The 282,907-nt window shown below is 35.4% G+C and overlaps 7 protein-coding genes, 1 non-coding gene and 2 pseudogenes across 10 annotated transcripts; 7 read left to right on the forward strand and 3 right to left on the reverse strand.

Moving 5' to 3' along the window:
• The first annotated feature begins 8,849 nt into the window (after positions 1–8,849).
• On the forward strand, positions 8,850–11,861 carry LOC116145899 (protein FAR1-RELATED SEQUENCE 5-like). 3 transcript variants are annotated; one of them, XM_031431330.1, is made up of 2 exons: positions 8,850–9,059; positions 9,305–11,861. In XM_031431330.1, the coding sequence occupies exon 2, from the start codon at positions 9,319–9,321 to the stop codon at positions 11,584–11,586; it is 2,268 nt and encodes a 755-aa protein (XP_031287190.1). In that variant the 5' UTR covers positions 8,850–9,059; positions 9,305–9,318; the 3' UTR covers positions 11,587–11,861. The 3 variants fall into 3 exon arrangements, with proteins under 3 accessions (XP_031287190.1, XP_031287192.1, XP_031287191.1); XM_031431332.1 differs by having other exon boundaries at positions 9,330–11,861; XM_031431331.1 differs by having other exon boundaries at positions 8,851–9,059; positions 9,356–11,861.
• Positions 11,862–14,347: 2,486 nt separating this feature from the next.
• Positions 14,348–15,896, forward strand: LOC116145896 (blue copper protein). Its single transcript, XM_031431329.1, has 2 exons — positions 14,348–14,609; positions 15,330–15,896. The coding sequence occupies exons 1-2, from the start codon at positions 14,420–14,422 to the stop codon at positions 15,815–15,817; spliced, it is 678 nt and encodes a 225-aa protein (XP_031287189.1). The 5' UTR covers positions 14,348–14,419; the 3' UTR covers positions 15,818–15,896.
• A 1,618-nt stretch (positions 15,897–17,514) lies between these two features.
• LOC116145873 (proteasome adapter and scaffold protein ECM29) lies at positions 17,515–40,819 on the forward strand. The gene is made up of 35 exons (XM_031431310.1): positions 17,515–17,705; positions 17,840–18,007; positions 18,076–18,165; positions 19,936–20,072; positions 20,156–20,246; positions 20,332–20,414; positions 20,533–20,639; positions 21,347–21,499; positions 22,618–22,682; positions 23,467–23,554; positions 23,641–23,719; positions 23,806–23,914; positions 24,638–24,697; positions 24,852–24,970; positions 26,804–27,185; positions 27,274–27,458; positions 27,556–27,628; positions 28,268–28,418; positions 29,246–29,415; positions 29,565–29,915; positions 32,383–32,550; positions 32,665–32,958; positions 33,200–33,376; positions 33,570–33,833; positions 34,497–34,595; positions 34,683–34,867; positions 35,572–35,907; positions 36,476–36,629; positions 36,777–36,887; positions 37,130–37,297; positions 38,088–38,214; positions 39,219–39,374; positions 39,451–39,563; positions 39,643–39,702; positions 40,427–40,819. Exons 1-35 carry the CDS (start codon positions 17,544–17,546, stop codon positions 40,628–40,630), a joined length of 5,439 nt encoding a protein of 1,812 aa, XP_031287170.1. The 5' UTR covers positions 17,515–17,543; the 3' UTR covers positions 40,631–40,819.
• A 4,722-nt stretch (positions 40,820–45,541) lies between these two features.
• On the reverse strand, positions 45,542–165,591 carry LOC116145876 (annotated as a pseudogene).
• On the forward strand, positions 135,428–135,534 carry LOC116145902. Its single transcript, XR_004130443.1, has one exon. It is a non-coding gene; the product is annotated as a small nucleolar RNA R71 (small nucleolar RNA).
• A 5,126-nt stretch (positions 165,592–170,717) lies between the features above and the next one.
• LOC116145877 lies at positions 170,718–203,229 on the reverse strand (annotated as a pseudogene).
• Positions 203,230–218,298: 15,069 nt separating this feature from the next.
• LOC116145878 lies at positions 218,299–233,961 on the forward strand. The gene is made up of 7 exons (XM_031431312.1): positions 218,299–218,589; positions 219,255–219,354; positions 219,528–219,611; positions 232,941–233,056; positions 233,266–233,367; positions 233,701–233,757; positions 233,841–233,961. Exons 2-7 carry the CDS (start codon positions 219,283–219,285, stop codon positions 233,959–233,961), a joined length of 552 nt encoding a protein of 183 aa, XP_031287172.1. The 5' UTR covers positions 218,299–218,589; positions 219,255–219,282.
• A 5,802-nt stretch (positions 233,962–239,763) lies between these two features.
• LOC116145879 (UPF0481 protein At3g47200-like) lies at positions 239,764–240,600 on the forward strand. The gene has a single exon (XM_031431314.1). The coding sequence runs from the start codon at positions 239,764–239,766 to the stop codon at positions 240,598–240,600; it is 837 nt and encodes a 278-aa protein (XP_031287174.1).
• Positions 240,601–261,490: 20,890 nt separating this feature from the next.
• On the reverse strand, positions 261,491–262,357 carry LOC116145880. Its single transcript, XM_031431315.1, has 2 exons — positions 262,173–262,357; positions 261,491–262,046 (listed from the first exon to the last, which is right to left on the reverse strand). The coding sequence occupies exons 1-2, from the start codon at positions 262,355–262,357 to the stop codon at positions 261,491–261,493; spliced, it is 741 nt and encodes a 246-aa protein (XP_031287175.1).
• Positions 262,358–266,451: 4,094 nt separating this feature from the next.
• LOC116145881 lies at positions 266,452–269,191 on the forward strand. Its single transcript, XM_031431316.1, has 5 exons — positions 266,452–266,575; positions 266,897–267,391; positions 268,613–268,768; positions 268,886–269,023; positions 269,136–269,191. The coding sequence occupies exons 1-5, from the start codon at positions 266,452–266,454 to the stop codon at positions 269,189–269,191; spliced, it is 969 nt and encodes a 322-aa protein (XP_031287176.1).
• The last annotated feature ends 13,716 nt before the right edge of the window (positions 269,192–282,907 follow it).

Here is a 282,907-nt window from a genome sequence, read left to right on the forward strand (position 1 = left end):
CATTGAAGTTCATTTTATATTGAATTGATAATTAAAAAATCAATAACTAAAATATCCACAAATCTAACTCAAAGTCTATATCATTATGATTGTTCTCAAATATGTTATCATTTGACATTTGCATCAAAAGTTTAAAACTTTGTCAAGAAAAGCAAGAAAAATTTGCATGATTACTCACTGGGTATTATTTATAAGTCTATGAATCAATTAGAGAAAGAAAAACCTTGTTGAAAAATGTGAACTTTTAAGCAAGAGACTAACAGAGCCAAAGGAAAAATTTGATTTTGATTATTGAGAAGAGAAAATGAATTATTATTATTATTATTATTATTATTATTTTAGAAATTAAAAAATAATAATAAAGAATGTTGAGAAGAGAACTCACATAGAAAGCAACAACAACTCCAACAATATAATCTGCAGGCAACTTAATTGAGGTATTGAAGAAGCCACGAAGATAAATGTCCTGTGACACAAATTCATTTGCTGCAATTAGAATTTACCAGTTTACCACCACATATAGCAAAAAAAGAATTTAATCATAACATCCTAAAGAAAGACGATAATTGTAAACCCCACAAATCAAATAACAAAATCAATCCAAAAACCAACAAAAAGTGATGAAACAAATACAATTAAAACTAAATATCAATATTTGTTTTCTTTTGTCATCACTAAAATTGAATTTATTTTATGTGTGTGGTGATAAAATGAATGGTTTGTCAGTAGGTCTATAGTTATCCAAATTCATCATATAATATATCAAATTAAAGTCCTATCTTTCTAGTTTCCAAATATTCAAACCGTCCATCAATTGGATTTTTATTGAGCAATTATGACTAACTTACTATTGACTGTTCAGTAGAAATCGAGAAACGTGAGACACCAAAATGTGTGATATGATAAAGTGAATGGTTTGGAAGTAGGGTTACAGTTATCGAAATTAAGCATATAATATATCAAATTAAAGCCCTGTTTGTCTAGTTTCTAAAGGTTCAAATAGCTCATCAATTGGGTTTTTATTGAGCAAGTTATAATCAATTTACTACTGATTATTCAGTGAAAACCAAAATATGTGTGATGATAAAATGAATGGTTCAGCAGTGGGGCTACAATTATCTAAATTAAGCGTATATATATCAAATTAAAGCCTGTCTGTCTGGTTTCTAAAGATTCAAACCACTCATCAATTAAATTTTTATTGAGAAAGTTATGGTCAATTTATTATTGATTGTTCAGTAAAAACTAAAACGTGTGTAATGATAAAAGGAATGGTTCAACAGTGGGGCTACAGTTATCTAAATTAAGCGTATAATATATCAAATTAAGCTCTATCTGTCTAGTTTCTAAAAATTCAAACCTCTCATCAATTGGATTTTTGTTGAGCAAGTTATGGTCAATTTACTACTGATTATTTAGTAAAAATCTAAATGTATGTGATGATAAAATGAATGGTTTACTAAAGCTACATAGTTCGGCATCAAACATCAGTTGATATTTGTTAAATAAATGAAATTAGTTATATTTAGCAACAACCTCTTTTTATGATATATGTCTATAAGTAATTGATCTACCATACGCAACGGAAAACAAAAAATTCAATCAGTAAATCAATTACCTTTATTTGCCAAGATCCGAATATAGATTATACCGTTTGCATGTTTATAAACAAAATCTGTATAAAGGTAAATCCATTCAAGGATTAGAATACTTACGTACGTTTGTAGGCTCCTTCAAATATCTCTGACTTTGGACACGAATACTATTCACCGATTACTGTTCATGGTTATTGTTCACTATCTACTGTTCACGTTATGCTTCGCTAATCGATCCAAAGTAGGATCGCACTCACGGAAGTCCACACGAAGATATTCCGCAGAACCCTTGATTATTTTGCTAGAACACTCAAGGGCTTTAAGAATCAAGAAAGAAGAACAAAAAAAAAATTTCTTCTTCTTCTTCTTCGAGAGAGATAGGGTGGCTAAGGTTTTAATTGAATGAATAATTCTATTATGTTTTAATTTTAAGTTGCACTTATATAGTGCAACAATTAAAACCCTATTCTACTTAGGAATAGTCATGGGCTCCAACCCTAGTTCACCCTTGCAACCAAACACACCCTTTATGGTATTTTAATTAATTAATTATTATTATAATTAAAATCAATTAATATCTAATAATATATTAATATTTAATTAATAATAATAATAATTCATTTAAATATATACAGAGATTAGAGGTGGAAAAGTAACCCACCCGGCCCGACCCGACCCGGGCCGTGGCGGGTTACTTCTTTTGGCGGGTTGGTCCTAACCCGCCCGCCAACAAAGGCAGGCCGGGTTAGTCCCGCCATTTTTGGGGTAATGGCTGGCCCAACCCGGCCCACCAACCCTAACCCGCCGGGTTAGGCTACGGGTCGAGCCGGGTTAACCCTATTTTTTTATTATTATCTTTTTGTTTTATTTAGTTAACTTTTCAAATAAATAATTAACGATTTATAAATGAATAAATGTAATTGCTTTTAGTTAACTTTTCAAATATCAATAATTCTATTAAATTAATTAATTTTTTATTAACATTTCAAATATTAATTCAATTTTAATACAATAAAATTGTAATATAAGAAAAATTAGATTTATTCATTCAATTGATGAAACTTTAGCATAAGAATGAATTATATTTTATACAAGACATGGAAATTTAAGAATAAGACTTCAGTATTTAATTTTTTTATATTTTACGTACCATAAAAAATAATAATAACAATGTGTCAAATATTACGAAGTTTTATACATTTTAATATTTGTGATTTAGAAGTATAGTTTAATATTATTGTGTAAAATTATTGTAAGAGTTCAATTATAATAGTTTAATTAAAAGAATTAAAAAAATGGGGGAACTTGAAAAAAATAATTAATTAATTTTTTTTTAATTTTTTTTGGGCCAACCCGGCGGGTTGGCTATTGTAAACAAATAGCAACCCGCCGGGTTGGCGGGTTGCCATATAGCAACCCGACCCACTCGGGGGTTACATGCGGGTTGAACCCTCTCTAATGCGGGCTGGGTTAGGGTTGACCCGCCTAACCCGACCTATTGGTTCCACCTCTAACAGAGATATATTTAAATATAATCTTACTAATTTAATTTTAATATTAAAATTAACCCGCCGGGTTGGCGGGTTGCCATATAGCAACCCGGCCCCCTCGGGGGTTGCATGCGGGTTGAACCCTCTCTAATGCGGGCCGGGTTAGGGTTGACCCGCCTAACCCGACCCATTTGTTCCACCTCTAACAGAGATATATTTAAATATAATCTTACTAATTTAATTTTAATATTAAAATTAAATATAGGCAACAACCTCAATAAATTTAATTGCACTGTGAGATTACCAAAATACCCTCTTGTCATAAATGACAAAAATACCCTTCTCACAAATTGATTCTTAAATTATCTTCTAAGTGTGTGACTCATAGGCTCCTCATCATATCGACAGTGTGTAGTATCGCGATTAACACCCATTAATCGTCTCACAACACACAGATCAAGATTGGTCCCTAGTAAGACATCATGGCTACCCGATAGATTCGGATTCAACGAAACCACAACTTGTCAACGATATGGTTACCGTGCAATCAAATCTTTTCATCAACTATTATCTCATCGAGACTGAGGTACATAAATAGTGTCAATCTTAGATATCATCGACATGTTTGTATTCAATTACTGGATCAATGACAGGAATATTAAATTGGATTGAGCATCAACTCAATCCCACTGTGGCCACAGATTTAGTGTCATTACCATTTACTGAATTACCTAGTGAGATAACTTCTCCCGTAACCAAGAGTGATGAATTCTTTGTCGATCCACCATAGTCTCGATACACTTCTCATTTCTCAATGTAGTCAATCACTACCGTATTAATAGCTTCGAATAAAACTACGTTGGGCTAGTGTCAAACTACACCAATTTGTGCACAAGACGCTCCGGTGATCTGAAGTCTAAGGATCACATGCACCACCATCCGTTAGAGGATTTATTCCATAGACACAGGGGTTACCATCCATATGGAATCCTCTGGTGGGTCTATCTAGTGAATTCGCCCCTAGCAAGCACCCATGTGTTGCACTAGATTATCGGCAAACAACCTTGACAAGTGAGATCAGTCACTGCCTTTCGACAGGGTCGTTCAATACTATGATAGCCTTATCGTATTATCTGTGTCCTTGGTCAAAATAATACTGGGGCTATAGACATTTCTAAAATGGCCATCATATATGATCATAGGGTTCTCACTATCAAGATTTAAAATACTTGATACCCTTGTCACGGTTCTACCATTCTAGGGGCATATATTATAACATACACGATATAGAAGAATATGTCTTTTATTGATAAATAAACATTTATTACAGAATCAATTTTATAATAACTGATTTACTCTAGGGCACATACTCTAACAATATGTATGTAATATAAAAACATATCAACAAAAAAAGATTAAACAATTACAATTAAAACAATATATCAATATTTGTTTTCTTTTAAGGATAACAATAATGGTTCGATATATTATAAATGGTTTACAAAAGCTACATGGTTTGGCAACAACCATCAAATGATATTTTTGATACAAATAAAATTGGTTATATTCAGCAACAATCGGTTTTTATGATATATGTATGTAACATAAAAAAAATATCAACAAAAAGAGATAGAACAAATACAATTAAACCTACATATCAATATTTGTTTTCCTCTATCATCACTAAAATTGAATTTGTTTTATATGTATGATGATAAATGAATGGTTCGACAATAGATCTATAGTTATCCAAATTCATCGTATAATATATAAAATTAAATCTCTATCTTTCTAGTTTCCAAAGATTCAAACCACTCATCAATTGGATTTTTATTGAGTAAGTTATGATCAATTTACTGCTAATTGTTCAGTGGAAAATGAGAAACAGGGGAAACCAAAATATGTATGATGATAAAAGGAATGGTTCAGAGGTGGGGCTACATTTATCCAAATTAAGTGTATAATATATAAAATTAAAGCCCTATCTGTCTAGTTTCTAAATATTTAAACCTCACATCAATTGGAGTTTTATTGAACAAATTATTTTCAATTTACTACTGACTGTTCAGTGAAAACTGAAAGTATGTGATAATAAAAGGAATGGTTCAGAAATGGAGCTATAGTTATCCAAATTAAGCATATAATATATAAAATTAAAGTCATATCTGTCTAGTTTTTAAAGATTTAAAATGCTCATCAATTGAATTTTTATTGAGCAAGTTATGGTTAATTTACTACTGACTGTTCAATAAAAATCGAGAAACAAGGGAAACTAAAATGTGTATGATGATAAAAGGGATTGTTTGGAAGTGGGGCTACAGTTATCCAAATTAAGTGTATAATATATTAATTTAAACCCCTGTTCGTCTAGTTTCTAAAGATTTAAACCTCTCCTCAATTGGATTTTTTTTGAGTTAGTTATGGTCAATTTACTACTGATTGTTCAGTGGAAGCTGAAATGTATGTGATGATAAAAGGAATGGTTCGGCAATGTGGCTACAGTTATCCAAATTAAGCGTTCAATATATCAAATTAAAGCACGGTCTATCTAGTTTCTAAAGATTCAATCCTCTGATCAATTAGATTTTTATTGAACAAGTTATAGTCAATTTCCTATTGATTGTTTAATAGAAACTGAAATGTGTGTGATGATAAAATGAATGGTTTACTTAACCCAAATTTAAGGGATTATCATATTAGAACTAATAAGAAATATTTCAAATAACACCTATTAATTGGAAAACGGAATCAGCCAAAATTAATTCATTTAACATATATACTCGTAAATCAGCAGGACATAACTATCAATCATTCATAAAACAAATTAAAATACACGAATGTTTTTACAGAAAACATATTCAACACAAATGAATTATTTCTACTAATATAGATATGACACATACTTACAGTTCAACTGACAATAACATCATCATCGATTTGATCTTAGTAAAGTACATGAACAATTTCTTGAAAACAAACATAACAAAATTTAATCGATTTTCGTGTTAAGATTGTTAATGAGCAATTATTCATTTGTATAACAACTGTTATCAGGGATGTAGCCATGATTCTGAGTCAATGGGTTCAAAACATCAAAGTTGATAAATTTACAATAAAATATATACTGAAGTAATAAGCATAAAAAATGTACTTTTAAAAGTTATATATACCAAATTATCAATTCTACAATTGTCCTCGACGATTTTTCATATTTTGAAAACGTTGCATAATTGTTTCATTGACAATTACATCAAATATCTCTCTCTCAATATATGTAATAAGACAATCATTTAACAATTGATCTCCCATTCGATTCCGTAGTCGATTTTTCATAATCTTCATTGCAGAAAATGCTCTTTCAACACTTGCAGTTGCAACATGTAATATCAATGCTAATTTCATGTCTAAAAAGATAACAACACAAACAAAAACACCCTCCTTTTCTACACTATACTTCAACCAATTTGCATATTTTCTAAATCAAATGGGATTAAAATGACGCATTAAATTCTCAATTGCTCACTTTTTAAAATTATGATTGCGTGGTTGGCCAGGTCATTTTTGCAAGTATGCCTTTCTCACTTTGTCTCTATCATTAGGATGATATTCTAAAATTTTAATTCTCAATACAGGATCTACATGAAGACTACTTAAGTTAAGCTTAACATATGTTTGTCTTGAACTAGATTCCATAGACTTGTTGTGAACACTATTGTGGCGTCTTATATTTTGTTCAATTGATGGTTCTTCATTAGAAAATTTAATTTTGATAAAAAAATTGTCCATAACTAAAAAGAATAAAAGAATTTTTATTATCAAAAATATAATTTATTTGTAATTACAATTAAAAAAACAACACAAATTTATCAAAATTCAACTCTTAACTTAGGTTTTTCAAACAATTTCTACTAACTCAATAAAATTAAACTCATAAACCCATAAAAACTTATCAAATCTAACTCTAAATACCAAGCAACTAACCAATATATCGAAATTAAACCAAATCTCCAAATCTCTACAACTTAGGGTTTCATCAATTCTTTAAGTCATATTCAAAATTAACTCAATAACTAACCACAATTTATCAAATCCAACTTAAAACAACAATTAATTAACTCATACCTCAACATAAACAAGATTAAATCAGAACCCACATCAAAATCTAAGAATTATTTGAAACTCATTTATTAAACTCAACAAAAATTCATAACTCATGATCTTTCATTAATTAAGAAAGCTAAAAGAAAAGAATTAAATTTAAGTAAAAAAATAAAAATAAAATTAGTATCATTCTACCTTGTAATCCAAATGAGTAGCCCTTCTTGAGTATCCAACCAAATAAAAAATATAATATGAAAGCAAAAGAGAGGAAATAAAGAAAAGAAAAAAGTTTAAAAAATATTAATTAATAATTTATTTTGTGGGGTCAACATGAAGTTAAATGGAGTTAAAATTGTAAAATCTATAAACTATTAATATTTTTTTTGAAATTGTTGAAAAGTTCAACGGGTTCAATTGAACCCACAAGCCACTATGTGGCTACATGCCTGACTGTTACTTGAAAACGAAATCAACAAAAATTAATTAATCTTTATATTAAAATTGTTAAGGAATACACTTATAGTTCAGTATAACTAACACAATTAATAATTTAAATTGATTGACTGAACAAAAACAATTATTTAATCAAATAATGATCGTTAAAATAGTTAGGAGATATACTTATAGTTTCTTATTAACATAGTTTGAAGATATACTTACAGAGTTACAGTTAAGAAAAATGACTCAAAATAACAACTTATTTGACATTGTCAATCGAACATCCTACCTTTATTCTATGCCAATTCATGAATCTTTAACTCGTAAACAACAACAGAAACATAAATAAATAAAAAATCATCGATTAACAAAATTATGAATAACAAACGTACTATTGACACAAACTAACATGACCTATAAACAATTAACAAAATACTAGACATATTATTGACACCAACTAACATATTGCGATAATACACAACTGAACATACACCCCTTTTATAACCCCTTATTTAGATCTTTCGAATGCCAATGGAATTAAATACGAATTGAATACGACGAAAAGTTTGTAATGTCAATACAATGCACCTATATAATTATTAATAGCAATCCTAGATAGATGTCATTAAACCACAATTATTAATAACAATCCAATGCACTTGTATACTTATTTTTAGTGCACATCTAACGTGTCAAAATAGTTACAACTTTATAATACAAATGCAATGCACTTATATTATTATTAATTATTAATACAAATCTAATAATTTTTATTAATTATTAATTATAGATAAAACAATAAATATAAATCCAATGTATCAAGATGAAGTAATTTTATAAATCCAATGTATCAAGATGAAGTAATTTGAGTGGGCTCGTTAAATCACAAATCCTATTTGTCAACCTAATGTGTCAAGATGGAACAAGTTTACAATTTCAATTTCAAAATGAGTGCTAAAATATGCTAGGTGTCAGGTATTCAACTATATATATATATATATATATATATATATAATCGAATTTAGTTATTAAAAACTTGGCAAATTTATAATTTAATTAATTGTAAAATTTAATTAATTATAAAATTCTTTTTTTACAGGAAAATTAATCAAAAAATAGGAAATACCCTGACAAGTGACAACCCTACTCTAGCACCCATAAACAAGGATAGCTGAGATAGGAGGCTAACCAATTGGACACTTGAATAAAAGCATTCCCGCTGCGGAGGAGTTTACCAGAGAAGTGATAAACGGTGTCGCTTTAGCTAGGGCAAAAAACAAAAAATAAACAATAAAAAAATAAGAAAAAACTCTCAAGCGCGTTGCAAGTGATCAATTGACAAGCTTGCTCCTTGTTCGTAGCTTAGGTTACGCATTGTGCTCTTGTTGGGATTTTGTCTTCTACGCCTTTGAAGCCCTGAATATTTGCGCTTCAGGTACTTTCTTCTTTGAAATCATATTTACACCTTAATTTTGCTTTTCACCCGAATGAATTTGGCGCATTTGCTTGTTAGGGTTTGAAATTTGTGCTGGCATCAGTTTGAACTGACAGCAATTGAATTTTTAATTTGTTTTTAGTCGTGAAGCATCCGCCCACTCTTTTTTTGTAGATTCAGTGACACTCTTTGCATGATTCAATTTTGTTTGGTAATTTCATTAGTTTCTTTTTTTATTTTGATAGCTACTTGAGAATTTATGGTCCCCAGTTCTTGTGTGGTACTAAACTTTGTAGGCAATGAGATGAGTTCTGCAGAAGAAACTGGTATGGGAGTGCAATTGGATGCTGACCTCAATAATCCGGGGACATCAGCTTGTGCTACTGCTATTCAGACTTCGTATTGCTCTGGGGTTGAGTGTTCGGGCCAAGAATCGGACAAAACCTTATGCAGTGGACATGATTTTGAAATGTCGGATGTTGGCCTTTCTTTTGATATTCTTAGCCCAGCTGAGGGTTCCTCAGTTGTGCAGTGCAATGACCCCATTAGATTGAGAGGCTTGACCACACTTGACATGGTTGGCAAGGAGTTTGATTCTCTTAAAAAAGCTGAGTTATTCTACTGCACATACTCAAAAGTTGTCGGGTTTAGTGTAAGGAAAGATGATTTGCGCCGTAACAAGTATGGTGCAACTATCTTGAGAAGGTGGGTTTGTTCAAAGCAAGGCCAACGTCCTAAGAAGTGGCTGGAAAAACGTGACCGTATACGGGAACCTAGAGCATTGACACGAGTAGGGTGTCGTGCATCTTTTCGTGTTAATTACCATCGTGAAACATCCAAATGGGTTGTTAAGGAATTTGTTACAGAACATACTCATGAATTGCCATCTGCATGTGAGATTCAGGGTCTTCGGTCTAATTGTGGCATCCAAGATACAAATGTGGCTAAAGCCAAACCAATACGTAGTGTGAGTGCCAAATCAGGTCAAGTAGTGGATTATATGATAGACCAATCAGGGAGTTGTACGAATATTGGGTTAGTTAGGGAAGATTTACAAAATAAAATTGATGTTGCCTGTCAGTCTGACATAACAGATGCTGACTCGGAAACTGTTATTGCCTACTTATTTGGCAAAGCTGACATGGATCCAGGTTTTTTTTGTAAATACACAGTGGACGAGAATAAAAGGTTGGGGAACTTGTTTTGGACAGACTCTATAAGTCGGTTTGATTACAGTTGTTTTGGGGATGTTTTAGCATTTGATTCCACCTACAAGATTAATGCATACCAAAAGCCACTTGTTATATTGGTTGGGACAAATCACCACCACAGAACAACTGTGTTTGGTTTCGGGTTGCTAAAGGATGAAACGTTGGACACATACACTTGGCTACTAGAGACCTTCCTGTCTGCAATGAACAACAAGAAACCATTGTCAATAATAACTGATTGTGATAAGGTTATCCGCCAGGCAATCAAGAAAATTCTACCTGAGTCTACCCATCGGTTTTGTAGCTGGCATGTTGAGAGGAATGCTCAGGAAAACGTGCAGGATGAGCAGTTTATAGAGTCATTTAAGGATTGTATGTTGAACCATATGACACCTGAAGAATTTGAACAACAGTGGATGACATTGGTTGAAAAGTTTGGTTTGCAGGATAATGACTGGGTCAACAAGATGTACAAAAAGCGTGACCTATGGGCAGAATCCTTCTTACGAGGGCAGTTCTTTGCTGGGATGCATTGCAGCCAACTTTGTCAGAGTATGAACTCATACCTGAACTGTTTTTTGCAGTCTCGGTTGAAGATGTTTGAATTTGTCCGTCAAATTGATAAGGCAGTATCATGGATACGCTACAATGAAGCAAAGGATGACTTTGAGTCGAGCTCTATTCCGGTCTTGAGTACCCACCTTGAACGTTTGGAAAAACATGCTGTGCAGATTTATACCCGAAATGTCTTCTACATGGTCCGCAGCGAGATCCAAGATGAGACTTTGTTGATTGTATCTGGTTGTGCCAATGAGGTAGATAGACGTGTGTATACACTGACTAAATTCAGAAATGCTCACATGAGATGGATAGTGGTTTACTGGAGAAAAGATCATCGTATACAATGCTCCTGCAAGGGATTTGAGACAGTTGGACTACCATGTAGCCATTCTTTTTCTGTCATGAAAGCCGAGCACCTACTCAGTATACCTGACAACCTAATTCTAAGGAGGTGGACCAAAGATGCCAAGGACAGCAAAGACTTAGCTGTCAACTCCTGTCAAAGCCCAAATGATTTTATAGAAATGTTGCGGTTTGCCGCATTGACTGCTGACTGCCGTAAATTATGTTTTTATGCATCCAAGACTACTGAAGGGTATAGAAAGGCAAAAATGGAGATATATCAACTAACACGGCGCATGGAGGAGTCTAGTAAAATCAAGGGTGGCAGCATCTCATCGGTGGGATTTTCAGAGAGGAGGTCCAGTATTGTTAGTGATCCTGCAAGAAAACCAAGGACTGAAATTCACAATTGATGCTTGCTTCTGGCGTTAATCGGATTTTTTCTTTTTTATTTTTTAGGTTTGATCTCTTCTTTTGGCGAATCTTTGAGATCAATCCTATGTGTTTATAAATTTATAAATCTATGTTTTACTTCTACTTAAGAGCCAGTATAAATTGACACTGTACAAATATGAAATCATAATCCAGCTTTTGGTTAATGAACCTGTTATCTTTCGCTGATTGCATTACATATTTACCTTACTGTTGGGAATTGTTATTGAAATCCCAACTGAACCTATAGCAAGAAATGAAGCTCAGAATCGAGAAAGGGAGGAGGCGATCTGAGAATTGAGAGAAGGAAAGAAAGATATTAATTCCAGTTTGTTGCTTAAACTGTGGACAGGTAACTTTTGTCTCAGAGTATATTGATTTAATAATATTCTAATCTTTTGATTTCAAATTGTTTTAGGTTTTAAATATGTTTTTAGGTCACTGGAAACAAGTGGGATACACACCTTCACATTCTCCAGGCAAACTAGATTGGAGGGTGAGAAATTAATTTGATTTCTTCTTTAACGCTTCCATGCTAATTAATTTTGCAATTTCGTTCCACTATTAAAACTGTTTCTCATGGTAGATTTTTATAGTGATGAAACATCAGGGAGTTAAAGTGTGTTGTTAATAAATCTTGTACATCGTTAATTGTTACTTTTGTAAAGAAAATTTGGTGAATAATTACTCTTTCTTGTTTCTTCCGGCATGCCTTATTTCTATTAACTTGGAATGTTTTCAGGATACTTGGTTTCTGCTTGGAATGCCTTGGATCCAAAGTTGAACATATAATTATGTGATGGGCATCTTTGTTAGCATTGTTCAAGTGGTTTATTCGTCTTGTTAGGAATAACAAATTTTGTGCCGCATTGCAATGAATGTACACTGCTTCTTTTTGTAATTAGCATTACTGTTTACAGTTTCTTCACCCAATTGTCAATGAACCATAGAACAAGCACACGAATATTTGATAATAATCGTGTCTAAAATGTGCAGAGATTATATGTATAATAGGAGTTCCCTAGCTACTGCTATGTTAGATATGGATGAATGTTCATCTTTGAACTCAAGTAATGTTGTCTGATGCATATATAACAGTAAAGTCATCTGAAGCATGTATCTCGTAGCTTAATAACTTGTAACTTTATGCATAGAGCCACTTGATGTAATGGGTTTGGTACATTTTACTGTAGGTGAACGCTCATGAGTCGTGGACCTCCCTTGAAGGATTGAGTGATGTTGATTCATGATTGGGTTAGGAAGTTGGATCGGATGATATAGGACCAAATTAAGATATGGTTGGTAAATATTTAATCTGCAATTGATATGAGAAATTAGTGGGAAATTGTTGTTGAGCCATCTGTCCCAATCCAATCATTCTGTTATCACACCGACACCGCATTTTTCTTCTAGTTATGCCCAGAAATTATCAACTTGAAAATACTATACAGGATTCTATTTTTCATTTTCAATCAAGTTAAAACTAATCACAGCATAATTGCAAGCAAAACAAGTATTAAAAAGGGCTACAAACACTAACGTATTATTCAAAGACTTAAAAAACAGAAACAATTTCAATCCATTCCAGAGCTGGATAAGAAATGGGCAGAGCAGAACATGACCCAAGTCCATATGTCTAGTATTAGCATTGTTGCAAGAAAACAAAGTGCCACGTGGTAAGGTAAACCCATATTTCCAGCTCTTCTGGAATGGACAACACTCTGTATTTATTTACATCTTCAATGATGCCAATTGCCATTCCATATATAAAATGTGCTAAAAAAAGTTAAAACTGTAAACACCTTAATAATACCAAAATAAACATATCCCATAACTAGACAAAATCATAATTTATTTGATATTTTTATTTTTAATTTCGACTTTCTCCATGCAATTATCACTTTTCTTCCATAATTGACTTTATTCATCATTTTTCTTTTTCTCAATAAACTCATTTTTCTTCATTTTACCAATTTAGTTGAATTTGATTGATCTATCCTCTGCTTTTGCTTGTTGCACATGGTTTGTCTTGTTTTATGCATTACTCTTTTGCTCTTCTTTCCCATTTCTTTTTTTAATTTTGTAAGAAGTGATGAAAAAACTAATAATTAAATATTGTATTCTTTTATATAGGTGTACATAATGTCACAATTGAGAGGACAAGAGAGGTAATTTGAAAAAAAATTAAAGTATACTCGAGAGATATCTTTGAGAAGGCAAAAGAGACAATTGAAAAATCTGAGTATGCTCAAGAGATATCTTTAAATGAATTCAATTGTGTCCTTTTTTTTTTAATTGTGAATACATCACCTATTTATACAAAAGTTTAGGTATATAATAAGGAAGCAAAATAATGTAATTATACTCAATCAGGAAATTGATTAATTAATTGATTTTGGGTGATTTGCTATAATAATGATATTTATATTTTATCACATAGTAATGGTTTTTAATTTTCATTTGACTTTCCATTTGCACAGGAGTATTAAGTTTAAGTAATGCAACTTGTTAGTTGAAGAGTTATAATATAACTGAATTTAATTTATGCTAAATAAGTTTACATCTTATAATGAGAGAATCTTATTAAAATAGGGAAATAAGAGGTGAACCAAATAATTTGTCAAAATCTTAGAAGCACAAGTATAGTAATATTACTTGGTGTGAGACCGACAAAAACTGAGAACCCATTTTAGTAATTCCAAGGAAATGGAGGGCTACATAATACGTACTATACAACACAGCACATGTCCTTTTATTATCACCAGAGTTTAACTGTTCTTCTCTGTCATTCCACATACCCCAAGAAAAAAGATAATGGAACACCACAGAAGCCTACCATTAATCTTCCTCTTCATCTCTCTTCTCTCCCTTTTAGGATCGGCTCAGGCTTACAAGAACTACACCGTTGGTGACTCGTTGGGCTGGTACGACAACACTGAAAAGTCTAATGTCAATTATCAGAAATGGGCTGATGCCAAGAACTTCAGTCTCGGAGATTTCCTCAGTAAGTTTGACTGCTTTTATATGAGTTTCTTTTTTCGGTCAAGCTGTTAATTTGTGTTGAACGAAATTAAGTAATAGTCAGATCTTTTGGGATATATTGATTGTTTCTGAAAGTAATTCAAATACTGACCCAGATCTTTTAGCTCTCTTTTGATCTTCTGAATTTTTAAGAAGCCAGATTACTTCCATGTTGAATGTGTGTGTGCTGCGTTCAATAGCTCAAATTCTGGTCAATCTATTGGGATTAGTTTGTAATTAAATTAGTGTAGTTGATTGTGTGGAAGTAGTGAGGATAAGAATATCTTTTTAGAAATGAGATATGATGTTTCGTTCCAGCAAATCATGTGATTACCATGAAATTGAGTGCTCAATTAAACTAAAGTTTACGTACTGCTACTCCAAGGCTAATATTTTACCAGTGTATGTAAAACCTAACCTAGCTTTAATTCCATTATACCTATTGAAAGAAATTAAAAAGATACTTGGTGCATTGGTTTGTCTTCCCATGTGCCATAAAAGGATGATTGCTGCATTCTTTACAACGCGGTTAAGTAGTGGGCACTACCCAACTGTTTAGAAATTTTTATTTATTAATAATTGATCATTAATCTATTATTCCACCATGTGAAATTTCATCCCTTCACCATTTCATTTTCACGTTACATCACATGCACTAATTATCATTTACTCACAATTCTGCTGTTTTCTTTTGTTAATGCAGTTTTCAACACTGATACAAACCATTCGGTTGTGCAAACATACAATTTCACCACATACAAGCTTTGTGACTATGACGATGCCCTAGACAGTGACACCAAAATATGGTCGGCCGCCGACCCTTCGAACACGGCAACAGTTGCCGTGACAGTACCGGTACCTCTACTGAAAGAAGGAACCACTTATTTCTTCTCCAGCGATTATGATGGAGATCAATGCAACAACGGGCAACATTTTAAGATATATGTAAGTCATGGAAAAGGGTTGCCGGATAGTTTGAAAAGTCCGTCGGAACAAGCCCCAGCTCCCAATAGTCCTGATTATAATAACGATGAGTCAGCTCCTGATATAGTTGTACCTTCCAATTTCAATAATCCTCAAGGTGGTGATCATAAAAATGATGATGATAATGTTAAGAAGGCATCTGGGTCTGCTTCTTTATATGTTAATAGTATTATGGTTTTGTTTGCATACTTTTGTGAGTTACTATGATAGGTTTGTTTTTTTATTTTTATTTTTATTTTTTTAAATTTAATTATTATTATTATTTGGTCTGTATTGTATGATTATTATTAGATATTCAATGTTCTATTATATTGTATACTATATATTTTCATTGTTTATTAAATCTTGAGGAATTTATTTGGCTTGGCACGTACGCAAAGAGCAAAAGAAAAAGAGAATATGTAATCAGAAGTTTCACAGATTACAAAGGGAGTAGTCAATGATTTATTAAAGATTGATTAGTGACATTAATTTAACGGACGCAAGTAATACTATATTTTCAAATTCTCTCTAACAAATAATATGAAAAGAGCATTAAGTATTATAAATATTTGAAAGATAATAGATTTCTGCATTAAAAAAATTTAATTTGATAAATATAATAATTTCTACTTTTAGGCTTAATAAGTCATTTCTAAATAGATAAATAAACAGTAAAGCTTCTCTATAATGATACTCTATATAGAAATAAATTCTACATAGTAATAAAAAATTCTAGTCTGAATTTGAGATAGTTATAAATAAGAATAAAATCTACATTGTAATAAGTTATAACTTTTCTAATTCTTGCCTTAAGAAAAGTTGTCTCTACATAGTAATAATTATCTGTATATTACAAAAAAATATATGTCAAGTAAAATTAAAGGTTTAAAATGAAATAAAATATTTATTTAAAATTGTTTGGGACAATGATTTATGCTTTAGAGTTGTTATCACATCTTTTACCTTACGAGTACGTAATAGCTCGTTAGCATAGATACCTTCTTGTTGAAGCCAAAATATTTTTTAGTTTCTCAAGCATGTTTAAAGCTTCATGACACAAGATTTTTTGTATTTCCGTACCATTATCCTTAGGATTATTTCTTTTTTCTTCTTATCTAATTGCAACAATGATTTCTCATTTGGTTAAAGCATACACAATTTGTTGCTCGTTTGGATAATCGAAGAAGACATTAATATTCATTCGATTAGTGTAGTGAAGTTGTCGAATCTGAACACTCAATTCTATAGTGACTCTTTTATTCTCCTAATCCACTTCATTTGTAACTTACAATTCATTGACATTAGTGATCCTAATTTTGCAACGCTTAAAACCATTGACAATTGTCTGTGGCTTCACATTAATTGACCATGCATCAGCTGCATTTGCAATTCTATCAATGACACTTATTTTTGCTGGTTTTAAGAAACATTCTTTTATCCGTTTCAAAAGTAAGCAATTGAAGTGCTGAATTGAAATCTTAATATTACTAAAATATGAATTGAAATCCTAATACTGTACTACTAAAACATGAATTATAAAATAAGAAATCAAAACTATAATTTTTATAACTATACCTCCATTAAGTTATAACCTCCTTATAGTAATAAAATTAGTTCGTTTCACCATTATGACTATAGAGAGATTTTACTGTATATACAATACAAAAATAATATATCATTTCTTAAACAAAATGGAACATTTACCATGCCAAGCCCACAATCCAAATAAGTCCAACGATATCAAGTTTTATACTTTTAATGGGCCTAGAAAAATCGGCCTGCTACATTTCATGTGAAAATATATTTTCTTAAATTACAAAGGGACCCATCAAACATAATTATTTTGCCGCATTCCCCACAAGACACAAGTATATAATAGTGAGAGGGGAGACGGTGTTGCTTCTTGAATTTTGATTTTGCAGTTAGGTCTAGTTATCTTGTGGGAAAAGACATGGCGGAATCATCTTCAACTTCAACTGAAGAATTGCTGGACCGAATGTTGACGAGATTGGCTCTCTGCGACGATTCCAATCTCGAAGCTTTGATCTCCAAGCTCCTCCCTCTCACTATCTCTTCTCTCTCCTCTTCTCCCTCTAATTCCCTCCGCAATAAGGCAATTCATTTTACTTTATTTTATTAACCATCCATTTAGGAATACCATACCTAACTTCTGTTGTTAAATGCTTACTATCCTGTGCTATTACAATCATTACAATATTTCAGTACTTATGCTTTTTGAAATGACAGGCTCTTGAGATATTGAGTCATGTGAACAAGAGAGTAAAGCATCAGCCTGAGATTCGTTTGCCGTTGGCTGAGTTATGGAAAATGTATACAGAACCTAATGCTGCTCCAATGGTTAAGAACTTCTGTATTGTGTATATTGAGATGGCATTCGAGCGTGCTCATTTAAAGGTTCGCTTCTTCGTCTCTCTGGCGTTTTAGGGAACTGGGTTGGAAATTAAAGCTTGCTTGTGTTGCAGGAAAAGGAAGATATGGCACCTGAGCTTGTGAGAAGCATTTCAAAGCTTCCTCAACAACACCAAGATATTATCCTCAGAATTGCTGTTAGGGTATGTCTTGCTTTATCTACTACACCATTTAATTCTGTGTCCATAGTTATCAATCATGGATGGTTTTTTGAACTTTGTTACTATTAGTACTGAGCCTGACTGTGGTAGAATATGAATTTGAATATTAATGTGTTAAACGGAAGGAGGTTTCTACCTTTTTGTAACTACGAGGATTGTTTTAGGTCTTTGAGGGAATTTATTCAGGTGCCATTGTGAATTGTATTGTGGGTCTCGACATAGATTGTGTAAGATCCTGGTTGATTTGAATTTTGAATTACAGTAAGGATAGAAGTTGGTATTAAGCTACTGTTTGGAGGAAATCTGGTCTTCGGTTTGGAAACCTGGAAGACCATTTGGTGAGATGGTGCTTGTTTTATTATCTGTTTTTCCATTTGGCTAATGGGAGAAAATATTGTTTTACTATGATGTTTGGTTTACAGTTCTCAGATATGTATTTGATGATAATTGGAATTACAAGATTTCTATTGACTCCTTGCATTAGATGGTCATTTGGGGTGTTGCATAGGAATTTAAGGTTTTTAGCAAAATAAGTTGGTAGTTGAAAATACCTATATTCATCGTTAGTCATGCTTTATGTGGTCAAAGATGCTAGTCATGGGGCTCAATTTGTTTTGCTTGGGGTCTAAGTAATCCTTTTTTAGTAACAAAGTCCTCTATGGCGGCAGCTTTGGGTTAGATTCTAATGATAGAGAATATACTGAACAGGGTGATATTTATAGTTAGCTTGTGTATGCATAAAAGATGTGGCTAAACAGTGAACTGTTTACTTTCCAATTATTGTTCGATCAAGTGTTGTCTTCTGTTTTGAGGTCATATCAAGCCCAAATGGAGATGCCTTAATTTGAGGTAGAGGCAGAGAATGGAGAAGAGAGAAAGAAAGTGGTTATGAATTGCATATCTTATTTATTTGTCTCAATGGTAACAAGTAGCTTATCTTGACATTATTTATCTATTATTTTTTTTTTCCAGACCCAAAGAAATTGGCAGATCAAGTTAATAATATAAAGAGTAATCTTTCTTTAGGTAGGGAGCCAGAGGCAGCAAAATCTAAGGCTATAGAATCTAGTATCATCTCATATCAAACAAAAAGCAACCACAATTTCAGAAAATTAATCCAAGAGTCCTTCCCAGTCTAGATGGATGGAGAAGAACACAGTATTTTTAGAGTAAACACCTAAGGGTTGCTAGTAATCAAACTTCGCCCCACAAAAAAGACTAATGACTACTTAATCTCCTTCGGAAATTCTTCTTTTTTGTTTTTGCCAAATCACCAAAGTAGTCAAAACTGCACATTTTCACAACATTTATGCTTCCTTGCCATTACACAAAAGATTTTCTACTTTATCTCCTTAATAAATCCTTCTATTTGTTTTTTCTTTTTGCAAATTAAAGAATTAAAGTATAATTTGCAAATCTGTGGTGAGCAAAGTCTCCTAATTCTTTTATCCTCTCTTCATTAATTGAAACATTCTCCGCCAGTGCGGAAACCTTTGAAAGTACTGAAATCCTCTCTGTGAAGTTCTTCAAGAGTTGAATTGCAAGTAAATCAATAGTATAGCCTTAGTATCCTTGAATTGCCTACATACAAAAACATTTATTACTTCTAATTACAAAAACTTAGAACTACATGGATATTAGCTGCAGTTGTTTTCCCATGGACCTGTCAAATGATACTTATGAGTTCTTTTGGACTCTTTTTATAAGGGATTTTATAGCCATTTGTGCTTATTAACTATTACTTCGTTACAGGTGATAGGTGAATGCCATGCAAGTGGAATTGATGATGAAGTTGCTGCAAAGTATAGATTAATAAGTGGTTTGCAGGACAGGGAACAGTTTATTGAAATTTGCCTCCATTCGGTTTTGTATCAAATGCCTTCTCAAGGGTCTGGAACTAAGTTTATTGCTAGAGTCTTATAATCTTTGAATCTATTTGACATTTCCGAACTTAGAGATATATTCTTTGCAGAGGGGGAAGCCCGCCAGGGCTATCAGTTGCTCAAGCCAATCGTGTTATTGGAAAGCACCCATTGAAGAAGGATGTGATTTTAACAATAAAGGTGAAACTTAAACATTATAATCTTACATAGAAATAAAAAAAAAAAAAAAAATTATGATCTTTATATTTTTTTCTCCTTTAAGTAGTTAGGGATCCTGAATGTCATTGAAGCTATGGAGATGGAGCCTGAACTCGTTTATCCTTTGTATTTGTCAGCTTCTGTAGATTGGTATGTGTATTACCTTTTAATGTAGTATTCGAAGAAAATTAATTTTGTTTCTCAGTTCTTTATTCTTGTGCTTGAGATTGGAAACTATTTTTTTCGTTTGATGATTTCTTGAATCAAGCCAAGAGCCTGTTGTTAGAAGAGGAGAAGAACTTTTGAAGAAGAAGGCTTTTGCTGCAAATTTAGATGATCAGAAATTGATAAACAAACTGTTTTTACTTTTTAATGGTATGAATGCAGAATTATATTGCTAATTTCTATTAAGAAACTGAATACTGTTAGATTTCAAATGTCAAGCGTAGAACTGTTGATTTGTTATATTTTTCTTATTATCCATCATATGTGTTCTGCCTATCTTATCAAAGTTGCTGTGAGAACTGATTGCAATAGAAATACTGCAACCACTTTCTTCATCTCCTCTACCTCTAGATGTCTTTCCAACCAGTTAGCTTTGACTATAGAAATAGGAATCCAGTGTGGACCTTGAATTCAGTGCCTTGAAAATCCTTCTTCTAAATACAAATTTAGACACCTGTTCAGTTTACCTCTAAATGTCTTACAGTTAACTTTATTAATGATGTCTAATATCTGCTTTTCAGTTTTTCTATTATTATTTTTGTTCTTGCAGGTGGCTTCATTTATTAGTTTGACCATTATCCAATATTTCTTGATAGAAAATGTAGTTATGATATTTTTATACTAGATTGGGCATGGAGTATGTTGTCTTTCAGATGCTACAAAATTGAATGATGAGCTCTAGATCATACTCACAGAAAAAGAAATAGGAACATTCTCTGTTGTGTGGTCATCTAAATTACCATCTTTCCGTTTCTTTGAATTCCTCTATATAAATATGAAATTTGATAAAGGAAATATTATTCTTTAACTGCAATGTTGAATATTAACTGGGGTGAGCTGGACTATGTTTTATGCAGGTACTGTGGGAGCTGAAAATATAGCTCCTGAATTTAAAGTCAGTCCAGGAAATGCTGCTCTGAAGGCCAAACTGATGTCTATCTTTTGCCGGTCTATTACAGCAGCAAACAGTTTCCCTGCAACTTTGCAATGCATATTTGGCTGTATGTATGGTATGCAGAATCACTTTTTCTTTTTAGTACATGTTATTTAACTGCAAAATTGGGAATGATACCTTCCAAAGCTTGGCACTGTTTTAAGTGTAAGGAAATGGTTTGCTGGTAGGCTGTTTCTAGTGGAGAGTGAATTAGGTTCCAAATATGATGCAGACGAGGAAGAGGGAAAAAAGAAAAAAAAAACTGAAGATTTAACTTTTAAAACATTTAAAAGCTCTAAATTGTTTCTTTGGAATCCAACTCATGCATGAAATGCCCACATCAAGCTATGTGGTTCTTCTCTCCCCATTAATACGATAATGGACAGGGTGGTAAACTGCAAGCAATCAATACTCCTTTCCTGCGTGTTAATACTGCAAAATCTTCATCTACAGTTTATCTCTCTTTTTTTTTTTTTTGATTTTTTTTTATTTGCCACAAACCAATATATTCTTTCTACCCATTACCTTTATAAAGGAGCAACGGTGAAATTGTTATGGTTGTCCGATTTAAAAGTATTTCTCTTTACTTCAGTTTACTTCTTAACCTTTGAGTTGTTCTTTGTTAAAGTCGAGCTTAAGAATATATTTGTTCTATGTTAAGTTTGAACTTAAGAAAATTATTTATGTGCCATTAGTCCCTGTTAAACAAAGTAGGACAATTTTTATGGTTATTATTGCTAGAGAACAGCAGCTTTTGTTCATTAGCAAATATTATGTGTACTAAACAGATAGACTGCTTCTTATTGTCAGAGATCATGGAACTTTTGCTGTTAAGTAGATTATTGTGTCTGGTTTATTCAATTGAAAATGTTTGTATCCCAGATAATAATGGTGAGAAAATCATTAGCAGGTTGTTTGATGTGGTTCAGAAAATGAAAAAAATGAAAATGTTGATGAGGACTACATATTTTCGTTTTGTTTAACTTGTAGTTAGTTTTGGTGATGAAATAACCCTGAGTGCTTTTCTCTGTCCCTCCACTATATTATCTCAAGAATGGTGTTTATATGAAGTTTATTATATTTATGTATTCTGCTTAATTTTCTTAAGACCTGTTGCAAAATCAGACCGAGTTTGTGATATGGATTTCCTCTTCTAATTTCTTATCTTGCCTGTGAAATTATGCAATTTGATAGGAAGTGGTACCACCTTAAGGCTGAAGCAGCTGGGAATGGAATTCACTGTTTGGGTTTTCAAACATGTAAGGACCTGAGGGTTATGTTTTGCATTATGTTTATATCTGTTGAGGCTTTTACTGAAGGGGTGATGGTTTCTAATTTAAATACTAAATCTACAAGGACTATGCAAAAATCTACTGGAACATGAATTTCTGGTATGCTTTAATAGGATTGCTCAACTCCCAATCAGTCTTTACTTGAAGGATACATTAGGTATAGTTGAGAAATTAAAATTTACAGTCTACCTGAGATATTTGAAACACAAATTGTGGACTCATATGTAGAGTGCTGCAATTCCCAATGGAGAATGGGTAATAATGCCCTTAGAGAGATTCTTGTGGTGCTTTTTTCTGTCTGAATCAGTTTCTTTTTTCATGCTATCCATCTATGTGTCTGCACATGTTTATCTAGAATGGAGGGGAGAATAGAAGAGGAATAAGATAAACGAGAAAAATGAATGGAAAAGAGCAGAAATTTTAGAGAGAAAAATAGAAGATAGGGAGAGAAGAAAATCACAGAGGAGGAAGTAAATTTATTTACCACACACACTCATCCCACCTCCAAATGTGAACACAAACAAAATTGAATCCTCCATTTCCTGAGGTTTGTGGGTGGATTGATTCTTGAACCTCTGCAAAAGATTTAAGCAAGTACGTTTTCATCATGGTCACAGGATAAAGAATAAGAAGAGTGCAGTATTTTTTTGATCAGTTTGTTTCAAATGCATAACTTAAGGCCATATTGATGAGGCCAAGTCCTAATACAAAACAAATCAAATATAACAGATGTCATTGGTTATCTATACAGGCAAACCTTGATCAAATAAAGCTAATGGGGCCTGTTATACTAAATGGGATTCTGAAATTTCTTGATGGTTATTCATATTCAGAATCAGGTGTGCGATGAATTACAATTTTTTGTTTCTTTGAGATCCTTCTTTTTACATCTCCACTTGGTTGAGATTGACTGAATATATAACAGATGCAATTGCTAGGGAGACCAAAAGTTTTTCTTTTCAGGCAATTGGATTGCTTGCACAGCGCCTACCTCAGCTTTTCAGGTGTTTTACTTATCTCTTTGCTTTGTACAAGTTTCATCTACTTCTCTCTAGTTGAATGACCTTAAGGCTATTTTATCTCATCTCAGAGACAAGATTGAAATGGCTGTTCGCCTTTTTGATGCATTGAAAGTGGAGTCCCTGTATCTTCGTCTCGTTATCCAAGAGGCTACCAGTGCACTTGCTATTGCGTACAAGGTAATACTACCTCACTCATTATCCAAGAGCCTCTGTGAATCTCTATGCCCTTATCCCAATGAGGTAGATTTCAAACCTAGTCATTTTCTCCATCATTAAAGATGGAGGAATCACATAAAAGAAGAAGGGGGAGAAACAGTAGAAGTAATGGGAGAAATAACATAAGAAATTTTGGTGAAAACTATCACTGTAATGTCAATTCATCATCCAAGTCCTGGAAACTATACAAATAGGGCACTATTTTTGGAGGCCAAATCCTACTGTAACAAAACCCTAATCAGTAAGATAAAAAAAAGGTAAAAAATTACCTTGTCAAAACAAACCCTAAGATAATTAGATAAATGTCCTACAAACCCTGCATCTACATCACAAAGCTTTGTCAATAAACATATATTGAGATGCTTTCTTTCTCAATCTTCCTATGCTCGCCTAGCCATAGTTATAAGTTGTGGTAGTTTATTGAATCCCTTTTTCATTTATTTGGAATCTTTTTTTAATAGTTAGTGCATGACATCTTGGTGAAATCAGAGCCACTGAGTTAGGACATGTGGCATCTGTGTTTCATATTTCAATAACGTTTACACTTTGCAGTGCTTTTGATTTACATTATATTTCGGATGTCATTTGGTCTTTTATTAATGCAATATAGTTTTTTACTTTTATTATTTTGACTGGCTGTCCTAATATGGTTGTCACTGATACTGGCTATTCTTTGAGCATCAGGGAGCACCACCCACTGTATTGACAAATTTGGAGAAACTTCTGCTGAACAATTTTCAAGTGGTATGACACTTGTACTGTGACCTCTGTTTAGACATTGCTTAATTTATCCATGTTGTGCTGCTTAAAAGTGGAAATAGGGTTGGTTCTTTGACTTGATTTTTTGTTTCATACAACTTGGGATCACAATGTTAAATTAATATATTCTGCTGACCAGGAACAAAGTGAAGTACGTTTCTGTGCAGTAAGATGGGCGACATCTTTATTTGATTTGCAACATTGCCCTAGTCGCTTTGTCTGTATGCTTGGGGCAGCAGATTCTAAGCTGGACATAAGGTAATAGTGAATGTTAGATAAACATATGCTTCCTTGGCAGAAAGCTAAAATCTTGTATGTAGTTAATCACTTAAGGTACTTATAGCAGTAAGAAAGCAGTGGTGCTCTTGTGGAAAGATGAGAGATGGCCTTTTGCTTTGTAAGCCTCATGAAATGAATTGAATGGTAAATGACAACTGAAACTTATGAGTCTACGAAGTATACAAATAGAACTGATCTACCTTTTCTACTAGAAATGGCATTTTAAGTGATTTTAGGAGTGAAACAAATATAATGCTTTTTAACGAAAATCTTCTCCCGGCTCTGCTAAAAAGATGTGTTAAGATCCAATTCAGTGTTTGAGAAAGTGGTTTCCTTGATTAGCAAGTCTGAACATTGATTTAATTTCCTTAAAGGATATCATGCGGTGCTTTTCCTGTTGAAGTAGGTCCTGGCAAGGTCTTAGGTCCTATTTCGATAAAATCCATACTGAACATAATATGGTAAATTGGTTTATTATAGTATTCTTGCTTAATTGGCTCTTCACCCACAAGAGAAGAAATAATAGGAAAGTAGAATAAAGGGCCTCACTAAATTTAATTGTGAGTTGTGCTCAGCATATTTTTTTGCATAAATGGTTGTTTGGAAATTTCTTCCTAGCATTAAAAGTGGAGTTCACACCACAAACTCTGGTAGCCCTTTCATTTATGCTAATAATAAATAGACTTAAAAGAATTTTTTGTGAAATTATCTCAACTGGATCATAGATTTATATTAGCCTAACTTGTCAAATAACTTTGGGAATTGTCCTTTTCATTGCGTTTGAGTAGAAACTTCAGCGAACTGATCTTCTAACTTCACATATATAGTAGCATTTGTTTTCTCATATCTAAATCTCCAATAAAATGATTGTTTATCGCAATGTCCTTAGTTCTTTCTTGAAACATTGGATTTGGATAGACACAGTATTCTTTTCTGCCTGATTATAACAAAACATTTTTGATGGTTCATCACTTGAACTTCCATTTCTTCCAAGATACACTTTCTATAAAGCATTTTAAATACAGTAGGTGCTATGTTTTCATACTCAGTTTCAGTACCTGGTCTAGAATTGACATTTTGTTTCTTATCCTTTCTAGTCATTATATTTCCTTAGTAAAACCATAAATAAACCTTCTATTGATGCAACTTTGAGCCCATCTATATAGAAAAACCAACTCTATCAAACAGAGGAGAAACTTTGAATATTATTCCTTTTCAGGTGCACTCTTAAAGCATCTCAGTCTATGACATATAACATGTCTATGTTCTGGATGTGGTCTCAGCATAAATTGACCAGCAATTCTATCAAGAAATGAGATGTATAGTCAAGTTACCCACTAAACATCTGTATTTCCTTCATCTCTATAAACATCTCGCTATCATCACTGTTAATCTTTAAATTGAGCTTCATTGGTTAATCAATTGGTTTAGTTCCCACAGTCTAGTTATAGTTTTAGATTGCCTCAGTGCTAATCTTCTTCCATTCTTTTTATCATGTTGTAAGTGCTAATCATTAAACCTTTTAGTTACACGTGCTTCCAGTAGAATTTATATGTCAAAATAATTAAAAACCATATGATATTAAAAAAAGCCATATATTGAACATTTTGAACTTGTAAATGTTGCAATCTGGTTATCTGGAAATGAAAAGCTCTGTACTTTCTTTGTCTTTCTATTTACTGTATCTTTTTTTTAGCCTCCTTATTTAGAGACAACTGAACAAGTTTCTCTTCATTAATGTTTCCAAAAGCCTTTTATTTTTTTCCACGATCAATATTATAACTAATGGTTTCTCCTGGTTTGCCCCTCTAGAGAAATGGCACTTGAAGGTCTATTTCCTGGAAAAGATGAAGAACGAACAATTAATCAGAATCTTGATCTTAAATACCCAAAACTTAGAAGCATGTTAGACTATATTCTTGAGCAGCAGCCTGAGTTGGTACTTTCAACTGAAATGAGGGAACATAAGCTTCTTTTTCCATCAAAAATGTACGTGGCCATGATCCAATTTTTATTGAAGTGCTTTGAGTGGGAGTTGGAGGAAGACAAAGCTTTAAAAAGTTCATCTGAATTTCTTTCCTCAGTGGAAAAAATGTGTTTATTGCTAGAGCATGCCATGGCAGTTGAAGGGTCTGTTGAGTTGCATGCCACTGCATCCAAGGCATTGATTACTATTGGATCTCATCTTCAAGAGGTTGGTTTACAGATTTCTCATGCTTGATTGCTTTCTTATTTGGTTCTTTTGTGCTGCATATTTCTGCTCTGACAGACTATTACTGTAGATTATAGCATCACACTATGCCCTAAGAGTTTCATGGCTAAAGCAATTACTGAGTCACCTGGACTTAGATACTCGTCAGTCTGTGGCTCGATTACTTGGCATAGCTTCATCTGCTCTTCCCTCCTCCGAATCTGTTGCTCTTATAGGCGAGTTAGTTTCCGCAATTAGTGGAACAGACAAGTTGAGGTTTGTAAATTCTCTTCAAGAGTAATTTGACATAGACAATAGGTAGTTTCAAATTAGATAGTTACTTATTCTAGGCTTAATTTAACATATCATTCAGGTTCGAGGCAAAGCATGGAGCAGTATGTGCCATTGGATATGTTGCTGCAGATTCAATGTCAAGAACACCTCCTGTAAGTTGTATAATTTGATAATTAAGTTAATACATGGTGTTCCTATCTTCTATGTATGTTTGTTGGTCAGCTTGTAAGTACTCAATTTCTTGACTACACAAATACATACTGCAAGACCTATATTTTCTTGGGATCAATTTTAAGTTGCATTATTCTATCACCATGACATAATGGTTTTCTACTTTCCTTTGCTGGTTTAAACTACTTTAACTCGGCAGAGTTGTTTTTAGGTTATCAATTTCTTATAATTGTAGTCCTTGATGTGCTTAAAGATTGATCCTCCATATCTTATTTACTGTGACCATGCTCTACAGATGCACTAAAACCTTGGAAATTTGATGAAAAAAACCATAAAAAAAGGTTAAGAGATAATGTTCTAATAAAAGAAGTACAAATGTACCTAAACTAATGTACATATCTACGTTTCCTATTTCCAAAAAAAAAAAAAAAAAAAAATTGTACCTAAAGTAATACTTTAACAATTATAAATAGTGTATGCTACTTGTGGTAATTTGCATTGCTATCACTTAGACTTTTTAGTTTTTATACATGAGTTATTGGATAATTTTCGCAAAAATCTGTATAGTTCTTTAACCTTTATTCTCTGGATTAGAACTAATCTGCTACCTTTTTTTACAGATGCCAGAGACATTGTTTCAAAATACACTTAAATGTCTGATTGATGTGGTGAACTCCGAGATTGCAACATTAGCCTCTGTTGCTATGCAAGCATTAGGTCATATTGGGCTGCGTGTATCATTACCCCCTCTTGTTAATGATTCTGGTTCAGGTGAAATTGTTATATATGTGCTAGTGTCATGAATTGGTACTGTTCTTTGTAGGAATATTAGCCTTAACCAGCATGGGCGGCCTTTTTGAAAACTAGCAAGAATAAAATACCTTTACCAACCTAGCCAAAAAATGACATGGAAGAACCAAAATACTTCTCCTCACACTTTCTTCATCATCCTCTTCTTCTTTCTTCCTCCTCTTTTTCTCTCTCCATTTCTCTTCTTCTTTATTTGTCTTGTTCTTTGACAGTTTGACTTGCATATCTCCAGAGAAAAATGGGATGATTATTTGAGATGTTGGAGATGCGCGCATTTGCCAAGTGCCTTCATCTTCTTCTTAGTCTTCTCTCTTCACTTCTCTTCTTCTTTCTTTGTCTTGTCTTTTAGCACTTTGACTTGCATTCTTTTAGAGGAAAATTAGTATGATGATTTTAGATGTTATAGATAGACGCATTTGTCAAGCGCCTTTTTCTTCTTCTTTCTTCATTTATCTTCTTTGTCTTGTCTTGATCTTTAACACTTTTAACTTGCAGTTTTCTTAGTAAAAATGGGATTATGATTTTAGATGCTGCAGCTATGTGCTTTGTCAAGCATTTTTAAGTGCCATTGGGCAACTAGTTTGTGATAGTTCTTGACAAAAGCATGACTATAGAAGTTGAAGTAGATGTAAATTGGCACATTTTTATGTCTGGGGGATTGTTTGGAATTTTGATTTGCTTATTTTTAAAAGGCCCCTTAAAATAAGGTTATTTAAGCTAATTTCCCTTTGTTTTAATATTTGTGCACCCAGAACGAATGAGTCACATTAACACAATTGAAACTGCAGTTGACATTCTAGAAATTTTACGTGAAAAGTTAAGCAAGCTACTCTCTGGTGGTGATACTAAAGCAATTCAAAAAATTGTCATTTCGCTTGGACATATCTGCATGAAGGAAACATCAACTTCACACCTGAATATTGCTCTCAATTTGATCTTGAGTCTTTGTCGATCAAAGGTGGGAATGAATAGTTGTTATTTGGTTATGGTACAATGTGCTAGTTGGTTTTTTCAGTTGCTTGTCCAATGAAGCAAATCATTAGCAAGGTGCTTCCTTTGGTTTAGATGTCAAATATGTCTAATGTCTGCTGTTCTGGAGTTGAACAGGTTGAGGATATCCTGTTTGCTGCTGGCGAGGCATTATCATTTATATGGGGTGGTGTTCCTGTGACAGCTGATATCATTCTCAAAACAAACTATACTTCACTTTCCATGACTTCAAACTTCCTTATGGGAGACATTAGCTCATCATGGTCAAAATATGGCTCTAATGGGAAAAATGAAGCAGAGGAAGATTACCATGCTAGTGTCAGAGATTCAATTACTAGAAAGCTTTTTGATGATCTTTTATACAGTAGCAGAAAAGAAGAGCGCTGTGCCGGATCTGTTTGGCTACTATCACTAACAATGTACTGTGGCCATCATCCAACCATCCAACAATTGCTTCCAGAAATTCAGGTTTGCATTTATTTCTCAAGGATAAATATCTATATCTTTTTTATTTTATTTTTTTATTTTTATGCTTTTCTAACATCTTCGTGAATTGACCTATATGTATGTTGCAATTCAATTTTAAAGGAAAACAAGGTCATTACATTATTCTATTGCAACTTTCTATGAGAAACTTGTACTTCACCTTGATTTTTAATCTACTTTGCTTGTGGGTAATTATTAATTTATGAGGTTTTTAAGTTTTTAGCATTAGCAAACTGTGGTTCCCCATTGAACAATGAGTTCTATGAGCCTATTAGATAAGATTTGTGATCTGCAGCTCTTGAGAATGCTACCTGAAATAGTACATTCCTGCATTTGAGAATTCCTAGTTTGTGTTCTATCACAGTTGTTCACGACTGTAAAGTGGGAAGGCAGAAGAGTCTTTTTTTTTTTTCTCTTTTTTTCAATAGGAAATGGTAAAATTTTTATTTATATAAAAAAGGGATTACACACAGTAGGATGAACCAGTGGTCTACCACATTTGCAAGAAGTTAATGGAGCAAAATTTTCTACTGTGTATTCTTTATATGTGATTCAGCTTCACATTTTAGTGCAATCCAGCTTCTATCTTATATAAAAAAGTAAAGAACAATCGGGAAATTCTTTAGCAGCAGATAATGATAAAGGGACCAGCATAGTAACTCTGTCCCATGAAAAATTTAAATCGTTAAGGATTCATTTGATCCTTCTGTTTGAAATCACCGCACGGATTTCCAGCACTGGACTTCTCAGATTACCTTATAGCATTTTTCCCTGCACAAAAGGACAAAAGTTCTCAAGGAATAGGCATGCTTAAGATTCAAACAACCCGTCAGCTTTTTAATGTTCAAGACAGCCTACCTCAATCTCTTTTAAATATAGTTTAAAAGTTTATTATAAAAACAAAAGAAAAAAAAAAAAAAAAAGAGATCTGGCACAAGGTACACTAAGGGACAGTGAAGAAAAATATGTTTACTACTCTCACCATCTTGTTTTGTGCATGACATTCAATGCGGACGCAAGGAAGTCTCCCATCTCTTTTGGAAATTAAAATGTGTTGATTCTACCTAAAGCTACTTGCCCATGATTGAATTTTAACTTGGGACTGTGGCTTCCAAATCATTTCATCAGAAGAAATGGAGTGTAGGATGAATCCTTTGTCAACCGGTTCACATAACCTTTTGTTGAAAAACTGCCTGAAAGCTAGATGTTCCAAACCCTGCTGTCTATCCTTGAATTATTTAGGGAGACCATTTCCAGTTTAACCGGAGGACCTTAAGTTGCCTCTTTATTGTTTAATTTTTGAAGAAATCAATAATCCATGCCCTTGAAACCAAGGAAACATCCATTCTGCTCCTGCTAGAAATATATAGCCAATAAAGGCAAGGATACAATGCATGCAAGGGGTCTCTCCCTGCCTAATCTTTCCAAAATTTTAACTTACTACCAAGAACATCCCCAGCTTCAAGCTTGATGAAGATTACCCTTGAGATATACCAAATTCTTCTAATTCTTTTATATTCAGGGAACTTAGACCAGATTCCTTCTCTTCTAGAATAGTATGATTAAAGTCAACTAACACTTGTCCCTAGAGGTGCGTTGCATAAAAATGTGAAGTCATTAGAATATTTTCTTTTTAATAGAATTATAAATCCCTTCTGTGGCACCCTTTGATTTCTTAACCTCTCTTATTAGTTCAGATGCTTGATTTTTCCTGATCACAACAGGTCAATAGCAAGGCTCTCCACAATATGCTATATTGTGCTTTATGATTTCCTAATTAATTGTGTTTTTGGGGTGGGTTAAAAATGGTATAACAGTCGAATTAAGTCTTTCTTTTGAAAATGGTTGAGATAGGTGCTAGTTTCAAGTCTTTCATTTGCTGAAATTGATATATCTGTTGTAAGAATCCAGTGATAAAGCTTAAAACGAAAGTTTAAGGATCGTAACTAAGGCTATTTACTTTTTGTTTTCTTAAGTAGGTGTAGGTTAATGTCCCTATTTTCTGTTTCCTATGGACTTGACCACAATATATAAGGCCTTATTTTTTAATAAAAAATATTTGATGGATTATTAAATATTGAATAATTGCTTTTTCTCTTCCAAATTCCTATGCTTTCTTCTGCATTTTCATTCTTTAATGTATCTCCCTTTTCCCCCACATTCTGTCTATTTTCTTCTCCCTGGTTTCCTGTCCTACTTGTCTTACATCCTATACTCTCTATCAAGGTTCACATTTTCTGTGTAAAACCATTTAGTTCTTTCTGTATTGTACTAATGCCATTTTTGTCGATGAAGATTTGATAAGTGTTATATATCTTGTGAACAGTCAAATCTTTTTCTTTCGGATTTTTTAAGTCAACAGATCTCTTTATTGGTACCTCCTATTCTTAGCTAATACTTAAGTTGTGGACTCAGGGTATTAAGGTAACAAATTTTCAAATTAATGCAGGAGGCTTTTTCACACTTACTTGGTGAACAGAATGAACTTACACAGGAGCTGGCATCCCAAGGCATGAGTATTGTCTATGAACTTGGTGATGCATCAATGAAGAAAAACTTGGTAGATGCTTTTGTAACTACTTTGACTGGTTCAGGGAAGAGGAAAAGAGCTATCAAGGTAAAAAATGAGTTTTAATCACTCTTAACTAAATAAATAGACTGGGTCCAAATTAGTTTTGACGTTTTTATTATAGTTTCCTTTCTCATTTTTTTAAGTGAATATTTATGGTAGCTGGTTGAAGACTCTGAGGTGTTCCAAGAGGGGGCTGTTGGTGAAAGTCCCAGTGGAGGGAAACTTAGCACTTACAAGGAGCTTTGCAGTCTGGCAAATGAGATGGGGCAACCAGACCTAATCTATAAGTTTATGGACCTGGCTAATTATCAGGCATCTCTAAATTCCAAGAGGGGTGCAGCTTTTGGGTTTTCTAAAATAGCCAAGCAAGCAGGGGATGCTCTCCAGCCACACTTGCATTCATTGATTCCAAGGCTTGTCCGATATCAATATGATCCTGATAAAAATGTTCAGGTAAGCATCCATGAGTGCTTGGTATCAAGAGAAAACATTTGGCTCTTCAACTATTTGCTGGATAAAGTTTCTCTCATCTAGCTTCTAATATGCATATTTTGACAAGCAAAAATTGTTTCCCTAAATATTTTTTTATCTTTTCCGGATCTATGAAAAATTATGATATTATACTTTACTTTTTTGCTCTGCCTATTAGTTTAGTTTATCCTATAGTGATTGCTCTGTTCTTTGATGTTCTTAGGATGCAATGGCACACATATGGAAGTCACTAGTGGATGATCCTAAGAGAACTATAGATGAGCATCTGGACCTTATTTTTGATGATTTGTTAGTACAAAGTGGATCTAGGCTTTGGCGTTCCCGTGAGGCTTCATGTCTAGCCTTGGCTGATATTATCCAGGGGCGAAAATTTGATCAGGTTAAACATGTTACATCTTATTGTTCTTTTATCCTCAGCGATTTCAACAGTTTAAGCTTTGTTAAATGGGGTGTAAATAATCTCATTCCCCTGCCTTGTTGGCAAGATGCATACATAAGTATTTTTGCTTAAATTTCCATTATGATCCATATTTGTTATGTTAGGATTCATTTACTGTATTCTTGTCATATAGGTCGGGAAGCATTTGAGAAAAATATGGACAGCTGCTTTTCGTGCCATGGATGACATAAAGGAGACTGTGCGAATTTCTGGCGATAAGTTATGCCGTTCTGTAACTTCATTAACAATACGGCTATGTGATGTTACACTTACTGGAATATCAGATGCAAGCCAAGCAATGGAAATTGTTCTACCTTTTCTGCTTGCAGAAGGAATATTAAGTAAAGTTGACAGCATTTGTAAGGCTTCAATTGGAGTTGTTATGAAGCTCGTGAAGGTTAGCTATATTGTTGGCTTCTAGGGTGTTAAAGTTTTAGCTTCTTTTTGGTGTTCAATTTAATCTATAGAGTTGCTTTCATAAAAGAGTATTGATCTTATTGAAAGTTGATAATTGTATGATTTCTAGGTGTCTTCTGATGTATGGCATGCTGATCCTAAATATTCGCCTTCTATGTAAACAAATATGTTTTTGATGGTGGTTGCATCAGGCTTTTATAGATTAAAATTTTCCTGCTTATATGTCTTTCAGTCCTAAGTGGATAAGTGGGATGATATGTTCAATAAAAAGGAAAAGCATCACTCTTTGTGCTACTAGTTACGTATAGTGGCCAGTTGGATGTGATGACAATTTGGATTACTATCTAATAGCAATTAACAATAAAAGAGAATTGTCTTGCCATTTGGCTTGAGCAATATATATATATATATATATATATATATTGCAGATTAAGCTTTCATGTTGGCTTTTGAACATTATGGCTGATGAGACATGTTGATTGGTTTGTTCTTTGAGTGTCATGCAATTTACTTTAGGATGTTAGTGATCATTTACTCCTCTTCGTGGAAAATGTTAACCTATTGTTACTTACCTATAGTTTTAAAAGGATATACTGTTATTCAGTTTACTGTATTAATTTGGGATTTTGTTTTTCCTTTACAGGGTGCAGGGATTGCAGTTCGTCCACACTTATCTGATTTAGTTTGCTGTATGCTGGAAAGCTTGTCAAGCCTTGAAGACCAAGGGCTCAATTATGTTGAGGTTTGATATAATTTTTGTCATTTAAACATTATAAAAACATTTTAGACTTGAATCATTTGTCTGGTGTATTTACTTTTCCTCTTGTAGTTGCATGCAGCAAATGCTGGAATACAAACTGAGAAGCTTGAAAATTTGAGAATTTCAATTGCAAAAGGCTCTCCAATGTGGGATACTCTTGACCTCTGCATAAATGTTGTAGATACTGAATCACTTGATTTGTTGGTTCCTCGTCTTGCTCGTTTGGTTCGTTCTGGTGTAGGTCTTAACACAAGGTAGGCAAATAAATAAATTTCATTGTAATTCACAATTTGGGTTAATGATATTGATGTGTAACTTCTTATCCAAAAATATTTAGATTTGTACTGTAACTTTCTTATCTATACTGACACTGAAGAGATTAGGAATATGGTTCAAAAGGAACACACGGGCACCCATTATTGATGTTGTTTTATGCATTGCTAAGTAGGCTCACTAGTTTGAATTTCAATTCAGTGCATTTACTGTTGGGCACTGGGCTGTACCTTAAAGTTGAATAATTCCTCAACAAACCTCATGATGGACTGTTGTTGGACATGCTGTTTACCTTATTAGCTGTTAGGATATGGACCAATAAAATGTTTAAATCTAACTTGCTCCCAGTATGCATGACTTTTGTCTGTTGTACATATCTCATAGATCTATATACACATACATGGATCCAGAGACAAACAAACTTATAATTTTGGGCCTGTTGGTTTGTGATTTCTAAAATATTTTCAAAAATTAAGATACAGTCTAAATTTGTATTGTATCTCAGTATTTTAATAATTTAAAATCACATTTGATAAAATATCCAAAAGTTGTTTCCTGCATTGTTTCCATGGATCATGCCAAAAAAGAATATATCTGTGGATTGTAGTGTCCTTCTCATGTAAACTAGTGCAAATGTAGCAAACATTATTGTGCCATCAATGAATTTTAATTTTTACTGTTCCAGGGTTGGTATTGCCAGCTTTATTAGTTTATTGGTTCAGAAGGTTGGTACAGATATTAAGCCATTTACAAGCAAGCTAGTGAGGCTGCTGTTTCCAGTTGTAAAAGAGGAAAAAAGTACTGCTGCAAAACGTGCTTTTGCAAGTGCTTGTGCGGCAGTTCTGAAATATGCAACTCCCTCTCAGGCCCAAACATTGATTGAGGAAACTGCTGCTTTGCATATCGATGATAGGAATGCTCAAATTTCTTGTGCAATTCTACTAAAAGCCTATTCATCCATGGCCTCAGATGTTTTGAGTGGATATCATGCAGTCATTATTCCAGTTATATTTATTTCTAGGTCTGAATCAGATCCTTCTCTTACTCTTAGGTTAATTTAATACATCATCTATTCTGTGACCAGTTTATTACTTATGCTTTTGTCATGATGTTGAGACTCTAATTTTGACTTGATATATGGTGTATAGTTTTTAGGCAACTTTTTCAGAAATGAATATTACAAATGCCAAACATTCAAACACATGAAAAGAGCCAGATAACAATATATTCCGAATTAACAGAAATCATTTAGCTCAAAGCTTTTCATGACCTGAGAGTTCTCTCTAAATTCTTAAAGAATTGTGAAATTTCAAGCACAAGGGTTTATTAGGTAATAACTATGTCATGTACTCTGCTTTAATTTTATTTTTCCCGAATCTAATCTATTATCAAGCATTCCAATTTCGCAAAATGGTTACTAGATTAGATCCCATCTTAGAAATTATCAACACCTTAAATAATTGTTAGTCAGAAAAATTCAGCTACTGTACTGAAACCCTTTTACTTATCTGTTCCATTTTGTTTCTTTTAATATTTTTGTTTTATATAGCTTGTCAATTAAGATGAAATGTATGTTAATCCTTATACAGATTTGAGGATGACAAGTATGTTTCTGGGCTTTTTGAGGAGCTGTGGGAAGAAAATACAAGTGGTGACCGAGTCACCTTGCAATTATATTTGGGAGAAATTGTATCTCTTATCTGCGAGTGCATTGCATCATCATCATGGGCAAGTAAAAGAAAGGTGAGGCCTTTAATTTCTTTTTCCTTGGGCATTCATTCTATTTTCCTGTGGATCAAAGTTTTTTTTTTTTTGTTTCTTTTGAGTCATTTTATTTTTATTTTTTTTATGCCTATTCGTTTTTGTAAGATGTTTGTTCACTTGTTTCAGTCAGCCAAGGGAGTTTGCAAGCTTGGTGAAGTTTTGGGTGAATCTCTGTCTTCTCATCAACATATTCTCCTTGAATCTGTTATGAAGGAAGTTCCAGGTCGTTTGTGGGAGGTAGGAAGATCTCTTCTTCGGCTTTAGAATAGAATGTTGGACTTAAACTTTTTTAAAGATATTCACCTTATGCTCTTGCCAAATATGTGATCATATTAACTTTCAAAGTATTGTTTAGCACTTTATGATAGTAATTCATTATGAAAATGTGTTGGGTTCTGTATCATTTTTTAATGTGATAGACATTCTTGTAGTTTGTGTTACAGTGTTAGTTGCCTTAGAAATGGTTTCAAATGTCACAGGGAAAGGAATCACTTCTATATGCAATAGGTGCTATTTCTATATCATGCCACAAAGCAATCTCCATTGAAGATTCTGCCACTCCATTGGCCATTTTGAATATGGTATCCTCTGCATGCGCAAAGAAAGTGAAGAAATATCGTGAAGCAGCTTTCTCCTGTCTGGATCAGGTAAATATTCCTCGTTGCTAAGTGTTTACCAAAATGCTATCTTTATTTCAAAATACGTTAAGCTGTGGCTCCCTTAACATGTTAAAGTAGGAATGTTCATTTAAACATTTTGCAGCTCTAACGTCTACTTCTTGTGCTAAAAACATTATTAAAGTATGAACTAGCTAATGGGGATCATATACCTTTGTTATTACAGATTGACCACTGTCATGCAATGTATTATCATAACTCCAAGCTTTGCTTTATCTAGGCTGTCAGAATATGATCTCATATTGAGTGCTTATTTTTTATGAGAAACTATCAATTGAGATGAAAAAATGCAGTCGTAGACTAGATGTCGCAAAAGAATTTAATAGACCAAGTAGAAACAAATCTATAATATTAATCACACCTAATCTGAATCAAAACCTAAAAATATGCAAAATCAATTCAAACCCCATTTCCAATTTAGATTAATAAAGAAAAAAAAAGTCTTGAATTTGCTGTCAATCAAAGCCCAGAGGGAAATGAAAAGGCAGACTCTACCCCGCAACTTGTTATGGCTTTCTTCTATTTTTCATCAAAAAACCTGTTACTCAATTCTAGCCAAATCACCCAAAGAAATGCTGAACAAAGCATCTCATAAGAGATTTGTTTTTCTTTCCTCTCTCGAAGGCACCAACATTCTCCTTAATTGCACTAGAAACATACTGAATGTTCATCTTATACCTGTATTAGTTCTTTTCCTAACATCCAGTTTAACATTTAACTGTTCTTGTTTCTTATTGGAAATTACTTCTTCATGCGTCAGGTTATAAAAGCCTTTGGTGATCCAGAGTTCTTCAATATCATTTTTCCATTGTTATTGGAGATGTGCAATTCAGCAGTTATTGATAGATCTGGGCAGGCATCTTTAGCTGGGGATGGTACTAAACAAGGTCCTTACGTAACCCTAGTTTTCAATTCAGATGTCAGAATTTTTGTTTTTGCTAGGAGTTATGAGATTAAAACAGGCTGAGATAGAGATATAGAGATATTGAGATAATGTTTTATTACGTAATTATGAATATGTTGTTAAATTTGGCTGTGAAAATATGCTACCTTGGATTGGTTCATTAATGTAAGCCAAATGTTACAGACATCTAACAGATGTTTAAGTTTAACCAGGCATCCTCCCTTAAACCGTTTATTAATGGATTTATTTTATGAGCTGCCTGGACCATGCTGATTGGTCTTCTTTCCTTGTTATTGTTTGTTAGAGTTTAGATGTTTTACTTTTGGGTATTAACCTTAAGCTTTTGCTTCGAGTGTTAGCCTAACGTGCTATTAAAATTAAGTTGATCAAGGGGTCTTATGTTAAGGTGCCATATAATAACTAAATTATTAACTTATTTGTGTTTTCATTTCTGATCGTATTTGATCTATGTGCGAGGCTTTCACATAAGCAGCCATGTTAGGATACTTATTAGCTTCAGTTTTTAGGTTAAACACTAACTTAAAACTATTCAAGTATTAGTATAGCTGATGCCATCACTCAATGGTTTTGTATTTGATGTGGTTCTTGTGGAGCATGGTTATATTTCCAACGCATGGTACTCAATACAGGTGCTGTTATTTCTTTCATTTCTTTTTCTTTGCGATAATACTAGCAGGTTTCTAATGGCCCCGTTAAAAATGAATTCAATGATAAAGTAATGAAAAAATCAAGCATACATACATTTAACTACTGGTGAAAAATGACACTACTCTTTTGCCTCTCTGCTTCTCACGCCTCTATTCATTGGATTACTATGAATCAGACATTTCTGCTTTACAAGTTGTATTAATAATCTGAGTATGCTTCTATGCACAGAATCAGATGATGGAAATGTCTGATTACTATGAATCAGACATTTCTGCTTTACAAGTTGTATTAGTAATCTGAGTATGCTTCTATGCACAGAATCAGATGATGGAAATGCCTCTGTCCCCCTTGACAAAGTTCTGGACTGCGTGACATCATGCATTCATGTGGCACATGTAAATCATATGCTTGAACATAAAAAGAACTTGGTGCAGGTGCTCTTGATTTCCTTGTCATCTGGATTTCAGTGGACAGGTATTTTATTTGTACCTTTTTCTTCCTTTGGGTATTTGCGATGTTAGGACCTTTGTCAATTCCATTGTTATGGCAGTCAAAATGTCCGCATTTTCATCAATTAAAGAACTTAGCTCAAGACTTCAAAAAAGTTTGAACAACTCCGAGGGAACCTCTTCACATGCCGGCATAAGTTCTCTAGTGCAGGAGGTAATAAGAGCCCATATCATTCATTTAATAGAACATTGAAGTAGATGCCTTGTCTCTGACTAATATTCTTTCTGTTCAGTTGTTGCACTCTGTGTCACCCAAAGTAATAGAGTGTATAAGCACTGTAAAGATTGCCCAGGTATGTTATTACTTTTCTTGGTGACAAAAACCAAAGTCTTGGCTTTTTTTAGGAATTAATATGATTGGGATATTATTTATTTTAATCACGATTATTACTTGGTTGAATGAGATGTTACAAATTTAAGTTAGATATGGCTCTCCTAAATTTGGTATTGATATTTGAGAAGGATTTCAATATATATTAGGAGTATATTTGTAGTCTCCTATTTTGTTTAGGAATTCCCCATTATAGATGAGGCCTTAAGTTATATTTTTGAAGGAATAAAGTATGGAATAATACGATGAACTAATTGTCTTCTCCAAATTTATTCCTTCTTTTTGTAACTTTTTCTCCTTTGAAGCTGAATTCTCTCTCTAATTTCTGTCGTACATCACTTTATTTAGTTTATTGTCCAGTTACAATCACTTTTCTGGAAAATGATCATTTGGGCACAAGTAAAAAACTTGTCTGATGCTTATAACTCTGTAGAACTTACATGGCTTTCAAATAAGAAACAGGGGCACAAGTTACCAATGTAGTCAATGCAGTTTTCAGAAGAAAACTTTTGACAGAGAGCCAAAGCTTCGTCCAATGATTCTGTTAGAACTAGCTTTCAGTTTGTGACTGTGATGTTCTTTGACTTGATTTTATCTTATGATCAGTCCACCTAACACTAACTCGTACAATTTGTTTAATCTATCCTTTTATTAGTTTACGTGATTAATTTCTGTGCCCAATTCAGGTTCACATAACTGCTTCAGAGTGCCTCCTGGAAATCTTTAAGCTGTGCAAACAAATTTCACCAGCCTGTTCCACAGATGTTGCGTTCAAGGGTGAGCTTCTTCATCAGTATGAGGTGGAAAAAACTGTGGAGGCAAAATCATTGCTAAAACAATGTATTGATATCCTTGAAAACCAGGAACTAGAAAAAGTGGAAGCTACCTGAAGTCATATGCCAGAACGAAGTGTATCAATGTAATTTTCTTAGAATAGCAGCTTATAAAGATCGATGAAGAAGTTTTATAGAATGAAAATCAAAAGCAACTTGAATGGTTTGAAGAAGCTTTATAGAATGAAAAACAAAAGCAACTTGAATGTACGTTTATATTTATGGAAAAGGGAAGGCATTGTTTGATTTGAGTGTGGAAAGTTTAAAATAAATAAAAGTTATTACTTGTGTCTTAAGAATCTTGGTAGAGGTAACCTTCTTATTTAAGTTGCGATAAGAGGGGCGAAACAAGGGGATTTGTTACATTACATGGTTGTAACGTGAAACTTGTAATGGATGGTATTGTAGTTGATGCTCTCTAAGATGCATGTTTCGGAAGTGCATTAGTTGTAAAAAGTAATAAACTGATAAATAGAGTATGGTTTCATGAGGATGGAGTTACTAAGCACTGTTTTAAAACTCGGATTGGATTGGGACTTGGCGGTCTCTTCGGTTCAGGTTCTCTGAATTTTTTTGCTATATTTCAAAATTATTGGGACTACTGGTAATTTTTAGAGGTGTTTTTGTAACATTTCAAAACTTTAGGGACTAACAAGTTTTTGGGCATTTTTTAAATAAATTAAAATTTTAGGATCTAATTAAATTTTTTGTAATATACTAAAACTTAAGGGAATAATTTATAATTTTTTTAAAAGTAATTTTTTTTGTTGATGTCATCTGTTCAATCGTTTGGTCCAATCCGTTGGATCGGTCGACTCGTGATTTGGTCACCTTGTCGAGTCTTACAACATCTCATGTTTTAAAACAATGTTATTAAGTATTGAATTCCCTAGTTTTTTTTTTTTAATGCTAATTGAAGAATCAAACAATCAACTAACGGAATATTAAAAATCTAAAGAAAAGATTAACTAATGAATTAGAAGAACGTAAAGTAAAACCCAATATTGCAATCAACAAACAATAATAAAAATCCTAGGGTATTTGATTTCACCTAGTTATGCTAGTTCAATTTATAGATTCTATTACCTAAGCTCTAATTTTTGATTGAAAATTGAATTCCCTAAATTGTTTGATACTCTTTCTCAAGATATATCAAAACCACCTATTCCTATTAACCTTTTGCACCAAAAAATTAAACTTTAATAGTTCAAAGTCTATTAAGCTTAATTGAATTCATCCTAGATTTTATAGATTGCGTTTGTCTATCTCTAGATTTCATGAACCACTTCTCAGCTTCATCATGAACAACATATCATTTGAATGGTTATCAAGCATCCAAAGACAATAAGTATATAAATATACACACAAATCATGAAATTAGAACTAAAAGCAACTCAAACATATAAGTTGAACTATTGTATCAAGGGTTACATCAAAACCTTAATTCAATAGTTTAGTTCATGCTTAAAATTGAAATAAAACAAGAGGAACAAGAATAATCTAGGTTCATTATTGAAAATAAACACAAAAGATGAAGAATCTTCTCTAGATCTTTTTCAATCTTCACTTCTCTTCTTATTCCTTGTTGATTTCTTCCAAAAACGAACCAAAGACCTTCCACCCTACTCTCTTCATTTTTGCTTTAATTTATACCCCTCTCACTTAAAGACGAAGCCCTAATAAGCTAAAACGTGCCGTTTTATTTTTTTCGCATTAGACGAAGTTCTGCTCCAGCAAAACTTTTTCTTTGTTGCAATGAAGATTAAATGGCCAAAATGAGCACTATAGCGTATGAATCTAAAAAAGTAGTAAACATAAGAATTGTAACCCTTTCCATTATATTTCCAATAGTTCAAGAATAATCTCAATCTGAGGTCTAAAGCTCAAGGTATAGCCAAAATATTGAGCACGTTCTAAAAGACGTTTTCTTTAGTTTGCAACGTGCTGTTGACAACTTAAAGCCAAGTTTTCACTCTCTTTTAGTCAGAATTAAGAAAAACCCAAAACATGAAAGTTGCAGTTTTGCTTCTTAGATTTCCGTAGCTTCTGAATTCAGATCATTCCGAGTTGAAAAACTCAAGGTACATCATTTATGCTCAAAACCGTCATTTTATGCTGAAAATCGTTCAGACCTATAAAGCACAATTAATAGAGTTAAGTATTAATTATGACCCAAAATGTAGAAAGGTATCATAAATTCTATTAAAATTCAATGCAAAATCTCTATAAAAAATACGATTATCAGTGGCCATAGTGTAATTTCTTGAAAAGTACAACTCAAATAAACATTTTTTTTTTTTTTTTTTTGGCAATTCAATAGCAATCATTAATCTAGAAAAAATATTTAGTAAATATATGAGGAATATATAGAACCCTCAGAACTAGTCAACCTTTTGATGTTAGAATATGAAATAATAGAACAGACTAATTTTTATTAATTCATCTCACTATGCTATGTTACATCTATCTAGTTAAAGGAAAAGCAAACCCACCAATAAGGCTTCGTTTGTTTCAGTTTTGGGAATACTACTTTTAGTATTTCCAAAAAAGTTAAACAGTAAAATACCCAAAAGCTCAGATTTTTGGGAATATTACTCCAAATATTATTTAATTTTTTTTAAACCCCTTAAATTTGATAATTTAATTAAATACCCCTAAATATTTTTTTTAAAATTACAAAAACACCCCAATAATCTACATTTACCAGATTCCGGCCACCACCACCGGAAAATGGCCGGAATCTGGTAGGATGGCGCACTACCGGCTGAATCTGGCCGGTAGTACGCCGATCTAGCCTTTTCTGGCCAGATCCACGGTGGATCTGGCCGGAAAAGGCCAGATCTAAGGCCAAAGATCTGGCTGTTGACGGCCAGATCTTTGGCCGTAATAGTCGGTCACGACGGCCAACAAACGGTCATCGTTGACCATCAACGACGACCGTTTGTTGGCCGTCGTTGACAGCAAATACGGCCAGATCTGGCGGTTAATGGCCAGATCTGGTCGTAGATCTGGCCTTTGCCGGCCAGATCCACTGTGGATCTGGCCGGAAAAGGCCATATCGGCGCATGACCGGTAAGATCCAACCGGTTATGCGCCCATAAGGTGACTTCGGCCACCTCCGGTGGTGGTGGCCGACTGGGGGTGTTTGAGGGTGGATTAGGGGTATTTTTGTTAACTTTTAATATTTTATTATAGGGGGTATTTTGTAAAAAAATAAATATATAGGGTATTTTATTAATTTATAAATCCTACATCGTAATACCCGTCCAATTCAACTTTTTTTTAACTTTTTTTAAAAAACTTTTCCTAAAACCCCCAAATTTTGAACCAAATGGAGCCCTAATGTTTTAATAACCAATCCGGTGTAAAATCTGATAAAAGGGTCGGGTCTTGGGTTGACCGGTTGTACAGGTCAGATTGATAACGTCATCACGAAAAAAATAATCCAGATTTAAAAAAAAAATCATTGACAAAGGAACAAACATCAATCCCTAGATTAAAGTTCATAACTAATTGCAAAATATCCAATCTCTTCTTGTCCTTTCTCTATCTCTATAATAGCGAGTACCAACAAAGCAAGTAACCAAAGTCTCCTACTCCCATCCAATCTCCTCCACCCACAACGCCTCCTTTTTCTCCTTCATTACAATTACACTAATAGAAAAGTAGTGTCAGTATTAACATTTCTTTGATTGGCTTCAACCACTTTCTTCTATGGCAACTTACCCTCCCAGCTTCTTCAGCTCTCGTTCTTTTTGTCTTCTTTTGATCCTTTACCACCGACCCATCACTCGATTTCATCTTCTTCTCATCTTTCTTCACTGTCTTTTATAACCCACTTTTTATTATTTTTTCTTTCTTTCTTTTTTTCTATAGCTTCTTTGTTGAAAGAGTTCGTGTTTGTTTTAAGAGATTTTGACGATGGCATGGTATATATATACCATGTGGTGGGGGGATCTGACGGCGGGGATGCTAGAGCTGGTGGAGTTTTATGAGACAGAGACGGTGGAGGCGGTTAAAGATGTAAGGAAGATAATGAAAGATGAAATGAATTTGTTGCTGAAGTGAAGATGAAATGAAGATGCAATGAAGCTGCTGCTGAAGTGAAGATGAAATGAAGAAATCGACAGTGGAAGAGAGAAAATATGGGTTAGGGCTCGATACAAATGGAAAAATGGTGAAAAAGAGATGTAGAATTCGATTTATGGATTAAAACTGGGGGTAAGAGTTAACCTAGTTTTGACCCTAAACCGGTTGGATCGGCGGTTGGCTACAGTAACCTCGATCCAATCGCATGTCATACTGGATGAATTCATATCTCTGCTTTTCTAGCCAGCCCGGTTCGGCTCAATGGCCAGTTCTTGGTCAAACCAATTGAACTAGCTAGGCCAGCCGGGTTTTAAAACATTGCAAATAACCTTAAATGGGATTAAGTTTAACTTTAAAATTAAATTCTAGATACTCCTAGATTCTTTCTAAGTTCAAACTCCTTATTACTGATTTCCTATACTCCACCTCAAGCTGGGGAAAAAATATCTAGTATTCCTATCTTGGAAGTTAGACTACCAAAGAGTGGTCTAGAAAACTCTTTTGTAAGAATATCTGCTACTTGATGAATTGTAGGAATATAGACAACACACAAAAGCTTTCCTTCTATCTTCTCTTTAATGAAATGACAATCTACTTTCACATGCTTGGTTCGGTCATGATGCACTAGGTTATGTGCAATGCTGATAACAACCTTCTTATCACAATAGAGCCTTATAAGATCCTCCTGCCTAACATCCAACTCTGTCAACAACCGTTTAGCCATAGTAACTCTCATATACCTTGTGCCATAGCCCTAAACTCAGCTTCTACACTACTTCTTGCCACCACTGCTTGTTTTTTGCTTCTCCAATTGACCAGATTGCCCTAAACAAAAGTACAATACCCCGAAGTCGACCTGTTATCACTTATTGAGCCTGCTCAATCCGCACATGTAAATGCTTCCACATGTCTTTCACAACTCTTCTTCAGAAATAGTCCTTTCCCACGAGTCATCTTAAGATACCTTAATATCCATTTTACTACCTCCAAATGTCTCTCCTTTGGGTTATGCATATGCTTACTTGCAACAATCATCAAGAATGCTATATCAGATCTAGTATGAGGCAAATAAATCAATCGCCCAACAACCCTTTGATATATATCCTTATCCATTGGAGTATCACTATTATTCTGATCAATTCTAGAATTAAGCTCAAAACGCATTTCAATAGGTTTGCATCCTAACATACTCGTATCTTTTAGCAAATCTAAAACATACTTCCTTTGAGACACATAAAATCCCTTCTTGCTCCTAGCTACCTCCCTACCAAAGAAATACCTTAACTGCCCCAGATCTTTGACCTAAAAAACCCGAACAAGAGCCATTTTAACCCTCTCTATTTATTTAAGATTATCCCTTGTAAGAATAATGTCATCAACATACACTATTAAAGTTGTAATCTTACCATTAACCTTTTTGAAGAATAGGGTATGATCTTATTGTCCTTGAGTAAACACATCATTCTTAATAGCCTTAGTAAATCTATCAATTCAGGCCCCAGGAGACTACTTTAAGCCATACAATGATTTCCTTAGCCCACACACCTTACTCTCCTCTTGTTTGCTTTCAAAATTTGATGGTAAATCCATGTAAACCTCTTTTGCCAGATCCCATTGTGCGCTACTGTTGCTCTTTGTCACGGCGATGTCGTGAGCCACCAGCCACGACAGCAAGCACCACCACACACTAGTGGTGCTGAGGGTTTCAACATTTTTCTCTGATTTCACCAAAAATCAGATCCAACACAACAAATTTCAATATTCTCCCAAACACAACAATCTAAGTTTCATTTCAATTAATCCAAATCAAATCAATCAAAACAAAACCCTAAACGTTCAATCTTCAAATCAAATACTTCTAGCATAAAATCAAACATCGAAAACTCATATAAGAGGCTCTAATACCACTATTAATGTTTTAATCAAAGATAAACGCAGTGGAAAATAAAAATTTACCGATTAAACACTAGCCTCAAAATCCATGTATGAGTATAACAATGTTCATATGCTACAAATCAATCAAGACCCATGAATGATTTAGAATCTTACTCACGTTTGGAGGCTCCACCTCTTTTTCAGGATCCTAGTGAAAAATGCTCACGATCCAAGTGTAGGATCGAACCAACGATATCTACACAAAGGCAAGATTCGACATAAAAGATTTACTAGATAATTTGTGTAGTCTAAAGAAGATGAGTAAGATTAAGGTTGAGAGAAAAAGTTCTCTCAATGAACCTATGCTCTCCATGGCCCAGAGAAGAAGAATGAGAGATTATTTGATTTTTAGGGAAAAGTTCCCTTTTATAGGGTTGCCCTAAAAATCCCTTAAAGGGTTATTTACCATAATGCCCTTCCATTAATTAAATCATTAGTGTCCATGATTCCGGAACAAAATCATATACTGGGTATTGAGTAATTATTATAGTTATCCTTTAGTAACATTCATTCAATATTTAAAACATATATACACTGATATATACATTTAAATATTGATGGTCTATTTATTTACAATATATATACACAATATACATATTTAAATAAATAACCAATCTTGCATATTAAATCCAATACGGGATTGGATCCATGCAACAACCTTTCCAACAAATTTAACTGCTTCGTAAGATTTACCAAAATACCCCTTCTTCAACAAATGACCAAAATGCCCCTCAAATATTATCTTCTTTAGATGGCCTTTTATTGAGTGACCTGAAGGGTCCTCATCATGTCGATAGTGTGTAATATTGCGATCGACACCCAATCAATAATCTCATTACACATAGACCAAGATTGACCCTTAGTAAGGCATCATGGCCATTGACAGATTCATATTTAGCGAATTTGCTACCTATCAATAGTATGGTTACCATGCAATCAAATATTTTCATCATCTATTATCTCATCAAGGTTTGAAGCATAGAAGTAATTTCGGCTTCAAATATAAACCACCTTGACATGTTCAGATTTGTTTATCGGACCAATCGACCAATCGAGCTTCAACTCGATTCCATTGTGGCCACAGATTCCAAGGCCGTTGTCCTTCCGTGAAATCTCACTGAGATAATAGCTCCTGTACACAACAGTGATGAACCCTTTGTCGATCAACCATAGTCGTGATATACTTCTTGATGTAGCCAATCGCTCCCATACTAATAACCCTTTTAGGATTATGTTTGGTTAGTGTCAAACTACACCAATAGGTACACATGGTGCACCGATGATCTTAAGTCTAAGGACCACATGAACCATCATCTGTTAGAGGATTTATTCCATGGACATTGGTGTTACCATCTATATGGACTCCTTTGCTGGGTCAATCCAGTGAACTTGTGATTAATAAGCACCCATGTGTCGCACCAAGTTGTCACCAAACGACCTTAACATGTGAGATCAGTCATTACCTTTCGGTAGAGTCGTTCAACGTTATGATAGCCTTACTGCATTATCTGTGCCCTAGGTCAGGATAATGCTTCGGCTATGGACGTTTCTAGAATGACCACCATAAATGATCATAAGGATCTCACAATCAAAACTTATCACTATTTGATTCCCTTGTTATGGTTCAACCATTCTAAAGGCATATATTAATACATACATATGAAATATGATTTACATAATATAATCAATGCCTTTCATATATTGAATATTCATGATCCATAGAGTCAACATACAACAATATGATTAGTTCAAGGGCAATTACACTAACAAAGTCATGGTACAATATCCCACATATGGTTAAGAGCTAGAGCATTAAGTTCTTTCTCCATTGCTTGTTGCCATTGGGAATGTTGTACTGCCTCAGAATAGGATGTCAGCTCTTGTGCTTCAGAGATTTGATTGATGCATATTCTATGTGAAGGGGAAAGATGATCATACACTACATAATTAGAAACATGGTAGATGGTAGAGTTAGAAATTGTAGGACAAATATAATCTGTACTCTAGATAGGTGGTTTGATTGTGTGGGATGAACGACACACAGGTGCTTGTTCTAGTTTCGAAGGTGAAGATATTGGTGAAAGACCTTTAATTGGATGATTCTTTTCTGAAATTGCTAAGACAATACTGTCATTTTCCTCTGAAGCAGTTTTTATTTATTTATTTATTTTTTTGTAGATGGTATTTCTTAGGCTTTATATGTAATCAGAATCACTGTTAGATAAGGAGACATGACAACTTCAAGTGCTTTAGAAATCTACTAAGAAGTAGGTTTTTAATTTATTTTTATATGAATGGAAAGGCTTCTTCATAAAATACCACATCTTGAATAGTGAAAAAAATATCCTGATTTGGATCATACAACTGGTATCCCTTTCGTATCATTATATACCCCATAAAGATACATTAGCTCGAGCATCAAGCTTGTCCTTTGATGGTACAACAACATCATAGCATAAACATCCAAATACTTTGAGATGGATGATATCAGGTTTCTTGTCGAATAAAAGTTCATAAGGTGTTTTTCCTTGTAGAACTGTAGTTGGCATCTGGTTGATTAGATAGGTTGTCGTGACCACACATTCACCTAAGAAAAAATTTGGAATGTTGGCTTGGTGTTTTAGCGCCCAAGCTAGCTCTAGTAAGTGTTGGTGTTTTCTCTCAACTACACCGTGTTGCTGAGGTGTGTATGTGCAGGAACTTTCATGAAGAATTCCATGGGAAATGAATATTATTGTGTTTTGGTTATTAAAGAATTTAAGGGCATTATTAGTACGGATACATTGCACTTTTGTTTGGAATTGGGTTTGAACCATGGTTAGGAATTGCACACTATGTGTATGAGTTTGAGCTTTGGTGTTTATAAGAAAAACTCATGTTCCTCTAGAGTTGTTATCGATAATAGTCAGAAAGTAATGTGATCCATCATGATTAGGGGTATGATGAAGACCCCAAATGTCCATGTGAACTAGGGAAAATGGTTTTGTGGTTATAGACGTACTAACAAGAAAACTTGGACTTGTTTGTTTGGCAAGTGGACAAATTGGATAATTGTTGTAAGGAATAGTGCTACTATGACCCAATTGCTCATGAGAAATAAAAGAGTTTTTTTATTGCTATCATTTGTATTACATAGATAAATATTTTTATTGGTAATACACTTATTTAACTCTTTTATTGTGGTTAACTCTTTAGGGATGGATGACCAGTAGTATAACCCTTGACGAATCCTACCCAAACCCTTCAGTTTGCTAGTCAAACGATCCTGAAAGGTACACATAGTAGGTAAGAATTGGACGGAACAATGGTTGTCGGTACAAATCTTGGATATGAAGATGAGGTTAAAAGTAAAAGTCATGACACATAGGACGTTTTTCAATACTAACTGTTTTGTGAGTTTAACATTCCCTATATGTGTTGCTAAAGCAAAATTCTCGTTTGGTGTTTTGACTGGTGTGGTTGGTAAAATTGGTTCAATTTTTTAAATAATTTTTGGGTGCAAATAATATGGTCAATAGCTCATGAATCAACAATCCTTGTATCAACAGAAAAAAGAGTATTCAGATAGAAAGATGTACACTGCATAGGTTCTTAAGGCGCTATCAGTTTTAAGGATCTAATTTAGGATTTGAAGGAGTTGACTGTATTGGTCTTGATTGAGTGTAGACATTAGAAGTTGATTTCTTGAAGTCGTTATGACTTGGTTGGCCATCTATGTTTCACTCTTTCTTTTGGTGGAACTTGGCTGTCGATGTAATTTCTAGCATGTGTCTTGAATGTATTTTTTCGTTTACAATAATCATATTACACCTTACCCTTTTTTTTTATTTTCTCCCTCAGGGTTGAAATTGCGATTGTTTGAACTTTTAGAATATTCTGTGAAAACAACACATTCTACGGACTATTCAAGATGCTATACTTTGAGGGCCATTTGGATATTTTACCAAAGCAACTAGATTAAAACCGTTGGATTGCAATGATGATATGGACTGTTCATTTGTTCACATATACAACGACTCTTTTGTTGCAACCCTAATGCCATTTCTTCTCCTCCTTTTTTGAAAAAAAAATTTTATTTGCCGTGAAACTCACCACCTGTTGATTCTCATCCTGCATCGCCAACTGATAAAGAGGACGAAGATTTGGAGTTGTTGAAGCGGCAAGCACTTGGGTCTGGAAAGGAAGAAAGCCCTCATTCAACTCCATTAAACATTTTGTGACTCGCCTTTGATCTTAAATTTCTTGGTATTGTTTCAGTGTTTTCAAATGGTCCATGTACAGATGTTTCGATGACATCCAGCTCAGTCCATATGCTGAAAGTTTGCTAAAATAGGAAGCAACAGTTGAGTTGCCTTGTCAGAGATCAGCAAGGCTTTGGTGTAATGAAAAAAATTTCGCAGATCTAACGTCTCGTGCATCTCCTTTATAAATTCCCATGGTTCTCTGGCATCTTTGGCTGCTGGTAAACCAGTGGCCACCTCGTGAGTCATACAATTTGTGTCCACGATCGAACAAAAGTGTTCAAACGTTCCCATAATTTTTGAAGATTTGGTTCAGATGGCATGGGAACAGTGCCATCAATACAACCGAGTTAACCTTGGTGATGAGAGCTCATTGAAAATTGCAAGCCCAAGAGGTATAAGTCTCCAGTCCAACGACAGGTTGTTTTACAAGGACCAAATCTGGAACGTCTAATGGTGAGGCATACAGGGGATCATCGGGTTCAAGGCGGCTCGGATTGTTGAATGGAACAGCCTGAATGGGAATTGAGGACGGGTTTTGACCCGACTGATTTTGGTTTTGGCTCATAAAGAAGATGGGTGGTGTTTGAGGGTTTTGGTTTTGGTTGGGGTTTGAGTCAGAACCTTGGTTTATTTTAGAAGTCTAAAATGAATAGGTTAGAGATTTTGAGCTGGTTGGATCCATTTGTGTTTGAATCTTGGTCATTTTGGCTGGGAGAGTTTTGGTTTTGATCTTCGGTATCCTGAGCAGTCTTTTGTTCTTTTGCAAGAAATGGATACAATAACCAGAGAGGATAAACCGAATAATTTCAGAAAAACAAGCAGAAGATCAGAGTGGGCTCTGATACTTTGTCAGAAAAAAGAGACTGATCTAGAGATGGCAAGAATACCAGAGAAAGCTCAAAATAAAGCTAAAGAAATAATTTTTATATTTCTTTTCTGTGTATCATTCTTGTACAATTGCTACATTCTTATACAAAAAGAAAATGTAACAAAAAGGAAAGAAATGGTTTTTAGCAATACAATTTGCATAATATTACAAGTAATAATTAAGGTACAGAAATGGAAGTCAATCCTTGATTTGCGCCATCCTTCCAATAATGTTAAGATAATTATGGAAAATAGGAAGATTAATTTGTGTTTTAGCCCTTTTGGAAGGGACCAACTAAAAAACCACTATTAATTCCCAATATTTTCAATTTCAACACAAAATTTCATACACGACTAATGCTTCAATTATTACATCTCAACCAAAAGAAATAAGAATCGCCTAAAAATTGAAGCAAGTTCATTACTATGTAAAGCTTTGATACTATGTTAATTAATCACAAAATTTAAAGCATAAATCGACTTTCACGATTATACAATACGGTAATGAACCCTACCGAATTTATAATGTTCCAGGGTTTGGCTTGAGCAGTTGAATAATACATCTATCTTAACTCAGGGCATTGGGTTAGAAAAGGTTTGCAGGCCACATTCGGTATAAAGAAAACCATTTGGTCATCTACATGTGAGTTTTTAGTTTAAGAATTTAAGTAACTCTACATTTCTATATTTGCTTTTTACAATTTGGAACAGAATGTATGAAAACTAATTAAATAAAAATCACATGGTTCAAAGAGCCAATGTTATAAAACAAGCTACTAGGGGTGGTGTATACATCAGTGGTACTGCACTACCGTCTATTATATTAATTAGTTGTATAAATGACATAAATACATTTGTTTGTGATATAACTAATTTGGTGCGTCCGTTGGATTATGAAAATTTTTACTAGATGTTATACCTTTATGATATTCTAAATTTTTCTGAAACAAACATAACGTTGATTGAACAAGCATTTGTTGTGAGAAATTTTATATATTCATACCTGGGAGAAAGATAGCATCTTGATGCAATATCTGCAAATTAAGATCGAAATTAGCGAATTACAAATAAAAAGTGCTAAAAGATTTAAACATTTAATTTATTATATTATTTTGTAAGAAAGTATTACATTTTGCAATATGATTTAATGAATTCATTCCTATTTGTTGAAAAAATTATTCATGACACTTACACTGCGCCTCCTCCAGCAAGACCAACAGCTTTGCAAAGTGACATTGTAGTTGTAGCAATTCCATTAGCAGCTCCTCTTTGATCCTGGTCCTATTTTTTTTTTTTTTACCATATTTGATCAAATCAATTTGAGACATAGATATACATGGAAATTGTCTACGGATCGTGAACTTTTTTCATTAATGGTGGTAATAAACACTAAACGATAATTTTACAGTTTTCAATGTAAAAAATAAGTTTGTATTTTAGAAAGTAGGACTCTATATCCACACTTGAAATTGATTATAGATATAATTTGGAAATGATAGAAAATTACCATTGCTCTATTTTGTAGAAGGAACAATCCTGAAATAATGGACACATTGTTATCAAAAAAAAAATAAAAAAAAATGAAGAATTAATTTCGAAAATATGGCACCTGAAGGAAAATTATTAATTAAATTAATGTTAGCTTAGAGTATCTTTTCGTCCTTACGGATAAAATATTCTTCGTCACAGAAGCACAATTTAGCAAGAAGGCAAGGGTGAATCCTTGTATGGATAAAACTTGTGGATAGGAAATCTAGTCAACTTAAACATGCAGGCAAATATTTTCAGATTTTTGTTCTCATAAATAAACGTTTTAAATTAACGGATAAACTAAAAGAAATTCTCAATGGTGTTTAAAATTTGAATAATATTACATATACAAATNAAAAAAAAAAAAAAAAAAAAAAAAAAAAGTACCTCCTCTCAACTTATTTTTTTTTGCTTATAAACTCAACTTATAAGCTCAAAAAAATTATAAATAAATATATGAGCTTAATTTTAGAACTTGTAAGTTAGTTTGACCAACTTATAAGCGTAGAAAAACACCCCCTTAGAAAGAAGGCAAGGGTGAATCCTTGTATGGATAAAACTTGTGGATAGGAAATCTAGTCAACTTAAACATGCGGGCAAATATTTTCAGATTTTTGTTCTCATAAATAAACATTTTAAATTAACAGATAAACTAAAAGAAATGCTAAATGGTGTTTAAGATTTGAATAGTATTACATATACAAATTAAAGTAGTTTTATAAAGAAATTTATACAAAGTGGTGTTACATAAAATGAATGAAAGAGTGAATATATATAATTAGAATTTATTAACTGAGGATGGATGATTTTACCCCTGCAATGTGTGCAGCTGTTATTGGTCCAAAAATCCTCACTACAAAATACAAATGGATATAGACAAAGTTGATAGATTATGAGGCTGAACCTTGTAAGCTCAATAATTAGGAAAAAAAATTCATATTTGTTAAAGATGATTAAATATAAAAGAGGCATTGCATGTAAGAAATTTGTTGTTCTTTGACGACATCTGTTCCAACATAGACAACTTTCGTCGGAAAACCACTTGCTCTGACACTGGCATGCGTCACTGAAATATTGTTATCTTCCGACGATTATATATTAATATGAGTATAAAATTTATACTTGTGACTGCAAGAACTTCACCAACATCTTCAGTTGAACAATTCAGACCCTCATACTTCCTAGGGCTAACAGCCTACAATGAAAAAATCTACGGAAGCAAGACCAGTTTCATCTAATCAATTAATTTGATTATTAGCAGAAGTAAAAATATTATTCACCATCTAAAATCAGATAGAAAGGTACCTCAGTGTAAGCCATATCATGAAGTGAAAGACATAGTAAATGAAAATGGAAGACATCAAAGGCCGATTCTTCATGAGGCTTTTCCTAGAGCTAGATGCATTGATTCTCTCTTTGTTTATCAAATTCTGAACTAGACTCATAGGATGCAGATTCCAAAGCATCATATGAGAGGTCACGAGATATATTACTCTCTTAATTGTGCATGTGCAACGTCTCCTACATTAACCAAATATATTTCAGGACAACATTTCGAAAAAATCATCCCTACAACGAATGTTGATACAACCATCCAATCATGGAGTGATATGTCACTGCGAGTGATATATACTTGCTCTCTTATTGGGTGATTGTACCAACATCCATTATAGGAGAGATAGATCAAGATTCTCTCCTGATCTGAATTTTTATTTGATTTTTTAAAAGCTTGTGATTGGTAATGATTGAATATAAATATATTAAACAAACATATTTAAACCATAAATAAACGAAAAATGCACAGGTGTTTTGAGATCTGTAAAACTCCGGAAAGCTCAGGAGAATATCTTAATTAGGGAAGATCGATTTGGTTAATAATGGCATCAATGATTCATTATAATTGTTGGTTTTAAGAGCCGGTGAACTCTAAGGAAAGATGAGGAGATAATGAAAAGAGTTGAACTTGTATTTTCATTACACTGCTACTAGCATTATATACAACAAAGACATACTGTTTTACCACCTGCAACAACCATTCAGACTTTTAAAAATTAAAAAACAAAGTTGGCAACTAATACAACCTTAATCTAAGCTGAATTTCACCTAAACATGTCACTAAAAACAACTACTACAGCAGCTTCAATTTCGGCAAACATGGAGGAATGCAGCAGCTGCTTGGCGCCAAAACATATTCAAAACCAAACTAACTCTTAACTGAATTTCCAGAAAATTATCAATGTTTCAACACTCCTCCTTGATAATTTTGCTGGAAACACCAAGTCTGATCTTGAAGCCTTCAAACTTGGTTTTGGATAATCCCTTAGTTAGGATGTCAACCACTTGATCATCACCATTGCAGTGGACCAGTTTTACTTCCCTTTCTTGCTCAGCTTCTCTCACTGCATGAAATTTGATCTTTATATGTTTAGTTCTACCATGATGGATTGGATTCTTAGCCATAGCCACAGCCGATTGATTGTCACACATTATCATAGTAGGATGCCTCTACTTCAGCTTCAAATCTTCCAGGATTTTTCTCAACCAGACAGCTTGGCTCACAACAGTTGCAGTCGCAATGTATTCTGCTTCTACTGTGGATTGTGCAATCGTTTCTTGTTTCTTTGATAGCCAACAGATTGCACCATGATTCAGGAAGAAAGCATACCCTGAAGTGCTCTTCATGTATTCCACAAAACCACCCCAGTCACTATTAGAGAATCCTTTTAGGCCAAAGTTTTCTGACCTCCTAAACCATACTCCAAAGTTGGTGCTCCCTTTCACATACCTAAGTACTCTTTTTGCAGCTTTAAAATGTGTTTCCTTGGGCTGATTCATGAACCTGGACATTAAACTAGTTGCAAACATGATATCAGGCCTAGTTGCTGTTAGGTACAGCAAGCAACCAACCAAGCTTTGGTACTGTCCCTCATCAACACTCTCTGTATTATCATCCTTTGTTAGCTTCAGATAGGGGTGAGCACGGGTAGCAGGTAGAACCGGAACCGGGGGTAAGAACCGGAACCGGAACCGGAACCAGAACCTACCCAGAACCTGTACTATGGGGGTAGGTTTCGGTTCCGGTTCTTGCATGTGGAGGAACCGAAACCGGAACCGGAACCTGTAAAAAGGGTACCCTGTTTGGAACCTGTAGGGGGTACCCGGTTTGGAACCTGTTTGGAACCTATTTTGGAACCTATTTGGAACCTGCTTTGGAACCTACTTTGGAACCTGTTTTGGAACTTGTTTTGGAACCTATTTGGAACCTGCTTTGGAACCTGTTTTGGAACCTGTTTGGAACCTGTTTTGGAACCTGTTTTTGGAACCTGTTTAGAACCTATTTTGGAACCTGGACTATAATGAAATATTTGTGAAATGTAAATAATGGGGGAGTTTCTATTATTTTACATATAAAAAAATTTTAAAATAGAAAAAATAAATTTTAGAATAACCTAATTAAATAATATACGAATACAATTATACTTATTACATAAAAATACACCATATTAAAAGCTTTAATATATATAATACATTAATATTAAGTTTGATCAAATAGTGATAATTGGAATTATGATCCAATTAAAAGTGTTTTACATTTTTAATGTTATTAAAGAATTATTTTTGAATAAAATAGTATATTTGATTGAGTAATAATATATTTAGTTATTACTTCAATTATCAAGTTCAAGTATACTATAATAAATGTAATTAATTAATTATAATGATAATTGATAAATAATAATTACTAGTTAAATATATTCTAATCAATTATAACATATAATATAGTTAAATGATTACTTAATTAATTATAATTTTATAACATTACTTAATTGATTTATAGTATAATTAATTATAGCATTAATTAATTGATTACTACTTATTATGACTTATAAGTTATAAACAAATTAAATAGTTAATTAATTGACTATAATTAGAAATTTAATCAACTATAGCATTACGTTATAGATTTATAGTATAATTCTAATCAATTATAATATTCCATTAAACATTAGTACAAACTTAATTAATGATTAAAAATTATTAATTATAATATTACATTAAAAATTTATAGTGATTACTTAATAATTAATTCACTATAACATTACATTATAGTATGATATATAATTAATTATAACATTAGATATTAAATAATTACTTAATTGATTATGTCATATATTAAATATTAGCAATACTAATTTACTACATAAACATTAGCATGATACTTAATTAAATGATAAGAAATTTAATTAATTATAACATACCTTATAAACATTTCATTATAAACATTAATTAATCATTACATTATAGTTAAATAATTACTAAATTAAATTATAATATTATTATATTACATTATATATTATGATCACTTACTTAATTATAGCATTATATAGTTAAATGATTACTAATTACATAATTAGTTATGAATTTATAACATTACATTAGAAACATTAGTAATTTACTAATTTGTTATATTGTTACATACTTAATTAAACGATTAAAAATTTAATTAATTATAACTACCTTATATATTTATAATATGATTATTTAATCAATATAACATTCCATTATAAACATATATATTAATCAAATGATTTGAAATTTAATTAATTATGATATTAAATATAGATTTATAGTATGATTACTTAATCATTATAACATTACATTATACTATTATAGTATCTATAATAATATACATTACATAATTAATGTACTTAATTGATTATGAGTTATGATATTATGTTTTAAACATTAGAATTACTATTTACTACATAAACATTAGCACAATACTTAATTAAATGATAAAAAATTAATTAATTATAACATTACCTTATAAACATTTCATTATAAACATTAATTAAAAATTAAATTTAGTAAATAATTACTCAATTATTAAATAATATTATACATTTTATATATGATCACTTACTTAATTATAGCATTACTAGTTAAAGATTACATAATTACTTAATTAGTTATGAATTTATAACATTACATTATAACATTAGTAATTTACTATATTATTACATACTTAATAAACAATTAAAAATTTAATTAATTATAACATTACCTTAACTATTTTATATAATTACTTAATCAATTAAACATTCCATTATAAACATTAGTATATTAATCAAATGATTTGAAATTTAATTATATATATAAATTATAGATTTATAGTATGATACTTAATTCATTATAACATTACATTATACTATTATAGTGATCATATAATATAATAACTTACATAATTAAATGATTACTTAATTGATTATGAGTTATGCTATAGTTTTAAACATTAGTAATTACTATTTAACATAACATTAACACATATTTAATTAAATGATAAAAAATTTAATTAATTATAACATTACCTTATAAACATCAATGAAGCATTACATATAGTTAAATATTAATCTACACTGAATTATAATATTATATATTACATATATATTATGATCACTTACTTAATTATGTATTACATAGTTAAATGATTACATAATTACATATTAGTTATGAATTTATAACATTACATTATAAACATTGTAATTTACTAATTTACTATATTATTACATTACTTAATAAACGATTAAAATTTAATTAATTATAACATACCTTATATTTTATAATATGATTACTTAATCAATTATATATTCCTTATAAACATTAGTATATAATCAAATGATTTGAAATTAATTATTATAATATTAAATTATAGATTTATAGTATGATTACTTAATTCATTATAACCTTACATTATACTATTATAGTATGATCATATAATTAATATAACATTACATAATTAAATGATTACTTAATTGATTATGAGTTATGATATTAGTTTTAAACATTAGTAATTACTAATTTCTAAATAAACATTGCACGAACTTATTAAATGATAAGAATTTAATTAATTATAACATTACTTATAAACATTTCATAAAACTTAATAAGCATATATTAAGTTAAATAATTACTCAATTAAATTATAATATTATTATATTACATTATTTATGATACTACTTAATATAGCATATATAGTTAAATGATTACATAATACTTAATTAGTTATGAATTATAACATTACATATAAACATTGTAATTCACTATACTATTACATATTTAATTAAAAGATTAAAAATTTAATAATTATAACATACTTTATATATTTGTAATATGATTACTTAATCAATTAAAATTCTATTATAAAAATAGTATATTAATTAAATGATTGAAATTTAATTAATTATAATATTAAATTATAGATTATAGTATGATTACTAATTCATTATAACATTACATTACTATTATAATGATATATAATTAATATAACATACATAATTAAATGATTACTTAATTGATTATGACATTATATTAAAACATTATAATTTACTAATTTACACAATACTTAATCAAATTATTATAATTTAGTAATTATAACATTATATTATAAATTTATGGTATGATTATTTAATTAATTATAACATTCTATTATAAACAATATTACAATACTTAATTAAATGATTAACAATTCAAGTGTTGCTTAGAGATTATAGGTTATGAATTAAATTGGACACAAATGAATGAATAATGAAAATTTGTTAGGGGTGTATTTGTAAACTTATAAGGTGTTTTTGTTATTTTTAAACTAATAGGGGGGATATTGATTTTTTACAGGGTACCCTGGAAAGGAACCGGAACCTATATTTTAGGTTCCGGTTCCTTGAATTGAAGAACCTACACTGTGCGGTTCCGGTTCCTTTTTTTGGGAATCTGCACTGTGCGGTTCCGGTTCCGGTTCCCCCAGAAAATGCAGGGTACCCGGAACCGCTCACCCCTAGCTTCAGATTTGGAACCAAAGCAACATCCATTGATTTGCAGTTTTCCATATGGAATTTCCTCAAAACCTCAATTGCATACTTCTCTTGATTAACAAAAATTCCTGCTGAGTTTTGATGAACCTGCATCCTAAGAAAGTAAGCCATTTCACCTAAATCTGTCATCTCAAACTCATCAAGCATGGATCTTTTGAATTCCTCCAGCTGAGTTGGTTTGCTCCCTGTCACAAGTAGATCATCAACATACAAAGGGATGATCATAACATCCTCATCAATCTCCCTAACATACAATGTGTGCTCATTTGGACTTCTTACAAAATCCAAACTCAGCAAATGATCATTTATTCTGCTGTACCAGGCCCTTGGTGCCTGTTTCAGGCCATACAAGGCCTTCCTTAGGAGATAGACTTTGTCTTCCTTTCCCTTGACTTTGTACCCTTCCGACTGTTCAACATATATCTCCTCATTCAGCCATCCATTTAGGAATGTAGATTTGATGTCCAACTGAAATATTTTCTACGCAAATTGGGCTACGACTGCAGGTAATAACTTGATTGTGTCATGCCTTGCAACTGGTGCAAAGGTGTCCAGAAAATCAACTCCATACTACAAAGCAAAACCTTTAACAACTAGCCTTGCTTTGTGCTTAAGGAATGAACCATCTGAATTGAGCTTCTTCTTGAAAATCCATTTAACTTGGATCACTTTCCTGTTCTGAGGTCTGTCTACTAGGTTCCATGTTTGATTCTTCTCAATCATTGCAAGCTGCTTTTTCATGGCAGCTTTCCAAACTTCTGATTTTGCAGCCTCAAAGTAACATGTTGGCTCAAGTGAGGCTATGTTACAACTCTCATAAACCTCAGCTAAAGGTCTGGTACCTCTAACCGAAATTTCTTCTTCTGCATCACTCTCAACATCATCATAAATCTGATCATCTGCAGCTTCTGTCCAGCTTGGTTTTGTCTCCACCTCAGCTCTATTTTCTTCCCAATTCCATACTCCATCCTCAACAATTTTGACATCCCTAGAAATCTGAATTTTTCTAGCTTCTGGAACATACACTCTATAGGCTTTAGATTGACTCCTATAGCCTATAAAAATGCCAATTAAGGCATTTTCATCCAGCTTGGACCTTTTTGCTGCTGTAACCAGAATGTAGCATATACTTCCGAATATTTTGAGCCTATCCACTGCTGGTTTAACTCCATACCATGGTTCATAGGGTGTTTTGCTGTCTAAGGCTTTTGTGGGAAGCCTATTGAGCAGAAACACTGCTATATTGATAGCTTCTGCCCAAAATTTCTTTGGTAACCTCTTCTCAGCTACCATACATCTAGCCATCTCTACAACTGATCTATTCTTCCTCTCACTAACTCCATTTTTCTGTGGAGTGTAGGGGTTGTTGTATTGATGCTTAATTCCAACATCCTTGCACATTTGTTCAAACTCTTGAGAAATGTATTCTATACCATTATCACTTCTCAAGATTTTTATACTTTTTCCAGCTTGATTTTCCACCAGCAGCTTAAACTGCTTGAATACACCAACAACTTCTCCTTTTTACTTCAGAAAATACACCCAACACATCCTAGAATGGTCATCAATAAACAACACAAAGTACCTACTTCCACTCAATGACAAAGTTTCCATAGGACCACATACATCTGTATGAATGAGCTGCAATTTTTCAGTTGCTCTCCAGGCTTGGTTTGCAGGGAAGGATTGCCTACTCAACTTGCCAAGTTGACAGGCTTGACATATGGTATTACTCTCCTCTAATTCTGGCAGATTTTGGACCAGTTTGTTGGTTTGAATTTCCTTTAGTCCTTGGTAATGAATAGGGCCAAGTCTCTTATACCATTTCACAAACTCATCCACTCTTACACTGTAGGCTCTATGTTCAGTTTTTTTCAGCTTGATGGGAAAGCTTTTTCCCACCATTTTGACTCTCATTAACTCACACCCATTACTATCTAGAATTTGGCAGATATGATTTTCAAAATGCAAGACATAATGGTTTTCTAGCATTTGTCCTACATTTAAAAGGCTTTGAGTGATTTCGGGTGAATGAGTACATTTGAGATGAGTTTTGTACCTGTGGAGGTCTGAATTGCAACATCTCATTTCCCCTTTGCTTCAACATAGTCACCATTTGCAATTTTAATCCTGGACCGATGTGCTGAGTTTAATCTAAAAAAATTATGTAGATGTGGTGTCATATGATTTGTACACCCACTTTCAACCAGCTAGCCATCATAGCATGTTGGTGGTGCACTGCAGGAGGCCATAAACAACTGTTCTGCCCCTTGTTTAGGTTGTTGGTCATCTGTCACTTGTTCTTGTTGTTGGGGTTGCTCTCCTTTGTTCTTGCATACCCTCTCTATATGACCAAATTGTTTACAAGCCCTGCACTGTATTCCTGGCCTAAACCAACATCTCTTTTCAGAATGCCCTTTCCTTTTATAGTAATAGCAAGGTGGATATTCCTTCATCCCACCTGGTTTTCCCCATTGGCCATTGCTCATTTCTTTCCCCTTCTTCTCACCGACATACCTCATATTGTTCCCTTGAGCTGGTTTGGTTTTGTGAGTTGCCATCATTGCACCCTCACTTACATCTTCTTGCCTCAAGAGCCTTCTTTGCTCTTGTGCTTGCAGTGCATGAACCAGCTATGTGAGTGTAACCTGCCCCATGTCTCTTGAGTCCTCTAGAGATGAGATTTTGGACTCAAATCTTTCAGGTAGGCTAACTAGAACTTTCTCCACCACTCTCCGGTCTGTCAACTTCACTTCCAACAGCTTTATTTTGTTGACAACACTCATCAATCTGTCAACATAGTCCTTAACCTTCTCTGATTCTTGCATCCTCTGCATCTCAAACTCTCTCCTTAAATTTAGCACATGCATGTTCCTTGTTGTGGTGTTGCCCATGTACTCTTCTCTCAGCTTATCCCATGCCACTTTTGGAGTCTCATATGCCATGATCTTTGTTAATACAAGGTCTGTTACAGCAGCATGAATGTGGGAAAGGGCTTTTGATGCTTTTGCTGTTTCTTCCTCATGCAGTCTCATCTGATTCAGGGTAGGATTTGGTCCTAATGGAGCTGGCTGCCTATTTTCTTCCACATACTGCCACAACCCCTGACCCCGGAGGAAGGCTTTCATCTTTACAGCCCATATATAGTAATGTTCCCCATTAAATAGTGGGGGTGACATCAAGGCTAATTGAGTAGCCATTGTTTCAATTTTTGTGTCTAACGCAAGAAAATAAGAGGGTAGATGCAGACTGTTTTTGGGCTGAGATGGGAGGTGTTCTTGAGTTGAGGTTGAAGATTGAATGCAAGAGAGATTTCACGTTGTTTTTGTGTGTGGCTCTGATACCATTTGTTGGTTTTAAGAGCTGGTGAACTCTAAAGAAAGATGAGGAGAGAATGAAAAGAGTTGAACTTGTATTTTTATTACACTGCAACTAGCATTATATAAAACAAAGGCATATTGTTTTACCACCTGCAACAACCATTCAAACTTTTAAAAATTAAAAAACAAAGTTGGCAACTAATACAACCTTAATCTAAGCTGAATTTCACCTAAACATGTCACTAAAAACAACTACTACAACAACTTCAATTTCGATAGACATGGAGGAATGCAACAGCTGCTTGGCGCCAAAACATATTCAAAACCAAACTAACTCAACTTAATTTCCAGCAAATTATCAATGTTTCAACAATAATAAGTCATAAAAAATAACAATAATAGAATCACGTACTGGAAGCCAGCAAGGAGAAATGGTTACCCCCAAAGCAAAGAGTGATATACAAAGGCAGGGCAAGAAATATGGAAATCTGCATTAATTTTATATTCAAAATCAACATATTTTAAACATCTTAACAGAAAAGATTTGAATTAAAAAAAAAAAAAATAACTTTCACTTACTTCCTGAACAAGGATTCTTTGGAAAATATATTTGGATTATTTCTCTGCTGGTTGAATTGCAAAATTATCCAGAAAAAAAAAACTTCACAACTAGAAAGAAAAATGAAAAATGGAGATAGATGATCAAAGAAAAAAAAAATGCTTAGAGTAGTAATCTTGGCTCTATTTTCATTAGATACATATAAATTTAAAATTGGATCCATGTTACAAGGTGAGAAAAATTGTTAGACTTAAATATTCAAATCAGATCCTTACATAATAATAACTTTGTTGGCCAAATGGTTCACTTAAACTAGGAAAAAGAAATTAATGTGTCATGAATATTTTATAGATGTTACAAATTACCCCTGAAAATGGAATATTTTTCAATAATAGCTGGAAAAAAAAAAAACTATTTTCTACAAGATGTATTTGTTTGCATAAGAAGCTAAAAGTATAGATATTTACATGAGATAGAAAACCACTGATAGCTGGACCAATGATCAATCCTATGTAGACTTGACAAAACGGGTCCAGACCCGCGGGTCGGCTCGTACCCGGGTAAAAAATATAGGGTACAGGTCCAATATATTAAACCCATTTTTTAGACCCGTACCCGGCCCGACCCGTATAGCTGAGGGGTTATATAGGTGAACCCGTGGGCACCCGTTTTTGCAAATCCCTAACCCTAACTCAGTAACTCTATCCCGCCTCTCAATCTTCAACATAACAATTCTCTCTCGCCTCTCAATCTCTCATCAGTCAACTCCCTCTTCGATTAATCATCAGTCATCAGTACCTCACCTGATTCATTCATTCTGTAAACTCTCAATCTCTCATCTAGTCCGTCATCCCCATTCCCAGTACCACCAATGTCGGTCGCCCTCACTCATCCTCGTCGGTTGGCCATCTCCTCTCTCTCACGTCGTCGGGACTCGGGCATCGGCTCGTCATCTCCTAAACTCCGGTTCTTGGAGCTCCTATTACCTTAGTAAGCTCATTTTCTCTTGAAAATATCAAGAAAATATCTACGCATTAGTTGTATTATTTGATTATGTTTTGTGTTTGTGAAAATTTGGCCGTGTTTGTTTTGGTGTTATGGATGGATTGAGAGTCGCAGATTCTGTTGAGACAATGATACTGTTTTTGAGTTTCAGCTCATAGATCTGTGATGGAGAATGTGTTTCTACACATTTCCTGTATTTTGCCTTGGTTTTTCTGTTTTTTCTTTCAAATTTTGTGTGTTTGTTTTTGTTTTTTTGACACATTTTGTGTTTTCTTTTTATATGTTATAAGAAGAAGAAAAAAAAAAAAACATACAGTTATTTAAATTCTTTATGTGTTCGATACTTTGTGAATTTGGAATGAATCCAATAACATACTTTCAGAACAAGCACTGAGCTAAATCATATTTAATTTCTGTAGGGTACCTTGAATAGACCAACATATGTATATATGATGAACTGAATAAGAATTCTTGTAATGTTTGCTTATGTTTGCATTTGTTGGTACCTGAATTTGGATGGTTAATATCTGAATACCAACTAATATCACATTGTATTTTATTCCCTTGCATTCTTCAATAAGTGTTTGTTGGTTTTCTCTTTGATCAATTATCTATAAGAATGAGAATAGTAGAAAGGTTGCCACATTATATAAATACTATGATAAAATGTATAAGAGATGAATGTTGTGGTTGAATAATAAGCTTACGGCGAGGGATGGCTGTAATAGATGGGTATAAGGTTCCCTGGTGTATCTTCTAAGCAGAGGAAGTGATCCCTTGTTATTAACGGAGGTTTATTTTGCTTGAATTTGTTAAGAGTTAATGAAATTGCGGTTTACTTATGGCTTTGTTTTGGCCTTGATGCTTTTGTATTGTTTTGCTGTATTTTTATACAACACCAACAAAATATTTAAACAATAAAGAATGGCGTACGTGAAATGGATAGAGAGGATTTTGTGTTAGAATGATAATGCAATGGTCAGTGTAAAAGGGAGCATAATCCCATGAAGATATGATTCAGAATAATCAATTTGAAAAGCAATGGAAGTAAACAGTATCATAACCATAAGACAAAAGGTCCAAAAATGAGTTAGATTAGAAGCCAGTTCAATATCTGAATCCAATATCTTTTAGAAATTAATGCTGTCCACTCTGTGTGCCATTGACATTGAACTCTTTGTCATTATCAATTAAAATATAGTTAATCCATTATCAATTAATATATAGTTAATCATCAATTAAAAAGCTCTTTGGCATTTCCCCGAAATCATGTTCCATTATCAAAGTTCAATAAATAGAAACATATATATAGACACGCATGTAGTAGTTACTAACTTGAATAGATTTTTGCATAGAGAAACATATATTCTCTCTTTCTTTTCCCAATCATTTTTGCATAGATTTAGATTAATATAAATACTTGATAATTGAATCGGTTGTTGAAACAAGTGTTAACTATTGATAATGCATGCTGATATAAATGTTAGTTTAGATTAATTTTATTCTGGTTATGGTGTCCTTAATGTTTGTTTCTTTATTTTATTGTATTATCCTTTGAGTGTGTGTGAGAGACCTAATATATATATATATATATATATATATTTTTTGTAGTCTTAAGCATTGACATGGTGGGACTGTGGAATCAAGAGACTCTATCACCCCCACTGTGGGATGAACATTTGCTACCCTAAGAATGTTTTTTGTTGAATATTGGATTATGTATTTGTTTATTTTAGTTGGTATTTATAGTTTATTGACTTATTTTGTTTGTTTATGTGTAATTGTGTATTAGTGATTATGTATTTGTTTATTTTGATTGGTATTTGTAGTTTTGTATTATATGTTATTGTTTGTTTATGTGTTATTTGTTTATTTTGGTTCCTATTTGTTTATATTCTAAATTGAATTGAATTTAGAGTAGTTGATTTAGGGGGTGTAAATGTAAAAAATTAAAATTGTAGGAATTTTAGGGGTATAACTGTCATAATTGAAAAATATTAGGGGTGAAAGGTAAAAGCTAAAACTTGGAGAGAGCAAAAATGGGTACCCGCGGGTCCACCTGTACCCGTATAGGGTAGGTTACGGGTCCAATACTTTGGACTCGTATTAGACCCATACCCGTTTGGCCCGTACCCGTGAAGACCTGACCGGTACCCGGCCCACCCACCCGTTTTGTCAGGTCTAATCCTATGCCCCATGCTGTACTAACCCGAGATTAAAATATACACTAGCTCTAAATTTTGATGCAACAGATTTTGTTAACTCAAATTATTCGTAGACAAATAATTAAGCTCACTGTTGACAGTCCTAGAGCTTGTTATTCTTTTAGGAAAACTTCAGTCTCATATGCTTGGAAATGAAAGAAGTTATGCAAGACAAGAGAGAGACTTAATGCACCCTGAGCTTTTGGTCCAATATTCAAGATCTTGAACTTTCAAATACCAGGAAATATTCCCTTCAAATTAACAACTGCTAATCACATCCCAACTCCGAAACAACATTTTTATGTAGAGACGAATAAATTATCCATTCTTCTCTTATGTGGGTTAATACTCGTTAAAATCAGGGAGGTAAATTCTAGTAGTTTAAACTACTAAATCTAGAATAGTATGGCCAAACCTCAAGCTGGTAAATGCAATTATCTCTAAGTTATAAATATTGGAATTTCAAAGAACTCAAATAAACAAGCTTTCAATACCTTGATTGGTCCAAGTAAACCATTCAAGCTCCCAAGAAGAAACCTTGTGATAATGGCCATCCAAAAATTTATACTCAACCCAAAGAGAGTGTTCAAAATAACCCTATAACCAAATTTTAAGCGACATAATTAAAAATTGTTTGAAAGTTAAGTATCAAAATCAAGTTATATACTTACCTGGAAAAAAAAAAAAAAAAAAAGTTACATATATAGGAAATTAGCAAGTACTAACACTACAAGAGTCCCAAAAATCACTACAGGTTTTCGGCCATATCGGTCAACGATTTTTCCCAAGAAGACAGAAGTCAAAGCTCTACCAAGCATAAATGAAGATCCTTCAACGTATTAAGAGGAAATAAAATGCGGTGATTATAAGAATAATTTTTTTTAATATATTTATATATGCCATTATTAAAGAGGAAGAAATAGAAAATAACTCACCTACATAGCCAACATAGTAGCCTATATCTTCCTCTCTCTTTGAAATATGAAAATCCCTAACCTAATATTCAATAATAAATAAAAGAGAAAACCTGTAAAAACCCTTGCATTAACAAGAAGTTTTGAAAAGGTTTTGCACTTCCATAGATTGGAGAAGATACTACTAAGGAAGTTGACCACAAGATTTGTGCAATTAATCAAGTTTGATAGACTCAAGGATGTTTAGCCATCCCTCTGTATTCAGCCTCAGCACTGGATCTAGCTACTACCTCTTGCTTCTTACTCTGCCAAGTAACTAGATTTCCACCCACAAATGTGAAATAACTGGATGTAGAACGTCTATCATCAACTGATCCAGCCAAATCAGCATCAGTATACCCTTTAATATCCAAGCTATTTCCTTTTGTAAACATAATACCCTTTCTAGGAGATGACTTTAAGTATTGCAAAATGTGAATAACAGCATTCATATGGTCTTCCTTTGGGGAATGCATGAATTGACTGACAACACTTAATGCATAAGCCAAATCTCGTCGAGTATGTCCAAGATACATTAGTCTGCTTACTAATCTCTGATAACGTTCTTTGTTAGCAGGGATTTGATTCGAATCCATACTTAGTTTCAAATTTTCCTCCATGGGAGTACTAACTGGACTACAAGCAGACATTTTTGTTTCATCTAATCAATCTAAGGCATATTTCCGTTGAGACAAGAAAATGCCTTTCTTCGACCTTGGCACTTCAATTCCTAGGAAGTACTTCAATGGACCCATATCTTTCATTTCAAATTCTTGAGTGAGATGACTTTGTAATGCAACCTTCTCTTCTGGATCATTTTTGGTCACTATCATTTCATCAACATACACAATAAGAGCAGTGATTTTCTCTTTATTATATTTCAAGAAGAGAGTATGATCTGAGTTACTTTGTTGATATCCAAAAACCTTCATAGTGCTAGTAAATCTTCCAAACCAGGCTCTAGGAGATTGCTTTAAACCATACAAAGACTTTCTCAATTTGCAAACCTGTTGACTTCCTTTAATCTGCATTTCACATCCGGGTGGCAATTCCATATATACTTCTTCTTGAAGTTCTCCATGCAAAAAAGCATTCTTTACATCAAACTGATGTAATGGCCAATCAAGATTTACCACCAGAGATAACAGGACACGAACAATATTGAATTTGGCAACAGGTGCAAACGTTTCCATATAATCAACTCCATAAGTTTGAGTATACCCTTTAGCGACAAGTCTGGCTTTGAATCATTTGATAGTTCCATCAGCTTTGTATTTAATATTGAAGACCCATCTACACCCTACTAGTGTCTTCCCTTTGGGTAAATCAACAACTTCCCATGTTGAATTCTTTTGGAGAGATTTCATTTCTTCATTCATCGCTTCTTTCCACCTAGGATCTTTCAAGGCTTCCTGCACACCATTAGGAATAGATACTACAGATAATGGATTCACAAAAGATTCACATTCCTTTGACAACCTATGGTAGGACACAACATTACTCATGGGATATTTAGGTTTGGAGGTAAGAGTAGGTTCATAATTTACTTTAGGTATACCTCTTATGACTCAATTTGGTAACACTTTTATATGGGTTTCAGAGTTTACCTGAGGTTCGTAGATGGACTCAGCTTGGGGAGACAATTGATTAAATGGTACAGATTGAGGAGAGGAAGTTGTTACTTCTGGTGATGAAGGGACTAGCGGTACTACTTCCATTTCATTCTCATTGTCTACAATATGACCTGCCTCATCATTTAAAGTATGACCAACCGCCTCATTTTGACTTTCCCAGTTGCCATTACTTGTAAAATCGTCCAGAGTCGACAGTTCATATCTACTCTTCCCTTGACATGGAGACTCAGGGACAAAATAATACATTTCATTTTCATAAAAGGTAACATCAAGTGTAACATACATCTTGCGAGAAGGAGGGTGATAACACCGATAGCCTTTTTGATACAAGCCATAGCCTACAAATTCACATCGAATAGCTCGAGGTGCCAGTTTATTTCTCCAAGATTTGTGAAGATGTACAAAGGCTACACATCCGAATACTCTAGGTGACAGATTTGGCACGGCAGGAGCACTTATAGTCTCATGAAGCACACAGAGAAGAGTCTTAAATTGTAATGAACTTGACGGTACATAGTTAATTAGATAGGCTGCAACTGTGACAGCTTCACCCTAGTAACTGGTAGGCATGTGAGCCCCAAATAAAGATGCACGTACAACTTCAAGAAGATGACGATTCTTGTGTTCTGCAACCCCATTTTGTTGGGGGAGTAGGGGCAAGTCGTTTGATGAGCAATACCATGTAAATTAAGATATTGTTTTAAGTCTTGATTAACAAACTCTCTACCGTTATCAGTGCGAAGAACCTGTATATGAGATTGACATTGAGTTGCTATCATCTTGTGAAATTTCTGAAACAAAGAACTAACTTCATTGTTTGATTTCATCAAACAAACCCAAGTCATATGTGGGTGATCATCAATAAATGAAACAAACCAGCGTGCACCATTTAGAGAAGAAATCTTTGCAGGACCCCATACATCCAAATGAACAACCATAAAAGGTACTGGACTTTTATTCATACTAATTGGAAAAGTAACACGATGACTTTTAGCCAATTCACAAATATCACACTTAAAACTAGAATCAGTCAACTGAGAAAACATCTTTGGAAATAATTTTTTTAAATATCCAAAAGAAGCATGGCCTAACCACTTATGCCATAACCAAATTTCAGAGTTTTGAACATTGCCAGATCTTTCAACTGAGAATGCTTGGGATGATTGATTCAAATTTGCCGGAGTCAACTCAAGATAATAGAGCTTCTCTTTTCTAGTACCATAACCAATTGTCCTCCGAGTCCGGATGTCTTTAAAAACACAAAAGTTAGGCCAAAATATCACAATACAATGCAAAGTACATGTTATTTGAGCAATAGACAATAAGTTATAGTTAAGAGAGTGAACAACCAAAATTGAATTCAAGTTTAAATTTTCGGTAAGAGTAATTGAGCTTTCTCCAATCACATGAGAAGGAGTACCATTGGCTGTGGAGACTTTAGATTGTTTGGATGATTTCATAGACTGAACATGATTAGTGTCAAAAGTCATGTGATCCGTAGCTCCATAATCAATTATCCAAGTACTATTACTATTAAGTGTGGAGACATTAAGAGCCTTACAAATATTACCTGAAGTAGTGATTAATGATGAAGATTCTTCAAGGTTGCTAGAAGGTTCGACCACAGCAGCATAAGCATGAGGCTTTGTTTTTGAATTCCGTTTGGGTGCTTTAGTAAGATCCCACAAATCTGGATACCCAATCAGTTCATAACACCTTGACTTGGTATGTCCAGTTCCACCACAATGAGAACACATGCGTTTTGATTTTGAAGTTCCTATTTCATAGCTGCGATTTTGCGATTCAGATGATTGGTTTTGATCAACAATTTGTTTTGAAGGTCTAGAGTTTTGTTGATTTGTATGCCCTTGTTGAGGTTTGTTCCAACGAGCTATCATAGCAGATGATTCATGATGATCAATTTCTCCATTTAATGTTGTTTTGCGGATAGCATCACAACGTACATACGCATATGTTTCTTCAAAATCCAGTGTTGGATCCTTTATGAGAATCTCTCCTCTGAGTTGTTCAAATTCTGCATCGAGTCCATTAAGAAAGATATGCACTCTCAAGCGTTTAACTGATTTATTATATGCAATAACATCATCTGGATCTTTCATTACAACCTTATCATGATAATCTAGCTCTTGAAAAATCTCTACAAGATCACCATAATAAGTTGATAGAGGACGACCAACCTGTTTAATGGAGAAAGCTCGTTGGTTTAATGCAAAGATTTGTGCTTCGTCTAACCCATCATAGAAAGCCTTGGCTAGGGCATTCCAGATTTCTCATGCGGTGCGTAACCTGAGATACCGCTTCATAATTTCAGGTGACATGGATGTCAATAACCAGCCCTTAACCTTTTGATTTTCTTCATACCACTTTGCATAGGAAGCATCAGTCTCCGTTGGTTGAGTTTTTTTTCCCATAATATACTCAAGCTTTTCACACCCTGCAATATGTATCTCCATGATTTGGGACCATACATCATAGTTCGTTTCATTAAGAATGATACCAGACTTGAAGCCAGCGTTTTCGGATTGCACATGTATGACTAGTGTAGGTGATTCAGGTTTGTTGTCAGTCATGGTACAAAGAATAGATGAAGATTCAAGTTGTAATGATACATATGGATGGTACGAACCTGCTCTAATACCATGTAAAGAATACTGGTACAGTAGAGAGCAAGAGTTGAATGAAAGGGAATTAAAACTTATGTATTATTCTCTTCCAACAATGGGATTAAATAGTTACAAGATACAGGCTTGTTCCTAAAGTTTAGGAACTGGAATGACTAATTATAGGAAGGAAATATGATAGTTATCCTAAGAAATATACAAAAGACAAAATAAAATATACAAGGGGAGAAAACATAGGAGACTGATAGCAATGATTTCGTAACAATCAGCAATATTGAGAAATTAGTAACATCGCCAGAATAGAGAAAGGTAATTTTTGTAAATTAAAACAAAAAAAAAAAAAAAAAAGTGAAAAGGCAAAGTTCAATCCACAATGTCTTGAGAAAAGTAAACCAATATATTAAGTAAACAATGTACCTGTAACCAAATACAAGACATATAAACAGGGAGGAAGAGTTCCAAACATCTAAATCATAGCTCATTAAACACAAAATTCAACAGGATTTTCAGGATCTACATTATCGAACACCTCAAATGTGAAAGGTCTTACTTCAATATTGTTTGCTGGTGCCCATCTGGGATTGCAAACAGAACAACAAGCTTTGAAGGTCTAGTGAATGGGACATCACATCTGTAGTAGCCCTTTCTCTCCAATTGCAAAATCTCTCCACGTTTTAGATTCTGCATGTTACAATCTCCAATTGCTAGAGTCTCAATCTTTGTCCATGGGTTAAGCACATCAAGGAAGTCTTCCCCTTCTTCGAGTTGCATCCATAATGGTAACAAGCATGAATCAATATGTCAATTCATTTTAGTGCACTAGCTAAAACAAGTATATATATGGATTATATGATGAATAATACAAATAATTATATTAACTAATAACTTCACATTAATATAAAAATACTGCAGGATTATAGAGTTTATAACAACAAAAATAACGCAATGAAAAGTTCTAATTATCAGTTTATTAAGTGTACCTTATTCTTTGTGATTAAAGGGTCAAATCCCATCAATGTGAGATTAAATAATTCATTTGTTTCAGGTTTCCAATGTTAGCGTCAACTTTGTGGTTTCGACGGTTCCTTCAAGATGCAAAATACATGTTAGATGTGCGACGTTCCCACTGTTAGGAAACGATCTAATTGAAAGCGGTGGAAAACAAAATTTTAGAGCGTAGATCGTTCCCATTAAAGCCAAGATCAGGGCACAAATTATACAGTTTATATGTTAAATCAGAATCTGTAGTAATATAAATAATCAAAGTATAGTTTAGAGTTCATACGCACGTTTGGAGGCTCTTTCAAACTTGTCTCTGACTGGGTTCGCTACCGATCCAAGAGTAGGATCGAACTAGGGGTAATCCATACTAAGATAACCTGAAGAGCTAAAGAGGGATTTGCTAGATCCTCTTTAGCTTCAAGAACCAAATCAAGAATCAAAGAAATTTTGATTTAATGAAGAAAGGTGGGGTGAGATAGAGAGAAAAGGGATGTTTTCTTTTCTTTCAATGAAAAGTGATTGAATGAAAAATTCTCTTCACTTGTTTAATGAAAATCACAAAACCTTGCACTTATATAGTGCTCATAAAACCCTATTCCATTAAGGAATAGGCTTGGGCTTCAACCCAAACAGCCCCTATATCCAAACACTCCCAATCATGATATTTTAATTATAATTATAATTATTTTCAATTAAACTCAATTAATGTATTTATAGAAATACATTAACATTTAATTAATAATAATAATCCATTTAAATATATGTGTACATATATTTAAATATAATCTTACTTATTTAATTTTAATATTAAATTAAATATAAGCAACAACCTCAGCAAATTTAATTGTATTGTGAGATTACCAAAATACCATTTCATCCTAAAAGACGAAAACGCACCTTGCACAAACTGATTCTTAAATTATCCTCTATGTGTGTGACCCGTAGGTTTCTTATCATATCGACAGTGTGTGGTATCGCGATTAACACCAATTAATCGTCTCACTACACACAGACCAAGATTGGCCCATAGCAAGGCATCATGGCCACCCGATAGATTCAGATTCAGTGAAACAGCTACCTGTTAACGATATGGTTACCGTACAATCTAATCCTTTCATCATCTATTATCTCATCGAGATTGAGGCATAGAAATAGTGTCAACCTCAGTTTGTATTCAGTTGCTGGACCAATGACCGGAATAATGAATTTGATTGAGCAACAACTCAATCTCACTATGATCACAAATTTACTGTCATTGTCATTAACTGAATTACGTTGTGAGATAACTTCTCCTGTACCCAGGAGCGATGAATCGTCTGTCGATTCACCATAGTCTTGATACACTCCTCGATGCAACCAATCACTATCGCATTGACAGCTCTGAATAGAACTGCGTTGGGTTAGTGTCAAACTACATCGATCGGTGCACAAGGCGCTCTGGTGATCTCAAGTCTAAGGATCACATGCACCACCATTCGTTAGAGATTTTGTTCCATAGACACTAGGGTTACTATCTATATGGAATCCTCTGGTGGGTTAGTCTAGTGAACTTGCCTATAGCAAGCACTCATGTGTTGCACCAGGTTGTCAGCAAACAACTTTAACAAGTGAGACCTGTCACTGCCTTTCTACAGAGTCGTTCAACACTATGATAGCCTTACCGTATTATCTGTGCCCTTGGTCAGAATAATATTGAGGCTACGGATGTTTCTAGAATGGCCACCATATGTGTTCATAAGGTTCTCACTATCAAGTTTTGAAACACTTGATACCATCATCATAGTTCTACAATTCTAAGGACATATATCAATATATACAATTATGATTTACATGATATAGTAGATAATGCCTTTTATTGATTAATAAATATTATTACAAAGAGTCAATTTCATAATAATTTATTGGCTTTAGGGCACCTATTCCAACACCCACGTGGGTCCCTACTTATTTCCTTTACTATGACATTCCCAAACCATTTAGCTAATTTACTCATCTACTAAGATGGATATGGCATCAGCTTGGTCTATCCATATCCTCCTTGTGTATGTTGTAGCTTTCTCTCTAGAACCTTTATATTTCTTATGGCTAGGAATGATGTGAACAAATAGTCCAAAGTTTGTCCCATTCCATGAGATTGAGATTTTTCAAAGCCCCCTGGAAAAAAGAAAAAGAACAAGGAAATTAGTATTTGCATTAAACAAACTATAATCATCTACCAGCATAACATTAATATATAACAGAAATTTCTTTACCTGTTCAAGTATAAACTGTGTCAATGCCTCAACTTTCAGAACCCTTTGCATAATTCTGATAGAACACCAAGTACCCAATTGAATTCTGGAGGGGTTATTGAGGGCATTAAGAAGGTTGTCACACAAGTGTACGTGATGAGGAAGAGAGGGAACAATGAGATCAAGTGCTAAGCTTACATCAAGTGCTGAGCTGGGGGTTGTTACCAGAATGAGCCACGTGGCACCATCAAAGGGGAACAGTTTGTTAGGGCAACTGGGGTGGAAGGAATAAATTGTGGGAACTTTTGTAATGGGATAAAGAATGATTAGTAGTGTATTACTGGGAGGTTCCTAACACCTCGAATGGCTAGAGTTATCTTTTTGCTTTAACTTTTCTTTCGTTTTGATCCTTACTGATTGTATTGCTTCGTATATATCAGTAAATCAATACAGAAATATAGAGAGTTCATTCACTGTTGTTTGCATTCAGTTTGATTATCTCGTTACAATTCCAGTAAAATCCTTAGGTTCCTGAGCCGGTGTGGGTTATGGTGAACACCAGAATGGAAGGAAGAATTGATGGACTGGAGAAGGATATGGTAAGTGTTAAGGAAGATATCGATAATAGTAAGGGGTATCTCATTCATGGAGTTGAGGGAGTGGATACGATTGAAGGACGAAAAAGAAGAGAGTGGAAATCGAGGGAGGGATAAGGGTGATACAATTGAAAATCAAACGAACAATGAAGGTAGTAGTCAGGGGCAATCGAGGGACAGTGAGACCAGTGGGGAGGATCGGAAGATAAAGAAACTGGAGTTACCCGTATTTAACGGCGAGGATCCATATGGATGGGCGTTTCGAGCCGAAAAATCGGTTTGCCGAAGGGGAGAAGGTGGAAGCAGCGGCGGTGTGCACGGAGAGGCGTGCTCTTAACTGGTACCAGTGGGTGGATTCGTGAGCTCCGTTTCCAATCTGGGGAGCTTTCAAAACTGCCTTAATAGAGAGATTCCGGCTGTCGTATAAAGGTTCGACGTATGAGTCATTGGTAGCTTTGAAACAAACGGGGACGGTGACAGAATTTCGTGAACAGTTTGAGATGTATACAGCGCCTTTGCGTGATGTGGGTGAAGACTGAAGAATTGCTAATGGGAACGTTTACAAACGGGTTGAAGGAGGAGATTCGGGCTGATCTGCGTTTGACCTGGCCCAATACACTATTGCAGAAGTGTAAAGAGCATAATTCTGATCAATAGATTGAGAGAATCTACAGGAGGCAAAAACCTCATCCTGGATGAATTTAAAAATGGATGTAATTAAAATGAGTAGCTGCTTCATTTTCCTTAAGGACAAAAGGGTTAATTAAAATATATAGATTTTTTTATATACATTATTAAATGTGAATATGGAACTGTATATCCCTGTGATGCAAAAATGGTCCATCGAGTTAGTGAGTGAAATATGAGTCTAAAAACTATCTTCTGACTGGAACTGAAATAATTTAAAATATATTTGTATGAGGATGAACGCTTAAGTTCTTTTTTCCCTATTTGTTGACAGTTTATGGAATACTTTGTACATTTCTTTTCCTACAAAAACTAATTATGGGGCCAAATCCCCATAATGTTTTGTGCTGCTATTTAGCCTTGATGTAATTAGTAGCAGTATGTTGAATTTCCTTTATCTTCGTAAATGCAGATACCAGCCTCTTCTTCCTGCTGATCAAGTGAAACCGTGGAATGAATTTGAGGATGAAGGAGGTGAACGGACTTCTTTTGTCTATAACTCTTAAGGCTTTGCTTCTTGCAAGAGTTGATTTTATATGCTCTTTTGTCGTATGATCTCAGAGGGTTCACCAAGGACACGAGGTAGGGGGCGTAGTGGCCGAGGAAGTGGCAGGGTTAGAGGTATGACTCTCTACTTTTGGACAGTTACTTGAATCACATCATGTTATATGCTTCCAAAATGGATTTATATTTACGTTCATTACAAATTGTATATTGCAAGTTCTTTTGTAAATAGAAGCTGGAATCAATTTCACAAAAGCAAAACAGGGTTCAAGTATTGAATGTTTTGAGCTTGTTATTGTATTTGATTTCAGAAAATCTGCTGTATTCACGTTGATTTCAAGAATTTGAGTATTGTCGTTCATTTAATCAGATAGGAAAAAGGTAAAAAAGGGGTTTAAATCTCAAGACCTTTTTCCTTTATTGAAAAGCTCTGCTGATTTTTTGGAGGACATTTTACTTCTATTATGTACATATTTGACAGCTAAATATAATAGCTGAAATGATCATGATCTGCTCATTTAATGTGTTAAGTAAATTAAAGTTCATCTAATATGAGCAGAGAGGGGTTATATGTATCAAGTAATGCATAATATGATTTAAAAAAGTTCCTTTGATTTTTAAACAATTTTTGTAAAGAAGCAATAGGTTTCATTAATCTCTTCTTGTGTTTGCACTAAATAATCTAGTATTTAGCGCTTGTATGTAGCAATAGCCACTTGCTCAGGTCGTATCTTAGTCCCAAAAGCGTTATTGTTCAGTAATGTTTATGAGGCCTTTAAAATGTTGCTTTGCTTTAAGTTTTTTTTTTTTTTAATCAATTGAACTGTTTCTTTGGATTTGGCGGCCAAGAGCATTAACCTCCCTTATTTTGAGCTTTGCCTATTCACTTGCATGGTTGCTGATGCTGATTCTTTCAAATAAATGTTTACTAGGGGTTTTGCAGGGCGTGGTCGTGGAAGGGGATGGGGACGTGGGCGTCGTCGTAATCCAGCGCCGATCAGCAACATTTTAAAGTAAGGTGTGAGGTTGAAAAATGATAAGTGGATGCCTGCTCTGCTTGTGTTTACATGAAGTTTGGTGATATTTATGGGCGTTGTCTTTCATTTCAAATTGTGAAGTTTGGCAGCGTAGGAACATTTTCTTAGTTATTCAATTTTGAAAAGTTTTTTACTTAGCAAGTTAGAAGATCGTACAATTTTTTTTTTTCTGCTTTGTTCATAGGAATTATAGAGTAGTACATTCTTTCATTCTTAATATAAGATGTCCCATGCTAACTTTTATTTTTTTTAATCAGTATTATTTTGGTGTTTACTTGTTGATTATAAACTTATCTTTCTAGTTATGAGCATTTTTCTGCCCTGTCTCTTGAATTCTAAAAGCTTAGCTTGGGGATTGTAAATTTCTCAACTGAGTTTGGTTCCATGGCATTTCTCATTGTTAGGCTTGAATGGCTTGGCCTTTAATATTGACAATCCCTATGGTGAAGTTGCATATTTCTAGTTGTTTGTATAAAGGGTCTGTTTGGTATTGTTTCTTCGGATAGTGTTCGGAACTAGAGTATATAGAATTAGAAATACGTATAGTCAGATGATTAATTGCGATATTGAGTTGTATAACTACGAAACATTCGTTATTAGTTGTACATGTACACAACAAAAAGAAAACAATTATTCAATATAAAAAGTTAGAAGAAGGTTTGAAAAACAAAAGGGTGTCAATGAAACACCAGTGTTGTCTTCTTGGTGTGTTATCATCTGTCCACTGTCTATTTTCTTCTACAATATTATTAATGCATAATTTTATTTTAAAGGAGGATTGAATATCTTCTTTAATAGTGCTTTAGAATGGCGTTTAAGTTAAGCAAAGGATAATTAAAGGAGAAAAAGAAGTTAAAAATAAACCAAAAATCATATACCTTTGCATTTGAAATCCACAAACATAATCTGGGTTTGGTCAAAAAGAATTATTTTAAACATAGAAAAAAGAAACAAAATGAGATTAATTTATATAATATATGTGATGCACGTCTATAATGGATTCTTTACTTTCATCTTTGAGCTTGGGGTGATGTAATATAATGAAAGATCCATTCTCTAATATCATCTCATTCACACTTCTGTTCATACATGTATATGACTCCAATTTTACATGATTTAATCCTCCAAACATTCACTCTATCGACAACCATTTGTTAATTCACAAATCAACCAGCTACTCCATTTGCTTCACACGTTTCAGGGACAGACTTATCTTCTTATTCATTAATCTTTATTATCATCTTGTATTGGATCTCTCTTTAGTTTGAACTACAGCTCTTTTTGTTTCTAGCTAGTTACTTGGCAGTCTTTTGTGTTATGATAATTGACATAAACACTCTTCGAAACACAGAGAATAAACACTTGACCCCCCACCAACTTTAAATTAAAACTACAATGGAGATGCCTTCCTGTTGGTTTTAGTCCTTATGGAGGATTGACTGGAGTTACCTTTTGAAAAGACCATATTACCCCTAAAGATTTATTAGATAAATATTTTTAATTTCAATATTTCTTCATTTTGGTAAAACGAAAAATAAATAAATCTTTAAGAGTATGATTTTTTTTTTTTTTAAATTGTCTTCTAAAACATTAAAAAAATTTCTATCAAAATATTTGAAAATTTTATAAATGTTGAAGAAAATAAATAAAAATCTAAGGTAAATTTAAATATTAAAAAAATATTAATTGTGTTTTTCGATTAACATTGATTATGATATGAGTTAATATTTAAAAATAAGTTGAGGGGATCTTCATTGTATTTTCTAAAGTTCTTGGGGTCAAGTAGTTTCCTAAGCTTTTAGGGGGTATATAGTTACCCTTATTTTCTATGATCTTATTAAGATTGTTTTGTAGTCTCATGTAATATGTATAGTCATTTGGCTTTCATTAATTCACTTTTTTTTAAAAAAAAAAATATGTATTGTGTTTTTATATTAACATTGATTGCTATGTAACAAATTAGGCTTTATATTATTTTACAAAAAACAAGACTTTATATAATAATTTAAATTTTCGACCACAATTTATAAGACATTGGCACTGGTCCAATGCAATTAAAAGACTTAGAATTTGTTATCTTGGAAGTAAAAATAAAAGTTAATTACATAGATTTCACCTAAGCTTTCAACATTTCGCAGGCGAATAAAAAAGATCATTATGTTAACATAAACACCTAGCCCCTTTCACTTATATTAAGGTTTTTCTCATTAAACGTCCTCTAACATTAAGAATTAACAAGTTGGCCCCTGTAATTTGCCACTTACACCCTTTACCTTCAATTTTTGGTGATAAAGTTATCTAAGGGAATGGCAAAAAAGACATTTTATGTTAAAGTACATCAAAGGTCTTTTTAAAAATTAAAACAAGTTATTAAAAACACGTACTTGTATTTCTTTTAGACTTGTTTTTTAATCCATGTAATTTGATAAAAAAATATTTAATATATTTCTTTTAAAAAAATGCATAAAAGGATTGAAACATTTTATTAAAAACATGTAATTATATTTCTTTTAACATTTATTTGTAAAGTAAAAAATTTTAAAATTTGAAATATGATTTTAACTTTTTTTCGTAAACTAATAAATACAAGATCAAAAGTTAAAATATTTTACAAAGTAAAAATATAGAAATTGAATATATATATAATTTTAAAATTTGAAAAATATAAATAAATAAATAAATAAATAAATATATATATATATATATATATACAAACATTTGTTATTATTTTGAAATATTTAATTTATAATTATATGTTTAATTATGAAAAGGTCTATTTTGCCCTTCTCTCAATTAACTTTGAGACTAAAAATTGATGGTAAAGGGTATAAGTGGCTAATTACAGGGCAACTGTTAGTTTTGTATGTTGGAGGGGGAGTAAGAATGGAAGTTAAAGGAGTGGGGTGTTTGTGTTAACCTAATAATCTTTTTATGTGGCTGTGAAATATTGGAACCTCAGAGTCGGTATGTGTAATTAACTCTAAAAATAGTTACACGAAAACAACTTATTTACAACAATTAATTTGCGTGAAGATAATAACATGGTTGTTTTTTTTTTTTTTTAATTAAAAATTTTCAACGACGGGCAGTTTGATTTGAAAAGAGAAGATTGATGGCCTCTCAAAGTTATCCAACTTTGGAATGGATATGAAGTTCGATTCATGGTTTTACTAAGTCTTTTGTTACAAATCAACCTCGTTATATTTGGTTCTCAGCGAAAATATAGAAGAAGAATTTGGATAAATGTCCTTGTTTGGTTGTCATACTTGACCGCAGATTGGGTTGCAACAGTTGCCCTCAGTGGCGGACCTAGGATTTTTGCCCGGGGGGGCCCCCTCGCTCTACCACTGCTTGCCAATCAACTAGTGAAAACATAAGAAAATAACATTCAATTCATAAAGAAACACAAAAAAATTGTTACGTGGAAAAACCTTTTCAATGTGAAGAGATAAAAACACCACGGGAATTTAACGATCCACTTAAATCCAATATAATCAAAAGAGTTTACTAATGCGTATTTTTGACAAACATGCAAATGTAGCAAGTGCACTGGTCGCAAAAAGTAATAAAGTGATAAGTAGAGTATCGTTCCCACAAGGATAGTATTACTAAGTACCGATTTCTCTAGTTTAAGTCCTAATTAAAGCAACAATAAATTGGATTGATGGAAAATTAACGAACTAAATATAATTTAAGAAAATGTAAATGAATTATAATGAAATTAAAGCAAAACCCAACAACTTAACTAATTAAACAAAATGCTAAAAAAAAAATGCTAGGGTGTTGATTTCACCTAGATACACTAATCCAAATCATAGAATATATTACCCAAGTTCTAATTCCTTAATTGAAAATTGAATTCCCTAAGTTGTAAAACATACCGTCTCAGGCTATATTTTCCTACTTCTCCCTATTAAGCTTCCGCACTCAACAAAATGAAGATTAATAGTTGAAAGTTTTGTAAGCTTTATGGAATTCTATCTAGATTTCATAAATCGGTAAACCTATCTCTAGCGTTTGCTTAATCTACGGTATTTATCCCAAGAGGTACAATCACAAATCACTTCTTAGTCTCATTGTGAAAAACACACATTTGAATGGTGATCAAGCATCCAAAAGTCATTAAGCAAAGAGATAAACACTCAATCATAAAATTAAAACTCAAAGTAAATCAATTCATATAAATTTGAATCATTGTATCAAGGTTACATCAAATCCTAGCTAAACAACTCAATTCATACTAAAAAACAAAACAAAAAAAAACAAAAACAAATTGAATCAAGATTCATTATTGAAAAACAAGCAAAAGATGGAGAAATCTTCTCTAATTTGAAGCCCAAATCTTCAATAATCTTCTCCTTCCAAGAGCTGCCTTCCAAATGACGAACCAAGACCCTTTTTCTTTCATTTTCGTGCTAATTTATACCTCTTTTACTTAAGGACTAAGCCCTAGCAAGCCAAAACACGTTGTTTTATTTTTCACATTTGACGCAGTTTCGCCGCGGCGAAGCTTTTTCTTTACTGCGGCGAGAATCTTTTGTGTCAAATTTGAGCATGAAAGAGTCTGAATATGGAAAAGTGTTAAACATATGAATTGTAGCCCTTTAAATTATCTTTCTACTCGTTTAAGAATCAGCACAATCAGAGGTCTAAAGTTCAAGTTATGACAGAAATACTGAAGTACATCCAAAGACGTTTTTCTTCAGTTTCCAACATTCTGTTCACGACTTCAAGCCAAGTTTTTACCCTTGTCCAGTCAGAATTAGGAAAAATCCAAAACATGAAAGTTGTAGCTCTGGTTCTTAGCTTTCCAAAGCTTCCAAAATCAGGTCATTGTGAGTTTCCAAGCTCAAGTTACGTAATTTACGCTTAAAATTGTCATTTATGCTCAAAATCATCGTTTAGGCTTGCAAAGACAAATTAATAGAATTAAGTAACAATTATGGTCCAAATTGTATGAGAAATATCCTAAATCCTATCGAAATTTAATGCAAAATCATAAGAAAAAATATGATTATCATTTACAACAACCACAAATCTACCAAAAATATTCTACACAAATTTGGCACTCAATCACAACTCTAATAAAAATAAAACACACAAAGGTTTACAAAAAGATGAATTACAATCACTCCAAATCCAGATCCGCATGTAAAAGGGAAGTTGGGAGTTGGGGAAGAAGAACTTGAATATGATAAAACCTAACTTTTTAATTTTTTAACTTTTCTTTTTTACCTTTTAATAAAAATTTTCAATTTATTTTTTAAAGTTGAGGGCAGGCCTGGGCCTACCCTCAAAGGGCAGGCCTGGGTCCGCCCCTGGTTGCCCTTGGCATCCTTGCTCGTAGCGAAGGATATTCCGAAGATAATTCTTTGCGATCAAACAGTGTACTTCAAGCATTTTGGGCACCATTCCTTCTCTTGCACCTTGGTGGTCTAGATACTATCACAGCTTACTCTTTAGAAGACAATGAGTTGTGGTTAAGGCACTTACTTGGATTTGTGATCCAAGTTGGGGTAGCATTTTACATCCTCGTACGATGCTACTGGGACAACAATACAACTTTTATATTCCTAGCCATTCCAGTATTTATCATTGGAGTAATCAAGTATGGAGAGAGAACTTTGGTCTTCCGGTCTTCAAGCGCCAAGCAACTTAAAGATTCATTGCGCTCATCTCTTGAAATTAGACCACAATATGATGAAATCGTGGAAGCATGTTATCGTGGAGAGACGTTGCAGAGAATAGAATCAGAGGCAACAGTTGTATCAAATGATGAAAGCATTAAACCAAAGGAATATTATCTCGTTGAGGCCAGTATGTTATTTGCGAGATTAAGGTGCCTCTTTGCAGATTTGGTTCTCGATCATAAGGAAAAAATAGAGCTACTCCCTCATTCACAACAAGCGACCAAAAGATGCTTTCAAATTAGTGGCTGTTCAGCTTGGATTCATGTATGATGTGCTCTATACCAAGGCAACAATAATTTATTCCAAATTCGGAATCTTTCTTCGTTGCTTCTGCTTTTTCTCTCATGTTTCTGTATCAATTGTCTTCTTATTTGCTGTCGATAAGCATGCCTATTCACCAATTGACATCTACATAACTTATGTACTCCTGCTTGGTGCTTTTTTCCTGGATCTTTATGCATTCGTCATGCTTCTGGTATCTGACTGGACAAAACTTTGGTTGATCAAGCGTAAATTTAATTACAATGGTTTACTTTTGAACAGTAACAGGAGGTGGTCAGAGTCAATGGGTCAGTACAGCCTATTGAGTTTGTCATCCAAAACTATTAGAGCTCCCAAGTTATTTGGCATCAACGAAATATTAGAGAAATACCTGTATTTGACATGGGAGGATGTGAATGCCGACCAACAAGAAGTGATATTTGAGAAGGTCCGACAGAATAGTAAGAAAATTGAAGGTGATCTTTTTGATATCAAGCTATGTAAAGAATTGTTGGGTCGGAGAGGTGATTATGCGCTTGGCAATTGGTTTAATAAATTTGGTTGGAGTACAACTGGGGTAGAATTTGATCATAGCATTCTTCTTTGGCACATTGCTACCGATCTTCTTTGGTATGTTGACTATGGTTGCAATGCACATGATAATGGAATTCATATAAACTGTAAAATAAGCAAGCAGTTATCAGATTATATGTTTTATCTCTTAGTCATATGTCCAAGTACCAAAGGGATTGGTGAGATAAGGTATAGGGAAACTGGGAAGAGGCCATGAAATTTTCAGAAGAAAAAGGGAGCGGCAAAGTATATCCATATTTCAAGAAATGAAGCCTGCCGAATGTTGCTTGGAGTGAATACTGGAGGATATTTTGGTGGATCGAAGTCCACACTGTGCTTTTACGGGTGCAGACTAGCAAGGACTTAAAGGCATTGAAGTCCGAACAATATGGTTGGAGTCATGAACGCGTATGGAAGATGGTAAGTGAAGTATGGATAGAAATGTTGACACATGCTGCAAGCTTTCATGGTGGGTGGAAAGAGCCTGGGCAGCAACTTGTTAAGGGTGGAGAGTTGCTCACTCATGTACGTCTTCTAATGAAAAATTGTGGCTTACGTGATCCACATCAAATCACCCCTCCCCTTTTTCCCATCGATCCCGAGCATGGATATAAAGGGGACTGATTTGAACATGAGAGGAAGAGAAAAGCGTAGAAAGGGGGAAAAATAAAAACAAGAAAAGAAGGAGAGAGAAGAAGCCAAAGATGTGAGTAGAAAATTTAATTTCATAAACAATGATTTTATAATTTATATTACTTAAATTACGTTTAAATTTTATATAGAGTATTGAATGTTTTATAGCAAATGTTTAGTCTAAGTATATTTGTTAGTGCTGAATCTTTTGGAGTTTTAATAATTCATGGGAGTTAAATTTAATGATATTTAATATTTTTCTGAGTTTGCTGCTTTAATAATTTTTGATATTTTTGGAGTTACATTATATATTTCGTTTTTAAGTATAAGTATTTAATTTAAATTTTTTTAATATATTAATATAATAATATATATATATTAATATATTATATATATATATATATATATATATATATATATATTCAATTGTCAAATATGATGAGTATTTTAGAGTTGAATGGTTGACTGCAAGAACTTAATTATTTTCTAATTGTTGCTAAAAAATGTTTCAGTGGAATAATAATTAATCTGGGTGTAAGTTAATAGTTAATATGATTAGGAATTTGTAAGTTAGTTAGCACCGAGTTTTATTTCTGGGTGACTATGGTTTAATGACTTTGAACTTAGGTTCTTCCGAATAGGGTTTATCTATTTTTCCCATTATAAGATCGTTATTAAAACACCCTGTAATTATCAAAAGCTGCCCGACAAGTATCAAACACACCTGAATTATAAAAAAACTAAGCTTGACAAACGGGTCCATCCTTTTGGACCCTTTTTTTACCGGTACCCGTTCGGTCTTTCTTTCAGGTGAGCCCGGTACACCCTAATTCTAAATCCAACTCTCTTGTCTCTTCCAGTCGACCGGAAATGTTCTCTATAACACACAAAGTCCTCTGCTGTCTCTGCACAAGTTTCTGAGATCTGATTGCTTTCAAGTTTATCCTTCCGATTCTTGCTGTAAGTTTCTGCACGTTCTTGGATTTCTTAAAATACATAGCATATTGTTCTTTTTTTTTTTTCTGCAAGGGTTGTTTTCTTTTCAGGAAAGTGTTTTGTGACCTAGAGATCAAATGTATTTGGTGTGAAATTACCTTTAGGAGCAAATGTTTTTTTGGGGCGGGGGTAGGGATTTTTTATATTATTTGGGAACAATTGTTTTATTGCTTCGGTTTAGTTTGTAGTGGATTATTGTTTCTTGCTTTGATAGGAAATTAATTCTTGTATCTGAGTATAATGGCAATCCAAACAGGTCAATTTGGAGATATGGTTGGGTTTTTTAATCTTTACCCAAATTTCTATTTTTCATATGGGTTCTGTCGATATATGAAATTATATCGGTTTCCTCTACGTTGAGATAAAAAGTTAGAAATTTTTAGTATCCTATAATTTATGTTACAATATATACTAGGAAGCTCTGTTACCCCAAGGGATGGATTTAGTGGTAAAAGCCTTTGGTTTCAACTAAGAGGTAAAAGGGTTTAAATCCCTATAGAATTAGAGCCTATTACTTAATTGTGAATTAACATCCCACATATTTCTAGTCCTAAGGGTGTTATTTGTGTTCTTTTTCTGCAAGGGCCTGTGTCTTTTCAGGAAAGTGTTTGTGACTTAAAGATCAAATGTTATTTGGTGTGAAATTACCTTTAGGAGCAAATGTATTTTTGGGGGCGGGGTAGGGATTTTTTTTATTATATTATGGGAACAATACTTGTTTTATGCGTTCGGTTTAGTTTTGTAGTTGGATTATTGTTTCTTGCTTAATAGGAAATAATTCTTGTATCTCGAGTATAATGGCAATCCAAACAGGTCAATTTGGAGATATTTTCAAGTTATTCGAGTTGGGTTTTTTAATCTTTTACCCAAATTTCTATTTTTCATATGAGTTCTGTCAATATATGAGATTATATCGGTTTCCCTACGTTGAGATAAAAATGTGTAGAAATTTTTAGTATCTAGTTACAATACTATTTCTAGGAAGCTCTGTTATCCCCAAGGGATGGATTTAGTGGTAAAAGCCTTTGGTTTTGTTAGCCAGGCTGAAAAGAGGGCAGTTCGTAAAACTGCAAATCTACAAAAGAGAGAACGGGTCGTTTTGAGAGAGAGAAAAAAACTTTACTCTTTAGCTTATCGTTTAGCTGGGTTTTACTCTTAACATCAGTTTCTCTCTCTTCCTCTGTATATAAACAAATGTATCTCTTGAGAATAATAAGAAAAGATTCACGCATTTTTCAATTTTCTCTCCTTAGTTTTTCAGTTTCACATGGTATCCGAGCCTGAGACAAGCGTCGACGGCAACAATCTGAGCAATTGATTCTTTTTCTTTCTCTTCTCAGCTTCAATGGAGAAAATGCAAAACGTTCAGCTAATCCTCAGCTCTCAATTTTTTTGTCAAGTCTTCAGGTTGTCACTCCCAAACTGACGAGAGATAGCTACACTGATATTACCGATTCTGGCGATCGCAAGTCCTCTTCGCTGTAGGAGCTCATGAACTCGAAGAACATTGACAGGTTTAATTCCCGTCCAGCTCCTTTATTAGCTCTGTTCTGTTCAATTGAGTTGAGTGATAGTAAAGCATCTGAAACCTAGCTAAAGAAAAGCTTAATCCAGCTTATGTAATCTGGAAACGAACTGACAAGTTTCTTGTCACTTGGCTTCTTGCTCAATTTCTGAGTGCATGTTCTCTTGTTGCAAAATGTCAGTTTGCGTCTGAAGTATGGTTTACTAGAAGCTGAGTTTGTAACTGAGTCAAAGGCCAGAGCTACATGAAGAATTTGCTTCAGATAACTCCAAAGGCAATTTGAATATTCATGATTACGTTAAGAAAATGAAAGGCATTGCTGAAAGCCTGTCTGCGAGTGGTCAAGTGATCCAGATGAAGATCTTCTTCAACATATTTTAGATGGTTTAGGTCCAGAATTTGACGCTGTTGTTGTCAATCGACCTCAGAGTAGAATCTAAGGTTGATCCGGTTACTTGCAAGAGGCTCAGTTTTTGTTGCAAAAATATGAGTTGGGCTTGATAGGTTTAATTCTGTGGAGTTTCATAGAGGTTCGGTCAATGTGCTTCTCTTGAAAATTCAAATGGTGGTAAAAATTCAGTGCCTATCAATGCTAAGGTTCTTGCACCTATTGGTACTTCTAATTTGGTCACGAATAATCAGTCTCAATGCAAGGCTTACCTAATCCTCCCATAGGTTTCAGAGTTATCCTCAGTTTAGTTGGAATGATCCTGGATCAAACTTTGGAAATTTTGGTGGAAATTCAAGCCATTATTACTCTTCATACAGACCTGTTTTTGGAGAGGCAGAGGAAGAAACAATGGCAGGGCAAGCCATTTGTCAAGTTTGCAGTAAGATTGGCCATACAGCGGCTCACTGTTATCACCGCTACAATTCTACTTACACTGGTGTACCTCCTCAAATTAACATGCAGGACAAGGTGGTTCTAGTCCAGCCTTTCATAATGGATTTTATGGACCTCAGATTGGAAATCAGCAGCATTATAATATTGGCAGACCATATAGTTCTCATTCTGGAAGTCAGCATGTTGTTGGTCCCACTACTGGATCCTATGATCCCTCATCTCAGTCAACTACAAATCCAACTTACACAGTCAAAACAAACACATCAATCTGCAAGGCACACCATTTTTACTCATGATAGCAAGGGTTTCATGTCCTTAGTCAGCAAAACTCCTACCAAATACAATTCCTAACCAAGCTCCTAAACAAGCTTTTCTTGTGTCTAACCAACCACCCCCCAAACCATTATCCTCAAACACACATGACTGTTCCAGTTATTGCTTTTGTTGATCCAAACCTGGGACATGGACTCAGGATCTACTGCCATGTAACTCTGATCCTACTCAGCTAATTTCCAACAGACCTTATGATGGAGTTGAGCAACTACAAGTTGGTAACGGTGAGTCTCTCCATATATCTCATATAGGTTCCACTTAGTCCAATTCATTTCAGTCTAAGTGTTTACATTTGCTTAATGTGTTGTGTGTTCCTAGAATAACTAAAAATCTTCTTAGTATTTCTAGATTCACTAAAGATAATCAAGTAACTGTGGAATTTGACTCTGATTGTTGTGTGTTAAGGACAAGGCTACCAAGGCAGTGTTACTGCAGGGAGGACTTAAGGCTGGTATACCAATTGCACATACCTTCTTGCTTCTCTCGGTTACCTTCTGGTGGTCTAGAAAAGTCAACTGCTTTGAGTTCTAGGTTTTGTAATACTTGTCTTCAAATAAGCCAGGAGGTACTGATAATCAGTATAGTATAGGTTGCCTCAGTTATTAGTTCTCTGAATAACTTTCAAGATGCTATGCCAAGTGTAATACACTGATAGCAGTCCAATGAATTGCTGTTGTTATACAATCATGGATGCAAGGTCCACAATATTTGTAGCAAGCAAAGTCCTATCTCATATGCAAATGTTGTACTCCTGATTTCATTAATAAAACACAATGTTTAGAACACTCTGGTTTAAATCCTGATAATTCTGAGTCTGATATGTTTTGTTCTACTGCTGCTATTTCTAATGTCTGATATTTCTGCTAATAATAATAACATCTCTGATTTGGTTGATAATTCTGGCAGAATTTCTGATAATACTTCTGATCTTGATAATTATCTAGTCTGAACAAAACTAATTCTGTTCTGTCTTGCATGTTGCTTTGTGGTTAATACTAATGCACATTCTACATCTATATTGACAGATAATGAAAATTCTATGATTGATGTTAATGCAAATACTGATCTATGTTGATGATAATGAAAATTAGCTATGACAAAAGCTTTCTTGTTCACAATGCTGCCACAGTTTTTAGACTAGTAATACTAGGAACAATGCACTGTCCCTTTGGCATAATCGTTTAGGACACCCACATATTGATGTATTAAGTAAAATCCTATCAAACATTCATCCAAGACCTCAGAACCAGTCTCACAAGGTTTTGTGATGCATGCAAATTAGGAAAACTACATAGAAATCACTTTCCTAGTTCAACCTCTAGAGCTTCACGGCCATGAAATAGTTCATAGTGACATTTGGGGACCAGCACCAGTAGCTTCCTTAGAAGGTTTCAAATATTACATCATTTCATTGATGACTACAGTAGGTTACCTGGATGTTTCCCTTAGAACCAAAGCTGAAGTTCAGTCCACTTTTATCAAATTCACCATTAGTTGAAAGACAACTTGGTTATAAATCAAAATCTTACAGTCGACCAAGGAGGAGAATATAGGGGTCTAATTCCTTATCTTCCACTGCTGGAATCCAACTTAGACATTCTGTGCCTATTTACACCAACAAAATGGGAGAAGTGAACGGAAGCACAGACATATAGCAGAAACAGGTCTGACCTATTAGCCCATGCATCTATGCCGTTACATTTTTGGTGGTGTGCATTTGATACTGCTGTGTTCTTATAATAGAATGCTAGCTCCATTTTGGATTTTGTGTCACATATCAGGTTCTTTACAATAGAATTCCTGTATATTCTGAGTTAAAAAATTTGGTTGTGCTTGTTTTCCTTTTTTGAGAGATTTTTATAAAACACAAGTGAATTTTCATTCTTCTAAATGTGTTTTCCTGGGATATAGTTTAAGTCCTAAAGGGTACAAATGTCTTAGTTTAGAGGGAAAAATTGTCATTACTCCTGTGTTCAGTTTAATGAACTAGAGTTCCTTTTTGCTACTGGTTTTAGTCAACATGTGTCTAGTTCTGTCTTCTTCACTCAAAGCAGCAGTACCTCATAGCTCTTCTACTTGTGTCCTTTTTCCTTTTCTAATGGTACAACCAGCAAAGTCTCCTTACAGTGGACTGTTCTGTTCCTAATCCTTCTCTCACTACTAACAAGTCAACTCCTAGTTCCTCATTTCAGGACATTAATAACTCTAGTCACAGTCCATTATCCTAAACCATCCTCAAAAACTCCACCTAACAACCCTGATACCTATACTTCCTTATTACCTACTCTCATTTCATCTTCTATTTCACATACATTTCCATTAGAAATAGATCTATCTTGCTATCATCTTCCCAATTCCACAATTCCAAAGCCTTCTATAACTTCACATTTTACACAATCAGCTCAGAAACTCACTGATCACTCTCTTGTTGTTGACTTAACTCCATCACAGTGCATTCAATCTGAAATTCCTACCTGTGCACCTGAAATTCCTCATAATCAATCTACCACCAACTGATCACTAATACACATCCTATGCTCACTAGATCCAAAACTAGTAATTTACCCTCAACTAGTCTTACCCTGACCAGGCTTTACCCTTCCATCAGACCCTGTTTCAGTAAATGAAATACCTGCTCTTGTTGCTTCTGTTAACCACAATCACCTCACAAACAGGCCCTTATAACAACACTCACACCAGATAAAAAATCAGCAACTCAACATCCCTTGCCCTAGAGTCTTTCCCAGTAACTACAGCCTTGAATTACACCTACAAACCAGTCTCTTAACCCTAATACATCCACACAGTCACCAAGTCTCAAACAAGCAACTCATCTCAACTGTCCTTACCCTGGGCAAGTCTTCACCTGTTAAACTGAACCTGGTACAGTTATTGAAGCTCTTGCTTGTGATGAGTGGAAAAAGGCCAGCAAGATGAGTTCGATGCTCTTATTAGGAATGAAAATTGGAGCCTAGTTCCTCGGACTCTGATATGAACATGTGGTAATAAGTGGGTGTTTCGAATTAAGTTTCATGCTGATGGATTCTTCAAAAGTATAAGGCTGATTAGTTGCTAAAGGATTTCAACAAACTCCTGGCTTAGATTATTTGAAACTTTTAGCCCCGTTGTCAAACCAGCAACAATTCGAATCATTTCACATTGGCTGTCACTTATGGTTGGGATATACAACAAGTGGATATGAACAATGCCTTCTTAATGGTCATTTGGATGAAAACAGCAAATGAGACAACCAGAAGGGTTTGAGGTCTCACGTCTTCCATGTTTGTAAACTTAACAAGGCTCTATGGTCTTAAACAAGCCCTACGAGCCTGGTTTGACAAACTAAAACAAGATTGGGTTCACAAAGGATTTCAGAATTCAATATCTGATTCTAGCTTGTTCGTCTCAAGGACAACTCTGAAATTTATACGTTCTATATATGTGGATGGATATTAATAACTGGTTCCAGTTCGTCTAAAATTCAGCAGCTTGTTCATGATTTAAACAGCCAATTTGCCTTGAAAACTCTTGGGGCTATCACATATTTGGGCTTAGAAGCAACTAGGTCAGCTGGGGTCTAAACTTAAAACAAACTAATATATCCATGATTTACTTGTCAAAACCAAGATGCAAGAGGCACATGCCTGTCCTACTCCCATGGCAGCAAGAACCAAAACTATTTGCAGCTGATAGTGAGTTGTTAAAGACCCCAGTCTCTATAGAAGTTCTATTGGAGCTCTACAATATGTTACTTTAACCAGGCCTGATTCAGCTTTACAGTGAATAACTAGTCAGTACCTTCAGGCTACTGAGCTACAATGGCAGGCGTGTAAGAGAGTTCTAAGGTATCTTAAAGGTACTCAATTCCATGGTTTGCTGTTTAGACCAACAGCTCTCTTAAGGTTGAATGTTATACCGATGCAGATTGGGGAGGTAATTTAGATGATCGACGGTCTACTAGTGGATATTGTGTGTACCTAGGTCCTAATCTGGTTCAATGGAGTTCTCGTAAGCAAAAAGTAGTGGCATTATCATCTACAGAGGCTGAATATAGAGCACTAGCCCAAACAGCAATGAATTGGCCTGGTTGGACAATTTATTACTGAAATAGGGGTGTCTTTAAACACTTGTCCTGTCATTTGGTGTGACAATGTGAGTGCTGGAGCTTTGGCATCAAATCCAGTTTTCACGCAAGAAAACATATTGACATTGATACTCACTACATACGTGATCAAGTTCTTGCAAAAAAGGTTATGTGCAATAGTTCCCACCAAACTTTAAATTGCTGATATCTGACAAAAGCACTTTCTATTAGTCAGTTCAGGTTTTGAAACACAAACTTTGTGTTGTTGAGATCCCAAATTCAGAGATTAAAGTTGAATAGTCCAGGATCATCTTAAATTCTCAAAGCAGTGTAAAATTCTGCCCACATGTAAACAGAAGAATCAGAGATATGCTGTATGTTGAACTTCCAGTGTGCTGTTGTTTGTGGTGTGATGAAATGAATGCTGGTAGTAAGAATTATATTGCAGTAATGCAGAAGCATCGGAAAGAATATTGAAGTGTTGCTGTGTTGCTGTTTTGAGAAGATGTTTGTGCACATGTTGATAAATGGTACTATTGTTGCTGTTTTGAGCAGGTGTTTGTGGCATGATTGAGAATATTTTTTTTACTTACTTGATGTTTGGTATGAGAATATGAAGTATGGAGATAAGTGTTGAATCGAAGTGTTGAATCGAAGTGATGGTTGCATTATAATAGTGTAAGTTGTGCACTGTGATGAGTGCAGAGTGTATGAAGAAGATGAAGTATGAATGAGAAGGAGGGGAAATGTTGAATGTGATAATGTTAGTAAATGCTAGATGTTAGTAGGAATCTAGTAAGTGGTGATGAATTTTATTTGAAGTATTGAATATAAAGAGGTGAAGTGTTGAATTCTGGATGGATGTGATGTGATGATAATGCTTAGTAAATGCTGGATGTTGGTAGAAATCCAGTAATGTGGTGATGAAAATCAGTAGTAATGTTGGTAAAGTTGAATTCTGGATGTGATGTTTTGCAGAAGCAGATGCAATCCAGTAATGTGGTGATGAAAATTCAGTAGTAATGTTGGTAAAGTTGAATTCTGGATGTGATGTTTTGCAAAAGCAGATGCAATGTTGAATTCTGCTTCTGGTGTGCAGAAGCAAATGCAATGTTATTGAAAGTGCAGGAAATACAGACAAGCAAATGCAGTTTTTTGATAAAGCAGCAATGTTGGTAAAGTAGATTCTGGATGTGATGTTTTGAAGAAGCAGATGCAATGTTGAATTCTGCTTCTGGTGTGCAGAAGCAAATGCAATGTTATTAAAAGTGCAGGAAGTGCAGACAAGCAAATGCATTTTTTGATAAGGCAGGAAATGCAGATAAAGTGCAGGAAATGCAGAAAATTTTTGAAAGACAACCAACTGAAGTCTAGGAGACAATTCAGTAGAAATGGTGAAGAATTCAGTAACCATAGTGCAGTCTGAGGGGGAAGTAGCATAGCCAGGCTGAAAAGAGGGCAGTTTCGTAAAACTGCAAATCTACAAAAGAGAGAACGGCGTCGTTTTGAGAAGAGAAGAAAAACTTTACTCTTTAGCTTATCGTTTAGCTGGGTTTTACTCCTAACATCAGTTTCTTCTCTCTTCATCTGTATATAAACAAATGTATCTCTCTGAGAATAATAAGAAAAGATTCACGCATTTTTCAATTTTCTCTCCTTTAGTTTTTCAGTTTCACAGGTTTCAACTAAGAGGTAAAGGGTTTAAATCCCTATAGAATTAGAGCCTTTTACTTAATTGTGATATTACATCCCACATATTTTCTAGCTCCTAAGGTTGTTATTTGTGTGTCTTTTTTCTGCAAGGGCCTGTTTTCTTTTCAGGAAAGTGTTTTGTGACTTAGCGATCAAATGTTATTTGGTGTGAAATTACCTTTAGTTGAGTTCATATTTTCTGTTCATACATGGCAAAAATCCTGTTCAAACTGTTTTCAAATGGATGGGAATGTGTATTATTGTATCATTAATGTTTTATTAGATTTAACAGGAAAGCAAGAAGAAGATGTTTATAAGGCTGGAATCAATTTAATACAATATATCACTATTTCTGCAAGATTTTTAGCTTCTTAATAAACGAATTTAGAAGCATTGAAAATTGGTTAGATATTGCATTTGAAATTAGGATATGAAAAACGTATAGTCATTTTTTATTGGTACAATTTGTCATGTATCGCCACCGAATTAGAATACAGAGACAATCGGGAGAGGCCTTCAACTATAAGATCCTCCTTTCATTTGTTGATAGGTCTACCATTCAAACATACCCACGTGAATTTGTATCTGCATAATTCCAATAGTATAGATTTAGGGGTGCTGGTGTTAGTTTCAGAAATTTATGCAGCACCCCTAAATCTATATTATTAGAATTATGCAAATACAAATTCACGTTGGTAGGTTTGAATGATAGACCTGTCAACAAATGAAAGGAGGATTTTGTAGTTGAAGGCCTCTCCCGGTTGTCTCTGTATTCTAATTCGGTGGCGATACATGGCAAATTGTATAATAAAAAATGATTATACGTTTTTCATATCCTAATTTCAAATGCAATATCTAACCTATTTTCAATGCTTTTGAATTCGTTTATTAAGAAGCTAAAAATCTTGTAGAAATAGTGATATATTGTTAAAGGTGGAGAGTTGCTCACTCATGTACGTCTTCTAATGGCAAATTGTGGCTTACGTGATCCACATCAAATCACCCCTCCCCTTTTTCCCATCGATCCCAAAGCATAGGATATAAAGGGGACTGATTTGAACATGAGAGAAAGAGAAAAAGCGTAGAAAGGGGGAAAAAAAAAAGCAAGAAAAGGAGAGAGAAGAAGCCAAAGATGTGAGTAGAAAATTTAATTTCATAACAAATGATTTTATAAATTATATTTACTTTAATTACGTTTAAATTTTATTTAGATGTATTGAATGTCTTATAGCAAATGTTTAGTCTAAGTATATTTGTTAGTGCTGAATCTTTTGGAAGTTTTTAATAAATTCATGGCAGTTAAATTTAATGATATTTACTAATTTTTTAATATTTTTGGAATTACATTATATTTCGTTTTTGAGTAAAGTCTTTAAACCTTTTTAATATATATATTCAATTGTCAAATATGTTGAGTATTCTAGAGTTGAAATGGTTGATTGCAAGAACTTAATTATTTTCTAGTTGTTGCTAAAAAATGTTTCAGTGGAATAAATTAATTAATCTTGGGTTAAGTTAATTAGTTAATATGACTAGGAATTTTGTAAGTTTAGGGTTGAACGACATACACCCACCCAAGGTTTGAAGTAAAGACAATGTGGTACCCAAATAGTTTGGAAAAGACAAACAAATACTTTCCGTCATTCTCTGTTAGAAATTTCAGTCTATTAAAGGGTAATATAGTAATGGTATGTAGAGCAGTCAAATTTGAAATTTTAATTATCTTTCTTGATTAATGGAAGAAGCTTCTTTTGGAAGATTCATTGGGGGCTTGCCATGTGTCCTTAACAATTGACATTGAATAAAAAAAAAAAAGAATAAATGAAAGTCTATTGGCTTTTCGTTTGTTGTGGCTTTGTGTTATGTCTAGAGTTTGAGGCTTTGAGCAACTTAACGGCAACTATCGATGACGACCTAAATGAAACCATCAACGACAACCGGTGAAACATGAACCAGCGACAAGGGAGGACGAGTTAAAGCCGACGACCATGACGGAGTGATGGAAAACTATTTGCAACAAGTGAAGGGAAAAAACATTGAGAAGCAACATTTTTGGTGTACGACATAAGGAACAACAATGACATTTGATGACGTAGGGTTGTTTACGGGTTGATGGTAGATAAATCATCGACGACTGAACAGCAAAAAGCGAAGGTTTAATGGAGTAGGTAAATATTCATCAACCTTTTTTTTTTCTTTGAAAGTATCGAAAGTTGTATGATGGTTTGTTGATTGTCGTTAATAGTGTGTATGCGTGTAAGGTTTTGTGAAAAATATTTTCTGAGCGAAAATAACTGTGAAAGACGTTGTTCTTGGTTTTTCATATTTCACTACAGTACTAAGTCGGTTTGTGTTTGGTTCATAGGATTTGGAAGTGGTGGAGACCAAAAGTGGGTAGTGAAACAAAGCTCTAAGGCCAAGTGATATTTTTGTTAAGGTTGTTTATATTGTGGAATGTTGCTGATAACTCTGAGAGAAGGATATGAAAAGATCTCCAGAATTTGTTTCTTCAATTACTTTTATTCTATATCTAATATAATAAGTTTTTAGGTAGCCAATGACTAGAAACTAAATAAAACCGAAATCAATAGGAAGAAATAAAACTAAAAGAGGGAATTGGTGACTAGTCTTTGTTTTTTCCCTTTTGTTTAATGTAAAGTGGTGTTAATGGGATTTGTTTGATAGTAATTGAAATCAATGCACTTGTTGCATTTAGGATGGTGAACAGACTCTACTTCTTTACATAAACTTTTCCACGGTTGTTTTCAGACTTTCATGCTCGTGTTACCACTTGGACTAAGGGCTTAATTTATATTTGAAAAACCCTTAAAAAAATGTATAACCAAGTGCAAATGCAAGTTATCGAAATTCAAGTCTTTTTTACTTTATTGAGTCTTGTGATTTTTTGATTGTTGGGTTGTTTACAATACTTGCATGTACTTGGATTTAGTGTCCATCGGTTGTAACTGTTATCATTTTGGAGAAATTTCTTATAGGTATCATTTGCATCAGATAATTGTTATTTGTAAGCTTTTCATATCTTTGTATTTGTTTGTTTTTTTTTTCCTATTTTAATTTTTTATAAGTTTGATGTTAATATGGTTCATGTTGCTTGTTGAGCATTTTATGTAATTTTGTCCAATACTGAGGGCTCGTGTGATTTTGATTGATGGGTTGTTTCACAATGTTTGCATGTGGTGTTGACTTTACTTGTAGTGTGTATTTGTTGTAATTGTAATCAGTTTAGGATGAAAACAATATATTTTGCATCAGTTTGATAACCTTTTCATGTTGATATTTTAGGTTGTTTCTGGGTTGTAAGTATTATCTTTTGAGGGGAAATTTTGTATGACTCTGTAAGTTACTTATTGTATAGTAAGTGTTTGTGGTGATTGCATGAGATGAGTTTTGGTTTAAATTACATGTAGATTTGTGGCTTTTTTAATGTTAAGTTTTATGTGATTGATTGATGTGTTGTTTCACAATATATACTATGGATAATGTGGAGTGAGACTTGTTTACTACAATGAAAGAAAAATCCAGCCAAACGGTGGGGTTGGTTTGCTTGAATGTGCTATTAGGAGTGCCAGCGTGAATATCTTTTCATATAAAATTTTCATTTTGTAGGATGAAGCCGCAACTGTTTAATTTGATATTTCAGCTGTTTGGTATTGATCGTGAGATGTGGAATGTTGACCCTGATGAATTTAGTTATATAGTGTTAATAAAGGACATGAAAACCTGTGTTGCAGAAGAGAATGAGATAGTTCAACTATATCCTGATGAGAAGTTTATGGTAGAGGCTAAGCTACCGTGGTTAGGGAAGGAATGTTTAATAGAAAATGATGAGGATGTGGCATTTCTTTTTAAGCAATATGGGTCGAAGGGGTTGAAGGACATTAGGTTGTATGTTGATGCTTTCTCGGTACAAAGTTTGGAACATTGCAACCTTTGCCTGAACCGAACCCTAATAAGCCTAATGATAATGAAACAAAAAATCACCGTAAAGGTTTTTGTGACAATGACTTCCATTGGAGTGATGCCTCCGATGAGGGAGACGAAATAGGTAGTGGGTTTGGTGGTGCAATTGGGAATGCTGATGGCGAGGCTGGTGATAATGAAAGGGGTAATGTAGCAAGTGGAGATGAAAGGGCTAAAAGTGGGGGAATGATAACGATAAAAATAGTGACGATTTCATGGGTTTCGGGTCTAGTGAGAATGACGATGTAGTTATCAGCATGAGTAGGAATATGAAGGCAAATGAGTTTCAGTATAGGGTAGATAGGAAAATTTACTTTGAGGTAGGGCAGGTTTTTAGAAGTATTGTGCATTTTAGGATGATTTTAAAGGACTATATAATTCAGAGAGGCTTTGTAGTGAGAAAGGTGTATAATCAAAAGCGGAGGATCAAAGCAGTGTGTAAAGTAGAGGGTTGTCCATTCCATATATATGCAACCTTAATGATTGACAAGCATTCGTACCAGATTAGGAAATATGAACATATGCACACATGCCTTAGAGTTTATAATAATCCGGATGCCTCAACCGCATGGATTGTCGAGAAGATGGGGGATTTTATTTGGTCACATAAGGGTTGTTGTGTTAGGCCTTTAGATGCTGAATTAGGAAGAGTGCATTTTTTAGAGATACATAAACGGAAGTTATATAGGGCTAGGAGAATTGCAATCGGAATGACATAAGAAAGCTTGCTGAGTCATTTGCTTGGAAGTTGTACATGCACATTCTTTAAGTGACCAACCCTAGATTGATGATAGAACTAAGGTTGATTAGAGAAGAAGTTCTAGAAAGTCCTAGATTTAAGAGATTTTTTCTAAGTTTTCAGCTAAAAAAAGAGGATTACTAGAAGGGTGTAGGTATTTTATAGGGATTGATGGCTGCCATTTGAAAGGTTACTATAGTGGTATACTTCTATCGGTAGTATCGATGGATGCAAACAATGGGATATTCCCTTTAGCAATATGTGTTTGTGAGGCAGAAAATAATGACTCATGGGGCTTCTTTCTTCGACTCTTGCATGATTTCTTAGGTGACTTAGAGCATGTGACATTCATGAGTAATAGGCAGAAGGGTATTCTAAATGCATTACAAGCTGAGTGGCCAAATGCAAGGAGTCGATTTTGTGCTTGGCATGTGTACGCTAACTTTAGAAAGAATTTTCCCAGGGTTCACCTAAGGAAATTGTTTTGGCAAGTGAGTTGGGCTACAAACAGGACAAATTTTGTTGAGGCCATGGATATGGTCAAAGATGTAGACGAGGATGCTTACAAATGGTTGCTTGAAAATGAACCGGACCAATGGTCTAGACATGCCTTTGACATAACATCAAAGTCAGACCACATTACTAATAACATGAGTGAATGCTTCAATTCGTGGTTGGGTGAAGGCAAGGAACTTCCCATACTAAGTCTACTTGAGCTTTATCGATGTAGGGTGATGAAACGATTACAATGCAGATTCCAAGCCGGTACAGAATGGGTTACACCTCTTCCATTAGCGGTTCATAGAAAGATTAACAAGTTGATTGAGTTAACTAGAAATGTCAATGTCCAGTACCTTAGATCTAATGAGTTGGAGGTGTTTGATAAGAAGGAAGAGCAAAAACATTTGCTAGTTTTGGGTAACCAAGTGTGTGATTGTGGTAGCTATCGGGTATTCCTTGTGTTCATGCTATAAGTTGTTTGTTACACAGAAACGTTTCCAACTTTGAAGAACATGTTGATCAAAAGCTTAGAATTTCAATGTACCTGCAAACTTATGTAGACATGATCCACCCTGTCCTCGACAAGACTAGCTGGCCAGAGGTCAATGATGAAAAAATCTAGCCACCAACCAAGCAACCCAAGCCTGGTAGACCTCCCAAGTTAAGAAGGAGAGACCCAACTGAAGAGCCAAAAAGTAAAAGGGTTTCTACCCTTAGATGTAGTGTCTGTAATGTTATGGCCCATAACAAAAGGTCTTGCAAAAAAAATCTAACAAATGCAAATAAAGGAAAGAAGCAAAAGGTAATAGTAAAATGTCCATTTCATCATAATTTTTGCCAATGATTATCATACTAATATTGATTTCATTTATTTCGTTTTGTAGCGAACATTTGTGTGCACAATGAATGCACCCTCTTCAGCAGCTCAGTTTGCAGCATCTTTAATGCCTTTTTCAACTCAGATGTCAATCTTGTCACAAGCTTCAAGTTCAAGGAGCACTTAAAACTGTTTTAAACCATATGTTATTTATGCCTATTACCTTTTATTGTCACTAACCTTATTCTTACTCATCTTAATAGGTCAACCAAGTCATTGATGCAAATGGGTGGTTTTTTTGTTTGCTGCAGCAGCAGGTTAACTTGTGGTATGAAAATTGGGCATACTGTTTTTTGTGTAGCACTTGTTGTCTTTGGGTAGTATGTTTTGGCAATATTTGATTTTGACTGGTGGGTTTGTATTTGATAATGATTTTCTTTGTCATTTTGATTTGGTTTTGGCAATAAGAAATGGTTGTTTGTTTATGGTGTAACATCTCTTTTATATCTGCACTTTTCTAGTCATTAGATTCGTGAAGCCACAAATACCATGTTGTTCAAGATTTTCGAAGAGCACTATGCCACACTTCAAGACTTACGCAACTTTTTGGAGATGCTAATAGAAGCATTTTGTTAATTGCTTCAACCACAAATTAAACATTTTAATTGTGTTGCATTTTTTGTATACATTCAGTTTGAACTTTTGCTATCAATACAGGGACAAATCTTTGCTGACTTAATTTTGCAAATACATTGTAGTAATTTTGAGTACACCAAGATGCTGGATAATCTATCATATAGTAAACCTATGTAATTAAGGGTGAGTTATGAGCTATTAAATTTTCAGTTCTATTAAATATTGCTGTGAATCTTTCATAGTTTGTTCTAATAAGTTAAAAATTCCCTATTTTTGTTAGCTTTCAATTGTTCATCATCATGTTAACTAATATTGTCAGAAGTTTAACTTGCTTGACTTTGGGACATGAATTCCCCATGCGCATATGATTGTACATTAAGAAATTTTAATTTTAAATTTACGCCATCGGAGTGCTCTTTTAATTACATCTTCATAGATAGCAATGAACATGAAATTGATGTGCTAATGGCTTTGATGCTGCAAAGTGTATGTTCATTCTAATAAAGCTGAAACAACAAAATTTTTAATTAGAGTGCATGTTTAACAAACATTCATAGAAGGATGCCTATTGAATTAACTTGTTCCTTCAACAAGCTTCAAAATTGATAAATTATATTACGTTGGGTAATTCAGTTAGAAAACCAACATTGACAACTTGATGAGAAAATACATTCACAAACCAACATTGCCTGACGGTGTAAACCCAATGAGCTAACATATTGTTCTTTGCTTCATGCTCATGCCGATGGCAAGGAGATTGAGCTGATGCTTGCTCTTGCAAAAGAGATATTCTTTGGTCTGATTGAACCTCATGTTGTGCTCTTGAAGACCCTTGTTTTGGTTAATAGTAAAAGTGACTTCCTTACAGAAACAGAGCGTGCCTTCTTAGAGTTGAAGAAAAAAGGATTTTCCCCTAACATAACCACTCTAAATGCCATGATTTCGATTTATGGCAGAAGGCAAATGGTAACCAAAACAAATGAGATCTTGAACTTCATGAATGAGAGTGGGTTCACTCCTAGCTTGACAACCTACAATACCTTGATGTAAGTACAACCGTTCTGCAAATTTTGAGAAGTCCGAAGAGATGTTAAGGGAAATTTTGGAAAAAAGGATTAAAACCTGCTATAATATCATATAATATTGTCATTTATGCCTATTGTAGAAATGGTCGGATGAAAGAGGCTTCGTGGATATTTTCAGAAATGAGATATTCTAGCCTTGTTCTAGATGTAATCACCTACAATAACTTTGTTTCAAGTTATGCAGTTGATTCATTGTTTGTGGAGCCTATTGATGTGGTTCAATACATGATCAAGCAAGGATGTAAACCAAACCAGAACACATACAACTCCATTGTAGATGGTTACTGTAAACTCAATTATCGAGATGAGGTAATCATGTTTGTTAACAATCTTTCCAAGCTTGATCCACACACATCTAAGGGGGAAGAATGCAGGTTATTAGACTGTATAGCAAAGAAATGGTCATAGACATTCCTCTTCTCCAAAGGGATGGCATTTTAGTTTGTGTGCTTTTTCAACTCAGATACCCTGTAGCCTCTCTTCCATTCACAGGCCAAGGACAAGATGATCACTCCCTCCACGAGTAGATATTTTTTATACAGAATGAGCCAAGAAAGAAAGATTGTGTTATAGTAGAGTTAGACTGCCTCTCTTATTACTACACGATTGAGGAGAAGTCTGTGGCTTAACTTGAATAATCTCTTTCAACCCTATTTGTCTTGCCTTTCTTTTTTGGTGTGGTCACTCACACTTTTTCTGGCAAAGCCACACTGCTTCTCTCTCAGCACGTTGTCTCTCACCACACTGCTTCTCTCTCCCCTACTATCAGTCTTTCACCAAATGCAACAAACATCCAAACAAAGAGTAAGAAAAAAAGAAAACAAAAGAAAAAACAAAAATGGCAGGAAGAGGAAAGGGAGGCAAGGGATTGGGAAAGGGGGGGAGCAAAAAAGAGATAACATTTAGGGGATCACGAAGCGAGTGATTCAGAGTCTGGCGAGGTGTGACGGTGTTATAGCGTCAAGCCAATGAAGATTCGACATGGCACGGTGTTGGACTCTGTATGGTTTCAGTGGTTAGTTTTAGGGTTTGGTTTGTCAGCGTTTTAATGGATTTTGTAATGAAATCTTATCAATTAATGAAGATTTCAGAATGGCGGAGAAGAAGGAAAAATAAAAAGAGCAATTTTGTCAATCTATTTCATCAAACAGAGACCAATGGAGAAGAAAAAAATTAAGAAGCAGAAAAGAATGATGGAGAAGAAGAAATGGAAACCAGAACGATAGAGAAGAAAAACAATTATTAATTGCCATGGCAAAATTTTAAGGGCATTTCAGTCTTTTAAGCAGTGTTACCTCTTAGTAGACGGAAATCCTTAATAGAGAATGGTGGAAAATACTTGTTTGTCTTTTCCAAACTATTTGGGTACCACATTATCTTTACTTCAAACCTTGGGTGGGTGCATGTCATTCGCCCTAAGTTTAGTTAGCACCAAGTTTCATTTCTGGGTGACTATGGTTTAATGACTTTGAACTTTAGGTTGTTTTGGAATAGGGTTTCTCTTATCTTTCCCATTGTGAGATTGTTTAGTACTAACTCATCCACTTCTTTTAAAAATGATTAAAAACATCCCTGTAATTATCAAAAGCCGCCCTACAAGTAAACACCCCCTGTAATTATAAAAAAACTACACTTGGCAGTTGGCAAAACAGGTTCATCATTTTGGACCCCTTTTTTAACCCGTATTCGCCCAGTTCTTTTTTTTTTTTTTTTTTTTTTTTGGGTGAGCCGGGTATATCTGCAGATACCTATGTAAAATTAAAAAAATTAACCTAAATAGTAAATCCCTAATTCCTAAATCTAGATGTGGGCATTTGGGACTGGGTCCAAAAACCTAGCCCAAAAACCAGGTCCTTGAGAGGACCTGTCCTAGAAGGCCTGGTCCCAAAACGGGACCAAGCCTAAGGAGGAGGGCTTGGTCCCTCCACTAGGCCCTCCTCTAAGGCCCGGTCCTGGGCCCAAATCTTTTTAATCAATTTCTTTTTAGTCTCTTGTATAATTACATAAAACCTCTTATAAATTTTGAAATAAACATAAATTATAGGGGTTAAAAGGTAATTTTATAAAATAATTTTTTTTTCTACTTTTGTTTAACAACAGTTGTAATAATCGTTGGTTGCCAGCCAATGGTCATTTAGGCGCCGGGGGGGTAGGGGGGTGTTGGATGGGGGAGGAGGTTTTTCATTTCCCGCCGCCCCAAACCCCAACCCAACCCCCCCTCTCCAACAAGTACACTATAAATAACCCTAAAATCTCTCATTTTTTCCACACCACTCAATCTCTCAATCTCTCTACTCTCTACTCCAAATCTCCAATCAAATTCTCATTCAATTTATATTTATATTTATAATTTATTTATTTATTTATATTATTTAATTTTTTCTATTTTTCAATATCATCTCTTATTCATATTATTATTTAATTTTTTTAATTTTAATTATTTATTATTTTATCGTAAATTCATAATAGATTCTCGAAATGATGCATTCGGAGGATCATCTCCAAATGAGTTTTACGTTCCATCCACCGAAGAAATGGAATGGTTCAATCCATTTTCACCATTTCCTCCAGAGGTAGCAACTGCAATTCCACAACCAGCCGAGACGAGGTGTAGCCAAACACATGCAAGCTGCGAGTCAACGGGCACGGGCATATCCCAACTCCCCCGATCGTCAAAGAGGGTCTTGTCCGATGTATGGCGACACTTCACCAAATCAAAACGGCCAAAGACAAATGGGGAAGGAGAAAAATCATGTGGGGTATGTAATTCATGTGGAACCATTATTGGCATTGAGAAGGGGATTTTGACGATGCGACGACACTTGGAGAAGAAGCACCCCAAAATAATGCAGCTGCACGGTACATCTTCAAACTGATCAGATAGACAAATTCAAACTCAACTTAATTTTAATTCACAATTCTCAACTCTTTCAACATGACAATACAATGCACATGTTACACGAGAGAAAATAGCAAGATTCATAGCTGCTACGGACTCTCTTATTTGTTTATATGAAAATCCTTATTTTATTCACATGATTAAAACTGCATTTTGTCTAGCATATACCCCTGTTAGTAGAAGTACAAGTAGAACAGATATACTAACACTTTATAACAAAATAAATAATAAACTTAAAAATGAATTTCAAAATTTTAGGAATATATCTATTGCACTTACATCAGACATATGGGCTTGTAGTTCAAAAGCCGATTTTTTAACTATCACAATACATTTCTTATATCATAATTGGGGTTTACAACAAAAATTGATGGGTTTTAAACCATTATATGAAAAACATAGTGCTGAAACTATTTATTTTACAATTCTTGAAGTTTTGCAAAAATATCTATTAACTGGTAGAGTTGTAGTGCTAACGCTTGATAATGCAGCTGCTAACACCGCGACAATCTCTTTATTTGAAAACAGATTGGATCTGCGTGGTGAAGGCAAATTTTTTTACCAGAGATGTGTTTGCCACATCATCAATTTGATAGTTAAAGCAGGTTTAGATGCTATACATTCAAAGATGGAGAGGGTGTGCACGACTATCAGATTTATCGTCGGTGGGAGCAATAAAAGATGGCAGGAGTACGTCAAATATTATAAGCAAGAGGACCCACCGGTTTGACCTTCGAAGTTATGTATGGACATGCCTATCCGTTGGAACTCCATCTACTTGATGTTGGAAAAAGCTTTGCCAAACGCAAAACAAATTACAGATTTCATCAATCGGAAGTACTATCCAGAGGAAGTTGTCAGCTATGATGATTGGGCGGTTTGTGAACTTTTTTATTCATTTCTTAAAATTTTTTATAATTCTACTAATACATTAAGTGGCATTTATTATCCGACTACTAATTTAGTGTTAGATATTTTACTTCAAATTGCTAACACTTTTGCTAAATATAGATATAATAACGTTTTAAGGGAAATTGTTTCAAAGATGGAAGAAAAATATGAGAAATATTGGTTAGATATTCCATTCTTATATGGATTAGGCCTTGTTCTAGATCCTAAGTTTAAATTACACGTAGTTAACTGTATAATTATTGAGTTAGGCCAACATTTAGGACATGATTATACATATTATTTGACTGACTTTAAACAAAAATTGGATAGCCTTTTTTCTTTATATGAGAACAGGTACAATGGAAGTGGAAGTGGAACGTTCAGGAGAGACGATTAGGACCCTGATGCAGACCTCTGTCAAGGATCGAGCAAGTGGATGTATATAGAACATGGCGGAAGTAGCAGCTTCAGCTCGTACATACATGGACCAAATGAGCTAAATTGTTACATACGAGTGGACTTGTCCTTTATGACGATGAAGGAGAAACGTGACATGGATATTCTTTAATGGTGGAACCAAGATGAAAGTCGATTCCCCATTGTAGCCCAAATGGCATTTGACATTTTATCTGTGCTGGTTTCTACAATTGCATCTGAGTCAACATTTTCAACGAGTGGTTGGATTGTTGAAGACAAAAGACGTTCTTTAACCGATGAGAAGATTGAAGTGATAACGTGTTTGCGGGATTGGACTCATGCAGAAAGAAGACTACAACAGTACCCTGAAGATCCTGAACTACTCGAACTCTTTAAGAATACAGATTTGAATGATGTAAATATTGTTGACGATGAAGATGAATAATTTAATAAAAAAATTTTATTTAATTGTTTTTTCTGAAGCATGAATGTGTGAAATGTGAATATTACACTTATGTTAAAATTAACTATTTATTTATTTATTATTTTATTATTTTTTAAAATTAATTAAACTTTTAAAAACTTACTAATCTACCCCTGAAAAATACTAAAAACCCCTTACAAAATTCATTTCGCCCCTAAAATATAAAAAAAGATTAGGGAAAAAAATAATTTTTTCAGGCCCATAGGACTGACCTTGGGCCCATAGGATAAGTCCTAACATTGCTCATGGGCTTGGGACCATGAGCAATTGGTCCCAAATGGGACCAGTCCCAAAAGGACTAGTCCCAAACGAGCCCAGGCCAGGGCCTGCTTGGGACTAGTCCTTGACCACCTCTACCTAAATCCAACTCTCTTGTCTCTTCTATTCGATAACACTCGACCGGAGAATTTTCTCTATAACACACAAAAGTCCTCTGCTTTCTCTGAACAAGTTTATGAGATCTGATTGCTTTCAAGTTTATCCTTCCGATTTCTTTGCTGTAAGTTTCTGCACGTTCTTGGATTTCTTAAATAGATAGCATATTGTTCTCTTTTTTTTTTTTTTGGGGGTTTTTTTTATTTACTATTATGGGAACAATACTTGTTTTATTGGTTCGGTTTAGTTTTCTAGTTGGATTATTGTTTCTTGCTTTGATAGAAAATTAATTCTTGTATCTTTGAGTATAATGGCAACCCAAACAGGCCAATTTCAAGATATTTTCAAGTTAATTGAGTTGGGTTTTTTAATCTTTTACCCAAATTTCTATTTTTCATATGGGTTCTTTCAATATATGAGATTATATCAATTTCTCTCTACGTTGAGATAAAAATGTTTAGAAATTTTAGTGTCCTATAATTTATGTTACACTGCTATTACTAGGAAGCTCTGTTATCCCAAGGGATGGATTTAGTGGTAAAGGCCTTTGGTTTCAGCTAAGAAGTGAAGGGTTTAAATCGCTTTAGAATTAGAGACTTTTACTTAATTGTGATATTACATCCCACATATTTTCTAGCTCCTAAGGTTGTTATTTGTGTTTGTTTTCTGCAAGGCCCTGTTTGTTTTATAGGAATGTGTTTTGTGACTTAGAGATTAAATGTTATTTGGTTTGAAATTACCTTTAGTTTAGTTGATATTTTCTGTTCGTACATGGCAGAAATCCCGTTCAAACTGTTTTCAAATGGAAGGGAATGTGTATTATTGTATCATTAACGTTTTATTAGATTTAACAGGAAAGCAAGAAGGAGATGTTTATAAGACGGGAATCAATTTTTTGGGATTAGATAAGTTATTACTTCAAAATTTTGTATTTTAAGTGGTAAATATTTAAAATTTCTAAAATAGAGGGAAGTTAAAGTAATGTAATAGGCGTATGAGTTATTAATAAGAGCATAGGAATATACGATTTTGAAAAGCAATCATTTGCTCACTTTGACAACCTTCTAAAGAGTAAAGACAATCAAATTTCCATAGAAGTTTCATTAACAATAAATTTATAGGGTTGGTATGTAATAATCATAATTATTGATATGTTGTATTTATTTTGAATACATAGCTTATATGGCTACTAACAACATATTGAATTTAGTTGATTTTTCTCGAACATTGTTCTATGTTGAATTTATTATTCTATTTTGAATTTATTATTTAATGTAATCTGTCTCGTTTTTACTAGCTCATGAAAACAAATTTTATTTTAAGTAGCCAATGCAATCAATTTCCAACTTATATTTGTTCAGGTAAATCTCGACTCACGACACAAGCACATGGAGTCGTCTCACTCACTATAGTTGAACAATGCCAAGTTAAATTTATTTTATGTTTTTGTATTTGTGTTATTGTGTTTATGTATGTATTTGTTTTCTATATACTTGTTGGTAGTGGTTTGTGATTTTAAAATATGTGTGCTTTTTAAATTGATGAAAAATTGAGTTGGTTGTGTGTTGAATTGAATTGAATTTGGAGGAGTTGATTGTGGGGGTGTGATTGTACCAAATGAAAAGTGTAAAAATTGTGGGGGTGTAATTATAAAAAATAAAAAATGTAGTTAACAATACGGGTACCTGTGGGTCCACCCGTACCCGCATAGGGTAGGGTACGATCCCAAAATATTGTGCCTGTTTAGAATCAGTCCTTTTGGGCTCATACTCGTTGGACATGTATCCATTGGGCCTAGCCCTTTTTTGCCAGTTTTAATAAAAGCTGCTTGATAGGAGTGTTTTTAATACTTTCTGAACTAAATGGATGAGTTTAGAACTAAATGATCTCATAGGGGGAAAATAAAATATACCATTTTGGAATATTTTACTATATGTTATCAAGTCATCATGTTTCAATAAAAAAGAGTTACCTTAATTTAACCAGCATGCATCCAAAGGTTACCTTAATTTACCCATTTTCATGAAAGTTAGTTTGTGTAAACATTAGATGATGCTGAAGAAATGCTATTCTAGATAGTTGCATATTAAGACTATATTTTTATTTTTATGTAGAATAAAAGCAGGAGACAAGACTTAACTTTAGAGAAGTAAATTGAATATGTAATGCAACATGTCTAAAGGATAACTAGCTTGTGCATGTGATGGAGATGTGATTGTCATAAATAATTTAAGTGACGTATGGAATGAGAAAGAATGGATTCTCCTTTGGAATAATGGTAAAGAATAACTCCATACAAAAGTACAAGTTATGAATCTATGCAAACCTCATATTATTGTTTAAATTTCATTACAATATCGGTCACCAGAAACGTGACTACTCAATTGACTTGATTATCCATGTTATATAACATTAGGATATATAATTATATTATCAAAAAATTTATCTTATGTGTCTATATAAAATAATTATACTTGTGTATTAGTGATATTCATTTTTTTATTATTTTGGTTGGTTGGTAGCCTCAAGCTATCAACAAATGCGATCCATTTACGAAACCTTTAAACTCAAGCGACACTAAAACTGGTAGTACTTGTGAGCGCCAATACTTTTAGTTTTCCTTAATCAGTTTAACACCAATTGAAGAAAGAGAAGTTGGAAAACTGAAACTAGAAAATAATCTGACAAACTGGTAAGTTTGGAGAGACAAAAAATGGGTCATAACTTAAGCCCGTGGTTTTAATACTATGAAACAAATTTGAGAGAAACTGAAAATCTAGAGAAGAAGCAAATTTTGATCTTGGTAACAGAAAAATGGTGCTCTGCAGTTTATATACATAGCACATTCGACACGTTGGCAATCCGAGTGATGTGCCATGTCAACAAACACAAACTAGAAAGCACAAAACACGAACTCTGTTCAAAGAGAATTAAAAACGTGAAGTTTAAACTTCTTCCCAACACGCACCGTTTCACTTACCCTATTAACAACAACATGACGGTGGAGTATAACTTCTGTTAGTTTTTACTCACTTTAATAATCTTCAGTAAGGGTTCTATTTGCAGAAGCCATTACCTAACTTTAACTAATACGAGGAGACTGCAATAGCACAATTTGAGATCACAAGCACAACTTAGGCTAGATCGCGATGACAGTAAAAATTTTCAATTGGCCAAGTTCGGGATTTTTTTTTTTTTTTGGTAATACATATATTCTTTTGATTTTGAATTTATATTTTTTAGTTGAAACTTATTAAAATTAAAACAATTTATTAAAAACACGTACTTGTATGTCTTTTAGACATATTAATTTTTTTTTAATTCATGTAACTTGTTAAAAAAAATAAAATAGTTTATTAAAAACATGTACTTATAACATAAAAAAAGTAATGTTAATTTCAAAGATTTGTTTATCTTCAATAAATAACTCATCAAGGTTTGATTGTTGTATTTTTGACAAAAATTTGTAAAACACATAAACGATCGGTTACAATCCAATAGAGTTCATTGCAAGAGAAGTTAAAAGTAATTGTTTTTACAATCCAATAGACTTCATGCAAGATAATTATAAATTTTACTTTTTATTTAACTTTTTTTTGTATGATAAAACTTGTAACATATTGTACTTAAATTTTCAACTCATACTCTTAATTACTTCGTCAAAATGCAATAAAATTTAGATAGGAAATTAACATAACCAAATTTATATAATTTAGTTCACCATCAAATTGATAGCAATTCGTTCTCTGGTTTTTCTTCACAACCCTTACCTTCATCATCATCATTCCATAACTCACTAATTCCACCAAGAAATTGTTAGAATTGTCGACTACTTTAGTATTAATGGACCATGCAGACGCATTTGAGGGTCCCGCTGCTCGATCAGTGGGCGGGGGCCTAGTTAGTAAATACGGGTATGGCAAAAAAACGGTACGGGAATTATACGGGTATAATACGGTAAACGGTGAAAAATACGTTTATAAAAATTCGGCTATAAAATTCGGATACGGGAAAAATACGGTACGGGTATATACGGGTTTAATACGATGCATTGTCAATAATACGTTTTGAAAAATACGGCAATATCAATCTTAGTTTTAACACTTTTATGGACTACCTGATTAAAATCAACAGAATATTTCAAATGCAAAGTATTCAATTGACCAATAACACAAATACATAATATATAAAAACATCTAAAATTGGCATCAACACTTCACATTACACATATTATATAAAAATATAATATAGATATGAACTTAACAAGGTACTGAAATTTTTTCACAGGCAAGCTACCAAAGTTTTACAGCTTGGCCTGAGGGAGGATGTTAGAGTATTACAAGGCAACTGGAGTTTTACAATTGATCGATGGTGGAGATGCTAGAAGAATGATCAACGGTGGAGATGTTATTTTGTAAAGGATGGCCAACGTGGCTGATGCTTGTATAAAAGAGATTTAATATCAGTTGAAAAAGTTAAGCAAATAAAAAATAAGTTTTAGTTCTGGAAAGATTCAACATTTTCTCTCTCTCTCTTTCTTTTCTGAAATTTCTGTTTGGTTCTTGAGAAAGTTTCGCAACTTTCAAATCTTTTTCTTTTTCTTGATCCTAGGACTCTATTACTTTGTAAAGCAGGTCGGTAACCTAGCTTGTTTCTCTTATGTTCTTGATTTGTGTGATTTTGTTCATTATGCTGACCGCCTTTGTGCAGGTGGCTGCTATTGTTGAATTTAAAGATGAAGTGGGAGGAAAACAAAAGATGCAATGGAAGGTCCAGAAAATCTCCCTAAAAACAGGATCTCCAATGGAATCACATGCTGCTGCTGTTCTTACACCATATGCCTTTAGCAAACTACAAGAAGAGCTTGTTTTGGCTCCACAATATGCATCACTTATGGTGGATCAGACTTATTTTATTGTGAGACACCATACAGACATTGATGGAGGGTGCAAAGTAGTCTGGATCCCACATGATGACTTCATTAGCTGCAGCTGCCATTTGTTTGAGTTTTCTGGAATCCTTTGCAGACATGTTCTTCGTGTTCTATCAGCGAACGACTGAACCAGATCTGTTTTTTTTTATTTTGTATAAACCCACCAAAACGACGTCGTTTTGGGGTGTGAGATTTTGTTTTTTTTTTTCAAAAATTCACGAATAATTCGCGAATTATACGCGAATTATACGGGAACCCTTATTATACGCGAATTATACGGCAGATTTTATAAAATACGTATACGCACGTTTTATACGCGAATTATATGGCTGTCCGTATAATTCGCGTATAACACGCGTTTTTACTAACTAGGGGCGGGGGCCTCGCTCCTGGTGAGCAGGCATGGGTTGTGGGGGCAGACCCCTTGACCTCGTAGGTGGTTTTGGGCTTTTTCCATGTGTAACTGCTGAAGGATTTTTTTAAGTTATTAATTCCTTATTGGTTTGAGCTTAAGAATATGAATCCTTGTAAAACTAGGTTTTAGTATTTTAAACCTAGTATATGAACACACTTTTCTCTTTGTAATGTGTGATAGCAATCATGTGGCAAATTTTTTCATTGTAAATGAGAGAGGTGAGGCAGTATTGAAATAATATTGACTATGCTGGAGATAGCCTGTTAATTGGGTGAACTAGGGTAAATCGCGCGCTGTCTTCTTTCTCTTTACTGTTTGTGTTTGCATGTTTTATGTTTATTTTGTTTTTTGTATATCTCTATTTTGTTCAAAAATGGTCAACGTCATGGTCGCTTTGGTGATGGCATAGGTAAACCGATTTGTCAATTCTGTGGCAAATTAGGTCATGTTGTTATGCACTGACACCACAGGTTCAACATTAGCTTTCAAGGACCTTCTCAACAACAATTTCAGCAGTCTCGGTTCTCATTAGCACAACAATCTTCACATCCACATCAGTAATTTGCACAACAATCACTGATGCAACAATATCAATTTACTTAAGCTTCCTCAGCAGTTGCTTTACCACCATATCAACACAAGCACAAGTCTATATTGTATCACTTGTCACAATTAATGATGCTTCTTGGTATCTCAATAGTGGCACCTCAGATCACATTACTTCTAAACTTAGTAACCTCTCAGTTCGCAATGAGTTTCAAAGTTCTGAAATCTTATTGTAGGTACTATTGCTTTATTGTCTATATTGCATACTGGTTATACAACTTTGCTTTTTTTTTTTTGGATAAGGTAAGTATGTATAAAAGACAAAAAATATACAAATACGAGGGGCATACCCCAAGAGGATGACTGATAACTGTCAGTCAAGAACCCGTGGGAAAACCCACAAAGTCATGAACAGCAAAAGAGAGCACGCAGGCTCCCCACAAAGCAAGAAGATGCCATAAATAATAAAGCCACAAACCAGCATAAAGAGCACGCAGGCTCACCACAAACACAAAGCCACAAACCGGCATAAAAGAGCACGCAGGCTCACCACAAACATAAAGTCACAAACCGGCACAAAAGAGCATGCAGGTTCCTTACAAAGCTAGTCAGGAAGATGTCATATCACACAGAGCTGAGGCGAGATCTCGTACTTAGGTGCTAGACCCAAAATCTTGGCCCGAACTAGATTACAAATAGCTAAGACAATATCTCTGCGGGAGCTACAATGCTGATGAAACACGCGATTATTCCGTTCAAACCATAGGAAATAAACTGTGGCTGAAAGGACTAACCGGGAAAGAAGGTGGCTGAAGTCACCTTTTCGTCGAAGATGCAAGCTAGCGCCACGGGAGCAGAAGGAGCCAGGAGAGAGTAGGCCATGTAGAAAGCGTCCTAGTAGGACCTCCTGCCAAACATAACTGGAAAAGTCACAGCTGAAAAACAAGGTCATGGGTCTCTGTAGCTGATCTGCACAAAACACATCAGGAGGAAGTATGACACCATGAGAGCTGAGCCGATCCATGGTGTGAAGCCGACACGAGAAGCGAGCCAGAGAATGAAAGAGTGACGTGGAATATGCCGGGAAACCACAAGAGATGATGAATCGAGTTCAATCTGTTTGTCTCGCAACACACTCCAGGCTGAATCAATAGAGAAACGTCCAGATGGATGGCCCTTCCACACAAGATGGTCAGGATGACTCGTTGAAGGCTGCACTGTAATAGAGTCCCAGATATGCTGAAGGTCTGAACTGCCAGAAGGAAAGTCCACAAACCATCCCGAATAATGTCTGAAACACGAGCATCCCACGGCAACCAGTGGAAGTCAAGGTTCTAAAAGGGAGCAAGTCAACAGGGACCCTGCGGAAGAGTGATCTCGCCATAACATGGTGTCCCTACCATCTCCAATAAAGTCACAATAAGACCCCAGCACCAAACCCTGCTAAGTAAAATCTTCCTCAAGCCCATGAAGCCCCAGAAGTAACTCGGATATGCCAAAAGGACCACAAGGAGGAGAACCGAATGGGCCCAAGAAGACATATAGAAGATCTATCAGTAGTAGCCTCCAAACGTGTTTGAGAATAGCCGCCCTATTCCAATCTTGGATCCTCTTAATCCCCAGGCCACCCCGTCAATGGATAGCAAACAGAAGACCATGCAACCTTAGCACAGAATGGGACAGAGAAGTACCCTTCCAAAGAAATGAGGCCAAAATACTTCAATCCGTCTAACTGTAGCTGCCGGCAAAGAAACATAGAGGACCAATAAACCTGTATGGGAAAAGTACCGACTTTATCAACTGTAGTCGGCCTGCATAGGTCAAAGATGTCGACGTCCATGCCTAATCCGAGAGAGGATTCGCTCCAACAGAGGCCTACAATCAGAGTGGCGAAGGGGGTAGAGATTAGAGGAACCCCTAGATATCTTACCGGTAACTGGCCCAACTGGAAACCCATGATAGAATGTAACCCAATCTGCTCCTCATCTGTAACTCCAGAAAGAAACAATGGCTCTTCTTTGCATTAGTCACTAATCCAGAAACTTAGCAAAATAATCTAAGGCCGATTTGATCAAGCTAACGAGGAAGCATCTACTCTACAAAACACCATCAAATATCTGCAAAACACAATGAGTAATAGCTGCCTGCCTACATCTCCAATGATACTAAAACCAGGGCTGTGAGAGGTTTCTCGAAAAATACCAGCTAACCCCTCCATAGCCAACACAAAAGGTAAGGGAAAGAGGGTCCCCCTGCCGCACACTCGGGAGGACCTAAAAAATCCGTGAAGCTCTCCGTTCAGGGCAAAGAGAAATACGGTGTAGAGATACATGTCATGATCCACCTCACCATACGCAGGAAAACCCACAGTACGCAGTCCCAAAGGATGAACTCCCAACTCACAGTATCAAAAGCTTTCCAAATATCAACTTTAAGGGCACATCGAGGTGAAGACCCCCAGATGATAATTCTGCAAAAGCTCTGAGTCAGCAGATATTATTAGAAATCCTTCGACCCAGGACAAAAAGGACTGGGAAACCCTAATAATATCGGAAGCACAACTTTAAACCGATTCACAATCACCTTAGCAATGCACTTGGAAGTACATTATAACAAGATACGGCCTAAAGTCTGTCATACGACTGGGCTCCCCACCTTAGGAACCAAAGCAATCCTGTGGCATTAACACATCTTGGCATTTCATTAGTAGCAAAAAAATGTCTCACTGCATCCTGAAATCTGTACCATAATATCCCATGCCCGCTAAAAACAAGATGTGAATCCATCCGGGCCAGGGGATATCATCCGGGATAGAGAATAAGCAATCCTAATCTCATCATCAGTGATAGGAGCAGTCAATGGGAGAAATCATATCAGGAGAAATACGGCCAGAAAAACTGGAAGCTCTGCAATCTGAGGTTGACTAGGGGCAGTAAGAAGATCCTGAAAAAAACCCACCACCAAACGCCCAAACCCTGACTGTCAGTAATAGTACCATTCCCATCGTCAAACTGTGGATGCGGTTCCGAACCTACCTATGGATCAATGACTTATGAAAGAACTTAGTATTCTGATCCTAAGTGCAACCACTGACACGGACCGCTGCTTAAAGAAAGCCTCCTCATCTCGACAAAGACTGAAATACTGGTTGGCAAGGTTCCTCTCCTCAGAGATACACTCGTAGAAAAGGAGTCCCGATCCAAATTTTCCTAGACTGCTGCCCACCGAGCCCGAGCCGAGCCCGAGCCGAGCCTCAATTACCCTGCCGGAGATATGATGGAAACCCTAATATGTAAAGCTTTTAGCTTCCATTTCACTAACCCCAATTTCTGTGTAAGACGGAACATAGGATTACCTACAATAGGCTCGTCCCAAACTGCCTGAACAATATCCCTAAAATTTGCATGATCAGCCCAAAATTTAGAAATTTAAAAGGGGATGGTACCTTGCCACGGCGGGGACCAAACCGGACGATAATAGAGTATGATCTGATACATCTCGAGGTCGAAACTTGAAACTGTGCTTGGTCGATCAAGGAACCAAGAAAGTGATGCAAAGACCCAATCGAGCTTCCGTAAAAAACCCATCGCCCTGTTGACCGTTAGCCAAGTATAACGAAGCCAGTAAAAGGAACCCCATCAACTCACATCATGGATCATTGGCCAAGTCATCCATATAACCAACCACTCAGGATCACTACCCACTTTGTCAGAGGCTCCCAAGATGGCATTAAAATCACCAACACAAGCCATGGGAGCCCCTCTGAATCAAACACTGCGACTGATCCCTAAGGAAATCCCACGATTGCGGCGATTCCAGGGTCATAGAACCATACACAAAAGTAATCCCAAAGGAACCCCTCAGAAAACATGAGTAACCTGCAAGTAATCTCCTGAAGAGAGCAATGAAGACTAGCACAGAGTAAAGAGAAGAGTCCCAACATACCAGAACACGGCAAGCAATAGAATCTATCGCATTCGATAAAAAACTGCCACGAAGGACAAACAGACGAGACCCATGACTGTAAATGAGACTGCTCAACCTTAGTCCCAACAAACCAATCAAACCCAAAGAAGAGTCAGAAATCCAATTCCGCACAGCGGGTTGTTTCGAGAAGCCGTTAAGGCCCTCAATTTCAACTCCTATCATTGGAATTGGGATAGAAACAAGCTAAGAAATCACTGAGCCAAAGCCCCGGTTTCCCCGACCTATCCCCTTTCCTAGGGGTGGTAAGGAAACTGTCCACATAAGGTGGATCTGGTGTCTGGAGATCGTCACTATGCAAAACAAGCGAGGCAACCTGTTGGAAGAGGTAGATTGCCTACTCCAGAACTCATAAAGGATGGGTGTTTTTTGTGCAATTTGTAAATCCCATAATACGGTTCTGCTCATCTCATAGGAAAAGGGGAATCAGTTCCGACCCCGATTAAGAGCCAAAAAATTCACCTTGCTAGCAGAAAGTCTGCTGATACAGGACCAAAGCCAAAGAAACATTCCCAACTCTAACTGTACTCGGAACGGAAACTGTAGATGGCACTAAAACATCCCTCTCCATCCCCGGTCTCTCTCCCTAATGGGATCAATAGTGGCTGGCTGATTCAAAGGCTCACAGTTCTCGGATTGCACTGTTTCCTTGGTGCCTTCTGGAAACTAGTAACTATCTTATTCTTACCTGAGCTATGGCTGCAGTAGGTACCTGGCTGGTGACAAACAGACCAAAAACACAGCATTTAGGGCACCTCTTAGGGGGTCCAATCATATTCCACTGTAATCTGAATAGGCTCTGCAGATAACCGGCACTGAAATTCAATATGACGTCTCAGAGGCTTTGTAGCTCTAGCTAACACATACCCGAGCAATCCAAATGGGTCGCCTGATGTTGTCTTATCACTGACAACGGTCGACCTAACATAGAGGAAACCATGCAGAGTCCTTTGTGGGACCACAAAGGATAAGGCAAACAGCAAACGAGCCCATACCGGAACTCTAGAGATGCGGCTTTATCAAAAGTAAACTGAGCATGCCATTGTTGCAGATATACACTTACCTCCAACATCCATGACCCTCTCTCAAGGATTGAATGCACCGCATCCTCATCCCTAAATCTGAAAATGTAGAAGCCAGTACCTGTGGCCAATACATTTCCAACCCGTAGCTTCCCATGCACGGAAAGCAATTGAGCGGATAGCAGAAATGGCATAGAATACCCCGGGAAATAACCCACAATACAGCGAAGCCATTCAACATCATTGTCATCAAACATCATCCGGTATATGTAAGATGTCATCCTTAAATCAAGGTCCATAGCTTCAAGGGTGAAATGGGACCCGACCTCTGTCACTCTAACTTGTCCGCCCAAGGGAGGACACTTTGATGTGCTCTTTCCCATACTTTCCTGCTCTTTTGGCTTAGGGACTGGCTTTTTTCATGGGGCTCAGAAGATGCCCAATTGAGCTTGAAGACCTTTTTAGACTTCGGCATTTTTAAGCCATTAAACGATTGCAAAGACAAACCTGCAGTATCATTAGAATCAAAGTCAAGAAAACCAAAGGAAGAGTTTTTGTGATGAAAAACCTTGGCTCCTTGAATCGCCACATTTGAGAAAACGGATAACAAGTACTTGTCATCCATCCATGGCTCCAAATCCCCAATCCATAAAGATTTTCTCGAATTCCCGGAAGGCTGGGAGCTGGTTGAGACAGTGTTTAATGTTTTGGCTTGGGTTGGGGGTGACACAGTGTTATTTGCGTGTGAGGGGTTTGGTTCGGACATTTTGTCGAACACTTGGTGGCAGGAAAAAAAGGTGTGATTTTGGTGAGTTTAAGAGTTTGTAAGAGCGGGGATTTGTGAATTAGTGGTTGGGGTGAAGAGGTTTTGGTGTTGGAAAGTGGAATATGGTCGGGAGGGCTAAAATGGAAGGTCTAAGCGCTGGGCGCGCTGGGCTGCTGGCCGCGAGCGCGCTGGGCAGCTGGCTGCGCGCGCGCGTGACTACAAGGCTTGCTGTAGACTTTTGTCGAACACCTTGCGTGCATGATCAAAACTCGATCAGAATGCAACCAAATTTTCCACGAATCTGCAAAATCAAAACCCAGCAAGAAACCAAGAAGAAAAAACTGTAGAAAATCACAAAAAAATCACACCAAAACAGGTCCACGGAATGGCATAAAAACCCAACGCAAACCACACATTCCCACGAAAAAACAGTGGGTTTTTCCGGCAACCAGAGGTCAACAAGGTGCAAAAAGATGTGGGGATTGTCGATCTTGCCCGGATGAGTCAGTATTGGCACTCCATAGCAATTCCCGATTGAAAAAACCCACTGCGAAGAAAATCTAGATGTGCAGTTTTCGTCAAATTCGATGGACAAATCCCGACAACCAGGACCTCCAAACTGGGCAGTGACGGAACGACTAGAAAGAAGGTTGAACAAGCTTTCCAAAGATGGTTGGATCGTCGGATTTCGATGCCGGACGCGCCGAGAATAAGCCGGCAAAGTACCGGCAGCGACCACGAGTTGAGAGAAAAAACACTTGAAAAAAATTCCCCCTAAACCCTCCAACTTTGCTTTGTGCTAATTCTCAGAAACTAGATCTTTGCAATGTGTTACATATTCCCCAAATTACCAAGAATGTAATCAGTGTGTCAATATTACTTCATGATAATTCCATTATTCTTGAATTCTTTGCTACTTCCTGCATTATTAAGGACCAGAGAACCAAAGCTATTCTACTTCAAGGACAACTTAGAGAGGGACTATACTGTTTTGCTTCATTAGGGCTTCAGACTTTAGAACCAAAGCTATTCTACTCAGTATTGAATAAAGTGTTTAATTGTGTTTCTATAAAATGGTTCTGTCTGTTCCCTCATTTTGCTCTGCTTGTAAGTTTGGTAAGCACTTTCAACAGCCTTTTCGTACTTCTATATATTAGAGAAGACACAGTCAAGAGAGAATCAGTCAAGAGAAGAAGTAGTCAATGATCTTTGTTTTAAATTTGTATTTGATCTTCTTTTGAATTTGTATTTGGTTTTTAAATCTCTATCTCTCATCTTTTACACTTGTATATAAACCTATGATGTTGAATGAAAATACAAGTAGCCAAATTCCTTCTTCCTGCTCATTCTTGCTTCTATTATATGGTATCAAAGCATTATTTCTCGCCGCTCAGTTCTGCCAATTTTTTTTTTTTTTTTTTTTTTTCATTTTCAGTTCAGCTTGTCATAACGCAAAAATTAGCACTTGTCCACAGGAACTTCAACCGACCCCACTTGTCCATAGCGAGCCTCATAACCCTTTAAAGCTCAATAATCTTTTCTCTCCTTTTTGACTACTTGATCCTCATAAAGTGCTTGTTTTTCTTATATTTTTTTTTCTCTTTGTTTGTTTTATGTTCTCATTCCTTGTTCAATGATCTTGGTTTTAGTTTCATTGTTTCTTCATCTCTATTTTTGTTCTTTCAAGGTTGTATATTATCATTGTCAACAACAAGCCTCATCAACCCTTAAAGCTCGTTATTATTTTTTATTGTTGTTGTGTTGTTGTTGCTACTATCACCTCTCCAGCCACTACCAAAATGGCCCAAACATAATGATCCCAACAACATGTTAAACCATCAATATCTTTGCCCAAGCACCACTCAAACCCACAGCACCAATACTACGTTCCATGGGCACCCTAATTTACACATTTTTTCATTGGATATGACTCCTTGGTTTATTGATGGATCGAAACCATGTCCACCCCTACTATCACTACAAATGACCACATACTGATGCGTGTTTACTACAACCTGCAATAGCAAGTATACTAATCGCACAAGTAATATAATGATGAGTGAGTATCGTTCCCACGAGATTGGTCGCTAAGCACTAAGTTTCCTAACGTTTCAAGTTGAAGCTATCGAATTCTTTTTGGATTTGAGGGAACAATTAAACTATAAGTGAAACAAAATTTACTAAATTAAAAATTAACTAGGAAAGCAAGATTTAAACGGGATAAAATCAATTCAAACAACGGGTAAGGTTTTGACTTCATTCGGACTTTATGGGTAAACCTTAAGAATTAAAACTAAATCATAGTCACATGCATTGATTGTCAATCAAACTCTCTAACGTGTCAAACATACCTTCTAGGCTATTTGTCCTACCTTCCCTATTACCTTCCGCACCCACAATTTGAAAGTTAATAATTCTAAGCTCAATAAGCACAAGAGCTTAATGATTTCATTGATTCTTGAATCTATCTCTAGCATCCAATACTACAATGGTGATTACCCAAGAAGCCTAACATGATTCATTTCTCAATCTCATCATGTTCATCACATAAAACCAGTAAATGCAGAATAAACACACAATCAAAGCAAAATCATATGAAAAGAAAATAATCAATAACTTAACCCATTAAAATCCGAACTACAATCAAAACCGTAACCCAAAATGGGTTAGTTCATAGCTAAATCAACAACACAAATGAAAGAAACGAATTTATTAAAGTTCAACACAATGAAAAAAATAGAAAAGATAAGAAATCTCCCCAATTGATGAATCTCCTGGTTCGAATTCAAATCTTTACCCTTCTCAATTTCCAAATTCCTCAAAACTGAAACTAAGAAAAATGTAAAAGTTGCTCTAACCCTATTCGAAGACCCCTTGCCAAAAAGGCTAAGTGTTTCTTTTATACCTTGCCCAAATTCCTCAGAAAAACATGCAAAAGTAAAACTGTGTGTTTTACAAAATTGAAAATTGCAGACGTCGCCGCGGTGAAGAAGAAATCTCGCCGTGGCGAAGAAGGAAATAGATATGGTGCATGACTGGCGCACTTCGCCAAGGCGAAGAACAAATCTTCGTCGCGGCGAAGCTTCTTGAAAAGTTCTGAAATTACAGAATTGCCACTCAACAAGCCTCATAGTGCTTTATCCTGCTTTAGAACTCTCCCAACTTCTGAGATTCGCCAACTTCTGAGTCCAGAATTTCCAATTTTGTCCTTATTTGCTCAAAATGTCGATTTTAACCTGAAACATGAAATGTAAAGAATTAAGCAACAGTTCAAGTCAAAATGAACTAGAAAGTACCTAAAATCTGACTAAAAAGTCTAATAAAAACGGTATAATCCATGGATTATCAAATACCCCCAAACTAAGGTGATGCTCGTCCTCGAGCATACAGTACAAAACTCACAGAAACAAAAACAATAAACAAACAAACAAAAACACGAAACACTCACACAACAAAACTGAAAAATTTAACAAAAACCAACAAGACTCAAACTCAACAAACGAATTGCCTAGTATTTACACAAGTCTCAAAAGTTGTTGAAAAATTATTATCAGGAAATGTTCAACACTCCAAGAAGTTATAAGCTATATCGACTGTCTTTCTCAATCGGTCTACAGAGTAGGTGATCCCCACTTCAATCCACATTCCAACTTCCCGGATTATTTTATGCAAAAATGTAAAGTTTATCAAATGGTGGTAGACTCCATAAGCCTAAATATCAAACTACTCTCCACTAATGAGGACTAGACAAAGATGAGAATCAAAAGGTCTTTAAAAGATTGTAACGTTAGGCTCAGGTAGTGGATTCCAAGAAAAGGATAGGAATAACAAAGTAAGAGAACTCAGTTTTCCTCATGCAAACACTCAAGTCAAATCGAACTCCACTTCTTTTCAACCATCAATCAATGTGTCCACTTATTTACAACCCTCAAACTCGTATCTTTTATTTTTTTTCTGAAACCAAAAATGCGCGGGTTTAAGGTTTACGTGGCGTTGTTAAACCAGAGGTCGCAAAGTGCTGCTAGATAGTTTTTAAGGCGGTTACTGGTTTCCAGCCGATATACCCTTAAACTCGGCAAAAGAAATTATTATTATTATTTTTTTTTAATGAAAGCAAATCGTTTGAATTGAGGTGAACTACCTCTTTTATTTATTTATTTTTTTCTGCCCTTCTCACAACCCCCAAACTATTCTTTTGGCTTATTCTTACAACTCTTTTTCCGTTCTTTGTGTTTACACTAAGGCCGAATTCTCCTAAGGGTACGACAAAGTGTTTATGGTAAAAGGATTAGACAATTTTCGGTTTTCCAAGAGAAAATAAAGCAAATCTGATTCATACGGCTCAAATGGGTGACTAGGGATAGTTTCATTCCTGGGTCGGCTAGAAAGGCTCAACATTCCAAAAAGAATGCCTAAATCATCTCCTCAACCATGTCTAATCCTAGAATTTCGCCTCAAGCACTTCTCTACTAGGTTCTAGAGTCCACCAACATTATCAAACTTCACCTAATCACATAAAATGAATCTAAGCATACCGAAATAAATGAAAATTGTGGCTAAACCACTCAACAAACCTCAATCAAAATCCAGTCAATAACATAAACTTGAAGCAATGCTTAACATTTCTCAACAATAAAATTGCAACAACCTTATTCTCATCATTGATTTATACAATTCATCATCGGCAAAAACAATCAAACTAAAGAAAAAATTAACTAAAGTTTTTATGTCCAATTTTTTTTTTCTCGTTTAAGGTGTACGTGGCGTCGTTATACCAAAGGTTGCCAAGTACTGCTAGGCAGTTTTTAAGGCGGGTTCTAGTTTCCAGCCGGTATATCCTTAAACTAGGCTTTATTTCTATTTCCTACCCCCAAACTAAATATGACATTGTCCCCAATGTTCCATTACGCATAAATTAGGAATAGAAAATCAAAAATAACAAAGGTACGAGAAAGCTCCCTGGTTAATCCATGAAGTGTCGCTCCACAATGCACACACGGTCTCAGACTTTTCATTACCCAGAATCTGTCAAAACAATTGAAACTATGGTGTCCCTTGTGTTAGCAAAAATTCACAAACTAACTTGAAAATATTACAACCTAATCTCGTCTTTATAACAACTACAAATTAAAAGAAAACAACTAAAACAACTACACAATCCAAAACCAAAAATATAAACTGGGTTTAATGTTTCAAATGAAAAACCAATTCAACTAAAACAAAAATAAAATAAAGAAAAACAAAAACAGGTGCTACGGTGCTCATTCTTCTCTTCCCTTGTCTTCCTCTTCTTCTTCTTCTTCCGCTTCTAATTCGAAGCCCATCCACTCATCTGAATCCCAGTCGGTCCATTGGTATGCTGAAGTGTCAACGTTGAGCTCTTTAAAGCTATTCTTCTGCATCTCATACATCATCTGGGTCTGCTCAACCAACCAATCCTGACGTTTTGCCATATGTTTCATCAAACCCATCATCTGCTGCATCATCTCTTTCTGTGTAGCTGTGCAGCTGGAGGATGTGGCAGGGCCTTGTGTGGTTCTCTGTCGTTTTGTCCTTGCTCTTGGTTGCTCAGCTGCTGGTCGTTCAAGATGTTTTTGATAATAATCTGAGCTGAGAGTTGGGGCAGCATGTAAACGTTGCTCATCAACAGAGACCTTGACTCCAGCTTGAATGCACAAAGCTGTAATGAGATGTGGGAAAGCGTAGCTTGCTCGCCCTGGTTTCGAGGCATGCTAAATACTGTTCCAGATAATATCACCCACATCAATACTCTTTCATGTGGCAATTGAATAAAGCAAAACTGCCTTCTCTTTAGTTACTATGCTATAGTGCATTTCCGGCATGATCTTCGCATTAACAAAATACTGCCACAGTCGAGCTATCGGTGTCAAATCAGTGCCCTTGAGGGTTTTCTTTTGTTTCTTCGACACTGCCTAAGTTGCCCCCAGTTTTGCAATGACCGGGAGAATGATATCATCCTCATAACTTGACATCCTAAACCTTGCGTACTCATCCTGGAAAATCATAGGCAGTTTAAAAAACTCATTGATCGCCTTTTCCAAAAACGGCACATCAACCCCTCTCACAAATACCGTACCCTCTGCAAAATCCAGGAGATTGGCATAAAACTCCCTCACTAGCGGCTCTACAGCCAGTTGTGCATGAGCACTCATAAACACTTCCCACTTTCTCCCTCGACTCCAGTCCAGGGCCTGACTTGTGGTTAACCCACGCTCAGGAACAAAACCCTTATCCTTTCTTTTGATAGCCCCTTCATATCTCTTCTGGGCCTCCTCACTCACGAAGCGGTCATCCACTTTTTTTCCTTTTCCCTTGCCCTTATATTGATGCTTGGCTTTGACCGGCATTTTCTCCAAAATTTAAGTTCAACTCAACCAACGATTCAAACCTCAACTCAACCAACGATTCAAACCTATGTGTTCTACACAATCAATTCAATCCTGCAAAAATAACAACACTTCCAAAAATTCGCACTTCAACCCCCAAACTTTGAATTTTTAAATTCAACCAAAACACTTTCAAAACTCAAAACCCACACTCCTCAAAGTCACACAACATCCAAACAATCCTTCCTCTAACAAAATCAAAACTCAAAATCACCCAAATTCCACAACTCAACCACAACAAATTTTTTCAGATCTACAATTTAAAACTTGAAATTGTGCGATAAAAAGCTTTGGGTACTTGAGAACTTACCAAAATGAAGGAGTATTCGCCCCCAATTGAACCAGAAACAACCCAAATTGAAAAGCCCCAAATTCTTGATCCAAAAATTTTCATGAAATTTTCGCGAAAATTGTTGTTGAAATGAGTTGTTTTGGTGTTAAGAAGGGTTAAAGAGCAAGAAATTTGGTTGGGAAAACACTGGGAAGGCAAAGGATTAAAGTTTGAAAATTTTTCTCTCAAGTAGATATGAAGAGTCGCGTGAAGAATGAAAAAGAAAAGTGAGTATTTATAGAAAACCACCTTTGCCGCGGCGAAGTTCATCTTTCAAAAACCCTAAAAAAAACTGAGGTTTCGCCGCGGCGAAAACCTCCAGAGGCTACACATTTTTATTCAGCTTACTTCGCCTCGGCGAAGCACAATCTTCGCCGCGGCGAAATGCCTTAGTCAAATTTAGTCCCACCTTCTTCGCCGATAGGGCTGTGTAAAAAAAACCGGTAACCGAACCGAACCGAACCGAACCCGAATTTTCGGGTACCCGAAAATTTGGGTCGGTTTCGGGTAGTTTTTATAAGATACCAGAATTTTCAGTTCGGGTATCGGTTATTTAATTTTAGAAAACCGGGTACCCGGTACTCGGTTTTTATTTAAAAAAAAAAAGAGACGTCAGACTAAAGTCTAAAACCCAAAAAAAATCCCCAAATCTGAAAATTTCAGATGCCCTAAAACTAAAACCCATCAGGCCGTCACTCTCCAGTCTCCACTGCGTAAACTTCCAGTCTCACTATCTCAATCTTCCACTCTTCGTCAGTTCGTCTCTTCACTCTCTTCCAATACTCAAGTCCTGTAGGACACAGTTTAAAAAAACATAAAACCCAAATTTCCCAATATGCAGAAGAACGCAGTTTTGCTTCCCACCAGACTACCATATAGCCGTTTCTTTCACTAATCTGGTCACCGACTGTCGCTGCCACTAGCAGAGTCTCCTACTTGAAGCTGTTGTCGACCTACAAGTTTCTAACCAGGTAAAATTCTACATTTTTTTCTCTTTATTTTTCATTTCTTTAATATTTTTTCGCTTTTAATTCCATTCATTCAATAATCATCTAGCTACATTTCTTGTCAGGATCTATCACCGACTACCACCAGTAGCCACCACCAAGCCGACCTGCAACTAATAAGTAAGAAATCTCTTTTTTGGGTCTTATGTTCTAGCTGCCATTTATTGTATTTGTTTTATCTTCCAATACTCAAGTCCTGCAGGACCTGCACACAGCCGCACACAATACTCAATACTCGCACAGCCGCACTCAATACTCATCTCTCTCACTCTCAAATTCTCCAAGGTAAATATTTGCTGGATTTGTGGTAGAGTTAGAATTTTTGTATACTCTGAAAACTACAAATTACAAGAAAAATGAAACAACGAAAACAATACAACAATCCAAAACAAAAATATAAACTGAGTTTAATGTTTGAAATGAAAAACAAAATCAACTAAAACAAATGAAAATAAAGACAACAACACTGGTGTTCCGGTGCTCATTCTTTGCCGCCCTCGTCTTCCTCTTCTTCCTCTTCTGATTCAGAGCCCATCCACTCATCTGAATCCCAGTCGGCCCATTGGAATCCTGAAGTGTCAACGTTGAACTTGTTAAAGCTACTCTTCTGCATCTCATACATCATGTGGGTCTACTCAACCAACCAATCCTGACGATTTGCCATCCGTTTCATCATACCCATCATCTGCTGCATCATCTCTTTCTGTGTAGCTATGGAGTTGGAGGATGTGACAGGGCCTTGTGTGGTTCTCTGCCATTTTGTTCCTACCCTTGGTTGCTCAGGTTCTGGACGTTCAAGATGCTTCTGAAAACAATCTGAATCGAGGATAGGGGCAGCATGAATACGTTGCTCATCATCTTCTACCTTGGCTCCAGCTTTAATGCACAAGGCTATGAAGAGATGTGGGAAAGAATAACTTGATTGCCCTGGTTTGGCGGCATGTTGAATGTTGTTAAAGATAATTCTTCCCACATCGATACTCTTTCCTGTGGTAATGGAATAAAGCAGTAATGCTTTTTCGTAAGTTACTGTGCTATAGTGTGTTTTTGGCATCAACTTCGTACTAACAAAATATTGCCACACTTGAGCAATTGGTGTCAAAGAAGTTCCCTTAATGGTCTTCTTTTGTTTCTTCGACACTGACCAAGTTGCATCTGGTTTTGCAATGATCGGAGGAATGATACTGTCCTCAAACTATGTCCCCCTAAACCTTTCGTACTCATCCTGATCAAATCCAGGCAGGTTGTAAAACTTATTGATCTCATCTGCTGTAAACGGCACATCAACCCCTCTCACAAATGCAAAACCCTCATCACAATTTGGGAGATTGGCATAAAACTCCCTTACTAGCGGCTCTACAGTCGGTTGTGCAAGAGCATTCATGAACAGTTCCCATCGTCTCCCTCGACTCCAATCCAATGCCTAAGTCACGGTCAATCCGCGCTCAGGAATAAAGCCCTTATCTCTTCTTTGGATAGCCCCTTGATATTGTTTATGGGCCTCTTCATTCACAAAGTGGCTGTCCACTTTCTTTCCTTTCCCTTTTCCTTTATATGGAACCTTAACCTTGGGTGCCATTTTCTACAAATCAATTCATAGCGTAACCCAAAAATTCAAGCCTAGGTTCTCCACAACAACCAATTCAAACCTGAAAAAGAAAATGAACAACACTTCCAAAAATCTACAATCAAACCCCCAAACTTCAGTTTCTCCGAATTCAACAACACACTCCAAAACTCAACACCCACACTCCTCAAAATCACAACATGCACAATAAACCCTTCTTCAACAAAATCCAACTCACAATAATCGCAACTCAACCAAAAATAAATTTCTCAGATCTATAACTTAAAACTTGAAATTTTGCGAAAATGAGTTTAGGGAACTTGAGATCTTACCAATATGAAGGATTAGTCACCACCAATTTACTCAAAATCAGCCCAGATTGGAAAGCCCCAAATTTCTTGAACTTGAAATTTTCGTGAAATTTTCGTAAAATTTGTTGTGGAAATGAGTTGTTTTAGTGTTTAGGAGGGTTAAGGAGTGAAAACTTTGGTTAGGAAAGCACTTGGGAGGCAAAAGATTGAGATTGGAAAATTTTTCTCTCAAAAATATTTGAAAAAACGCGTGAAAAATGAAAAGCCAAAGCGAGTTCATATAGAAAACAGTCTTCGCCGCGGCGAAGTTCCTCGTTTATGAACCCTAATTGGAAGCCCAGGTTTCACCACGGCGAAGAACAAACTTCGCCGCGATGAAGTTCTTCGTTCATGAACATAAAATTGAAACCCAGGTTTCACTGCGGTGAAGCAAAATACTTTGCCGGGGCGAAAAAATAAAGTGGCTAATCGCCGCGGCGAGAAAAAATCTTTGCCGCGGCAAAATTTCCTTAGAAAAATTTCGTCCAACCTTCTTCACCGCGGCGAAGACAAATTCTTCACAGGGGCAATAAAATACAGTAGGTATCACAAATTTTCAGGTGGCTTCACCCCGGCGAAGAAAAATCTTCACCACTGCGAAGTCTGGGACTTTTCAAAATTTATTTTTACTCAATGTGCTTCGCCGCGGTGAAGAATAATTCTTCGCCCCGGCAAAGTCTGGAGTATTTTCCTTCCGTGCATTGGCTAAAAACTTCACCTAAAATACCCAAAAACACACAAATTAAAAAGAATAAAAAACATTCAACACACTGAAATAAAAATAGAAGAACAAAAATTTAAAACACTTGGGTTGCCTCCCAAGAAGCGCTTGTTTATAGTCGGTAAGCTCGACTCTCTCAATTTTTCACGTCGGAATGTCAAGCCGTATTGCGATGAATTTGCAACTCATCACCCCATCAATGTATGGCTTCAATCTTTGTCCGTTNTTTTTGGAGGTACCCGAATTTTCGGGTACCCAGTTTTTGGCCAAAATCGGAGTGGGTACCCGGTTTTGCACAGCCCTATTCGTCGGGGCGAAAACTTCCTGGAGCTGACATTTTCTTTTCGGTTTCTTTGCCGCGGCGAAGAAAACTTCTTCACCCCGGCGAAGTCTGGGACTTCAAAATTCATTGTCCTACAAAATGCTTCGCCGCGGCGAAGTCTGGAGCATTTTCTGTCCTTTTCTTTGTTGAAAACTTTACCTGAAACACCCAAAAACATACCAATCAAAAATCATTCAAACTCACAAAGAATTCAAACAAATTCACACACAACAAAATGAAAAACAAATAATAATAATAAAAAAAAAGAACAATTGGGTTGCCTCCCAAGAAGCGCTTGTTTATAGTCGGTAAGTTCGACTCTCTCAATTTTTCAAGTTGGAATGTCAAGCCGTATTGGGATGGATTTGCAACTCATCACCCCATCAATGTATGGCTTCAATCTCTATCCATTGACTGTAAAAGTGCCATTTTCTTCATGTGTAACTTCCACTACTCCGGATGAGTGAATCCTTGTAATAGTGAATGGTCCAGACCATCTAGACTTAAGTTTTCCGGGGAATAGCCTAAGTCTAGAGTTGAACAACAGCACTTTTTGCCCCACTTCAAAATCCTTCTTCCTGATATGCTTGTCATGCCACCTTTTTGTCTTCTCCTTGCAAATTCGAGCATTTTCATATGCTTCGAGACGGAACTCGTCGAGTTCATTCAAAGTTAACATCCTTTCCTCCCCAGCAACTCTTAAATCCATATTTAGCTGCTTGACTGCCCAGTATGCTTTATGCTCGAGTTCCACCGGTAAGTGACATGCTTTCCCATAAACCATTCTAAATGGGGACATACCAATCGGATTCTTGAATGCAGTTTGGTAGGCCCACAATGCATCATCCAATTTCCGTGACCAATCATTCCTAGACGCATTAACTGTCTTTTCTAAAATGCCTTTAAGCTCTCTATTAGACAGTTCCATTTGCCCGCTCGTTTGTGGATGGTAAGGCGTTGCAACTCTATGTGTCACTCCATACTTACCCAACAGTGCATCCAATTGCCTATTGCAAAAGTGGGAACCTCCATCACTAATAATTGCCCGTGGTACACCAAACCTTGAGAAAATATGCTTTCTCACAAACGTAATCACAACCCTAGCATCATTAGTCGGCAATGCAACTGCTTCCACCCACTTCGACATGTAATCCACCGCTACTAAGATATATGTATTCCCAAAAGAGTTTGGTAAGGGACCCATAAAATCAATCCCCCACACATCAAAAAGCTCAACCACCAGGATGTTATTCAACGGCATCTCATCTCTTTTTTAAATATTACCACCGTTGACACTGGTCACACTCTGAATCATCCAGAAAGAATCCTTAAAGAGGGTTGGCTAATAAAACCTCGATTGTAAAACCTTGGCTGCTATCCTAGTTCCTCCAAAATGGCCACCTACTTCCCTCTCGTGACAATGTCGTAAAATGCTTTTCATCTCCTCCTCCGGGACACATCTCCGTATCACTTGGTCCGCATAGTGTCTGTATAGAAATGGTTCTTCCCGAAATTAGTATTTCAAATCTTCGAAAAATTTTCTCTTTTGTTGGAACGTCATACCACTTGGGAGCACCCTTGATGACAAATAATTTGCAAAATCTGCATACCATGGTGCTTCATCCACTCTCATCAACTTCTCATCCGGAAAAGTTTCTCTAATGGGGATTTCCTCCACATTTCCTTGAAGTGGTCTCTTAATTCTCGATAAGTGATCTGCCACCACATTTTATGACCCCTTCTTATCACGAATTTCCAACTCAAATTCCTGAAGCAATAGGATCCATCTTATTAGCCGAGGTTTCACTTCTTGCTTTGCCAATAGGTGCCTTAGTGTTGAATGGTCTGTGTAGACGATCACCTTTGCACCTAACAAATACGAACGAAACTTGTCAAAAGCAAAAACTACAGGCAACAATTCTTTTTCAGTGGTGGTGTAATTCAATTGTGCATCAGTGAGTGTTTTGCCAGCATATTGAATTACATGCAACATTTTGATCTTCCGTTGTCCTAAAACTACCCCTAAAGCAAAATCACTAGTATCACACATTAATTCAAATGGCAGTCCCCAATCAGGAACTGCAATAATAGGTGCAGAAACTAATAATTTTTTCAGAGTTAGAAAAGCATGCATGCATTCATCATTAAAGTCAAAAACAACATCTTTATTCAACAAATTGCACAAGGGTTTAGAAATCTTAGAAAAATCCTTGATGAAGCGTCTGTAAAACCCCGCATGCCCTAAGAAACTTCGGGCCGCTTTGACATTTGATGGTGGTGGCAGCTTCTCTATCACTTCAATCTTTGCTCGATCAACTTCTATTCCGTCCTTTGAAATCCTATGACCGAGCACTATTCCCTCCTGGACCATGAAATGACACTTCTCCCAATTGAGCACCAGGTTCATCTCCTTACATCACTGCAAAACAAGAGAAATATTAGTTAGACAACTATCAAAAGATGAACCAAAAACTGAGAAGTCATCCATGAAGACTTCTATGAACCATTCCACCATGTCTCCAAAGATCGACATCATGCATCTCTAGAATGTTGCTGGTGCATGACATAACCCAAAAGGCATCCTTCGGTAAGCAAAGGTGCCATAGGGACAGGTAAAGGTCGTTTTCTCTCGATCCTCAGGAGTGATGGCAATTTGGTTGTATCCTAAATACCCATCCAGGAAATAGTAATAGGCATGTCCTGCCAACCTCTCCAACATCTGATCAATGAAAGGTAGTGGAAAATGATCTTTCCTTGTCACCTCATTCAATTTGCGGTAATCAATGCATACTCTCTAGCCTGTCACCGTCCTAGTTGGTATCAATTCATTACTCTCATTCCTTACTACCATGATACCTCCCTTCTTCGGGACCACTTGTACTGGGCTCACCCATGGACTGTCGGAAATAGGGTAGATAATCCCCGAGTCTAAGAGTTTCACCACCTCCTTGCTCACCACTTCCTTCATTGAAGGATTCAATCTTCGTTGTGGTTGCACCCTAGGCTTAATATCATCCTCCATGAGTATCTTATGCATGCAAAATGATGGCAAGATGCCTCTAATGTCTGAAATCATCCATCCAATTGCTAGTCTATGTTCCCTCAACACCCTAATCAACCGCTCTTCCTCCAATTTACTCAATCCTGAACTAATGATCAATGGGAAGGTTTCTGAGTCCCCAAGATATACATATTTGAGGTGGGAAGGTAAAGGTTTTAACTCAAGCTTTGGATGTTCTTCATTTTTTTCCTTTTCCTTCTCTTTTTCGAAATCAAACTCCTCAAATTCTAAATCCTAACTCTCATCAATCGGTTGAAGTGCTTCTAACAACCTAGCACATTCATTACTCGCTGAATCATCTACCTCTACTGTTTTGGATTTGGCTATACATGCTTCTAGAGGTAATTGTGGGGTGTTTTCTTCAATGGATTCCACTACCAATTTGTCCACCACATCGACACTAAAACACGAATCCGTTTCGGATGGGAACTTCATCGCCTCAAAGACATTGAAAGTTACTGTTTCATCTTGAACTCTCAACAGTAACTTTCCTTCCTGCACATCTATTAGTGCTCTTCCCGTGGCCAAGAATGGTCAGCCCAAAATGAGAGGAATTTCCTTATCCTCTTCCATATCCAGAACCACAAAATCAGCTGGAAAAATTATCTTGTCCACTTTCACTAACACATCCTCCACTATCTCCCTCGGGTGTTTTATGGACCTATCCGCTAGTTGCAACGACATGGTCGTTGGCTTCACTTCACCAATTCCCAATCTCCTGAAAACAAAAAAGGGCATTAAATTAATACTAGCACCTAAATCACATAAAACTCGATCAAACATAATATCTCCTATGATACAAGGAATAGTAAAACTCCCTGGATCTTTGAGCTTCGGGGGTAACTTCTTCTGGAGAATGGCACTGCACTCCTCCGTAAGCATTACCGTTTCCTTATCTTCTAACTTCCTTTTGTTCGAGAGGATTTCCTTTAGGAACTTCGCGTAGCTTGCCATCTATTGCAATGCATCTGCAAAAGGAATGTTAATATGCAATTTTTTAAAAATTTCAATAAACTTTAAAAACTGCTTATCCTGATTTTTCTTCTTCAGTCTTTGAGGAAAAGGCACGGGTGGAGTGTGATGTGCCAATTCTGGTGGTATCTCGGGGAATGGCAATTTCTCCTTCTTCTGTTGCCTTTCATCCTTCTTCTTGTTCTCTTCCTCCAAATCGCTTGGTTTCTCATCCACTACAATCTCTTCATCAACTTCCTCTTCAGATTCTTCCTTTTCAGTTTCTTTCTTTCCAGCTAGTTCAACCTCTTCCAAAACTGTCCCACTCCTCAAAATAATGGCATTTGCTTGCTCACGTGGGTTAGTGACTGTATTGCTTGGTAGAGACCCCTGTGGTCTATCATTTAGCTTCTCGGCCAATTGGCCCATCTGTACCTCAAGATTCCGAATGGACGCCCCTTGATTTCTAAAATTTGTCCTCGTCTCATTCATAAAACCCGTGGTCTACTAATGAATTTTTCAAACATGTCCTCCAACATTGTCACTCTTGGATCTCCCGGTAGATTATTCACCCCTTGTTGGTTGTTTGGAACTGTCCTCTGGTTCCATTGATTATTTTGCTGGTTCTGATTTCCCCAAGCCAGATTTGGATGATTTCTCCATCCCGGGTTGTATGTGTTGGAGTACGGGTTGTTTGGTTGCCTCTGATTTCCTGCCAAGTAGTTCACTTGCTCCATTGATAAAGATGACGAAGCAAATGTGTTCCCCACTTGACATGCGCTGCTCACATGGTTTCCTACACAAAAATCACAAGTTAGTTGAGGTACTTGTACAAAGTTTACCTGCATACTTCCTAACTATTTCTGAAGTACCATGAGTTGGGCTAAGATGGCTGTGAAGGCATCAACTTCATGAAGACTCAAAGATTTACTTGGTGTTGCTCTCTCATTTGGTCTTTGATAGTTGTTGCTTGCCAAAACCTCAAGCAACTCATAAGCCTCCTCTGGTGTCTTATTCTGCAAGGCTCCTCTTGAAGCTGCATCAACCATGGTTTGCACATTACCCATCAGTCCATTGTAGAATGTTTGGACTTGAAGCCAAACTGGCAACCCATGGTGTGGACATTTCCTCATTAACTCCTTGTACCTCTCCCAAGGCTCATACAATGACTCGGACTCATCTTGTAGAAATGATGTGATATCATTTCTGAGTTTTGCCGATTTAGCTGGAGGGAAGAACTTGGTAAGGAATTTCTGTGCTAGATCATTCTAAGCTGTGATAGTTCCTGGTGGTAGTGCCATTAACCACCCCTTTGCTTTATCCCCTAATGAGAATGGGAATAACCTCAGTCTAATGGCGTCATCCGATACTTTGTTTGACTTGAGGTGTCACAAATTTCCAAGAAATTTGCAATAGGCTGATTTAGATCTTCCTTCAAATCTCCATTAAACCTTATCGACTGTTGGATCATCTAAATGATTGCCGGCTTAATCTCAAAGTTGTTGGCTTGCACCGTAGGCCTAGTAATACTCGACCCACTGCCATTAACCATGGGAACTGAGAATTCCCTTAGTGTCCTGTTTTCTGGTTCTGCCATTTCAACAACTATCTCTTCTGTTTCAACCACAAAATTCTCTCTTTCTCTTTCTCTTCTGTCTCTGTTAAGTCATCTAGTGGTTCTCTCAATCTCAAGATCAATAGGAACCACTGGCTGATGTCTCGCTCTTCTCATAAACTGCAAAAAATCAACAAAGGAAAGTGAGATCACAAACCAACTAAAAATTTAAAACAAAAATTAAAACTTCAATCTAGCTAACTATAGAAAAACTCAATGTTAACTGAAAACTCAATCCCTGGCAATGGCGCCAAAAACTTGATGCGTGTTTACTACAACATGCAATATGTAGCAAGTATACTAATCGCACAAGTAATATAATGATGAGTGAGTATCGTTCCCACGAGGATTGGTCGCTAAGCACTAAGTTTCCTAACGTTCTCAGGTTGAAGCTATCGAATTCTTTTTGGATTTGAGGGAACAATTAAAACTATAATTAAAACAAAATTTACTAAATTAAAAATTAACTAGGAAAGCAAGATTTAAACGGGATAAAATCAATTCAAACAAATGGGTAGGGTTTTGACTTCATTCAAACTTTATGGGTTAAACCTTAAGAATTAAAGTAAAATCATAGTCACATGCATTGATTGTAAATCGAACTCTCTAACATGTCAAACATATCTTCTCAGGCTATGTTGTCCTACTCTTCCTTATTAACCTTCTGCACCCAACAATTTGAAAGTTAATAATTCTAAGCTCATTAAGCACAAGAGTCCTTTAATGATATCATTGATTCTTGAATCTATCTCTAGCATCCAATACTACAATGGTGATTACCCAAGAAGCCTAACATGATTCATTTCTCAATCTCATCATGTTCATCATATAAAACCAGTAAATGCAGAATAAACACACAATCAAAGCAAAATCATGTGAAAAGAAAATAATCAATAACTTAACCCATTAAAATCCGAACTATAATCAAAACCCTAACCCAAAATGGGTTAGTTCATAGCTAAATCAACAACACAAATGAAATAAACGAATTTATTAAAGTTCAACATAATGAAAAAAATAGAAAAGATAAGAAATCTCCCCAATTGATGAATCCCCTAGTTCGAATTCAAATATTTACCTTTCTCAATCTCCAAATTCCTCAAAACTGAAACTAAGAAAAATGTAAAAGCTGCTCTAACCCTATTCGAAGACCCCTTGCCAAAAAGGCCAAGTGTTTCTTTTATACCTCGCCCAAATTCCTCAGAAAAACACGCAAAAGTAAAACTGTGCATTTTACAAAACTGAAAATTGTAGATGTCGCCGTGGCGAAGAAGGAAACATATATGGTGTGTGACTGGTGCACTTCGCCGCGGTGAAGAACAAATATTCGCCGCGGCTAAGCTTCTCGAAAAGTTCTAAAATTACAGAATTTCCACTCTGCTCACATCTTTGCTTGATTCTTCGATCCTTGGTGCTCTCCTTTGGGAACAAGCCTCATAGTGCTTTATCCTGCTTCAGAACTCTCCCAACTTCTGAGATCCGCCAACTTCTGAGTCCAGAATTTCCAATTTTGTCCTTATTTGCTCAAAATGTATATTTTAACTTAAAACATGAAATGTAAAGAATTAAGCAACAATTCAAGTCAAAATGAACTAGAAAGTACCTTAAATCCGACTAAAAAGTCTAATAAAAACGGTATAATCCATGGATTATCATGTACCGAACCTAGCTCATACAATATGGATTTGACAAGGTCAATTGATTCTCAATGCTCTTGTTGGATCTCTTTCTCCCACTATTATCTCGTTTATTGGTCGCGCCAAAACCTCCAAAGAAGCCTGGATAATCCTTACTAACACCTATGCAAAACCATCACGAGGACGCATCAAACAGGTAAAGATCCATCTCAAGAAACTCTCTAAAGGTTCACAAAGTATCATTGACTTTCTTCAAATTGTGAAATCACGGGCTGATAAGCTTGCAATTCTTGGAGCACCACTTGATGAGGATGATCTCACAGAGAAGATCGTTGATGGCCTTGGTGATGATTACAAAGAACTTGTGCGTGCTGTTCAAGCTCAAGACACCTCGATCACCTTTGATGAACTACATGAAAAACTCTTAAATTTTGAAGTGTCTCTCTAAGAAACAAAGTCAGAACCATTGCACTTCCCAGCCTTAGCAAATCCTGCAAGTCGCAACAACATGGGTTGGTGTCCTCCAACCAACTCAGGCACCAAAAACTTCAATTGCGTCCACCACAGAATCCTGGAAAGTAGTACGGGCTGGCGCCCATCGCCTTCAAACAACGACCGCTCCCTTGCGTCTCCTACGCCGAGCCAAACTCCTCATGAAGTGATCAACCTCCTTTACGCCCTTATCTTGGCTATTGTTGTAACGCCCACATCGAGGTACGTAGCTTTACTTATGCCCTTATACCCTTAGTTGAATTTTGTTAGAGTTATCTTGAACAAATGTGAAGAAAATGCCTTAAAATTTCATTAGGGGTAAAATAGTATTTTCACTCATAATTAGTTGAAAATGTGGGGAATGAAAAGAGATGGAATTTCATGGAGAATGCAATAAAAATGAGGGCATTATGGTAATTGAATAAGGGACATAGATGGAATTTCATAGAAAGTGCAAGGATAAAATGGGAATCTAATATATATTATTTTATGATATTAAGAGTTGAAGAAGAGAAACCCTAGCCACTCTACCCTCCATTCAAGCCATTCTCAACCCAAATTCTCTCAAATTTCTTCATTAAATTTCCAAGGAAATTCATAGGATTTTGGCTAACTTTTGATAGATTTTCAATCCTAAGCATCCAAAGGTAAGATTCTTGCACCAAGAAGTGAGATTAAATTTTAAAGTTTTGAATTCTTATGGTTGTATATGCTTAGGGTTTGAGAAGGAGGGAATTCTATCAAAGAGAGAGTATAGTGTTGGAATTGCTCAAATTCAAGGTAAGTAAACCTAATTTGAACCTTAATTTGAGCAACACTTTTGTTGAATGATTTTTTTTGCATGTTTGTGTGATGGTATGAGAGAATTATGGGCTGTTTTTGATGTTTATTGATGTATAAATTCTAGACATGAGAAGTAGTGTATGGTTATGTGATGATTGGTGAAGTTGTGGAAGATTTTGTGTTGAGATTTTTGAAGTGTAGAGAAGTGAGAAATTCGGCCAGGTTTGATATTTAATTTAGTGAGTTTTTGGCTCACAATTTGGTTGAATTAGAGAGTTGTCGAAGTGTAGCGTATGGTTATGCATATGAATTGTTTGATGAAAATCCTGGCCAACATGGTAGTAGTGTATGGTTATGCATATGAATTGTTTGATGAAAATCCTAAGAGAAAACATGTTACCATGGTTGCCCTGTCAAATCCGTGACCTTCTGAGTGATTTCTGAGTATCTTACCCATCGAACTAGGTTGAGACCTAAACATAAAAATTGTAGCCCTTTAAAATGAGACCAAGATCATAGCAATCTGATGTGTATAGCTCAAGATATGCCTTCTTGAATATGATCTTCGTAGAATGACTACCTCAAAAGTACCATCAATTTATTAGTTATCTAATAATCTATGATTGATTTCAAGTATGGGAATGTTGTTGGTAGAGAATACTAGTTCCATAATGATATCTTTATATGCCATAATGCATTCTGACATTCTGACATTTGCATTTAGAAAGAATAGCAAAGAATGAGCATATTTGCATGCACATACACATATATGAGAACAATAAAGAACAAAGAGAAAGAGAGTTTGGATGAATTGTAGAGAAGTAGTGTTTGTGTACTTGATGTTTGATGAGAGTTTGGATGAAGTATGGAAGAATTGGAGTAGAATTTATGGAGTGTGAATCCTGGACAGGTTTGACGTTAATCTTGGTGTGTTTTATTCCAAATTTTGGTGGCTTAGAAGAGAGTAGAAATGTAGCCAAATTAGAGTTTACGTGTGCATATAAATTGTTTGATGAAATGTCAAAGAGAAGTGCATACATGATTATGATTATTTGATATCTTGAGATGAGTTGGTAGATGGTAGAGAATGACATATTCACATTCCATATTGCATTATTGCATCCAAACATGTGAATTTAGAAAGAATAATAAGCATGAGCCCATATACATGCATACATACTCATAAGAGCATTAAAGAGCAATAATGAACATTAAAGTTAAAGAACAAATAGAAAGAAATGAGAAATATTAAAGAAGTTCAAATCTGAAATTTTATTTAAAGAAGTGTAAAAAGATAAAAGAAGAGAAGGTTGTTGTGATGGGGAACCCGTGAGTGACATAGCCCCACATGCACGCTGCCTTTAGTGAGCAGTCTCATAATTCAAAAAGAAGAATTGTATAGTCCGTTAGAAGTGCATGTGGATGAGGACTGTACCCAGAATTAGAGAATACACTCACATGGCCAGGGTTCCAAATCCATGCCTCAACCGAGTCTGATCGGCAAGAAAGAAAGAAAGAATGAAAGAATAGAAAGAAAGAAAGAAAAGAAAGAATAGAAAGAAAGAAAAGAAAAGAAAGAATAGAAAAGAAAGAAAGAATAGAAAGAAAAAAAGAATAGAAAGAAAAAAAGAATAGAAGGAAAGAAAGATTAGAATAGAAAGAAAGAAAGAAATACAGAAAAAGAAACAGAAAACAGAATAAGAAAAACAAAATAGAAAAGAAAATGCACATTCTATGGATTTGTGCATTTGCATCATATATATGCATAATACCATGTCCATTATCTTGAGTAGTGAGAAATTAGAAACAGAGAAAGAATATAGAAAGAATAGAGCAAGAATAGAGAAAGAATAGAGAAAGAGTAGAGAAAGAATAGAGAAAGAATAGAGAAAGAACATAAAAGAATAGAGAAGAATAGAGAAGTGTGATGTAAGGAAAGAAATTCAGAATTTAAGCAACGGAGAAAGAAGGGTAGCATAGCGGGTTTACTTACTGAGCAATTAGTGCTCACCCCGTTGTTTTCAATATTTTTGTAGGTAATAGGTGAGATGTGGTCGCTTGGAACGTCACGCAGCGGAAGGGTTGGGCAACACTGTCGAGTTGATTTTTTGTGACTTTATTATATTTTATAAAGATTTGTATTTAAAGAAAAATTAGTTATGGGCCCATTATTTTATACTCATCTACATGTATATTTTCTTATATATATTTTGTGAGTTTTACTGTTATTTTCCGAGTATACTAGCTAGAGAGAAAGTATTACAATTGCCAAATTTGTGAAATACAGGGACATACGGCTAAGAAATATCCCTCCTTTCACCTTATACCAACTCAGCCCTCCACCAATCCAAATGCACCAACAAACTCTCCAACCCCATGGCAGCCTTGGGCTCACTTCGCTGCAAACACCACTTCTCACACTCCACAGTGGCTACTTGACAGTGGGGCTTCTCATCATGTCACTGCCGATCTAAACAATTTATCTCTTCATGCACCCTACATCGGTTCCGATGACATTATGATTGGTGATGGTTCGGGTCTTCCTATTACCCACACTGGTTCTATAACACTTACTACTTCTTCTGCTACATTTCATCTAGATAATGTCCTATGTGTACCTAGCATGAAAAGAATCTCATATCTATTTCAAACTTTGCACATCTAATAATGTCTCTGTGGAATTCTTACTCTCTTCTTTTCTTGTGAAGGACCTTCGTATAGTGGCAATCCTTTTGAAGGGACAAACGAAGGATGGTGTGTATGAATGGTTGGCTTCCTCTCCAATCTCCTCTCCATTATTTGCTTTCTCCAGTAATAAAGCTACTTCATCTGAATGGCATCATAGATTAGGTCATCCTGCATTTCCCATTTTAAAACATATTGTTTCTCATTATCAATTAGATTTATCTTCCTCTCTATCATTTGATTTTGTTTGTAATGCTTGTCACTGTAATAAAATATAAATTACCTTTTTCCACCTCCTTGCTTATTTCTTCTCAACCCCTTGAAATTATTTTCTCCGATGTATGGACCTCAACTGTTATTTCACATGATGGTTTTAAATATTATGTCATCTTTGTTTATCACTTTAGTAAATATATCTGGTTTTATCCTCTTAAGCAAAAATCTGAAGTCAAAGATATATTTATACATTTTAAAGCCATTATGGAAAAATACTTCAAAAATGAAATTCAAACAATTTATTCTGATAATGGTGGTGAATACATGGCTCTTGCTCATTTCTTTGCAACTCATGGCATTTCTCATCTTACTACTTTGCCCCACACACCTTAACACAACGGTTATTCTGAAAGACGACATCGTCACTTTGTTGAAACAGGTCTCACTCTACTCTCCCATGCATCACTTCCTTTAAAATTTTGGTCTCATGCTTTTGCCACTGCGGTTTACTTAATTAATCGTATGCCCACTCCCACGTTACACTTTTCATCTCCTTATAGAACAATTTTTGGTTCTACACCAAACTACTCAAAGCTTTGCATTTTTGGTTGTTTGTGCAACCCTTGGCTTCATCCTTACTCCACTCACAAACTTAACTCTCAGTCCAAACCTTGTATCTTTCTTGGGTACTTTCTCACTCAAAGTGCCTATTTATGCTATCATCCTTCTACATCAAGAATGTTTGTCTCTCATCATGTCAAGTTTGTTGAGTCGATTTTTCCTTTTCTAACTCTTTCCACTCCATCTCCTCGTCCACCACTTGACAATATCTCCACTTGGATTCCTCCTAAGATAATAATTCCAACAGGTCCTGCTTCTTTAATGCCATTCTCCACCTTATCTGTAGTTCCACCTCAAGGGCAACCTTTGTGTGATGATAAATTAGCCTCTACTGTCACCAAACTGCCGCTACCCACATCACCAATACTGTAGGAATCTCAATCCCCACCAACCACCTTTGAGCCTTTTACCAAACCTCAACCACACCACAACTACACTACCCTTGCCAATTCCTCACAACAACTACCACAACCACCACCCATACACACTATGGTTACTAAAGCCAAAAACAATATATGAAAACCAATCCAGAAACTTAACCTTTCCACTCACCTCAACCAAGCTTGTGATTTTAAACCAACCACCACGACTTAAGCACTCAAAGATCCAAAATGGCGTCAAGCCATGTCTGAAGAATATGATGCTCTTGTTCGAAATGGGACTTGGGAACTTGTACCTTCTATTTCCAGTCATAATATAGTTGGTTGCAAGTGGATTTTTTGCATTAAATGCAATTTTGATGGTTCTATTGACAGGCACAAAGCATGCTTGGTTGCAAAAGGCTTTCATCAATGTCCAAGAGTTGACTATCATGACATATTTAGCCTTGTGGTCAAGCCCACTATAGTTTGTATTGTTCTTAGCCTTTCTATTAGTTATGGGTGGTCTATACGACAACTTGATGTCAACAATGCATTCTTGCAAAGCCATCTATCTGAAAATGTTTACATGTCCCAACCTCTTAGTTTTGTTGATCATGACTATCTCACTTATGTTTGCAAGCTTCGAAAAGCAATTTACGGACTTAAACAAGCCCCACGAGCATGGTACCATGAACTTCGCAAATTTCTTATTACTACGGGATTTCAAAACTCTCATGCTGACACCTTTCTTTTTGTTCTCAAAACTAGAGGTCATATTCTGTATCTTCTAGTTTATGTTGATGACATTATTTTTATTGGTGATAATGATGATCTAGTTCAACGGTTTGTGCATTTACTTTCTCACCAATTTTCAGTTAAGGATCTTGGAGAGCTGTCTTATTTTCTTGGTATAGAGCTTATTCAAAATGCCTGTGATATCTTGCTCTCTTAGAGACGTTATATTATGGATCTTCTCACTTGAACAAACATTATAGATGCTAAGCCGCTACTCACTTCCTTTCATACCAGTCTTCCTATTACACTATAGTCAGGTACCACACTCCGGATCCTATAGAGAATATAACTATTGTTGGGAGCTTACAATATCTACTAATCACACGGCCAGCTATAGCTTTTACTGTCAGCAAACTTTCTCAATTCATGCATAGACCAACTACCGAACACTGGGTTCTTGTCAAGCGCCTATTGCATTATCTTTTTGGTTCCTCTAATGATGGCATTCAGTTTTACCGTGATTCTCCACTTTCAGTACATGCCTTTTCTGATGTTAATTGGGCTGGCCACAAAGATGATTTTTCTTCTACCAGCGCTTATGTTGTTTATCTTGAGCGCACTCCAATATCTTGGAGTTCAAAGAAGCAATGCATGGTTGCTAGATCCTCTACCAAGGTTGAATATAGAGCTGTTGCTTCCACGGTTGCTGAGCTCAACTGGGTGTGTTCTCTTCTAACTGAACTTGATATTGTTATTCCTCATTGTCCTGTGATTTATTGTGATAATGTTAGGGCCACTCATTTGTGCTCGAATCCAGTTTTTCATTCACGAATTAAACATGTCGCTATTTATTTCCATTTTATTTGTGATCAAGTTCAAAATAGCTTTCTATTTGTGGCCCATGTTTCTAGTGCAGACCATCTTGTGCATGCTCTTAACAAACCACTCCCCAGGTCTAGGTTTCTGTCTCTGCACACCAAGACTGGTCTCTTTAGTCGAGCTCCATCTTGAAGGGGCATGTTAGAGAAGACGCAGTCAAGAGAGAATCAGTCAAGAGAAGAAGTAGTCAATGATCTTTGTTTTAAATTTGTATTTGATCTTCTTTTGAATTTGTATTTGGTTTTTGAATCTCTGATCTCTTATCTTTTACACTTGTATATAAACTTGTGATGTTGAATGAAAATACAAGCAGCCAAATTCCTTCTTCCTGCTCATTCTTGCTTCTATTATACTATAGCCACTTATTCATCTCCTTTAGAGGTTATATATTCATATGTGTGGGGACCCTCACTAGTTACATCTGTAGAAGGTTACAAGTATTACGCTACCACTAATTTCTCTCCTAATTCTACATATAATCTTGGCAATTTGTTCTCTAGTTTTTCTTCACAACCCTTACCTTCATCACCATCATTCCATAACTCACAAATTCCTCCAAGAAATGGTCAAGGTCATGGTCGTTTTGGTAATGGTAGAGGTAAACCGATTTGTCAACTCTAGCAAATCTGGTCATGTGGTTATGCACTGCCATCACAGGTTCAACGTTAGCTTTCAAAGACCTTCTCAACAACAATTTCAACAGTCTCAGTTCTTATCAGCACAACAATCTTCACATCCATAGTAGCAATCACTAATGAAATAGTCTCAATTATTTACTTAAGCTTCCTCAGCAGTTGCTTTACCACCATCTTCCAATCAAATACTTCAGCTCCCTTATAGAATTCAACACAAGCACAAACCCTTTTTTGGTCCAATTATCAATTATGAATGTGTCTAGTAAAATCATACTATATTCTATATTTGTATGCAATTAATACATGTTGTTGTTGGTAGGAATGCATGGAGAAATAAGCATTTGATGCCTTAAGTACTTAGCAACCTTGGAGACTTTTAATTTCAAGAGAAATTAAACAAAAGAGTATCCACACTAAGAAAAAGAATTGAATTAGGCCAAGAGAGATATATTAGGGTTCTTAGAAATTTTTGATCTCTACGCTAAAATTGATACATCATTTTGTTTATATATGTAGCCTTGTAAACAATTCAATAATTGTTTTGGACTTCCTTAAACAATTCCATAATTTTTTTTGGAGTTGTAAATAATTCCATAATTATTACAAAGTTATTAAAATTTCTTTAAATAATGACATTAGATTAACATTTAATCATAATTAACAATTTAACTCTTAAATTGTTTATATATTTACAATTACAACCCACTATTAGATCTAATTTAATATAAAGAAAATAATTAATTATGAACTTAGAATTACACTTAATTCCATTTAACAATTTAACGTTTTAAATTGTTCATAATTACAAATATAGCCCTCCGTTGAATCTAATTCAATGATTATAATATAAATGTCTTTATTACCCTTGGTAGGTGCTAGCCGACCTTGGATAATCAATTCTCTTTGGCTATTTCTTCATTCTCCTTAGTTTTATGTCTGACCTCTTAGGTTCATTGTGGCTTAGCCATGGGCCCAATATTGTAGTCTGCTCCGATATATTTCGTCATTTCACCAAAAATCAGATCCAACACAACAGATTTCAATATTCTTCCAAATAGAACAATCAAAGTTTCATTTCAATTAATCAAAATCAAAATCAATCAAAACAAAACCCTAAACATGCAATCTTCAAATCACATACTTGTAGCATAAAATCAAACACCGAAAACTCATATAAGAGGCTTTGATACCACTTTTAGTGTTTTTATAAAAATAAACGCAGCGGAAAACAAAAATTTACCGATTAAACACTATAAGCTCCGAAATTTGTATATGAGTATAATGATGTTCATATGCTACAAATCAGTCAAGACCAATGAATGATTTAGAATCTTACCCATATTTGGAGGCTCCACCTCTTTTTCAAGACCTAGATGAAAAACACTCATGATCCAAGTGTAGGATCGAATCAATGATATCCACACAAAGACAAGATTCAACATGAAAGATTTACTAGATAATTTGTGTAGTCTAAAGAAGATGAGTGAGATTAGGGTTGAGAGAAAAAAATCTTTCAATGAACCTATGCTCTCCACAGCCAAGAGAGAAGAATGAGAGATTATTTGATTTTTAGGGAAAAGTGCCCTTTTATAGGGTTGCCCTAAAAATCCCTTGAAGGGTTATTTACCATAATGTCCTTCCACTAATTAAATCATTAGTGTCCATCATTCTGGAACAAAATCATATACAAGGTATTGAGTTGTTATTATTTTTATCCTTTAATAATGTTCATTCAATATTTAAAACATATATACACACTAATATATACATTTAAATATTGACGGTTTATTTATTTACAATATATATACGACAATATACATATTTAAATAAATAGCCCATCTTACATATCAAACCCAATACGAGTTAAATAAATAACCAATCTTACATATTAAATCTAATATAGGATTGGTTCTAGACAACGACCTTTCCAGCAAGTTTAATTGCTCCATAGATTTACCAAAATACCCCTTTCGTCAACAAATGATGAAAATGCCCCTTAGATATTATCTTCTTTAATTTGCCTTTTATGTGTGTGACCAAAGGATCCTCATCATGACGATAGTGTGCAATATCGTGATCGACACCCAGTTAATCATCTCATTACACACAGACCAAGATTGACCCCTAGTAAGACATCATGACCACCCAATAGATTCGGATTTAGTGTATTTGCTACCTGTCAACAGTATGGTCACCATGTAATCGAATCCTTTCATCTCTATTATCTCATCAAGGATTGAAGCATAGAAGTAATGTTGGCTTCAAATATAAACCACCTTGACATGTTCAGATTCGGTTATCCGACCAATCGAGCTTCTACTCGATTCCATTGTGGCCACAGATTCCAAGGTCATTGTCTTTTATCGGAATCTCACTGAGATCATATCAACTGTACACAGAAGTGATGAATCCTTTGTCGATCTACCATAGTCGTGATGTACTTCTCAATGTAGCCAATCACTCTCGTACTGATAACCCTTTCAGGATTACATTTGGTCAATGTCAAACTACACCAATAGGTACACACGACGCTCAATGATCTCAAGTCTAAGGACCACATGCACTAACATCTATTAAAGGATGTATTCCATGGACATTGGTGTTACCATTTATATGGAATCCTCTAATGGGCCAGTCTAGTGAACTCGTGAATAACAAACACCCATCTGCCGCACCAAGTTATCACCAAACAATATTGACACGTGAGATCATCACTACCTTCTGGTAGGGTTGTTTAAAGCTATGATAGGCTTAATGTATTATCTGTGCCCTAGGTCAAGATAATACTCTAGCTACGAACGTTTCTAGAATGGCCACTATAAGTGATCATAAAGATCTCACAATTAAGACTTATCATTTTTTTATTCCCTCATCACAGTTCAACCACTCTAAGGGCATATATTAATACATACATATGAAATAAGCTTTACATAATATAATCAATGTTTTTCATATATTGAAAATTCATGATCAACATACAACAATATGATTGGCTCATGGGCACTTACACTAACAAAGTCATGGCACAATATCCCATATATGGTTAAGAGCCAGAACATTAAGTCCTTCTTCCATCGCTTGTTGCCATTAGGAATGTTGTACCGCCTCAGAATAGGATGTTAGTTCTTATGCTTCAGAGATTTGATTGATGCATATTTTGTGTGAAGGGGAAAGACGATCATACCTTACATAATTAGAAACAGGGTAGATGGTAGAGTTAGAAATTGTAGGACAAATGTAATCTGTACTCTAGATAGGTGGTCTGATTGTGTGGGACAAATGACACATGTGCTTGTTTTGGTTTTGAAGGTGAAGATATTTGGTGAAAGACCTTCAATTGGCTGATTCTTGTCTAGCACTACTAGGTCAGTACTGTCATTTTCCTCTGAAGCAATTTTTTTTTTTTTTCAGATGGTATTTCTTGGGCTTTATATGTAATCAGAATCACTGTTAGATAAGGAGAAATGACATCTTCAAGTGCTTCAGATTTCTATTGAGAAGTAGTGCTTTCAGATTCTTTTTCTGTCAATGGAAAGGCTTCATCATAAAATACCACGTCTTAACAGGTGAAAAAAATATTCTGATCTGGATCAAACAACCAGTATCCCTTTTGTAGCATTGTATACCCCATAAGGATACATTAGCTCGAGCATCAAGCTTGTCTTTTGATGGTACAACAATAGCATAGCATAAACATCCAAATACTCTGAGATGGATGATATCAAGTTTCTTACCCAATAAAAAGTTCATAAGGTGCTTTTCCTTATAGAACTATAGTTGGCATCCGATTGATCAGATAGGTTGTCGTGACCACACATTCACCTAAGAAAAAATTAGGAATGTTGGCTTGGTGTTTTAAGGCCCTAGGTAGCTCTAGTAAGTGTCAGTGTTTTCTCTCAACTACCCCATTTTGCTGAGGTGTGTATGTGCAGGAACTTTTATGAAGAATTCCATGGGAAAGGAATGATATTGTGTTTTGGCTATTAAAGAATTTAAGGGCATTAGCAGTATGGATCATTGCACTTTTTTCAGAAACTGGGTTTGAACCATGGTTAGGAATTGCACAATATGGCTATGAGTTTGAGCTTTGGTGTTTATAAGAAAAACCCATGTTCCTCTAGAGTAGTCATCGACAATAGTCAGAAAGTAATGTGACCCATCATAATTAGGGGTATGATAAGGACCCCAAATGTCAATGTGAACTAGGGCAAATGGTTTTGTGGTTGTTGACGTACTAACAAGAAAACTTGGACTTGTTTGTTTGGCAAGTGGACAAATTGGACAATTGTTGTAAGGAATAGTGCTACTATGGCCCAATTGCTGAAGAGAATTAAAAGAGTTTTTATTGCCATCATTTGTATTACATAGAGAAATATTTTGATTGGTAATACAATTATTTAACTCTTTTATTATGGTTAACTCTTTAGGGATGGATGACCAATAGTATAACCCTTGATGAATCCTACCCAAGCCCTTCAATTTGCAAGTCAAATGGTCTTTTATTCAATTTGTGTAGGTAAGAATTGGACGAAACAATGGTTGTCGGTATAAATCTTGGATATGGAGATAAGGTTAAAAGTAAAAGTCATGACACATAAGGCATTTTTCAAGACTAACTATTTTGTGAGTGTAACATTCCCTATATGTGTTGCTATAGCAAAATTCTCATTTGGCATTTTGACTGGTGTGGGTGGTAAAATTGGTTTAATTTTTTCAAATAATTTCTGGCTACAAATAATATGGTCAATAGCTCTTGAATTAATAATCCATGTATCAACAGAAAAAAGAGTATTTAGACATTAAAACATACCTGCATAGGTTCTTGAGGCGCTATCAGTTTTAGGGATCTGATTCAGGATTTGAAGGAGTTGACTGTATTTGTAGTGGTCTTGATTGAGTAGGCATCAAAATTTAATTTCCTGAAGTCATCATGACTTAGTTGGCCATCGATGTTTTAGTCTTTCTTTTGGTGGAACCTGGTCGTCAATGTAATTTCTAGCATGTGTTTCGAGTGTATTTTTTCGTTTACAATAATCACAATACATCTTGCCCTATGTTTGATTTACTCCCTCAAGGTTGAAATTGCAATTTTTTGAACTTTGAGTATTATTTTGTGAAAACAACACATTCTACGGACTATTCTACCAACATGATATACTTTGAGGGCCATTTGGATATTTTACCAAAGCAACTTGATTAGAATCGTTGGATTGCAATGTTGGATATGGATCGTTCATTTGTTCATATATAAAACGACCTTTTTGTTGCAACCCTAATGCCATCTCTTCTCCTTCTTTTTCAAAAAAAAAAAAAAAAAAAAAAAATTATGTGTTGTGAAACTCATCACCCCTTTAAATGCATCACGTGCCACCGCCTGTTGATTCTCATCTTGCACTGCCAACTGATAAAGACGACGAAGATTGGGAGTTGTTGAAGTGGCAAGCACTTGGGTCTGGAAAGGAAGAAAAGTCCTTATTCAACCCCATTAAGAATTTTGTGACTCGCCCTTGATCTTTAATTTCTTGGCACTGTTTTAGTGTTCTAGGTGGTCCCTGTAGAGGTGTTTCGATGACATCCAGCTTGGTCCATAATGCTGAAAGTTTGCTAAAATAGGAAGCAACAGTTGAGTTGCCTTGTTGGAGTTCGGTAAGGCTTTAGTGTAACAAAAAAAAATTCGCCATATCTAATCTCCCGTGCATCTCCTTTATAAATTCTCATAGTTCTCTGGCATCTTCACTTGCCTTGATTCTCTCACTTTGTTTATAAAATTTTGAATTAGACTCATAAGATGCAAATTCCAAAGCATCATATGAGAGGTCACGAGATATATTACTCTCTTCATTGTGCATGTGCAATGTCTCCTACAATAGCCAAATATATTTCAAGAAAACACTTCAAAAAAATCATCCCTACAATGAATGTTGATACAACCATCCAATCATGGAGTGATATGTCACTGCGAGTGAGATATACTTGCTCTATGATTGGCTGATTGTACCAACATCCATTGTACGAGAGATAGATCAAGATTCTCTCTTGATCTGAACTTTTATTTGAGTTTTTAAAAGCTTGTGACCAGTAATTCCAGAATATAAATATATTAAACAAACATATATAAACCATAAATAAACGAAAAATGCACAGATGTTATGAGATTTGTAAAACTCAAGAAAGCTCAAGACAATATCTGAATATCTTAATCAGGGAAGATCGGTTTGGTTAATAATGGCATCAATGATTCACTATAATAAGTCATACAAAATAACAATAATAGAATTACGTACTAGAAGCCAGTAAGCAGAAATGGGTACCCCCAAAGTAAAGAGTGATATACAAAAACAGGGCAGGAAGAATGGAAATCTGCATTAATTTTACATTTAGAATCAACATATTTTAAACATCTTAGCAGAAAAGATTTGAATTAAAAAAACAAAGTAACGTTCACTTCCCGAACAAGGATTCTTTGGAAAATATATTTGGATTATTTCTCTACTAGCTGAATTGCAAAATTATCTAGAAGAATTAAAAAGAAAAAAAAAAAAAAACCTTCACAACTAGAAAGAAAAACAAAAAATGGCGATAGATGATCAAAGAAAAAAAAAGCTTAGGTTGCATTTGGTTCGAGGTGATATAAGATTAATCCTGTAATCTTTGTTTAATTTTGAAGATTCCCTCGTTTGGTTGTCAAGTAATAAAATATTATATAAGCTTTTATTGCAAATAGTGTTTACTGTTGGTAATATTTGAGGTAATCAGATTACCTTCCCAAGGGGTGTTAATATAAGATTACCGAGGTAATCTTAATTTTGACTCTATTTTTCCCTTAATCTTTTATCATTTCGAACACATTTGTCCTCATATGTCTACCAAATAACAGTTACCCAGACCCCCTACATTTGAGAATTTAGCTAAAATACCCTAGCCACAAAAAAATTTAAAAGTTAACAAAATACTCCTAGCCACCCAAGACCATCGCTGGCCGCCAGCGAAAGTCATCATATCGCACAAGACCGGCGAGATTTGCTAGTTGTGTTCTGGTAAGGACGTTTCTAGCCATGGATCTGTGATCCATGAGATGTGGTCGTGAAATAGCCAAATCTGGTTGTGAAACGCCATAAATCTTTGGTCGTGAAATGGCCGCCATTTCACGGCCAAAGATCTGGCCTTTACACAAATCTGTGCCCATTTCATGGCCACATCTTTGGTCGTGAAACGACCATATTCACAGCCAGATCTAGCCATTTTTTGCCATGGATCAAAGATCCATGGCCGGATTAGGCCTTACCGACGCACGACCAGTCAGATCCGATCAGTCGTGCACCATTAGGGCAGTTGTCGACAGTGGTGGCTAGCTGTCGACGATGGCTTGGGGTGGGTTAGGGTGATGTTGCTATAAATTAAAGTTTTATATGGCTGGGGTGTTTTAGCAAAATTTTAAATATAGGAGGTTAAAAGAAATAATTTAAAAAATAATAGAATAAAAAAATAATATTATATCATTGTTTAAAAAGGAGGCAATTTAATAATCTACATAACATACTCACTCATTTATCCTCCCAACAAAACATATTATTATAATATACCCACCAATTTATTCCGGCCAACCAAACACATTTCTTTAAAGATCTTTGGTACAATATCTTTCCAGCAATACAACATTCCCTAGTAATATAACATTAACTGAACCAAACGCACCCTTAGAGTAATCTTGGCTCTATTTTCATCAGATACATATAAATTTAAATTTGGATCGACGTTACAGGGTAAGAAAAATTGTTAGACTTAAATATTCAAATCGGATCCTTACATAATAATAACTTTGTTGGCAAAATTGTTCACTTAAACTAGGCAAAACATATTAATGTGTCATTAATATTTTATAAATATTACAAATTACCCTTGAAAATGGAACATTATTACAGCTGAAAAAAAAAATTATGCAAGATGTAGGGTGCACTTGGTTAATTATTCTGAAACTTTTTAGAATAATATTTTGAAAAACAGTAAAATTGAGTGGTTATTACGATGTACGATTTGGAAATTAACAAAAAATACCCCTTAAGTTTGTTTACTTACTAAACACCCCTATAATAAAATTTTGAAAATTAAACCCATTAAATACCGACAGTTGGCCACCACCACCGGAGGGTGGCCGGAGTCACCGTATCAGCGCACGATCGGTTGGACCTGGCCGGTCGTGCATCGATATGACCTTTTTCGGCCAGATCCACGGTGAATCTTGTTGGAAAATGTCAGATCTACGGCTAGATCTGACCATTAACGACCAGATATGGCCACATTTGATTGTCAACGATGACCATATCTTAGCTGTCATTGACGACTAGCTACGGCAAGATTTTTTGCCGCAGATCTGGCCTTTTCCAGCCAGATCCATGGTGGATCTGGCTAGAAAAGGCTAGATCGGCGCATTACCGACCAGATCCTGCCGGTAGTGTACCTTTATACTAGATTTCGACCAGCTTTCGGCGGTGGTGGCCAGAATCTGGCAAATGTGGGTTGCCAGGGTGTTTTTGTCAATTTGTAAAAAAAAAAAAAAAAAATTTGGGGGTGTTTAGTTAAATTAACAAACCTAGGGGGTTTAAAAGAATTGAATAAAATATAATAATATCTTGAAAAAAAAAAAAAATGTGAACCGAAGACCAATTTTATTGTTTAACTTTATTGGGAAAAGCAGAATAACATTTTAAAGAGTGAACCAAAGGGGCCCGTATTTGTTTGCATAAGAAGCTAAAAGTATAGAGATTTACCTGAGCCAAAAAACCACCGATAGGTAGAGCAATGATCAATCCTACGCCCCATGCTATACTAACCTGAGATTAAAATATACTCTAGCTCTAAATTTGATGCAACCGATTTTGTTAACTAAAATCATTTGTAAACAAATAAGTAAGCTCATTGTTGACAGTCCTAGAGCTTGGTATTCTTCTTGGAAAATTTTAGTCGCATATGCCTAGAAATTAAAGAAGTTGTGTAAGACAAGAGAAAGACTTAATCCACCCTGAGCTTTTGGTCCAATATTCAAGATCTTGAACTTTCAAATACCAGGAAATATTCCCTTCAAATTAACAACTACTAATCACGTCCCAACTCCGAAACAACATTTTTACGTAGAGACGAGTAAATTATCCATTCTTCTCTTATGTGGGTTAATACCTGTCAAAATCAGGGAGGTAAATTCTAGTAGTTTAAGCTACTAAATCTAGAATATTATGGCCAAATCTCAGGCCGGTAAATGCAATTTTCTCTAAGTTATAAATATTGGAATTTCAAAGAACTCAAATCAACAAGCTTTCAATACCTTGATTGGTCCAAGTAAACCATTCAAGCTCCCAAGCAGAAACCTTGTGATAATGGCCATCCAAAAATTTATACTTAGCCCAAAGAGAGTCTTGAACATAACCCTATAACCAAATTTTAAGCCACATGATTAAAAATTGTTTGAAAGTTAAGTATCAAAATCAAGTTATATACTTACCCTAAAAAAATAAAAAAATAAAATAAAGTTACATATATAGGAAATTAGCAAGTACTAACACTACAAGAGTCTTGAAAATCATTACAGGTTTTCGGCCATATCGGTTTGCAATTTTTCCCCAAAAGTCAAAGCTTTGCCAAGCATAAATGAAGATCCTTCAAGGTATTAAGAGGAAATAAAATGCGGTGATTATAAGAATTGTTGAAATAAAGAGAGCTTTAAGGAATCATATGATTGTATATTTCTGTGTGTATCAACTATACAAAGGGGGCCTCTATATATAGTGGAGAAGGCCAAAGTTAATAAGGAAATACAATATATGGAAAAATTCTAACCTAGCATAATTACAAGAAAAATCAAATATTCTAGGGATATTATAAGATACTAATGTATATATATTAACAATATTCTAGAGATATTATAACATCCCCCCTCAAACTCTTGGTGGCGAAGTCAACTGGAGTTTGGAAACAAGATCACCAAGTCGACCAGGTGGATGGGATTTCGTGAAAATATTAGCAAGATTATCTTCAGAAGAAACTGAATGTAATTGGAGGACACCCTACTGAAGATGATGGCAGATGAAGTAACAATCAATCTCAATATGTTTAGTACGCTCATGAAACACATCATTATGCGCAATCTAGATGGCACTACGATTATCACAGTGAAGAGGAGAACTTATTGATTGAGGAACACCCATATGTTTCAGAAGCCAGCGTAACCACAAAAGTTCAAATGTCGTATCAGCAAGAGCGCGATACTCAACCTCATTGCTAGAACGGGCAACAACAGAATGTTTCTTACTACGCTAGGAAATCAAAGAAGCACCAAGTAAGAAAAAATAACCAGTGGTGGAGCGACGATCAGTAGGATCACCAGCCCAATCTACATCAGAATAGGCTTGTAGCTCTAGAGAGGAGTGGGATGAGAAGTGCAGACCATGAAACATAGTACCCTTGATGTAGCGTAGAATTCGAAGAACCGTGGAAAAATGGGTAGATCAAGGTGCACTCATAAACTGACTAACTAGATAAACATCATATGAAATGTCAAGCTTGGTGACAGTAAGATAAATGAGACTACCAACTAACTGTCAATAAAGAGTTACATCTGCAAGTGGAGAACCATCACTAGCCAAAAGCTTAGTATTATACTCAAGTGGACTCGTGGCTATCTTCAATCTGTCAACCCAACTTTGGAAAGTAAATCAGAGGCATATTTTGCTTGAGTGAGATAATAACCATCCTGATTTGAAGTAACTTCAAGGCCTAGGAAGTAGTTAAGATGTCCCAAATCCTTCATCTCAAAATTCTGACTAAGAAAAGTTTGAAGATCTCGAATACTAGCAATATCATCACCAGTAATAATCATATCATCTACATAGAGAAGAAAAAGGATAGTACCTACCCTAGTAGTGCGAATAAAGAGTGCATAATCATATGGGCTAGAAAGAAAGCCTTGTTGAGAAACCACTTACTGAAATTTCTCAAATCAAACTCCAGGAGCCTGTTTGAGCCTATAAAGTGTGCGACGAAGACGACAAACTTTATTTGGAGGATGCTCATAGCTAGGTGGAGGTTGCATGTAAACTTCTTCAGTAAGATCACCATTAAGAAATGCGTTTTTAACATCCATCTGAAAAAGTTCCCAACACCGGACAGCAGCAACTGCAAGTAAAGATCTGACAAAGGTAAGTCTAGCAACAGGAGCAAAAGTCTCATCATAGTCAATCCCATACTCCTGGGTGAACCCCTTAGTAACAAGTCGAGCCTTGTAGCATTCAACTACTTCATTCGGATTTTATGGGTTAAACCTAAAAATTAAACTACATTCACAATCATATGCATTAGTTGTAAATCGAACTCACTAAGGTGTTAAACATACCTTCTCAGGCTATGTTTTCCTATTCTTCCTTATTAACTTTCTGCACCCAACAATTTGAAAGTTAACAATTCCAAACTCATTAAGTATAAGAATTCTACAATGATTTCATTAATTCTTGAATCTATCTCTAGCATCCAATACTATAATGGCGTTTACCCAAGAAGCCTAACATGATTCATTTCTCAATCTCATCATGTTCATCATATAAAGCATTAAAACTCAGAGCAAACACCCAATCAAAGCATAGTCATATGAACATAACACAATCAATAACTTAACCCATTAAAAATCCCAATTATAATCAAAACCCTAACCCAAAATGGGTTAGTTCATAGCTAAATTAACACTACAAAAACGAAAAACAATAATATTCAAGTTCAACATAATGAAAAGTAAGAGAAAGGACAAGAAATCTCCCCAAATGATGAATCCCTTGGTTCAAAATCAAATCTTCACCCTTTTAATTGCTAAATCTCTCCAAGCTTAATCAAAGAAAATGCAAAAGATGCTAAACCTAATTCCTGGACGACCTCCCTACCAAAAAGGCTAAGTGTTTCTTTTATACCTCGCCCCAAATTTCTCAGAAAAACATGCACAAAGTAAAACTGTGCGTTTTACAAAACTGAAAATTACGACTGTCGCCGCAGCGAAGAAAGAAGCATACTTGTTCGTGTCTGGCGTACTTCGCCGCGGCGAAGCTTCTGGAAAAATTCTAAAATTATAGAATTGCCACTCTGCTTGCATCTTCGCTCGATTCTTCGATTCTCTCTCTCTCTCTCTCTTTGGAACAAGCCTCATCGTGCTTTAACCTTCTTCAGAACTCTCCTAACTTCTAAGATCCGCTAAATTCTGAGTCAAAAATTTTCAATTTTGTCCTTATTTGCTCAAAATGTCATTTTTAATCTGAAACACGAAATGTAAAGAATTAAGCAATAACTCAGGTCAAAATGCACTAGAAAGTACCTGAAATCCGATTAAAAAGTCTAATGAAAATTGTATAATCCACGGATTATCAAGTTTTACCATGAGGCAAGTCCACCAGATACCAAGTATGTGTTTTGACAAGAGCATTCAATTCATTAGACATAGCTTACTGCCAAAGAGGGTCAGTACGAGCCTCACGATAATTGTGAGGTTCGTGGAGGGTGGCAAGGAAAGAGAAACAGTGATAATCACGAAGATGAGTAGGAATAACACTTACTCGACTGGAACGACGAGGTTCAGGGAGTGGAGAAGATGGAGGAATGGGTGGTGTGGCAGGTGGTCCATCAAACGCATCAACTGGATTGGGTGCAGCAGTGGAAGAACTATCTGAGGAGCTCGGAATCTCTGCAGAAGAGTCAGAAAATAGAGCAATAGAGGGATCAGTGAATATGAGTCAGTGGTTAGAGGAGGAAGGTAAGAATGTGGATATGCTAGTAAATGGTTTGTGTTCCCAAAACTCCACATGATGAGAGACTGGAAGACGTTTGGAGATAGGATCATAACAACGATAACTTTTTTGGGTTAAGCCATAACCAAGAAAATAGCATAACCGAGAACGGGGTTCAAGTTTGGTCCGTTCATGAGGAGGAAGAGTAACAAAACAGGCACAACCAAAGACATGAAGTAATGAATAGTTAGGAACCATACCATAGAGAAGCTCATAAGGAGATTTGTTGTGAAATATAGGTGAGGGTACCCAATTGATTGTGTACACAGCAGTAAGAGCAACTTCACCCCAAAACTTTTCAGGTAAAGAAGCAGAAAGTAAAAGAGCTCTTATAGTATCAAGGATATGACGATATTTTCATTCGACATGACCATTTTGTTGAGAGGTATAGGGACAAGAACGATGTGACAATGTGCCTTGTTGATTCAGGAACTCAAGGAGAGTTTTGTCATTGTATTCCATGGCATTATCTGAATGAAAAACTTTAATGGTACGAGAAAATTGAGTTTGTACCATTTTGTGAAAAGTTTGGTAAACACGAACAAGCTCAAATCGATGCTATAACAAGTTCAACCATGTATAACGAGAATAATCATCAACAAAGATAACAAAATAACGAGATCCCCTCTCAGTCGGAGTGGGTACAGGACCCCAAATATCAGAGTAAATCAAATCAAAAGGTGCAGTAAAAAAAGTCACTTATATTAAAAGGTAAATGAGTTTGTTTGCCAAGTTGATAGGAAATACAATCAAAAGACTCAAAACCTATAGAACCTAGGTGACCTTAGGAGGCCAAAAGATGAACACGAGGTATAGAGGCATGACCCAACCGAGAATGCCATAATTGGGAAGAGATGGCAGGAGCAACAATGGAGCAAGACAGATAGGATGGAAGCTGCAAAGAAGCGAGCTCGAACAAACGTCCAATCTTACGGCCTGTCCCAATGAGTTGGCCAGTCTATGGATCCTGCATATCAACACCAGCATTAGAAAAGGTAAGTTGAAGACCTAATTCAAAAAGTTGACCAACTGAAAGAAGATTTAAGGATAACTTGGGAACAAGATAGGTGTTGTCAACAAATAAGGTAGGGGAGGAAATGGACCCAATGTGACTAACAGACAAATGAGAACCATCAGCAGTATATATGATAGGATTGGGTGACAAAGTAGATTTTTTTGAAAAAATGGTGGAATCAGAGGTCATGTGATTACAAAATGTAGAATCAAAAAACCAAGGAGATGTACTTGAGGTGACAGACAAAGTACTAGAGGACCGGGATAAAACCTGATGAATTAATGCCTCAATGTCAGTAGCAGTGAGAGTAGTGGACACTAAAGAAGGCTCAGCAGCAGACTTAAGAGCAGAAGGAGCAGAAGGAGTAGTTGGAGCCACGACAATAGCTTCCAACAAGGGGGCCCGGAACTGATTTTTTTTTTTTTGCAATTTTCGACATTCCGTAACAGAGTGACTTGGATGTTTGCAGTATTTGCAGAAGACAGTCTTTGAGGATTGAGAAGGGAAACGACCCGAGGTTGGAGAAGATCCAAAGGTAGTCTTAGGGATGGCAGCAACAACTGAATCTGGAGTTTTGCATCTTCATGGTTGAATGATGATTTTCTTCGGAAATAAGTTCAGTAACTACAGCCTCAAGGGTGGGAAGAGGTGTGCGATGCAAAAGAGAGGCCCGAGTAGATTCAAAATCCTCACGAAGTGCCATCATAAAATGCATAAACCTACGACGATCACGGTAGGTTGCAAACAACGCAATGTCATCAGAACATTTGAGTTGAGGATCTACAACAGACAATTGTTCCCAAAGATTATTAACTTGAGAATAAAAATCAGCAATGGACTGACCTGATTCCTGATGCATTTGATAAAGCTTAGTCTCAAGCTGGGACTGCAACAAAGCATCATGAGTGCAGTTGTATCGTTTAGCAAGAAAATCCCAAGTAGCTTTAGCATTACCAAGCTTGGGAAGCAGACTATTGATGGATGGAACAGAAGTATTGATAAACCAAGACAATATTTTATAATGAATACTATGCTAATCTTCAAGCTGACATGCAAACTTATCAAGACTCTCACCATCTTGTTGCTTGGGGGCAAGAATATCACCAGAAACATAACGCCATAATTTTCGTCCTCTAAGAAGTACTTCCATATTTTGAGCCCACATATTATAATTTGAGCCATTTAAAATAGTATCAATAGGATGAACAATGGTATCAAGGGTGGGAGAGGAGTGAGACATATTGTTTTTTTTTTTTTTTTTGGGTCAACGAGTCAACGGTCAACCTAGGCTAGACTTTGAGCCAAATGGGATGATTTATAAAAGAAAGACAAATGGGCTGGAAAGGAAGGCTTACTTGGATTGGGCTTGAAGTTGGTTGTAATAGGCTTGATATGTCTGTTGGAGATTTGTGACGCATGTAGAATATTCAGGAGGCGGGTGGGGGCGCGTACAGAAGCGGATCGGGAAAATCTTGACTCAAAAATACCAATAAAATTCTCAAGACTCCGTTTATGATCAGATTTGTCAGATTTCTCGATTGCAATAGTGTTCTCTAGAAAAAGTAAAGTAGATGAATCAAGCTTTCCAGGAAGGTATTATGGGCGAGAATCCGAGTTCGTTTGGGTCCTCATTAGTTTTTGCAAAACCGGACCTAGAATCCTACTCGCAGAAGGATTTCTGGCTAGTGTTGAGTCTTCAAATGGGCATAACTAGAGTTTCAGATATTGAAAGCAGGTAATTCAAAAGCCCAGATTCATCTACACATTTGGGACTACAATTTTTATGAAGTGACCAGGCCCAGAAAAGTTCTTTTACATTGCGAGAATCCTGGTGCAATCTGGAGATGAATTCTGTTTTCCATATCTGATAAGATTTTGACAATTTTGGAAGTCTATCTTTTAGGAAGATCTAGGAAAGTAATTTCTATGATTAAAACACGTGTTATTTATTGATGAGTTGTTAGGTTAAACAGGGGAGGGAGAGAACAGCAGTAGAGTTTAGTTTTTTTCGGTTTTCTTTTACTTTCTACGTCAAGATGTGCAACTGATCTTTCTTCTTCAGTTCAAGGGGATTTTGAAGCCTAAATTCATGTAATTGGTGTAACTTAACTTCAATTATATTGTTCTCAATCTCGTTTTTATTGGAATTGTTTATGTTATTCTGTTTTAATTGTTTATGAATTGTGTTTGAGTGATTTAGTAATGGCCTGCTGAATTGTTTAATCGGAATTCATCTGTTAGAATAAGGGATTGTGATACATAATTGTCCTCTTCCTATTCAGTAAGTAACACATGATGATAGGTGATTATGGACAAGTTTTCAATCTGCCATCTTGAATAACATAATCTAAGTTAAATAATCCGATCTTGCGTGATTGTTGCTTGGATCGATCTGTTTTCCTAATTCTTAAGGTTGTCATTGAATTAGCCTTAGAGAGCTTATTCTAGGTTGTTCAAGGGATAGGATCTACTTGAAGAGCTTATTTTAGTAGTAACAATTAAGGGAAAATTCGGGTAACAGAGCTTGTTGTTTCCTATGGTCAGTAGTTCCACAATAACGAAATAGAATAATGTTAAAGTTAGTTCATGTCCAATGCATGTTTAGGTGGATCTTGAACCAAAAACTGGCTATCTTTAACTTGATATTTTCTATCATTGGAGATTTATTTGTTTCACTTTAGTTTGCATTGATTACAACCCCTTTCATTACTGTTGTCATGTTTAATGTTTAGGGTTTTATTTTGTTTTGTTTTCGTTCTTTTAAAATATAGAATTTAAGCGAAGCATTCCCGGTGAGATCGACCCTTACTCACCCTATATACAATTTAGTAGTTAGGTTAATAAGATTAATTAATTTGGTGCATTCGGCACGCTACCAAAATTCAATACTTTATATAAGCTAAAAAAGAGGTTAATAGGAGAAACAATAAAATAATTTATTTAAAATCCTAGAAACACTTTTGAAATGCAACCAAACAATCTAAGATTGTTTCAAAAATGCTTCCAACTTTAAATAAATTATTTCGGCCATTAAATAAGTCCAACCAAAGAGGTTCTTATTTTAATCAAACAAATGGATGGCAAGAAGTATTCTAGATACTCCATGAAACATTAATATTACCAAAGAAGGAATAGCATGCTAAAACTGTTGTCCATGCCACTTCCTCTTTATGTATATGTATAACCAAATGGAAGATAACAATTACACTCACTATGATACTGGCAATGCTGAAAAATTAACTCAAAGAAGAGAGTATTAGAGATGATATACAGAAAATTTTAAAGAAAAATTTGATATGTGATGGGATCCCTTACCAGTTCCAAGGGCAGCAAACCTATAAGATCTTTTGATAGTGATAATTAGCAAAATCAGAGCCTCATAAAATATATGGCAAAGAACATGGAAATGTCTATAAGATCAATTTTTAACCTAAAGTAAGTCGCAGTTAGTCAATTTCATTATGATAGGAAACTGTCCTGACATGTTAGGAAAGAATTACATGAAAATGCATCTTACTTAGGACAAATAGTAGTCCAAATCAATAATTTCATATATATAATGGTTGAGATTAGACAGTAGCAATAATGTTATTCTGAAGTCATAACTAACATAAATTATGTACCGGAAGCCAGCAAGAAGCCATAGATACTCCCAAAGCAATAAGAGATATAACAAAGCAGGGCAAGAAGTTTGGAAATCTGCATAAATCTCATGTTTCAGAATACCATCATACTTTTAACATCTTACAGAAAGAAAATGAAAAATAATAAAAAGATAAGAGTTAAAATTCACTTACTTCCCAAATAAAGATTCTTTAGAGAATATGTTTGGATACTTATCTGCTGGCTGAATAGTGAAAATTATCCCAAAAGATAAGTACCAAGCTTTGCAAACAGAAAACAAAATGAAAAGCACATGGACTAGGTGGTGTATGGGGATGTTAACAATAGATAGATTAAAATGAGATTGGAGAAGATACTTGGACAACTAGGGAAAAATCTTGAATGATTGACATTTCATAAGGATTTCAAATTACTTGAATATGGAATATTTTTCAATAATAAAGGAGTATGGAAATATTATCTAAAAGATGTATTTACTGGCATAAGAAGCCAAAAATATAAGTACCTGAACCAAAAAACCACCCACTGCTGGGCCCATGATGAGTCCTTTGCCCCATGCTGTACTCACCTGAAATTAGATTACAGTTGTCACCTCCGGCACCGCAGTAAAATACTTTTATTTATAGAGAAATAAGCTTACTGCTGACAGTCCTAAAGCTTGGTGCTCTCCATGCATAACTTCAGTTGCATATGCCTGGTAATGATAGAAGTTATGCACCAGTACTGGAATTAAGTGGAACACGAGTAAACAAAGAATCTCATAGAACAGAAACTTTCCATACCATTACCATTCCAAGTAAAGCAATCATGCTTCCAAGAAGAAACCTTGTGATGACAGCCATCCAAAAGTTTATACTAACCCCAAAGAGAGTGCTCAAAACAACCCTATGACAAATTTTTAAGCGCGATAATTATGAAAATTTTGTACATAAGATGTCTGAAAAAAAAAAAAAAAAAAAATTCCAGAATTAATTGCTAATTATCACTGTCAAAATTTGACAGGAAACCAGCAGTTACTAACACTGAGATGGTCCCAGATAATATTATGGGTTTTCGACCATAGTGGTCAGCCACCACTCCCCATAAGACAGATGTCAAAGCTCTGCCAATGATGAATGAAGACCCTTCAAGGTATTACCATTACTATTCCAAGTAAAGCATTCATACTCCCAAGAAGAAACCTTGTGATGACAGCCATCCAAAAGTTTATACTAAGCCCAAAGAGAGTGCTCAAAACAACCCTATGACAAATTTTTAAGCCAGATAATTATGAAGTTTTTGTACATAAGATGTCTGAAATAAAAAAATTCCCGAATTAATTGCTAATTATCACTATCAAAATTTGACAGGAAACCAGCAGTTACTAATACTCACATGGCCCCAGATAATATTACGGGTTTTTGACCATAGTGGTCAGCCACCACTCCCCATAAGACAGATGTCAAAGCTCTGCCAATCATGAATGAAGACCCTTCAAGGTATTAAGAGGTTTGTTAGGATTAATTTTAAGGAACTGAAATATGATGAATAAGCATATCTATATTAGAATACACCATCATTAAAGAGGAAGTATAGAAGATAAACTCACCCACAAAGCCAGTATAGTAGCCAATATCTTCCTCCCTTTTTGCAATATGAAAATCCCTAATCTGAAATTAAATAGTAAATTAATACAATGTTTTGGAAAGCAATGCAAGATTCAATGGAATGACCGGTAGGCTCTGTTTAATATTTTTCCCAAGCAATGGAGGCTAAGCAGAAAAATCAGCAACCATGATAGTCCAACCTCAAACTCATAAAAGATGTATATAAACAAATGCAAGAATCAAATCTGACCACCATATTCTATTACCATCCTGGAATGTATCAGCTTTAATTAGTTGCAGAAAACTTGCTGTCTACTTCTCAGTAATATTTTCTCGAAACTAAGGAAGTGATCAATCTTCTCACTGGTAAATCTTACTACTTGGATAGTTATTCACTAATCTTGTTCTGCTCTCAGTCATAGCGCATTGATTAGTAAGATGCTTCTTGATTTATACAAAAATCATTCAATTGATTTTTTTTAAATCTTCATTGCAGACTCTTTGTATGTCACTGAACCAATTCTACGTCTGCATATAACTCATTTTAATAATTTAATCATCTGCATGAAGAGTAACATTCTACTCACTGCTAAAACAAGTGCTAAAACAAGTGTTGATTTAAGGTACATGCTACCTTAAATCAACAACAAAACTTGTTTACAGTAATAATGAAGTTCACCAAAACCACAAACAGCAAAAGTTATTTATGACAGATTGAAAGGCAGACTCAACATGCAAGAAGGAGATCACAATTTATTCATTTATTGATGGGAAGATATTAAGTTGAAAACAATTCATGGATGTAAGCTGGGGGTTCAAAATTAAATCTTCTAATAAAATATTTCCTGTGTTTCTAACTAAATAGAAATACCTTCAGTTAGCTTTTATTGCTGAACACCAGGGGAACATGCCAACTTTTTCCCTCAAGTAGTTTAACAACTGCATGTGTGCAAAATTGTCAAACTATAATTAAAATGAGAATCACAAAAACTCCAGTTTAATTCACCCTATACATTATACTATTTGCAAGTGCAGTGCTCGCTTCTGTTACAAACAAAAAGAAATGCCAACAGAACCATACTGCAAGAAAATGTAATGATAAAATCACCTTAATCTGATCATTTTTTCTATCTTCCAGTATTTAATAAAATAATTTTCTCTGTCCAATAGGCACTAAAAAATTCTGTTATCTGTAATGTTTTTGATAATGTTAACCGAAACTATTTGCATGCATCTCCATTTGTGTGTATGCAGAAACCGTCAAACCTAAAGAGGAACAACTAAAAATAATGAAACCAATACCATTCTTCAAATTTGGCAACCTGCCTAAACTACATCATCCCAACTACGCAATTCATGGAAACAAAGAGAAATTTAAGATGCTTGTAAGTATAACCTGTGATGAGATATGACGACTTACAATTATGAACTGCAACAAACCACAAAGAAATGATTTCCCGAATGGGTAAACCTTGTTTTAACTCTTTGAGCTTATCAACCTTACAGCCAGAGCAGTTCTCATAATATTTCTTCTTCTTCAACAGTGTCTCTCTGCACTTCTCGTCCGACATACTTTTATCAAGCCACCACAAGACACTGCCTCAGATGTATGAAGCTATAAAACTAAATCTGAAAAAGCACTCTGCACTTAGTTACATAATCAGCTCAAAAACTAATCATCCAATAGAAATTAATAATACATATGTAAAGGTACAACAGAATCTGAAATAGCACTCTCCACTTAGTTATATAATAAGCTTAAAAAGTATCATCATAAAGAATATATATGTCCTTAATTGGTAAGGAATCTCTTGCACAATTGCACTAGACATTAAATCAATTGATTAGGAGTTAAAAAGTTGCTTAGAAAAGAATATTCAAGTCTTGAGACAAAGATGCTTTTGCTTTGTTTCCGTGTTAAATGAAAATAATATATAGCATTAATATATTTTACAAGATTTTCACTTAAAACATGTGGATATATATAATATCATACCATGCTAGCAAGGGCAACACATAAAACATGCTTGTCACCATCAATTCATGATGTTATCTAATTAGCTTTAAAAAGCAATATCACAAATTTTGTATCTTAAGTACTATGGTATTGACTTAGAATTACCACAAAATTATAAAATAATAAGAAATTAAATAAGAAGTCATAATAACTTCATATCACTTCAGAAAAAAATTTGGAATAACAATTATAAGTACTTAGTATGGTGTTACTCTATAATAATACAATTAACATCTGTCTTCAACACATGAACGTAAAACTTATAAACAATACAAATAACCACCATATAGAGCTCAAGTATCGATTTCAAAGGGAAGTCAAACCACTATTATTAAACATTAAATGAACAATGCCAACTGTTAAACTTCCAACATAATGAAATAAAATAAGCTTTCAAACATGTTCCAAGTTTTATACTTGAATATTCATACAAATAGTAGTTACAATGGCGAGGTTAAGGACAATAATGCATACTTCAATCAAACAAAAAATTACCTGCTTTCTTCACCCTCATATTGTTGTATTAGTAATACTATGTACACAAAGTTGGACTCCCAACTTTAGAATTCAACTAATATGTACTTCACTTATCACATTATTTTACAATTAATATGGTACTACCATATCAGTTGACTTATAAAGTCAGGATTCTAACTTTATAATTACAACATTACTCAAATTTACACTTCACGCACGCGTCCTTCACTCAAAAAATGGCACCTCACAATCACATGACCGATGACCGTTTAAAGCTTCGCCAATAGTGATCTGATTAAGACAAGTAGCACAAACAAAGCAAACCAAAATGTGAGAAAACCGATCAGGAAACTTAGCAAGCGAAATTCAAACTAAACACCAAAAGCTTTAATAAAACATTTCTGGAAAAGTGACAAAAAAAGCTCATCTGAATCGTAATCCTGATAAGTTGATGGTAAATTAGGGCACGATTTTGGTTGGACATTAATTCGAATGGGTTGTAAGCAATAATTCACAAGAAGACAAATGTACCTTCAGTGGCCATGTGAGATCTCCGTAATTCCCACGTGTCGGTACAAAAGCTTCCGTCTCCCAGAGAAACATAAGCGCAAATTGGAATTTTATTCGAATCCTTCCTCTTGAAATTGAAAATTTGAAAGACATAGAAAACCTCTTGAAATTGACATTAATAAATAGGATAGGAGAAGGCTGAATTTGGGATATTTTAAAATTTGGAGTTTGTCTAAAACTAGAGGGAAGATGAGAGAAAAATAGCCGTTGTTAATGAAGAAATTTTGAAAATAATTTAATTAGAAAGAACTGCAACATTTTTTCTTTTTCTTACAAATATATTTCACATTAATATATATTATGTCACATATAATAATCAAATAATAAATACTCACAAATAAAATATATAAAATTAAAATTAAAACTTACTCAAAAGATAAAATATCTAAAATTAAATCTAAAATTGGGTTTTGAAAGCACATAATTTTAAGCAATAATGTTAGTCTTACTCCTTCTCCTTACTTCTTTCTTTTACTCACTTATGTGGTAGTCAAAGTGGTAGATGTCATCTCATCTGGCTATCATGCAAGATCCCCCAAAATTTAAAAAAAAAAAAAAAAAAAAAAAAAATTCATTCCTCGAATCCATTTTATGTTTCCCCCTAAATCATTTGAAGAACATCAACAGCCAAGTCCTTTGAATAATGAAGAGCTTGGTGATAATGAAAAGGTGGAGAAATATTTCGGGAAGCAAGAAATATTCGGGAACCCCACCACTGTACGGTTCATCGAAAGTTGTTGAACCATTCAGGACAGGCGATGGTGAACGACTATGGTGAAGACAAGTAACGGTTAGGTGAGTGGCCGATTTATCTGCACTCATTTCCATTCTCTTGTTCTTTTCTTTATTTCTTGTAGGTTTCAATGGTCTGGCTGCGGCTTTTGTTGTAGAAGCTATCATGAATGAGACTTTAAATGTTTGTGCTAATGTTTGGATGTTAAATGTTTGTGTTAATGTTTGGATGAAGGGTTGATGATGTCAAAGGTTTTGTGAATTTTAGTAATGGATTTTGATTATGTGCTAACTGTTTGTGGTAATGCTTATGTGAGGAGGAGACATATCAGGTTTTTGTATTGTAGATATGATATTAATTGATGTTCAGTGAAGAGGAAATGATGTTTTTGGTTTTATGTATTTTATAGTGATGAATTTGGATTTCGATTGTGCATGGGTAATTCTTGTGTAGAATTTCCTGTGTAACTGCATATTGAAGAGCTCTCATCTACCATGCTCTATTATGTGCTTTATGTCTATTTTTCTTGTAACTCTAAGTTGGCTTTAGTTTTTGGTTGGAAGCAAGGTGAATTTGACTGGGTATGACTTATATCTTGTGGTTCTGTTATGGACTTGCCTTTTTCTCCCCCTTTTATGTGTTTAACATTTGTAACATTTATTTTTTATTTCCATCATTAACAATAGGTGGTTAAACTCTATGAGAGGTGTTTAATTCCTTTTGCCAATTACCCTGAGTTTTGGATGCGTTATGTGGATTTCATGGAAAGAAAGGGGGAAGAGAACTAGCAAACTTTACATTGGCGTGAGTAACGCAAATTTTTCTGAAGGTATTAACACAAACATTTAACATCCAAACATTAACACAAACATACAAACATTTAAAGTCCCGTTCATGATAGCTTCTACAACCAAAGCAGCGGCCACGACCATTGAAACCAGCAAGAAATAAAGAAAAGAACAAGAGAATGGAAATGAGTGCAGATAAATCGGCCACTCACCTAACCGCTGTTTGTCTTCACCACAGTCGTTCACTGTCGCCTGTTTTGAATGGTTCAAAAACTTTCGATGAACAATACAATGGTGGGGTTCCCCAATATTTCTTGCTTCCTGAAATATTTCTCCACCCTTTCATTATCACTATGTTCTTCATTCTTCAAATGACTTGACTGTTGATGTTCTTCAAATGATTTAGTGGGAAACATAAAATTGATTAGAAGAATGAAATTTTTTTTTAAAAAAATTTTTGGGGGAAGTGATGTGACAGTTGGGTGATGTGGTAGATGAGATGGCATTTGTCATGTCGGTTGCCACGTAAGTGAGTAAGAGAAGAGAATAGGAAAGTACTCCCTAGCATTATTCAATTTTAAGACTAATATCTTTAATTAAATTAAATGGATCAAATAAAGTAGATTAATTTGTCTAATTAAAACGTTACACATGCATATTTCATCCAAAATGTATCATGAAATTAATACAAATTAACTTTGTCAAAACCCTTTCATTAAAATGACAACAATGGTCCATGAGTGACAAAAACCTTTAATCTTAATAATTCATTTAATTAGATCAATATTTCATTATTAAAGGCAAAAGCTTTGAAGTTTTCCATCACCAATAACATTACCAACGAAATATAAAGCACTTGATTTTGTGGCATTTGTTGCATAGCCTAAAGCAAAACACTCACAACCAAGAGGGTGACACTTCCACTCAATAAAAGTTAATTATGCCCACAATTTTTTAACATTATTGAACTTTAATTTCTTCATAAAGTTTTGAGAAGAATTTTAAATCTTTAAAGTATGATATGCATTTGATTCGGTTTAGCCCCTATCATTTCCGTACAAATTTGCCAAATATATGCGTTTAATTATTAAAATAGAATTGATTTTCAATTTTTTTTTTAATATATTGAACACTTTTTTTTTTCGTATCTTGAAATAATAATGCATTAATGTTATATATCTCAAGGATTATTATTCCAAAATCTTCATTTGATGTATCTTTATTCATTGTATTAATGTATAAATAATGAAATAATGTGGTAAATGATATGATAAACAACACATCAATTAAGATAAAAATATTTGAATACCTTGAATGCCTAACATTGCTCTCAAGTCTTAACCTAATAAGAGTATGATAGAAAAGCTTTTGTTTAAAAAAAAAAAAAAATGTTATAAAAAACAAAATCCATAATAAGAAAGTCCTTGCTAATATATATATATTAATAAATAAAAACTTCCTAGAATATAATAAAAGGTCCCTTGGAAAGTTAATTTCAAAGGGAGACAAATTTAAGAACATTAAATATTTCGGGTTATAAGATATTTACAAAGTAAAAACTTACTTTTAAATTTTATTACGGATAAATTTAGTTAATTTACTGATGGGATTTGCTAGTTGTTTCTCAATAATTAGCTCTGCTTTTTTTTTTTTTTTTTTTTTTAAAATTAATTGATTAATTAATTAAACTTAAATTCAAGTATTGTAGTCTAGCCTTGAATTGAGTAAATGATACCTGATAGGATGTTAAGATAATTATGGAAAAAATATGAAGATTAATTTAGTGTTTTAGCCCTATTGCAATGGATCAATTATAAAACCACTATTAATTCCCAATATTTTCAATTTCAACACAAAATTTCATGCATGACTAATGCTTCAATTATTACACGTCAACCAAAAGCAATAAGAATGGTCTAAATTGAAGCAAGTTCATTATCAAACGAGTTCTTTGTAAAGCTCTGATACTATGTTAATTAATCACAAAATTGAATGTGTAAAATTGATAACTAAAGTTGATTTACTATTATACAGTACGGTGATGAAGCCTACCAAACTTATAATGTTTGTTGAATTAAATTGAATTGTTTGTTAATTTTTTTTTCATGACACTCACACTGCACCTCCTCCAGTAGGACCAACAGCTTTGAAAAGTGACATTGCAGTCGTAGCAATTCCATTAGCAGCTCCTCTTTAATCCTAGGCTTGTTTTTTGTACCATATTTGATCAAATCAATTTAAGACGGATATACGTGGAAATTATCTACGAATCGAGAAGTTTTTCTCATTAATGGTGGTAACCAAGGTTTTAAAACCCGTCCCGAAGTGAAACCCGACAAAATGATCATGTCCTAGGTTAACCAACTGAACCGGTCAAATGGGTAACGTCAACATGTAAAAAAGTTTGAAATCTAGCAAAGATACCCCTAAAAATTCATAAGTCCCTACAACTTTGAAATCCGATAAAAACACCCCAAATTACACTATTGGCATCGACAACCTAGGCTAAATAGGGCTTTTTGCCAATGTTGAAAACACACCCCATCACCACGAAAACTCTCCCCTCAATCTCTTGAACAAAACCCATCTACCCCACCCTCATTCGGCTCGCCAATTGGTAGTAACAGCAGGTTGTTGCAACCTACTTATTTTTTGAAATTTCCAATCATTTTAGTCACCTGAAATCAGCTCTGTTGCCACCTTTAGACTCACTGGTTCTTCCTCTTCAAAAGCCCCAACATCGTAGCCACCAATTGTTCGTCAAATGTCGTCCTAATTTCTAGGGTTTGAGATGAATAGTAAAATTGATAACTCGGCCTAGTTAAGGCCCTAGGTCTCGGTTGAACTGATTCAACAAGCTAGGTCGGGTCGGATTTTAAAACACCGGTGATAACAAATGCTAAACGATAATTTTATAGTTTTTGATGTAAAAATTCTATCAATTTTTTTGTTTTCTAGTGTTAATCGATGGTTATTAATTGTTAACTATCATCGATAATCTAAGTTTGTACTTTAAAATTGATGGACTATCCACACTTGAAACTGATTATATATATAATTTGGAAATGATAGAAAATTACCACTGCTCTATTTTTTATAAGGAACAATCCTGTTATAATGGACACCTAGTCATCAGAAAAAAAAAAAATAATTTAAAGTGTTAATTTCGAAAATATGGCATCCAAAGGAAAAAAAAAAAATAATTAAATTAATGTTAGCTTAGAGTTTCTCTTTCTCCTTACAGATAAAATATTCTTCATCATAGAAGCGCAATTAAGAAAGAAGGAAAGGGTGAATCCTAATAACGTTGTTATGTAAGGGCAGCTTGTCATAACAGGTATGGATAAAACCTGTGGATAAGAAATCAAGTCAACTTAAACATGCAGGCAAATATTTTCAGATTTTTGTTTTCATAAATAACATGTTAAATTAACGAGAAACTAAAATAAATGCTAAATGGTATTTAACATTTGAATAGAATTATATATACAAATTGAAGTCTTCTTACTATAAAATTTATATAGAATGATGTGACATAAAATGAAGAAAGAGTGAACATAAATAATTAAGCTTATTAACTGAAGATAGATGATTTTTACCCCTACAATGCGGGCCAAAAATCCTCACCACAAATGGATATAGACAAAGTTGATAGATTATGAGGCTGAATCCTGCAAGCTCAATAATTAGGAAAAAAAATTCATATTTATTGGAATGTGATCTGTATATTGTCTTTGTATAGCAAGTGAATATTAGTTTCCTGATTTAGGCTGATGCTTTTTCCTTCTTTGGTTGATTTGTTTCTTGATTATAGGGATGTAATACTGTTACATATTGAGAGGTTTCGGTAAATAAAAATAAGGAAGCAAAAGCTTCATTCTGGAAAATATTGTCTTTACAATATTTGTTAAAGATGATTAAATACAAGAAATTTTTGCTCTCTAACGATATCTGTTCCAACATAGACACTTTCGCTGGAAAAACCACTTACTCCGACACTAGCATGCATCACTGAAATATTGTTATCTTCCGATGATTATATGTTAATATGAGTATACATTTTATACCTGTGACTGCAAGAACTTCACCAACATCTTCAGTTGAATATTCAGACCCCCATACTTCCTAGGGCTACCAGCCCAGTGAAAAAATATACAAAAGCAAGAACAGTTTCATCTAATTAATTAATTTGATTATTAGCAGAAGTAAAAATATTATTCACCATCTAAAATTAGATAGAAAGGTACCTCAGTGTAAGTCATATCATGAAGTGAAAAGACAGAGTAAACGAAAATGGAATACATCAAAGTTCAATTCTTCATTAGGCTTTTCTTAGAACTAGATGCCTTTATTCTCTCACTTTGTATATCAAATTCTGAATTAGACTAATAGGATGCAGATTCCAAAGCACCATATGAGACGTCACAAGATATACTACTGTCTTCATTGTGCATGTGCAATGTCTCCTACAATAACCAAATATATTTCAGGACAACACTTCGAAAAAATCATCCGAAAAATGAATGTTGATACAGTCATCCAACCATGGAGTGACATGTCAGTGCGAGTGAGATATACTTCCTCTATGATTGGATGATTATACCAACATCCATGGTAGGGGAGATAGATCAGGATTCTCTCCTGATTTGAACTTTTACTTGAGTTTTTAAAAGCTTGTGACCGGTAGTTACAAAATAGAAATATATTAAACAAACATATTTAAACCATAAATAAACCAAAAATTCATAGGTATTATGAGATCCGTAAAACTCAAGAAAGCACAGATAAGAAGCATATCTTAACTAGGAAGATCGATTTGGTTAATAATGGCATCAAGGATTCACTATAATCAGTTATCAAAAATTACAATAATAGAATTACGTACTGGAAGCCAGCAAGCAGAAATGGTTACCCCCAAAGCAAAGAGTGATATACAAAGGCAAGGCAAGAAGTATGGAAATCTGTAATAACTTTATATTCAGAATCAACATATTTTAAACATCTTAACATAAAAGATTTGAATTAAAAAAACAAAGTAACGTTCACTTACATCTCGAACAAGGATTCTTTGGAAAATATATTTGGATATTTCTCTGTTGGCTTAATTGCAAAATTATCTAGATAAAGTAAAAGAAAAAAAAAAAAAAAAAACACTTCACAACCAGAAAGAAAAATGAAAAATGGCAATAGATGATCAAAGAAAAAAAAAATGTTTAGGGGGCATTTGGTTGGGGGTTATGTGGGATTACTGGGGTTATGTCATCTTATATAACTTGATTACCACGTTTGGTTGTCAAAGTAATATAAGATTCTGGTAATCCTCAGATACTGATAGTAACTACTATTGGTAATATATGAGATAATTTGATTACCTCCATTTTCTTAGATATTCTAAGATTATCAGGGTAATCTTTTTTTGTTACAATTATATCCCTTATTAATAAAATTTTAGGACAATAATACCCTTGTTATCTAAACAAGTTACAAAAAAGTTATGGACATTTTTAACCTTATACACAAAAATTTAAACTCGTTTATACCCTCCAACTTCAACAAAATTAAATTCCCAACTTTATTACTACATCAAATCCCCCAAAACTAACTCATTTATTCTTCATCTACCGAATTAATTCTTCATCTAACAAATTAATTACCCATTTTTTTCATAGTTGAACACAAACCCAGCTGCATTTCCAACTTGAGCTTCCTTTCATCTTCAGATCAAGTGGAGTGCGTCTTCTGTAGATTTCGTAATCAGTCTTCACTTCCAAGGAAATCGTCGTTGTTCCTTGAATCTCTGTCGTCTTTTCCCGCCGAATCGAGGTACTCATCTAGTTTTCAACTTCAGGTCTGTAACTATGTTAGTGAACCCTAAAATCAAAATTAAGCCCTAATTCGTTCTTTTTGGTTGGGTTTTGTTATTTAGAGTTGATTGACTGTTATACACTAATGCATTTATGTTTAGTTGAAAACCCAGAATATGTTTATGTACTGAGAATTGAGATATTCGCAGGTGATAAAAAAGTTATTTCGATATAAAGATAGCCAAAGTGAGATGAACTAGAATTGTCAAAAAAATGTTACATATTATCAAACAAATGAATTAATAACCAAGTAATTAATAATTAATTGTATATATGCACATACATTCTTTAAAAACCCAGTAAAGTTTAAATTTATTTGTATTCTAGAGAGCTACTTGGACTGCAGACAGGCAAGCTCCTTTACGGTTTGCCTATCATGTTTAAGTGTTTTTGCTGAGGAAGGTGTTCCACTCTTTTGTATTGCAGAATAAGATCAGCTCGGTTACATAATTGACTTTTTTAGAGGTGTAATAGATAAGACCTCAAAGCTGGAACTTTGTTTTCATGCAGATTGTGATAATCCATTTTACTCTACCTATGGTTTGCTGTTTGAATGTGTTTGTGGTGTTTTTTTTTAATATAAAAGTGGGTTTTATTAAGGTTAATATTCAATATAGGTTTCTTTAGTTTTTTTTTTCTTTATCTTTTGTGAGTAGTTGTCTTTTAATTGGCTGCTCTTGTGATGTCTTTGCCAAAGGTCAGGTAATTCCATTCTTGATTGGGTAGTTTTCCCAAGTGTCCACTGCATTTGGGTTGCCTGGTGTGATGTTTGTAGGGGTGTAGGTTGGATCTTGGTGTTTTGTTGGTTGTTTTGTGCTGGGGGAGGTTTTGTTTCCTACTGGTTTCTGTTTGGCCTGATTGTTTATGGTTTCTGTCCAGCCGTTTTTTCCTTGATGATTTGTATAGGCATCCTAGCTGGCTGTGCTGGTCTGGATGTATTCTTGTATCCATTTACATGTGAAATAATATATAATTTCAAGATTATATTCACACATTTTATTAAAGGGTTATCCTAAATTTCATTATATTCATTATTTATATAAAGTTGGGCAATTAGTATTGAATCTTTATTACTTTTTTGGTAGCATTACAGCAAACCTGTTCAGCTCTCCATAAATCATACAACTATTTACATTTTGTCTAAACTTGGTAAATATTCCAGCAGAAATTTAAGTTCCATGTCTCTTTCTTTGTACCAACACGTTGTAATTAATAAGGTTTTGGTTTGTTGCAACTGTTTTCCAACACTCTTGTTCGAAGAAAGAGAACATCAGGCTTTCATTTGTTCCTACTGTGAATATTCGGATTACTGCCCATCATTTTGAATAGGTATAATTTTTGTTTTTGAACCAAATGTTGTACCTACCTTTTGCTTCTCAAATTAAATGCATGTCTTTACTAGTTTGAACATGGTAAAAGCACAAATTTGTTTCTCTTATTTTTTACAAAGTTGGCTTGATAACAAGTAATCGTTACATCATATGTTGTTCTAGTATTCTTTCAGTTTTAAACCTGATGTTTTGGTGTTGAATTGAAATCTAGTTTCATAATTTATCTGACTTCTTGTTAGCTATGCATAAAGGTTCCCTGGTTTGAGTTAGTTTGGAATAAATACATCTATACATCACACAGTGTACAATTTTTATCATGGGAAATTAGATATAGAAAAGTTTTTCAAGATGTTGGAGTTGTTTGAATTTTGTGTACGTTATGTCCTCTTCCCTCAAATATGATAGTAATCTAGTGTTGCTTATGTTTGATAGCAATGGCTCGTTTAACTAAAAGGCAGAAGCATTTGGTGTCACTTATGATGATGTATTTTCATTTGATGGACACCCTAAACACCATGCTAGTTTTTACGATGATTGCCTTGCTGCTGAAGAATAGGAATAGACATAGACATGGCATATCATATGCGGGTAACTTTAGCAGTAACCATACCATTAGGACCTTCAATTTATGGAAAATGATTTTCGAAGATGATAACCAATGTGTAGTGAACTGTAGAATGAATATAACAACTTTTGAAAAATTAAGTGTGTTACTTTAACGTGAAGCGGGGTTAAAATCAAGTAGAAATACATCTCTAGAGGAAATGGTGTGTTGTTTTCTTCACATTTGTGCGCACCATATCAAGAACACAGTCTTTAGCTACCAGATAGCTAGGTCCGGTGAGATAGTTATCAGAAATTTTCATGCAGTGTTGAACGTTACTGAAAGAGCCTAAGCCTATCACGGAGGACTCAATAGATGAACACTGGAAATGGTTCAAGGTACATAATGAAGAACCTAAGTAGTATATTATGGTTGTTTTTATGTAGGTTCCTTTTTAGTACAACACTAATTTATTAAATTTGTTTTATCCTATTGGTAGAATTGTTTGGGCACATTAAATGGAACACAAATAAGGGTTCAAGTTGACTCTCGTGATAAACCTAGGTATCGCACTCGGAAAAATGAAATTGCGACGAATGTTCTTGCTGTTTACACACTAAAAATGCAATTCATTTATATTCTTCCCGGGTGGGAAGGTTCAATTGTTGATGGTAGAGTCTTTAAAGATGCAATTAGTAAGAGAAATGGATTAAAGGTTCCTCAAGGTATAGTTTCTATACAATTTTCCAAGTTCATTACGGGTAACGATGAACGATTAGATGAGTATCCGTAATTGACATTTTTATTATCATGCTAGGTTTTTACTATTTATGTGATGTGGGTTACACCAATGGGGAAGGGTTTTTAGCACCTTATAGAGGCCAAAGATACCGTTTGAATGAGTGGAGAAATGGTCACCAACCAAGAACCCCTTAAGAATTTTTCAACATGAAATACTCTTGAGCAAGAAATTGCATTGAGAGATGTTTCGACATCTTGAAAGCCCATTGGAAGATTCTTAGCGAGAAATCTTTCTACCCTATTAAAATGCAGTGCAGAATAATATCCGCTTGTTGCCTGTTACATAACTACATTAGGTTTGAGATGGCCATTGACCCTATGGAAAGTGAGGTTCGTGAGATGAACAATACCCCATAGGAAGCTGATCCCGAACCTGAATTTATAAGCCACGTGGAACCCAGTGATGCATGGACTGCATGGAAGGATAATCTACGCAGCAGATGTTTGAAAGTTGGCAATGATCTAGGCAGTTGTAATTAGTTTAGGGTGTTTTTTCTTTGGGTGACAATAGTTATGTTGTTTTGTACTTTGTAATATATATATATATATTGCATGCCATAATGACATTTGACGTTTGAACGTAAATTATTTGTCTTGGATTATATGTTTTTCGTTTTTGAATCTTCTATTGTATAAATATATTCTTGACTTTTATTATTTAGTGAGGGGTTGTATCATTTAATATCTAATTATTTGGGACCCTAAATGTTTCAATGTTGATAGTTGTGCAATTTGGTGACCATAAAGCATGTTTTGTGGATGCCAGAAATATTGGCTTCGAAACAAGTATAGGATATATGAATGTTGGTATCAGATGAATGTTACTGAATAGATGTGGTTTACTAGGATTTAAGGTCAAACAATGGATGAAGAGTGCAAATATATCATTTGTTATCTTTTATACTTGGAGACAAGGAAAAAAAGGATAAAATGATGCTGAGTTTGCAAATTCTTCTTTTTCCTTATTCATTTCAAGTCAGAAGTGTTTCTGAGTTAGTTTTGTTTAGTTTATGATCTATGTTGTACAGTGGACTAATTTTGTATAGTTTGAGAAAACAAGAAGACTTACACTGCAATGATCACATACTATGGCTCTTATAATTATTACATCTTCCATTCTTTCTTGCTAATAATAATTAATAATATCATACATAGAGCTGCTTTAATTAGTCCTTGCAAATAGGTGTATAAATTAGTTTCGACACTTGTTTTTTTTTTTTTTTTAAATTCTTTCTGGGTACTTGGTCCACAGCTACAATTTTCCTACTTTTCGTTAATTTGTAAAAAGTCAATGGTGAGTTATTGCCTGATTGTTTGATATTGGTAAAGAATCTATGATCATGAGGATCCAGTTGATTAGTGATTAGAGGTAGTGTTGGAAGTTGGAATCAATTTGATGTCTTATTCATTGTTATCTGAAAGGTAGCTGTGTAACACCTTTTAATTTGAAGCTGCATTCAATTTTGACAACATATTATTGATTCTATTTGTCTTGGATTATATGTTTTTCGTTCTTGAATCTTCTATTGTATAAATATATTCCTGACTTTTATTATTTAGTAAGGGGTAGTATCATTCAAGATTTAATTATTTGCCTAATAAATGGTTCATTTCTTTTTCTTAACAATTCATTCAACAATGGATAAGTCGGCAAAAGCTAGTGGAAGTCAGGATATGCCTTTGACATTGTATAACCTGAGCATCAGTAAGAAAGGGAAGAAAAAAACGGGTGGAAGTGGAAAGAAAAGACAATGGACAAAAGAGGAGGATGCCATTTTAGCTAATTGTCTACTTACTTTGAAGGAAAGTCGTCATTGGCGTGCTGACAATGGTACTTTCAAAACCGAGTTTCTTGTCCAACTAGAAAAGATGATGGCAAAAAGACTTCCATCTTCTGGGTTGAAGGCAACACCACATATTGAATCGCGCTACAAGCTATGGAAAAGGCAGTATGCTGCCATTTCAGATATGTTAAATCATGGCAGTGGCTTTGGGTGGAATGATGAAGATAAATGCATAACTGTAAGCAATGATGTGTTTGAGGAGTGGGTGAAGGCAAGGTTTTTTCTATCTTCAATGCATCAGTAAATTTTATTAGTATATTAATTATAAATTTCATCTATCTTTTTTTCTTTGACAGAGCCATCCAGCTGCACAAGGATTAAAGAACAAACCTTTCCCCCACTACGACACATTAGCCATTGTTTTCAGTAAGGACCAGGCAAGTGGAGCTGGAGCGGAGACCCCAACTGATGCAGTTGAAGATCTTAATTCAGAAATTCCCGAAAACAACAATGAATCAATGGATGTTGATGCTGATGCTAATGAAGGAAGTAACGTTCCAAACAAGGATGGTGTGGCTGCCTCTGGAGCTAATGGAACTCGTAGGACTTCTAGTAGCAACAAAAGAAAAAGAAATGACGATGGCATCTCTGAAATGGTGGACCAAATGAAGAAGTAGAGGGATACGTATGAGGTTGCTTCCTGAGGGATGGAAAAGTTTGCTGCATCTTTTGACAAATCGAAGGATAGAAGTCAGTGTTTGTTTGCGAAAATAGAATAATTGGGACTTTTAACCCCAATGCAAATGATAGATGTTTTGGAGGTAATTTGCAAGGATCAGCACAAGATAGATGTTTTCATGGGGTTGTTGGAGTCACTTAAGAGGACATATGTCTTGCGCATACTGGATGAAAGTAATGTCTACCACCCACCTTTCAGCCCTTGAAACAATAAAGTTAACGGGGTTGTAAATGTTTTTTACTCGTAATTAAGTGTATGTTGTGTTGTCTAAGGACATATAAATCCTTAGATGTTTTTGATGTGTTTGTTATTGAAATGGTGCTAGGTTTAGGTTCTCACATGGGCAGTAGATGTAAATTTTGTTGATCGCCCGCCATTAGAAGGAAAGCAATGCCAAGGAGGGCTTTTGTAATTGAACACAAATGGAAGAAGTCCAAAGTCAGTTGCCAAAGCATTTGAAGTGTCTACTGAAGACAGCCGAAGTGTGAAAACATCTTTCGTCACGGTAAGTAATTCTTAAAGGCATGATTTTTGTTGTTGCAACTACTTATTAGATTATCTTTATTGGCAAGCAAAAGGAAAGAATGAAGGCATGATTGATCCCAGTTTGATCCACTCACTGTTGAGCTCCAGCTAAATTGAAATCGAAACTTCAAACACTTCGCTCTTCCATTGATGTGTTCTTGTAAAAATCAATACTAAGTATAATGTTTATGAGTTATTGCTTCTATGTTGCTTTCGGTTGGGTGTGTTAAATATGTTGGTTGTGTTGGATGCTAAAATCTTGTTCTAAATATGAAAGTTTGTTGGTTTATGTTGTTATATTGCTTCAACTGAATGCATGACAAAATGTAATGGTAGTAATGAAATGGAACAGATAATCAAGTGATAAACTGATTATTTAAAGAAAATTAAAACAAAGGATGAACAAATGGAAATGGCAGTAATGAAATGGAACAGATAAGCAAGTGATAAACTGATTACTTAAAGGAAACAGATGATAAACAAAAGGAAATGGCGATGATGAAATGGAATGAAAAACAAATGATAAACTAAGTAATTATTTTAGTCAAATAAAGCATAAAAGAAACCCATCCCAGCTGAACTTAAGAGGGTCAGCTTTCCTCCCCAATATCCATATTATGAACTTTTCCCATCTAATATATGATGCCTTCATCGCCCTTTTGCCTCTCTTTTTATACTATTTCTCACTTAAGAGAATTATTCCTTCATCCCATATCTTGCGGCCATTGTCCATCCCAAAACTGATTTTTTAACACCTCATCCATTGTAACACCTTACCCTAACACCTCATCCATGGGAATCTTCCTTATTATAGCCCAAATTCCCTTGCTTGCCTCCCTTGGCTTTCTTAATGAATACCACATATTGGGGACAGGGCCAAGAGATGATGTGTACAACCCAAAAAGCAAAAGGAAAGAACCCAATCCTAATGCCCAAAAGCAGACTGACATGCACAAAGAAAAACCACCCAAGCTACTGCAAAAAAAGACAGCCAATCCATATACAAGAACAGCAAAAAAAACTAATAAGCAAAATAGTTGTTGCCACAAAAACAGCAGCTACCGGCTAAAAAAAAAAACTACAACACCTCACTAGTAGAACACCAAGGACAACATTTAACAAATCCCCACATCAAAAGAAGACAAGCATAAAAACACCTTTGCTTGAGTCACCAACTCCAGGGGACAACAAAAAAAAGGACTAGCATAAGAGAATAAAACAAAACACAAGCTTGCCAAGATAGATCAAACTTGTAAGAAAAGCTAGCGAAGAACAAGAGGCAGCCTACCGTCAAAACCATATCTGCCAGGAAATCTTAATCCTGTCATCAGCTATATCCCCTTTTAACCTCAACAATCTAGCGTTCCCAAACCACCACTCTTCAAAATATTTGAAGAAGCACAACCATTAGGGCTATCTATGGCCGTTAACAGCCATCGATCTGGCCGTTTTTGGCCATATCTCTAGTTGGAAATGGCCATACGACACACGGAGGCCATTTTGTGCCTTCCGTGCACCATTACATTGTCAACTTCTGGCGGCCGGCTGTGGTTGCCAGCGGTCGGCAGTGGCTGGGTTGGTGGGGGTGCATTGTTGATTTTCCAAACTTCTATTATAGGGTTGTTTTTGCTAAGTTCTTGAATGTAGGGGGTTATAAATAATCTAAATAATAATATTTAATTGAAGGACAATTCAATAATTTAAACAACATACCCACCAATTTATTCCAACTAACCAAACACATTTTTCTAAAGATTCTCAATAATCTTTAATGTAATCTAACTTTCCAGCAATCCAACATTTCCAGTAATCTAACATTCCGTGAACCAAACGCCCCCTTAGAGTAATCTTGGCTAGGGGTGTGAAAAAAAATCCAACATTCGATATCCGTTCTGGATCCGATCTGAGCTGATTCAAAAAAATTGGATATCCAAAAATCTAGATCAGATTCTGATTGCAATTTTGGAAAATCCGAATTTCCAAATCGGCTGTGCTAAACAACCGAATATCCGAGTTCAATCCAGATTTTACTTAAATGACACTGTTTTGATTTCCCTATTTGTTAAATAGTTAACACTTAACCCTACAATGATACAAACTGTCGTCAATCATACTCTCTCAACAATTGACACCATCACCATCTTCACTTACCCAGTTACCCCCTCAGCTCTTTGGCTTATTTTCTTCTTCTTCTCACTTATATCAAATTTTTGAGGGACCTTTTTTTCTGACCCTATAAGGTATTTTTGTCATTTTTTAAACTAATAGGGGGGTAATTGATTTTTTATAGGGTACCCGAGAAAGGAACCAAAACCTGCATTTTAGGTTCCGGTTCCTTGAATTTAAGAACCTGTACTGTGTGGTTCCGGTTTCGATTCCTTTTTTTGGGAACATGCACTGTGCAGTTCCGGTTTCAGTTCCCTTGAAAAATGCAGGATACCCGGAACCGTTCACCCCTAGTTCAGACTATACTCTTTGTTAGGTTTTTAATTGAAGAATGGAGGAATTATCTAATTTTAAAAAACTTTTTTGTTAAATCCAGATCAAATTCGGATATCTGGATGATCCGATCTGAAAAGCTGGATATCCGCAAAATCAAATATCCTAACATCCGGATCGGATTCGGATAAGGTTTTATCCTAATCCGAATATTCGGATCGGATCAAAAAAGTCCCCAACCGGATCGAATATCCAGTTTTGCACACCCCTAATCTTGGCTCTATTTTCATTAGATACATATAAATTTAAAATGGGATCCATGTTACAGGGTAAGAAAATTTGTTAGACTTAAATATTCAAATCGGATCCTTACATAATAATAACTTTGTTGGCCAAATGGTTCACTTAAACTAGGAAAAAGAACATATTAAAGTGTCATTAATATTTCATAAATATTACAAATTACCCCTGAATATGGAACATTTTTACAGCTTAAAAAAAAAAAAAAAACTATTTTCTGCAAGATGTATTTTTTTGCATAAGAAGCTAAGAGTATAGGGATTTACCTGAGCCAGAAAACCATCAATAGCTGGACCAATGATCAACCCTATGCCCCATGTTGTACTAATAATTAACCTGAGATTTAAATATAGACTAGCTGTAAATTTTGATGCAACAGATTTTGTTAACTCAAATCATTCATAGACAAAATAATTAAGCTTTTGTCCCAATATTCAAGATCTTGAACTTTCAAATACTAGGAAATATTCCCTTCAAATTAACAACTACTAATCATATCCTAACTCCGAAACAACATTTTTATGCAAAGACGAGCAAATTATCCGTTCTTCTCTTATTTGTGTTAATACCTGCAAAATCAGGGAGGTACTTTCTAATAGTTTAAACTACTAAATCTAGAATAATATGGTCGAACCTCAGGCCGGCAAATGCAATTATCTCTAAGTTATAAATATTGGAATTTCAAAGACTCAAATAAACAAGCTTTCAATACCTTGATTATTCTAAGTAAACCATTCAAGCTCCCAAGAAGAAACCTTGTGATAATGTCCATCCGAAAATTTATACTCAGCCCAAAGAGAGTGTTGAAAATAGCCCTATAACCAAATTTTAAGCCGCATAATTAAAAATTGTTTGAAAGTTAAGTATCAAAATCAAGTTATATACTTACCCAAAAATCAAGTTATATATATAGGAAATTAGCAAGTACTAACACAGTAACACTATAAGAGTCCCAAAAATCATTATAGGTTTTCGGCCATATCAGTCAGCAATTTTTCCCCAGAAGACAAGTCAAAGCTCTGCCAAGCATAAATGAAGATCCTTCAAGGGATTAAGAGAAATTAAAATGCGGTGATTATAAGAATAATTGTTTTTTTTTTTTAACACATTTATATTTGCCATTAGTAAAGAGGAAGAAACAGAATAACTCACCTGCATCGCTAGCATAGTAGCCTATATCTTCCTCTCTTTTCGAAATACGAAAATCCCTAACCTGATATTCAATAATAAATAAAAGAGAAAACCTGTAAAAACCATTGCATTAACAAGAAGTTTTGAAAAGGTTTGGTACTTCCATAGATTGGAGAATATACTATTAACGAAGATGACCAGAAGTTTTGTGCAATTAATCAAGTTTGTTAGACTCAAGGATGATTATTTTCAATTTTATATTGGTGGGTTTGTTGGTAAGCAATGACTTATTCAACTAGAGCTTATGGAAGAAGAGCTCATTAGTGGAGAGCTTATAAGAGCATAATTTTTATGAAAAGATCGTTAGTTTGTTTAGTTGGAAAAATGTAAAAGAACTTTGAGGTCTAAGATTACCACACAAAAAAAAAAAAAAAAACTTTAATATAGGACAAAGAATAAATCAAATTTATGAAATAGAACAGGATTTTTATGGAAATTCAATACTTTAAATAAGCTAAAAAGGAGCTTAATAGGAGAAACAATAAAATAATTTATTTAAAATTCTAGAAACACTTTTGAAATGCAACCAAACAATCTAAATTTATTTTGGCCATTAAATAAGTCCAACCAAAGAGGTTCTTATTTTATTTACACAAATGGATGGCAAGAAGTATTCTAGAATCTAGATACTCCATGAAACATTCATATTACCATATATATATATATATAACCAAATGGAAGATAACAATTACACTCACCATGAAATAAAGAAGGGGAAAGAGAGATGATATTGGCAATGTTGAAAAAATTAGCTCAAAGAAGAGAGAGTGCTAGAGATGATATAGAGAAAATTTTAAATAAAATTTTTATATGTGATGGGATCCCTTATCAGTTACAAGGGCAACAAACCATATAGAAATAAATTCTCGAATAGGTAAACATCTTCGCAACAATTTTAGCTTCTCAACTTTACAGCCTAAACAATTCTCATAATATTTCTTATTCAACAATGTCTCCCTCAAACACAAGAGACTGTCTTACTGCATGAAATTCAATGCTTATTAACATATCCATGAAACCAAAATTAAATAAAGAAAGAAAAATCAATAGGGAATTACTTAATCTAAACTAGTACTCTCAAATTAGTTATTATAAGAATATATATACGTGTATATACAAATGCTTTTGATTTGATCTGTGCTAAATAGAAACCATGCATGTTCAATAAATGGATGCCATTTTTATAACCACAATTCAACTTTTTAGTAACCCTAATTGTAATGTTGAAAGTCGTAAGAGTAATACTAGTCTTACTCACTCCCCCTACTCACTTCTCTTACTCACCTTTGTTAAAGTGCTAGTCTTATCCACTTTTTCACTATTTTAACAAAGGTGAGTAAAAGAAATGAGTAGGAAGAGTGAATAAGGCTAGCATTATTCAAGTCGTAATAGCAGCATCATTAAGAAATAGTAACAAAAACCTGTGAATGATGTATTTATATACACTATATATACATCATTCTGATTGCAATTACAAGAGAATTGCATGGAATAACTCGATTGAGCATTTGTTTAATTTAAGATTTTCAAATTTTTGTGCTGCATGGCATATATTAATCCTTTCAAATCTCATATTTTTACATAAGTGTTATGCATAAAATAAGGGCTGACGTCATCTCCACTAATCAAGACTCAACAGATTTTTACTAGTATAGAATATACCTAGCAGGAAGTTATGATATAAGAGCATCTCTAATAGTGCTCTTTATTTTAAAGAGCATATTTCATATAAATAAAAAGTATCTTTATTGATTTTTAAATATAAAGAACAAAATTTTTATTCAAATCCAATAGACTCTTTAAATTTTAGGAACAGAGAATATGTTTTTTCAAGAAAAAAAAACTTAATATGAGAGATAGATCATAAATAAAATGCATAGAAATTTATAATTTATTATTTAAAATTAGGATAAATAGTGAATTTATATTTAAAGAATAAAGAGTATATTGGACTCTTGTTTTTCTATCGATAAATTTTTTATAATAAAGAGTTTAAGTCATTCAAAGAGTCATTTGGAGATGCTCTAACACTTGAAAATTCACTTTTTCTAGAAAGTCTAAAATAATCCCTCCTAAACATGCTTTGAAAGCTTTAGAAATAGAATGAAATATTGAAAATAAAAAAAACATGTATAAGGCAATTAAATATAAAAAAGGGGAATATCAGTATCTACTTTACCTGAAATTGCACGTACTTAACCAACAACTGCAGTAGAATAGCTTAGACCCCCATACTTCCTAGGGCTGACAGCCCAGAGTGAAAATATCTACACAAGAAAGAGCAAGTGCAGCTAACGTTATAATCATATAATGTATTGTGTGAAGCTCATATCATCTTGGTGGCAATACTAGCCCTCTGTTGACAGTATCTGGTTGAAAACATGTACAAAATTGGCATGTATCACCACAATTCATCATCTTTTAAATAATTACGACATTGCATTTGGTGTTCAAGTTACAAGTTCCTTTTAGCACTTCATCAAATAATTACATGATCACGATGAATTACTAGCCTTCTTAATATCATAATGAAATTATTTCTTCACAAAGTAGAAATTTGAACATAGCATCAGACCGACAGGTTAAGGACATGGTGGAGTGAAGCTACCGTGGTCCTAGTGGCACAGTTGGTGTTAGGGATTTGAGCACTGTTTGACACTAGTGAAAAAAGATACAGCCACAAAAAATATAAAATCCAGTGGTTGAGTTTATCTTTTGAACTTAAGGATGCCATATTAATGAAGTCATCAACAAAAAGAATACTTAATTTTTTAGTTTATATTCCAAATATTTGTGCAATGAACATTTTAGAACACAATGTTGATATGTTATGAAACAAGTATAATCGATATTAAAAGAATACATTTAGGATCTTCCCACTCATAATCAACACAAAGCTTAAATGCAGATGCCAGACTATTTAGTGTTTCCAACTATTGATAGGTTATCTGGACAGTATGTTCCTTTTTCAATAATTTAAATGTGACTTCAGGATATTCGAATAGTAGGCTTCCTACATGATTAGTGGGTTTATATTTAACATAGGGAAAATCTTCAAATTAAGACTACAAATGCAATTAACTACTTTTTCAGTCACAAATATTGATAAACTAAGTAATTTGGGTTATGAAAGCTTTAATTGTAAACTACAAATTTTAAACCCATAGCGCAGATAGGTGAAAAATTACACTACTTTTTCGCCATTTTCAATGCAGCTGAAATAAGTTTTCCACACCAGCAAAATATTTCAGGTTTTAATAAAAGAATTGCTGCACTATTTTTTATTTGTTGTTGATAATGATGATGCTATTTGGCTGAGGAATTAAGCAGACCGACAGCCAGACTAATTCAATGGCGTGGTTAGGGCCAACATTCTACTCTGTATAAGGTAAACTAACAGTCAAAGCTAGGTGGCTGGCACAAAGCAAAGTGTGTAAGGAGTTTAACCTAGCACTTATGTTGCATTACACCTGTTACAAACAGAGAACTGATTGTAATTTTCTTCTCTTGTATTGACAAATTATACATCAATATATAGGAAAATAAAGAACTAGTCTAGGAAATAAATAATCTAATCTAGGAAATAAAAAATCTAAGTTCCTATTTTACAGATTTGTTCCTATTATGTATTGATTACAATCCTAATATCCTATTATAGATTTATACACTTAATCATGCAATATCTGTAAGATTTTGCATGATTATCTACAACAACACCTAAACCCAAGTTGAAGGGAACTCAGAACTATTCAATAGTTCTTTTTTATTTCCTTGAAATACCTTACTCAGCATCAGAATGTTGTCTTTTTTTTTTTTTTTTTTTTTTTTTTTTACATTTCAGAGAAACGGTTGACAATGAGAAGAAGTAAGCCCATTACCATCTGTTTTCTACTAGCAACTAGCCTCTGCCAAAATTATGTAGCGTTAATGAAACTAAAGGAGCTTGTCTCTAAACGAGGAAGTAATTATAGAATCCGTTATTTCTGAAAACCGACGCAAGTAGAACACTTCAGCACTAAAGAAACAGTACTAGAAATTTCAACTCTGAAGAATAGTAGTCAAGGAAAAATGAAGAAAACATATCGACAAAAGATATAGAATCCGTTATTTTCAAAAATTGACGCAAGTACAACACAGTAGCACTAAAGAAACAAAACTAGAAATTTCAACTCTGAAGACTAGTAATCAAGGAAAAATGAAGAAAACATATCGACAAAGGAGAGGGAGCTCAATAGAAGGCACAAGCCAAACATATATCATCTAGAAATATACCTCTGAGTAAGTCATATCATCCAGTGCAACAATAGAGCAAACAATAATAGAAGACATTAAGGGCCAATTCTTATTGAGGCTTTCCTTAGAAGTTTTCTTGCTTCCCTCATGTCCTTTAAAATCTGCATCAGACCCACAAGATGCAGATTCCATTTGATCATTTGAGAAATCACATGATAAATTGTCTTCCTTATGGATGTGCAACGTCTACTGAAATAACCAGATGTATTTTAGGAAACCCCATTGCAGTAAGTAGAAAGTTAATTCAGTAATAACAAGACAAGCATGAGTTCTTATAGCTTAAATACTATTACCAGACACTGATCTATTAACTTAAGGTTTTAAATATGATAATTTTAACATATCGAATCTGTTTGACCAAGCTAATTTGAATATGAATCCCCATTTTCTATTCGTTAAGCTATAAGAATTTATGTTTACAATTATAGTTGTATGATAGGACACTAAACAACCCAGGAGGTTCAAAGGAGGGTATCAGGGGAATAGCACAACCTAGCACCAAAGTGTACATGAAGAAGAATAAAGTGGATTAGTAGGCTGGATGGGAGTTGTTTAAAAAGAATATCTACGTGGCACCAAATTAGTAGAATAGTTTGTTACGAAAATTGGGTATAAGAGGGGAATTAAATGCGTATAGGGTATCATGGAATTCACAGAGTTGTATTAGGAGGCCCCTAACTCCTCGAAGTGCTAATGTTATCTTTTTTTTTCTTCAGTCTTCTTTCATTCTATTCCTTCTTAATTTTTCCATTATTGTTCTTAGCTCTGGAATATCTATTAATGTAGATTATTATTACAAATATCAAGGAATTATTTAGTGTTTACGCTTGTTCTCCGTGTGTGTTGAGTTGGTTGTGGTTGAAATATTTAGGTTCCTATCATTGGTATCATAGCCAAGGAGTTCTTATGGTAATATGAGGATGGAATCTAGGATTGAGGGATTGAAAAAAGATATGGGAAACGTTAAGGAAAACATCGGCAGTATCAAAGGGTATCTCGTGGAACTAAGGGAATGGATACATTTGAAGGATGAGAAGGAGGAAAGTGTTGTTCAAAGGAAAGATAAGGGAGAGTCATCAGGGAATCGGGTGATTAACAAAGAAGGAAGCCCAAAACGATCGAAAAAATCGGAAGTTCAAAACGACTCAGAAATAGTGAGATCAATGGAGATGATTAGAAAATAAGAAAGTTGGACTTACCTGTGTTCAACGGTGAAGACCCGTATGGTTGGGCTTTCCAAGCTGATCGGTATTTCAACATCAACAAGATCTCCGAGGAGGAGAAGATGGAATCGGTGGCGGTGTGCATGGAGGGAAGGTCTCTTAATTAGTTCTAGTGGATTGATTCAAGAGCTCCGTTTCCAAATTGGGGAATGTTTAAAAACACATTGATCAAATGATTCCGGCCATCCTATAAGGGTTCTACTTTTGAGTCTTTCGTGGCGTTGAAGTAAATCAGAACTATAATTGAGTACTGTGAACAATTTGAGTTGTTTGCAGCATCGATGAATAAGGTAGGCGAAGAACTGTTGATAGGCACATTTACTAATGGGCTAAAGGAGGAGATTAAAGCTGATTTACAAATTGATAGGCCTATTTCCCTTTTTGAACTAATGAACCAAGCCCATAGAATAAAGGAAAGAAATTGGAACCTGGACAAATCCAAATTTAAACCAACCCGAGCCCAATGGAATTTAAGGCTGAACCAAACAAATTTGAGCCATATACCCGAGTTACACCAAGCCCAGAACACTTAGAATTAGTTGGGGCTCTAATTATGCAAGAAATTCAGATCGCACAAGTGGAGGTCAAATTCACTTTGAGAAATGAGAGAGACTACCATAATCTTCACCAACAAACCTTCGAGAGGGCAATTTCTGGCGAATGACAGAAGTCGAAATGCAATATAGAAGAGAGAGATGGTTGTGTTTCAAGTGTGATGAGAAATTTGGTCCCAATCATCGTTGCCAGAACAAGACACTCCAGATTTTGTTCGTCTCAACTACTGAAGAGTCTGAGGAAGAAGAAACCATCTTGAAACCTGATGATAAGGCTAATATTGAAGGTACTCCTATTGCCTTATCTATGAATTCCATTTTGGGTATACCTTCGGTGAACACGCTGAAGCTTCATGGGCTGATTAAAGGGGAGAGAGTCATAGTATTGGTTGACAGTGAGGCTTCCCGTAACTTCATCTCTCAAGAATTAGTCAATAAGTTACAACTGGAGAGGGATGATACTAAGACCTTTGGCGTCATGGTGGGGAATGGGTATACAGTAAGGAGTATTAGAGTTTGTAGAGAAGTGAAACTAGAAATTCAGGGCATCACCATTTGTCAAGATTTTTTTCTGTTTGATTTAGGAGCCAATGTAATTTTGGGAATAACCTGGCTGAGCTCATTAGGTGATGTGTGTTCTAATTGGAAGAGACTAACAATGAAGGTTGAAGTTAATGGAAAAACAGTGACACTACAGGGGGATCTGTCCTTAGTGAAAACGGTAGTTTCGTTAAAAGCAATGCTAAAATCACTGCAACAATAAGGGGAGGGATATGTTATTAAGTTCTGTTCTATTACTCATCAAGATTGTGCTCCAGCCCCAATTCTGAATCCGAAAGTGGAAGCTATTTTGATTGAATTCTCTAGCCTCTTTGATCAACCAGAAGATCTTCCTCCATATCGTAAAAGACATCATGCCATCACTCTCAAAGATGTGGCTCAACCCCCTAACATTAGGTCATACAGATACTCATTTTTCCAAAAAAATGAGATAGAGAACTTGGTGAGCGAGATGCTAGGCATAAGTCCCTTTTCGAGCCCCGTCTTACTAGTTAAAAAGAAGAATGGAAGTTGGCAATTTTGAGTCAATTATCGAGCTTTGAATGATATAACCATTCCCGATAAATTCTTGATATCACCATTGACGAATTATTGGATGAGTTAGGTAGTGGAACCATATTTAATCAGGCTACCACCAAATTCGGGTTTGTGATGAGGATGTTCCAAAGACCGTTTTTCGCACTCATGAAGGCCATTATGAGTTTTTAGTTATGCCGTTCGACTTGACTAACGCTTTCTCCACATTCCAAGCGTTGATGAATGAAATCTTCAAGCCATTCCTCCAAATTTTTTTTTTTTTTTTTTTTTTTTTTTTATATCCTTTTTGTTTCCATTTTCATTTTTTACTTTCTTGCTTTTCTTTTTATGACATTGCAATATATAGCACTAATTTGATTACTCACATTCTGAATTTGAGGTAGGCTTTCCAGAGATTACTGGAGCACCAGTTGGTCCTTAATAAAAAAAAAAAAAATGTGTATTTGCTCAAGAGAGATTAGAGTATTTGGGCCATTTAATCTCGGCTAATCGGGTGGAGGCAGATCCTGCAAAAATTTAATGCATGTTATCCTGGCCAACTTCTATCACCTTGAAGAGCTTATAGGGATTCTTAGGACTTACAGGATACTATAGAAGACTTGTCCAGAATTATGGATAGTTAGCCTACCCATTAACCCAATTGCTCAAGAAGGATTCCTTTTGTTGGGGTGAGGAAGCTCAAAAGGCCTTTAACACTTTCAAGAAAGCCATAGTGACTGTTCCAGTGTTGATCATTCTTGATTTCTCGCTGCCCTTTGAGGTTCACACTGATGCGTAAGGTTTGAGAATGGGCGTTATACTGGTACGAAGAGGTCGTCCAGTAGCTTTTCTCAGCAAGGCTTTCTCCTACTCATCTCAACAAAAGTTTGTTTATGAGCGTGAGCTCATGGCGATTGTTTTTTTCGTTCGCAAATAGAGCTATTATTTGCTTGGTCAAAAGTTCATCATCAAGACTAACCAGCGCAGCCTCAAGTTCCTCATGGAACAACGACCTCTGACTCCTGAGTAGCATAAATGGATCTCCAAATTTTTAGGATTCTCTTTAGAGATCCAATACCACCCTAGCAGCTCCAACAAAGTAGTTGATGCCTTGTCCCACCGAGAATCAGTTGTGTCCATGAGTGCCTCATCGATAGCACACTTTAGTGAGTACAAAGAATTGGCTGCTAAGGCTTTACAAGATCCCAAACTCAAGGTGATTGTACAAGATCTGTTGTTGAATGCGATTCTCGGCCGAATTACTCCCTTCGTAACGGCTACCTCCTCTACAAGGGTAGGTAAGTACTTCCCAAGACTCTAAGCTTATTCCCTAGTTGCTACATGAGTTACACGACACTCCAAATACAAAAGAGTTACTGGAATTCTGTTCTGGGAAGGTGTTAAACAAGATGTTCAAAATTTTGTCATGGCATGTGGGATCTGTCAATAGAACAAACATCAAGCCTTAAAACCTGTCGGCCTTTTGCAGCCACTTCCAATTCCGAATTCAGCATTTGATAATGTCTTTATGGATTTCATCAAGGGACTCCCTAAAGCTTGTAGCTATGACACTATATTGATTGTTGTTGACATATTGACTAAATATAGTCATTTTCTTTTGTTATGCCACCCTTATGATGCTAAGAAGGTTGCTGCTCTTTTTATCAAGGAGATTGTATGTCTTCATGGTTTTCCCAAATCAATTGTTTTTTATAGGGACCGAGTATTTATGGGCCATTTCTACACTGAGTTATTTCATTTGGAAATGACTACCCTTAAGTTTAGTTTGGCCTATCACCCCCAAACCGATGGTCAAATGGAGGTGGTTAACCATTGCTTGGAAACTTATCTTCGATGCTTTGCTTCTTCCAAACCTAAGCAATGACCTAAATGGATCTCTTGGGCTGAGTTCTGGTTTAATACCTCTTATCACAGCTCTACCAAAATGACTTTGTTTAAAGCTCTTTATGGAAGAGAGTCCTTACTTCTCCTGAAGTTTATCGAAATCAAATCTACTGTAGAGGATATTAACCAACAAATGGTCAAACGCAATGCTCTTTTGGGGGATCTTAAAGACAACCTACAAATAGCTCAGACTCGCATGAAGTCTATTGCCAATGCACACCGTAGGGAAGTAGTTTTCCAACCTGGTGACCTTGTCAACCTTAAGCTGCAACCATATAAATTCAAGTCTTTATCCAAGAAATTCAATGAGAAGCTTAGCCCCCGTTTCTATGATCCCTTTGAAGTTGTGCAACAGATAGGAGAAGTTGCTTAATTATAAATTAGCTCTACCTCTAATTGCAAAAATCCATCCAGTTTTCCATATCTCTCAACTCAAGTAGAGTTTGCACTTGGCAATCCCTATCCAACCTCTCCCGAACTTCTTGATTGAGGACTTAAAGTTAATGGTACAACCAACTTCAGTCCTAGCCATTCGAACTCTTCTAGATAGGTTTTGGGAGGTATTGATTCAGTGAAGGGATCTCTCTTCTTTTGAAGCTACGTGGGAGCCATATGTCATTACTAGATTAATAGGCTAGATGAGAGTTGTTTAAAAAGAATATCTACGTGGCACCAGATTAGCAGAATAGTTTGTTATGGCAATTGGGTATGAAAGGGGAATGAAATGTGTACAGGGTATCATGGAATTCATAGAGTTGTATTGTGAGGCCCCTAACTCCTCGAAGTGCTAGTGCTATCTTTTTTTTCTTTCTTCATTCTTCTTTCATTCTATTCCTTCTTAATTTTTCCATTATTGTTCTTAGCTCTAAAATATCAATTACTGCAGATTATTAATACAAATATCAATGAATTATTTAGTGTTTAAGCTTGTTCTCCGTGTGTGTTGAGTTGGTTGTGGTTGAAATATTTAGGTTTCTATCATTGTATCCTTGATCACATTATATTTGATTGACATGCACTAACACTTGACGAGTTATGGTCCCTTACCTATTAACTTGAGCTTTTGTGATAAGTGGTTCTTTACCATAAGTGATACAACCATTCACATTAAATATTTAATATTAGTTATAAGTGTATTCACATGAATATCTGTCGAATAGACATATTAAACAAGAGAGACATGACTTAAATCTTTTATGGATTTCTTTTCCTTATAACCTCTATACTCCTAGGGGATATTCATCAATTTCAACTAGAAAAAAATAATGAAAATTGAGCATGTACAAATGGAGAGCAAACATCATACTGGCATATGTTGCAATACATGCTAGGAAACAAATTGTAAAATGGCAATAAATGAAAATCAGTTTGTAGAGTCATATAGATACTTATTCATAACAAAGAAAACCACATACAACTAGCATCTGAATCGAAAAGAAAATTATCAACAACCACGAAACCAAAACAAGTTAAGATGATAGACAAAGGTCAACAACAATACTTTAGCACCAACATGCCCCTTCCCAAGTAAGGCATGTGGATCAAACAAAAAATACAAACAAATTCACAACTTAATGTTATCAAATTAAACAATAGGGAATTTGTAGAAAATCATAATCTAATTTACAGCTATGTAACTATAGCTGGTGTTGCTGATCTTCAACCTTGATTCTAGTATGAAAATTAGGGATCTTGAACCTTAATACTCAGGGATTTTTTATTTTTTTAGTTTTGTCCTAAGCTTGTATAAATAGCTGGTTTGTTTCCAGCCATAATTAACACAATAAAAAACATTATTCTCTCAAAAATCTACATGGTATCAAAGCAAGGTTGCTGAAATCTCTCTGCCATCTCTTTTCTCAGTTCTTCCAACTGAAATCTCTTAGCTCTTCCTACTGAAATCTCTCAGCTCTTTCTGCTGAAACTTCTCTCAGCCTAAATACCATTCTTTCAATCTGCCATGACAAAATACAGAATGACAATTGATAAAGAAGCAATTATCGAGAACATCTCTGAAGTCACAATTGGTCAAAGAATTACTTGTTCAAATAGCAAACATGATTCAGTTGAGGATAAGCTAGTAGATCCAAACCCAAGTCCATTAAGAAATGAACAATTGGAACTTCTACAAAAATTGATCACTCAATCCACACAAGGTTCATCATCTTCCAATTTCAATTCTGCCCTGGGATCTGGATCTTTGGCCCAAAAAGGTAACTTTCTCGTAGCCCTAAATGTAAGAAACGAACATGGAAACTATTGGATTATTGACTCCAGAGCCTTTGATCACATGTCAGGAGATATTACAATGTTTAAAAATTATACACCTTGTGCTAGAAACTTCACTGTTCGTATTGCAAATGGTTCTCTCTCAAATGTAGCTGGCATTGGGTCTATTGTTATTTCCAAGGACCTAACCCTTGAATCTATTCTTTTTGTTCCTAATCTTGATTGTAATAAGCTATCTATCAATAAACTCACTCGAGATAAGAATTGTGTTACTAAATTTTGTCCCAAATTATTATGTTTTTTAGGATCTGGATTTGGGGAAGACGATTAGTTGTGCTGATATGTGTTCGGGTCTTTATATCCTCAAGATCACTAATTTTCCTGAAAGACAACCTCAATCCACAGGTGGTGACAAATTATCTTTTTCTGTTTGTGTTCCAAATAATGAGAATAATGTTATGTTATGGCACTATCGTTTAAGTCATCCTAATTTTAGGCATCTTAGAAAACTTTTATCCATCATTATTTAAGAATAATTCTAAGAATTTTCAATGTGAAATATGTCAATTATCTAAATAAGTTCATAACTTTTACCCAACTCAGTTTTATAAGCCATCTTACCCTTTCCAATGATTCATAGTGATGTCTGGGGATTTCTTATTGGCACTAGATGGTTTGTTTCATTCATTGATGATCATACTAGAATTTTTTGGGTATTCTTAATAAAAGACAAATCGAAGTAAGTTAAATTTTCAAAAACTTTCATACCATGATTCAAACACAATTCCATGTCAAAATATAAGTTTTAAAAACCGACAATGCAAAGGATTATTTCAATTTTTTTCTAGGTAATTACTTGTTAAAAAAAGGAATAGGTCATCAAAGTTCATGCATTGATACCCCACAACAAAATGGGGTAGCTAAAAGGAAAAATAGGCACTTGTTAGAAGTTGCAAGATCACTCATGTTCTACACCAATGTTCCAAAAAAATTTTGGGGAGAAGTTGTTCTCACTACCACTTATCTCATAAATAGAATGTCTTCTCGTGTGTTAAATTTCCAAACTCCTTGTCAAATCCTGCTCAAATCATATCCTTATACTCAGCTAATTTCTACTCTTCCACAAAAAGTGTTTGGTTGTATGGCCTTTGTTTACAATAAACAACCAAACCAAAGTAAACTTGATCCAAGGGATATTAAGTGCATCTTTCTAGGGTATTCATCGAAAAAAAAAAAAAAAAAGGATACAAGTGTTACTCCCCATCATAAGAAAATTCTACAACACAACGGATGTAAACTTTCTTGAAAACCAGCCATATTATCTCAAAAATAATATTCAGGGGGAGAATAGAATCCAGGAATATCAATCTTGGGAAATAGAACCTATCGAGACACCTATAGCTCCCATAGCTGAGATACCAATAAGAATACCTGAATCTGAAATGCTCATTATAAATTCTGAGTCGAATCCTTCTGAAGCTGAGCTAAGTGCTCTAACTCCAATCATTTCTTAACCAACTCAACTCAAAATTTTGAGTCTAATCCGTCTGAAGCTGAGTCAAGTACTTCAACTCCACTCCTTTCTCAACGAACTCAATCTCAAACTATGAAAAACAGCAAGGTCATTGTCTATTCCAAGAAAAAGAAGGGAAATCAAGAAGATATAATGGACCAAACACATCCCAAGCCAGTCCTTGAAGATGATCCAAATCCAAAGGAAACATCTTCAAGTAACACTAATAACGATCTCATTGAATCTGATTAGGTAGAGAATAATGATCTTGATTTACCTATTGCAAAAAGAAAAGGAACCAGATCATGCATAAGCCACCCAATCCATAACTTCATCTCTTATAAAAATTTGTCATTACGATATCGTGCATTTGTTGCCAATCTTACTGATATTCAGATTCCAAACAATGTCCAAGAAGCTCTACAAGTACTTGAGTGGAGAGTTGCCATTGAAGATGAAGTCGGAGCTTTAGAAAAGAATGACACATGGGAACTTACTAAACTCTTAGAAGGGAAGAATCTGATGGGATGCAAGTGGATTTTCACAGAAAAATACAAAGCAGACAGAAGTATTGACAGGTTCAAAGCACGACTTGTAGCAAAAGGCTTCACTCAGTCCTATGGAATTAACTACCAAGAGACTTTTGCACCTGTTGCAAAATTGAACACAATCAGATTCTTGTTATCCTTGGCTACAAACCGTGACTGGTGTCTCCATCAACTAGATATCAATAATGTTTTTCTTAATAGTGACCTAGAAGAAGAAGTGTATATGCAAATCCCCTTAGGATTGGAGACTCAAGCTAATATTAACAAAGTATGCAGACTCAGAAAATCTCTATATGGGCTCAAACAGTCCCCTCGAGCTTGGTTTGACTGTTTTACCAAGGCTGTGAAAAAAGTTGGGTATTCACAATGTCAGTCTGATCATACCTTATTCGTAAAACAATCTATTGGGGGAGCATTAGCCATCATCATTGTATATATAGATGATATAATTTTGACAAGAGATCATGAGGAGGAAATAAGTAATCTCAAGAAATTCCTTGCTAAAGAGTTTGAAATCAAAGACTTAGGAAATCTTAAATACTTCCTAGGAATGAAAATTGCTTGATTTAAGAAGGGAATTGTTGTCTCATAGCAAAAATATGTCCTTGATTTATTGAAGGAAACTGGCATGCTTGGCTGTAAACCTGCTGATATGCCTATGTACTATACCACAAAGGTGGCAGTTGCGGAAGAAAGTGCTCCAGTTGACAAGGGAAGATATCAAAGACTTGTTGGAAAACTTATCTTTCTCACACTAGGCCTAATATTAGTTTTTCTGTTAGCGTGGCTAGTCAATTCATGAATAATCCAACCGAGGAACACATGGAAGCTGTTTATCGGATTCTAAAATATTAAAAAATGACTCCAAGAAGGGGATTGTATTTCAAGAAAACACAAAAAAGAGATGTGGAGATATTTACTGATGTTAATTGGGCAGGGTCCATAACTAACCGAAGATCAACTTTAGGTTATTGCACATTTTTATGGGGAAACTTGGTTACCTGGCGTAGAAAGAAACAATTGTGGTAGCAAGAAGCAGTGTAGAAGCAAAATTTAGAGCTATGGCACAAGGAATCTGTGAAGGAATTTGGTTAAGAAGACTTTTACAAGAACTGCAAATTCAGTTAGAAGATCCTATGAAGATGTTTTGTGACAATCAAGCTGACATAAGCATTGTAAAGAACCCAATCCATCACGATCGAACAAAACATGTGGAAATCAATTGACATTTCATTAAAGAGAAGATAGAAGAAGGAATTATCTTAATGGTTTACACTCCTACTACTTTCCAGACAGCCGACATCCTCACCAAGGCCCTTCATAGGATTGAGTTTTGAAGATTTGAGATCCAAGCTGGGTATGACTGATATCTATAACCCAACTTGAGGAGTGTAGAAAATCATAATCTAATTTACAGCTATGTAACTATAGCCGATGTTGCTGATCTTCAGCCTTGATTCTAGTATGAAAATTACGGATCTTTAGCCTTGATTCTTGTATTAAAATCAGGGATTATTTATTTTTTTTTTTTTTTAGTTTTGTCCTAAGCTTGTACAAATAGCTGGTTTGTTTCTAGCTATAATCAACACAATAAAAAAACATTGTTCTCTCAAAAATCTACAGAATTCAAATACAAAACCTCTTTATCTTCAAAACTTTGATACTAAGTTAAAACAACTATTGAACCTAAGAACTTAAACTGAATAGGGCAAACAATAATATGTAAGCTCTAAAAAAGAACATTTTCAAACATATGGCATCCCGAGGTTCACTAAAGAATAGCTGCCAAATTTATCAAAATCCTCCGTTGTGAACATGGAAATTGTTACAAATGAAGTTTCAATTAATTTTAATTGATGCCTATCCAACACAATTTTCAAACCAAGAAAGCCCATCTGTTTTATAACTACAAAAGAAGAGGTGCATTTTTTTTCCCAAAAGATTTATTCACTTTTGATGAAGACAAAGCATTCTTAGTGTTGCTAAGTCATATAACCTGGTACGACAGACTATAAAAGGTAAAATGACAACCGGATTACCTAAGTATGTACAAATAACAAATCTACCTGAAAATAATTAATAAAAATATGTGAACCTCCACAGCAATTTGACTGAAAATGTGAATAACATTAACCACTTGGATGATCACCATATAGATATCTCGCCTTATTTTTTATATGATAGGTCATAAGTATTATTCTCCTCTCTCTTTACACATGCACACACATGCAGAGGCCAGAGGGCAGATTTGAACTTATTAAATGACATATACAACTTGGAAACTAAAACAACTTTGTGTACATATTTGAATTTTTGTAATACTAATTAAGAGAGCCTTCTGGCTAGTGCTAATGACCTTGAGCTTTTTAACCATCGTTTCCGACCTGAGTGCTTGAGCATGTAATAATTCTATTTCTATGTAAAACCCTCAAAATATGAAAGTATCCAGAAATAACAGAAAAGTAAAGGGAAAAGAGGTTGCAAACGAGTTATATGAAGTTCAAATTAAAATGTGTTGAAAATAGCCAACTACACAAGCTTTACTTCTCCTGAAGGCCTTTCAATCATTACTGTTCTCTTTCTCATCAGAGCCTCATAAAATATGATGGCAAAGAAAATTGAAATGTCTATAAGATCAATTTTTAACCTAAAGTAAGTCACAGTCAATCAATTTCACTATGATAGGAACTGTGCTGATATGTTACGAAAGAATTACATGAAAATGCATTTTACTTGGGACAAATAGTAGCCCAAATCAATAATTTGATATAATATAATCATTGAGATTAGACAGTAGCAATAATGTTATTTTGAAGTCATAAATAACATAAATTATGTACCAGAAGCCAGCAAGGAGCCAGTTACTCCCAAAGCAATAAGTGATATAACAAAGCAGGGCTAGAAGTATGGAAACCTGCATAAATCTCATGTTTCAGAAATATACCATCATACTTTTAACATCTTACAGATAGAAAATGAAAGATAATAAAAAAGATAAGAGTTAAAGTTCACTTACTTCCCAAATAAAGATTCTTTAGAAAATATGTTTGGATACTTATCTGCTGGCTGAATAATGAAAATTATCCCAAACGATAAGTACCATGCTTTGCAAACAGCAAACAAAATGAAAAGGACGTGGGCACATGGACTAGGTGGGGTTTGGGGATGTTAACAATAGATAGATTAAAATGAGATTGGAGAAGATACTTGGACAACTAGGGAAAAATCCTGAATGATGGACATTTCATAAGGATTTCAAATTACTTGAAAATGGAATATTTTTCAATAATAAAGGAAAGGAAATATTATCTACAAGATGTATTTACTGGCACAAGAAGCCAAAAATATAAGTGCCTGAGCCAAAAAAACCACCCACTGCTGGGCCATGATGAGTCCTATGCCCCATGCTGTACTCACCAGAAATTAGATTACAACTGTCAGCTTCCGCACCACAAGAAATTATTTTTATTCATAGAGAAATAAGCTTACTGCTGACAGTCCTAAAGCTTGGTGTTCTGCACGCATAACTTCAGTTGCATATGCCGGGTAATGATAGAAGTTACGCACCGGTACTGGAATTAAGTGGAACACGAGTAAACAAAGAATCTCATAGAATAGAAACTTTCCATACCATTATCGTTCCAAGTAAAGCATTCATACTCCCAAGAAGAAACCTTGTGATGACAGCCAGCCAAAAGTTTATACTAAGCCCAAAGAGAATGCTCAAAACAACCCTATGACAAATTTTTAAGCCAGATAATTATGAAAATTTTGTACATAAGATGTCTGAAATAAAAAAAAAAAAAAAAATTGCAGAACTAATTGCTAATTATCACTATCAAAATTTGACAGGAAACCAGCATTTAGTAGCACTGACATGGTCCCAAATAATATTACGGGTTTTCGACCGTAGTAGTCAGCCACCACTCCCCATAAGACAGATGTCAAAGCTCAGCCAATCATGAATGAAGACCCTTCAAGGTATTAAGAGGTTTGTTAGGATTAATTTTAAGGAACTGAAATCTGAGGAATAAGCATATCTGTATTAGAATACACCATCATTAAAGAGGAAGTACAGAAGATACACTCACCCACAAAGCCATCATAGTAGCCAATATCTTCCTCCCTTTTGGCAATATGAAAATCCCTAATCTGAAATTAAGTAGTAAATTAATAGAATGTTTTGGAAAGCAATGCAAGATTCAACAAAATGACCGGTAGGCTTTGTTTAATATTTTTCCCAAGAAATGGAGGCTAAGAAGGAAAATCAGCAACCAAGATAATCCAACCTCAAACTCATAAAAGATGTATATAAAGTAATGCAAGAATCAAATCTGACCACCATATTCTATAACCATCCCGGAATGTATCAGCTTCAATTAGTTGCAGAAAACTTGTTGTCTACTTCTCAGTAATATTTTCTCCAAACTAAGGAAGTGATCAATCTTCTCACTGGTAAATCTTACTTCTTGGATAGTTATTCACTCATCTTGTTCTGCTATCAATCATAGTGAATTGATTAGTAAGATGCTTCTGTATTTATACAAAAATCATTCAATTGATTTTTTCAAAATCTTAATTGCAGACTCTTTGTATGTCACTCAACCAATTTCTACGTCTGTCTATAACTCATTTTGATAAGTTAATCATCTGCATGCTGAGTAACTTTTCTACTCACCATGAAATAAAGGAAGGGAAAGAGTGACAATACTGACAGTGCTGAAAAATTGGAATGAGAAGGATATCAATATTATGGATAATGTACAAGATAAATCAAATAATTAAGAAATGCTTAAGAGCAGCTAAAACAAGCGCTGCAGGAAACGACAAACCACTGCAAGAGGGCATATAAATGAATTTCAACCATAAAGAAAAAAGGTGCATGCTAAATCAACAACAAAACTTGTTTACAGTAATAATGAAGTTCACCACAACCACAAAAAGCAAAATTTATTTATGACAGATTGAAAGGCAGACTCAACATCCAAGAAGGAGATCACAATTTATTCATTTACTGATGGGAAGACGTTAAGTTGAAAATAATTCACAGATGTAAGCTGGGGTGCAAAATTAAATCTTCTAATAAAATATTTCCTGTGTTTCTAACTAGATAGAAATACCTTCAGTTAGCTTTTGTTGCTGAGCCCCAGCGGAGCATGCCAACTTTTTCCCTTCAATAGTTTAACAACCGAATGGGTGCAAAATTGTCAAACTATAATTAAAATGGGAACCACAAAAACTCCAATTTAATTCACCGTATTCATTATACTATTTGCACGTACAGTGCTCCAATGGACAGAATTTCTCACTTCTGTTACAAACAAAAAGAAATGCCAACAGAACCACACTGCAAGAAAATGTAATGATAAAATCACCTTAATCTGATCATTTTTTCCATCTTCCAGTATATAATAAAATAATTTTCCCTTTCCCATAGACACTAAAAAATTCTGTTATCTGTAATATTTTTGATAATGTTAACCAAAACTATTTGCATGCATCTCCATTTGCATGTATGCAGAACCCTTCAAACCCAAAGAGGAACAACTAAAAATAATGAAACTAATACCATTCTTCAAATTTGGCAACCTGTGATGAGATATGGCAACTTACAATTACAAACCGCAACAAACCACAAAGAAATGATTTCCCGAATGGGTAAACCTTGTTTTAACTCTTTGAGCTTGTCAACCTTACGGCCAGAGCAGTTCTCATAACATTTCTTCTCCTTCAACAGTGTCTCTCTGCACTTCTCGTCCGACATACTTTTATCAAGCCAGCAAAAAGCACTCTGCACTTAGTTACATAATCAGCTCAAAAACTAATCATCCAATAGAAGTTAATAATACATATGTAAAGGAACAACAGAATCTGAAATAGCACTCTCCACTTAGTTATATAATGAGCTTAAAAAGTATCATCATAAAGAATATATATGTCCATTAATTGGTAAGGAATCTCTTGCACAATTGCACTAGACATTAAATCAATTGATTAGGAGTTAAAAAGTTGCTTAGAAAAGAATATTCAAGTCTTGAGACAAAGATGCTTTTGCTTTGTTTCTGTGTTAAATGAAAATAATATATAGCATCCACATATTTTACAAGATTTTCACTTAAAACATGTGGATACAATATAATATCATACCATGCTGGCAAGAGCAACACATAAAACATGCTTGTCTCCATCAATTCATGATGTCATCTAATTAGCTTTTAAAACCAATATCACAAATTTTGTATCCTAAGTACTATGGTATTGACTTAGAATTACCACAGAATTATAAAATAATGAGACATTATATAAAAAGTCATAATAACTTCATATCACTTCAGAAAAAAAATTGGAATAACAATTATAAGTACTTAGTATGGCATTACTCTATAATAATACAATTAACTTCTGTCTTCAACACATGAATGTAAAACTTATACAAAATACAAATAACCACCATATAGAGCCCAAGTATCGATTTCAAAGGGAAGCCAAACCATTATTATTAAACATCAAATGAACAATGCAAACTGTTAAACTTCCAACATAATGAAATAAAATAAGCTTTCAAACATGTTCCAAGTTTTATACTTGAATATTCATACAAATAGTAGTTACAATGGCGAGTTTAAGGACAATAATTTATACTTCAATCAAATAAAAATTACCTGCTTTCTTCACCCTCATATTTTTGTATTAGTAATACTATGTAGACCAAGTTGGACTCCCAACTTTAGAATTTGTTATGCCTCAAAAGTCATGCTTATGTCAGCCTAATAAATGTGCTGCCAAGCCCATATCTCCTCAAAGATATTCACACCAACTTTATCTCATTTTAAAGAAATGAATGGACGAGAGCCTTCCATGTGTCAAGGTAACTTGCAAAACACTCATTACATTGAGTGCAAAGGTGTATAAATGGGCATTCCTCTTCCCGAAGAAAGGGGCTGGGCTGAGATTTGAGCTTCATTTCATTCTCTCTCTGTAAACGCTGTATTTCTTCATCTTTGTATGCCTTACGGGCAAAATCATAGAAATAGTTAGAGATCAATAAAATAACAGTGAATGTAGGAGTCGCTTGTTGCATCCGAACCACTATAAAAACCCCTCTTGTCAATCTTTTATTTATGTTTTCTACAACATATATAATCTCAACTCCATATTCAAATCTCATGGATCCATCACGTGTGATTCCTAAGTCCGCTTAGCGCTTCTCACGTGCGAGTCGTTGGCGTCCAAAATCAAGCGTCAACAGAATTCAACTAATATGTACCTCACTTATCACATCATTTTACAATTAATATGGTACTACCATATCAGTTGACTCTAAAGTCAGGATTCTAACTTTATAAGTACAACATTACTCAAATTTACACTGCACGCACGCATCCTTCACTCAAAAAACGGCACCTCATAATCACATGACTGATGACCATTTAAAGCTTCGCCTATAGTGATCTGATTAAGACTAGTAGCACAAACAAAGAAAACCAAAATGTGAGAAAATCGATCAGAGAAACTAGCGAGCGAAATTCAAACTAAACACCAAAAGCTTTAATAAAACATTTCAAGAAAAGTGAAAAAAAAAAAAAAAAAAAAGGTCATCTGAATCCAAATCCTGATAAGTTGATGGTAAATTAGGGCACTATTTCGGTTGGAATTGATTTGAATGGGTTGTAAGCAATAATTTACAAGAAGACAAATGTACCTTCAATGGCCGTGTAAGATTTTCGTAATTCCCACGTGTCGCATAGAACATAAGCGCAAATTGGACTTTGTTCGATTTGTTCCTCTTGAAATTGACACTATTAAATATAGGGTTTGTTTAAAACTTGAGGGAAAGATGAGAGAAAAATAGCCGTTGTTAATGAAGAAATTTTAAAAATAATTTAATTAGAAAGGACTTTATTGATGCGTGATTTAGACACCAACTAAACACACGTGTGAAATGTTGAGCTGGCCCAGAAGACACACGCTGAATGGGGGATTAAGAATGTAAATGGTGGCAAGACAATGTTTAAAGTGGTTCGGATGCTTAAACAAGCGAATCCTACGTCCACTGATATTGTATTTATATTTGAAGGATCAGGTCGCGGCTTAGCAAGCTAACCTGGAGGGTTAAGAATACAAATGAGAGAAGAAGAGCTATTATAGAGCGAAATTAGCTAATCAAGAGTAAAAATGAGCGAATCCCACAAACGGGAGAGAAGCTTTCTATTTATAGTAAGATATATTGAGGTAATGATTATTGAATCCGTAAAAAAGGGTCAGGTACCGTGCAAATCCTCCTTTACGTCCCATTGTCCACCTACTCACGTGATTTCCTTGTTTCATGCAGGGATTGGACACATGGACGGCCTTCAACCTCTCAACAATCTGGCGCACCCACTGCACTGGCAGGAGCATGCTACTCACGCCAGCATGCAATGTGGCCACGCCTGAATGGCTGCAAGATCTGCCAAGACTTTGACCACTTGTGCTGGCTGGGCTCTATGTCAGCCCTACTTTTCCAGGCATAACAAAAGTCCCCTAATTTTTAAGGTTTGAGAATTGAACCTTGGAAATTATAAATGCCTTGATTTGATGTGCTTGAAGAGATTCTGGTCGAGGCGACCAGATTGCGAAGGAGGTCGAGAGGACATCTCCTCGCATGCGATCTGGGGTGATCTTTGCCCTTGCATTTAGCGACCTGGATTAGTGTAACCAGTGCTATAATGATGATTCTGACCTGGATGGAATCCTCGACCTGATTACACTTAGCAGTTTTCAAGAGGATAAATGGTCATTGCTTCGCAGTTGATGTCTATCGGGGTCGAAGAATCATGTCGCTTCGCAATCAACGTCAGACGAGGTTGAAGAGTTACGTCGCCTTGCGTCTTACAAAACGAAGAGTGTTTTTCATAACGACCTCTTCAGATGTTATCCGTTGCACTTTTGCAGCAGATGCATTAAATGAAGCACTTCTGCTCTGACAGACGTGTCTTGAGCGCAATACGTGCCAACCATGCACGTTAAATGTGAGTCATGCTCAAACGACATTTCTTTTCAGAGCATTAAATGCGGATGTGGGCGTATTAAATGTGGAGGAGGGAAAACGTACCGTCGCTTGAGCGTTTCAACAGAAGGGGATGACGATCTAATTTCTCAAGGCATGACGGTCACTCTTCCTTGCTGATTTGTGACACGTGGTCGTGATCAACGGTCGGATGTGTTTTTCGCCCAAACGTCGTTTGACTTCAGGAAACCAAAACGCCACTTCCTCAGTTATATAAACCCCAAGCTCTCTTCAGGCAAAGTCACAGTACTTTCATTCTTAGATAGAGCAAGAAACTTTTCGCAAATCTGGGTTCTTTGCCTTCCAGAGTGGTGTTTGTCTGATATTCGAAGCATAAGAGCTAATCTTTCTCATTTCAAGGGGTAAAAGCGATTCCCTTCTATTTTTGGTTTGATTTTGCTTTCGACAGTCGCCATGTGATGACTGTCCATTGGTAGGTCATCGGAGATGAAATATCCTCCGTTGGGTCAGGTCCACTGATGGTGGCCCTTTTAAGTATTCTGTTAGGGTTTTTCTAGGGTTTAAGGGAGGAAATATTTATTTTCTCCTTCACGTCATCGTACGAGATAGTGTACGAGGACTGAATGGTTCCCTACTTGTCGCTTTTGTAAACCATAGGAGAATGGACCCCTCAACGACCAGAGCCGAGGAAGGAACCAGTTCACCCATGTAGGATTCACTTGCGGGTCCCATTCGAGAGATCTTCTTGGTGCTTACCGAGGAAGAGCTTGAAAGGGTGATAGACAAGTACACTATCAGCGTGGAACTCTTCCGCGATAGGACACACACAGCTCAGTATCCACCACGAGGGTTGGACACGATCTCCGAGGACATTTTCAAGGGTGGGAGGTTGATCCCTTTTCACCCTTTCGTCAGGTCAGTCCTGGATCATTTCGGGATCGCACCAATGCAACTCACGCCGATCGCGTACATGATTGCCATTGCCATGTACATCACATGTCGTGAGAACGGGCTGGCGAGCTAACTGCGAAAGAGCTCGATTGCTCGTAATCCTAAAAAAGAGCAAGAACAAGGATTCCTACTACTTGTCCAAGCGAACTACCATAGAAGTGGGGATACATAGTTATCTAAGTAATGTAGGACCATATGAGACAAAGATCTTTTTCTTTCATCATGACGGCTTTTGCCATTTCAAGGAGCCAAGTAGGTTCTTTTTCTTTTCGAATTTATTGACTTGATTTTTGCTCCTCGCTAACGAGCTATTTATTTTTCTGGCCATTAACAAAACGACCAGTTTAGAGCTACTCGCGGACCCGGACAGAATTACAACCTTCGATTTCCTGCCCGAAGCGAGTCGCGACGCGAGCTATTCGTGACAACTGTGAATTTGCGGAAATACAATTTCTTCAACCGAGACATGGTCTTAGAGACCTTGCCGAGTAAGTTTCTTGACTTTTTTTTTTTTTTGACTCTTCGCGTAGCGAACTATTTTACTAACGGTGTTCGCATATAGAGATCATGCCTCCTACAGTGCCCAAGTCACCACGACCAAGGCAATTTTTCTTCCCCCGAAAGGGCACCGTCGGACCAACTGGAGAGGCCCCCAGCAATCCCTCCAGCGAGGGCACATCGGCAGTCGATCTGGCCCGACTTGAGGGCGTTGCTTGCTCTAAGCAGAAAACCATGGCCCAAAGGCCTACAAAGAGGAGGCAGATTCGGATTGAAGAGTCGAAGTCCGAACCAGAGGGTTTGGGCGTCCAGCCTGAGAGGTCGTAGTCTTACCAGGCATTCCGCTTGGGAGGGCCAGCTAGGGGCGCGACTGGCATCTCCATCACTCCTGGGGGTCAACAGGTAGGACAACATGCGACCTCAGCCCCTAGGAGGAGTTCGGGAAAAAAGCTGGCAAGGGGGACTTTACCCTTCGCGGGCACTGGCACTGGCACCCCCGTCCTGGAGTCAATAGGACATCTACTGGACCATCTGCAGTCGGTAGTCTTCGCATTGCTCGAATGCGGGCTTATGGAGGTTTTAGAGCAGTTCGTGGCTTCCGGCACCATGGACGTGATGACCATGTCCTTCCACCACTTGAGCCAGGTAAACGAGCTGCCCTTGACGAGGACATTTGCTTATGCGATATAAATAACTTTATTCTCTTCGCTATGCAGGCCTTGCTCTCTATGCATCTGTCCTTGCAGAACGTCCAGCTTGGGACTGATGAGGGATTAGTGGAGATGAGGGAAGAGAATGCGTGGCTTAAGCGGGACTTGGCGGCCGCTGAAGCAGAGAGAGATTTGTCCACCACCTCGGTGAACCAGTACCTGAACGAGAGAAATGCTGCTCTTCGCATAGTAGACTTTCAAAAGGTCGAGCTAGAGAGGCATGGGGAGGAGATGAATGAGTTCTAGAGGACGGTGGCCAGGCTCACCAAGGAGGTCGATGAGAAAGACCAAGAGCTGAAGGCGGCCTCTGAGCGGGCTATGCGAGCAAAGAGGGAAAGAGGCAAGCTATGGGAGAACACTAAGAAGCAACGATCAGAGCTTGAGACAGAGCTCCACTTTACTTGGGGCCGTTTCACTTCACTAATCGCAGAAATGTAGCAGCAAGAGGCGGAGATCGAGAATAAGGCTACAGAATAGATGATTCAGTCCATCTTTGCCCTTCTTTTGAGGAATCCTGAGATGGATCTGTCCGACCTCCTTGACGATTACCGGAACGAGCTTGCTTCCATGGCGTAGGCTGAAGCTGAGGAAGCAGCTCGGGGACCCGACCCGAAAGAGGAACAGGCTGAGTTCATTCCAGAAGAGCACGCGCCCGATCAGGTGGCCAGCGACTAACCTGGGGAGGAGGATCAGTGATCCGCTTCTCTTGTCTTCTCCCTTTATGCTTATGTACTTTCCTTTTTTCATTAATAAAGATATTTCTTTTCACATTCTTTCATGAGTATTTACAATTTCCGCATTCTTTACATATGAGATTGTATTCTAACTATTTACAATAATATTAGTACAAGTTTATACAAATGGAATTGTATATATGGGAAAATGATTACTAATGATCAGAATTGTACACTTGTTATTACAAAGATTGCAAGAATTAAAACTAACCTTTACAAGGAAATAATTGAGTTCAGAATTACTGATAATAAGGTCGGAGATGCTCAGCATTCCAAGGTCGCGGTACTTCGGAACCATTCAGCCTTTTGAGATGATAAGTCCCCAGTCTTATTACTTTGGCGATGCGGTATGGGCCTTCCCAGTTTGGTCCCAACACTCATGCACTTGGTTCTCTAGTACCGAGAAGAACTTCCTTTAAAACAAGGTCGTTGACCTGGAAGTCTCTTCTCCTGACCTTAGAGTCGAAGAACATTTTCGCGTGTTGCTGATAGGCTGTTATCCTTAGCTGAGCCTTGCTGCAATGTTCTTCAACTAGGTCCAGACTTGCGCACATAAGCATTTCATTGTCGGCTTCGTTGTATAGGTCCCTCCGAAGTGAACCGGTTCCCACCTCCATAGGGATCATCACTTCATAGCCATATGTTAGCAAAAAAGGGTTTCTGAGGTAGAGGTTCTCGGAGTTGTCTTGTATACCCATAGGACTTTCGGGAGGTCGTCGGCCCAATTCCCCTTGGCTGCGCCAAGTTTGGCCTTAAAAGTGTACTTGATGGTTTTGTTGACAGTTTCAACTTGGCCATGTACTTGCGGTCTTGTGACTGAGGCAAACTTTTTATGAATACCTAGCTCGTCGCAAAACTGCTTAAACTCCTCGTTGTCAAACTGTTTACCATTGTCTGAGATGAGGGTATGAGGAATCCCATAGCGGCACACAATGTTCTTGAAGACGAAGTCCTTGAGCTTTTTAGTCATGATCGTGGCTAACGGTTCTGCTTTGACCCACTTGGTAAAGTAATCCACCGCCACCACGACATACTTGACTCCCCTTTTACCAATTGGCACGGGACCGATGAGATCAATTCTCCACATAGAGAATGGCCAAGGGCTGGTCATGGTTATCAACTGGTGGAAAGGAGCTCGCGGTATGTTCGCGAACCGCTAGCACTTGTCACACCTTTTGACAAAGTTGTAGGTGTCTTCCTGGATTAGGGGCCAGTAGTAGCCTTGACAAACAACTTTATTAGCGAGAGATCGTGCAGCGGTGTGATTACCACTAATCCCTTCATGTATCTCCCTCATGATGTAATCTGCTTCTTCGCTGGTTACACATCGGAGGAGAGGGGCGCTAAACCCTCGCCTGTACAACTGGTCTTCGATGAGGGTGTAACAAGCAGATCTTGTTCGCAGGGTCCTTGCCTCAACCTTGTCGTTAGGCAAGATCCCATCTCTGAGAATTGAATGATAGGGGTCATCCAGAAAACTGATTCTATTACATTCACAGCCTGTTCGGTCGGGCTGATACTAGGGGTCTCGATGAACCGAATAGGAATGCTTTCCGGTGCATCTGAATCCAACGATGAGGCTATCCTTGCCAAGCCATCTTCCACAGAGTTACTATCTCTAGGAATCTGTGTGATCGTGAAGTGCTTGAACGGCTCGAGTACGGCCTTAGCTTTCTTCAGATAGCTGATCATGTTTTCTTCCTTGGCTTGGTATTCCCCCAAAACCTGGTTAACGACCAACATGGAGTCGATGTGAATGCTGATCGCGATCGAGCCCATTTCTCTAGCCAACCATAGTCCAGCGAGCAAAGCTTCATACTAGGCCTCATTATTGGTCGCCTTAAAACCGAACCAAAAAATGCCATGAATACGAGTCCCTTCGGGACTCAAAAGGAGAAGACCTGCCCTAACCCTCTTTTTATTCGATGATCCATTGACGTAGAGGCTCTAGGTCGATAGATTTTGGGCAGTTTCCTAAATGACTTCGCTGGGCTATTGGTTCAACTCATTCGTCTGATGATATGAGAATTCTGATATGAAGTCAGCAACGGCCTGCCCTTTGATGGTTGCTTTCAGTCTGTACTTCAGATCGAACTGATTTAATTTCATGGCCCATTTAAGTAATTTACCCGATACCTCTGGTTTCTGGAGGACATGCCTAAGCAAGTAAGCGTGGAAGTAAGGTCGCAACTTTCTAGAAGCGATCAGTAAGGCATAAGCTAATCGTTCTATTTTTGGATACCGCATCTTGGCATCCAACAGACGCTTTCTCATGTAATACACTGGCATTGGACCTTATTCTCTTCCCGAACCAAGGCTGCACTGACCGTAAATTGAGAGATGGATAGATACAAGAGGAGAATATCTTGCAGGAGAGGTTTAGACAGAAGAGGTGGCTTCCCGAGGTGTTCTTTAATACTTTGGAATGCCTGTTCGCACTCAAGAGTCTACTCAAACTTCTTGTTGGCCCTTAGAACATTTAAGAACAGCAAGCAGCGATCTGTTGCTCTCGATATGAAGCAACTAAGTGCCCCTATTCACTCATTGAGGATCATAACATGTTTCTTGTTGGTCAGGCTTTTCATATCGAGGAGAGCTTTGATTTTCTCGGAATTGATCTCTATTCCCCTCTGGTTAACCATGAATCCCAGGAGTTTTCCCGAGGATACTCCGAATGAGCACTTGAGAGGGTTTAGCTTCATTTTGTATTTTCGGAGGATGTCGAACATCTCAGCGAGATGCTCTATGTGATCTGAAGCGATATGCGACTTGACCAGCATGTCATCTACATAGACCTCCATCGATTTCCCAATCTGCTTGGAGAACATTCGGTTAACTAGTCGCTGGTAAGTTGCGCCAACATTCTTGAGGCCGAAGGGCATAATTTTTTAGCAATATAGCCCTTGATCTATAACAAGAGATGTATGCTCTTCGTCCGATGTGTACATCAGAATTTGATTGTATCTCGAGTACGCGTCCATAAAACTCAGCAGCTCATGCCCGGAGGTGGCGTCAAATTATCTTTTAGGCATGCTTTGTTAAGGTTGGTGAAGTCGACGCAGGTTTGCCATTTGCCGTCGGGCTTCTTTACTAGAACCGGGTTGGTAACCCAGCTCAGATAGAGTGCTTCTCGGATGGATCCATTCCGAAGAAGATTATCTACCTCAAGTTTCAAGGCAGCATATCGCTCCAAATCTATCGCTTTTCTCTTTTAGCGAACCGACTTGGCTTCACTGTCGATGTTCAATGCATGGCAAATAATATTTGGGCTGATCCCGACCATATCTGCATGCGACCATGCGAACACATCGGTATTCTCTCTAAGGAAGCTGGTCAGTTCGTTGGCAAGCTGGTGGTTGAGATTGCTCCCAATCTTCAACACTCTTCTCGGCTCGCTTTAGTCGATCGGTACTTCAGACAGATCCTCAACTGGCCCACTAGAAGGACATTCCTGAATACAAGGATCCATATTATCCTCAGCTGGGCCAGGCTACGGCTCGATCCGACTGATCGCCATTACGTGTTGGGGAATGCCGCGCGAGATGCCTTTCCCTTTGCACGCCATCTGCACTGCTCTTACATAACAGTCGCGAGATACGCGCTGAGATCCACTAACTTCTGCTATCCCCATCGGGGTGGAGAACTTCATCTTAAGATGGTATATCAAAGTGATCGCTTTGAATAGCAGAGGTCGCCCTAGGATGGGCAATCCACTACCAAGAATTCAGTTACCTTGGTCACCTCGTCATAGTCACCCAGCGTGACTAGAAGCGAGATCATTCCTTTGGGGATCAGGTGGTCCCCTGTAAAACCGTATAGGGGGATCGAGGTGAGCTTTAGGTCAGCCTCGTCCAAATTCATTCTCTCGAAAGCTGTCTGGAACAGGATGTTCACAGCACTTCCATTGTCCACCAACATTTTGTAGACGTCGAAGCGCCCTATTAGGGGTGTGATCACGAGAGCGTCATCGTGGGGATGATGCAATCGAACTGCGTCCTTTTTTAAGAAGGTAATTTCCTCCTCCTTGCGAACCTTAAGTGGTCGTCGCGTCGTGTTCATCATACTGATAGGATCGTGATGGGCTGTGCAAGCATATCTTTCCTAGGCACCTCTTGAGTTCCCCGCGAGGTGCAGTCTCCCAAAGATCATTCTGATGTTGCAGATACCCTTGCGATCACGACGCTTCTTTCCTGGTTCCCCTTGATTTTTCTCCTGCACGAGAGTGGAGTCATCAATATACTCTTTGAAATGTCCTTGCTTGATGAGATCTTCGATTGCCTGTTTGAGAGCTCAGCATTCATCGGTGTGATGCCCATTATCCCGATGAAAGCGATAGTATTTTTTACTATTTCTGGCTGATGGGGGATTTTTCATAGGCTCAGGCTCTCTGAGGAGGCCGGCTTCTTCTGACTTTTCAAGAATAGCTGATACAGATGCATTCAAGGGCGTATACTGATTTCTGTCGCAATCATGACGAGGAACTGGAGCATAAGACTTTTTGGGCTCGTACCACAATTTCTTTCCTTTTCGTTGATCGTCATTAGCCCATCTGCGATCCCCTCGACCATGTACACTATCTGAAGCACCGGGGTCGCAGCAGTGGAGTGCCGCCGCGGAGTTTTCAATATGGAGGTACTTCTCCGCAAGGTTATAAAAGCGGGTGAGAAAAACATCATCCTCAGCCTGTAGCTCTTTCCACAGGTCAGTTTGTGGGTGAACTTCCGCTATGATGAGAGTCCGAACAGACTCTTTGGGAAAGTGAGCTACCTTATTAAGTTCTTTGTGGAATCGGTTGATGTAAGACTAGAGGGATTCATCTCTCCCTTGCCTTATGTTGTTGAGGTAGCTTAAAGGCATTGAGAACTTTCGGTTTGCTTGGAAGTGCCTCAGGAACGTCGTGCTCATCTAAGGCCACGAGCTGATCGATCCCGCTGGGAGAGACCTGAACCATCGTTTGGCATGAGAGGTTAGACTTACTACTAAACAACGACACTTTGCCAAGTCTGAAACCTGGTAAAGCTCCATCAGGTTGTTAAATTCATACAAGTGATCCTGCGATCAGAATTTTCATCGAACGCCCGCATATTGAGCATTCTAAATCTTGATGGGAGATGGGCAGCTAATACTGTCAGAGAAAAGGGGGACGCTGCTGCGACCTGCCCTTGCTCGTTTTGCTGAGCTTTTAGCTGATCTAGAGCTCGCTGTAGCTCCTCAATCTAAGGCAGCGGAGCTATCTAGGGATTGCTTTCCCCTATGCTAGTTCGACCCTTGCAATTGTAGTTGAAGAAAGTCTGGAGGTCAGATTCCTCTTCGCCTCGGTCGGTAGTTTCGACCACCCTTGACACACGCTGGCTAGAGTCATGTGATGACGATGAATGGTGCGGGGAATTTTCACGACCTCCGTGGTGGTACGAACCGCCTCGCGAAGTGTGGGAACCTCTCGCACGCTGACGATTATGATCGTTTTTCTGGCGGTGATGAGAATCGCCCTGCCTAGCACTTTTATGGGAGTGCTCATGCGACGTGGCATGGGACAGCTCAGGATGCAACCTTTCACCGAGCCTCAATGCCATGGGTATTCTACTTGGGACTTGGTTGGTGTTTACCGGCCCTTTGGAGCCCTTAGGCCCGTTGTTTGCCACTTGCTTACCTTTTCTTTGACATGCTGCAGTGTGCATAGCTTGGGCTATCACCCTTTTCCTTGCTTTCACATGACCTGCAGGCGTTTTTGGCGGTTGCACCACCCCATTTGATTCGGGTGGCATACCCTGGTCCAAACGGTCCAACCTTTGGTTGACCATTTGGAGAGTATTATTGAACCTCTCCAGGTAGCTCATGATGGCAGGGTCAAGTTGCAAACTTGATGGGATATCCCCCGTGGCATTTTGTGGAACTGAGGGCACCTCGAGGGAAGTGTCCTATACTTAGGGGATCTCCTCAGCACCATGATTGGTTCGCTCAGGTTCAAATCGGCGAGCCATTTGCTGTTATAGGACCAGTTAGTGAGAGATTCTCTTGATGAAGGACGAACACTAAATTAGGCCCTCCTTCTTTCGCCAAATTGTTGATGCGTGATTTTGACACCAACTAAACATACATGTGAAATGCTGAGCTGGCCCAGAAGACACACGCTAAATGGGGGATTGAGAATGTAAATGGTGGCAAGACAATGTTTAAAGTGGTTCAGATGCTTAAACAATCGAATCCTACGTCCACTGATATTATATTTATATTTGAAGGATCAAGTCGTGGCTTAATGAGCTGACCTTGGAGTGTTAAGAATACAAATGAGAAAGGAGAGCTATTACAGAGCGAAATTAGCTAATCAAGAGTAAAAATGAGCAAATCCCACAAACGGGAGAGAAGCTCTCTATTTATAGTGGGATACATTGAGGTAATGATTACTGAATTTGTAAAAAGGAGTCAGGTACCGTGCAGATCCTCCTTTACGTCCCGTTGTCCACCTACTCGCGTGTCCTCGTTTCATGCAGGGTTTGGACATGTGGACGACCTTCAGCCTCTCAACAATCTAGCGCGCACCCACTGCACTGGCAGGAGCATGCTGCTCACGCCAGCATGCAACGTGGCCACACCTGAATAGTTGCAGGATCTGCCAAGACTCTGACCACTTGTGCTGACTGGGCTTTGCGTCAGCCCTACTTTTCCAGGCTTAACAGACTTCAACATTTTTTTCTATATATCTCACATTCATATATCTTATATGTAATAATCAAATAATAAATACTAACAATAAAATATTTAAAATTAAAAAATAAATTAAATCTAAAACTAGTTTTTTGAAAGCACATAATTGTAAGGCTAATATCATTAATTAAATTAAATGGATCAAATAAAGTAGATTAATTTGTCCAATTAAAACGTTGCACATGCATATTTCATCCAAAACGTATCATGAAATTAATACAAATTAACTTTGTCAAAAAATTTGGTCCCTTTCATTAAAAAGACAACCATGGTCCATGAATGACCAAAAATTGTATTTTAAAATCCGACCCAACCCGACCCGTTGAACCAGTTCATCCAAGACCTGGGGCCTTCACTAGGCGGGTTTTCAATTTTGACTATTCATGGCAAACCCTAGAAATTAGGATGACGATTAGCAAACAATTAGTGGTTGGGATGTCGAAAGGTGGCGATCAAGGTGATTTTCGGTGAGTGAGACAACCAGAAATCGCAAAAATTGATCGGCAAAAATAGTGAGTTGTTGCCGACTTGCCAAAGATTGGCGAGGTGAACGTGGCTGGGGTGAGCTGGGTTTTGGTTAGGAGGCTGAAGGAAGAGTTTTTGTGGTGATGGGATGTGTTGTCGTCACCAGAAATATGCCCTATTTGGCCTAGGTTGTCTATGCCAATGGTGTAATTTGGTGTGTTTTTGCAGGATTTCAAACCTGTAGGGACTTATGGTTACTTTTATGAGTGTTTTTTATTGGATTTCAAACCTTTGAACATATTGACGTCATTGGCTTGACGCGTCGGTCAAACCCGTTCAATTGATCAACCCGGGACGTGACCACTTTGTTGGGTTTCATCCCAAATTGGGTTTTAAAACAATGGAAAAAAGCCATTTAAGTAGAACAGGTCACATAAAATATTTCATTATTAAAGGCAAAATCTATTAAGTTTTCCATCACCAATAACATCACCAACGAAATATAAGCACTTACTTTGTGGCATTCGTTGCATAGCCTAAAGCAGAACACTCACATCCAAGAGGGTGACTGACACTTCCACTTAATAAAAGTTATTATGCCCACAATTTTTTAATATTAAGGAACTTTTAATTTGTTCATGCAGTTCTGAGAAGAATTTTAAATCTTTAAAGTATGATATGGATTTGATTCGGTTTAGGCCCTCTCATTTTGGTACAAATTTGCCAAATACAGTATATAGGTTTAATTTATAGAATAGAATAGATTTTCTGGTTTTCTTCTTCTTCTTTTTTTTTTTTTTTTTATTATGCAACACTTTTTTTTCCTCATATCTTGAAATAATAATGTATCAATGTTATACATCTCAAGGATTATTATTCCAAAATTTACATTTGATATATCTTTATTCATTGTATTAATGTATGAACGATGAAATAGTGTGGCATATGATAAACAGCACATCAATTAAGATAAACAGATTTGAATACCTTGAATGCGTAACATTGTTCTCAAGTCTTAACCTGATAAGAGTATCACTACAAGAAAACTGACATTTTGCAACCAATTTTTTAGCAACTAACCAGAATTAGTTGCAAAAAGGCTACATTTACCAACTAAATTGACATTAGTTGAGCAAAGAGGATTAAAAATTTGGGGCCCACATATTCCAACATTTGGCATCTAAAGTTAATTTTTTGCGACTATTTTATTAGTCATAGAACCGGTTGCTTTAGTGACTAATAAATTTAGTTGCAATTTTTTTCGGGTGATTTTTCCCTCCAAAATTTGATAATTTGCATCTAAAATATGGCTTTTGCATCTAAATTTTCGGTAACAAAAAACAATTTTTTGCAACTACTAATTTAGTTGTTAAATTAGTTGCGAATAATTAGAAATTTATTAGTAACTATTATGATTAGTTGTAGAAAAATGAAATTACCAAAATATCTTATATTTGGACAGTAATTACAAAGGCCCCAAAGTATATATAGCAACTAAATTTGATTTAGTTGCTAATTTAACTTAAAAAATTCATATTCCCTCCAAAATTATTTGTTCCTGCCAGACCTCAATTATGGGCAACTAACACTAATTCTTTACTGACTAAAATTTTAGTTGCAAATTGACTTATTTCCATAATAGAATTATATTTCAAAATTAAATAATTAATTAGAACCCTTACTTTTTTAAGTTATTTACAGAATACCCTATCCTATATAAAGCAAGCATTTTTTACAATTTCATCTCTTCTCCACGCATGTTTGCCCTAGCTTTTTCCCCAAATTTCCCAAACGCACAACCCAAATTTCATCTCTTCTCCACACATGTTTGCCCTCGCTGTTGCCCGAATTTCCAAACTGTAGAACCTGACTTCTATCTTTTCCCCACGCATCTTCATCTCTTCGATCTGACGCGCCTTCATCTTAATCGCTGTTGCCCGAATTTCCGAATTGCAGAACCTGACTTCATCTCTTCTCCACGCATCTTCATCATTCAATTGATCTCCTTGGTTTCCTTCATTCATCGAATATGAGGCAGTCGCTAATCTCCCGTAAGTACAATTTTTGATTCTTTAGTTCTCTTACATGGTAACATTGAATCTGATTTCAATTATGTTTGAGTGAGACCTTTAATCTTGTAATGCTATTTACATTACCCAAAAAGAAACTCTCTACACCTCTCTCCATATGCCTTCTTTAGCACCCTTCAACGTTAACGGAACGAAAGAAGAGAGGCAGATGACGAAGAAAATAGCTCTTCAAAGTTTAGAGGAAACTAACTTTTCTGCGGAAAAGAAGAAAAAGAAGGACTCAAAGAATAAGGCGGATGACTCTGAAAGGTCTAAGAAGAAGGATAGCAAGAACTCAAAGGCTATGGAAGAAGATGACGAAGAGAGAAGTGAAACGAGCTCGGAATTAGGTGAGCCTGTGAATTTGAAATCGGATATATAAGAAGAAGCAAAAGAAAGCGAAAATAGATGCTGAGGTGGAAGAGGAGGAGAAGAGTGAGAATCCGAATGCTATTTCTCGGTTTCGAATATCGGAACCATTGAGATAGAAACTCAAGTCTAAGGATATTGAGTCCCTGTTTCCAATTCAGGCCACCATTTTTGATATGGTTCTTGATGGCTCCGACTTAGTTGGACATGCACGCACTGGTTACGTATAATATTCTCTTTTAATTGATTTTTTTTTTTTTAAACTTTTGATGTCTTAGTTTGGGAAAAGACTACAAGAAGGAAGAAATGGAAATAATGATGTGTGCGGCACGCCTCTGCCTCTTGCATTCATCTTCTAGAAGGCCAACAATGAAGACGGTAAACTTCTTTTTTCATAGTCTGAAAAAAAATTTTGCGCATCAAATTTCCATTCTACCAAAAGTGTGAAGTAATAGAGAATCCTCAAGTTTGACCTCTTTACTGATTGTGCATGTTGGATCAACGTTTTAGATTATTGGAATTGACTTAAGTAAATGCTCTAGAATTTGCAGGATCTGAAGCAAAAGCTGAAGTACTTGCTAACAATCACAGTTGGTCTGAATCAGAGGCAAAATATTGATAGAATGGTTAAAAAGGTGTATATGAATGGACCATTTCATTCTTTTTTTCTACCTCAACTGGTTTTTACTTCAGAGATACTGAGGTTTTTGTTACATAAATTTTGATAGTTTACTGGGGATTTCCAACTTTAATTTGGTTTTCCACTATGATGGTCGGACAAGTGAATGGGATGAATTTGAGTGGTCAAAGAGCACAATCCATGTTAGTACAAGGAGACAAACAAAATGGTGAGATTTTAAGATCTTCTGCATAGTACTGAATTCCAACCTTTTAGCTCCTTTAATTTGAGAGCTACCAAAGTGTAGAATAAGCATCTCATTGTTTTTATATGTTTTGTTTTCATGATCATCCATTCTTGAATTGCTTGGATTTATTGTCAGGGTTTTGATGCGAGAAATCTTCAATTTAAGCTTTCATTTTCACATATGATTGGCAGGTGGTATGCAAAAAGGTTTTTGCATCCTGACGTTGTTGCAGCTTATGAGTATATTTTTATTTGGGATGAAGATCTTGGCGTGGAACACTTCAATCTGTACTTATTCCAGTAAAGTAGACTGAATCTCTAGCTGGCCATCCTTCCTGGAAACACTTCAATCTGGTCTCTACACAGTTCTTCTAGCAACTCTTTTTGCTTAGTGAGTCGGAACAGGTAAGCTTTCTACTCAAAGCATCGGCCACGACATTGGCTTTCCCCGATTGGTACTTGATCTCACATTCATAATCTAACCAGCTCTAGCCACTTCTCTTTCCATATTTAACTCCTTCTGAGTGAAGAAGTACTTTAAACTTTATGATCAGTGTAGATATTACTCTTTACACCATAAAGGTAATGCCTCCAAATCTTTAATTCAAAGACCACGGCCGCCAACTCTAAGTCATGCGTAGGGTATCTGGTCTCGTACTCTTTCAGTTGACGAGAAGCATAAGCTATAACCCTACCTAACTGCATCAATACAGACAAGTCCTGCAGAGAGGCATCTGTAAAATGTTATAATCTACACTTCCTGTGGTAACACTAACACGGGAGATGTTTGTAACCTCTTTCAACTCTTGGAAACTCTCCTCACGTTAATGACCATACAAGGAGCTTTCTATTTGGTAAGAGCTGTTAACGGTTTAGCCAACTGGGCGAACCCTGCTACAAATTGTCGGTAGTAACCTGGTAAGCCTAAGAAACTCCTGACTTCTTTCACTGTCCTCGGCTTCGCCATTAAGTGTTGCCTGAACCTTACTCGGATCAATGATATCCCTTCCTTAGACACAGTATGGCCCAGAAATATCACTGATTAAGCAAAACTCACACTTAGAAAATTTAGCATACAAATTCTTTTCTCTCAATCGCTGCAATACTAATCTCAAGTGTTCCTCATGTTCTTCCTTCGACTTAGAATAAATCAAGATATCGTCAATAAAAACAACAATAAACTGATCCAATACTCATGGAATACCGATTCATCAAGTCCATAAAAACTGCTAGGGCATTGGTCAGCCAAAGGCATAACTACAAATTCATATGCCCATACTTGTAGAAGGCAGTTTTGGCACATTGCTCAACCACTCTACTGATAACCCTGACCTCAAATCGTTGGAGAACACTGCCGCTCCTTAATGATCAAAAGTCATCTATCCGGGATTGGTACTTATTCTCACTGAACTTATTCACATCTACACAGATCTATACACATCCTTGAAGACTTTAACTCTTTTCACAAACGATTGAGCTCACCCTAAGATGATGACTCGGTCGGATAAACTCTCATACTAAAAGCATCTGTAGAGTCTGTACTTTTAAGTCTTGTAGGGACCCAGACTTAGAAGGCGGCGGGCACATCTAATAAGGCGGCGAGCTCTAAACTAATAGTGTTGATCCTTGGGGGCTATGGCATAAAACATACAACTAACATCTCAACTCTTGGAGGCAAGAACTCTCCAAAAACACTCAATAGAAATCTTAACTACTGGCACCTGAATCTGGCTATGGGACATCACCACTCTGCACTACATGGACAATAAATCCCGAACACCCATTTCTCAACCTCTTTCTAGCTTTCCACGCTAATCGACATACTCAACTGATGGCCCTTCCAAAACTAAACTTGTCTCCACTATCGAGATTAAATCTTGCTTTCTTTTTCCGACAATCAATTCTACTCCATATCTCCCTAGGAAATCCATGCCCAATATCACATCAAAGCGGGCATATCAAAAAACTATTAATTACTGTTAAATCTCTACCCTGGATCACCACAGACTCTCCTGACAAAAATTCTTGTGTCAGAACACTAGCCCCATCGGGTAACTCTATCTTAAAGGGTTGAGTCACTCTAGTGGGTCTTAAACCTAACCTCTCAATCATCCATACGATATAAATGAGTGAGTAGCTCCTGAATCATTAAGGCATATAAAGGAACAGAATGAAATAGAACTAACCAGTAACGGCTGATGGACTGGCCTCTACTTCACTTTGTGCCACAGTAAACACTCTGGCAGTTGTAGTGCCTCCAAAACTCTGTGCAGGTGGTGGAAGAGAGCTTTACAATCTCTCATCATGTGCCCTGGCTGTCGGCACCTATAACACACTTCTGGTCTCTCAGACACTCTCCTGAATAGTTCCTCCCACATTTAGGACAAAGAGGAAACCCTTTCGTCTGGGGCCGCTTATTCTTCCACTCTCTTCTATTCTGTCTAAACTGAAATCTCTTCTTCTGATTCTTCATTTCTTTACCTTTTACACCTTCCAATTTCTCTCTCGCAGGGCGGAGGGTGGCTTACTTAGTCTTTCTATCGAGGAGCCTACTAGGGGAATTCTCAAAGATCTCCGCTTTCATTGCCCGCCTCAAGGCCTCACTATGAGTTCGAGAGGGATCGAAACTTGTCATTATATCCCGGGCTATTTCTGGCTTAACCGTGTACAAACTTATCTCTTCTCAATGCCGGAATACTGACTATTTCTGGTGCAAACCTTACAAGAGAATTGAATTTCACCGAGTACTCTTCACGGTACTAGACCCTTGCTGTAAGTTGATAAATTCTTAGACCTTCTCATGAACTTGGTCCTGTTCTATACTCGGCCTCAAACTCTTGCTTAAACTCTTCCCAAGTCATCGTTGCCATACATGGGTTTCTTTCATTAATTCCCACCAATTCGGGCATCACCCCGAAACAAGAAACTCACATACCGGATTTTCTCCGGTCTGTCATGGGGAATAAACCTGTCATACGATCTACGGACCTAAACCATTCTTCTGCTGTTATTGGATTCGTAGTACCCTTAAACTCTGAGGGTTGATATTGACTGGAAAGACCGTAAATCGGTTCAACTCTGTTCTGTACGGGCGAGGTACCGGTTGTCCTCTTTTGACGTTAGGAACTGGTGGTACCTGCACGGGGTTTCAACTCTCCCTTGGCTTCTGCCATAACTTGCTGTATAATTCCCCAAATTCGAGCTTCATCCAAGGAAGGGGGCTAGGCTCTAGTGGGTTAAGTGGGTTGAAGGGTCTCCTCATCGACACACTTTACCATGCTTTCGGTAACTAAGCCTCATTACAAAACAACCAAATTTGCAATTCAAGAAACACTTAGAGTAAGGAAAGAATTAACTCACACAGTGGTTCTCGGACGTCGTAGCGATGAGAATAGTACACTGTTAAATCCCAAAATCTCGGTTCTGATACCAAAAATGTAACAACTGCAGTATACTAGTAAAATACAAGTATAATATAAAAGTAAATGGGCCAGAAATTTTCTTGTATTACTTATATATATTCTTTGTACAAAAAAGAGTATCATTTACAAAATATCATTCAAAAACAGGGGAACGGTGTAGCTATTGCTCTTCGCTTACTGACGCCCCTCCGACTGCATCATCACTTAGATCCTGCATCCATAAAGGAAAATAACGGGGTGAGCACAAAATAATGCTCAGTAAGTAAAACCGCTACTTTCTATCCCGTAGCTCATTCTCTTAATTATTTCTTACACTTATTCTGTTTCTGTTTCTCTTTCACACAGCTTTCTTTTATTAATTTCTGTTATATGTCATGGCCTCATCTTATTAGAGGCATGGCCGAGTGGAGTTCACACAGCCCGTCCCATTTTCATGACTATCGGGTGGAGATCACAAAACACCAACCGTTCCTCCTAACTATAGGGTGGAGATCACAAAGCACCAAACGTTCCTCATAACTATCAGGTGGAGATCACAAAGCACCAACTGTTCCTCATAACTATCGGGTGGAGATCACAAAGCACCAACCCGTTTCTTAACTATCGGGTGGAGCAAAGCACCAACCCATTTCTCATAACTATCGGGTGGAGATCACAAAGCATCAACTCGTTTCATAACTATCGGGTGGAGATCCCAAGCACCAACCCGTTTCTCATACTATCGGGTGCAGATCACAAAGCACCAACCCGTTTTTCATAACTATCGGGTGCAGATCACAAAGCACAACACCATTTCTCATAACTATCGGGTAGACATCACAAAGCACCAACCCGTTTCTTACACTACAAGAAAACTGACATTTTGCAACCATTTTTTAGCAACTAACCATATAGTTGCAAGCTATAAATCCTGCCAAGGAATAACACTTCTAAAAAGGTTTACTCAAAACCTTCCAAACCTCATCTCAACTACATCTTCTCATCACATATCAACACTTCTCTTAAATGAAGTGTATTCAATCACAACATGGATCAATAATCTCAATTTCATAGCATATAACATGCACATAACATACATACATAATTGCTATTAAATCTCTACTCAAAAAGTTATCAAACCTCAACTTAGGTGGGGATTTACTTACCTTGAAATGGAGGGATCTCACTAGCACTTCCTTTCCTTTGGACTGCTAGCCTTGTCTCTACCCTTTAAACAATAAAACCATGAGACTTCCACATACAAATATATCCAAAACCTCACAAAATCTTACATCCAAAGCAAGAATCCTTACCTTAGGATGCCTTAGATTGATTTTCTACCCCAATCACTCCCAAAAGCCCTTTAAAAATCCTTGAACTAATGAAAAAGGAATTGAGAGGAAGTAAGAAAGGAGAATGGCGGTGGAGAAGAAGAATGAAGGGGTTTGCAATGACTTAATTCCTTTTAACACAATTTATGCCCAAGCATTCCCATTTTGCCCTTACTTTTCCTTAAGAATTCCATCTATATCCTTTGATTCATTACAATCACACCCCCACACCAACATATTCTCCATGAATTTTCCTTACATTTCACTCCCCACTTTTCCTACTAATTAGGGGTAGAATAGTCAAATTGTCCTTAGGAAAGAAAATATCTAAAACTTAACAATATTTTCAGCCGACCCGTCGCCGTAGCGAAGAAGGTTCCGTCGCCACGGTGAAACTTTCTAGCAGCTCCTCTGTGGCTGCAACACCTCTTCGCCGAGACGAAGATTCTTCTTCGCCCCGGCGAAGCTTGGAACCTCAAAAATCCTCTAATTCCAACCAATTTCAAGGCAATACTCAACATATCAATGCTACCAAAAGCCAACCAACCAATATTAATAATAAACCGACTCAAATAAGAGCAAATAAGAAACATTAGCTACGTACCTCAAGTAGGGCGTTACAATTCTCCCCCCCTTAAAGAATTTCGTCCCCGAAATTCACACAAATAACTCTGGGAAGCGATTCTGCATGTCCCGTTCTACCTCCCATGTGGCATCTTCCGCTTTGTGATTTCTCCAAAGGACTTTCACTAGCAAAACACTCTTGTTCCGAAGCTCTTTAGTCCTTCAATCTAGAATCTGGACTGGACGTTCCTCATACACAAGATTCTCTGATAACTCAACGTCCTCTACACTCAGGATGTGGAAGGGATCACTTACATACTTCCGTAGCATCGAGACATGGAAGACATCGTGCACCTTGTCCATGCTAGGTGGTAGTCCCAATCTGTAGGCCACCTTTCCCACTCTTTGTAATATCTCAAATGGACCTATATATCTCGGTGCTAACTTTCCTTTGCTTCCAAAGCGCATTACTCGCTTGTAGGGGGAAACTTTCAGAAACACTTTATCACCCACTTGGAAATCAACCTTTTTCCTCTTCAAGTCGGCATAACTCTTCAGTTGATCTTGAGCTTGTTTCATTCTATTTCTGATTAATTTCAAATCTTCTATCAGTTTTTGAGTCACCTCTGGCCCAAGAGCGGTACTCAACTCATCTTTTTCGCCTACCTCATCCCAATGTAGTGGAGACCTACATCGTCTACCATATAAAGCCTCGTAAGGCACCATTCTAATTGTAGACTGATAACTGTTATTGTAGGCAAACTCCACTAAGGGTAACATATCATGCTAGGAGGCTTTATAATCCATATAACATGCTCTCAACATGTCCTCAAGCACTTGATTTGTTCTTTCGGTTTGGCCATCTGTCTGAGGATGATAGGCAGTACTGAATGCTAAACGGGTACCCAAATTCCTCTGTAAACTCGTCCAGAAAGCTGAAACAAATCTGGAATCTCTGTCTAACACTATAGTCTTGGGCACACCATGCAATCTAACTATCTCCTTAAGGTAACTCTAAGCTAGCTGATCTGTAGTGGTACTTTCCTTTACTGGAAGGAAATGGGCTGACTTGGTTAATCTGTCCACAATCACCCATATAGCATTATACCCTTTTTGTACTCTGGGGAGACCTGTGATAAAATCCATCGAAATGCTCTTCCATTTCCACTCTGGAATACTTAGTGGCTGAAGCAACCCTGATGACCGTTGGTGTTCTGCTTTCACCTGCTGACAAGTCAGACATTTAGCTACAAATTCTGAAATGTCTTTCTTCATACCTAACCACCAGTAGCCTTTCTTTACATCTTGATACATTTTGGTTGCCCCCGGATGAGCAATGTATAGTGTGTTATGAGCCTCTATAAGAATTTTCTGCTTCAACTCACCATTTGGAGGAATGCACAACCGATTCCTGAAATAGAGGACACCATATCTCACACAGAATTCTGATATCTTGTCCTCAAGCACTTGCTGAACTATTTTCTAACACCACTTATCGGCCACTTACCTTTCTCTGACTTCTTCCAGTAAAGTAGACTGAATCTCTAAGCTGGCAATCCTTCCTGGAAACACTTCAATCTGGTCTCTACACAGTTCTTCTAGCAACTCTTTTTGCTTAGTGAGTCGGAACAGGTAAGCTTTTCTACTCAAAGCATCGGCCACGACATTGGCTTTCCCCGATTGGTACTTGATCTCACATTCATAATCTTTAACCAGCTCTAGCCACCTTCTCTTTCCCATATTTAACTCCTTCTGAGTGAAGAAGTACTTTAAACTTTTATGATCAGTGTAGATATTACTCTTTACACCATAAAGGTAATGCCTCCAAATCTTTAATTCAAAGACCACGGCCGCCAACTCTAAGTCATGCGTAGGGTATCTGGTCTCGTACTCTTTCAGTTGACGAGAAGCATAAGCTATAACCCTACCTAACTGCATCAATACAGCACCAAGTCCCTGCAGAGAGGCATCTGTAAAAATGTTATAATCTACACCTTCCTGTGGTAACACTAACACGGGAGATGTTGTTAACCTCTTTTTCAACTCTTGGAAACTCTCCTCACATGTTAATGACCATACAAAAGGAGCTTTCTATTTGGTAAGAGCTGTTAACGGTTTAGCCAACTGGGCGAACCCTGCTACAAATTGTCGGTAGTAACCTGTTAAGCCTAAGAAACTCCTGACTTCTTTCACTGTCCTCGGCTTCTGCCATTCAAGTGTTGCCTGAACCTTACTCGGATCCACTGATATCCCTTCCTTAGACACAGTATGGCCCAGAAATATCACCTGATTAAGCCAAAACTCACACTTAGAAAATTTAGCATACAACTTCTTTTCTCTCAATCGCTGCAATACTAATCTCAAGTGTTCCTCATGTTCTTCCTTCGACTTAGAATAAATCAAGATATCGTCAATAAAAACAACAATAAACTGATCCAAATACTCATGGAATACCCGATTCATCAAGTCCATAAAAACTGCTAGGGCATTGGTCAAGCCAAAAGGCATAACTACAAATTCATAATGCCCATACCTTGTACGAAAGGCAGTTTTGGCCACATCTTGCTCAACCACTCTTACCTGATGATACCCTGACCTCAAATCGATTTTGGAGAACACTGCCGCTCCCTTTAACTGATCAAAGAGGTCATCTATCCGGGGTAGTGGGTACTTATTCTTCACTGTAACTTTATTCAACTCTCTGTAATCAATACACATCCGTAGTGACCCGTCTTTCTTTTTCACAAACAGGATTGGAGCTCCCCAGAGAGAATGACTCGGTCGGATAAAACATTTATCTAAAAGCTCTTAGAGTTACTTTTTTAATTCTTGAAGCTCAGCTGGGGCCATTCAATAAGGGGCTCTAAATATTAGTGTTGTCCTTGGTGCTAGTTCAATACTAAACTCAACCTCCCTTTCTGGAGGCAAGCCCGGTAACTTCTCCGAAAACACATATAGAAAATCTTGAACTACTGGCACCTTCTGAATCTCTGGCTATGGGACATCACCACTCTGCACTACATGGACAATAAATCCCGAACACCCATTTCTCAACCTCTTTCTAGCTTTCACACTGCTAATCGACATACTCAACTGATGGCCCTCTCCAAAACTAAACTTGTCTCCACTATCGAGATTAAATCTTGCTTTCTTTTTCCGACAATCAATTTCTACTCCATATCTCCCTAGGAAATCCATGCCCAATATCACATCAAAGTCGGGCATATCAAAAACTATTAATTCAACTGTTAAATCTCTACCCTGGATCACCACAGACTCTCCTGACAACAATTCTTGTGTCAGAACACTAGCCCCATCGGGTAACTCTATCTTAAAGGGTTGAGTCACTCTAGTGGGTCTTAAACCTAACCTCTCAATCATCCCATACGATATAAATGAGTGAGTAGCTCCTGAATCAATTAAGGCATATAAAGGAACAGAATGAAATAGTAACTAACCAGTAACGGCTGATGGACTGGCCTCTACTTCACTTTGTGCCACAGTAAACACTCTGGCAGTTGTAGTGCCTCCAAAACTCTGTGCAGGTGGTGGAAGAGAAGCTTTACAATCTCTCATCATGTGCCCTGGCTGTCGGCACCTATAACACACTTTCTGGTCTCTCAGACACTCTCCTGAATAGTTCCTCCCACATTTAGGACAAAGAGGAAACCCTTTCGTCTGGGGCCGCTTATTCTTCCACTCTCTTCTATTCTGTCTAAACTGAAATCTCTTCTTCTGATTCTTCATTTCTTTACCTTTTACACCTTCCAATTTCTCTCTCTGCAGGGCGGAGGGTGGCTTACTTAGTCTTTCTATCGAGGAGCCTACTAGGGGAATTCTCAAAGATCTCCGCTTTCATTGCCCGCCTCAAGGCCTCACTATGAGTTCGAGAGGGATCGAAACTTGTCATTATATCCCGGGCTATTTCTGGCTTTAACCCGTGTACAAACTTATCTCTTCTCAATGCCGGAATACTGACTATTTCTGGTGCAAACCTTACAAGAGAATTGAATTTCACCGAGTACTCCTTCACGGTACTAGACCCTTGCTGTAAGTTGATAAATTCTTAGACCTTCTCATGAACTTGGTCCTCTGTTCTATACTCGGCCTCAAACTCTTGCTTAAACTCTTCCCAAGTCATCGTTGCCATATCATGGGTTTCTTTCATTAATTCCCACCAAATTCGGGCATCACCCCGAAACAAGAAACTCACATACCGGATTTTCTCCCGGTCTGTCATGGGGAATAAACCTGTCATACGATCTACGGACCTAAACCATTCTTCTGCTGTTATTGGATTCGTAGTACCCTTAAACTCTGAGGGTTGATATTGACTGGAAAGACCGTAAATCGGTTCAACTCTGTTCTGTACTGGGCGAGGTACCGGTTGTCCTCTTTTGACGTTAGGAACTGGTGGTACCTGCACGGGGGTTTCAACTCTCCCTTGGCTCTCTGCCATAACTTGCTGTATAATTCCCCAAATTCGAGCTTCATCCAAGGAAGGGGGCCTAGGCTCTAGTGGGTTAAGTGGGTTAGAAGGTTCTCCTTCATTCGACACACTCTTACCATGCTTTCGGTAACTACGCCTCATTTACAAAACAACCAAATTTGCTTAATTCAAGAAACACTTAGAGTAAGGAAAGAATTAACTCACACAGTTGGTTCTCGGACGTCGTAGCGATGAGAATAGTACACTGTTAAATCCCAAAATCTCGGTTCTGATACCAAAAATGTAACAACTGCAGTATACTAGTAAAATACATGTATAATAATAAAAGTAAATGGGCCCAGAAATTTTCTTGTATTACTTATATATATTCTTTGTACAAAAAAGAGTATCATTTACAAAATATCATTCAAAAACAGGGGAACGGTGTAGCTATTGCTCTTCGCTTACTGACGCCCCTCCGACTGCATCATCACTTAGATCCTGCATCCATAAAGGAAAATAACGGGGTGAGCACAAAATAATGCTCAGTAAGTAAAACCGCTACTTTTCTATCCCCGTAGCTCATTCTCTTAATTATTTCCTTACACTTATTCTGTTTCTGTTTCTCTTTCACACAGCTTTCTTTTATTAATTTCTGTTATATGTCATGGCCTCATCTTATTAGAGGCATGGCCGAGTGGAGTTCACACAGCACCGTCCCACTTTTCATGACTATCGGGTGGAGATCACAAAACACCAACCCGTTCCTCATAACTATAGGGTGGAGATCACAAAGCACCAACCCGTTCCTCATAACTATCAGGTGGAGATCACAAAGCACCAACTCGTTCCTCATAACTATCGGGTGGAGATCACAAAGCACCAACCCGTTTCTTATAACTATCGGGTGGAGCAAAGCACCAACCCATTTCTCATAACTATCGGGTGGAGATCACAAAGCATCAACTCGTTTCTCATAACTATCGGGTGGAGATCACAAAGCACCAACCCGTTTCTCATAACTATCGGGTGCAGATCACAAAGCACCAACCCGTTTTTCATAACTATCGGGTGCAGATCACAAAGCACCAACCCATTTCTCATAACTATCGGGTAGACATCACAAAGCACCAACCCGTTTCTTACACTACAAGAAAACTGACATTTTGCAACCATTTTTTTAGCAACTAACCATAATTAGTTGCAAAAAGGCTACATTTATCAACTAAATTACATTAGTTGAGCAAAGAGGATTAAAATTTTGGGGCCCACATGTTCCAACATTTGGCATCTAAAGTTAAATTTTTGCGACTATTTTGTTAGTCACAGAACCGGTTGCTTTAGTGACTAATAAATTTAGTTGCAATTTTTTTCGGGTGATTTTTCCCTCCAAAATTTGATAATTTGTATCTAAAATATGGCTTTTGCATCTAAATTTTTGGTTACAAAAAACAATTTTTTGCAACTACTAATTTAGTTGCTAAATTAGTTGCGAATAATTAGGAATTTATTAGTAACTATTATGATTAGTTGTAGAAAAATAAAATTACCAAGTATCCCATATTTGGACAGTAATTACAAAGGCCCCAAAGTATATACAGCAACTAAATTTGATTTAGTTGCTAATTTAATTTAAAAAATTCATATTCCCCCCAAAATTATTTGTTCCCGCCAGACCTCAATTATGGGCAACTAACACTAATTCTTTATTGACTAAATTTTTAGTTGCAAATTGACTTATTTCCATAATAGAATTATATTTCAAATTAAATAACTAATTAGGACCCTTACTTTTTTAAGTTATTTACAGAATACCCTATCCTATATAAAGCAAGCATTTTTTGCAATTTCATTTCTTCTCCACGCATGTTTGCCTTAGCTTTTTCCCCAAATTTCCCAAATGCACAACCCAAATTTCATCTCTTCTCCACGTATGTTTGCCCTCGCTGTTGCTCGAATTTCCGAACTGCAGAACCTGACTTCATCTTTTCCCACGCATCTTCATCTCTTCGATCTGACGCGCCTTCATCTTAATCGCTGTTGCCCGAATTTCTGAACTGCAGAACCTAACTTCATCTTTTCCCCACGCATCTTCATCTCTTCGATCTGACGCATCTTCATCTTAATCGCTATTGCCCAAATTTCTGAACTGCAGAACCTAACTTCATCTCTTCTCCACGTATCTTCATCGTTCAATTGATCTCCTTGGTTTCCTTCATTCATCGAATACGAGGCAGTCCCTAACCTCCTGTAAGTACAATTTTTGATTCTTTAGTTCTCTCACATGGTAACATTGAATCTGATTTCAATTATGTTTGAGTGAGACCTTTAATCTTGTAATGCTATTTATATTACCCAAAAAGAAACTCTCTACACCTCTCTCCCTATGCCTTCTTTAGCACCCTTCGACGTTAACGGAACGAAAGAAGAGAGGCAGATGACGAAGAAAATAACTCTTCAAATTTTAGACGAAACTGACTTTTCGGTGGAAAAGAAGAAAAAGAAGGACTCAAAGAATAAGGCGGATGACTCTGAAAGGTCTAAGAAGAAGGATAACAGGAATTGAAAGGTTATGGAAGAAGATGACAAAAAGAGAAGTGAAACGAGCTCGGAATTAGGTGAGCCTGTGAATTGGAAATCGGATATATAAGAAGCAAAAGAAAGCGAAAGTAGATGCTGAGGTGGAAGAGGAGGAGAAAAGTGAGAATCCGAATGCTATTTCTCGGTTTCAAATATCGGAACCATTGAGATAGAAACTCAAGTCTAAGGGTATTGAGTCTCTGTTTCCAATTCAAGCCACCACTTTTGATATGGTTCTTGATGGCTCCGACTTAGTTGGACATGCACGCACTAGTTAGGTATAATATTCTCTTTTAATTGATATTTTTTTTTTTTTTTTTTTTTTTTTAACTTTTGATATCTTAGTTTGGGAGAAGACTACAAGAAGGAAGAAATGGAAATAATTATGTGTGCGGCATGCCTCTGCCTCTTGCATTCATCTTCTAGAAGGCCAACAATGAAGACGGTAAACTTCTTTTTTCATAGTCTGAAAAAAATTTTGCGCATCAAATTTCCATTCTACCAAAAGTGTGAAGTAATAGAGAATCCTCAAGTTTGACCTCTTTACTGATTGTGCATGTTGGATCAACGTTTTAGATTATTGGAATTGACTCAAGTAAATGCTCTAAAATTTGCAAGATCTGAAGCAAAAGCCGAAGTACTTGCTGACAATCACAGTTGGTCTAAATCAGAGGCAAAATATTGATAGAATGGTTAAAAAGGTGTATATGAATGGACCATTTCTTTCTTTTTTTCTACCTTAACTGATTTTTACTTCAGAGATACTGAGGTTTTTGTTACATAAATTTTGATAGTTTTCTGAGGATTTCCAACTTTTGCTTTTCCACTATGATGGTCGGACAAGTGAATGGGATGAATTTGAGTGGTCAAAGAGCGCAATCCATGTTAGTGCAAGGAGACAAACAAAATGGTGAGATTTTAAGATCTTCTGCATAGTATTGAATTCCAACCTTTTAGCTCCTTTAATTTGAGAGCTACCAAAGTATAGAATAAGCATCTCATTGTTTTTATATGTTTTGTTTTCATGATCATCCATTCTTGAATTGTTTGGATTTATTGTCAGGGTTTTGATGCGAGAAATCTTCAATTTAAGCTTTCATTTTCACATATGATTGGCAGGTGGTATGCAAAATGGTTTTTGCATCCTGACGTTGTTGCAGCTTATGAGTATATTTTTATTTGGGATGAAGATCTTGGCATGGAACACTTCAACGGGGAGAAGTAAGTTCTATTTTTCTAGTTATGATTTCTGGTCAAGTTTAACAGTCACAACTTTCTTTCTAAATTGCTCCATATGAATAACCATGTATATTGAGTTGGTTAAAAAACATGGGCTAGAGATCTCTCAACCAGGTCCGGAGCCCAATAACGGATTGACATGGCAAATGACAAAGTGTAGGCGTGATCGAGAGGTTCACAAGTAAGCTTTATAGCTCACTCTCTTGCGCTCTGTCTCCCTTTTGTATAAAGTAGACATTTATTTGATGAGTATTGCTGGATTATTCATATAATATCAGTTTGCTAAGACATGATGCATTTTGAATTTATTTTCAGGTTTACAGAAGAGAAACCTGGCTGTTGCAGTGATCCACATGTGCCTCCATGTGTTGCGTATGTTTTTTCTCTCTCACACGTAGATTTTGTATTATGTTGACAAATCTCAATTGGTGAGTTAACATCATTCATAATTATAGTACTTGCATGCTAGTTATTGACATGAAAAATCATGCTTTAGTGAAGAAATGTCAATTGCCTGTTGGCAATAACGAATATTTATGGTTCCTTATATACGACTTGTTAATTGACACATTTTAATTGTGCTGCATAGTTACAATAACATCTTTTAACTCTTTCTATAAAAGAATGGTATATAAGTTCGATTGTGAAAGAGCAATAACAAATTTTGTTGTCCCTAATTTTCCTTTAAGAATTCAATCGCTCATGTCTCTCTAACTATATGACTCGCTTTCCTGGGCCATGGCTTACAGAAAAAGTCATTTAATTGATGCATTCTCTCTGCAAATTAGGAATCAACTAGAGAAATCAATAAAGATTTCCATGAATCTTCATGCCTCAAACCTATGTTGATTAAATATGTGCGCATATATATCCATAACAGTTAGGAGTTATTATGGGTTCTACTTAAGGTCTAACGTTTAACTCTATGGATTGTAAATTAACTCCATCACCCATCTCAGGAAACATAAGTAATTGATTTTACTTAAGGTCTAACGTTTAACTCTCTACCTAAGGACCCGATTGAGATCCCTTGGGGCAATTATGGGGTTGAATATATTGTTGAATCTTCTAGGGTCTTCACAACAACTAACAAGGCCTCAGCTCACATAAAGGTTAATTCTGAGTTTTTTGACACTATTTTTTTTTTGTTCATTGCTATCTTTTTACCTCTCATACATTTATGTAGAAATTTATGATATTGGTTAACTAAAATTACACTGCAAACACTGGTAAAGTTATGATATTGGTAAACTTATATAGAAATTTAACTTAGGTAGGCTGAATTTGAAGGGATTGAATTTAATGAGGTGACAATAGGAAGAGTTGAAACCGAGGGACAGCATGCTGAACAATGGTGAATAGTAAAGATGATGTATGCAATGTATAAGAAGAACAATCAAAAGTACAGAAATTGGGACCAAAATCAGACCTTGAATTAAAACCAAGATTATTGGCATAGGTGAGATGACTATTTTTCCATCAGATTTCAAACATTTATAGCCTTTATGAATAAGGTTGTATTCTACAAAAACACATTTGGCTGAATGAAAGAAGAAATTTAACTTAGTTTAAAATTTTAAACTAGGGAATTGAAGTTTAGATTGTTAATCTGTGAGATATTTGCTTTTCTACTCCATCAATTTGATTTTGGTTTGGTGCTGCAGTACGTTCTGTGAACTTTGAGGAGTAGTCTTTCTTTTCTATTGCCATTTCATAAGTTTTTGTCACATATTGTATGCCCCAGAATAATTATAATTTATTTGTAATAATTTAGTTTTTTGCTTGACTTATTGATTATGCATTGAATTGATGGTAGGAAAAAATGATACATTCGTGCAATAATGCTTGAAGGAGCATCTCATCTTACTTGAAGGAGTAGAAGCAGAGTTAAGGCGCATAGTCCAACAACAAGAAAATAAGAAATTATGATATTTGATGTTAGTGTTCATATTTTTATATTGTGATGGATTATTTTGTTGATGTTGAATGTATAAACTAAGTCAATACAAAATGCTTTTGCCACTAATTATTTTCTAAAAAAAAGCACATTCTGCAACTAATTTTGTAGTAGCAAACAGTAATTTATCGTAATTGGATTCCACATTCAGCGTCTAAAATGACTATAATTAGATACTAAATTTTGGTCACCAAAAGATACATTCGGCCACTAATAAAATAGTTGCAAAAACCTATTAGATTTCACATTCAGCATCTAAAATTACTATAATTAACTACTAAATTTTGGTCACCAAAAGATATATTTGGCCACTAATAAAATAGTCGCGAAAACCGTTTGGATTCTACATTCAGCGTCTAAAAGAGTTACAATTAGCCACTAAATTTTTGTCACTAATAGATACATTCGTCGACTAATAAAATAGTTGCGAAAGCCTTTTACGAAATTACCCTTACACCTTTGGCGTCTAATTTGTGTGGGATTCGCGAAAAATTATTAGACACTAAAACTGACATTTTGCAAGTAATTGATTAGTCGTTATACAATTTTACCAAATTACCCTTGAACTTTTAGCGTCTAAGTTGGGGGACTAATTTAACTAGCATTTACCGACTATTTTGCTAGTCGCAAAAAAGAAAACTTTTTGCGTCTAAACCACAATATAGACGCGCTATGAATCTGAGACCAGCCTACGGCAACTAAGGGGGCGACAACCAAATTTAGACGCTTAAAATGGCTTAGCATCTAAATGTGACTTTCTGCGTCTAATTTTGCTAGACGCAGAATGCCAGTTTTCTTGTAGTTAAATTAGTGTTCTTCTCACTCACTCCACTCTAGCACTTCTAATCCTCTCTGCTCTTAGAGTAGTTCATTCACAAAGTTCTCTACTCTTAGAGCAAGTGCATTCACAAGGTTATCTACTCTTTCTTAAGTCACTTCTCACAGCACAATTAATGCATATAGATGGTTTATCTTCACTAATGCACTTATGAAATGCCAATATGCCATGTTGCAAGAATTAAGATTTACTACTCATACTCAAACCTCTCTTAGGCATTTCATCAAACAACTAAAGTGCATACCAAGACTCTACTATAACAATAGCTCTATTTCTTTCTCTAACCATCCCAAATGGGAGAAACTCCCTCACATAGCTATAAATCCTGCCAAGGAATAACACTTCTAAAAAGTTTTACTCAAAACCTTCCAAACCTCATCTCAACTACATCTTCTCATCACATATCAACACTTCTCTTAAATGAAGTGTATTCAATCACAACATGGATCAATAATCTCAATTTCATAGCATATAACATGCACATAACATACATACATAATTGCTATTAAATCTCTACTCAAAAAGTTATCAAACCTCAACTTAGGTGGGGATTTACTTACCTTGAAATGGAGGGATCTCACTAGCACTTCCTTTCCTTTGGACTGCTAGCCTTGTCTCTACCCTTTAAACAATAAAACCATGAGACTTCCACATACAAATATATCCAAAACCTCACAAAATCTTACATCCAAAGCAAGAATCCTTACCTTATGATGCCTTAAATTGATTTTCTACCCCAATCACTCCCAAAAGCCCTTTAAAAATCCTTGAACTAATGAAAAAGGAATTGAGAGGAAGTAAGAAAGGAGAATGGCGGTGGAGAAGAAGAATGAAGGGTTTGCAATGACTTAATTCCTTTTAACACAATTTATGCCCAAGCATTCCCATTTTGCCCTTACTCTTCCTTAGGAATTCCATCTATATCCTTTGATTCATTGCAATCACACCCCCACACCAACATATTCTCCATGAATTTTTCTTACATTTCACTCCCCACTTTTCTTACTAATTAGGGGTAGAATGGTCAAATTGTCCTTAGGGAAGAAAATATCTAAAACTTAACAATATTTTCAGCGACCCGTCACCGCGGCGAAGAAGGTTCTGTCACCGCGGCGAAACTTTCCAGCAGCTCCTCCGTGGCTGCAACACCTCTTCGCCGCGGCGATGATTCTTCTTCGCCCCGGCGAAGCCTGGAACCTCAAAAATCCTCTAATTCCAACCAATTTCAAGGCAATACTCAACATATCAATACTACCAAAAGCCAACCAACCAACCAATATTAATAATAAACCGACTCAAATAAGAGCAAATAAGAAACATTAGCTACGTACCTCAAGTGGGGCGTTACAGACGGCCCATTAGACCATGTTGAGATCCTCAAAGATACTCGTCATGCCTTCCTGCCATTTTCAACTGATCCTCATTCGCCACCTGCACTTAATTTTCAATTTTTTATCTTGGGTTTCAATCAATTTCAAAGCAGTAGGTCGAGATTCACCAGAAAGCAAGTCTGAGTTTTGTTTCAAATGAAATAGAAAAGGAATTTGGTGTTTTTACATTTACCTAGAATTAATAATATTTCCCTTCTAATTAGTTTTCCAAATTTCGTCCCTAAAAATGCATTTTTCACAATCGAGGACAAAATTATATTTTGTCCCTAATAAGTTTCCAAACTTTGTACAATTAGAGACAAAACATTTCGTCCCAGAAAAAACAGATGTTTAGCTACAAAAATTTTGGTCCAAAAATAATTAATTTTTTCCCCAAATGATTTCCCTCCATAATCCATATTATTTCATCCTTCCCTCCAAATGGCATTGTTGTGGGAATGGAAGTTGAGTGCTAAACATTTTTTGACAAAATTATATTTTCGTCCCCTAAAATGACAATTCTAGGATGAAACTAAATTCATCCCTAAATTTAAAATTTCTTGTAGTGTTTCCAAATTTCGTCTCTAAAAATGCATTTTTCACAGTCTAGGACAAAATCATATTTCATCCCTAATAAGTTTTCTAAATTTTGTACAATCAGAGACAAAAAACTTTCGTCCAAGAAAAAAAGGTTTTTGCTTACAAAATTTTTCGTGGAAAAATAATAAATTTCGTCCCCAAAAATGTATTTTTACAATCGAGGACAAAATCATATTTCGTCCCTAATAAGTTTTCCAAATTAGAGACAAAAACTTTCATCCCAGAAAAAGAAGGTTTTTAGCTACAAAATTTTTTGTCCAAAAATAATAAATTTCATCCTAGAATGAATTCCCTCCATATTATTTCATTCTCCCTCCATATTGAGGGCGAAATCTATTGTTGGTACGGGGTGGAAATTGGGTGCTAAGCATTTTGTGATGAAATTACAATTTTGTCCCTAAAATGACGAAACTGAATTTGTCCTTAAATTAAAAATTTGTTTTAGTGGCTTGAGCCCCCACTAGACTTTACATGGCTCCGTCCCTGGGTGTTTACGGTGGATAAGTGGCAATTGCTCGAAGTATGGGATTTGTGCGTCAATGGCTATGAGCTAAGGATGATTAGTGCCTTTCAAATATCTAAGCAAGAAGAGAAAATAGAAATCTCAAATAAGAAAAATATTTTTTACCAATTAGTCAGTTTTTACCAATAAGAAACTTTCATAATATTTTTTTTTTTTTTTTTTGGTTGGCCTGCCATAATTTCAAAGGTGATGCTAAATGTACCTCACTTATTTATTAAACAGCCTATTTTAAATATAATTAATACTGTCATTAAAAAATTGAAGAGCAATTAATAACAAGGAGATGCCAATCTTTGCGAATTTGTAGGGAAATAAGATACTGACTTAGAATAGAAAAGAGATAAACTAGAGAGGCCAGATTACCAGATCAACTCCACAAGTGATTTATAGTTATACACTTGCAAACATGTATATCTTGACTCAGATCACTTCCTTACTCCCATAAAAAAAAAATTATTCTTTTTAATTATTTCTAGGTTCATTTACGTTGTTACAAAACTTGATCAAGATCGCATAAGCTATATATCGATAATTTTTGCAGGCAAATACCCTCTCATATATTTGTTTCCTAACTTTATTTAATCTTGCGTTGTGAAAGTTTTCTTGATTTCTTCTTATTGATCATCTCAATTCGATTGGCAGATGGAAAATGCCAAAACAAAAATTGAAGAAATTGAAAGAATTGATCATGCAATGATTGACATGGAAAGCCCACACTTCCACTTAGCAACTTCTATGAGGAATGAAATTGAAAGAATTTATCCGCTATTTGATAGATGCACTATTCATAGAGTTTTAGAGAATCTACGTCGATTAGATGAAAAGGCCTACACGCCTCGAGTCATCTCCATTGGTCCAATTCATCATGGTAGACAAGAGTTAAATGAAATGGAGAAGTACAAAAGAAGGTACCTACAAGATTTTCTTCAACGAACCGACGTAAGTTTAGAGGATTTTATAAAATTTACAAGGAAAAGGAAGAAACGGTGCGTAATTGTTATTCAGAATGCATTGAACTTAATAGTGATGACTTTGTGACGTTGATTTAGTGGATGGCATCTTTGTTATTGAGGTATTATTGAGGAACACTATGGAGGAGGTTCTTATTTCTGATCAAGTATTCAGTAATCCATATAAAATACATGATATAAATGATGATATGTATTTGGTAGAAAATCAGCTTCCATTTTTTAGCCTTGAGGATTTGTTTACGCTAGCGAATATCAACATATCCTCGAACAGAGATGGTAAACTTTCTATGCTTGAGATTACCCATGAGTTCACTAGATTTCATTGCGGATTTTTAGGAATAGAGAACTTTGAAGAAAGAAATTATTTGAGGGTGAAACATCTTGTTCATTTTCTTAGAATTTGCATGGTGCCTTCTAAATTGCCAAAGGAAGTGAGACCTAAAATTCTGACGACACCAAATGTATCAAAACTACATAAAATTGGAGTGAAGTTCAAGTTGGGGTCAACTGCAAATTTGTTTGATATAAAATTCCGTGATGAAATATTGGAAATTCCACGGCTTAGTATATGTAGCCCGATGGAATATGTAGTGAAAAATCTTTTGGCGTTTGAGCAAAGTCAATGTGATGATAATCTCTTATGTGACTATGTTATCTTCATGAATTATCTTGTTCACACTCCCAAGGATGTGGAATTGTTCGTTCGACAAGAAATTATCGAAAATCTTCTTGGGGATAGTGAAAAAGTACCAACTCTTTTTCATAAACTTGTGGAGCAGGCTACTTTTGATTCTTATTATTTCCAGTTTTCTTCTCTTGTTGAAGATCTGAATGCGTATTGCAGAAGACCTTGGAACAAGTGGAAGGCAAATTTGAAACAAGAAATTTTAAGAACTCCATGGACTGCCATTTCTGTCATTTTTATTGTCATTCTTCTTTACTTGTATTCACTTTAATACAGGCCGCATTTGTGTCCTACAGAAAGCATATATAGATTTCTATCATTTATTGTTACCAAAATGTTAAAAGAGTTATTCCTATGGCATGCGTTTTCTTTTATGATCTATAATACATGTTTTGGTTGAGAAGAGGTCTATAAATTTAATTAATTGCTTTAGTCTTTAGGAATATTTAGCTTTAAATATGGGATCTATTTACTTGTGTTGGAGTCTATTTACTTGTGTAGGGGTTAATTTAAGAATATTAATGCTTTATTCTTAAATGTATCTTCTTCAAGAATTTTATTTTATTTCTGTATAAGTTGAATCATTTGTTTGGGGGACTTAAATAAATAGAGCTATTGTAGCTTCAATCATTTGACTCACTCAGCTTCTATATTGGGTCTATGAATGTAATGCATCATAAGAAATACTGAATGTTGGATCTTTAGCTTGAAATTGTAAGTATGCAAATACTCTCTTATATATATGTTTGTTTTATTGATTGAAACAATTATCATATACTATTGAGATTACATTGTTTGTTCATTTTCCTCTACTAGGATTTTCACTTTCTTGCATTTCAAACTTTAATAAGATTGTGCGCATGTATACATAAATTTCACTCTTAACTTCTGTTTTTATTTCTTGTAAGACATGAAATTTTTTTCGATCATTCCTCTTCATCTTTGCAAAGGAATGTGTTAAATTAAATAAGGAATAGACCATAAGAAATATTAATTGATTTATGCTACTATGCTATGAATTTTCCATCCCTGAATTAAATGAAATATAGTATTTATGATTTGAGTCCTTGGCACCCATGAGAGCTTGGCGGGATGGTTAGGCATATGGTTTGCTTCCATGAGATCTAGGGATTGAGCACCCTCACGGTCACCTACATGGCCAAAGACCATTGTTTCTCATTTCCTAAAGATTACAAGGTTTGACAGGGGCTTCAGTTTCAAGCCGGGCTTGCAAAAGTAACTCCAAAACGATAGCGCTTTGTTGGCGCTCAGCTAAGTATTAAATGGAGCCTTATCTTCTGAACTCTTAACACTTTGATCCACATATCTAAATTAAGAAGCTCTCTTCAACTATGATCAGAGAATTAATATTTACTGGCAAGTAACATTAACACATCCATCCAGGTGCAACTGCATTTTTCAAACGAGAACCAACTAAGTCATTGACAAATAGAAATTCTGTCATGGTTTTGTTTTTGTGAATCACTTAATTGGGTTATTATTAAGTCATTGACAACTGTCTATCGCTGGAAAAGTCTTATGTGGCATAAAATAATTTTCCAATATGATCTAATTTTATTTACTATTAAAGAGGCTTCACAGTTGTCATGATATTAATATCATTTAGCCAACGTTGAGTTAAATCAAAATGATTAGGCTAACTGCAAGAAAAAATAAAAAATTATGTGTTCATACAGTGCTATCTGTAGCACTACATGAACCCATTTCACACTTTGCATATTTAAACAATATAATTACAAGTTGATACCAAAATGATTGTTCAGGGAAGATCAAAATAAATATATTCAAATTTCGTTAGTAACATTTTTCATTCAAAATTGCACCTTGTGAAATAGATCTTATCACTGTCACACACATTATTAGAGTTTTAGAAATAAACATTTTTCATTAAATTTAAAATATCAACTCTTTTTTTAGGTTTCTAACATAAATTTCATTCTGATTTCTGTTTTTATTTCTAGTAAGACATTTTTTTTTTAATTAGCACTAATTTTCTTTGCTTAGTTCCTCTCAAGTTCTGAAATTCATACTTTATTTAATTTCTTTCACAACTTTTGTAAAAACTGTCTTTATATTCATTTAAAATGGCGAAGAATTGCATTTCTCTTTTAAAGGACTTTATGGTTTATATATGTAATTTTATCATCATCATTTTAAAGGATATCAGTAATTTAACCAAAAATTGGGGGCTTTTAGTAATCAACCAACTTCCCAAACCGTAAACCTTTCCATCCAAATATTTCATTTAAATACCAAAATGCCATTTTCCAACCTTAAAAAACGCATCTTAAATTTTCTTTTGCCAAAACTAACTAAACCCTCTCACTATATTGCTCTTCCAAAACCCCCTCAAAATTTAAAAATTACTCTCAACCCCCTACTATTAAAAATGTAATTAAAAAAAGTGAAAAAGAAAAAACAAATAGTAGAAAAAAAAGCTGCAGAAAGTAAAAAAGGTAAACTCCTCCGAATTAAGTGGCTGCAACGTTATCATTATTTTTTCTTATTAAATGGAGCAAATGAGAGAGATAAGAAAAGAGAGATATTAGGGTTTAGGTATTTTTTCTTTATTCCTCTTAGTTTTTAATTTTACAATATTATTTTTATGACAATTACTCTTTCAGCCCCGAGCTTTTTAATTAAACATAAATGTTTTAACGGTTAGTAAACAATAGGGGGTTGAGACAATTTACAAAACATGACAGGGTTTTTGGTAATGTTGATATGATATAAGGAGTTTAGAAAATTGTCCCTTTCGCTTTTTAAAAATTGGGAAAACTGAAATAAGTTTGCTAGGGGCATAAAGGATTTTGTAAAAAATCAAGAAAGGAAAAAGTGCAGAGGAAGCTTCAGTAGGAAGAAGAAAACAGAATCTGAAAATTTCGTTAACTAATTCTGTTAAAGTACATAAGCACTTATATAGCCAATATTTGTTATAAAACGACAGTGCTTTTAAATTATGTAATTACACTTAAGCCATGTAGCTTATACAATCATTACAAAATAGACCTGGCTTCTCTAAAACTACTCTATTTCACTTATTCCTCACAGCACCTTTGCTTAACATTTCCCCTTAAGCCAGACATCCACTTTGTTTAAAACTTTCTCAGCACCTTTGCTTAACATTTCCCTTTAAGCTAGATGTCCACTTTGTTTAAAACTTTCTCAGCACCTTTGCTTAACATTTCCCTTTAAGCTAGATGTCCACTTTGTTTAAAACTTTCTCAGCACCTTTGCTTAACATTTCCCCTTAAACCAAACATTTTCCTATCACCAAAAAAATGAATTTTCACTCAACCACATACCACTTCTTATATCATAACATCAGACTAGCATCAGACCACAGCATCAGACTAGCTTCATACCACTCTTTATATCATCAAGCACAAAACTTCAAACTACATTATCAGTCAATCAGCAAACCACTTCTTATATCAAAGCATCAAGGAAGAACATAAGAGCTGAATTAACAATAATATGCAGTAAGACATATCAACAATATGCAGTCAAACAGACCAATGATTATCCAGTCACTGTGTATTGTTATTTCAGATCTGGTAGCGAAGCAACTACATTCAGTTTATCTTTTAGCATTAAGAATCATTGTGCAGGGAGGGCTTTAGTAAGAATATCAGCAAGTTGATATTCTGATGCGACATATTGCACAGCTAATTTCTTATCCATGGCTAACTCTCTTACGTAATGAATATCAATCTCGATATGTTTAGTCCTGGCATGAAAAACCGGATTCGATGACAATGCACCTACACTCATATTATCACACCAAAGTATAGGAACATCATTTATCTAAATTCCAAGCTCTTGAAACAGATGCTGAATCCAGACTAATTCTATGGAAGCTTGACTCAAGGCCCTATATTTAGCCTCTGTTGAAGAAAGTGAAACAACTTTTTGCTTTCTAGAACCCCATTGAACTAGATTGCCTCCAAGGAAGATACTGTAGCCAGAGGTGGATCTCCTATCACTTACATCGCTGGCCCAATCTGCATCAGCATACCCTTCTAAGAGAAACTTTGCATTTTTCTGGAAAAATAGTCCATGCTGAATAGTCCTTTTAATATACCTAAGCACTCTCTTGCATGCAGTCCATTGATTAGTCGTAGGATACTTAAGGAACTGACTTAACCTATTGACTGCAAAAGCCAAGTCAAGTCGTGAGAGTGTTAAGTACTGAAGGCCCCCTACTAAGCTTCTATACAGTGTAGGTTGATCAAAAAGGGGACTGTCCTCTTTTCCCAATTTCATACCTGTGGCCATTAGGGTATTACATGGCTTATATTCAGTTAAACCAGTTTTGCTCAATAAGTCTTGAGCATATTTGGTTTGAGTGAGAAATAAACCTATCTCATTCCTATAAACTTCAAAACTAAGAAAGTAGCTTAACTCTCCTAAAGTTTTAAGTGCAAAGCAGCCATTCAAATCAATAACAATTTGATCAATCAACTCTGAATCATTTCCAGTAATCAAAATATCATCAACATACACAAGTAAGTATATTACCTAAGTATCTTTCTTGAAGAAAAATAGGCTTGTATCTGAAGTGGAACACTGAAAACCCCAAGTTAAAAGTGCAATTTTTAATTTATCAAACTAGGCCCAAGGTGCCTCTTTTAATCGATACAAGGCTTTGTTGAGTTTGCACACATGCTTGGGATGAGTCATATCACCAAAACCCTCAAGTTGCATCATGCAACAGTCTCTGTGAGGTCTCCATACAAGAAAGCGTTGTTAATATCAATTTGTTGTATCTGCCAACTATTATGGACTGCCAAGGAAAACATAATCCTAATGGTAGATGGGTTTGATCACTAGGGAAAATGTGTCAAAATAATCAACCCCTAGTGTTTGTTGAAAGCCTTTAGCCACTAACCGAGCTTTGTATTTCTGAAGTGTGCCATCAAATTTTAATTTGGTTTTAAATACCCACTTGCAGCCTACTATATTCATATCAGAAGTGGGAGGAACTAACTCCCATGTGTTGTTCCTTTTTAATGCTTCAAAATCTTCCTTCATAGCTTGTCTCCATTCTGAAGTAGTTAAAGCTTCAGACACACTTTTTGGTTCAGATAGGATGGAGGTTGTTACCAGATATGCTTGACTTGTAATCTGATTATTCCTGGTTTTTGATCTGGTGAGCATTGGATGACAGTTTGTAATAGTATTGGTGTGTGCTATAGGTACTGACATTGTTGCATTATTCTGGGAGATGGGTAAGACAACCTCCAGGTGTATTTCTGGAACTGAAGATTGATCAGAAGTAGTGTGAAGACTTGATGCATTTAAGATAGAATCAAGAGAAGTTAGACACATCAGATTCTGTAACTAAGGGTAAGACAGAATCAACAACAGACCTCACTAAAACACTTGGTGCAGGTTCTGTTGTAGCAGATGTATTAATGGGTTTAGTTGAACGTTTTGTCGAAAGATCCCCTCACATAATGAACCATCACCTGGTTTTCCAGTAGGTAAAGGTAAATCAGTAGCAACAGCAGCAAATGAAGTTGTATTAACTTCTTCAGTAGGAGACACATTATTACTAGTAACAAAAACATAATTGGAGTCTAAACAATGAGCAAGGCTCCAAGATGAATAAAACCATTTAGAACTGGTGTTTGTAGATACTCTTGTAAGGTCAAGATTTTTTAGTTGTACACACTTAAAATCATGTTTAAAAGGAAACATTGTCTTGTTTAACTTAGCTTGTTTAACAATATATAACTTTCCTATGGAAGACAAGCATTTAAAGCCCTTATGAACTGGGCTATACCCTATAAACACACATTGCTCAGTGTGATAAGAAAACTTATGCTTTTGATAGGGTCGTATATATGGGTAGCAACAACAACCAAAAACCCTAAGATCAGTATATATAGGTTTTTTACCAAACAGCTTCTGATACGATAAGATATCGTCAAGAGCAACAGGGGGCAGTTTGTTAACAATGAACACTACTGTGCTAAAAGATTGCCACCAAAAACATAAAGGTATTCTTGCATGAGCTAACAGAGTTAAACCAAAACTCTGTAATTGTTCTGTGCCTTCTCTCCACCTTCCCATTCTACTGATGTAAATAGGGGCAGGGGAGTCTAAAACCTATGCCATGAGTTTCTAGATATAAGGTGAAAGACCTGAACTCCCATCCCCAATCAGTTTGAAGGTCCTTTAGTTTAGCATCTAATTGTTTTTCAACAAAACCATGAAAACTAGTAAACACCTTAAAGGCTTCAGACTTGAGTTTCAAAGGATATGTCCATATGTATCTACTGTAATCATCCACAAATAACATATAATATTTGAATCCTTCTGAAGAACACACTAGTGAAGGGCCCCATAGATCTGAATAAACCAATTCAAGTGGTCTGGAAGTCTTAGAATTGGACAAAGGAAAAGAGGTTTGAGATAATTTGCCAAATTGGCAGGCTTCACAAAAAGTTTTTTTATAAGCAGACATTCCAGGTACATGCAGTTTATTTAATACATGCTTAAGAGTTCTTTCTTGGGGATGTCCCAATCTAGCATGCCATACCATTATTGAATTATCAACTACATTAGACTGCACCATATGTAATACATCAATGGTCTTATTATTATGACTAGAATTATTATCGAGAGTGGAAGAAGCAGCCACATTACAGGAAGCAACTAAAGCAGACACACCAGAAGATGAAACCACAATAGGAAGAGAGGCTTCCAATTGATATAAGCCATCCTTTAGGACACCTTGAAGAAGTACATCTCTAGTGTTCTTATCCTTTACAAGACAACGATCAACATGAAATTCAACTATTATGCCATTATCCTTTGTAATCTGTGAAATACTTAATAAATTCTTTGCTGTATGAGGTACACACAACATATTTCTAAGATGCAACAACCTAGAAGCAGGGCCAGAAGTTAGAAAAGACTTACCTATGTGTGAAACAGGTACTGTTTGTCCATTCCCAACCTGCACTTTTGAACCACCTTGATAGTTATCTTTAATGATCAGATTGTTGGCATCAGTTGTCATGTGGTTTGTGGCACCAGAGTTCACATAACACGTTTGATCTTGGAAAGTGTGAGGAGAAGCAACTAGTATATGCTAAGCAGCTGCTGATGAGAAAGAATTCTGAGATGGTTGAGGAACAGAGTGTTGTAAGGGATAACCAAGATAGTTCTTTGATGAATTAGCTTGTGAAGTAGGAACAATAGTAATAGATGAAATAAAATTTCCAGAATTAGGATTTCTAGCAACAGGCCTGTGGATGAATTGTCTTGGCATGACTATAGTAAGGAGAGCTTGAGTTGATTCAATAGAATGCACTGGAGCTAAAACTTGTGGACCATTAAAACTAGTAGATCCAGGTATTGATCCAGGAACTGAGAAACCTAGATATTCATGATTAAACATATGATAGCACTGTAGTGTTGTGTCTCCTCCCTTACCACATACTTGATAGATTAGCATATGACTAAAATACCCTCTTCCTCGGCCTCTACATCTCATCATTCCAGGATGAAACATGTGAGACTGGTTTCCAGGGGTAAAACCATACCCAATCTGTGAGTATTGAGAGGAATATGAGGGATTAAAATCTGATTGAACTCCATTGTTTAAACTGTTTCCTCCAAGATAATTGTTACCAATCATCTTTTGGTGAAGAAAACTTTGATCTGAAGTTTGAAAATTGGACATCGGTTGAAACTGAGTAGTAAAGTTATAAGCATGACCAAAATTCCCAATACTAGTACCAGAAACATTTTGACAACCTGAAGAAGACTCTATCTTAGTCTGCTTGGAAGCCAAAAGAGCTGAAGCCATTTGCTTATGAAAATTAGACAAAGAACTTTGCTGTCTCTCCAACCTAATCTCATGTTTGTGAAGTAACAAATGGGCTTCTTGTAGTTTCGTTTGACTACTACAAGCTGTCAAGTTAGCCACAACAGCATCATACTCTGGCCCTAAGTCGTCTAATATATACAGCAAAAGTTCTTCATCTATGATATTCACTCCACTTGCAATCAATTCATCTCCCAATTCTTTCATTTCTAATACATATTCACTCATATTACAGCCTTCTTTCTTAGTAGTCTGTGATAGGTTTCTGAGGTGTAAGGTCCTAGCTTTGGATGCTGACTGGAAATGAAGTTCTAATATGTTCCATATTTCATATGAAGTAGTGCATTTAGCTACATGCCTAAACATTGATTCAAAGATTATAGACTAAAGCCAGCTTACTAGGAATTGGTCAATTTTCTTCCAAGTAAAGTAGCTAGGGTTTTGTTTCTTCACTGTTTGTCCTGAGTCATCCAATTTCTCTAACAAGATCATCGGTGGATACTCTTTTTCACCAGTAACAAAACCTTCAAGGCCATGAGATGTCAAAGCTGGCAGAATTAGTGATCTCCAGAACAAATAGTTTTTCTCTAGCAATTTTACAGAGATGGCAGGTAGAGTAAATGGAACTCCCGAAGAAGTGAAATTGGAGTTGGAGCTATGAACCTCCATGTTTGTGTTGCCAAGATTACACGAAAAACTTTAAGATAGAGGATGAATTTTCCCTTGGACGTTGGTCTAGGGCTCTGATACCATAAAGGATTTTGTAAAAAATCAAGAAAGGAAAAAGTGCAAAGGAAGCTTCAATAGGAAGAAGAAAACAGAATTTGAAAATTTCATTAACTAATTCTGTTACAGTACATAAGCACTTATATAGCCAATATTTGTTATAAAACAGCAATGCTTTTAAATTATGTAATTACACTTAAGCCATGTAGCTTATACAATCATTACAAAATAGACCCAGCTTCTCTAAAACTACTCTGTTTCACTTATTCCTCACATCACCTTTGCTTAACAGGGCAAAATTAGAATATGATATTATTTGGACAGAAAGTTATAGGGTTTGGGAATCTGGTTAATACTAACCCCCCAAATGTTTGGTCCATTTAATTAATATCCCTCATTGCAATTTTAGTTCCTTTCTTTAATTTGCATCGCCCACACAGCTAAGTTTGGTTGAGTTTCAAGTTTGTATCATTCAAATTTTGTTCTAGAATTTTATATTATTTGTGCTTTTACACACACTGTNATTATCATATGGTAATCTAGTACACCCAATATGTCATCCAGTATATTGAGTGTGTCAAACTCTCTTTCTAGCATCTTATTTGACCGTAGATCTTGATATATATGCTCTACACACTAATTATCATTAGACCTGGCAAAACGGGTCCAGACCCGCGGGTCGGCCAGTACCTGGGTAAAAAATATAGGGTACGTGTCTAATATCAAACCCATTTTTTTTAGACCCGTACCCGTACCCAGTCCAGTAACTCACGGGGTATATGGGTGAACCCGTGGGCACCTGTATTTGCAAATCTGAAATGAATCCCTAACCAGTAACCCCTAATTTTATCATGCCTCTCATCTCATCTCTCACTCTCAGTAACTCTATCGCGGCCGCATCTCATCTCTCAGACTCTCAGTAACTCAAATCTCTCTTGCCTCTCAATCTCTCATCAGTCATCAGTCAACACTCAACTGAGTACCTCCCTCTTTAGTCTTTGCCATCTTCTTCGTACCTCAAGTTCAACTCCTTGTCTCCCTCTTCGATTAATTGTCAGTTCGTCACTCGTCACTCATCTAGTCCGTCATTCTCATTCCCAGTACCACAGTTATTGGTCGTCGTCACTTATCCTCGTTGGCTGGTAAACAATTGCCTTGGTTTTTCAGTTAAGCATTAAAAATTTTGTGTGTTTGTTTTTGTTTTTTTGATAGATTTTGTGCTTTTTTTTTTTTTTTTTTTTTTTTGAATGGTTAATGTAGGTCACTACATATTTTGTATTTTAATTTTTGTTTGTGAGATTAACATTATTTACACTTATATTGTTGTTTGGTTGAGCTTTCCTTGTACGTCGATCTGTGTAGAGTTGTTTTCGTTGAGTGTGTTTGTGTTAGTTCCCTTGGTTGATGAGTTTTGCAAGCGGGTTTACTTAAATGTACAAGGGATGTATGTTGTGGTTCTATCTCTTCTTCTATATCATCAGAATCTAGTGCTGAATCAACAACATCATTCACAAACTCCTCAATCACCCCAACCTAAAAGATGAACAATGATAAATATAAGCCATCAGTGTCCAATTAAAATACTAGATGCAACAGTCAAAGAAATTTTATCTTATTTATTTTTAAACTATGAAAGTAAAGGGTTTGTTCTTATTCTTATCAAAATTTGAACTTCATACTTAAGTCAGTGGTACAGATGCTAATAGTGCTATGTCATTAATCCAAGTCAAAATTAGCAGAAGGTTTTGGTTTCTAGAATCAATTATTATCGATCAATACTGATACTTAGGAGAGGAAATATAAATTTCAGTGACTAGCAAATACACAAGAGATGATGGTCTGAGCACAACAATATTGCTCTAATTTATACTCATAAAAACATATACTCTGTTAACACAATAACACAAGATCACTTGACTTGTGGGAAGCATGGGAGTTTCCTGTTGTAGATCTTGTGGAGCTTAAATGACAGGAAACATCTTATCACAAGCAAAGAAAGCAAGAAGACAAGTAAACCATATAGACAATATTGAATAAACTTGAGAAAAACAATAGGTCCTCAAAGTATTTTAGACAAGGCACTGGATGTTGAATATCTAAATAAGTGTGGCCATTTCAGAAATAAAAAAAGTTCAATTATTCAGAACTATACAGATTAGAGAAACTGATATTTAAGTGGTTGCATGTGCCAGTAAGGTTAGATAAATAGTTTATATGCTTTCTTTTCTTTTTTGTTGAAGACCGAGTGAAGAATTTCGCATGAATTTTTTTGTCTCTAAATTTTTTATGTTTGGCTAATTTATTTAACCTCTAATTTTCCACCTTTATCAGGGCTTTCTAAGCTGAAGGAGTTACAAATTTCCAACTGTAACATTACAGATTTTGGAATTTCTTATTTCAGAGGCATTTTGCAGTTTGCTTTGTTTAATTATTTTTTAGTTTTATTTTCATCTTTGAAGATCATGAGCATTAGTGTTTGTAAGAGTTTTTTAGAAAGTTTATTTCTTATAAATAATATGTACTGACTACTAAGAGATCAGGGAAAGTTTGTGGTTTATACACTACTTTTTGCATACTTCTCCTTGTAATTTAAATCCTAAGCGAGGGATGTATCATGATTCATGTATGTATAATGTAATAGATGGGTATAAGGTTCCCTGGTGTTATGATTTCAAAGAACATGGCAACCTTCAAGACCAGTCTTCTCTTCTTTCTCCCTTTGTTCACATGATGATTGGGCCAACATGACTACCTGTTAAATCTCATTGAAATGAGTATCTGATGAGGTTGGCATTTATTATTTACATTTATTAATATTTGTAGTTGATCATTATTTTGTAGATGATGAGGTGAATGATGATTCGGATGATGATCTTGATGTGCCATTAACTAATCTCGAGACTATGGAATTAAGAGACTTTATCACGCCCACTGTGGGATGAACATTTGATGTCCTAAGAATGTTTTTTGTTGAATATTGGATTATGTATTTATTTATTTTAGTTGGTATTTATAGTTTATTGACTTATTTTGTTTGTTTATGTGTAATTGTGTATTAGTGATTTTGTATTTGTTTATTTTGGTTGGTATTTATAGTTTTGTATTATATGTTATTGTTTGTTTATGTGTTATTTGTTTATTTTGGTTCCTATTTGTTTATATTCTAAATTGAATTGAATTTAGAGTAGTTGATTTAGGGGATATAAATGTAAAAAATTAAAACTGCAGGAATTTTGGGGGTGTAACTATCATAATTGAAAACTATTATGGGTGAAACTGTAAAAACTAAAATCTAGAGAGAGAAAAATAGGTCCACCCGTACCCGCATAGGATAGGGCACGGGTCCAATATTTTAGATTCGTATATTTCGACCCATATAAGAATCCGTACTCGTTTGACCTGACCCACCCAACAGTTTTGCCAGGTCTAATTATCATACAACAAATTCACTTACCAATTTAGCACTTATATTTCACTGTGTCAAGAAAAGAAAAATATTGAGATATATTATTTTTTAAAAAATTGATCTCAATATGATATTACATGTTACAAATACGACATAATGATTTTAAAAATAGAAAAAGAGAGACGAAAGTGGCACAATTATGATGAAATAAGGCAAAAGTTTGGAAGACATTCTTTGATCTAAGAATTTTCTAAATTAACAAGCAAAGGCGAAGCACCTCTCTCTCATTATGCGTTCATATGTCTTCTTTTTGTTATAAATGAAAGTGTTACAGAAATAAATGAAGTTTTTATTTAATTTATTGATTTTTTTTTTTTTTTTTTTTTGCAGATTTAAAAAAAATCGATTAAAGAGTAATACTAGAATATAAAAAAGATAAAGGAAATCAAAAAGTGATTATTTATTGCACTTTTTATTTTTATTTTTTTTACATATGTCAAATGCTTAATAAAAGAATAAAAAAGAAAGTATTTCTAACAAGGGAGAGCGACATTTTCCCACCCAAGGTTTGGCGAAATAACACTTTCCCACCCATTAAGTTTCAAAATGACACTTTCCCACACACCGTTATGTTCCATTAGAAAAATCCGTTCTGAAGGAGGGTAGGATAGTCAATTTATGTGAGCCTTGCATCAGACTTTGTTGCATTGTCTCTTCAGCTTCTTAAATTCTGACTCTCTGTGTTTATTAGAAAAAAAGTCGTAAAAAAAAAAAAAAAACTATTAGTGTTTTCTCTCTGTAACAAATAAAATGATTCGATCTTAGCAATGGCTAACATTAATCTCCTCCGACGAATCATCAAGGTTACACTCTCTTTCTCCCTATTTCGATCGGTTTCTCTATTTCTCAGATCTCTTTCGTTTAAAAAACCGATTCAATTTCGTTAATTGATGTCTGTATAGGAAGGATTACTTGTTCTTTCAGTTCGATGCTTTAATTTACTTCGATTCTCTCTCTTATTGATTGGATTGATTGTGTAATATAGGGAGTTTAATTGATTGAGATCTTTGTTGTCGATTGGACGGTGAAATTAGGATTTTGTTGTTGATGATTTTGTGCTGTGCTTTGAACTTGTTGCAGGAAACTCAACGTCTCTTTAGTGAACCAGGTGAATACTTGATTACCTCTCCGCTTGTTTTATTTATTTATTTTGTTTTTATTTTTTAGTTCTGTGCGTTTATGTTTGTTTGGTTGAATTTCGGTAGAGTTGATTTTGTGGTTTTTGGATACAGTTCCCCACCGTCGGAGGATAGTATGCGGTACTTCAATGTGAAGATTTTTGGCCCAACACAATTGCCATAAGAAGGTAAATTGCTGAGTGATATATTGCTTTTAATGTCATAGAATTCTTATGGTTGCTTTGGTTATGTAAATTTGGAATTCGTAGGCCATAAATTTTCTAGTCATAACGTTCTACATAATTTTATGAAGACTATGCATGTGTATGGTTGAATTTGAGTTGTAAAATATGATTTCAATACGATAAGCTGAATCCAACGGGATTTGAGCCATGGTCCTAACAAAATAAATATCAGGATGTCTTTGAGTAATTGAAAAACAACTTACTTGAACTACGTATAAAACTCTTCTTTAATTGCAACATCCCAGTAAGAAAATCTTGTGTTTTATCCCATAGACAAATGCAGCTAAAGAGACACTACTAGTTTATTGCATCAACATTTAAATGTAACAATTAAAATTATATAGAAGAACAAAAAACATCACAATGCTAATTCAATCTCAAGACTAGAAAGATGTTTCAATAGGATGCCCATGTAGATTCCATTGGTTTAGACGTCTCTATAGATGATATGGAAATGGTTGAAGTTGAGTCGAACCAGCCCAACTTTTCCATGAAATTTTTAATTAGCTCTCCAACTAAATACGAAACGCACGATACCGCAACTCCTGTGCTCATGTAGTATAGTATCGTTTTGATATAAGATTTGGGCGATGACTTATTAACATGACACTTGGTAATGGCCAGTAGAGTAATGCATATAAGAGAAGCACCAAGAACAGCTTCTACTTTGAGGTCTGTATTGTCACTTTCTCGAAATGAGAAACCATAGATAATAGGTGGGAGCCCCAAAGAAGAGGAAGGATATGACTGCTAAGCTTGCATGAAGTGGGAAGTTTCCTCTTCGTCCAAGTAGTTGTTGATATCGACCTTCTTCATTCCATTGATATTGCTCATTTTTCAGTTCTCTAAGCTGTATATAAATTAAACCCCACCATAAGTTCCATGTTTAGAAATATATGAGGGCTTAAAACATTTATCAAAACTATGATATTGACAAGAAATGATCATATACCTTGAGGGGTTCAAATTCTACGTTTAGCAAAATAATCAAATTCTACGTTTAGCAAAATAATCAAATTCCAGAAATGGTATTTAATTAGCTACTGGATGGAAAAAATAGTAAACCAACGAGGACATGGATATAACTCACATTGTGACAAAAGATTAAAAGTCCAGCTATCAAATTTACCGGTTCCAAAGCCAAAACGCTCACTGCAATAACCCAAGGTCAATATAATTAATAAGTTTAGTAAATAATTAACACATTAATTATCTAAGATAAAATCAATTGCATTAATCTAATAAAATGTAAATGTTGGAAGTAAAGACTCACATGTGGTGGCACCAGCACCTGCTGTAGAAGACATTACTCCTAAACTTTTAATTGATTCCACTAAACCGCCATAAACAATACTCTTTAAGATATCCCATCCCTGGCCTTCTCTAGTTTCAAGTTCAACTCCTGTAGTACTCTCAGGCTCGGGCGCCACTTGTAAAATAATATCACCTCGTACATCAAGTCATTATAAATGATGTCACTGTGACATGCAATAACTTTTTAGAGAATTTGTGTAAACTGAATTATTCCTTCAATTGAACTACTTAGAACGAAGTGCGTATGTTAGTTTGTTGAAGGAATGAAATTATTTTGTCAATACCTTTTTTCTTTCCAGCCATTCCATCATCTGGAGAAACTTCAGTATTGTTCTCTTCTATATGATCAAAGGGGTCCGATACCCTATTACCTACACCAATGTTATATCAAACGAAGATCAAAGTAACTTATTTAAATACTAGCGATTTGTCATACATATGTATCATGTATGTTAATTATCAGTTGCAGGAAATATCATCTTGGATTTTAACGAATAATTAATTTTGAAGGTAATAATTAATTCTGAAGATAATATAGGAGGTCAGAAGATTTTGGTTTAATCGGTTTTTCAGATAGTGACTAGGATGGTTTAGTGGAGGACATGAAAAGCACTTCAAGGTATACTTTCTTCCTGAATCATGGTGCAATCTGCTGGATGTTGAAGAAGCAAGAAACGGTTGCACAATCCACAGCAGAGGCAGAGTACATTTCAGTTGCAGCTGCTGTGAATCAGGCTGTCTAGCTGAGAAAAATCCTGGAAGATTTGAAGCTGAAACAGAAGCATCCTACTGTGATAATGTGTGATAATCAATCGGCTGTGGCTATGGCTAAGAATCCAGTCCATCATGGGAGAACTAAACACATAAAGATCAAGTTTCATGCAGTGAGAGAAGCCGAGCAGGAAGGAGAAGTAAATCTGGTGCACTGCAATGGTGATGATCAAGTGGCTGACATCCTAACTAAGGGAGTATCTAAAACCAAGTTTGAAGGCTTCAGGATCAGACTTGGTGTTTCCAGCAAAATTATCAAGGAGGAGTGTTGAAGCATTGATAATTTGCTGGAAAATTCAGTTAAGTTAATTTGTTTTTTGAATTAGTTTTTGGTGCCCAGTAGCAGTTGCATTCCCCTCTTTTCTGCCGAAATTGAAGCTGCTGGAGTTGTGCTGTAGTTGTTATTTTTGTGACATGTTTAGGTATGATCAGCTTAGACTAAGGATGTATTAAGTTGTCAACTTTGTTTTTTAAATTTAAAGTCTAAATGGTTGTTGTAGTTGGTAAAACAGTAAGCTTTGTTGTGTATATATTGCAAGTTACAGTATAATGAATATGTAGTTCACTTTCAGCATTTTTTCTCCTTTTCTTTCTTAGAATTCTCCGGCCAAATACCAACAGTAAGCAGGAATAAGAATAGGCAAAGCGGTAAGAGTTGAAGGCGAGACTGCCTTCCTTGCGGTTGCCAAGCTGCATCATTTTCTTAATCCTCATCCTGATCTTCCCCACGGTTGATGCTTTTGGTTCTTCCATATCATGATCAATCGCCCTGATCATTCAACCCAATCCAACCCAACAGTTCTTCACATGCACTTTTCCTCCTTGAAAGATTTGAAGAGGTAAAAGAGAAAACTAAGAAACAAAAAAAAATGCAGAAGAAAAGTGCAGAGGAAGCTACTGGAGAACGAAGTAAAGACTGATTGAAATCTTATTAACTGATTTCTGTTACAGTACATTTGCACTTATATAGTCCAATTGAACGGCAGTGCTTTTAGAATCAGAAATTACACTTAGTACTGCAGCTTATCACAATCATTACAAACAAGACCCCAGCTTCTTTAAACTCCTCTGTTTTTCACTGATTTCTCACAGCACTTCTGCTTAACATTTCCCCTTAAGCTAAACATCCAGTTTTCTCTTCACAGCACTTCTGCTAACATTTCCCCTTAAGCTAAACATCCAGTTTCTCCTCACAGCACTTCACTGATTTCTCACAGCACTTCTGCTTAACATTTCCCCTTAAGCTAAACATCATTTTCTCTTCAGCACTTCTTACATTTTCCCTTAAGCTAAACATCCAGTTTCTTCTCACAGCACTTCACTGATTTCTCCAGCACTTCTGCTACACTTCTTATATCATCAAATCAACTGCTGCTTCAAGCCATCATCAGAAAAAACTCAAAAGCTCAACCATATCAAAACACCAGTCATAACCCCATATCAAACCAAAACAAAAAATTGTCAATCAAACTACATCATAACACCAGTCTGGCATACACCTTCTTTTTCATCAAATCAAGATCACTTCAAACAGAAAAATTATTATTCAGTTGCTGTATATTGATGTTCTGGATTTGGCAGTAAAGCAACACATTCAGTTTATCTTTTAGCATGGAGATCTTTGTGTAGGGAGAGCTTTAGTAAGAATATCAGCAAGTTGATATTCTGATGCAACATATTTTCAGCTAACTTCTTATCCATGGCCAACTCTCTACATATGTAACATCGATTTCGATGTGTTTAGTCCTGGCGTGAAAAATTGGATTTGATGACAATGCACCCGCACTCATATTATCACACCACAGTATAGGGACAGCATTTATCTGGATTCCAAGCTCTTGAAACAGATGTTGAATCCAGACTAATTCTGTGGAAGCTTGACTTAAGGCTCTATATTCAGCCTCTGTTGAAGAAAGAGAAACCACTTTTTGCTTCCTAGAACCCATTGAACTAGATTCCCTCCAAGAAAAATATGTAGCCAGAGGTGGATCTTCTGTCCTTACATCGCTGGCCCAATCTGCATCAGCATAACCTTCTAGCAGAAATTTTCATTTTTTCTGGAAAAATAGTCCATCTGAACATTCCCTTTAATATACCGAGCACTCTCTGCATGCAGTCCATTGATTGATTGTGGTACTGAAGAAACTGACTTAACCTGTTGACTGCAAAAGCCAAGTCAGGTCTGAGAGTGTTAAGTACTGAAGGCCCCCCACTAAACTTCTATACAGTGTAGGTTGATCAAGAGGGGACTGTCCTCTTTTCCCAATTTCGTACCTGTAGCCATTGGGTATTACATGGCTTACACTCAGCTAAACCAGCTTTGCTAAGTAATTCTTGTGCATATTTGGTTTGGGTAGAGTAAACCTGTCTCATTTCTCACACTTCAAACCCAAGAAAATAGCTTATCTCTCCAAGTTTTTTAGTGCAAACACGCCATTCAAATCAGTAACAATCTGACCAATCAACTCTGAATCATTTCCATTAATTAAAATATCGTCAACATACACAAGTAAGTATATTACCTGAGTATCTTTCTTGAAAAAGAATAGACTTGTATCTGAAGTGGAACACTGAAAACCCCAGGTTAAAAGGGCAGATTTTAGCTTATCAAACCAAGCCCGAGGTGCCTGTTTTAATCCATACAGAGCTTTGTTGACCTTGCACACATGTTTGGGATGAGTCTCATCACCAAAACCCTCAGGTTGCAGCATGAAAACATTCTCCGACAGGTCTCTATTCAAGAATGCATTATTATGTCATTTGCTGTATCTGCCACTGTGGTGGACTGCCAAGGAGAACATAATCCTAATGGTAGCTGTTTTGATCACAGGAGAAAATTTGTCAAAGTAATCAACTCCTGGTGTTTGTTGAAATCCTTTCGCCACCAACCGAGCTTTGTATTTCTGAAGTGTGCCATCTGCTTTTAATTTGGTCTTGAAACCCACTTGCAACCTACTATATTCATATCGGAGGTGAGAGGAACTAACTCCCATGTGTTGTTCCTTTTAATGCTCAAATTCTTCATTCATAGCTTGTTTCCATTCTGAAATGCTTAAGGCTTCAGACACACTCTTTGGTTCAGAGAGATGGAGGTTGTGGCCAGAAAAGCTTGACTTATAATCTGGTTATTCCTGGTTTTTGATCTGGTGAGCATTGGATGACAGTTTGTAGTAGCATTGGTGTGTGCTGGATATTGACATTGCTGCATTATTCTGAGAGATGGGTAGACAACCTCCAGTGTATTCCTGGAGTTGAAGGTTGATCAGAAGCAGTTAAGTGCCTGCTGTATTAAAGAAGAATCACCAAAAAAATTAGAAACATCAGGTTTTGAAACTGGGACAGTATCATAACATGTCTCATTGAACCTCTTGATGCTGTTGTAGCAGGTAATTTTATCACTTTTGTTAAGTCATGTGCCAAGAGACCCTTTCCACATAATGAATCTCCACCTGGTTTTCTAGACAATTGTGAATTAGTAGCATCAGCACCAGTGAAGTTGAATTTACTTCTGCAGTAGAAGACACGTTGTTATTAGTGACAAAAACATAATTTGAATCTAAACAATGAGCAAGGTTCCGGATGAACAAAACCCTTCAGAACTGGTGTTTGTAGATACCCCTGTAAGATCCAGATTTGTCAGTTGCATACACTTGAAATCATGTTAAAAGGAAACATTGTTTCATTGACTTGGCTTGCTTAACAATATATATCTTTCCTGTGGAAGACAAGCATTTAAACCCCTTATGAGCTGGACTATACCCATAAACACACATTGCTCAGTGTGATACGAAAACTTATGTTTTTGATAGGGTCGTATGTATGGGTAGCAACAATAGCCGAGACCCTAAGATCATGTATATGTGGTTCTTTACCAAACAGTTTCTGATATGGTGGACATCTTCAAGAGTAACAGAGGGCAGTTTGTTAACAATGAACACTGTTGTGCTAAAAGATTGCCACCAAAACATAAAGGCATTCCTCATGTGCTAACAAGTTAACCAAATTCTGTAATTGTTATGTGCCTTCTTTCCACCTTCCCTTCTGTTGATGTAATAGGGGCAGGGGTGTCTAAAACCTACGCCTGAGTTTCCAGATAAGATAAAAAGACCTGAACTCCCTCCCCATCAGTTTTGAAGATTCTTCAGTGTAGCATCTAATTGTTTTTTAGCAAACACATGAAACTAGTAACACCTAAGAGGCTTCAGACTTAAGTTTCAAAGGGTATATCCACATGTATCTACTGTAATCATCAACAAACAACATATAATATTTGAAACCTTCTGTAGAGCATACTGTGTCAGGGCCCCATAAATCTGAATAACCAATTCAAGTGGCCTGGAAGTCTTAGAATTTGACAAAGGAAAAGAAGTCTGAGCCAATTTGCCAAATTGGTAGGCTTCACAAAAACTTTTATTATAGGAAGAAATCCAGTACGTGCAATTTATTTAATACATGCTTAAGAGTTCTTTCTTGGGGATGTCCTAATTCGCATGCCACACCATTATTGACTTATCAGCTTCCAGAATTAGCAATTACATCAGATTGTACTCTATGTAATACATCATCAGTATTATTATTATGACTACACCTATTATTGAGAGTATAGAGGCAGCCACATTACAGGAATCGTTTACGCAGATACACCAGAAGATGAAAACACAGCAGGAAGAGAGGCTTCCAGTTGATATAAGCCATCCTTTAAGACACCTTGAAGGAGAACATCTCTGGTGTTCTTATCCTTAATAAGACAACGATCAACATGAAATTCAACTATTACACCATTATCCTTTGTAATCTGTGAAATACTTAGTAAATTCTTTGCTATATGAGGTACACACAACATATTTCTAAGATGCAACAATCTAGAAGCAGAACCAGAAGTTAGAAAAGACTCACCTGTGTGTGAGACAGGTACTGTCTAGCCATTTCCAACCTGCACATTTGAGCCACCTTGATAGTTGTCTTTAATGATCAGATTGTTGACATCAGCTGTCATGTGGTTTGTGGCACCAGAGTCCACATACCACGTTTGGTCTTGCACAGTGTGAGGAGAAGCAACTGGTATATGCTGAGCAGCTAATGATGAAACAGAATTCTGAGATAGCTGAGGGACAGAATGTTGTAAAGGATAACCAAGGTAGTTATGTGGTGTATTAGTCTGTGCAGTAGGAGCATTGGTTATGGATGAAAAAGGATTTCTAGAATTAGGATTTCCAACAGCAGTCTTGGGAATGAATTGCCCTGGTATGACTGTAGTAAGAAGAGCTTGTGCTGACTCAATAGAGTGATCTGGAGTAGAACTTTGTGACCCATTAAAACCAGTAGTTCCATTAAAACCAGAAGATCCAGGTACTGAGAAACCATTGAAATTAGTAGATCCAGATACTGATCCAGGGACTGAGAAACCTAGATATTCATGATCAAATCTATGATAGCACTGCAGTGCTGTGTGTCCTCCCTTACCACATACTTGACAGATTAGTTTAGGCCTAAAATATCCTCTTCCTCGGCCTCTACTTCTCATCATTCCAGCATGAAACATGTGAGACTGGTTCCCAGGGTTAAAACCATATCCAGTCTGTGAGTATTGGGAGGAATGTGAGGAATTAAAATCCGAGTGAACTGTATTGTTTAAACTGTTTCCTCTAAAATGGTTGTTACTAGGCATCTGTTGGTGAATGAAATTCTGATCTGAAGGTTGAAAAATTAGGCATTGATTGAAACTGAGGAGTAGTGAAATTATGAGCACGAAAATTCCCATTACTAGCACTAGAAACATTCTGAGAACCTAAAGAGGACTCTATCTGAGACTGTTTAGAAGCCAAAAGGGCTGAAGCCATGTGTTCATGAAAATTTGACAAAGAACTTTGCTGTCTCTCCAACCTAATCTCATGTTTATGAAGTAAGAATTGGGCTTCTTGTAATGTCGTTTGACTACTACAAGCTGTCAGATTTGCCACAACAGCATCATACTCTGGCCCTAAGCCGTCTAATATATACAGCAAAAGTTCTTTATCTGTGATATTTACTCCACTTGCTATCAATTCATCTCCTAATTCTTTAATTTTCAACACATATTCACTCACATTACAACCTTCTTTCTTAGTAATCTGTAGTAGGTTTCTCAGATGTAAAGTCCTAGCTTTGGATACCGACTGGAAATGCAGCTCTAAAACATTCCATATTTCATATGAGGTAGTGCATTTTGCTACATGCCTAAACATGGATTCAGAGATTGAGGAGTAAAGCCAGCTTACCAAGAATTGATCAATCTTCTTCCAAGTGAGGTAGCTAGGGTTTTGTTTCTTCTCTGTCTATCCTATATCAGTAGATTTCTCTAACAAGATCATCAGTGGACACTCTTTTTCACCAGTAACAAAGCCTTCGAGACCATGAGATGTCAGGGCCGGCAGGATCTGTGATCTCCAGAACGAATAGTTCTTCTCTAGCAGTTTTACAGAGACGACAGGTAGGTTGGGTGGAACTCCTGAAGAAGTGAGATTTGAACTGGAGCTATGAGCCTCCATGTTTAAAACTGTCAAGAATATTCAAGATCGAGGATGAATTTTTTTTCCCTTGGATGTTAGTCTAGGGCTCTGATACCATGAAAGATTTGAAGAGGTAAAAGAGAAAACTAAGAAACAAAAAAAAAATGCAAAAGAAAAGTGCAGAGGAAGCTACTGGAGAACGAAGTAAAGACTGATTGAAATCTTATTAACTGATTTCTGTTACAGTACATTTGCACTTATATAGCCAATTGAAACGGCAGTGCTTTTAGAATCAGAAATTACACTTAGTACATGCAGCTTATACAATCATTACAAACAAGACCCCAGCTTCTTTAAACTCCTCTGTTTTTCACTGATTTCTCACAGCACTTCTACTTAACACTCCTCATATGACTGAACTCCAGTTGGAGACTAGAGAGTCTCCGGAGAAGGCTTGACCATATAAGTTTATTCCTCTAAGCTATAAGTGACGGAGCCACTTATGGCTGAGTGGGGGCTCATGCCCCACCTAAACTTGGAATTTTTAAAAAAAAATTCCCTTTTTTTTTTTTTTTTTTTTTTTCACAAGAAGGACCCTATTTATTTTATTTTATAAAATTATTTTAATCCCACAATACTATAATTTGTCTTTTTCTTAAGGTTAATTCCTAACTATATATTTAAGTTTGTCTTTTCCTTCCCCTCGCTGAATATAGAGTAGAACAACAAAAAAGACCCTGTATTTTATTATTCCCAAATTATTATTATTATTTTTCTATCTTTTGCCTAATCAAAATAGTGGTATTAATTACTTGATTGCTTTAGAAACTAAAGATAAGATATCATTTTATAATAGTTTTTGAGAACTAGGCATAAAGTAACATTTGGAGACTAATGGATAAATAACAAATTTATTGTACATATATGAATCCGACAGTGCGTTTATGTTCTTTTAGTATACAGCCTTTTGAAATAATAGTAAATAATAATAAAGACTTGAAATCTCTTTTGATAACAACACGTTCTCATGAGATACTCAATTCAAGAATTAATAACAAAATTTTTGGCAATAGATACAATATTTGGCCGACATTTGGTGAAGAAAGCAGGGTGTCACATTTTTTAGGTCAAGTCTAGATAGATAGACCATTTGAAAACAATCATTTCGATATCAATTATTTTTTAGAAGCCAGAATCTGGTCACCATTGTCTTGATTCCAACAATCGATTAATTAATTTCTAACTTGTAATGTTTCATATAATTAACTAAAGAACATACTACAAAGGATTAAAATGAAATTAAATGACATAAATACCCTTTTATTTATAACCACTGATTACAAAGCGGGAAATATCCACTCTTATATTACAAAGAAGCTACAGTAACTTTTTTCCTATAAGCTCTTAACAACTACAATTTCAGTTCTTTAGAAAACGACAGCGTCTTGATCTTTCTCAAGCCACTCTGTTAATTTCAAAGCCTTGCACTTTCATCCTTTTACTTCTTACGGTCAACAAATACTCTTCAAAATATCCCATTCATGGACTTCTCTACTTTCAACTCCTTAAGTAATATCAGTCTCAGCCACTTGTAACGTGATCACATCACCGTCCTCTCCTGATAGGCTTCCACTACTATAAAATGAAATTAAATGACATAAATACTCTTATAAAAGCTAACCTTTCTAAAAGAAGTAGCACTTTAATTCCTAAAAACTAACGGAGTGTTAGCTGACCTATGATTAAAACATTGAAACGATGTCATATCAAGACCCTTAAATATGTCTTTCATGTGTGGATATAAGTTTTATGCCTAACCACGTTAAATTATTGTCTCTTTCGTATAATTAGTGATTTAAAACATTGAATCATCAATTTATTTTTTTTAGGTATTGAAATAAATTATTGTCTCTTATACCATTATTTCTAGGTTCAAACCCCTTATCATAGCCTTGAATTTCTTGCTTTATTTAAGAAAATCTACTACAGTATTTCAGAAATAATTTAAGAAAATAATCAAGTATTTTCTTTGAATTAATTATTTTCAAACACCTACACACCTATAATCAGTCATAAAGTAAACTGATTAGATTTATTATTCTAAAATATCTCCATTAATTGCTTATCGTTCATCTGTTATGTGCTTTTGTACTCTAGCAAATATCTTCTAATTGATAGAGCAATTGCTTGGCGCATATAGTAACCAATTTTTTTTCTCTTTGAATTTGGAGGTTAGTTAATGTAGCATGCTTCTTCGATATTTCCAATATTTCTTTGAAATTGCTATGAATTAGAGTTTGGAATTTGACTTGTTCAATTTTGATTATATTAATTTCTATGTATCAGTACAAAATCTTTGTTTACATTTCACTTTCATCAAAAACGTCCACTCAATTTCCTGTTTGTATATTTTGTAGTTAAGCGGTGTGAAACAATGGAGGTTACGTTTGTTTTACTATTTTGTTTCTATCCTATTGATATCTTACCAAAATACATATTTGTTTTATTATTCTCAAAATTCAATTATATTCTATTCAACTATTTTCAAATCTCCTAGGTTTATTAATTTAACTAACCACTCTCTATAATAAAATATTAAAAATTTATTAAAACATCGCACCCACCTATTAAATGTTGACAGCCGATCACCACCACCGAAGGGTGGTCGAAAGTTACTGTAATGGCACACGAATGGGTGAATTTGGCCACTCATGCGTCAATATGATCAAAAAAGACTAGATCTATAGCCAAAGATCTGGGCGATGGTCAGATCTTTGGTCACATCTAGTCATTGACGACTAGAGGTAGTCGTAGATCTGACCTTTTTTTATCAGATCCAGTTGGTCGTGCCCCATTACAGCGACTTCCGACCATCCTCAAGTGGTGTTGCCCGACTGCCAGTATTAAATGGTGGGTGGGGGTATTTTTGTTAATTTTCAATTTTTTTCCTCATAATAACAATCCAAGTTAACTTTTTGAAAAATACTACTCAATATAATAAAACAAACACAGCGTCCAATCTTTTCTACCGCCTACTTTTCTACAATTTAAGAGGAGACTTTGAGAAATTGCTGCCGAAGGAATCAAGCAGTGTGAAACAGTCTTTCAAAAAGAAACCAAAAGTACAAAATTAATAAAATTTATAAAAGAGTAAGTTTTTCCAAATGGCACCAATAGTTGATAATTTTGATCTTATGTATCTTACGGGTAGAAACATGATCTGATGTTGAATTATTTTGCATTGACTGCTTCATTTTGTCTATAAGTTGATCAGTTATATTTTATTCTTAATGATAATCTATATTATTGACATATGTTAGCTTAGATGAATAATCCAATTGTATACTTAATTAATTAATGATCACTCTACATCTTTCCAGTTAAAACAACCATATATGTGAACGAAATAGAGACAATAGCGAGAACAAAACAACAATAAAATAAATCACAAATAATAAATACAGAGAAAATAACACGCACGATTTACTCTAGTTCACCTAATATGGGCTACGTCTAGTTGAGTCAATATTATTACAATATTTCCTCACCTCTCTCTCGTTCACAATGAATGAATTGTCCTATGATTTGCTATCACACTCATAACAAGAGAAAAATATGTTTATATACTAGCTTTAAGTGACAAAACCTAGTTTTATAAGGATTCATATTTCTAAGCCCAACCCAATAAAGAATTAATAACTTAAAGAAATCCTACAACGACGATACATGGAAAAAACCCAAACCACCTACGAGCTCAGGGCGCTACCCCCACGACCCTCGCCTGCTGATCGGGCAGTGAGACCCTCGGAATGCATCTGTGTAACCCAATAATGCTGAAGTAGTCGGCAACTCCAACATTATGCATGTGATTGAACCAATTAATTCATTCATTATATAATAGATATCTTTTACCTTATTAGTCTTTCTTTAATCAAGTCATATTTAAAGATTTGATTAATTTGAACAAAGTTAATTAAGAAATCATTTAAATTAGTCTATATAACATATGGTTGTTTGTCCTTTAAGCCATAAGTTGTGTTTCTATCTTTGTACACTTTCTTCCTTAGTCTTGAATCTTATATTTTGATTGTTGCCGTATTTGTTGTTTTGATAAAGGCAAAAGAAGTGAATAGATGGATCATGTTGAATCTTCCAACTCCAGAGACAAAATCACTGAGACGATGCAAGTTGATTCCAATAAAGAAACCATGAAATTGGAATGCAAAGAGATTGCTCATGAATCTAAGACAGCGCAAGGTAAGTAAAAGACGCAAATCATATTAAGTGAATAGTTACCATATTGTTTCTCATGTGTACATAATTTGGAATTAATGGTAAATGGAAAGTGTACAAGAGCTAATAATGTTCAACCATCCAATAACTCGATTAGCAAAAAGTGAGACGAAACCACTAGTAGAACGAAGCAAGTTGATCTTACTGAAAAAACTGAAAGTGATCAATCAGTATTAAAAGGGAAAGGTATGTGACTCGGATAAAAATTGAAATTTCATGCATTTCATAATAAATTTTAAAGTCCTTTACATACATTTTGACATCTACGTTATTTGGAATTGACAGAGAACAAAACGACTGAGGTGATAAAAGTTGATAATGCTCGGTTCAAGCCATTAATCAAGGCTGTACAGGAGCATAATTGGATACTTTTACAAGATTTGGTAGATAGCACTCCTGGGGCCTTGACTGAAACTGTTACAGAATATGGGGATACCATTTTTCACGTAATTAATTTATCAAGTGCCCCCACTTGGCTTATCAAAAACCTTGCATTCATGATCAGTGCAGACGAACTTCAAAATTTGAGAGAAGAGTTTGGCCGATCCGTCATATTCCATGCAGCTATTTATGGCAATAAAAAGGCTGCAAAAGCTTATGTCCTCAGGCACCCAGAATTTCCAAACATAAGGAACAGAAAGGGTTACCTTCCAATTCATGAAGCAGCAGAATATGGCCACAAGGGAATAATTCAATATCTTCTGTCAAAAACAGAAGTACTTTTGGATGATGGTAAAGGTGTTAAACTGATTAAAGATATCATCAGTTCCGGTCACTATGGTAAGTGCAAAAGTAATTTTCTTGTTTGCGATATGGTTAGATAACTTTAAATTATCACATTAGAACTTTTTAGTATTGTTATTATTTTTATTAAAAAACAGGAAAAAATGAAAAGGGACATATATAATTAGTCTTGCCTCACAAATAATAATAATAATAATAATAATAATAATAAATAAATAAATAAATTATGATTATTACTTGACATAGAGTTTTATTTTAGTCAATTTAATTTGTGATAAATAATTAGCAACATGGAATATAATCAAAGAATATTTCCTGACCATGCAGGTATAGATAAATTACAATTTAGAGGTGTCATAAAATAAAGGGAGAAAATTAAAATGAAGACATACGTTAATAAAAACAATTGAAAAGGGACACAATTTTATTAAGAGAATCATTTAATTTAACTTTATAAAGGATATAAATGTAAATATATTTTATTATATAATCTAAGAGTCAAAAGAGACATCAAAAAATATTAATAATCATTCACAGATATAAACATGTGTTAGAAGTCCAAACACATAATGAAAGAACCAAAAAAAAAAAAAAAAACTTAATTGGGAGATAAAAAACACAAACCTAAGTCTACCCTTTTATATTTGCCTAATTTTTTCTATGTTCTTAGGTTAAAAGAATGAGTTTTTTTTTTCTTTTTTTATGGAGAAGAAAAAAGATGTTATTGATTTAGGTTTATTGTGTAGCAAACATGTCAAATTCCATATTAAAAAAAGTTTAATAATTTTTACCAAAAACTAATATTTGATCTATGTATTACATCACATAATTAGTGAAATAGTTAAACATAAAATCTCAAAATCTGTACAGAAAGAGATTATATTATTTATATAATAAATAAATCAAAACTTCTTAAGGTAAATTGAGATAAGGAGAAGATCCAAATTCATGTGGATTCAATTATTGCCTTATGATTAATATCCCTTTGATATCTTCTTGCATTATATATAGTCAACTTGTATGTATGAGTTAGCATGCCTTGAAGAATATCACTGTAGCATCCCTCCAGCACTCAAAGGCTGCTGAAAGGCCCCGTTAATTTACCATTCTTTCAAATCTGGAATTTGTATCCTTCTACACCAAATTAGTTTTCTTTCATGTGTTCAATTAAGTGTGCCGCTATATATGTTACCGTTTTCATTCTTACAACAACACAGTTACCCCTGCTAATTAATTTGTATTCTACTCCATTTACAGGTATAGCCTTAGATTTATGGAAGCGATATCCAAAGTTAGCTCTTAAAAAGAATTCAGACAGAAAAAGTATATTAGAAATATTGGCTGGTAAGCCTCTGGCTTTTGAGAGTGCGAATTGGTGTCACCTTGGGTTTTGGGGACGCTTGATCTATGATTGTTAGTAACAACATTCTTCCTCTGTATTTAATTCTCATGCCTTATAGACTCAGATACACTCTACCAAACCCATCTCGTATATTCACATGCTCTTATTGTTGTTGCCTGTCTCTGCAGGGATTCCTCTGCAAGAGGAATATGTTCCTCACAATGGAAGTAACAATGGGGACATGGAAAACGCTGTTAAGGGTTCAGATGAGTTTAAAGAATCCAAACATTTTGGACCTATTCGTCGAATAATCTATGCTTCATTTGGTTTGTGCACCTCCTATGGATCTATCTATCTTATATGCTAAATACGTAGTCATTCTGAAATGGATTATCCTACAAACCAAAACAATTTATAATAATACTTGTTATAATACAGGTGCTTTGCGCCAAATGATCTGGCCTGTCCTCATGCTGCTAGGTAATTGGTTCTGAACAATTCTCCTAATTATATGGAGTATATTGAAGGATTTCTTTTTCTTGTTACATTAACTTGAGTTGTTCAATTGCAGTCGCAGACATCAAAAACATTCGCGATACAAAGTTGACTCATATTCAAACCGTTAAAATTGTTAGAATCTTGTGTCATGGTAATGAAGTTACTTGGAATCGTACAGAGGCCCTTGAAACTTTCTGCTTGCCATTGCTTGAAGCTGCGAAACATGGGATTTGCGAGATTGTCAGTGAAATTCTGAATGCTTATTTCTATGCTTATACCTACGACTACAAAGATAATAATCACGGTCTACTTCATATGGCAATTTTACATCGCCAAGAAAAGATTTTTAAAATTTTACAAGAAAGGAATGTGTATCGATCAAGCTGGAAAGCGGTCAACAAAAGTGGAAAAACTCACAACATTTTGCATTTGGCTGGACAGTTGGCAGCTTCAAGTCAAGTCTCTGGTGCAGCATTGCAAATGCAGAGAGAATTGCAATGGTTCAAGGTATACAACTTATTTTATCATCTTAACTTTTACTTCAAATGATTATTTTATTGGAATTTTGTTCTTGCCTCTACATGCCTTGATCTTACATCAAACTGCAGATTTGCCAAAAATTTTAAATGCGGTACTTTCATTTCTCATATAGGATTTCATGTGTATAATTGAACGTGCGAGAGATTTAGAAATCTGGCCTATATATGATTTTTACTCTAATTCTAAAGTTTCCTTTATTTTTTCTGGCCTCGTTAATATTTTTTTTTTCATGACATTTAGTTCTTCTATAACATTAGAGATTTTTTGTTTGAGAATCAAACTTATTACTGCTCATGCTTACCCTAGCTAAGGTTTCATCTTCAGGCTGTGGAAAGTTATGTCCATCCATCCCTTCAAGAGCAACAAAATGGGAATAATAAAACTCCTAGAGAAGTCTTTACAGAAGAACACAAGGAATTGGTTAAACAAGGTGAACAATGGATGAAGGGAACTGCTGCATCATGCAGTGTTGTAGCCGCATTGATAATAACTGTAGTTTTTACAGCAGCTTTCACCGTACTAGGTGGCAACAACAATGACGAGATACCCAATTTCTTGCATGACATAGCTTTTATAGTCTTTGTCATATCAGATCCGTTTGCACTCTTTTCTTCTACGGCTTCAGTGTTGATCTTCTTGGCAATCCTCACTTCACGTTATTCAGAGGACGACTTTTTGGTGTCATTGCCAAAGAAGTTAATCATTGGCCTTATCACTCTATTCTTTTCTATTGCAAGCATGATGGTAGCATTTGGTGCAACCCTGTACACATTTCTTTCTCATTCATGGAATTGGACTGTCATTCCAATTTCGCTACTTGGATGCCTCCCAGTGACCTTATTTGTCATGTTGCAATTTCCTCTCTTGGTTGAAATTTTCTTGTCCACTTATAGACCAAGCATTTGACATAACCCCAAATAAATAATTCAGGATGTCACTCTGGCAATAGCTGCCGCAGCAGATCTTTCTTTAGTGAATAAACTTGTATGAGGTGTTAATTTCATGTCCTATAGTGTGGTAGAGTCATTTAGTTTTCTACCGTGTAATGTGAGTTGATTATTTCAAGGTTGAGTCATCTTATTATTATTATTATTTTATTTCCTTGTAAGCAGCTTATGTATTGATCATTCTACTATTTAATATAATACTGACTTAGGTCTCCACATTATAATATTATTTTGGCTTTGAAAATGCCCTAACTTCATCGGCTTATGGCCCAAAGGTTTTGGGCAGACCACAGCCCACTTACATAAATAAAATGGTTAATTTAGCTCAACACAAAGGCCCATTTGATCTAAACTATAGCGACTAATGATAATTTTATAAACTAATTATCTAAAAATATAAATAACTATAATGGGTTAATACTTGGAAATTTCTCTTTCATTTACAAAGAAAGGAGAAAATCCAAATAAAAATAGAAGTTAGATGGTCTCTTGGTTGCTAATTGCATTAAATGATGGTAATTTGTTTAATAAACAAAGGCAACCCAAAATTAATTAATAATCATTCTAAGTAAAATAGTAAATGCCATTTTACAATCAACCAGCCAATTAACTTATAAACTAACTCAACGGATCTCCTGTAACGAATTTAGAATCACATTGTGAAAGTAGAAAAGAAAATTAAGAAGCTTATAAAATAGGGCTTAATTATGTTACCCTCTTTTACTATATAGTCTCATACAACAATTTCAATAGATATGGTATACTGTATATTCACAAATCGATTTTTTTTAATGAATTTCATTATTGATAGAGCTTTTAATAGAATTTAAATAAGATATGGTATACTGTAGTTTGTTCAAAATTAAGGCCCCAAGCCGGAGCTGGGCTTTAAAATCCTTTTTAAAAATAACTTATTTTTAATCTAATCCTTGAAAATATTATCTAGTATTATATATTATCTTAATGACTACTACTTTCTATCAACATGTATTATTATATGCATACATTGAAACTATGCTCTTTATTTCACTTTCAAATTGAACGATTTTTATTCATTAATAAATTTAAAAAAAAAAAAAAAAACAAAATATAAGGCAAGACCGTCTTCAAAGAATATATATTATGAATTATTGGTGGTGGTGTCATTAGTAGAATTAGATTAAATATAAGGCAAGACCAAATCAATAGGCGCATAAATAATTTCATGTGATTAGGTGGGTTTGTTCCAAAGCAATGGGAACTACTCAGTCCATTGTATTTTACTCATAATTTCAAGGCCGAACGACTTACACGTACCCAAGGTTTGGTGAAACGATGATTGGTACCCAAAAGGTTTCAAAACGACAAACAGATACATTTCGTCATGTGCCGTTAGTGATTTCCGTTTGCTAATGGTGAAAAGACTAGAATACCCTTGAAAGTTTGATATTTTAGTTTTTTATCAATTTAAAAATTTCTAAAAAACCTCATAGGTTTGCTAATTTAACTAAACACCCCAATATATAAAAATTTTATAAAATGACAAAAACACTTTCACCACCCGCAGTACCAAATTCCGGCCACCATCGCCGGAATCTGGCCAGAAAATTGCTTTACAACACAGACCGGTCGGATCTGTGTCGCTGATGGCCAAATCTGGAGTTTTACGGTCGTGACGACCATATCTAGTCTAGATCTGGCTTTTTCCAACCAAATCCGTGGTAGATCTGGTCGGAAAAGGCCATATCGACGTGTTACGACACAGATCCGACTGGTCTATGTTGTAACATAATTTTTCGGCTAGATTCTGACGTGGCTGAAATCCACCGTCGGAATCTGACACTACTGGTGGTAGGGGTGTTTTTGTCATTTTATAAAAATTTTATAAAATGACAAACGTGGGTGGGTGAGGGTGTTTAATTAAATTAACAAACTTAAGAGGTTAAAAATAATCTAAATATTGTTAGAAAACGCTATTAAAAAATATACAAAAAATTTCTCAAAATTCTATCCCATTTTCTAAAAATGCTATTCCAAATATGTTGACAGAAGAATATGTTCAAGCTTCTAACTAAAGCAAAATATGAGCTGCATGCATGCAACATCCTGTCGGGCCACGTGCATCAGTTAAAGTCAATAACCAACCTGCTTTTGTTAATGCAAGTTGCATTCTGTGCAGTTGATGCAAGTTGATAATCAACTTGCATGCGACAGAAGAAGTGCAATCATCTGTTATGATCGAATGGTGTATAACAAACCTCTTGAATTTTGGTTTAAAGGTGTAGATTTAAAGTTGATTAGAGTTTGTAATACGCCCTCGCGTGTATATAAGCCACGAGTGTGCCTTAACCGAGAAAAGATGGAATAAGACAAACCTTTGTCTTCAGAATTTTTTACTTTTGCTCTGTTTCTTTTGTAATATACCATCCAAACATGTCTTAGATTAGATTCTTTATCAAATCATTCTTGGAAATCACAACTTGTCTTGAAATACTCAGAACCTAACCATTCATGAGTCTATTTGAAAAGGCCCATCATTAAATTAAAATTATTTTAAACAACTCTATCAGTACTTTACGGCCTCAAAGTAATTCAATGATGTACTTAAAGTGAAGGAAATTCTTAACGTGCTTGCCTCGGAGCTAGCTTCCCTCATTTGATCGAACTCCATGATTACCCATAACATCACTTATGAGAAAGCCCTTTGACAATATTTCATTTCATACACCATATTTTAATAAATTCTCTCGTTTATCCTTTAAATAAAATATCATCTACTCATTATCCCACCGACTTTTAAACATTACTAAGGTCATGCATTTTAAAATCTTCTAAATATAAACATGTTTTGTAAAGGCTAGATAAATTAATGGAGTGTTGCACTTATTCTTATGAAGTCTAACAGTCTCCTTAATTAGGCTGTGGAGATTTGTTTGAAGATATGATCATCTCAAGTCTCAACATAAATCCACTTTAATAGCAGATAACTAAACAATAAAATCAATAAACCACAAGTATAAAATCGATAAAAGTTATAAAACGTTGCTGCTGAATGTGAGATTTAGAGAATGAACGAAAATTGTTATACCCATTGTTTGAGTAAACAGTTCAGGATATTACTAACTGAGTTTTACAGAGAAAACAACTCTCTTTTATATGAAGGAGAAAAGACTTGATACGGCATCGTTTTAGTGAAACAAAGCTAATTTACAATTTTCACCTCTTTTACTCGCTGGTCAACACTGAAGGAATTAATAGAGGTAGGTTTTTCTAATTGGCACCAATGGTTGATAATTTTGATCTTGTATATCTTATGAGTGTAAACACGATCTGATGTTGAATTAATTTTGCATAGACTAATTCGTTCTACTGGTAAGTTGATCAGTCCTATTTTATTTTATATTCTTGACAGATGTTAACTTAGATGAATGATCCAATTGCATACTTAATTTATTAATAGTTCATTAATTATATAATATATATCTTTTACCTTATCAGTCTTTCTTTAATCCAACCATATATGCATGTGATTGAACCAACCATATACTTTATTAGTCTTTCTTTAATCAAGTCATAGTTAAGATTTGATTTAAGTAAACAAATTGTATTAAGAAATCATTTAAATAAGCCTATATAATACATGCTCGTTTGTCCTTTAAGCCATAAGATAAGTTTTCGTCTTTAAACACTTTCTTCGTAAGTCTTGAATCTTATATTTTGATTGTCATCGTATTTGTCGTTTTCAGAAAAGTGAAGAAGTGAATACATGGATCTTGTCCAACTTTCAATAAGTTTGGGTAGCAGAAATCAGTCCAAAAGAAACCAAATTGGAAGAAAAAAGTGCGATGCAATCCAACTTTGGAGCAAAATCACTGAGGAGATGGAAGTTGATGCCATAAGAAATTCCGGAATGCAAAAGGAATGCTTATGAATTTGGACAACGCAAGGTAAATAAATAACTATATTAGGTGATATGTTCATAGTATTCATCAGATCTTTCAATAACTAATATTATATAACGATAGATATTAGTTATTGTCATATTCAATCATGTTCTATGTACGTAATTTCTCTCATGTGTACTAATTTGGTTCTGATAGTGAATAGAAAGAGTAAAAAGAGAGATCGGGTTCGACCATCCAAAATTTAGTTAGCAAAAGGAAGACGAACGACTCAACGAAGCAAGCTAGTCCTCATGGAAAAAGCAAATCTGGAAAATCAAAAAGTGCTGAATCAACACAAAGGAAAAGGTTAGTTCAAAACTATATAGGATACTTCTACTTCATACTTTTTATCATGTTACATATAATTTGGAATTTACAGTGATAGAAGGAGAAAAAAGGCAACCATTTTCAGCCATCCAATAACTCAGTTTGCATAAAGGAGACGAACCCTCAAACAAACAAAAAAAGGAAATGAATTAGTATTAAAGGCGATCATCTCCAATCCAATAACCCGTTAATCAACAAGGAGATGAAACCACACAAAAAAGCAAACCGATCGTGATGATCAAATAACCGAAATTTTGGAAAGTCACAAGAGTGCTGAATTAGTATTGAAAGGGAAAGGTAAGTAGATAGTACTCTACATCTATTTTTTCCCATGTGTACATATTTGAATTAATGGTAAACGAAGGTGTACAGGAGCTGATAATGTTCAACAATCCAATAACTCGATTAACAAAAGGGAGACGAAGCCACTCAAACGAAGCAAGTTGATCTTACTGAAAAAACTGAAAATTTGGAAGGTCAAATTGATCTACTGAAAAAACTGAAAATTTGAAAAGTGAAAAAGTGTCAATCAGTATTGAAAGGGAAAGGTATGTGACTCGGATAAAAATTGAAATTTCATAATAATTTTACAATCCTTACATACATTTTCACATCTACATTATTTGAAATTGGCAGTTGATAATGCTCGGTTCAAGCACTAATCAAGCTGTACAGAAGCGTAATTGGACACTTTTACAAGATTTGGTAAACAGGACTCCTTGGCCTTGACGGAACTGTTTCAGAATTTGAGGACCCCATTTTTCACATAATTATGTATCAGCTGCACCCACTTGGCTTATAAAGAACTTGCATTCAAGATCAGTGCAGAAGAACTTCAAAATTTGAGAGAGAGTTTGGCCGATCCGTTTTATTCCACTCTGCCATTTATGGCAATAGAAATGCTGCAAAAGCTTATGTCCTTAGAACATTGAATTTCCAAACTAAGGAACGAAGAGGTTATCTTCCAATTCATGAAGCAGCAAGATATGCCACAAGGGAATAATTCAATACCTTCTGTCAAAACAAAAGTACGGTTAGATGCACGCAAGGTGTTCAACTGATTAAAGATCTCATCAGTTCCGGACATTATGGTAAGTGCAAAGTAATTTTCTTGTTACGATATGGTTAGATAACGTTAAATTATCACATTAGAACTTTTTTTTTTTTGGGAAACATCGATAATACAAGGAATCAAAGAATTTAATTAGGATGATTACCTGATATAAATTTTTTATTTTAGTCATTTTAATTTGTGTCATAAATAAAGGAGAAAAATCAAAATGGAGATACATGTTTATAAAAACAATTAAAAAGGACACAAGTTTATTAAAGGACAAAAATATGATATTTAACAGTACAATACTATTTGATTTAACTTATAAAGGGTATATATGTAATATATTTTATTATACAATGTAAAAGTCAAAGAGACATTAAAAAAATTTAATAGCCATTCACATATATAAACTCAAACACATACCCCACCCCCCCCCCCCCCCCAAAAAAAATAATAATAATATATTTAAACTTAATCAGAGATAAAGTAGACAAACCTAAGTCTTAACATTTTATATTTGGCTTTCTATGTTTAGGTAAAAGAATAATATTTTTTTTTTAGACTTTGACAACATCTAAAAATTGAAAGTTGAGATGCGCACAAACTGATTTGAACACTCTGTTTTGAAAAATGAAAAAGAAATGTCATTGATTTAGGCTTATTGTGTAACAACATGTTAAATTCCATATTAAAAAAAGTTCAATAATTTACATAAACTAATATTTGATCTATGTATTACATCACAAAATTAGTGGAATATTAAATATAAATATCTCAAACTCTATATAGAAGAAATTATATTATTTATGTAATGTCTTACAAAAAAAAGTTAAAAAAAAAATAATAAAAATAGGGAAAGTTATTGGACATGCTAGATAGACCATAATTACCAAAATAAAGTAAAATTAATGATTTAGACCCTGCAGTTTGTTTACAAAAATTAGTATCATAATACCAAAATAGTTTTTAATTTTTAATTTTGGACTTTAATCGATTAAATATTGTTGAATATTTATTTTGTATATTTTGAAACCGTATCATAATAGTCAATATTGTAAAAGTAATTAATGAAGGTATAGGTTGACTTCTCCATACTATTACCACTATTTTGTTAAATTAAACCTTCTTAACAAATAAGTGTCTTTTTTTTTTTTTTTGGGTCTGTTTTAAAACTTATGTCCCTTTTAAACATAATTCCCATTTTTATTTTCTTTGTAAAATAAATCAAAATTCTTAAGGTAAATTTCGATCAAGAAGATCCAAATTCATGTTGATTTTATAATCAAGTCAACTTGTACGTATGATTTAGCAAACCTTCCACACCAAACCTTGTACACCAAAAGCATATCCTCGAGCACTCAAAGGCTGCTGACAGGCCTCGTTAATTTACCATTCTTTAAATCTGGAATTTGTATTCTTCTACACCAAACCAGGTTGATCATGTATATTGTCTTCACTTTCTTTTATTAGTTTCTTTCATGTGTTCAACTCAGTGGTCGAGTGGATAGGATTTTCATTCTAGTGTGACGATATCTACATTACGGTTTTCATTCTTACAACAAAACAATTGCCCTGCTAATATATTTGTATTCATCTCTACTCATTTACAGGTATAGCGTTAGATTTATGGAAGGGATATCCAAAGTTGGCTCTTGAAAACAATTCAGACAGAAAAAGTATATTAAAAATATTGGCTGGTAAGCCTCTGGCTTTTAAAAGTCGAGTTGGAGTCGCCTTGGGTTTTGGAGACGCTTGATCTATGATTGTTAGTAAACATCTTCCTCTCATGCCTTATAGACTCGGATACACTCTAACAAACCCATCTCTTATATTCACATGCTCTATTGTTGTTGCCTGTCTCTGCAGGGATTCCTCTGCAGAGGAATATGTTCCTCACAATGAAAGTAACAATGGGGACATAGAAAACGCCGTTAAATGTCCAAACGAGTTTGGAGTCCAAACATTTTGGACCTATTCGTCGATAATCTATGCTTCATTTGGTTTGTAAACCTCCTATCTATCTATCTATAAAATATATGCTAATAAGTTTGTCTTTCTGAAATTGATTGTCCTACAAAGCAAAACAATTTATAATACTACTTATTTGTTATAACACAGGTGCTTTGTGCCAAATGATCTGGCATGTCCTCATGCTGCTAGGTAATTGGCATTAACAGTTTTCTTATTAAAATGGGCTATCTTGAAAGCATTCTTTATCTTGTTTCATTGACTTATTGAGTGTTCAATTGCAGTCCCGGACATCAAAAACATTCGCGATACAAAGTTGACACTATACAAACCTCAAAATTGTTAGAATCTTGGTCATGGTGGGGAAGTTACGTGGAATCGTAAAGAGGCCTTTGAAACTTTTTTGTCGCCATTTCTTGAAGCTGCAAAACGGGGATTTGCGAAATTGTCGATGAATTTTTTATGCTTATTTTTATCTTATACCTCCGCTACAAAGATAATGGTCACGGTCTACTTCATATGGTAATTTTACATCGCCAAGAAAAGATTTTTAAAATTGTTCAAGAAAGGAATGTGTATCTATCAAGCTGGAAAGCAGTCAACAAAGGTGGAAAAACTGACAACATGTTGCATTTGGCTGGACGGTTGGCAGCTTCAAGTCAAGTCTCTGGTGCAGCATTACAAATGCGAGAGAATTACGTGGTTCAAGGTGAATATATAATCCTCGAAAAAAAAAAAAATACAAATTTATACTGCTTATATACTCAAATGACTATTTTATTGAATTTATTCTTGCCTCAGATGTCTAATGTCTTGATCTACATCAAACTGCAGATTTGCCAAAAATTTAAAATGCGGTACTTTCATTTCTCATATATGATTTCATGGCAAGAGATTTAGAAATCTGGCCTATACATGATTTTTATTCTAATTCTAGAGGTTCCTGTATTTTTTTCTGGCCTAGTTAATAATTTCTTATAACATTTAATTCTTCTATAATATTAAGAGATTTTTGTTTGAGAATCAAATTTTTACTGCTCATGTTTAAGCTGGCTAAGGTTTTATCTTCAGGCTGTGGAAGTTACGTCCATCCATCCCTTCAAGAGCAACAAATAAGAATAATAAAACTCCTAGAGAAGTCTTTACCGAAGAACACAAGGAATTGGTTAAACAAGGTGAGAATGGATGAAGGGAACTGCCACTCATGCAGTTTTTAGCCGCATTGATAAACTGTATTTTTACAGCAGCTTTTACCGTACCAGGTGGTAACAACTGATGGATACCCATTTTCTTGCGCACACAACTTTCATAGTCTTTGTCAAGCATGCCTTGCACTGTTTTCTTCCACAGCTTCAGTACTGATGTTCTTGGCAATCCTCAGTTCACGTTACTCAGAAATGATTTTTTGGTGTCATTGCCAGAGAAGTTAATCATCGCCTTATCACGCTATTCTTTTCTATTGCAAGCATGATGGTAGCTTTGGTGCAGCCCTTTACGCATTTCTTTCACATTCATGAATTGGACTGTCATTCCAATTTCACTCCTCGGATGCCTCCCTTGGCCTTATTTGTCATGTTGCAATGTCCTCTCTTGGTTGAAATTTCTCTTCCACTTATAGACCAAACATTTCCATAACCCCAAATAAATAATTCAGAATGTCACTCTGGCAATAGCAGCCACACAAGGTCTTCCTTTAGTGAATAAACTTATATGAGGTGTTAATTTCATCTCCTATAGGTGGGCAGAGTCATTTACTTTTCCACCATTTAATGTGAGAAATTATTTCAAGGTTGAGGCAAATCTTATCATTATTATTGTTTATTTATTCCCTTGTAAGCAGTTTATGTATTTACCATTCTATTATTTAATATAATCATACTCTGTCACGGATTTCGCATCAGAAGCGCATCAGAGAGTCTTGACTTCTCCCAATCAGCCTTTTGGGTGTGAAACTCTCAACTTGTGATAGTGGTATCAAAGCAAATATGATGGATGGGTAGGCAAAGGCCCCACTTGTGATGAGCGCACACATGATTGGGTGGGGGAGAATGCTATGGATTTCACATCGAAAACGCATTGGAAAGGTCTTATAAGGGAGGGAGTCCCTCCACTTAATATATTAACTTTTTGTGATGAAACTGTGTGACACTTTAGGTCTCCTAAGTTTGCTTAAATAATTACATATATGTTAATTTTGGTTTAAAAATGGCCTAATTTCTTGGTTTATGGCCCAATGGTGTTAGGCAGCCCACAGCCCATTTACATAAATAGAGAGGTTAATTTAGCACAACGCCAAGACCCGTTTGGTCTAAATTATAGCGACTAATAATAATTTGATAAGCTAATTTTCTACGAATATAAATAAATAAATGTAATTTGCTAGTACATTAAAATTTTCATTTCATTTACAAAGAAAGGAGAAATTCAAAATAAAAATATATTAGATGGTATCTTACTCTCTTAAGCGATTGTTATCTAATTGCATTAAATGATGGTAATCTATATAATAAACAAATGCAATCCAAAATTAAGTCTTATCCTTAATTAATAATTGTTCTAAATTAAATGCCATCTTACAATGAACAAGTCAATTAATTTATAAACTAACTTAACGGATCACATTTCGAAAGTAAGATTATAAAATAGGGATTGATTAAGTTACCCTATTTTACTATAGTTTAATAAAAACAATTCCTTGTCTATGCCCTTATTTACAACTTAAATATGATATATTTAATATTTATTACCGTAAATTTTGGGAAACTATTGAAACAATCATATTTTTATTTTTATTTTTTTTAATAAAAGCTATCCACTTTAAGAATCATTATACATTTAGTAAAGATTGACAAAATTATAATTTCTAAACAACATATTCCACGTCAAGTAGGAATTTTCCACATACTGAATTATCATATGGTTATCTAGTACATGGAATATGTTAAACACTCCTCTAGTATATTTGAGTGTGTCAAGCATTCTTTCTTTGATTGCTTCTTTGATCTTTATTGGTTTTGCTATCTGGGTTTGCTTCTGATATCAAATTTGTATCTGGGTTTGTTTTATTTTGCTTCTGATCCGATGGATCTGTCTGTATTGTTTGATCTGATTGATTGATTCATTTGGGGGATTTGTTAGTTTGGTTTGTGATAAAGATCTATGTTGGACTTGCTTTTAAACTAATCATCAGTTGAAGAACTAAGTAGATGATTAAGATTTTCGTTCTGGACAATTTCATGGATTGTTGGTCAGCTGATAATTTCCGAGGGATAAAGCCATGATTTCCTTTCGATTTCGAAGATTGTAGGGTTTTGCGGTGTCTCAAGTTCTGAACTTGAATTCGTTCGGTGGGGTTGTGGGATTTTGTGGCAGATGATATTTTTCTGTTCGGTGGGACTGTTAGAATTGATTGTATGCTTTTTTTTTTGGCTGTTGGTTTTACAGTTTAAAAGATTAGTCAAGGTTGTCAGATACTGGATTCAAACTACAGTCAATTGATTACCTTGGCCGCATTTCTGTCTTATGAGGGGATGGTGGATAGTGAGGCGTTACAAGTGATGAAGTTGCACTGGAAAGTATATCAGCTAGCAGGGGTGTTAAGATGCACTTAAGTGATTGGTTTTTGTTATAATTTTTGGCAACTTCAATTGGATTAGATTTTGTCTGGGCTGTGTTGTATGTTGTGCACTTGTAAGAGTTGTGTGTGGTAGTTTATAATTTATATCTCTCTCGCTTCTTGCTTTGCGTAAAAGCTTGCATTTTATGCATTGTCTTTAGTTCGTCGTTTTGATGTTCTTTTCAATGTCTTGTTATTCAGGTCCTGCACATGGATAGGAATGACTATAATGGAGGAGAATCAACATCACTCAATCTCAATCAGGTTCCACCTTTGTGAACTCTCATTCCTAGACTTTTCAATCTATTTGCAATTTTTGTTATGCTTCAAATGGTTTTGATTTCTGTATCGAAGGGGAAAGGTAAGTTAAAAACTATCTAGACAGTACTTCAAATGGTTTTCACATAATTAATGTATCAGGTGCCCCCATTTGGCTTATAAAGAAGCTTGCATTCAAGATCAGTGCAAAAGAATTTCAAAATTTGAGAGGATATTCAGGCCGATCCATTATATTCAACGCTGCTATTTGTGGCAATAGAAAGGCTATGAAAGCTTATCTCCTTAGGCACGCAGAATTTCCAAACAAAAGGAACGAAGAGGGTTTTCTTCCAATTCATGCAGCAGCAGAATATGGCCACAAGGGAATAATTCAATTTCTTCTGTCAAAAACAAAAGTACGTTTGGATGACAATAAAGATGTTAAACTGATTAAAGATCTCATCAGTCTCCTTGTTCAGTTGAAGTTTTCCAAAACAAAACTTACATCGGAGAAAACATAATTAAATAATATGGAAGTTAATTAAATCTGAAATCTCAGTTACATTGGATAGAATGAAGTGAATATGTAGGTTACTAAAGAGTACTCCAACCAAGGAAAAGTAATACAAGAAAGGAAATCCTTTATGTAGACAAAAATACTGCTGAGGAAACATACTTTATAATGATACCAGATAAGAGGTAATCTTCATTATAGCCATATCATAATAATATTTAATTAAATAGCTTGTATATAGTTGGCGTTTGTCAAACTAAGCTCTATTATTTGGATAATGTATTGTCTTCTGGAAACTTAGCTCTTCAAAATTTGATTATGCTTTCTTTGCTTCTTAATACCCGATGTAAGCAGGAATAAGAACGGGCAAAGCAGTAAGAGTTGAAGGTGACACTGCCTTCCTTGCGGTTGCCAAGCTGCATCATTTTCTGAATCCTCATCCTGATCTTGCCCACGGTTGATGCTTTTGGTTCTTCCATATCATGATCAATCGGCCTGATCATTCAACCCAACCCAACAGTTCTTCACATGCACTTTTCCTCCTCATATGACTGAACTCCAG

The sequence above is a fragment of the Pistacia vera genome, unplaced genomic scaffold (genome assembly GCF_008641045.1).
Source record: "Pistacia vera cultivar Batoury unplaced genomic scaffold, PisVer_v2 Contig469, whole genome shotgun sequence".
NCBI classification, from domain to species: Eukaryota; Viridiplantae; Streptophyta; class Magnoliopsida; order Sapindales; family Anacardiaceae; genus Pistacia; species Pistacia vera.

Bases quoted from the DNA above. Each gene is read 5' to 3' on its own strand.
- LOC116145899 (XM_031431330.1), top strand. From the start codon at position 9,319: ATGGTCCCCAGTTCTTGTGTGGTACTAAACTTTGTAGGCAATGAGATG.
- LOC116145896 (XM_031431329.1), top strand. From the start codon at position 14,420: ATGGAACACCACAGAAGCCTACCATTAATCTTCCTCTTCATCTCTCTT. The intron at 14,610-15,329 runs GTAAGTTTGACT...TTGTTAATGCAG, and splicing joins CAGTCTCGGAGATTTCCTCA to TTTTCAACACTGATACAAAC.
- LOC116145873 (XM_031431310.1), top strand. From the start codon at position 17,544: ATGGCGGAATCATCTTCAACTTCAACTGAAGAATTGCTGGACCGAATG. The intron at 18,166-19,935 runs GTATGTCTTGCT...ACTTCGTTACAG, and splicing joins TCCTCAGAATTGCTGTTAGG to GTGATAGGTGAATGCCATGC. The intron at 24,698-24,851 runs GTATGACACTTG...TCTGCTGACCAG, and splicing joins TGCTGAACAATTTTCAAGTG to GAACAAAGTGAAGTACGTTT.
- LOC116145878 (XM_031431312.1), top strand. From the start codon at position 219,283: ATGGAAATAATGATGTGTGCGGCACGCCTCTGCCTCTTGCATTCATCT. The intron at 219,355-219,527 runs GTAAACTTCTTT...TAGAATTTGCAG, and splicing joins GAAGGCCAACAATGAAGACG to GATCTGAAGCAAAAGCTGAA. The intron at 219,612-232,940 runs GTGTATATGAAT...AAATTTTGATAG, and splicing joins TTGATAGAATGGTTAAAAAG to TTTTCTGAGGATTTCCAACT.
- LOC116145879 (XM_031431314.1), top strand. From the start codon at position 239,764: ATGGAGGAGGTTCTTATTTCTGATCAAGTATTCAGTAATCCATATAAA.
- LOC116145880 (XM_031431315.1), bottom strand. From the start codon at position 262,357: ATGGAGGCTCATAGCTCCAGTTCAAATCTCACTTCTTCAGGAGTTCCA. The intron at 262,047-262,172 runs GTTAGAGAAATC...ATCCATGTTTAG, and splicing joins GAGTGTCCACTGATGATCTT to GCATGTAGCAAAATGCACTA.
- LOC116145881 (XM_031431316.1), top strand. From the start codon at position 266,452: ATGGATCATGTTGAATCTTCCAACTCCAGAGACAAAATCACTGAGACG. The intron at 268,769-268,885 runs GTTAGTAACAAC...CTGTCTCTGCAG, and splicing joins GGGACGCTTGATCTATGATT to GGATTCCTCTGCAAGAGGAA. The intron at 269,024-269,135 runs GTTTGTGCACCT...GTTATAATACAG, and splicing joins AATAATCTATGCTTCATTTG to GTGCTTTGCGCCAAATGATC.